The sequence below is a fragment of the Carettochelys insculpta genome, chromosome 18, assembly GCF_033958435.1.
Source record: "Carettochelys insculpta isolate YL-2023 chromosome 18, ASM3395843v1, whole genome shotgun sequence".
In the NCBI taxonomy this organism is placed as follows: domain Eukaryota; kingdom Metazoa; phylum Chordata; order Testudines; family Carettochelyidae; genus Carettochelys; species Carettochelys insculpta.
The window spans coordinates 28213540-28500116 of record NC_134154.1 but is presented as its reverse complement, the minus strand read 5'-3'; the positions used below and the strand labels follow the sequence as shown (position 1 = coordinate 28500116).

The 286577-nt window shown below is 50.2% G+C and overlaps 2 protein-coding genes across 8 annotated transcripts; one reads left to right on the top strand and one right to left on the bottom strand.

The window, feature by feature from the left end:
* The first annotated feature begins 7167 nt into the window (after nt 1–7167).
* On the top strand, nt 7168–54756 carry CMKLR1 (chemerin chemokine-like receptor 1). 4 transcript variants are annotated; one of them, XM_075012978.1, is made up of 3 exons: nt 7168–7280; nt 46076–46159; nt 48538–54756. In XM_075012978.1, the coding sequence occupies exon 3, from the start codon at nt 48541–48543 to the stop codon at nt 49600–49602; it is 1062 nt and encodes a 353-aa protein (XP_074869079.1). In that variant the 5' UTR covers nt 7168–7280; nt 46076–46159; nt 48538–48540; the 3' UTR covers nt 49603–54756. The 4 variants fall into 4 exon arrangements, 3 of the variants coding, with proteins under 3 accessions (XP_074869079.1, XP_074869078.1, XP_074869080.1); XM_075012977.1 differs by lacking the exon at nt 7168–7280 and adding an exon at nt 29090–29286; XM_075012979.1 differs by lacking the exons at nt 7168–7280; nt 46076–46159 and adding an exon at nt 29090–29286.
* A 43142-nt stretch (nt 54757–97898) lies between these two features.
* Nucleotides 97899–242121, bottom strand: WSCD2 (WSC domain containing 2). 4 transcript variants are annotated; one of them, XR_012648027.1, is made up of 10 exons: nt 241624–242121; nt 186085–187155; nt 157988–158102; nt 152992–153176; nt 137359–137480; nt 132986–133160; nt 124752–124916; nt 115022–115222; nt 100623–101431; nt 97899–98149 (listed from the first exon to the last, which is right to left on the bottom strand). XR_012648027.1 is itself a non-coding variant. In XM_075012853.1 (9 exons), exons 2-9 carry the CDS (start codon nt 186452–186454, stop codon nt 101079–101081), a joined length of 1686 nt encoding a protein of 561 aa, XP_074868954.1. In that variant the 5' UTR covers nt 186455–187155; nt 241624–242121; the 3' UTR covers nt 97899–101078. The 4 variants fall into 4 exon arrangements, 3 of the variants coding, with proteins under 3 accessions (XP_074868954.1, XP_074868957.1, XP_074868955.1); XM_075012853.1 differs by having other exon boundaries at nt 97899–101431; XM_075012854.1 differs by lacking the exons at nt 97899–98149; nt 100623–101431 and adding an exon at nt 106991–107171.
* Nucleotides 242122–286577: the final 44456 nt, after the last annotated feature.

Here is a 286577-nt window from a genome sequence, read left to right as displayed (position 1 = left end):
TGTTAGGAGGCCTGTTACAGAGCCTCTCCCTGAGCGAAGCTCCGACGCATCGGGTTTTCCCCCACTGGTGACTGCGGCGTCTCCGGGGCTCCCGTCACGGGTGTCACACGCTTTCAATAAACCAAATATAGCACTCACCTTCTGGGTGCAGCCTCGTCTCTGGGGAACCTGAGCCTGGTTGGCTACAATTGGTGCAGTGAGCAGGGTTCTCCAGGTATGATGCCTTTTTGGTCGAAAGCCGGGGAGGCAGGGAAGCCAGCGCTGTCCCTGCAGCGCATACCAGGATGGCCCTCAATGGAGCGACGGGGGCCGGTAGCGCGGATGGTGGCCTGTTGGGCAGCCCCGGCAGACTGGCCAGAGTTGCAGGAGGCGGCAGGCGTGACGCCGGTACAGGTAGAAGGGGTGTTGCGTCGGCTGCGGCTGAGCCGCCGGCCGGGGACGGAGGAAAGGGCGGTGGGAGAGGTAGCATGGCTTTTCCTAACTGCCCTCCAGGCCCTGGATGAGGAGCTTCTCCGCCTGCAGAAGGCGCTGGTGGGGAAGGAGCAGGAATGTCACGATTTGATGGATGTGCGGGTGATAGCACAGGAGGTGGTTACCTCGCGGTCTGAAAGGACGCAAGAGTTAACCCATCGTTGTGAGGTGTTGGCAGCGAGAGTTGCGAATCGGCGGTGCGTGAAATTAGGGAAAGAACCGGTGTCGACAGCCCAAGTGCGTGCGGTCCTTGCGCTAGCCACTTGGGACCCTGAGACCTGGGATGGAGCTCTTCCTCGTCTGAGGAGGAGGAGGAGGTGAACAGGGAGGCTGTGCAAACCGACCCGAGACAGGCGCGCCCCATTCTGGAGTTGAGGGCAGAAGGAGGTTGCTGCAATGAGGTCTGGCGGATGTTTAAGACAAGTGAGTTGCAGGAGATGGTGAAGAGTTTTAAGCAGGAGCCAGGGGAAGGCCTGTTGGCCTGGCTAGTGCGTGTGTCGGACAACGCGGGCAACACTGTGTTGCTGCTGCTTGCGGAAATCCACCAGATGGGCGTGTTGTCCCAGGATTCACAGGTCAGACAGGCGCTGCAGACTATGCAAGCTCTGAATGATGCACAGGGACATGCCATGGAAGCGCCGTCCCTGTACCGCTGGTTGAATGCGGCGGTGGACGAGGTCTACCCCTCCCCGGGGGAACTGGAAGCACTGGTGAGGCCCTGGCATACGATCCCAGAAGGGGTGAGTGCGCTGCAGCAGCTGGGCGTGGCGTGGCTGTGGCTTTCATTGACCTGGGACCGGACAATATAGGGTCCATAAATCCATCAAGGCCACTCTGTTACGCCTTGCCCCTCTCGAGCTGAAGGCCTCCCTTATGGCCGTGGTCATGGCAGCGGGCGGGAATGTAGGTGACTTGGTTGGAACGTTGATGCAGTTAGAGGCTGTCATAGGTGCGAAAGCGGTCTGCGCCGCAAAAGGAAAAGGTGGTGGGGCGGGAGCCCCTGGACAGGAGAAAGGGCACGTTAGGGTGACCCGGAGAACCATGTGGACGGACTTGCTGAAGGCAGGAGGGCCCCGTGAGGAGGTCAATGGTTTGGCAACACCAAACTTGTACAAGCGTTGGTTACAACTGCCGCCTACCCAGTGGAGTGAGGATGTGGGTGCCTCCAAGAGGGTGGGCGAGACTCAGGCACCACAGAAAGGTACAGGAGGTGGCGGGAGGACCGAGCCCAGCGCCCCGGTCGACTGGACCCTTCCCCCTAGGAAGTGATGGGGAGGCAGGTTCCCTGCGGTACGGGCTGTGGCTGTGCGACAGGTAGCAGGGGACCGGCGCCCATTCATCCTGTTAACCATCAAGTGGCCCCGGGGAGGGGAGCAGCTTGTGTTAGCTCTGTCAGACACTGGAGCTGAAGTGACCATTCTGCATTCTACCCAGACTGCGGGTCACGCGGTGGTCGTGCAGGGCCTCGGAGGAGCGGAGACCACCGCTTATTCGGTGGAGGTCACCCTCACGCTGGGGAAAGCCCCTCCCTTTCAGGTGACTGTGCTGGCTGCACCGTTAGGTGAATACATCATTGGCATGGATGTCTTGCGTGGCCGGTGTGTGGATACGCAATACGGGCTGTTTGCCTTTGGGCACCCCCGATACATTCGGGCAATCAGAACTGTGGAGCCTCTACTGCGGGGACATCCCAAATGGGACCCTGTGCGCCTGCCGGTCCCCCAGACCCCGGTGTCAGTCAAGCAGTACCGCATTCCCGGTGGAGAGCACGAGATCAGTGACACTATTGCTGCATTGCTACAGGCGAAAATTATTCACCCCACTCTGAGCGCCTTCAACAGCCCCATCTGGCCAGTGACGAAGCCGGATGGATCGTGGCACATGACAGTGGACTATCGGCAACTCAATAAGGTAACCCAGGAGCTAACGGCCGTAGTTCCGGACATGGTTACCATCCTGGAGCGCATCACCGTGGCGGCCTTGCCATGGCACGCCGTCATAGACCTGGCCAATGCGTTTTTCTCTATTGACATTCATCCCGAGAGTCAGGAGCAGTTTGCCTTCGCGTGGCTAACAAAGCAGTACACGTTTACCGTGTTACCACAGGGCTTTAAGCACTCCCCGACAATCTGCCATCAGCTAGTGCAGGCCAATCTGCAGCATCTGGACCTCCCCGACCGGACGGCCTGCTACCACTACATCGACGACGTTATGATCTCGGGACCAGATGAACCGACTGTTCAAGCTGCCCTAGGCACTGTCGTAACAGGAGCTTGTGCGCAAAACCACCCAGTGGGACTGGACAGAGAAGCACCAACGAGCCTTTGATCTCTGCAAAGAGGCGGTGGTGGCACACGCCCGCCTCACTGCACCGCTGCAGGGCCGACCGTTTGAACTGGAGGTAACAACCGTCGGCGACATGACGTCCTGGGGTCTGTGGCAGCAGGTAGGAACCCAGCGAAAAGAACCTATCAGCTTCTGGTCACGAGCCCTCCACGGAGCTGAAGGTGGGTACACCCCCCCGGAAAAGCAGATCCTAGCAGTGGTGTGGGCTTTGCAGGACACTGAGTGGGTCACGGGCGTCGCCCCTGTTACCGTACGAACTATACCCTTTTGTGTAACTTTGCTTTCACTGCTCTCATGTGCTGTTGTCAAGTCTGTTCCACAGGTGCACGCTGTGTTGCCAGAAGAGCATCAACCACCTCACTTAATTCCTACTAGCCTCGGAATTCACAAAGGGGTCGCGGGGAGGAGTGCAGGGTGCGAGAAGACTTTGTAACGGTCGCGAGTGCAGTCCGACCCCTCTGTGAATCCTCAGGAGAATCTAAACAGACCAGTCCGTGCAAGGTGAAAAGCTGTAAAATAACTGCCGTGGGAACTGCTGCAGAACAAGCCGCACTTGCCAAGCCTTCAAGGCTACCCTGGCGGTAGGCCACAAGCGATAGTGATAAGGAATGCATAGGCAATTTTAGGCAATCTTATGTTAATGAGTTCAGCTTTTTCAGCTAGTGTTAGGAGGCCTGTTACAGAGCCTCTCCCCGAGTGAAGCTCCGACGCGTCGGGTTTTCCCCCACTGGTGACTGCGGCGTCTCCGGGGCTCCCGTCGCGGGTGTCACAAGCTTTCAATAAACCAAATATAGCACTCGCCTTCTGGGTGCAGCCTCGTCTCTGGGGAACCCGAGCCTGGCTGGCTACACTAGGAGTCACCAAATGAAATTAACAGGCAGCGCAGCTGCAACAAACAAAAGGAGGTATTTCTTTACACAATACACCATGAACCTATGGAACTCTCTGCTGAGGATGTCATGATGGCCAAGGCGATAACAGGTTTCAAAAAAGGAACTGATAAGTTGATGACTATTTGCCATGATGGACGAGGATGGTGTCCGTAGCTTGTGTTTGCCAGAAGCTGGGAATGGCTGACAGGAGATGGATCACTTCATGATTCCCTGTTCCGTTCGTACCCTCTGGAGCACCTGGCATTGGCTGCTGTCAGAGGACGGAATACTTGGTGGAATTTTGGTCTAACCCAGTGTGGCTGTTCTTATGTAGGGATGAAGATAGTTTCCGGTTTTTTCTCCCCACTGGAATTCTTTTCTTTTCTGTTCTTCTTCCCCAATTCCTTGAGTCTAATGTTATGTTAGAAAGTTTGAGATACACATCAGTTCCTCTTGCAGTAAACCTTGGACCCCTTCCACATGTGGTAGGTGAATGTCTCCTCACCCATTTCTGAGAGGAATGGATTCTTGCTGGTGCTTTGACTAAACTGACATAAAGACAGTTTTCTCTTTTCGTTCTTGCCCCTTGAATTTGGATCCATATTTAAAGCTAAGAACAATCAACTTTTGCTGGGGAGCAGTTTAGTTTAAGACCTTTCCACTGTCTGGGGCAATTAGTTCCACTTCTACCTTGTCTCATGTGCTGCCAAACTTGGCCAAATGGAGATGACCGTATCTTGGAAGTAGTTAAAATACAAAGGATATCTTTATTGCTACTTCAGGCATTAGCTGGTGGTCAGATGGGATCAAGAAGTATTTTGTTTCTTCCTGGCATTATGCTCCGTTATGAAGTGCATGGTACCTTTGTTGGATTACACTTTTTATAGACATAACTGACATTGGCCTCTATTCAAAACAGGATTTTTATTTTATTTATTTATTATTTTATTTTATTGTGATAGGCTCCAAGAGTTCCATCTATTTTGCTTCACAAAGAGAAGGTGAAGACATGACTTGATCCCAAATTACCTAGGTGGGGAACAAATTCATGGTAATGAGCTCTTCAGTCGAGTAGAGAGAGAGGCTTATTCCCATGCAGTAGCTGGAAGGGGCAGCTGGAGAAATTCAGGCTGGATGTAAACTGTATGTTTTTAACTGCGGGTGATTAGCTATTGGAACAATTTGCCAAGAGTCGCGGCGGATTCTCCATCACTTGAGGTTGTTCAATCAAGATGGAACTGTTTTCCAAACACATTTGCTCTAGGAATGTTTGGGGGAAAGTCTCTAGCCAGCGCTATCTGGCAGGCCAGGGAGAAGATCACAATGGCCCCGTCTGGCCTTGGAATTTATGAGCCTACGACCTTGCACAGCTGAGGGACAGCTGCAGCACACCAGCTCCTAGCACATGACCAATGGTGCATGACCAATGCAATTCGTCACATGGCTACAGTGCGTAAATTAGCGAGGTAGCCCTCCCACTGCTGCTGCCGGTTCCCTTTTCCCCAGCAGCCACTCTACCACTCTTTTCTGTCTAGCTTGGGTAGCATGATCTGCGGAGTATGTATTAATTACACTGAATCCCCCATTATCCTTTGGAGGGTGGCAGGTTCTTGTCCCAGATCAGGCCTAGTATATTTAACTACAGGTTGAACCTCTCTAATCCGGAACTCTCTTATCTGGCGACACCTGTAATCTGGCATGATTTTAGTTACCCGGATGACCATTTATCATGGGTGGTGGCCAAGTTTTCCAGGGTCCCAATAAAGTTTTTGTTTCCAGCCATCAGTGTGCTGTGCTGTTATTTAGCTGTAATTTACCCCTAAATGTCTTCTAAGAGCCCAGTCAGCAGTGGAAATGTTGGTAATGTGCTAGAAAACATTGACCTCCCATTGTTCAGCAAATTGGACCAGCACCAGTCAGGTCCTGAGGGTGCCAGACGAGAGAGGTTCAACCTGTATTACATAGTTGGGAACCCTGATGTGCAGAGTTGCAACACTCAAACAATAGAAATGTCTCTGTGTTTATAAATAGTTTAATATATTTATCACAAGAACCACTGCCCCAGAAGGTAAAGCGGGGCACCGTCCCTTGCAGAGTAACCTGAAACGTTAGTCATCGTCTTTCTCATCACCATCACCTTCTCCCTCTTCGCCAGTGGCCATCATTCAGGAACTTCCCAAGGACATCTCCTTCTCGTACCACCACTCGGACGGGATGCAACGTTTATGGATATTATGCTGGTGCGGCTCTGTTTCAGGTGTATTCACTAGGGGATTTCCCCCTTCTTCTAGAGCGACATGAAGATTTCCTACCTGTCATCGAGTGACTGCCAAGAGAATGTTGGAGCGTCTTCCTTCTTCAGATGCATCTATTCACGGTCTCCACTTATCATGTCCGTTTGTTACCATGGTTCTCTTGTGGTTAGCTTAGCCACTTGTTTATACACCTCAATGTGGTGCCGTGACACTCCTGTGGTTGCTCGTCTCTGTGGCCAGAAATTCTGCTTAAACATTCTAGTTTCAGCTCCCCAGTGCTGGGGATTTCAGCTCGGCTGTTTCTCTGTCCAGAGTTTGTAGGGCTCATGCCTTATGGTAACGGCTGAAGACAATGCCTTACGGGATACCGGCCTGCAGGTTGCTGTTAAAAGTGGAATATGATGCAAAGCAGTGGATATAATGAAGGGAAATTAACCCACCGAGCTACAATGCCAAGGGCCAACTGCCCCCGGGGCAATATTAGGGGGAGGGGCCCAGCTCTGTGCCACAGGAAGGGGCAGAGCATGGTGCAACAGCAGCTCCCCTCCCCCTTCGGTAGGCCTGGCTGTGTGCTTGTGTAATGCGTTGCAGAATGGAACCTTCCCCGAGCTGCGTCTCCACTGCCCTGGGAGGATGCAGCGGTGCAGGTGTTTTGTCTTGGGCTGGAGTTTGGCCGCTCCGTCCTGGCGGGGGCGGGAGGAGGATCTGGCTTGTGAATGATCTTCTCAGCCTCGCTCTAGCCACATCACTAAGAAAGGCAGGGGAGGGAAGCCACTCGGGAGGCCTTTGGACCCCATAAATCACCATCAAACAGAATTTAGGATGTCAAACTTCTGGAAGCAGTACAGGAGGCCCAGCTAATTCCTGTCTCAGGCTGGGTCATGGACAAGACTGCTGCCAGTTTTGCTGGGTCACTGTGTTACACCCTTTTCCACATGCCGTGCTAACAGGCAGACCCAGCCAAACCCCCGATGCTACGATTTTGATGTGGCTTTTAAGCCTCTTGCTAGCCAAACAGCTCAGAAAGGCACCCTGTGTCTCTGTGTTTGTAGGTGTGTGTGTGTCTCCTTGCCCGCAAGCCTCTCTCTGATAAAGAATTTGTTTCCCTCTGGAGAAATTTAACCAGCTCTTTGCATGGTGCTGAATGGGTCTCTCTCCTTTGGCAGGCCATATCCAGCCAGAGCTCTGCTGCAGCCCATGAAGAGCACTGAATTCAGGTAGCAGCAACTTATGGTTGCAGACGGTGAACTGTGCACAGCTTCATCCTGTCTTTAATATCGCCCCAGGCAGACTGAGGAGAGGGGAGCAGCCCTGAGGAGGACGACGCACTCAGAAGGTACTGGTCCCCAGGGAAAGGTTTTGATGGTGGACCAAAGGGTCCAGGATGGGCTGCACTGGGATGAGCTGTCCTTCCCACTTCCCTGAATGTCTCTGCAACCCCCAAGTCCTCCTTTAGCTCTGCAAGGGTATTTTTCAGGTGAGAAATCCTTGAAGAGCTTTTTCTGTCCCCCTTAAACCATTTCAGAACTAATCAGGGCCGGCAACCCAGAGCTCATGCCGCCTAACCCTGCAATCAGCACCGAGACCTGCTGACGGGGACGCAGCTCTTTAGGTTGGAAGCTCCACAGGGACCTAATCCAACTGTGGGATTGGGCAGCTGCAATTTAACTGAGAGCGCTGCATAATGAGGAGTGAATGATCTAAACTCCCTCCCTCCCTCCCCGCACACTGGAAAGGTCGGAATGAGCCGGTGCCACCCTGGGGGAAGGAGCAAACAGCCCCTTCTGAGAGCCTGTTGCAGCGGCCTGGCCAGCGTGCGGAAGGCAGAGGAGGAAATAGGATGCTTGGCTGCAGGGTATTTTACAGGCATTTTTGATGTAATGGCGAGTCAGCTGGGGGAATTTTGGGCTCACATTCCAGAGCAATAAAGGAGATAGGGAAAATCACTTGAGAGAGGTTTAGCGGGGGTCTTGTGAAAGGCACATGGTTCCATAGGTTGCAAAGATGCGCCCTAAAGAGACTCAGGCAAAAGTAACAGAGAGGTGGCCGTGTTAGTCTGTACTCCAACAAAACAAAGACACAGAAATGTAGCACTTTAAAGACTACCAAAATGATGCATTTGGTGATGAGCTTTCGTGGGACAGACCCACTTGTTTAGATCTGAAGAAGTGGGTCTGTCCCACGAAAGCTCATCACCGAATAAATCGTTGTGTCAGACAGTAAGAAAAACCCAGTCGTGGGCTTGGTCGTAGTCCCCCCCACCCCCGTACAGTGTGAGCAAGAAGCAACAGAGTGGCAACGGAAAGCGCTAATTCGGTTTGTGTGCTAATTCTGTGTCTAGCCCACCTGTGGAACTCACCGCTGCAGCAGGCCGCGGACACCCCGGGCGTCAGTACCCTTTTTGAAAGGAGGGAATAGGGCTGTGGCTGTTAATGGGATTTGCTGCTGCTTGAATATGAGCTGTGGGGGAAACGCAGGGGTAGCTAACGTGTCTGGCACCTAACTGTGGAGCACCTTAGGAGACAGTGGGACTTGAGCAGAGGATATATTAGCTGATATATCAGCTTCCCCGCAAGCCTTAGGGACCCCCAGGAATTAGCAGAGCAACACGCAGAGTAGCAAGTCACTTGCTCCATCAGCTAATGTCAGGGACTCCACAGACGGCCACTTCCTCTTTTCTGACACACGCTTCCTCCAAGAAGACGGACTCTTGTCTTCTTTAGGGCTTTGCATCCTTAGTCCGTGAGTCATCCCAGACCCAGCCGGCAGCTCTGGGCTGCATCTCCATCTGCTCTTCTCTCTCTAACTTGCTGCTGCTGAGTTCAGGGCACTGGGAAGTCTGGACCCCAACAAACCTGTTTCCATGCACTGTGATCTAGCACAGCACACTACCTGCCTGGTGTCTCAGAGGATGACAGTTTCCTCATGGGAATGGGAGTGGCTGGGTGAGGAAAGGGGGCAACCTTCTAACTGAGAAGCAGGTCAGCTTTCAGTGCCAGTGGGGGCCGCAAGTGAAAAGCAGGAATATGTATCTCTGCAAAAGTCTTGAGCACAACGGTAGTGGGAGGCAACCACCCGAAGCCAGTGTAGGTGTGTACCCTCCAGAAGCGGGCGAAGTAGATATTAGGAAAAACTACTTCACCAGCAGGGTGGTGAAGCACTGAAATGCGTTGCCTAGAGAGGTGGTGGATTCTCCACCCTTAGAGGTTTTTAAGTCCCGGCTGGACAAGGTCCTGGCTGGGGTGACTTAGTGGGGGTTGATCCTGCTTGAAGCAGGGGGCCTGGACTTAGATGACCTCCTGAGGTCCCTTCCAGACTGAGGATTCTATGATTCTAAGGTCACATCACACCTGTTGGTGCCCATTGACCGGGGCATGGGCGTGTCTCTGCTGCGTTCCTGTGTGCCCCACCTCTGATCCTAGAGATGGAAAAGTCCAAAGGGATCCACTTCTCTGCCCCCGGCCTCTTCAGGACTCATTCTCTCCTCACCAGCCTGGTGTCCCATGTCATTTGAAAGGCCCCCAGGGGTTCATTGGATTGGCTCTTATGGCCAAGCTATTCCCCCGACACTGAAAATTTAAAGGTCACAAGACAACTATGCAAGTAAATGCTGCGCATGCATTTCGGCTGCCTCTGAGCGCAATCGTGCCGTAATTCTGTTTTCCTTTCTCCAGAACAAACTCCAGCCTTGTCAGCCAGGTCAGCAGCTCCTTCCAGGGTCAGCTTGGGCTGGTGTTGAAAGAGGCTATTGTGCAACAATAAAGAGGACAGATGCTTGTAAATCGTATTCCTCTTTTCAAGCACCCTCTCGCTGTGGTTATTGAGGGTCCAGCTACAATACAGGAAGTCCAGCCTTGCTGTCTTCAGCAAGTGCGGATGCCAGATCAGCAGGAAACTCCCCACCCTGGCTAATTGCTGCTTAACCAGTGTCTCGTGCCAGGGGAGATTCACATTTTGCAGAAGGGGAACAGAAAGCCCTGGGCAGTACTCAGGTGGGACTCAGGTAATGAGGCCCTCTGAACAGGAGAGGAGTTCATGGACAGTTCTTAAAAAATTAGTGCTTTGCCGTGTGAAGCCACTTCCTCCCTCTGGCCGTTTTCCAGTGTCTCTGAGCCTCATCGTGCGGTGGCAGGAGAATTGGTGTCTGTTTTTCCCTCTTGGTTTGTGTTCAGAATTCTCCGCTCCGGCAAGTCCTGCCTGTCCCTCTCCACGCCACGCTCCCCTCCGTGCCCACTGCAGCAGCTCTGAGCACAGTGCAATTTCCTTTGCAAGGTGTAACCCAAAGCAACGCTGGGCGGGGTCTATTGCCACTTCCTGGGGCTTCTCGGAGGCCTTCACCCTGAGTAGCTGGGGAGGCCCCACGTGTTCCCAAGCTGAGAAGTCACAGCTGTGGATCTCCAGCGTAAACCGACCGCGCACAAATGCACTGACCCCAGACTAGGGCAACCGTATCTCCCTGCCCCAAAAACAGGACAGGGAGATGTGGAGGGGAGGGGTGGCTCCTCCAAGCCCCGGAGCCCTGGGGAAGCCGCAGCTGCTCACGCTCCTTTTGCTTCCCTGAGGCTGGGTAGGGGCAGGGCAAATACGGGACAATCGGTCCCTTTTAAAAAAAAAAAGTTGGGACGTCTTTTTGGCATCCCAAATATGGGACCGTCCTGCCCGATCTGGGGCAGATGGTCACCTTACCCCAGCCATCTGAGCCTGTCATGCCCTCTCGCTGCTGTGCCTCCAAACAGTGCTGCATGGACTGGGGTGATGCCCATGTAAGTGCTGCAGCTCCAGAAATGGAAAGTGTCCCTGAACGGAGTACATGTAACTCCCCTCCACTGCATTCCCTTTCCCCCTTCCTCCCCCCATGAGCCACTGAGGCTACGTCTACACGTGCACCCAACTTCGAAATAGCTTATTTCGATGTTGCGACATCGAAATAGGCTATTTCGATGAATAACGTCTACACGTCCTCCAGGGCTGGCAACGTCGATGTTCAACTTCGACGTTGCTCAGCCCAACATCGAAATAGGCACAGCGAGGGAACGTCTACACGCCAAAGTAGCACACATCGAAATAAGGGAGCCAGGCACAGCTGCAGACAGGGTCACGGGGCGGACTCAACAGCAAGCCGCTCCCTTAAAGGGCCCCTCCCAGACACACTTTCATTAAACAGTGCAAGATACACAGAGCCAACAACTAGTTGCAGACCCTGTATATGCAGCACGGACCCCCAGCTGCAGCAGCAGCAGCCAGAAGCCCTGGGCTAAGGGCTGCTGCCCACGGTGACCACAGAGCCCCGCAAGGGCTGGAGAGAGAGTATCTCTCAACCCCCCAGCTGATGGCCGCCATGGAGGACCCCGCTATTTCGATGTTGCGGGACGCGGATCGTCTACACGTCCCTACTTCGATGTTGAACGTCGAAGTAGGGCGCTATTCCCATCCGCTCATGGGGTTAGCGACTTCGACGTCTCGCCGCCTAACGTCGATTTCAACTTCGAAATAGCGCCCAACACGTGTAGACGTGACGGGCGCTATTTCGAAGTTACTGCCGCTACTTCGAAGTAGCGTGCACGTGTAGACGCAGCCTGAGTGTGAGATCATCCAAACAGACACATTAGGTCAGACCAAAGGTCCATCCAGCCCAGTTTCCTGTCTTCCAACGGTGGCCAAGGCCAGGTGCCCCAGAGGGAGTGAACCAAACAGGGAATCATCATGTGATCTCTCCCCCGTCTCCCATTCCCAGCAAACGGAGGCGTGGGACACCATCCTGGCCCGGCCTGGCGAACAGCCATCTTTGGACCTAACCTCCATGGATTTATCTAGCTCTGTTTTGAACCCTCTTTTCGTCTTGGCCTCCACAACATCCTCTGTCAAGGAGTTCCACAGGTTAACAGTGCGCTGTGGGAAGAAAAAACTTCTTTTTAAGCCTTCCAAACAGAGGAATGACATCACACCCACTGCTCTGTAGGGCATCTTTTACCTTCCTAGGGGAACTATTCTTTCCACCTATATGCGCTAAGCCCCTAGACAGATGGCTCTGGGGCACAAACTGTACTATGGAAAGGGAGAGTGGTATCAAGGTTCTGATGCGTGATGGTTGAGGTGTGTTTCTGTTGCCTGCTGGAGCAGTGCTGAGGTTGCATGTGGTTGAGCGCACTCGCTCTTGGTTACTTGCTTCTTACCATGGAATTTACCTCACCCTAGTTCTGTGTTGCATTACACTGCCTGTTTGGAAGAGGGAAAGTTCTCCAGACTCGGATCAGTGGCCAGAAGGAGGCCCAGGCTGCCCGAGGAGTTTCTTTCCTCACTGCTGGGAAATTTCAAATGTCCCAGAGCTGCTGGCAAAACTTCTGTCAGATCTCACCACCGGCTGCTGTCGGAGAACTTTCCGCGCGTGTGATTCCCTTCCAGGGCCGTAGTTTGCTCTGTTTCTCTCAGAAGCAGAGACGTGTCCTGGCACATTTGCCTGGAGAGACACCCCCGCCCCCTGTTCCAAAAGGCCCGAGGGAGGAAAGAGGGGTTTTGTCAGCCAGCAGCCTTCTGAGCCGCTGTACCCCACTCTGTCAATCCGCCGTCTTGGAATGCTTCCCTGAGAACGGCACCTCAAGGAGCTGCTCTGTCGTGCTCGGTGCTGTAGTGTGAAGCCCGTGTAACGTCCAGGAGCTGTTCCATAGCCAGATCCTTGAAATGATTAGAGAACCCCTCACACAGACACGCCCCAAGAACCCTCTGCAGGTATTCCTGGAGCCCTATGGAGCAGGCACAGGACGTTTGGCGGTTTGGGAGGATAACCAAGCAGTGCCGACCGATCTATAACATGTATAGTCTCAGCAGCTAATTACCAGCCCATCTCAATCCCTTAAGGGGCATACAAGAGGGTGCAACTAATGAAAGTAAAGTGGATAAATGCTCAGTCTAGCAGCATATTGACCTGGACTCGGAGAATTATCTTCCTCTCGATAGGACTCTGACCAATATCTTAGTGAAAAATAATGCAAAGAATTGAGCTTTTAGGAATAAATACTGTCCGCTCCCAGGCGCTATGGGGATGAAGGCTGCACAATAACGTGGTTTAGCTGTGTAGTTTTTTCAGGTAACAAATCCAAGAGCTATTAACCCTCAGCCTTCAGGGCAGAAGCTGTTCAACCCCTGGGTCAGGAAGTAAATCACGCATCGGGGAGACGAGTTCAGAAGTTGCTAAGGAGGTGCAGTTGTGGACTAGGAAAAATGGACCCGGACAACCTGAGCTGGGGATGTTTTTATCAACCTCATTTAGAGGAGGTGCAGGTCATGAGAGCTGCCAAGAAAGTAATTATCTTTTCCATTTTCAGCAGGGCTTTGCTTTGCAATCGCAGCCCTCACCTGTGCATTGTGCCAAGGCACCATTAGTCCTGCGGTTGTTTTAATCGTGCTTTAATACTTTCCCCTGGGTCTGCCGGCCCAGTCCGGCGCTGCGACAGAATGAGGGCTGGGTGATTGAAGGGGAACCCTAATGGCCTTTGAGGATGTCACAATGTGTGGCCTACAGCAGAATGTCCGGAGGAAGAGCTGTGTACTGAATGCTATCTTAAATGGACACCACTGTTACTGGAGGGGTGAAGGAGGAGCTCTATATTCTCTGCATTGTCTGAGAGAGGACGAATTCGCTTGGAAAGGGTCAGATGTGTTCTCCCTGATTTGCCCGGGAAGGAGGAAGGACTGGGGAGCATCTCAGCAAATAACTATGCTTGTGAGACATTACTGAATAGCTCTGCGATATGTTTCTCATGCTCCCTTCCGTACAAAACAGCCTTTAAAAACTGGGGAGTCACATTCAAATATCCCAATTCAATTATGGCATTTAAAATGTTGAGCTTCTTTTCCGACCCTAATGATCCAATATCAGAGCAGGGGACTCCTGGGGTGTCTCATGACGCTGCCACTGATTCACTGTGTGGCCTTGGGCAAATCACTTAATTACCCCGTGCCTCAGTTTGCCTGGCCTTAAGAGTTCTAATAATACCGACATGCCATCCTTTTGGTTTAATGCTCGGCAGCACTGCAAGTTCTCCTTCACCTCTTTGCTCCTTTCCACTCTTTCTTTCCTTCTCTGTTTGTCTTTGTTCCTTTCTATCTTTTTACAAAGCCCAGATAGGAGTGGGGGCTGGGGGGCGGCAGTTTCTTGACACAGTGAAAGAAAACGCTCTCCTGTCTGATTTTTATGCATTCCAACTCGTCCTTAGCTTTGTGTCAGGCTGACGGACCCAGGTCATCGGCAGGAAGGAATGAACCTGTCACCTGAGGAGCTAAAGCCATGTGCCTCTACTGCTTCAGCTAAAAGCCCCACTGTCTCTCAGCTAAGGCTCTAGGGCAGAGACTTCCCTGTCCCTTGTCAGCGGTCTCAGTGCCTCTGGGTTACCTTTGTCTGTGCATTTGACCTTGCCTTCCCTGGTGCCAACAGCCTTCCTCTTCCAGACTCCACCACAGTGCTGGCCCGCTGAAGACAATGGCAGTTTCGTCACTGACTTCAATGGGGCATGTCTCCTTGTGGCTTTATGGGAAATGTGTTGGATGTTGTCATTGACCGGACTAATGACCGATGCAGGGCGATTTGTTATAGTCTTCATGCCCATCGGCCACCATGTGCTTACAGAGATAGGACTGTTTGTTCCTCTTCTTCGCTGTCCTTTATTTCTAGTTATGAGAAATACAAGCGGGGGCTGCTGTGCCTGGGTCAGGCAGGCCCTCTAGAAAGTCACACTCATGCTAGTGAGCCCACTGTACAGACTTAAATGCAGCTTTTGCCACCAACCACTTCCTCATCCTGTTCAAAAAAATAAACAACTTCCCAGCATTGTGGACAAGGGGCTGCATTCCCTTATACGGCATAGATCTCATTAGCTGCTGTGTGCAGCTAACATTGCCTACAGATCAGATGAGTGGTTCTTAGAAGCTGAGACCGCAGAGTTTGCATGTATCCGGCATGGCGAAGAGATGGTGGGCAGATGTGCGACAGGCATGATCTCCATGCCCACCAAAGGCTCGGCACTGGTGAAAGGTACCTGGTAAAAGCTCTGGTCGGGCGTCTCTAGGGGAAGGGTGCTCAGATGTCCGATCTGCTCCCCTTGCTGTTAATCACTTGGGCTGTGTGCGTGGGCTCTCTTTGGACAGCAGTGCAGACCTCCGAGAGCCCCCACAAATCACAGATCAAGTGAGCTGCGCAGGCACTGGAGCCAGGTTTATTGTCGTTGACGTCTGGTCTCCAACACCCTCATGAGTCTCCAGTATGACTCAACAGTTTACATTGGTGCATGCACACACCGTGACAGTGGACGTGACTCAGTTGACGGCAAGGGGGCTCCGTCATCCCCTAGGTCGCTCGACACAGCCCCGGTACACACATTTTTATACACAGGTATAAACAAGTTACATATGCAGGTACAACCCCCTCATTGTAATACACTGACACCCCCTAATGTAACTAGATCTACCCATTAACTTGGGGGATAGTGGCGGTACCATCAAAACACTCTCCATCCTGCTGTCATTACGACCTGTTCCTGAACTTGGGTGGGAGTGTACCTGGTGCGAAGCAGTTAGCTATGGGGAGGGGATGGGGAGCATGTAGTACTGAGCAGGATGTGTTTATGTGTAAGTGCCCGGCTCTGGGTGCTTTTAGGCGCCTTTAGGCCCTGTGACTAATCAGCTCTGTCTCTTGCTGCATTCCTGTGGGCAGAATCTACCAAGCATAGTTTTTGCTTTAACCCACCATTGTTCAGGCTTAAGGCCTTTAGCTTTGCTGCATGTTAACAAAGCATTGACTGTTGTCAGCCATTAGCATCACACCAAGCCTCTCATTATTTCAAATGCTCCTGGTGTCTTGCTGGTGTATCTTGGGGTCTTTGTCCACTAGAGCAACCCCCTGCAGATCCCCTCAATGTTCAGAGGCTGGAGCTGATCCCCAGAGCCGAGCCCCCGCCACTGCGCTTTTGGGCTCAGCTGAGAGCAGGCAGGGTGATGCAGAGCTCCTGCGAGCCCACGATTGGACAGTGCCATGCGGGGACCTCATCCCCCTTTCAGGTGTTACCCGCAGAAGGCACCTGGAGGACAGCAAAGGAAAACAGAGTAAGCTCAGCCCAGCCACATACTCTCACTGCAGACTCCACCACCAGGCCAACGTCTCAAAGAGCACTTTGACGTAGTTTGCCGCCCTCCGGCCCAAACTTGGGACCGCCCCTTGGTTTGGATTGAAACCCCAAACTCTGAAGCCCAGGCTTAGCCCTAGGTGGCTCTGAGGCCCCCTTCCTCTTTGGCTCAGCCCCATTGTAACTGCAACATGCCCACGGTAACTGCTTGGTGCAGTGGGGTGCAAGAGCATGGTGGGTAATCAGATGCAAAAGAGCCCACCGCATGAAAACAGGTTGAACAGGCCACATCGGGTGCGCACGTGTAATCACAGGTTAGGGACTTGCAGAGGTGGGAAAAGTGCCCAAGAAGTTACTTGAGTAAAAGTACAGCTGCTGATGGGGGGAAGTAATTAAGTAAAAGTCAATATGTCCTCCTGGAAAAACTACTTGAGTAAAAGTACAAAGGTATCAAGCCTTAATTATGCTCAAGTATACAGAAGTATCTGTGGAGTTCCATGGGGTGTCCACGTTTTACTTCTGAATGCTGGAGCAAAATCAAGCTGTGATACTTCTGCACTTTTACTCAAGTCGTTTTCCAGAAGGACGTTCTTACTTTTACTTAATTATGCCCCCCCCCCAAAGTAGCAGTGATTGTAATCAAGTCACTTTTTGGGTGCTTTTTCCACCTCTGGTAACTTAACTAGTTCAAGAGGTTTATGAGCCTGCTGCTGCCTCTCAGCTCATGAACCTGGCCTTCACCCACTTTAATCCTCCTGCTCCTCCCCCTCATCATTGTAGTAATAATAATAATAATTCGAATCTAGCACTTGTCACCTGTAAGCCCGCAAAGCGCTTTACAAAAGAGGCCAGGGTCATTATCTCCTTTTTACAGATTGGTAAACTGAGGCACAAAAGGGCAGAATGACTTGCCCGTGCTTGACCAGGAGGCCAACAGCTAAGCCAAGAATAGAAGTCAGATCTCCTGAGTCCAAGGCCAGGGCTCTTGTCCCTACACTGTCTTTTACAGCTGGAGAGCCCAAGGGGGTGACTCAACCGGGAGTGTCAGTATGCTGGATGGAGAACAGCTGCATCTTTTGCTTTGGTGGGAGGTTTTTATTCCGTGCAGTCCTTCAGAGCTGCCACGCGGTGGGTGCAGCTGGGCAGGGCTCAATCCGAGTTCCTTTTTTTTTTTGGCCCTAAAATACACTTTGTAGGTCACATCAGAAGGGAGGGGGGATTATTCCCTCATCAATAACCCTCTCCCTGTCCTACCCTCCTGCAACAAAAGCAGTGAAATAAAAAGGAGCTGGAGATAGAAGGCTGAACAGCTGGGGTGGTGAGGTCACCAGACACAGCCAGACAGCAGATGGAGTCACCCACCATGGCTTGTGACGCCTTCTGCATTCCTTGCATCCGAACCCTCTGCTCTGCTTGGGAGGAGTAATTCCCAGCCGATAACCAGCGGTGGGGACCTGACACTGCAGAACACGCCCTCATTTTGCAGGGGCAGCTCAGCTTGCCCCATTTGGAAACTTCAGACCTTGCTCGCAAAGGGATTCTTTGCCTTCACGTTCAAGCCAGGTGTTCGGTTTGGATACACCTCCCCGTATTCCAAGCCCGTGTGCGGGGGCTGGGGGGGGCGCAAAAGGTGCGAACACCCCTCACCTACTTCCAGTTTCTCTCCCTTCCTCCCTGCCGCACTGTGCAAGGTGGCCTGCAGGACATGACGGGGGAACCCAAGCCACCCTGGGAGCTGTAGTTCCTTGACCAGCTCCCTGCCTAGAGAACTGGCCCTGGAGCAGGGAAGGGACTACATTTCCCAGCATGTTCTTAGCTGCTAGCAATGAGAAGGGGAGGGGGGCAAGGGAATATTGTTTTTCACTTATAATACTACAGCGAGATCCCAAACAACTGATATACAGTGAAATATTTATTACTGTATGATTTTGTAGTATATTATAGCAGAATCATTTCCACTGCTTCCACTCAAATTTTTCACAAACTCTCTTTATGCACACTCATTGCACGACTATTTTGAACTCCTTTGTATTTAAGAAAAATTGTGGTCTGCACATACAGCAAAAGCCCCCACCCTCCAACACACTGAAATTCCTGCGGACGGGCCTGTATTTTTCATACTGGGGCTCACAGCTGTATGTCTCCCAGACCCTGGCTGATGCCCTGGCTGCTGCCTGGAGGAACACCAGCACTAGGCAGGCTCTTGCCCAGCCTCTGCAGTTGTACGGAGGATGCAGTTTTCTCCCTGGAAGAAGGAAGTAACCCATTTCTCTCAGCTGCGGTTGGAAGTGGCAGACAGAGAGAGCTCTTGGTCATTCTGGAAGCATGAGTGCATGGGAGGTGAACTTTCCATGCTTGTGTAACGTGCTGCTGGGGAGTCCCAGAGGTGTATGTCACTGCGCTAACCTTCTGCCTCAGCAAGAATGAGCTCCCTGCCCACCCGGCTCTTGTCCCCACCAGCAAACTCCACGAGTCGGCCTCAGCCCTTGCCTTGCCTAGAAGGTCACGATTAGTGACCTCCAGCTCCTGTGCGCCTCAGAGATTATGCCCTGCATGGCAAACCCCAGCTCCTGTGTGTTCCCAGCAGTGGAAGCACTGGCAATGATGCTAGACAATATAGACCTCCCGACAAATTCTCTCCTTCAGCAGCAGGCAGGTCCCCAGGGTGCCCGACTAGAGAGGTTCAACCTGTGTGACAAAAGAGACAGAAAACATTATTTTGCCACTGTATAAAGTCAGGGGGCCCCCAATTCTTGAAGATTGTGTCCAGTTCTGCTGACTGCAGAAAGATTAGCATGGAACTGAAAAAGGAGGTTCAGAGAAAGGCAGCAAAGGTCGAGGGTACGAAATACTTTCCATAAGAGGCGAAACAAAAAAAGATGAGGGTTGTTTGGCTCAGAAACATTGACAAAGGGGCGATATGATCATGGTCTATAAAATCAGGAAGAGGGTGGAGAGCGTGACCAGAGAATGATTATTTACCCTGTCCCAACACAAGACCCCATGGTCACCCAATGAAATTAATAGGCAGCAGGTTTAAAACGAACAAGAGCACAACTGATCTGTGGAACTCACTGCTGCGAGATGTCGCGATGGCCAAAAATACAACTGGGTTGAAAAAAGAACGGGATACGTTCATGGCGGACAGGTCCATCAGTGGCTGTTAGCTATGACGGGTAGGGACACAACCCCACCCGAAGGGCAAGCCTGAGTGTCTGACCAACAGAAGCCAGGATTGGAAGACAGGCAGTTCATTCCATAAGTGCTGGGTACTGGGTGTTCCTCTCACCATTCTGGAACCGGATGCTGTCCGAATCCAGATTCCAGACAAGGTGGACTCTAATCTGACCCAGAAGGGCAGCTGTTATGGGATGTTCCCCTCCAGTCCAGTGCAGACGAGCATCAGAGTCTCACCATGGTGTCTAGGCTAAACCTTGAGTGGCAGTATTTTAAAAACAGAGGGAGAGCTACCACATCCTATTGCTAAACATCACTTCCCTCTGCATAGAGGCGAGTGGTTATCTAGGAGGGACATTGGTACACATCACACTTTTTGTTCTTCATATTGTTTTTCTGAAAGGAGGAGCATTAGCTTAGCTAAAACTCAATCAGCTGCGTGTGCAGAAATTTGCAGAACCACTGGCAATCTCTGCTGCAACCCTTCTTGGTCAGAAGTGCCAGGGGGATGTACGCCTGACTCAATTTGTATGTGGATTTAGAACTTGGAGGCTACTCCACTGACCACACTCCAACCAGGTAAATGTCTCCCCGTTTCTAATCTAGACTCCTTGTGGATTATCCACAGGATTCCTTCTATCAGCAGCACACTTGGCTAGCAGAAGGGACCTGAGCAGGTCCAAAGAACAATGGTTAAACCCTGGGGAAATGCTTCCTTTGCAGAGACTGGGAAGGAGCAGTTTTGTTGCACTGGCTGTAAAATCTGTGAATGTGAATGGCTTGAGGGCATCAAATGTTTTGGAAGGCTACTGTTAAGAGAGCAGAAGGAGAAAAGGCCAGCAGGGTGCACTGGGGTTTGCCCTGCAGAAAGGGAATGTGTTCGGAATAGCATTGCAGTTACAAAGGAGGGGCTGAGAAATTGTCCTTGCTGGGCAAGAGCTGGGAATGAGGCCATTGGTTTGGACGTGGGAGGAAAGCAGAGGAAGGGTGGTTTCCTGTGGTGGTTGTGAGAATGACAGTAGCTTTCCTCCTGAGCAGGAGAAAACTAGTTTGCTCACTCTGAAACTTTCTGTGAACTTTCTAAAGTAGAGCAGAGCAGAGTCATTCTTTAGAAGGAGCCCTTGCCTGAGAAGCTGGGTTGGAATAGTCCTTCTTTGATACCACTAGCACAGTGGTTCCCAAACTTTGCGGCATCACGCCCCCCCCACCTTGTGATTTTTGAGAAACCCTCACACCCCCTCACCTCTTCTTTTCCATCGTCCCGCCCCCCTTTTAACAAAAACTTCAATTCGTAATTTAAAATAAACACAAAACTTGATATAAAAATGTTACTTAAGAACAAAAATAAGCACAAATAGTTTTCCCTGGCCCTTTGCGGGTGCCTGGTGCAGCCCCAGCTGGCCAGCTGCCTGAGCCCTGCATGGCCAGAGCCACCAGCCCGAGCTGCCCAAGACCCATGCAGCTGAGGCCAGCCGCTTGCCTGCCCACCAGTTGCCAGGGCCAGTCATTTGCCCAATCCCTGCGCTGCCAGGGCCAGCTGTCCACCCGCCAGTCTAAGTCCCATGCTGCTGGGGCCAGCCGCCCACGCACCTGCCCGAGCCCCACGTTGCTGGGGCCAGCCGCCAGCTTGAGCCGCCCGAACACCTCGCTGCTGTTGAGAGTCGCCCGTCGTGGCTCTGACCCTAGATCTATTATAATCTCAGCTCCCTGCTCTTGCTTTCAATCTGCCCAGCAATTAACACCGATGGACAAGAGGGCTGGGCCGATCCCATCCTGAGGTCTGTAAACACAGTTCTTTGCGCTCTATTGGAGCTGGGTAAACCCTGGCCTCGGCAGCAGCTCGCTTGACCCAAAAGGGACCCTAAATTTTGCCTATATTACTGAGGATTGCCCAGACTGCTCCAGGTCTCTCTGGCTGGCTCTGCAGGCGAGTGTGGAGGTGGGGCTGATCCGTCCCCCACGCCTCTCCCACTGCCGCGGGGGGAATTGCACGGTAGTCGGGCACGGAAGGAGCAGCCTCTGCATTGTCCCCCATCCTTGTGTCGAGTGAGTGGAGAGGGAAAAGGCTTCCTGTGCTCTCCAGAGCCGGGGACAGGCCGACCCACAGTGACAGGACTTAGCTCTTGGCCTTTTCAAAGCGCTCTGGGGAGGCGTATGGCAAATGCCAGTTCGTCCGAGTCGGAAACCGAAGCAAGGTCTCAGGACCTGCCCCCCAAACGCCTGGCACAAATCTCAGGGTGGAGAGAACACTGCAGCTCCTGGAGCTCAGAGACAGGGGATGGACCGGCAGTGTGCAGCACCCCCAGGAATGTAAGGGGTCCAGCAGAGAACAGCTGAGTTCTAGGCCCCGCGAGCGAGTCGCGGCCCCACCCAGCCCAGGGAAACAAGAGGGAGGCTCTGGGTTACCAGCGGCTGGGGCGTGCGGGGGACAGAGTAAGCAGCAGTGGCCTTGCAGTGGGATGGCAGCGTGAGCTCGCTCAGAGCAGCTGAGGAAGTTGCATGCAGCTGTGAGGTGCTCTTGCCTAAGCAATATGCCTGCGGGCCCTGCATTGTTCCCGGCAGGCCCAGCTCCCGCAGGTCCTGGGAGCTATTCTGGGGGCCTGGTATAAAGAGAGACATCTCCGCGGCCCTGAACCAGCACCAGTTCCAGGAGTCGGCCCCAAGCAGCCAAAACCCACTGAGATTAGAATACAATAGAATAGAACACTAGGACTGGAAGGGACCTCGAGAGGCCATCGAGTCCAGCCCCCTGCCCCAATGGCAGGACCAAGTACTGTCTAGACCATCCCTGATGGACTTCTATCTAACCTCTTCTTAAATATCTCCAGCGATGGAGATTCCACAACCTCCCTTGGCAATTTATTCCACTGTTTGACCACCCTGACAGTTAGGAACTTTTTCCTAATGCCCAACCTAAACCTCCCTTGCTGCAGTTTAAGCCCATTGCCTCTTGTTCTATCCTCAGAGGCCAAAAAGAACAAGTTTTCTCCCTCCTCCTTGTGACACCCTTTTAGATGCTTGAAAAATCGCTGTCATGTTCCCCCTCAATCTTCTCTTTTCCAAACTAAACAAGCCCAATTCTTTCAGCCTTTCTTCATGGGTCACATTCTCTAGACCTTTAATCATTCTTGTTGCTCTTCTCTGGACCCTCTCTAATTTCTCCACATTTTTCTTGAACTGCAGTGCCCAGAACTGGACACAATAGTCCAGCTGAGGCCTAACCCGCGCGGAGCAGAGCGGAAGAATGACTTCTCGTGTCTTGCTCACAACACACCTGTTAATGCATCCCAGAATCATGTTTGATTTTTTTGCAACAGCATCACACTGTTGACTCATATTTAGCTTGAGGTCCACTATAACCCCTAGATCCCTTTCTGCTGTACTCCTTCCTAGAGAGTCTCTCCCCATTCTGTAGGGGATGCATAAAAAAGTCCTTTCCCTTTTTGTACTGTTCCCTCCTGTGGCCAGGCAGTGATGCCGGTGGTGGGCAGGACCAATGTGCCCTCTATTTTTTCCCATCCGTGTGTGGAATGAATTTTCTAATGCGCACTGAGACACCTGTGGATGTGCCCCACCAATAGACACACAGGTGCGTGCTCTGCTAATCAGCAGAATTTCTGCTGGGTGGCTGCCCAAGCGCTCAGCTTACTGAGAGCAGTGGGCAGGACAGAATTCCCTCCAGCCCCTGCTTACCATTTGCCAGCAAGGCTGCACGGCTCTGCAGTTTCCTTGAGGGGCACAATGGGCTCAGGTCGTCAGCTGGGTGATTAGAGGTTAGCAGCAAAATGGAAGCCGCCTGCGTGCTGGTGCCGGTCCTTGCTTGCCTCCCTGGAAGAGCTAGCAGGCTGGCGCAGGGGCGGAGGCCTGGGGGTGAGGAAGGGCAGGTAGACAGGGTGGGAAAGGCATGTGTGAGCCACATGTTTAGCACTGTAATTACGCTGAAGTTCTATATTCAGGGCTTGGTCCATTCCTGCACCTTCCGCCAGAGGCGCTGCCCCTTCTAGGCACGCGGAGGAGCTGCCACTGGCACCTGGACCAGCAATTCTGTCAGCCTTCCTAGTCCCACTGAACAGTTTGCCTGCAGCCGATACTTACTGCGCCCTTCTCTAGTTTGTGTAGGAAGCAGAGAAGGCAGTCGCATTTCCTCTTTCTCACAGCACAGGAACAAGGGGATACCAAATGAAATCCCCATCCAGCAGCTGTGTTTTAAACAAACCAAAGGAGCTAGTTCTTCCTGAAAAGATGGGGAAATTGTCCTTGTCATGCGCGAGGTCGATATCTTTGTTGAGGCCGAGGTAATCTGGTGTTCAAATCTCTTGGTTTTAAAATGCGCACCACGAAGTGCTGAATACTGCATCTGGCTCAACTGAAATGCCCACTTATGTCCACTCAGATTCCTAATGTCTGATTTGAGTCTGTTCATTCTTTGGGGAAGGGATTGTCCACTTGGAAGCACCTGATAAATCAGACTGTTAGCCTTTAAGGTGCTACAGGACTGCTTGTCTGTTTTGTGAAGATACAGACTAGCCCAGCTCCCTCTCTGAGTGGGTCCCTACCCTCTGTTTGTCAGATGCTGGGAACGGGTGACCAAGATGTATCACTTGATGATTCCCTGACCTGTTCACTGCCTGCGAAGCCACCTGGCATGTGCCAGAGTCATAAGAGGGGATATTGGTCTCCATGGAAGTACGGTTGTGCCTATGTTCTTAGGGTACCTATGTTGGGATTATCCATTAGGCAGTGCTGTATGCGTGTAGAGCAGCTGACAATACAATCAGCCCAACGCTAAAACCCTGCTGCAGAGCGACCGGCATCCAACCAGACCAGCAGGTGTAAGACAGCCTCAGACAACCCTCCGAGCAACAGAGAGAACTGAGACCCAAGCTGGCAGATGAGGTCAGCGGTGTTACAGGAGATGGTGAACCCCGTGGATTGCGGGGGGCAGGTTTCTTTGCCCTATAAATGGTTGTCCATTGGCACATGTGGCCTTGTTCACAAGCATCAGGTGGTGGCCTCTGGATGTGAAATGACTCCAGACTCATTGGGCCAATGGGCAGCTCCTAGGTTTTTATGCCACGCCATGTTAGGTGGGGCGCGATCTGCAGCAGCGTATTTGTGTCCGAATGGGACTCCGTTAGCTCTGTCCCCCGTGCAGACAGCTGAGATTTGCCTGAGATGATTCCTAGGACTCTGTATTTTTGAAGCTTTGAAGCTTGCTCTGTCCCCGTCTCACCACATAAGCCCTCACCCGTTGCTGTCCTTGCGTCAACCCTGCAGGATTTGGGACTGATGTTACGAGTGTTACTGAAGGTAACTGAGTGGCCAGAGTAGAACTAGTTCTGCCCGTGTAAACTGCTGCAACCTAATTGTAACAAATACCATTGGTGTTTGAGAACAGAGCGGTGGCACCTATTTCCTGCAGCACCCAGGGCTGAACTCAAAGCAGTGTCTTGGAAGGGCCGCAAGGACAGAGTTTTATTACCCTTTTTACTGGCTGCAGAATGCCAGGAGAGCCTAAAAATAAGAGCCGAGTGTATGAAAAAAGAAAACATGATAAAAAAGAACTTTTATGATCTGAGAAACAGCCCCAGTCTCTCACCTGGTCAGCCCAGGGCAGTGCAGAAGCAGAGGCATAAATTGCTTCTTCCCCCCCCCCCCCGCCCCAAACTCCCAGTAATTAATATGATGGAAATGGAAGCAAGAAGAGAGGATTTTGCCTCAATTAAATAGTTGTTTTTAATTGAGCCAAATGCTCAGCTCTGTAAATAACCCAGAAGTTCTCTACTCAGGATTTGGTCCAACAGATGTTTCCTTTTGAACATGCAAAGTGATCTACAGTTCCGCAATCAATCACATCAGCAAGGCTATACTATGTACAGGATGAACCTCTCTAGTCCGGCACCCTTGTCCTGGACCGGTGCCAACCCAGAGAATTTGCTGGACCACAGGAGGTCAGTATTGTCTAGATGCATCACCAACACTTCCACTGCTCACTGGGCTCTAAGAAGACATTTGGGTTAAATTTGAGCTAAATAACAGCACCGAACACTGAGAGCCGGGACTGGTGGCTGGAACAAACATTTTGGGACCACTGGAAACTTATGATAAGTGGACATCCAGGTACCTAACATGCCGGACCAGGAATGTTGCCCAACCAGAAAGTGCGGCACTGGAGAGGTTCAGCCTGTCGATGAGGGCTGTTCGAAAGGATTTATGATTCATAAGGCAAATGGAGTCCTTGGCCCCCAGGCTTGGAACATGTTGTAAAGTATGGAGTAAATCAGAGAACAAAGAGCAGCTGCTTGGGCTTGCCAGGATGGGGGAAGCGGTAGCCCTCCAAGAAGCGTGGTTCAGAGATTAGTCTGCTGGCCTAGTTGACTGTGTGGCATTTGGCAAATCACTTCAGTGCCGTGCCTCTGTTTCTCCAGGTCAGAGGTTCGCAACCTTTCAAAGCACCTGTTTAGACTGCTCTGCATGAGCAATGTGGTACCCTGCAAGTGTGAGCTTTCCGATCGTAATCCACTTGTGGAGGAACCTGCCCTCTGACTTTTGAAAGGCTTGAAGCTCTTCAGCTCCCTTCAAGAGGGTCCTGAGCTGTCAAGTTAGGATCCAGGCTGGGTCTCTCTGAAGTGCAAGGGACGCTCTAATCCTAAGGCTTGGTTCTGGCCCAGTTCGGTGCAGTATTTATTTTTCGCGTCTCTGTCGGTACAGTGTTGGGCACTGTCTGAAAGGAGAAGTCCGTTTTCCTCTGGTAGCCATGATTAAGCTATTTTCAGCCTAACTTGAACTCCCCCCGTCCTCAGAGAGAGCGCGGGGGGTAACAGTCTGTAGCAGCCTGCCACCACTCTGAGAGCAACATGGCCACCCTCAGCGCGCACAGGCTGAGGGAGAAAATGCCATGCCTGGAAAGCGCTGCCGCCCGACAGGTGCATGTACCAGCTCTGGCACACGATCACAGCACCGCTTGTTCCCAGGCCCCGGCTCTCCGTCGTCTAGGGAGTGTTGTCGGCTGCTCCGGTTGCTGCTACCCTTTCCCAGAGCTCTGCAGCACGAAGGCTTTGTCTGAAACCTCTCCTGGGGGGCATCTCTCTTGCCCTCCTTGTGGCCACCTCCCACCCGTTGGTCCAGCCACCCCAGCAGTTGTTTCAACATGCGCTGCTCTCAGAACCCACCCCTCTATCTAGGGGGTATCTTCCCCAGTGCTGCCTGTATGGCAACCAGAGGAGACCCCTGAGCTGGTATCTAGGCAAAGCATCGCAATGCGGGAGGGGCTGGGAGCAGCGTTCCCTGTACACCGAACGCTTGGGCAGCCGCCCAGGAGAGATTCACGTGCCACCCAGCTGGTTAGCAGAGTGCCCGCAGATGGCAGCCTGTGTTTCTGCCGGTGGTGCACAGAAAATTTTATTCAGTGCATGGATGGCAGAATTAGAGGGAATGTTGGCTGGGAGAGGTGGTCCCGCTCTTGTGTTTTGGCCTTTACGCCTTCCTTCGAGTAAGTCTGTAGGCTTCAGGCTACGTCTACACGTGCACACTACATTGAAGTAGCTTATTTTGATGAATAGCGTCTACATGTCCTCCAGGGCTGGCAACGTTGATGTTCAACTTCGACGTTGGGCAGCACCACATCGAAATAGGCGCTGCGAGGGAACGTCTACACGCCACAGTAGCACACATCGAAATAAGGGTGCCAGGCACAGCTGCAGACAGGGTGACAGGGCGGACTCAACAGCAAGCCGCTCCCTTAAAGGGCAACTCCCAGACACAGTTGCACTAAACAACACAAGATCCACAGAGCCGACAACTGGTTGCAGACCCTGTGCATGCAGCATGGATCCCCAGCTGCTGCAGCAGCAGCCAGAAGCCCTGGGCTAAGGGCTGCTGCCCATGGTGACCATAGAGCCCCGCAGGGGCTGGAGAGAGAGCATCTCTCAACCCCTCAGCTGATGGCCGCCATGGAGGACCCCGCTATTTCGATGTTGCAGGACGCGGATCGTCTACACGTGCCCTACTTCGACGTTCAACTTCGAAGTAGGGCGCTATTCCCATCCCCTCATGGGGTTAGCGGCTTCGATGTCTCGCCGCCTAACGTCGATTTCAACTTCGAAATAGCGCCCAACACGTGTAGCCGTGACGGGCTCTATTTCGAAGTTGGTGTCGCTACTCCGAAGTAGCCGGCATGTGTAGACGCGGCCTCAGTGGCAGGGGCCCGAAGGGTTACAATGCACAGAGATGACACAAGCATGGGATGCTGGGATATTCCAGGGTGAATCAGTTCCAGGCCAAAGATCTCAGAGCCCCTTTGGCAATGACGGCTGCAGCTAGGTGATCGACAGGCCATCGGTGCAATTTGGCCCCAGCAGCCAAACCTCCCATCCAAGTTGTGCGTGTGTGTTGCAGACACCTGGGCCGCTGAGCTGCCAGAGCACATGCTGGTACCTGTATTATTCACCTTCCTGCCTTTGATGGGGTGGACCAACCCCATCCTGGGCCTTGCAAGGGCTAACCCTGGCTGCTTGGCTGAGACGGCCCAGCCCTCAGGACTTTGCTGGGCGTGCTCCAGCTGGAGGCCAGCTATATAAGCCTGTGGAGCACTCAATCAGGGCTGTCTGCTGCTGGGGAAGGAGGTGCCGTCAGAGGTCCAGAGGAAGAGCTGCGGACGGGCTGCACCAGGGGAGCCAGTCTGCAAGAAATGGGCAGAAAAGCTCCCAGTCCAGAGGACAGCAGCAGTGAGTGAGTTACCCTCCCCGAGAGCTTGGCGTATTTGGGGCAGATTCCCTGCTGAGCCAGAGGTGCTCACTGTGCCCTGGGCTGGGACCTGGTGAGAGGGAGGGTCTGGGCCCCCCTACACCATCCTCCGTTCTCGCTGACTCCGGCTCATAGGCCATGCTACCTTGCCTGAAGGGGCGTTGGTATTGACTCTGTGACTGCGGCCAGTAGGTCCCACTGCCCTGAAGGCAGGGAGTGATATTGCTGGCTCTGGCCACTAGGCTCTGCTGCCCTGAGGGGGAAGGAGTGGCGTTACGGATGCTGGCTGCTCGGCTCCTCTGTCTGGGGGGAAAGGACTGGTTTTACTGACTGTGGCTTCTCAGCCAGGCAGCCTCACAGAGGTGAGGTGGGGTTATGGGCCTTGGGCCCCGGAGCCAATATGCACATGGGGTGGAATGTTTCAGAGGCCTCATGCTTCCCCCGAGGAGCGCGGGCATGCGGCCAGGTCGAAGTTACCCGGGAGTTTATACGCTCATTCCCCTCGTTGAGTGCTGGACCCGTCTGCGGCCACGGAGCGGTACCTGTGGCGTATTCAGCAGCGTCACGGTGCAGGGCAGAGCCGAACGCGCCTGTGATCCAGCCTGTCTTTGCGGGTGAACAGCCGGGCCTTTTCCTCGCAGCTGGCAAGCTCCAGCCCGAGGGGACTGGGTGCCCATATACAAAAAACAATGCACCCCACCTCTTTCCAGCCGGCAGCCAGGCACGCTGATAGGCTGGGGATGCACTCAGCGGCTGCTGGATGGAGCTGCACTCAGGGAGGCTGAGGGTGACCGGTTCTCCCTTGGCTCGCAAGCGTTCCAGGGCCAGGAGCACGTGGAGATTTAAAGCATCTCAAAGCAGCGTCAGGCCTTGATAAATAGAGCAAGTCCTGCTCTCATGTCTCTCGTAACTCAGCTCTGCTGGCAGTGGGGACCGGGGCAGGGGCGGGATGAGCTTTCCGAGGCCGCCCCTTCCGTTTATTGCTGAGGTTCTGCGAGCTCAGGACTGAGCACCTTACCACCAGAGCAATCTAGTTGGGGGCTGGAATCAGCGAGGGGGCCAAGAAAGGGTGTGTCTCCAGCTGTTGCGTGGGCTGGCTGAGCCGAGACCTGGAGCTGTCAGTCTGCGGAGCCCAGGACAAGAGGGGGAGCAGCTCCGGCAGAAGGAACACAGCTGGCCAGAGGCCCAGCAGTGCAGGGAGAGCTGTGAAGTGGCCCTGGGAGGACACCCACGGTGATGAGAGAGAGAGAGAGAAAATGCAGGGGGCTTCCTTCTCTGGCCACGCAGTGACAGAGGCACCTGCAGGTACGGCTCCAGCCCCCTTGACTGGCATGCGCCTTTGAGCTGGAGGAGGCTCGCTGGGGTGGAGTGGGCCAGCTTGGTGGGGTCGCTGGGTGGGAGTGGCAGTCGGGGCTCTCTGCTGACTTGCTGGGTGAGTTGGGGCCCATCCCGGGGCCTCCGTTTGCCCATCCGTAAGGAAGGACCTGTGAGACTCCCCCGCTGCTTTGTAAAGCGTTCGGAGCGCAGCGCAGCTGTTATTCATTTGGCTGGCCCCACATGCTCCATCATCCGCTCTCTGCCCCAGGCCTTGCTGCTGGCGGCTGGGGTGCAATGGGTTTGGAGACCAGGCTCCCCAGCTTCAACAGAGTGAACGTAAGAGACGAGGGCACCCTAAAATCTCCACTCACCGCTGTGTGTTGGAGCCAGATTCTTTCCCGCCGCGCTCTGTTATTTCATCAGCCAGCTCTTCCTCCGTCCCGGCCCCTCTTCCGTAGGACCATGCTCTCCGATCTGCTCTTCCGTAGGCTCTTGCTCTCTGCTCCTTGGCCCTGTGATTTCCTGCTGCTCCCTGTAACCGCTTTGCGACACTCAGAGGTAGTGGTGTCCCCTGACACCTCTCAGCCCCGGGGGGTCATAACCCCCTGGTTGAGAGCTCATGGCCTAACTAATAGGCTTAGCCCCTGATCCGGCAGTCGGTTCTCCACGAGCTGATCCAACTGATGGATCAGAGCCTTTGATACGATGATGGTGGAGGTGAAAGGAAGGAGGTTCGGGCAGGTAGTTAAGCTCCACTGGTTCTGCCAGCCTTGGTGAGCCAGAGGTTAAATAACCTGCAACCCTCAGAGTTCAGGTTTGCCACCCCACGTCGATACATCCAACATTGTTCCAGAAACAACTTTCGCCTCCGTCTCCCAGCCGGGCTCCGCAGCGCCAGTGCTCTCGAGTCATTCGGAAGTGACGCGGGGGGAGGTCTGCTCCTGTTACCTGTGCGGCCGTTGGCCACTCCTCAGCACGATGCACAGGGCCTGAGTGAAGGAAGGTGTGAACAGCCGCCTGCTCCGGTGAAAGGTGTGATCTTGGGGGCATTTTCTCTCCCAGCCCTGCCCTCCATCGTCTCTCATCCCCTGACCTTACAGAGCATGGGGAGCTGCTTCTGAGCATCTCTGGTGCTCTTAAAAGACCAAAGGTCACTTCTTAAACGGGAGAACTTCTATTTGGTGCTTTTATTCGTTCCCTGGAGCGAATCCCCTTGTGCAGGGTACGAATCTCCTCTGTAAGGTCATCCAGGTCTCGTTTTCATACTCTGTATCAGCTGTTACTGCCAGGGCGAGGGATCGAAATGTACCTCACTGATGGGCAAAGCAGCTGCCTTTTTAAAAAGCTTTCCCTCACTTCTGTACTTCCTCCAGCCGGGTAATGGGAAGGGCAATACCCAGTGCCTGCCGGCTGCGGCTGCCGGGCCTGGTGAATCGGGATGTGTGGTTTGGGAGGCAGGGGGTGGGTGTAGGCTTGGCCCCGGGGACAGCCCAGCTGCCCTTGTTTGAGAGGCATTGATGGGTTTGGCCATGTTCCTACCAGTCCCTCTGAGCTCCCCTAGTGCAGGATTTCAAGGCAGACCCTTTGCTCAGCCCTATTACGGCTGTCAGGCTGGCATTGGTTCTGTCTCCACCAGCGTTCCCTGTACACTGAGCGCTTGGGCAACCGCCCAGGGCGATTCAGGGGCAGCCCAGCTGATTACCAGAGCGCTCACAGCCGGCAGCCTGTGTTTCTATCGGTGGTGCACTTCTGCACATGTCTTGGGGCACATAACAAAATTTATTCTGCCCAGGGGTGGAAATAAATAGTGGGAATATTGCTTTGAACCCCACTCCTGAACCTCAATAGGAGAAGTGCAGACCTCCAGTACCCAAATATGCAAGAGGTGCGGGGGGGACCCCAGGGGCTGCAGGTGGGACCCCAGTAAGCCACAGGCTGCTGCGTCCCGCTGAGGTGAAGGATGGCCACTCAAGCATCCCACTCACCAGTCGTGGGTGCCCATCATTGCTTCAGGGGACAAACATGGTCTCGGGGCACAACAGCTCTGCTCTTAGGCCAAGGGTAATTTTCGGACCTGGAATTCGTGTGGCGTTCTGGCCCTGGTAACTGAGGTGTTTCCATATCTGGTGGCCCCACCGCACAGATGCTGCTCTGATAGCCGAGTTTTATAGCCTGGCTCCACTGCTAGGATTCCAGACATTCCCTCTGTAGGGCCCTGATGGTGAGGACACAAATCAGCCATGTGAAGACATGGCCTGGCCTTATCTCTGCTCTGGAAAGGAATGATCTTAGGAAGCAAACAGAGCGGTGTGTGCCCTGGGTCAGGGAAGATAAACAGGCCTTCTGTGAGAGCCCAGCGTGAAAGGACTGCAGGAGAATGTGCCACAGGAGAATGATGTGGCCGACTGCTCAGACGCGCTGCTTTGGAGACCCAGCGTTAGGTTCCACCATTAAGCTGGGGGCTCAGGGTGGAGGAACCAGCTCCTGTAGAACAGAGACTGCCCCCCAAACAAACCTGTCTGAAGGTGGTTACAAATCAGGTTAGGCTTCTCCCAGGATGTTTTTTTCCCTCAGAGACGGTCCCAGAATAAACTTCCCCAGCTCTAAACACCCTAGAACTTTGTGGAGCACGGCCTCCAGAACCTGGAGGGCTTTCGGAGGGTTTGTCCCTCACTCCGTTTGCTCTGCAGCCCTGACCCCAAAGTGGTGTTAGAGAGTCCATAGGGGTCCATCTCCTGCACCCCCCCGTCTTAACTCCCCACGCAGCTTCCTGTTTGCCGGCAGCCTTTGCTCACCTCCCCTTGCAGGCTTGGCATTAAGAGAGACGGCAGTGGGAAGGAAAGACAGTTCTCGGGTGGGAAGAGGGTCCGCTGGGAGGTGTGGGGGGATTGACTCTCTCCTTGCAGAGAGTAGCGAGAACACCCTGGGGGAAGGATGCAGGTCATTCGCCAAAGGGCAGAGGATAGGTTACCGGGGCAGCCAGTCTTTGATTGATGGCTTTGCTCTTGGGAGTTCGGCATCAAAGGGGCCCGGCTTGGCAGGATGCAAGGCTCAGCTGTAGTGGTTTTCTCCAGCTAGAACACCAATATCTTTGATCCGGGCCCCGTTGATCACCCTAGAGCTGCTGTATCTGCTGATGGGGCGCAACAGTTGGGGTGGAGGAGTCTCAGAACACACTGGACCTGAACAATGGTCCGTCTAACCTACTGTCTGGTCTTCTCATGTTAATCAGTGCCAGGTGCTTCATAGGGGAGTAGCAGCATCTCAGAAGAGATCAACCTGTCTGGCTGCGCCCCCCTTTGCTGTAGTTGATGATACCCTCCCTGCGGAGGGAGTGTGAGTGCCCCTGTGTTTGTATCGCTACGGCTCAGGAAGAGACGAGAGTGGGGGGCCCAGAGAGGGCCCCGACGGGTGTGATATACGAGGCTGCACTTTACGGCGAGATGAAAGAGGTAGAGAGAGGAAAATAAAGGGGAGGTTCTGGCGCTGTGTGTTGGGACAACATCTAATGCAACTCAGAGAGGCCTGTCTTTCATTCCTTCCACCTGTGGCCTCCTGGCTACCCCCTGATTGCAGGGCAGACAGCTGCCTGGGGAAGCCCGGCTTCCCATTCACTTCAGCCTTCAGGAGCGGAGGGGTGTCTATGGAAAGGTCAAAAATGCAGTTTCAAGGGGTCAGCTCATATCACTGAGATCCACAGCTGGAAAACCCATGGCAAAATATGACCCAATAGAAGCAGTTCTTTGCCTGGCTATGGCTCCTCCCCACCGTGGCTCTTGGGTTCTTTGCCAGTGACCCCACCCAGCTTGCACTCTGCTGAGAAGCAAGTCCACGTTATTAACTCAGCTCGGCAATGAGGAAATTGAAGGCAAGCGGCTGATGCAGTGTCTCACACCGAGATAACCAGAACGCCAAGAACAGATGCTGTTGTGACTCCTTCAGTTCTTCCCTTCTTCCTTCTCTGCAAAGCAGAGCTCGGTGTGAACATCCCCTCCAAGGAGTACCAGCTGGGAGGTCTTGCCTGGACTCCAGTATTGCGCTGCTCTCAACTGCTGTGGGTATCACCGGTGTGTCTTACCCATCACTCCCTACAGCAGATCTGGGAAGGACCTGGAACTGCTGCTTGGCTGCTCTTGATCGAGTGCCATTCCTGAAAGCCCTACTCTCTGGAAAGACATCCCAGCCTGTTGCATTGCTGGCCCTGTGAATTCTGGGGTATTTTGGAGGCCTCCGCGGTAGGATGGAAGTATCCGAGTTTCGGCCTTTCTTTGCCACCAGGAATCCACTCATTCCCTTCAGCACGTGGAGCATGTATGGTGCGGATCAGTAATTCCTGATGCAGTTCATTCTTGTGCTGACCGTGGTGGCAAGTCATTGCAAATGCGGACAGAGCTAGGAAACAAGGCCCAAGGGGGAGGTGGGGAAAGGCTGGAGGACTCAGACTTCAGAATTAAGGCTCGGCTCTGGAAAATTCCTCCAACAGCTGTGGAGCTGCTCTACCCGTCTGCATGCCAGGTCCCACGGTGGCCGCCTGCTTCCATCGCCACGCCAGCGGTAGCATCGTATGGCACCAAGCCATGAGGTGAAGAAGCAGCCATCCCATAATACTAGCAGCTGGCCATCCCCACCAGGGTCCAGGAAACGTGCAGCTCAAAGGCCAACGAACTTTAGGGGAGACCTCTGTGGTCCTTGAGCCTTGAGCTCTGCACAAGGAGGTGAATTGTAAGCAGCCCTGACTGAGGCAAGTTCTCACTGAGGTCAAATGGGAGCTCAGCTGTCCTCAGGTGTGGCCCTGCATAAGACCAACGCACTCAGGATTTGACCCCAGAACAATACAACTGTATCGATTTCCTGGTAGAGTTATACTAGAGCAGAGTAAAATAAGACCATCGTCTCCCCCGCCTCCAACCCAACTTTCATTTCATGTTCTTCCTCCACCCCACCCTCGCCCACGCGCTATTTCCATCCGTCGGTGTCTCTGCACGTCCAAGTGCTACCGGAGCAGGAGCAGAAGTGCTGAGAACTCGGGAAGTGCTTCCTCCTCTGCAGGATTTTCTGGACATACTGGGAAATATTAGAGACATCACAAAGTTCGGCCTGGAGAGCTGCTTGCTCAGGACCTGACCCAGGGAGATACTTAAGCCCATTGTAACAGGGCAGCCCTCCTCCTTTAAGGGCCAGGAGGCCTTGAGTCAGTCTCTCATGTCCAAGTGGCTTCAACTGTGCCATAATGAACTGCCTTATGGTCTGAGGGAGCGGCATTATCGGGTTAGAGATTGGCCTGTTGGAATACGCCCTGGAAACTGATCAGGAGAAGGGGTCTCCAGGCAGAAAGCTCCAGGAAGCCATGCTCAGGACAAGGGAGAACTTCACTAAGCCTGGGATTACAGGTGGAGAGCAGAGAACTTCAGTAGCGGGTAGCCAGTGTTTTCTGGAAGCTGTACACCTGTGTGGCCACTCAGGAGAGAATCAAATGCCATCCAGCGGGTTAGCAGAGCGCCCATGGCTAGCTTTTGCTCCTGCCGGTGGTGCACATTTGCTCACACCTCAGTGTGAATCAAATTTATTCCACGCCCAGATGGAAAAATCTGCACGCGGATGGAAAAGATTAGCAGCCCTTCGGCGGTCACCCATGAGCTGCATAGAACTGATGCCAGAAGGTGGGCTGATGAGCAGCCCATGAGAGACAGAGAGTCATTGTTTGTTTGGCCTTTTATTTAGATGCGTGTTATGCTGGCAAGGGGGCTGGCAGAAGGACCAGACCCCAGGAGTTTCCGGTGATACAGAACCAGCATGGCTGGCAATAAGGGATGCTAGAACAGAAGAACGTTTGCAATGACAAATCCCGGTATAAGGGGGTGCTGCTGGGTGAGTCTCTCCCTTTACTCATTGATTTACTTGACCATGTGCTTGGATCCCATTCAAATTAAGCATGTACCTAAGTGCTTTCCTGAATAGGGATATTTTCCCAAATCAAAGCTATCGATTCTACAGCCTCAAGAAGAGTCATTTGGCTGATGTTCATGTAGCCCTTGCGAAGCTCCGTTCCCGTATCCTGCAAAGGTCCATCACTCAACCATGTCAGTGCATTGTATTGTTCTTTTACAGTAGATTCAGTACTACTGTACTTCCCTTAATGGGGGGGCATCTGATCTTTCAGTGCTTCTATAATCCTGAACGATAATCCCTGCCAGAGGTTCGCCCACTGCTAATAGAAACATAACTCCTGTTTTTAATCACCAGCATTGCCCAGGATCCAAATAAAAAAACATCATTACAACAGATGAAATTACTGCTGGAAACTCTGTGTCTGTTCTTTTAATGTATAAGCGATCTCACTGCAGCCTCAAAGCCAGCACAGCCCGAGCCAGTGGGTGTGAGAGAAGAAGCCACTTCCAGCCACAAGCCTGACAACAGAACTATTTTCAGACCCGTCTGCCCCAGCCATGTCGCCGCTGTCTTTTATTAATGCCAACAGAAGCACAGGAGGTTGGCAGGACTCTGCTAACCAAATGTTCCCCAAACATCTGTCTGCGATTTCCATTACTCACAGAACTCCAAGGGTCCTTCAGCCAATTCCATTTCTGCCAGCAAAACTTGTGAACATGCAAAATCTGGCTGCAGCTTCAGTGCTGTGGCGGCAGATTTTCCAGTCTGGGGGTGGAAGGCTGGATCTGCAGATGTCGGATGTGGAGGATTAGGGAGGGGAGCTGGGAGGTTAGAGCTGTGATGCCGTGAGCCCTGAGAACAGGGAAAAGACAGAAGGAGAAGAAACGCAGAACAGTCCCGCGAGTGAAGCTCAGCTCAGCTGCTGTATGAGCAGCGTCCTGGCCTGGGAGGTAAGCTTGAAGGATTCTGAAGCTGCCCCTGGGTAAAACTTCCAGAACCTAAATGTGGCAGTGGAAGTGATGAGGCCTGGAATTATGGCCAGTTACTGCAGGAAGTGGATAATTCCAAAGCACATCTGGGAAGTCCTATGGCCTGGGCTCCACAGCAGGTCAGACTAGATGGATTGCAATGGTCTTGTGATGGGGGAATGTTACTGGCAGGTAAGGGGATAAAACAACCCTAGGAGGGATGCCTGGGAGGCAGCCAATAAGAAAAAGGCTTGTAATGCTAGCCAATTAGGGAAAGGTTTATTGCAGGAGCCAATGATGGCCAGGGAGGCCCGTATAAGAAGCGGCTGCTGAGCTGAGCAGGGCAGTCCATCCCTGGAGTTGGAGGCAGGAGGCCTGGCTGTCGAGAGGACTGAAAGCACCATGGACAGAGCAGGGCTGACCAGGGGCAGCAGAATATGAGGGAGCTCTAGGCTGTTGGCCTGAGGCCCTGATACCAGGGGGCAGAGAAGGTGCTGGGGGAATTGGAGCAGGGGCAGTAGGTGGCTGCTGGTTGTGTGGTCTCTGGGCTGGAACTCAGAGGAGAATGTGGGCCGGGTCCCCTGCTTTGCCCCACTTGCCGCCAAGGGGCATAGCCAGAACATGGGCTGCAGCCGGGCACTGAGGACAGCCAGCCCATGGGCAGGACCAGAGCGGGGCAGGGCTGGAGGGTTGTGCTCAGCAGAGGACACCACAACCCAGGCAGTGACGCAGGTCCAGCAGTGATGATGGGTGAGACCCCTGGAGGAGGGTGCACTGGTGCAGCCAATTCCTAGGCGGTCCAGCAGGAGGTGCCAGGCTGCTGAGTCACACCCCGTTCCCGTTCCCGTTCCCGTTCCCGTTCCCAGTCCCTTCTGGCTTCATAAGGTCCGAATCTAGTCCTCCTAAAATCCAGCAGGGCTGAGCCCAGGGCTCCTTCTGCCGCATTCCCCCAGTACTCAGGGAGAGGCTCCTGCCGAAACCCACGGGAGCGTCTCTACGTCAGCGACTCCGTCTTGATGCAGACACCAGGCATTCGCCTGGGGCTGGGGCCTGGTCCAGACTTCCGTGGCCCTCAGCGCCTTAACTGCTCGTCATCCGTCCAACAAAGCCCCGGAGTGCCGGCTCTGAGGCTGGGTGCCGGCCCTCAGCCCTGAAGGTGGAGGCGCTCTGTCCCCAGCACGGGTACGCCCGGGCAGCAAGCATTTCTCGCACAGCCGCGGGCTGGCGCTCGGCCAGGAAATGCGATGCCTGGAAGTCACCCGCTGTGGGGATAAAAAGGCTTTTTCCGTTCAAGAAGCAGGAGACCAGACAAGGCAACCAGCATCTCTGTTAGGGCTTTGGAAAAGCTGCCGAGCAGCCTTTGGCTCCAGGGAAGAACTTGTCCCCGCGGCTCAGCCCTGAGTTCCTCTCGCCTTGGCGCAGGCGTGTGGCGGCTTTCCCTGCTCCAGAGACACCGATCGCCCTGAGCTGCGCGGGCAGCTGACGGGTCTGTGCTGGGCACAGTGTTTTCTCTTCTCCCCCAGGGCCAGATTCTGCCCTTACGTTTAGCAGTGCAAATATGGAGGTGCTCCGCTGACATCCGTGTCATTGCTCCAGCAGTGCCTAATGTAACTGCACTCTGATCCCCTCCCCTCCTGGTCTCCTGGGCGTCTCTCCGTGCTGTGGCGGCCTGCACACAGTCACCCAGGGGCCGGGCAGAATGGGTGGCATGAGACGTCTCCCTGGCGAGCTGTCCGCCCCCTACCACATCCCGTCATTGGTTTTCACTCGCGGAGCAGCCCACCCTACCACAGCCAGACTGCTGGGGTTGGCCTGTGCCTGCCCCCCCGCCTTGCTGGGCTTCCTGCTGCTTCTGTGTGGAGCAAAGGAGAACCTCTGGCCACTGGGAATGGCAGGGAGCGCGCGCTGGTGACTGCCCTGCAGCTGCCTTGAAAAGTGGGCTTCGGATGTGCAACAGACTAACTCCTGCTTCCTGCTCCGCACACCCACTGGGACCGCTGATCCCAGCCAGCAGCACCTCCCAAAGGCGGGCCAGTCCCCCGCAGGGTCACCCCACCCTCCCATCAAGGGGAGTGTGCAGATCCCATCAGCTTGGCTGGGACCTCAGCGCGGTGGTGCCCCACAGACAGGGCTGAGCAAAGGGTCTGCCTAGAACCAGGCGTTCATCCCAGGTCAGCACAAGCCTGCTGCGACCCTGTGATGGAGTTCAGGGGTCCCCCTGCACTGCACCCCATCTGCTGGCAGGAGTGACTCTCACTCAGCAGGTACAACAGGAGGTTTATTAGGCAACAGATGCCCAGTTTCTCCCAGAAGCGACAGTACAGCAGTCAGAGACGGTCCTTCCAACCCGTCCTAGGGAGAAGACCCCGAGGGGTGCCCCTCTGGGGTGTGGCTTCCCCCCTCCTCAGGCTGGCTGCCTTCCAGCTCTCTCTTCCCCTAGCCTCTAACTGCCGTTCCCCGATTCAAAACCAGCTCGGCTCCTCCCTCCTCTTTGTTCAGGGCAGAGGTGTTACCTGCCCGTTGTAGCCCCAGGGTCATCCTTAGCCACTGGGAGCTGTTCTGCTTGTCTCTCACATCCAGCCTGAGTCTCGCATTTGCACTCCCCCCACTCCAGCACAGACCCTCCCAGGTGCATGAAGGCAGGGCCGTCCTGAGGGGGAGTGGAGCCTGGGGCAACCCCCTACCAGTGCCCCAGCAACCTCCCTGCACCACTGGCTCCACCCCATCCCTCACCCGCTCCCTGACCATCCAGGGCTGGAATTAACCTGGGTGGCAGATAGCAGCAGCAGCAGCAGCAGCAAGAGGTATGAGTAGCAGGTATGAGCAGTACAATGCCTGGCCGCACCGCGGCCTCCCACTGGCTGAACCCCACTTCTGTGTGTGGCGGGGAGGTGAGGCTGCTTCCTGCTGCTGCAGAGAAGTGGGGCTCAGCAGGCCGGGTGGGCACAGCAGAGTGAAAAGCAGCCTGGTGCTACGTGGTGAGAGTGTGGGGGGCTGGGAGAGGTGACGCCCTGCTGCTGCCGCTGCCTTCTGCTCCAAATAATCCCCCTGCCCCCCTATAGGACGGCTGGGGCAGCTGCTGCAGAGCCCCTAAAAGCACAGGGCCTGGGACAGCTGCCCTGCCTCCTCCTATGGACAGGACAGCTCTGTGTGAGGGTTTGTGATGACCTGACACCGACTCACACAAGTGCATTTTCTCTGCCACCTGCACCCCAGGGCTCTGCGTCCTGCTGCAGTGTAGCCCGGAGGCGCTTGTTTTAGCTCCCAGGCAGGTGCCTGGCTGGCCAGCTTGAACAGCGTCTGGGGATGGTCTGATCTTGATGAACTGGTAGCCTTCGAGCACACGATGGTCTGATTTAGGCAGATAGACCCACGCGCATGCAGTGAAGCAAATGAACACAGCTTCCAAAGCCAACTAGTTTAATTAGAGCGGATGTACTTACATATTTTATGATTCTCATAGAGCACGTGCCCTTATACATTTTATACTCTGCTGAAGGGTACTTCTTATTCCTAGCATAGCTGAAGCCGAAGGGCAGTTGGCCTATTTTTCTAGTTCCGTTCTAGTCTGCTTTTCTTTCCCCAGCTTTTTTCTGTTGAGCAGTAACGCAAAGGGCCTGCAGAGCTCAAATCAGGTGGGGCTTTAGCAGGGTTTTCCGTTTGAGGCAGATGTTACTCTTGGAGATAAATGTTTATGAGTATCTATCCAAACAAGTATATAAATATCCCATAATGTCCTGTATCTGATGTTCCAGCTTTGTTTTTCTAACCATGTGCTGACATAAAAGGACAGTTATCTTGTGGAGCATCAGGTGCCAACGCAACATCATAGCCTAGATGCAAGTCATCCTGTTGACTCAAAAGTATAGACAAAAGCCACCGGGTGGTACTTCTTGGTATTCTACTGCTGGTGCCCATTCTTGGAATTTGCCCAAAAGGTTGCAACATTCCGCCTCAGGCATACTCAGAAGGGTGTCTTAGTTTAATTCCACCAATCAAACATGGGTACCCCTAAGAAGCCTAGGTAGGGGTGCCTAACTTGGTACTGGGGAGGCCAGGCCAAAGCGACGTAAGGAGGCCTATAATACCCCCTGGCAAGCAGTGAGGGTTTTCTAGAGATTCACTAAAATTCCTTTATCTTGTTTGCTAATATTAGGGTTACACCCTTTAATCTTTAAAGTTTCCTTCTTCTCTATTACTGTCTCACCTCCCCTTCACCCCGTCTGCAGAGGGGAGCTGGGTCTCAACTCCTCCGGTTCTTTGGATGGAGCCTGAGTGTGGTGTTTTACTAGACGCAGAGCATAGACGCAACCCATAAATGCCATCACATATACAAGCCGCATTAATGTAATCAAAGTAATCCAACCGGCATGCAAAGATCAGTTCCTGTGTTTAATCCCATCACTATCATAACATTGTGCTTCTAAAATACTGGATGTGTGATCACTGAAAATCCCAAGAACTACTTTGTGTCCAAGAGCTTATTTAGCTCTGGGGCGATTTGTTTCTGGAGCAGAGGTCAAACCTTAAGTTCTTAGATCAGAGGGGCAAGCTCTTACCCAGCTTAAGACTTCTACTTAAATATCCTTAAAACCCTGGTCAGCGCTACCCACAGAGTCTGCTTAGCACCCTAAGCCATCAGAAAACCTCTACTCCTATATTCCAGCCGTCACTTAGAATTTTTAGCATCACCGGTTACTGTAGCAGGGGCTTGCTGAATTCATCAGCCTGAACCTATTTGCTTCTTTGTGTGTGCAGGTCTCTCTAGGGCTATCTGATGGTGAAGTGGTTTTTCAGCTGTTGAAGGCTCTGTGCTCACTGTTCTCCTGCCTATTGTAATTCTTAAATGGCTTTGAATTGCTCTCTGCCACCAAGCTATCATCCTTGGAAAGGGAAGACAGACATACTGTGCTGTGCCAAATGATGGGGAAGGCTGCCATGATTGCCCTGGTAAACACAGCTATTTAGAGAATAAGGAACAAATATTTTCTGGCTAATCTCTCCTGCCTTTGCTCTGCACCAGTTTCTATCCACATCTTTGTGGGAAAAGTCTGCAGCAGGATTTGTCACTAAGCATATGGTTTAAAATGCAGTACACAGACTAGGTATGTGATTATTTTATTGCAATAACATTTGCAGTTGGAATGTACAATGTGAACAGACCCAAGGTGAACATCTGTACAGGGTGAATTTCACCTAGAAGATTAACTCAGAATGCCACAACCCCTCATGCAAGCTGAGGTCCCCTTACAGTCCCCCGGCCCCCATCGGAGTTGCCAGTAATGTCAGATCTACTCTATGAGCAGCAGCTGTCAAAAAAGCAAATAGAACATCAGGAATCATTTAAAAAGGTATAGGGAATGAAACCAATGACATTTTATTGCCTCGATATAAATCCATGATCTGCCCACGTCTTGAATACGGCGTACAAATGTGGTCACCTCATTAAAAAAGGTCTCTTGGCATTGCATAAAGTTCAGAAAAGGGCAACAGAAATGACGTGGGGTTTGTAACGGCTGGCATAAGAAGAGAGATTAAAAAGTCTGGAACTCTTCAGATTAGAAAAATGGAGATTAAAGGGGGATATGACAGAGGTCATCATGACTGGTGTGGAGAAAGCGAATAACAAAAAAGTTATTTATTTGCTCTCATAACACAAGAATGAGGGGTCACCAAATGAAATTAATAGGAAGCAGGTTTAAGACAAACAAAAGGAAGTATTTCTTCATACAATGCGCAGTCAATCTGTGGAACTCCTCGCCAGAGGACGTTGTGAAGTCTAGGACTTTAACGGGGTTCAGTAATGTGCAAGATAAATTCATGGAGGTTAGGCCCGTCTGCGGCTATTAGCCAGGATGGGCAGGAATGGTGTCCTTAGCTTCTGTATGAAGAATCTGGAAGTGGGTGACGGGGAGGGAAGTTTAATCGACAGCAAGGGAGATGTAGGTTAGATACTAGGAAAAACTTTCTCTTTGTCAGGCTCGATAAGCTGTAGAATAGTTTCCAAGTATAGAATCTCCATTGTGGGAGGCTTTTAAGAACACAGTGGACAAACACCCTTCAGGTTTCCTTGGTCTTTCCTCAGATGACTTGAGAACCTTTCCTGATCATTTCCATTCCAACATTTCTCTAATTCAATGTACATTGTTCCAAGGTGCTCCTGGTGAAAGTCAGCCCAGTGCAGAAGACGAGCCATAAGGCCTATGCATGGCTCAGGTGCCACGTGCCTTGTCTTGGCTCCCCTTATGTTACTCAGAGTTCATGGAACCTCTCCCCTTCCCAGGGGGGGTGTTGATTGTCTGACCCAGCAAGAGTTTGGGATTTTTTAGTCATTGGGTTGGTAGGCTCTCCTTTTACTGTAGAAATGTAAAATCCCAATAACAAGAAAGTGAAAAAGAACAAAATCAACAGAGAATCCCAATAAATAACCTGTTAAGTACAGCTTTGAAATGTCAAGCTGAATGTCACCGAGGCAACTAGTTGTTGGGAGCAACAATAAAACACGGAATTTTTGAACGAAAAAGGCCACGTGTGAGCTCCATGGAAACAAAGTTCTGGTAACAGCATGAAACTCTTCACAAACTCTGCCTCACTGGGGACTTATCCCTCATTTATACAGTGTAGTGCACGAGCATTAATCAGTTAGGCTCACCTCAGCCACCATCCATCTCATTGATATTTAACAATCTCCCCAACCAGGGTGCAGCTAAGGGGCTATTGTAGGAACCTCCAGATCTTTAGGGGATCCCTGAACGTCCCATCCTCCGAGAGAGCCCTGGCTGAGTTTGGGTGGATGGGCCAACGACAGAAAGGTTCAGGGATCAGATTCCGCACAGAAATGCCCCAGAAGTCCTGATGTTTATCAGAACCATTCGCGTTCTGAGATTTATGGAGTCAGGCTGCAAATCTCACATGAACAGGATTTCTCGTGGGATTTTCTGTGGCTGCTCAGGCCAGAGTTACGTCAATGGGAGCTGTGGGATTTTGCGAAGTTTGACCGGATCACAGTAGTACAGATGCAAAGCCTGTGTATGTGTGAGAAAGAGATAGGTAGGAGGAGTTGGTCAGGAGAATTCCACTGACTACTGCAGAACCGTTCTCCTCCTGGGGTTTGGGTTAGTTCTAGAAACAGAGCAGAGGCCGTAGGCTTCACACCTTTTTCCCTAGAGTTGTGGACATGGACATAGACAGTTGGATCTAGTGGTCAGAGCAGAGCTGGGAAACAGGAGCTGGAGCTGATCAGAGCCGGAGGCACACTCAGGCCCAGGGTTAGAATTGGAACCGGAACCAGGTGTCAGGCCCATGGATAGAGTCCAGGGCCAGGGTGGGGCGGAGAAGCAGGGATCAGGAAAGGGGCAGGAACTGAGGGGAGAACAGGAAGGCAGGGTCTAGTGTAACAGCAATCCAGCGATTCACCTCATTGCTCAGACAGCTTCTTGTCGCTCTTTCTGGCTTAAATAGCGAGTCCAAGCCAAGCAGAGTCTAGAGGTCTCCTCCAACCAGGAGCTTCATGGGTGGCCCCTGTGGCAAGGTAGGGTCCATCAGTCCACAGTTCCTGCTGGGTGGGGGGGAGGGGTGCCTGTGGACCCAGGGTTGAAGCTCATGATTCCTCATACCCACTCAGTTCATCCACTCTTGTACTGTTTCCTGCACCCTTCTCAAGGAGTCCTCCAGCTCTGTTCAGGACCAGCCGGCGAGGCTGCCGCTTCCCATAGCAATAAGTCAGGGCAGATTGAACCGTCAGGGGTAGGCCTGTGTGAAGACGTTGAAGCGGGGAAGGCAGATCCCTGCTCTTTTACTGAAGTCTCCTCCTGGGAAACTCCGAGGTGCACATCTGTGGTTTTGCCTTTCGAAAGGTAACGGTATGAAAAGACCCGGCCGCAGCAGGAACTGTTAGAACGGCTCATTAAACAGGAACATTAATGGTCAGCTGTACACCAGCCAGTTCTGCTGATACTGTTATTTCCGCTGGATCAGCGACGTTCACTCATCCTCGTAACAATTAAGGTTCACCAGGGCCAGGCCTCCATTCGACTGTACAAGCCACGTCCTAAAATCTCATTTATTACAGTCACTTGGTTGCCTCCTGGCTGAGCGTTGCTGTGTCTGGAGTCAGACTGACCACAGGGCAGTGACTGAGGTGTCGAGCAGCAGTGTCACCCCATGGAGTCCGGTCCAGGACAGCACTTACCGATGTGGCCGACTCCAGATGCCCATGGGACTCGTCTGTGCAATGCGGCGATGTATCGCATGGAGTGGGATTTGGAAAGCATACTCAGGTGCTGCGTGTTATGAAGTCTGGGTGAACCCTGCGTCTGATGAAGTGAGTCGTCTGTGCTCACGAAAGCTCATGCTCAAAACTTGTCTGTTAGTCTGTAAGGTGCTGCAGGACCCTTCGTTGCTGTTAAGGCACTAGGGAATCTTTAGTGTGCCCCCCGGGTTGGGTCTACAAGCACCAATGAATGTGCAGATAGTGGCATGGGCCAAGCCACCGCTTCCCCCACATCTTTGTGGCTGGGAACAGCAAGCCACAGCTGCTGGGAATTGTGGGTGGCTGTGTCTGTGGCCGCTCAAGGCAAACCAATAGTCTCACGGCCCGCTAGAGGCTTACCCTGAGGAGCCGCGTGCAGCCCGTGGCCAGAGGTTCCCCGCCCCTGCTTGAACATCACGGGGATTTTGTCCAGTGCTCAAAGCCATCAGCCACAAAGCAGCTGCGCGCAAAGAGCTGGCTGCAGCACGCACTCCAGTGCCATTTATGGAGGTCAGATATACCGGCGCGGAAGCCTGGGCCGCCGTAAAGGCTCACGTTTATTTGGGCATGAGCTTTCATGGGCTGGAGCTCACTTCGTCAGATGCAGGAGGTTTCCATTTCTGCTGCTTCCGCCACCCTAGCATGTCAAACGGCATCCCACTGTCTTAAATCTCATGGTGCACTTTAGCTCCGGAGGAACAAATACAGCACCAGCACTCGCATTTCCCTCCTGCTGGGGGGAGTCCTGTCCAGCTCTCAGCCTCTGATGAAGTAGGCTCCAGCCCAGGAGTGAGTACCTCTGTGAAACAGGTCCAGTATAGGACTGGCCCAGCTAGATGGCTGCCATCCCTCCCGCACCCACCAGCAAGGTCACAGTGACAAGGCCCCAGGAGAGGAGTCTGAAAAAAGCCAGCAAAGTGATGCACGCTCATCAAGATCTCTGTGATGGGGGGACTAGGCTCTGAGGCCCCCTGCTAGATGCCTGATGGTTCGGCCACACCCTGCCCTGGAAAAAAAGCAGTCCAGAAGTCCTCCAGGCAGGCTAGCATGGCTCCAGGGGAAGCAGCCAATCAGCAGCCAAGAAGTCCTTTTTAAGGGGAGCTGCAGAACAGACCAGGAGTCAGTCGCTGTCTAGCGCTCAAAGAGCCGGCACTGGCTGGAGGGAAGAGGGGTCGTGCTGCGTGGGTGGGGCGTTCGCGGCAAACAAGATGGAGCCCTGAGGTAAAGACAGCACAGGGTCGCAGGGAATCAGAGCAGTGAAACGGACTTAGCAGACAGTTGCCATCTACAGGGTCCCTGGGCAGGACCCAACCCCACTTAACAAGGGGAAGAAGTGGCCCTGGTCTTGGCATCCCAGTGAGAGGAGGAATTCGACTGTAGTGCCCCAGCCAAAGGGCTGGCCCTGAGAGGACCCAGATGCTGTCTCCAGGAAGGAAGCTCAGGGGACACCGCGCTACTCGGGAGCAGGACCAAACTGATAGACATTACACATCAATTTCCTTCCTTCCAACTCACCTCTCTGAAGGGCTCATGACCCTAGTTTGCTGTTTGTTCTAATATCATCTCCATGCACATACATGTGATTCTGACCAGGGAGTGTTTTCCAGGGAAAGAACTGCACTTGTTTGCCTGGCTAATCAACCCAGCGGGTCTCTTTCCTGTGTTGCAGACTTTTCCAGCAAGTCAGTGAGTGGATGAGGCCCCTGCTACAGAGACACTGAGAGCGGAGCTGAAAAAACATTGGAGCAAATAGGTGAGATTTAATGAAATGCCTACAGGGCTACGTTCAAGCCCTAGTTGTATCTGTGCAGCCCTGCAGGAGTCAGGCGAGATGCAGCAGAGTAAATTTGGCCCCGAAGTATGCCATGTAACGAATGCTGGGGTGGAGAAGGAGAAGGGCAGTGATATTTTGATGTATTTTCCCTGGTGAGGCCACATGGGGAGGCCACATGTGTCCAATCCTGGGCCCCTTACTACAGAACGGGTGTGGACACATTGGAGAGGGTCCAGCGGAGGGCAATGAAAATGATTAGGGGGCTGGAGTACGTGACCTCTGAGGAGAGGCTGAGGGATTTTGGCCTTGTTCTGTCTGCAGAAGACAAGAGTGCGGGGGAAATTTGATAGCAGCCTTCAACTACCTGAAGGGAGAAGCCAAAGAGAGCGGGGAGAGGCTGTTCTCAGTTGAGAGATGGCAGAATGAGGAGCAATGGTCTCAGGTTGCGGTCGGGGGAGGTACAGGTTGGACATTAGGAAAAACTATTTCATTGGGAGGGTGGTGGAGCTCTGGAACGGGTTACCTAGGGAGGTGGTGGAATCTCCTTCCCTAGACATTTTTAAGTCCCGGCTTCACGAAGCCCTGATTCGGGTGATTTAGTTGGGGTTGATACTGCTTTGGGCAGCGGATTGGACACGATGACCTCCTGAGGTCTCTTCCAGCCTCATGATTCTTCCCCGATTGGAAGCTCTCAAAGCTCTAACGGAGCACCAATGAATTATGCCACAGACCTTTCCTTGGTGGTTGGTGGTAGAATTATGTCTGTGAGGGCTGATTCCAACCCTCAGGGACATCACAGAGCTTTAGAGCGTGTCCTGTGGCATCGAATGCTCAATTTGCCACTCGGCCCCACGACTGTAAATCCACAGTAAGGGCTCGTCTACACTTACAGTGCTGCAGCCTCTGTAGCTCTCGCCGTAGGTGGTACCCAGGGGTGTAGGTTCTCCACCTCTCTGACAAGCAGTAGCTACATGGGTGGCACGTGAACTGCCAGCCTGGGGAGGTTAGCCTCTGGCCCCACCCTTGCTGTCCAAGGCCCCCACCTCCATCCCTTCCGGAACCTAGAGCTTTCCCACCGTGGCCTCTCACTGCAGCCTTGAGCTGCTGAAGTGCCCTCAGCTCCAGAGTGCCAGGTGAGCAGCTCAGTTCCCTGTGCCCCAGGGTATGGGTGGGAAACAGGAGGGGGCCTGTGGGCAGGGCTATGCCAGGCAGATTAGGTTGGTTTAGCCTCACCTGGCCTGACACACCCCACAGCCATTAGCAGCTACGTCAAGGGCAGAAGTTACTTTTGTGGCCAAGAGGGTCACTCTTAAACTCCATGACCGGTAGCGTTTCCTCCATGTCTGTGAGCTGGACTTTGAGGTATTTGACTGACCAGTCCTGGATGGGTTTGCAGGCAACCCAACGCTGGTTTTCCCCAGAGAAGTCACATCAATAACATCACATTGGCCCCATGCGTGATTTTTTCGCCACAGCCCTGCTTTCCGACATAAGGGGGTATATCCTGCTCTGAGATACAGGTGCAGAGCTTCCAGCTGCTGTCCTCACAGGCGGGTGTGCAGCTCCTAGGGAGAGCTGTAGCCACGCAGATTTAGGAAGCAGCAGAAATCCATTCACATAACAAACCAAAGTCTCCCAAATAACGAGCAGTCCTGTGGCACCTCAGAGACTCACAAATTCATGAGGTCATGAACTTTCGTGGGTAAAACCCACAAAAGCTCATGACCTCCTGAATTTGTGAGTCTCTGAGGTGCCACAGGACTGCTTGTTATTTGTGACGCCACAGATTAACATGGCGACCCCTCTGAGACTAAAGTCTGTGGGACAAATCTTGAATGCTCATCATAGACTCATAGAACACGAGAACTGGAAGGCACCTTGAGAGGTCATCAAGTCCAGCCCCCTGCCCTCATGGCAGGACCAGGAACCATCTAGACCATCCCTGGTAGATGTTTATCTAACTTGCTCTGAAATAGCTTCAGTGATGGAGATTCCACAACCTCCCTTGGCAATTTATTCCAGCGTTTAACCACTCTGACAGTTAGGAATTTTTCCTAATTTCCAACCTAAACTCCCTTGCTGCAGTTTAAGCCCATTGCTCCTTGTTCTATCCTCTGAGACCAAGGAGAACAATTTTTCTCCCTCCTCCTTGTAACCCTCCTTCAGGCACTTGAAAACTGCTATCATGCCCTGTCTATCACTTCTTTTTTCTAAACTAAAGAAGCCCAGTTCTTTCAGTCTTCCCTCATAGCTCATGTTCTCTAGACTTTCTGTTGACTTGATCTCATACACAGAAACAATCAGAAGGATAGTCTGTAAAAGAATTGCCTGGTGAAATTATTGTGATTTGTTTCCAGATAATGGAGAGCTACAATTCCTCTGAGGAATACTCTATTTATGAAGACTACCCTGATTTTAGCACGGAGAGTGCTCAGAAAGAACCCTCACATGATGTGAAAGACATTGTTAGAGTCCTCTCTGTTGTAGTCTACAGCCTCACCTGCCTTCTGGGAATCTTAGGTAATGGCCTAGTCATCGCGGTCATCACTTGCAAGATGAAAAAGTCTGTCAATGCCATTTGGTTTCTCAACCTGGCTGCTGCCGACTTTCTATTCAACGTCTTCCTGCCGCTGAACATCGCATACACGGCCATGAACTACCACTGGGTATTCGGGCTGGCCCTGTGCAAGTTAAACTCCTTCCTGCTCACCCTGAATTTGTACAGCAGTGTGCTGCTGCTGACGGTGATCAGCTTCGACCGCTGTGTGTCCGTGGTCTTCCCAGTCTGGGCCCAAAACCGTCGGACCATCACCCTTGCTTGTTTGATTTGCAGCGTCCTCTGGGCCATTGGTTTTCTACTGAGTTGCCCGTCTCTCATTTTCCGGCACACGGTACTTCGCCACAACAGTGTGAGTTGTTTTAATAATTACTCCTTGTCCATGACAGAGAATGCCCTGGGACAGATGAGACACAGGGCAGTCACCGTCATCAGGCTTTTGGCAGGGTTTGTCATTCCTATCATCATCATCACGTTCTGTTACTCAGTCATCGTCTTCAAGCTGAAACGAAACCGGCTCGCGAAATCCCAAAAGCCCTTCAAAATCATTGTTGCCATTATTGTGACTTTCTTTCTGTGCTGGACCCCCTACCATATCCTGCAGCTCTTGGAAGTGAAGCACGCCAAAGTTCCCCGTGTGGTGTTCGAGATAGGGATTCCCATCACCACGGCTCTGGCGGCAGCCAACAGCTGCATGAATCCCATCCTGTATGTCTTCATGGGCCAGGACTTTAAAAAGTTTAAGGTGAGCGTCCTCTCCAGACTAGTGAACGCGCTCAGTGAGGACACCACCCACTCAAGTGTTGCTCACAGGAGCGTCTCTAAAATGTCCTCAATGACTGAAAAGGAGACCATTCTTCCTTGACCTCTACTTTCGGTACCTCAGGGGCATACCTAGGATAAGCTCCAATCAGCTTTTATTTGGATGCAAAAGAGAATCGTACTAAGATCAATGAGCATTCCCTAATCTTAAATGATAGTGGAAGATCACTTTCCCTGAGTTCCAAGAAGTGCCTCGGTTTTTCTTATTGAATCTGCCCTTCTACCCAGATTAGTCATGCCTGATGACAGATGCCATGAATCTTCATGAGAGGCTCGCTGCCCCAGGTTGTTAAAAAGCAACAAACCATGGCACTTTATGTGCAGTCTTCATATCAACCTTGGTAGCTCTTCATGTCACTTTTGCTCATGGCCTTTACACTTTTCTGCTCATGCCTCCTGAATTGCTTAACCGTGGGACAATATTTCCTTAAAGCATCCCAAATCAAAAGTGGAGACATGGACTATGGTGTCCCAGAGGTTGAAATGCTCTGAGGCCAAAATGCATCTCCCTCCACGGGGCACTTTGACTATTGGACTAGTTCATTCATTCATTCAGTCTTCCGCCCGAATCTGATGCTCAAAGATTATACATGCTTGCACCTAATAACTGTGTGCTCAAATCCGGCACTAGTGGTGATTGCACACACAGTCTGGTATTTGCATGCACAAATCTCCATTTGAACACGCAATCTCTTAATCTATGGGCATAGTAGGACTGTAATTTAGAAAATTTGACCACAAATGACTAGAAGACTAGGTCAGGTAGATGTTTCCAGAGACCAAGGAAATTGAAGAGATTTATGCCAACGAGAGAAAAAAACACAGAGGAGAGAAAAATAGATAGTTTCTGACTTAAAAGCTACGTCTACACGTGTATGCTAATTTCGATGAATAGCGTCTACACGTCCTCCAGGGCTGGTGCCGTCGACGTTCAACGTCGACGTTGGGCAGCACCACATCGAAGTAGGCGCTGCAGGGGAGCGTCTACACGCCAAAGCGGCCCACATCGACATAAGGGTGCCAGGAACAGCTGCAGACAGGGTCACAGGGCGGACTAGCACTTCCCGGGCAACAGCAAGCCACTCCCTTAAAGGGCCCCTCCCACACACACTTGCACTAAACAGCACAAGATCCACAGAGCCGACAACTGGTTGCAGACCCTGTGCATGCAGCATGGATCCCCAGCTGCAGCAGCAGCAGCCAGAAGCCCTGGGCTAAGGGCTGCTGCACACAGTGACCATACAGCCCCGCAGGGGCTGGAGAGAGTGTCTCTCAACCCCTCAGCTGATGGCCGCCATGGCGGACCCCGCTCTTTCGATGTTGCGGGACGCGGATCGGCTACACGTGCCCTACTTCGACGTTCAATGTCGAAGCAGGGCGCTATTCCCATCCCCTGATGGGGATAGCGACTTCGATGTCTCGCCGCCTTACGTTGATGTCAACTTCGAAATAGCGCTCGCTCCGTGTAGACGTGGCGGGCGCTATTTCGAAGTTGGCGCGGCTACTTCGAAGTAGCCGGCACGTGTAGATGCGGCTAAATTGGGAAGAAGATGGAAGAGGCCAACTTGTAACCCCTTGCTTTGAGAACATGCTTCCAGTGCCCACCATTGAGGATAAGATTATGTCATGGAAGTCACAGATCCTGTGACTTTTACAGACTGCTATGACATTTTGTGCATCAGCCTCGATGGGGCAGGGCTGTCCGAGATGGATTCATGCACAAGTTAAGTAAGCTCCAGCAGAGGGACTCAGCTTATGAGGGGCCTCTATCTACAAAACATTGCTAAATTTCAGTGCTATGCAGCCTCTTGAACATGACATAGTTTAGGGCCTCAGCATGTCTTAATCCGGTCCTGCAGGGCTCGAGCTGTCAGCCCGCAGGGGGCCTGCAGCTGTGGGTGGCAAGGGTCCCAGAACTCTCAGCCACTGCAGCTGGCAGGAAACTCTGGAGGGCACCAACCCCGACAAAGTCTTAACCTTACCTGCTCCACACCCAGGGGGATCAAAATGTGGTCCTATTATATCTGGCATATAGATAAAATCTATCACAGAAGAAAATGATTATGAGCATCTTATATACCATGTACACATTCAGCCAGTCAACTAGCATCTTAAAGGCAGATAATGTCGACACCCGTGTAATTTTTTCGCTTGTTTTCGTTCTGAGCATACTTTTTTCAGCAAGTCCACCTGAAGTCAGGGAGGACAAAAACAAATGTTGGACAGAACACTGAAAAAGCCTTCCGTTCACGCCTCGTGGGTAGAGCAAAGAGGTCACGAACGAGGTACCGGGCCAGCTTCTTCCAGCTCTGCATTTCAGCAAAGCACTGAAGTGCATCGTGTGAACTTTTAAGTATGTCAGTCATCTCTCTGCGGCCAACGAGCAGAGAGAAACGCTTTGTTGCATCAGGGAAGCGGTCCAATGCCGTGATGGTCAGCCGCACTTCAGGGCAAGCGGCAGGGTGGGGGCGATAGTGATGTGGCTCAGGCACGGCCGTCCCGGCAGAGAACATTCTCCGCAAAACACTTTGATGGGGTTTTTTTTTGTTTTTGTTTTGTTTTGTTTTTTGCATTTTCTTCCGGGCAACAAAGCCAAGTTCTGATAGTTTCATTTCTCTCGGCCAGAAGCGCCAAACAGATGCAGCATCCGTTGCTGCTGGGTCTGATGGCAAGGGGCTCCCTATTAAATCTGTGGTGCTCTTCGGGGGGTTGCCTATAGGGAATTGAATGCAGGAGCACCCTGCATTGATGCAGCAGAGCGAGACTCACGGCAGCGACTCTCAGAGCTTGGGGCAACTGGCATGAGCTAAAAATATCAGTGTGGCTGTACAGGCTCGGGCTGAAACCTGGCGAGTGGGGAGGGTCTCAAAACCTGGCCCATAGCCTGAGCAGCGTGATCCAGATCAATTTACTCATGCCTGAGACTTGCTGCTGCAGAGGTGTTTTGCCTACAGCGTGACTCTAAATTTGTCTTGTACTGGGTTCTGAGCAGTGTTCCCTTTCACTTGGTTCATCCGTGGGTGGAATACATTTTGTTCTGTGCACCAATGCATGTACAAATGCGCACCACCAATGGAAACCAGTGCTGCTGGGTGTGGGTCCTGGGCCGGGGGGCGGGGTCTGCTAATCACCTGGTCAGCTCTGGGTCTCTCCTAGATGGCTGCCCAAGCACTCAGCTTCCAGGGAACCCTGGTTCTGAGCAGTTCTCTCAGGGATGCGGAGGGCTTCAGGCTAAGAGAAAGGCAAGATTTAAACCCAGCATTTTGCTTCACTTTTGCTCTTTTAAGAAAGCCGGTTGAACTGCTGGCTGGCTCGTTTTATTCCGACCCTGCCTGTCACTGGCTTCTCAGGAGAGAAAGTTCTTTATGAAGCAGAATGAGGCCAGGGTAGTGCATCTTCCAGACACACTGCCCACAAGCTCTTCAAAGACACAATCAATATTCTCACGCACGTGGCGTTCACCAGGCTCCACCAGTGAAATATAGTCTGAAAGCAGAGCCCCGGCCCCCACACCCCATCTCTCAGCTGCTCACAAATCAGCAGAGAGAGCCGTGATCCTTCGAGTCTGGCAAGTTATCTCCATCCCAGCGCGCTGCCTATTGATTCAGACCGAGGCAAAACAAAAGCTCCTTAATGCTTCCTCTCAGTCGTGCGAGACTGACACAAATGTACCGGCTGACCCCCGCAGCGAGCGGCGTATGCGCAGAGGCCTAAGGTTGGATTCCAGGTCCTAGGTGGTGGTTAACAAGCCCTGCTTGGAAGGACCGAGCCCTACATGGAGTAGAGCAGGGAACAGGCGAACGGAGGGGGAAGGAAAAATAATAGTCAAACCAATGACTTCAGAAGTCATAAACGCCATTGGAAAATCAATGGGCCGGTTGATTGAGAGGAGAAGTCGATTGATCGGGCTCGGTTCATGCCAGTCGCCTAGCAGCTAGGCTCTGGGTAACTTTTAATCCATAAATAAAATTAGCTGAAACAGCTGTGGTTTCAGAGCTCCGGCGGTGCAGACGGAGATCTCCGCAATAAAGTACGGTGCCGTCTGCAGGCAATAATCCTCAGCCAGGTTTTGAACGGCAGCCCAGTGGTCAGAGCCCCTCCCGTACTGAGTTTACCCCCTTCCCCCAGCAGAAAAGGGGGATGGGAAAGCAAAGAGGAAGGGGGGATTTGAGGAGCTGTATGCTGTACCCCACCCTCTCCCTGTCCTACATTGTCTCCTCCCTCCCTTGATGTGCCACAGGCTGAATCTAAAGTACTGAGCTGAAGTGAAACTTTTCAAATAATAAATCTCATGTCAGGATTTTTCTCCTTCTAATCCCCCGTCTAGTAGCTTTCCTGCCAGTTGTGTTGCCTTTCAGTTGACTGCATAGTCCATTAATAAATCTTTTAGATAAAACATGGGCTGAGCCACTCTCTCTAGCCAATTTCATGCACAGTTAATTTGGGAGATAAGTCATGCTTTTGACTTCTTGACTACTAGCAATGAGTGGAAGCCAGTGACGTGCTTATTTATATGTTGGTGTCTCTGTATCAGACACAGCTATTAATATGATCAGTAAAACAGGGAAATTGACAAAAGAACCAAGACAGTGATATTTAAACAATGCAAATCAGAGGACAGATTCTCGTAGGGTTAGTGTCCAGAAGGCACAAAGATCATTCATAGACACCTAGGCCTCTTGCCATGGCCCCGCAGCGAGGGGGAGAGGCCTCAGGTGAGAAAATAAGTTGCCAAGAGGCCAACAGAATTTTTTAACTCCGAGAATTGCTTGGTTGTGGTAGAATTAGTTTGCACAGGGGAAGGAGTTATACTCACCAACAAAAGGGTATGGTATGAGCATTGCCTTGGGAACAAGACAGGTCAGGATCAACACTGGAGGGGTGCTTCTCTTTTTGGCTCACGCAGATGTTCCAGGCATGATGCAGAAATCCCTGGGTGAGGTTCCCAGGCTTGGGCTCTGCTGGGCTCTGCTGGTGGGTAGAACAAGTGAACGGGACCAGACTGGTTCCTTCTGCCTCAGACCAATGAAAGCCAACTGCACCGTCTGGTTTTGCCTGTAGCTGGGGTAAATCAGCCGAGCTCCAGCCAAACTCCAGAAAGCAACTCCGATTTACACCCCGCTGAAGAGCTGGCTCAACTCGTTCAAACAGCCCAGCCTTTCAAAAGTCCAGTTTCAGGACTGAGCTAACCACTGACCTTGCCTCCCAGCCAGGGCTGTCCTGGGAGCAGGGGCAGAGCAACTCCCCACCCAGTAAACCAGGCGTGGAGTCAAAGGCAACCTCCCTTGAACCTGAGGCCCCGCCCCACCCCTGCTCCAGCCCCCTTACCTTCTTCCCCCATGCAACAGGCCCGGGGACTACTTGAGTAGGGGTTGCAGGCAGCAGGGGTTGCCTGCCCTCCTCCTCGCACTAACTGCATGGGAGCAAGAGTGGTCACACTGCTGCTCCCAGCCCTCAGCCCCAGGTAACTCCCCCATCCCATTCACAGGGAGGGCCTGGAGTGGCTGCTTCGGTTCGTCCTGCCCCATGCTTTGGAGGAGTATGGATCAGGAGTCAGGTCATACAGCACGTCTCTGTGCCTCAGTTTCCCCAGGATGTTGTGAGGACAAAGCTGTCAATAATTCAGTGTGAGGGGCCTACACGGCTGTGAGGATCTGCGTCTAAGAGGGCATAGGAATGAGACCCCTAGAACAGAGGGGGTTTGGCTAAACCTCCAGCCAAGTGTTTTATCTGCGTCACCTTGGGAGAGCCGAGTTGATAGGGAAATGGGATCCCTTCAGGTTTTCAGTCAGATGCTCATCAGAACCATGGAAAGGTCATGCCCAGTTAATTATCCCAGACCTGGGACAGCACTTTGGAAAGGAATGAGCTAAAATACCTGGAAATCTGCAGGTACTAATGACCTCTGGGAGGGTTTTGTCTGCGAAAGGCTCTCAGGGCCTGCTTTTTCCATCCGCATGAGTTAATTAACTAGATCTCACAACAACCCTTTGCAGAGGTAAATATTATTCTGATAGGGAAACTGAGGCACAGAGCGGTGCTGTGACCTGCTCACAGTGAGTCAACTGAGCAGGGCTGAGACTACGGCCCGGGAGTTGTGGCTCAGCTCCCCAGGCCTTCCCCAGCTCTAACCCTTAGGGAGCATTGCCTTGTTGTTTCGCTGATGAGCTGACCGGCTGGAGGGCCTTCTCTTCACCTCCCAAAAGATGAACGGCAGCCACACGGCGAGGCGTTACCCGTGGGACCCTCATGGTTTAAAGAGATGGCGACTTCGCAGCCCATGAGCACACCTCTTTGCGCCTGTTAACCAACACCAGCCTCAGAGCATCAGGGAGAGGGTCCCTCTGGAAAAATAAATAGTCAAGATTTAGGTTCTCGCAGGAGCAGAACAGCTGTTGTCCAGCCTGGCAGGAATGGCAACCCAAGCCACAGCCATTCCCTCGCTTTACAAATGAATTAGCAGCGCTCAGCCAGCTAGGGCTGGTTTTTCTACGAATTGCCCCGGAAAGGTGCGGGACGGGATGAGTTAAGTGGCAGAAAGGAGCTCTGTGCTCAACAGAGCAAGCCACAGGCAGAGGTCTGGATGCCAGAATTCTTGATGTCACTGCTTAGCAGTGGAGGAAGTGACCTCACAATAAGGTATAATGTTCCTCCCGCTTCTCTCGCTTGCACCTCCCTTGTTGTTAGGAAGGGGAAATAGTCTCCGATGGGGAGCCAGGTTAGTCTGCAACTTCACAAACAGCAAGCAGGCCTGTGGCACCTTAAAGACTAACAAGTTGATTAGGTCAGGAGTGTTCATGGGTCTTAAGAGAGTAGGACGAGTTAGGGAAAAGATTTTATAATTGAAATTTCAAAGGTTTTGCAAAAAGCAGCAGGTGTCTGCAATGGGCAACCAGCCCCCAAAAGTATTTTTGGCAGGGTGGAGTCTGTGGCTGCAGAGAGCCAGCTGAAATCTTCCCCCTCCCATGAAGATCTTAGCTACCCAAGGAAACTCCTCTCCCCCCCAGCAGCAGTAAGCCCCCTGGGTCCTTGTTGGGGTGTGGGGGGCTTTCAGTGGGGGGGGCAGTTGAAGTAGCACCCCCATGTGGCAGAAAAGCCTCGAAAATCTTATCTGCTGGTGGGGAAGCCGCAAGCTCCCAAAATTCTTCCCTACCCCTGGAGCCCTAACCGCACGCAAGCCAGGACACGATGCTGCCCAGCAGCCCCGGTCAGCAGCGAGCATGAGGCACGTCCTTTTATTCCGCGGGGGGCTACCCATGTGATGTGGCTGAGCGCGGGAAAGACCCCGACTGCGTGGCACCGGTGGGGGAGGAAGGGGAGCGCACGCAAATATAAACCGCTGAGAAAAATTTTCTCGGCCTCTTATGCAAGCACGACCCCCACAACAGCCTTGCTGCCACGTGGTGTGGCGGGGCGGTGGCTGGTGCCACGCAGTGCAGAAAAAAACTACAAAGTGGAGAGAGAGAGCCACGAACTCCCAGCAGGGGCTACTTGTAATGGGTAGATGCGCTCACAGAGCGAAGGAGGAGAGACGTTGCTCAGGCACTCATACAACCATGACCCCACAGTCGCGGGCTTCCTGGTCCCCTCTAAGTTTTTCATCTGTCGGTGGATTACATTTTGCTATGTGCACCAAGGCATATGCAGAGGTGCACCACCAATAGAAACATGCTGCCTGTTGTGGGTGGCTGCAGGTGCCGTGCTAATCAGCTGGGCAGCATTTGAATCTCTTCTGGGCAGCTGCCCAAGCGCTCAGCTTACAGGGAGCCCTACTAAGCACTAGTAATAACATCTACCTGCCCCAAGGCTTCCTATGGCACTCGGCTGTGCAGAAGCCAAATTCTTCATCTGCAAAGTTATTTTTAAGATGCCACGAAGCCTTTGTACACAGCAAAGCGGGAATGAAATAAATATGTAAACCTGTACATCGTGATTGACATCAAAATATCCCCTCTCCAGCAGTTTTTGCCAAAATCAAATCTCTGTGATGAAAGTAAATAAAACTGCCTCTTAGGCCTGAAATATAACATGAAAGGTTTGTTAGTAATAGGAAACCTGCCGCTGTAGATAAAGGCTTTTATCTGATGTGAGCACCTGGCGTTGATACACAGGGATACGCTGCAGCCTAGGAATTCCGCAAATGGTAATCAGCTGTGAAGGAGATAGACGGCAATCTCGATAAAATACCACTCCGGGTTGGGTGGAGGCACTTCAAATCAGCTCCTCGTTCATCAGGCATCGATGAGCCAGCTGAGCCCTGTGCCAAGAAGTGAAAACAGGGACCATCGCCTCCGGCAGCAAGCAAGCCTGCTGGGTAATGCCCTCCTCTCTGCAGTGACACCTCTGAGGGTAGAAAATGCCCTTCCAGAATGCAGCAGCTGGGGAGAGCAAGAGGTTAGCACAGCTCAACTGACTTAGGTCCTCACATGCGCAGGTGTGATGGGACCCCCCCCACCCCACTCCAACCTTTATGGAAAAGGGGTTACGGAAATAGATATTTAGACAAAATATCCCTTGGGACCTGTTGTTTTCAATGGTCTAATCTGCTGGATCCCTAAATGCTCTTTTTGGGCCTGTATCACTGTTGTAGTCGAAGTTAAAAGGAGTGTCTACAAATTTGTATTCTAAATGTTGGTCACTGGGAAGACCTCAGCAGGAAGGGTGGCTACCCTGTTGCAAGAGGGCGGCTTGGGAGGGGATAGAAGTAATCGGCCAGTTTAACGGGTGCTAATCTGCATCCGAGGAGCCTGGCTGCGAACATGCAAGCCCGCGGACAGGCAATGGCTGATGACCTCAAAAGGACTTAGAGAGGTGACCTGCTCAGGTGACAGGCTCCATCTTGGAGTATCCTTTTACACAAAGGCCCTTTCTACACAGCTAATAAATGGCCCGAAATATGCTAATGAGGCACAGATGCAAATTCCCCACGCCTCATTAGCATAAGGTCACATGAGTTGGAGTCCAGAAGACGCTCTTCCGGACTCCAAAACAACGTGCGGAAGCACAGACCCCAGGGGGTCTTCCAGAAGGAAGTCCTCCTTCTGGAGGCCCCTTCTTCCCGAAAATTGTTTGGAAGAAGGGGCCTCCGGTAGGAGGACCTCCTTCCGGAAGAACCCTCCCCCAGGGGCCGCGCTTCTACACATTGTTTTGGAGTCCAGAAGAGCGTGTTCCCAACTGCAACTCATGTGACCTTATGCTAATGAGGTGTGGGGAATTTGCATCCGTGCCTCATTAGCATATTTTGGGCCATTTATTAGCATGCCACTTTTGGAGAAAGTGGCATGTGTAGAAACGGCCAACGAGAACAATGGAATTCCTTCCACAAGGGAAAGGTATAAAGGGATCCTCCTCCATTTGGCTTCAGCCTACCTTGGAAATTGCCTGATACACCCTAAGAAAGACAGAGGACTTCACTGGAGACACAGGTCAGAATAAGATCACTTCTGGCCTGAAGTGTTCGCTTGATATAGAAACGCTTATTTAGGGTAAGAACTCACAAGAACAGAATTAGCGATATGTGTTCTCTTTTGTTTAATTTGTAACTCACTTTGATCAGCTTGTTCTTATTTATAATCACTGTTACAACTACTGTTTTGCTTAATAAAGCCTGTTTTGTTTATAATCAAGGCCAGTGTAAATTAGTAGCAGCTGGAAAGGGCTACCACTGTGCATATCTCCCTTTCATTGATAAAGAGGGCTTACCAAATCTTTTGCACAAACAGAGATGGATTTAATCTATTCTGGGGGTGGATTCCTTGGGTCCTGTGCCCTAGCACTGTTTCCTCCCAGGGCTGTGGTTAAACAGCGTCCACTTTGTTCTGCAGGCAGAGGTAACCTCAACTCTGTGCCTTGGTTGGGAGAGATTAGAGCATCTGGCCCAGCAGGACAGGGTGGTGGGGAGCCCCAGAGATCGGGAAGACAAATGTCAGTGGCATGATGCGCAAACCAGGGAACTTCCCAAGGCGTCTTTGATGACCTTATCCCCTCCAATTGATCTGAAGAAGTGGGTCTGCCCCACAAAAGTTCACGACCGAATAAACCATTTTGTTAGTCTTTGAAGTGCTACATTTCTGCTGCTTTGTTTTATCCCATCACAGAGAGTTAAAGAGAGAGAATAATTTGTTTGTGTGTGTGTGTGTGTGTGTGGCGGAAGTGAGACCAGAAGGCTACCCTGAGTTATCCTCTTGCAATGGTTATCAAGATAAACAGCACAAGCGCGTGAACCAGGAAATGGAATTGATGAGCCAGTAACTTATTCCTCAGTGTGCACAGCTGCTCTGGTGTCTGAGCTCAGAGATGCTCTAGCTGCTGCGGGGACAGCTTTAATTAAATACACGACAGGGTGGATGAACCACCTGGAGTGGGGTGGATGGGAGGGGGAGTTCAGCCTCTTGGGTGGCTTGTTGCAAAACTGGTTTGGACACCTAACCCTTAACCTCGGGGCTGGTGTTCAGGGATGATTGAAGTTTTTAAAACAATCTCCCGAGCGGCTGTGAATCTGGGGCCGGTCCAGCCCCCACTGGAAGCTGGGTTGGTACAAGTCAGTGCCATGCTTAGGGGCTATTGAGTCCAACCAAGGGTGCCGTTTCAGGACAACAGCAGCCGTGCGAACTGGGCACCGCTTGCTCTTCTTCCGGTTCCCCTGACTGTCAGGGAGCAAGGAGATAGTACACGGTTCGCGTGAAGTACTCCCCTGCCCGTCCCCTCACCGGCCAGCAGAGGCATGCACACGAACGTGCGCTTTCCCCTCGCTCCCTGATACTCAGGGGAAGGGGAAGAAGGCCAAGAAACACCCTCGCGTGCCTGGCGGCTGCCCCTCTCCCAAACTGGCGCCTTGGCTTGCCGCGAACATTTCCTTTGACGTCTAGTCTCCCTGGCCCCTTGCAGTCTTCTTCTGGGTTGCCTTTTCCCTGGGTCCCGTTCCTTGTGCCATTTTTCACCCTATTTTGCCGCCCCCCCTTAACACAGCACATGACTGTTCACCCCCACCAGGGGTTGCCTCGGGCTGAAATTAACCAGGCTGCTGCAGTGAACCAGCTGGTGCTCCATACTGTTGTTTGTTATCACTGCTCATCTGTTTGCATAAGTCCTACGATAACGCCACGAGCGCCTGGCATCTCCCCAGCGTGCATAGCGCAAGGGGTGGTGCCAAGCCCCTCAACATGGATCCAAGCAACCAGAAAAAGCCCAACTTCCGTAGAGATGGTCACAGAGAGACGGCCGTGCTACTCGATGCACTATGAAGGCACAGAAGCAGTCCAGTGGCACTTTGACGACCAGCAGAATGATTTGTGAGGTGGTGAGCTTTCGTGGTGTTCTGTTATTGGCTTCTTGGGCCTGTCTTGGAGTGGCTGGTCTCTGGGCGTTCGTCTGGCCCTGTTGATTTGTCTTTTTGTTTCTCCTGGTGAGCAGTCCAGGTTGATGAATATTTGGCAGAGATCTTGTAGATCTGACCGAGACCGAAAGTGACACGTTAACACGTGGTTTGAACTGGCATGACAATTTTCTAGCTCATTAGAGGGGCTCTTTTTCATACTTGGCTTTATCTAATTATTGACTCCCCCCTCCCCCGGCTCCTTCTGCCCCTCTGCTCTCTGATTTGCTCACCTCGATAATAATTTTTCTCATTTGTCAACCTCGATTACTATTTGTGGTTCTCCGTGCCTTAAATATTGAGTCTGCTCTGGTCTGGCTATGATCTGAAGAAGTGGGTCTGTCCCACGAAAGCTCATCACCTAATAAATTATCCTGTTAGTCTTTAAAGTGTTACTGGACTGCTTTTTTGTTTTCATAGTATGTAGACGAGCACAGCTATCTCTCTGCTACTGCTTAAATAGGCGTCAGAGCTCACCCAGCTCAGAATGCCCTGCCAGGTTGGAGCTGCCGGCTGCTCTGGCTTGCCTGGACTCAGTGGGGGCGTGAGATCTCTATCTGTGTTACTGGGAGGCCTTTACAAGTAGGGAAGGTCAAGGGGAATTGTATTGAAAAATCAAATGTGGTCGGTGTGACCCAAGGAGGAGGCTGAAGTCCTGCGCCAGACAGGACTCTGAAGTGCATTAATAGGAGACAGGCTACTGCCACCTGTTGGCTACTTCCCCCAATAACATTGATGGGCTGGACGGCTGCATGCTGAGGCGGGGCAGGGAGATTTTTAAAAAGTGGCTTCTTGTGCAGCTTGTTGTTTCCCCGGAGGGTGAAATGCAAAGGGTTGATTTCTGACACCCGTCTCCCGTTTAGTGGGCTGACCTCCAGGCTGAGCCCAGAAACGAGTCTGGGGTCTACGCCCCAGTTTTGGCATCTTCTAGTTAGCATGTTCACGGTGAAATGTGGCTACGAAACCTCAGCCGGGATGAGGCTGGAGGCTGAAGAGCGTGCAGTTCCCCTGCACGGCGGGGATCCCCTTAGTTGGGGGTCTCTCGGGGGTCCCCCCACTTTTCCCAGGGGGTGGGACTTATATGCGCCTATAGCAGCTAAGGCGGCAAACCGTGGGTCATGCCATGAGGCTGCGGCAGCTGCTCCTGTCTCCCTGCAAGCGAGCCCTAAACTGAGCCAGGCTCCTTGCTTTTCTCCTGCCACCAGGCCTGGCCCAGGTTGCAAGTACAGCAGGGCCGAGCTACAGCCGGCCCTTCTTTCTCCACTCCCTCACACATCCCCATGTTTCAAAGCCCTCTTGACCTTTGGAAGGTCCCAGGGGTGCAGGAAACCATTGGCCTCTGAGCAGAGTTGCATGAAACAGTCTGCAGTCATGTGCACAGCCTGACCTTCGTGCTTACTGTATGCCCTGGGCTGTTCAGAAATCTCTCCCTTAAGGAAACTTTGGGTTGTTCCCGTTAATAACTGAATCGGGGAATCTGTTAGTTTTATGGGTAAACTGTCTGTCTTCTGTGTCCCTTAGTTAAATGCCCTAAGGGATAAGGCGCTCAGAGGCTCTGGGAGGCCGTACTTCAAGGTTGGCACCCGTCATCTGTATTTTGTTTTGAATCACATTCCTGTGCTTCCATGGCAAGGGGCAAGGTGTTTTTCTGCCTTTGCAGCATGGCCGGATTAACGCAGGATTTACAGACTCCCCCAACTCCTTGTTCTATTATAATTCTTTGTAAAGGAGCATGAAAAGATCAGGAGTTTCAGGGAAGCCCATGGGACGGCCAAGCTGTCTGGGCACAGGCCCCTCCGCCTCCTGCTTGTGTCCCCTGGGAGACATCCTCACCAAACCTTCACGTCTTTGGGCTTGCTCTTCAGGCATTGAACTCAAGAGCAGCGCTTCCGTTGTCTTCCGTGGAGGGCAGGTTCCGTACCTCTGCCGGTGGTTGGAGGGGCAGGTGGGGTGCAGAAGCTGACCCACCAACTCTACTGGCTTCTGTGAGCTGTACTATCAGCCCCTCTGAGTGGACTGTACAGTGCACATGGGGTCCCTGTAAAAGTGGGTATGGGCCAGTGTTCCCTGTAAGTGGCCACCCAGGAGTGAGTCAAATGCTGCCCAGCTGATTAGCAGAGCGGCCTAAGCCAGCAGCATGTGTTTCTGTGGGTGGTGCACATAGGCCCACACCTTGGTGGATGTAACAAAATTTATTCCACACAATGGTGCCAAAAAGAGGGAACCTAGATATAGGGCCTCTTCCCACAACCCACCTTGGCAGTGACCTTCCACGTGGGTCTGTGTGAAGCCACTTAGAAGTGATGTGTAGCAGCTGGTGGAGAACAGGCAGCTCTGCAAAGTTGCTCCGCTAGGGGGACCACCGGCCGTCCCCTGCACGAACTGCACCTTGTCAGCTCTCTCCATGGAAGCTGATGCAGTTCATCTCTCGGCAGTGGCGCACCAGTGTGGCTGTGAGCCCCTAGCGTTCAGTGCTGGGCATGGTTTCCATTAGGCTTTTGTTTGTTTTATAAAGTGACCCTCCCGGAGGAGAAGTTAACGTGGGGAGAATCCTTGCTAATTTTCACAGCTGGCTTTTCCAGCCCCATCTATCATTACTGCAAACATCTCTCCCATAATTTCTGACTTGGTACATAACCTCGGCTTAAATCATCGTGATAATGACAGCTTTGGAAACCTCATGTTTGATTTTGCCTTTGTAGCTGTTTGCCTATTTAATATAAAAAGCCCGTTTTACATCTAAATACATGTAAAAGCTCCATGCAGAGATAACGAAGTTTGTCAGTTTCCAGAAGGCTGTTGTTTTATAATGCTCTTATTGATGTTTCCGTTTCTAAAACACAAATGGTTCATTAAAAATCAGCTGGTATAAATTGACACAGTCCCTTTGACTTCAACAGCACAAGCCAATTTATACTGGCCGCAAATCCAGTCCTAACTTTGCTAATCCACATCAAGGCAATATCTTATTAAAATAATTTTTAGGAGTATATTTTGCAGTCAAAATTGCTTTAAGAGCATTGCGCTCTGGAGTAGTGCTGGGAGGATGTTGCACAAGGAATATCTGCAAAAGCAACGAGAAGTCCTGTGGCACCTTATTGACTAACAGACTTTTTGGAGCATAAGTTTTCGTGGGCAAAGACCCGCTTCACCAGGTGCATGTAGGGTGGACCCTCTGACACTTACGGAATGTCCAAATACAGTAGACTCCTGACTTATGCATAAGTTGCGTTCCTGGACAACCACACCTAAGTCACATTTAACATAAATAGGGACTGGGTCGGGGAGAGGCCCTGCCACCTGCAGGTCCCCCAGTCCTGGCTGCACCTGGCTCCCTGCTCCCGTGAGCGGCAGGGAGCCCAGAGCCAGGCGCAGCAGTCCTGGTCAGTTTCCTAGCTCCAGCATGTTGCAGGGAGCCAGGAACCAGGTAGTTCCTGGCACCCCTCCATTTGCATGCTGCATGGGTCAGGTTCCCGGCTCCTGGGAGTGGCGGGCACCTGGGAGCCAGGAACAGCAACAGCTGTCAGTTTTCTGGCTCCCAGCCACTTGCAGGAGTCTGGAAACTGACCAGCACAGTAGCACGCGTTAGTTTCCCAGCTCCCACAAATGGAGTAGAGCAGGGAGCCAGGCTGTCGCCTGGTTCCTGGCTCACCGCAACTCACGATTTCGACTTGTGTTATTGCAAGAAATGCAGCAGTTGAAATCGTGCAAGTCGGGGATCTACTGTATTTATCGGAACATTTAAATACATTTGCCTGTGGTGTAGCTTCTTTTGCTGATATCCTAGCAAATGAGTCGGCTTGAACAGAATGATCACCAAGGGCCCAATCCAAAACTTAATAAAATTCACAGGAGTTTCTTTGTTCGCTTCCCTCCCCCACCGCCCCCAAAGAGCACCTTTTAAGGGAATGCTGGAGAACATTACCAATAAGTAAAATGCAGATTGTCAACATTCAGGGCAAGTGCACCCATATTCCCCTCTCCATAGTCCACCCAGGACATGCACACTAGGACCCCTGGCTACATCAAACTCATGTCTCTCCTCCACCTGACAGGGCTATTTCCAGACTGCATAGCTCACTGTTTACCCTCTGATCTTCCCAGCCAACCCATTTTATTTTTCAATCAGGGATGGCGCATGGTGCAATGGCCACTGTTAAGCGGCCTAAGCAAGCACATTTATTCATAGAGTTTCATGAGTTTACAGTCTAAAAAGCAGACCCACTGACAGGGAGGGGCAGTTGCACAGGGGCCTGGCATTTAAAAGGGGCCCAGAGCTCTGATTGCGGCCACTGCTGCTTCGGCAGAGATGGTGGCATCAGTCTCTGGCCCGTCTGAACTTCTGTGGCAGCATGACTCTGCAAGGCTGGGGCAGGTGGTAGTGCCACAGTCTGGGCAGTGCTAAGGTCTTACTTCCCTAGGCCCCGCCCCTTCCATGCTTGGCCCTGCCCCTTCCACTCTTGGCCACACCCCTTCCAGGGGTGTGGACCAGCCCTCCCTCCCACCTTGCCCCAGGGCCCACGGTGGCTGTCGGCCCCACGGCTAAAAATTGAAAGACAAGTTTATAGATGGGCCACCCCCTCATGCCTCAAAGACTGGACTGTAAGGTTACTGCTGTGCACATGGCCTATGATTCAGCACATTGACTCTGTTTAGCAACATGTGTGCTGAGCTTTGAACATGTGCTTTATGTTCCCTTGACATTAACTGGGCTTATGCACTAAATGTTTTGCTGAATGGGGACCTGTCACAGCTATAGCGGTGGGATGTACTGTCAGGCCCCCCAACGCCTTATGAAAATTGGCTGATGAAGATGAATATGTATAACGTGACGATGCTTTATGCAAAACAGGTCAGGTAAGATATTTTTAAAGTTATTGTCTGCTGAATCTGTAGACCCTATTCTTGTGCATTCCTGTATGTGACGTAGGAATCTAGTTTTCATTGTAAATGTGCTAATGAGGGCACCAGTGATTCTTTAGGAGCTCCGCGGCTCAGTGCGTGATCCAGCAGCCCACAGATGGTTTTATTTTTCCTGCAAGCCCAAACTGCGGTTGGTCCTAGAAAGACATGTGACCATGCCATCTTGAATATCAAAGGGGGAGCCACGATAGCCTGCATCTTCAAAAACAAGAAGAAGTCCTGTGGCACCTTATAGACGAACAGATATTTTGGAGCATAAGCTTTCGTGGGCAAAGACCCGCTTCGTCAGATGCATCATATGGTACTTTTCCGTGTGGATGGGAAGTCTGAAGAAAGAGTTGCTGCATTGGAGGAAAGTCGATTTAAGGAATGGGAAACAATCAAGTATTTGTCTTCAGCTGGCCTTGGTACTCATGTCACCTGGAAGGGCATCTCTTCCAGTCCTGTGGTCCTGTGCTATTCAGAAACATACTGCCGCTCTCTCCCCCCGGTTCTCTGGGCCACGGTAAGGAAAGGCCACTTTCAGCTTTGAGCAGTTTGCCCATCACTCAGCGAGAGAAGCGCAGTAAATAGACATTTCATCGGTGGAAATTCAAGGACCAAAACCCAAGTGAGACTCGGCTGAACTTCCGGCGAGGGAGCCCAGCCAATCGAATTACTCACTGCATGTTGCCAAATAATTATGCAATAGTAATCGACCACCCCACCCCCTTTTCTCCAGTGAGATTTGCATCACAAGACTTTCAAAGGCCTTGCTGTTAGGGGACTGGTTTTCTTCTGTTCTCTGGAGATCATAGGTTGGATTCTCCTTTTATTTATACCAGCAGAGCTTGCAGATGTTAATTAGAGTTTAGCCTTTCCAAGAAAGAAAGCAGAGACCGTGGGAAACATTCCCCACTAACAGCTGATCCAGAACTATTAGCCCCTGGAAAGCAGGATCAATATGGTGGTTACAGGTTTAGAAGCAGCAAAGATTTGAGAGAGTGTGAGGAGAGTGCAGTGTTTTGAGCCTTGTTTGGTCTTACAGACACTACACAGACTAAAGCTGCAGGGAGGACCAGGCTCATGTCTTTCTTCAGCCAGTGCTTTTAGCTCTTTGGGTTCCCAAGCTGCTCAGTGACTGTGCAGGCCTGGGAAGATTAAGAGAGCAAGGCAGAACGAGAGCCTGACAACTGCGAAGCCCAAATCCCTCATGAGGAAAAGCTTCAAAGCACAGTATGTCGGCGTGCTATCTCAGTAGCCTCAAGATGGCCCTGGGGATTCTCTGCTCAAGCCTGCAGACGTTAGCAGAGCTGGCAAAAAGAAAAAGAAAATAGAGACTGAGAAAGAGCTCTACCACAATAACAGAGCTGCCGATAACCCAGACGGAGTCAGCGCATGCTGTAGAGAAGAGGGGGATTGTGCCTTTCCGCAGTGTGGCTCTGAGGGAAAAGGTGCAGGAGACACATTCGGATGGGAAGTGGGTCCTTAATAACACAATTCCTTCTTGCACGTCTGCTGAACTGAGCACAACTCTCCCATGGAAGCAGAGGATAAAGGATCCTGGCAGAAAAACTCCGTCTGTTTTGTTCCACGGCCTCAGAAACTCCTGGGGAGCAGAGAAACTGTCTCCAACTCCTGACTGATGGCGGGAAAGTTCCGCTTTGGGCTTTCCCTTTATTTGATTAAATTTTCTGCCCTTCCTGGCTCCACGTTTCCTGCTGCTTCCCCCGCCCCGTCACCCGCACTGCCCAGGTGGAAGAGCATGACGTCAGCGAGCAGATTGTGACTTTGAGGGAGGAACGGGCAACATGAACCTCTGTGGACTATAAGCTCGGAGGCAGGGACTCGCTTTCCTATTGGCTGGACCCTTTCCAGTGCAGTGGGGCCCTGAGCTTTGTTGTAGGTCTGTGGTGATAATATTAACTCAAGGACAGGAGAGCTCAGAAGGGCTGGTTAATGGGCCACAGAGAGCCACCCAGGGTTAGGCACTGAGGCATTGCCTGCTCATGCTAAGCCAGGCAAGTGGTAGCCGAACGTCATCCCAGGCCAGTGGCCTGTGTGAAAGGAATTAGTAATCTCAGCCAGAGTTCCCTCTATTTTTTTTCCCATCCATGCGCAGAATAAATTTCACGTTCACCAGTAGACACAACTGACTCTCTCCTGGGCAGCTGCCCAAGTGCGCAGCTCAGAGGGAACCCTGGTCTCAGCCGGATTCCCACAGGAGAGAGGTCCGCCGCGTAACCGACACCCTCGTTTTCCTCTCCCCAGCCTGTGAGGACCTCGCAGACCGAGCTGCTCTCTCCGTCCTCGTGGTGGTTCTGTCTAGGCGGGTTGAGACACTGTGGCTGGCAGCCCTTTCCTGGAGAACATCCATGTTCTGCAATCACAGTTCCTCCCAAGCGCTGGCCTTGCGTGAGGAGCGCTCGGTGCAGTCGTGGGGTAAGGGCGAATACCAAGATGGCATTGGACACGTTGGGGCTCCCCTAGTTCTGGTGTGGCTCTGCACCAGGCCAGTTCCACAGGGTCACTGGGAGCTCTGGCCACGTGTCCTTTCTTTGGCCGCAGCCGTGGCACAGAGAAGAGCTGTTACGTGGCTCCTTTGTCACAGAGGTTTGCTCTGCTCTGGGTTGAGCTCCCCCTGCTCTGTGGGTGGAAAGCATCCCAGCTGGGGTCATGGGGGGAGAATTGGGGCCTACGCCTCAGATTCTTGCATAGGTGGGGTGCTGAGAGCTGTTGAATCGAAGTGTAAACCTGTATTTGATGGAAACTACTTCAAGCCAGGGGTGCAGCCGCACCCCTGAACCCCTAGCTCAAGCAGCTATGGACCCACGATATCGCAGAGTGCTGGGGAATCCCTGTGAGCTTTGGATTTGGAGAGAGGAATATGTATTTGTGCCGTACCTTCTCCATGAGCATCTTGGACTTGCTGTCTTCCAGGCTGACATTAAATTCAACCGCTGTGTCAATGCAGGCACTTAACAAACCCCAAGCCTTGCAACAGGACTGCCAGCCTGCTGTGTTTCCAGCCGCTCCTTTCCGAACTGGGATTCTCCCAACATTTCCACAAGGAGCCAGGGACTTTTTCAGTACGGATGATTCAGGGCTGAACCGCTCGGTGTGAATTCCATAAGCAAGTCCCGCTTTCAAAGGGCTGCTGAGAACAGCCCCTCTCCGAGCGAGCTGAGTCAATTGCAAGAGAAATCAAAGAGAAAGGTGCAGCAGCTGAGAGCACAGGAGCTGCTGGGAGCCAGTACTCCGCACAGAACTCGTGGTGGAGCTAATCTGTTCTCGGGGGAAGCCTGAGGTCAGAGCTTCCTGTTGGAAGGAGAAGCTGAGCCTTGCACTTGGTCCTGTCATGTGGAAGGTCCCCCCCGGTGCAAGTGCAGTAGCTAGCGTGAAAATGCTGGTTCCAGCTGGGCCTGCACTCCATCTGCCATTTTCCCAGAGGGGCCACTCCATGGATTTTGATACTGGTGGCCCCAGAAGGGACAGGGCCTTGGGCAGAAGGGAGAAGGGGCTGGAGCTACACAGAGGCCAAGAGCGAGTGCGAGTGTGAAAGAGAAACCCCGTGTGTGTGCGGCAGTGTCCTGCAGTGTGTGGCGCAGCCCGGGCGTGTGTGACAGTGACACACAGTGGGCGTGCGTGTGCTGGCTGCTGCTGGGTAGGTTTCTGAGGGAAGCCACCTTCTCTGTCCTGCTCTGTGGTCTCCCAGCTCCCCTGCTCTGCACTCCTGAGTGAGTCACTTACCATCCATGCTTCACCTTGCCTAGGTGACTCGTTAGGGCAATCGTTCTGTAGTTCTCGCACTCCAATGCACTTCCTTTCCTGCGTATTGTCACTAGGACGGATCTTGTCCATTCTTTCGGTGCCTCCCCTTCTTTCCGTGCTATGTTACGTACCCGGTGTATTTCCTGAATCGTACTTTCCCCTCCGTATTTGATCATCCCTCCTGCGATCTCATCATTTCCAGGGCGCTGGTTGTTCCTTACCTGTTTCGCTGCTCTTTCTCCTTCCTCCGTTGAAATATCGGGCTCGCTCCTGATGCTCAGCGGAGATATCTCTTTCAATCAGTCCCCCGGAGACACTCGGGTCTAACTGTGCTTTGTATAGATCAGTGCGATATCTGGTCCATGGCTGCACGACCTTCTCCTTGCTTAGGAGCACCTTGTCCTTCTCCTCTTTGATCGCCATCTGCTTCGGCGAACCCCAAGAGGCTTCCTAGCGGAGTTCTGGTTTACGCAGCGCCCTACAACCTATCGAAAGGCGACGGAGTTTTCAGTCTCTGTGAGCGTCTAACGTTACGGGCTGATTGTTTACTAATTATGGCCATTTCCTCCACCTTTGCTAAACCCTTAAACCCTTCTCATGGGTAGTATTGAAACACGCATAACAACAGGTATTACACCATTTGGAAGGGGCAGTTTGATCCCTCTCCTACCTGCATTGTTTGTTGTCAGAATATAGCAGCTGCCTACCAGGCTTGTGCAAATATATTGTCCCAGCAGCCTCATATCCTTGTGCGACAGTGCCCGTGGCTGCTATTTTACAAGGCCCCACTGATGTCTCTGCCTCGAATGTGCATGCTGGATTTCATTATGCAACAGGACACTGGGGCGGCAGGGGAATTTTCTCCTCCTCCTCCCTCGCTGATTATCTTTTACTCTGCAGTAGGAAGACTGGTCACGTTTTGAACGTGTCGTTCAGCTGGTATCATTGCTGAGGATGTTCTTCATTCATTCAGCAGCCAGTAACGTCTATAACGTTCTACACTGTCTTGACAACCCTTGCCTGGCCCTTCCACAGAAAATATTATCACCAGGGTGAAATGCAGCCCTGCACAAGAGCTCTTCTAGCTGCAAAATGGAGCTTGAGTGGGCGTAGGCCTCACACAGGGGTTCCACAAAGCAGTGAGTTTGCTCTGAAGAGAATCAACACGCAGATCACAGGACAGTCCATTTCCAACTCGCCCTGCCCCGAAATCTCCCTGTTGTTCCACACTCCGTGGCCTGCAAAGGACAGGCATGGGTCCGCCAATGCGTGTCTAACTGTACGGGCCACATGTATGTATTTCCTGCCTTGTCTGAAAGGCAAACATATTTTTCTGCTGTGCAATGGAGGAAGATCATGTCGTGCTATCACAATGGAGCTCAGCACATACAGACCCCCGTGGACGGTGGCTGTTTCTCATTAATCCATACACTGAGCGGCCTACACTAGTTTTCTTTGTACTCATATCACCCTGATGAGTTCTCCGTCCGATATGATCTAGCAAATGTTCTGTTGCGCTTATTTGAAAAAGAATTATCAGCGACAGCACCGAGATTGGTATCTGGTTCGGAACAATTTGTATCTTTCCCAGCTCTCCTAAGATCAGAGTTGGTGACATTTTCCTCCATGCTGGTTTCGCTGCTGCCAGGAGAGTTTTCTGTACTGTCCACCTCCATGTTGGAGAAATGATCTGATGTGTTCCAAAGGATCCTTCTGTTGCTGTCTGGCATTGTTTCCCGTCCTGGAGTCTGAAAGGTGTGCCAGCCGAATTATGATGCCATGTGTTCAAATGCAGGCAAAAATCTGTTTATCTAAGAACATAAGAATGGCCATACTAGGTCAGACCAAAGGTCCATCTCGCCCAGTACCTTGTCTTCTGCCAGGGGTCAATTCCAGGTGCTGCAGAACAGGTAATCACCAAGTCACCCATCCCACATCACCCATTCCCAGCCTCTGACAGACAGGCTAGGGACGCTATCTCTGCCCATCTGTTATGGATGGACCTGTCCTCCTGGAATTTATCTTATTCTCTCATTCCAGTACTGGGTCGAATTGCTGCTAGCCAATGCTAGCTAGTTTAATCTTTTATGTATCTAAGTGTCCATTAGACCAGACTTAACCAGTAATTATAAGGCCAACCCTCCCCTTTGCTTGAGGCACTGAACTGGGAATCAGGATCTCTGCCACAGACTCTGAGAGACCTTGGGCACATCACTGGGAGCCTGCGGGGAGAGGGAGTAAACCCTTGCATTTAATGGACTGTCACGAAGAAGGGACAGCCCTTCCTCACTATTAGTCCATTAAATGGAGGGTTTTCTGTTCCATTGGGAGCCAGGAAACTGAGCAGGGCTGCTGCACCTGGCTCCCGGCTCAGAATGTGGGGCTGAGGGAACTGTGGGAAAGGTTCCCACAATGCACTGCTGCAACAGTTGATGTTGGGTGATTTCCGTGTGGAAGCAATATGTCAACTTTGTTGGGAGTCTGTGGGAAGTGAGGATACTCAAAAGCGAGTTAAAAACGGCATTATAAAATCAATTTCAATACATTCAAATTTATCTCATGGTGTAGATGTAGCCCTAAAAGGTTTACATTCACACAAAAGAAAAAAAAAGAAGACAACAGCAGTAATAAAACTTGGGGAAATAGAATTGATTGGGCATTAGATAGCTTCCTAACCTAACTCCTTTTCTGAGTGGCAATGAAGGGCAGCCAGGTATCCAAAGGCTTTGTAATCAACATTTTTTTTCCAAGCTAATATTTTCTTCCCTTGGCTAAAACATCCTGTAGTTTGATAGACACACTCTTTGCACAAATTCCTGCAGCCAATGACACCTTTCTGGGATGTTGAACATGCATCATTTCAGTCACCTTTCAGATGAGCCATTAAAACCACATCTCTTTCTGCTTCGATCAAAAAGAGGGGGATAAAAATGGTTTATGCTCCTCTGAAAAGTACAGGGAATGTGGAAGTAGCTATGGCTGTGGAGGGCGGCATGAATTCCATGCTAGTTCTTCTGAACAAAATTCATATCCCAACTTCAGTATGATTTCCATGGAAGATCGGATCAGCTGTTGGAGAACTCTACCCAATCACAATACCACTAGCTCGTGCCATTTTGACTGAACTTTTAATGGTAACTGAAGAGCTTTTTCTTTCTCCTTGTTGAAGCATTTGTCAATTTGATCAAGCTCTGGAAGCTTGCCACTGAGAGAGTGCCTAGCAATGCTGAACTTAAATGAGCTACTTTGGAGCAGAAGGTTTAATATATTACAGCATTAATCCTCAAAGTCATCACATTGACCCCAAACCAGCCAACTTCATTTATCTTATAATCACTGATCTTCTAAAAATGTAAGTTACAAGTTGGCCCTTTCTAGGAGTTAATTCTGTCCATTGAATAAATCATGTCAAGCAGGTTAATGAAACGGGAGCAAAACCTGAAAGCAAAAATATCAGTGGTATGCAGCCTGATGTCCTTGTTCTAGTGACACCAATGGGATTTAGTGCTTTGGGGGCCAAATACAGATTTTAACTCCAGCTGACCCTGAAGCAATTGAGTTGACTTTTGGAATTGTCCAAAACGTTGGTCCTTGGTGAAGCTTCCATGGGAGACCAGGGCATTGGGCACCTTTGGGATTGTTTTCCATCCCCTGGCACAAATGAATGCCGTGTCGCTGGGCCCGCCGACAGGGGTGTCAAGGAGGGCAGCTGCACGGGGTGCGGTGGCCAGGAGCTCCAAGCTGTTGGCCCCACTGTGACATGTGGAGAGGGCAAGGACTTAAGAATTCATCCCCTAGGGTTGGTTACCCTCCTGTGCAGGGCGCCATTCCAAGCCCTTGCTTTGCTCAGCACCACTTAAGCTCTCAAAAGGGGACTTTTGGCGCAGGCATCCCCAGCAGGGCCATCTGCTGGTGGTTCTGGAGTCCTCCCTCGGGAAAAGCCCCGCTGAAATCTGCAACGCGAGAGAACAGTGGCAGCCTGCACGTCACCAATAACAGCGGCCGGGAATTCTAGGGATTCTGAGCCCCATCCAGCCCAGGACATGCCCTGTGTTCAGCGGATTGACCGTAGCTTTCAGGACATTGCATGATGAGGGCAAGCTGCCCACCGGCTTGTTAGGAGACTCGGCAGGAAAGATGTCGTCTCTCTGTCAGACCCAATGGGTGCAGAATGGTGGCAGCCATCTTTGAGACGGTCTCACAGTCTGGCATGTCCTGCCTGTTGGCGCTGGGGCCACCAAAGGGCTACTGCACCATGCAGGCCGTGTCTGCCAGGCCCTTTACAACAAGCATGCAAGAAATAATGCTCCTAGTAAAAATATGGATCCTGTTAGACCGCAACCGTTCGGTCTAAGGTTTACTTCAGAGAGGATGGGCTAAACGCTGCGTCCTTCCCTCCCCAGGTTAAGGTGGAAAAGATGTGTGTTAGGCATAACACAACGAACTAGGACTCCCTGCAAATTATAACAACTCAGTTATTAGCACAGGTGGTACCAACGGGGTGAACCCCAGAGTCCAAATGGGAGTCGCAAGAAAGCCAAAAAGGCCATTGTCCTGTGGACAATGCAATGACGGGGGTTAGGACCAGGATATGAAGATACGGGCGCACCCAGAACTGAATTTAGGATAGGCAGGTAGATCTTCAGTCCGAAGTCTTCTGCCTGCCATTCTCACGTCACATTGTCCATCCCGCATGGCGCATGTGGACACAACCCTACCTGAGGGTGTAATGGGCGAGTGAAGCTAAGATAAAGGGACCTTAACAGACATTATTCCCTCAGGCCTCCAACTATCAGCTCGGCTGGTAGAGGGCGGGAAGGTCTCTTTGCCTCACTGGGATGACCTGCTTGCCCAGCACCCAGAGCACTTTCAGCGGGACGCTCCCTTAGGTACATCCTGTTGCTTGGCAGATTTGCTGCTGCAAGACGCGACAGTCCCCGCCTGTTCCTTCGTTTCGGCGCCAAACCGGAAAAAGGCACAGAAAGCCTGAAGGAGAAGGGGCACCAAGATGCAGGACGGGTTGTCCTTTGGCCAATCCAAGATGGCGATCACCATCAAAATGGCAACTCTGTTCATTTAACCTGTTCCCCTCCAACAATCCCATATTAGCCAGGTCACCCTTTATCCCCGGGATCCCAAATAACTTTACAGAGAGGAGCGCCGGTGTACTGTCCCACCACTGGGAAGTAACCAGCTGCGGCGTGTTACACACTGTTTCTCCTGAGCCAGAAATACCGTGCCACTGCGTCAGACCGGAAGCGAGGGAAGCTTCTGTAGCTGGTTCAGTGAGGCTGTAAGAACAAACCAGTCTGGAATGGGGCCAGGACACTCGTGCTAATGCACACGCCCTTGCAAAAAGGGCCATGGACCCTCGTCATGATGGGGTGTAATTCGTCTCACTTGAAAGATGGCCCTTCTGATCACACAGGACCCAGACCCGGTCCTGGGTCAATCCTGGCCCAGAGAGAAGAGTGCTACACGTGCTGAATCACTAACGCTTCCTGCAGAACTAATCTCTCCGAACCCTGATTAACTTCTGAAATACGGTGGGATCACAGCCCGAGGTGGCTCAGCTGCAGATGAGACCTTGATTTTAATCTCATCCCAAGGACCATGGCGGTGACACACGTCCAGCAGCCCAGAGCGACCCCTCTAGCTACCAAAATTCTTGGACAGAATTTCCTCTAATTGGGTGTGGTTGCTTTCTGTTCCTCTCCTGGTAATTACAAGCAATTCTCCACATCTCTGCAACTTCTGGGTGGGTCTCACTTTATGCAAATATTTGGAAAATTAACTCCAGAACACACACCAAAAAACTCGCTTCTGTTTAACATAATGACTGTTCTTTCCAGGGAACTGGCAGGCACTTGACATACAGCTGTGCTTCACATCCCCGGTAAATTACCTCTTTTGTTTGGAACTGGATTTAAGAAAAAGAAGAAATATTTTTAGCCTGTCTCTTTTCCCCATGCCAGTCTGGTTGGAGCCACGTTTAAAAGATCTCTGCCGCATACAGGCAGATAGTCAACTATAAATTTTACGGAAAATGGTAAAAGCAGTAAACAAACATGGATTTTTTTTTTGGAAGGGATGAATATGATCGCCATTTAGATTTACAACTCTCATCTCTCCTGCATTTTATTGATCTTATAACAGCAGTGTTGTACGCCTCTGTATTACATTGGCAAGAATTTTTCCCCTTTCTCATTTAAGTATCAGCATAAACCTGGGTACACCATTTGAAGGAACACTGAGAGATTTCTCTCTCTCCCTCTCTCTCTCACTCTCTCTCTCTGTTGCCTATTAGGTGGGCAGCTCCACTTGCAATAGGAGGGATTTTTTTCTTTTTACACGGCGTGTTTCGGTGTTGGTGGAAATTCTCTCTCGGCGGTCACTCAGTAAGGAGTGGGACGTCTTCATGTCATCCTCCTGTTTGTGATCAGCCCAACTCTGGAGCAACAGGACTTATCCACAGATGTGGCAGGTGTTGGTAGATGTTGGAGGGGCATGGGGCAGTTTTTGCTGGTGAAAAGTGACCAATTGGTGGGTGCGACTTAGCGAGTCTCACCCATTGGCCTCAAAGCACTTTTGCACAGGAAGCTAAGTATTGTTAACCCCATTTCCAAAATGGGGAAACTGAGGTATAGAGATTTTGCAACAGGTCACGTGGCAGAGCCGCCACCCCAGGGGGTAGCCAGGGAGAAGCGTTGCCTGAATCCCCGCTCCCTGCCACTCTGGGGGGCCAGGGAACTGACCAGCCTTGGTGGGGTGGTCAGTTTCCTGGCTCCTGCCAGCAGTGGGGAGATGGGAACCAGACTTCCACTTGGTTCCCAGCTCCCCCCCAACGCCCCTGCTTGCAGGTCCCAGGAAACTGACCAGCACATGGCTGGTGAGTTTCCTGGGTTCCTCAAGCAGCAGGGAGATGGGAACCAAGTGGCAGCCTGGTTCCTGGCTCCTCTGTGCTGGTGGGACCCGGGAAACTGACCAGCCATGTGCTGGTCAGTTTCCTGGTCCCGCAAGCAGCAGGGAAATGGGAACCAGGCAGCTGTCTCCCACGACTTGCACAAAATTTAAGCTACACAGGGGTTGAGAGGAACGCGACCACTGCGTAACTCGGGGGTCTATTGTGCTCATAGGAGGGAAGATTTGGATTCTGGGCATCCGATATATTTAGTCGGCCACAAGTTCTTGGTTCAACACAGGAACAACTGGGTGAGATTCTCTAGTCCAATGCCTTTAGCGATAGCAGGCAAGGATGGATCGGGACCATCCCCCTTATTCTAATGAAGTCGCATCTGATCTCCTGCATCATTTTCTTCCATCTAAAGCAACTAAACTGTTAAGTACAGAAATTGCACAAAATTGGGGGAAATACGGCATGAGTTTTAATATAGGCTCTGTTGCTAGGGCAACTGCTTGGTAACCTATCTAGCCTGCTTTGCCTGTGACTCCTGGAGAGAGACCTTGAGAACATTCTGCCAGCCACAGAATTAGGGGAACCAGTGAAAATAAAACCCTTAACGATGACAATAAGTATGAAAATGTTCCTAAGAGCAGGAGTGAGCAGCTCCTCACTGCTCTGTGAAGAAAACAGGCCTGCCAAGGCCTCAGCACGCTCATAACACTTGTAGTTCTTTTTTACGATAATGGCTATAATCTAATCTCATGCTTCAGGGCGTCAGCCGAGTGGCCTGCAGGAGTCAGGAAAGAATTATTGTTTCGTAATGCATCTTGGCAATCTGGTTTGTATCCAGTGCCTGCCTTTGTAGCACAGAGGTCTGCTACAGCTGGAGGCAGGATCTCGGTTGTGGGAGACAGAAGGGCCACGGTGACCCAGAGACTCCTTTCTTGTAGATGCTGGACTGGTTGTGTCTTACTCCCAGGCTCTGGGTCTAACTGATCTGGGGCTGGAGGGAATTGCTCCTGATCACATTGGCTGGGACTCTGGGGGGCTTTTGTCTCACCTCATCGATTTCTGGCCGCACAGAGTGCACTAGCGTCGGGGGTCTCCTGGTTTCTCCTGTACTCTACCTGGGGCATGTAAGTTTCTCCTTAGGACTGGAGTGCTCTACCTGTTGGGCTCAGTGCAGGGGGATTTGGCTCCTTGTGGGCAGGAGGCTTGGCTAATTGAGCTCCAGGTGACACCTGGCCTATGAGAGTCTCACCAAAGACCCTACAGGGGAAACGGAGCATCACGGATCCAGTTCCCAAAACCACCAGTTCCCTTCTTGGCCTCTTACCTAGTTAAAACCCCATCTCTGTGTGATCCGGGGCTGGCACCAGCTCTGTCTCTCAGGACCCTGCTCTGCCTTCTACCGCTGACCCCTGCGCAAGTGGAGGCCCTGGCTGGGGATGGTGCGTTCTCCTCCGTTACCTTCTGGCTTTATACGGTGACCCAGGGAGATGCCTGGCCAGGTGTTTGATACGAAGGCTCTACGAAGACTCATGGCCAGGTCCTTGTGGGGAAGGGTCACTGGCAGCCCCATTCTGAGCCCCTCTCTCCGTCGTGTCCCAGCCACGAGATCCGGCTGGTTGGACGAGCCCTCCCGCTGCGGGACGGGAGGTAGACAGCGGGGCCGCCAGCCACCGGGGGCCGCAGGGCCAAGTGGGAAGGGAGGCCTGGCCCTGTGCACCTGGAAGGGGCAGGACCAGGAGTGGAAGGGGCGTGGCCTAAAGCAGCCAGCCCTTAGCGCTGCTCAAACCTTGGTGCTGCCCTCCGCCACGCTTCCTGCCGAAGTAGCGGCGGCAGCAGCTGGAGGTCCAAGCCCCTTTGAAACCTCAGGCCCCATCAGCAGGTCCGGACCTAGACTGGCCCTCCCGCTGCATGTGGGATGCCAGCAGCTGGCTCCGGGGCAGCGGGTGGGAATGGGTCAACAGGCCTGTAAGAGTGTGGGAGGGAGGCCAGGCAGGGCAGGGGTTAAACAAGGCCTGTTGGCCCAATCAGCCCCACCCTGGTTCACCTGTGGCCAGTGTCAGGCCTGGAGGTATAAAAGGAAGGAAGCCAGCCCAGTCTGGGGCTGACCAGCCAAGAGGCAGGAGCTGGCTCTGAGGCAGCAGGCCCCAAGCCGGAGCTACCACCTGGAGGGCATTGAGGGGTGTGGGGAGCCCCTCTCCCGCCAAAGGGGGAACTAGAGTCTTGGGGCCATGCCCCAAACTTAACCCACAGGCTCTTGGGTGGGTCTGAAGACCCGCCCAACAGGCCCTGGCCAGGGGGCCTAGTCACTAGGCCACCCGGCCCCAGGTGTGAACTGCTCACAAGGCATAAAAATTTGGTGCATTGACCTCCTTTGGTTTGTAAAGTGAAAAAAAGAAAACGGGGGAGGGATTTATGGCAGTTGCGGAGGTCCCTGGGAACTTCCCCAAAGGTCCTGGCCTCCTTTCCCAGCTTTCAGCGTAATAGGTCCACGCTGCAAACTTACCAAGGGCCATGGAGGATTCTCCATCACTGTTATTTTCAAACCAAGACTGGACGTGTCTTTCTAAAAACTCTGGTCTGGGTCAACCCGGGATTAACCCAGAGCGCTGCAGGTGGTCAGAGTTGTACACACGATGGTCCTTTCTGGCCCTGTCACTTGTGAACTGCAAGTCTTGTCATACTGGGTGTGCTTCTTAAATCTCCAGCTCCTGGATACATGGGGTTAGAGGAACTTCTCTGTTTCATTAAAAAAAGTAGTAAGCGTCTAGTCCTTGTGCCTGATGTCTGCGTGCTCTTGAGTGCTCCAGAAGCCAGAACATGAATAAAGAGAATCTCAAATTAATAGTTTTAAAGTCCGTTACATTCAAGCCAATTTCCTGAAATTTTTGCTTAGGTTTAGCAACGCCCCCCCCTCACTGCCCCCGATTGAGCTCAGAGTCACAGTCGGAAGGTGACATGGGCTCAGGCGCTGACTCCTTTGCTTAGGAGGAAAAGAAGATGCCAAAGTGCAACCCTCAGCAGATGGCACAAGCTTCATGTTCTCCCTGCATCCTGCGATTTTTTCGCTGAGGTGCTGTCCAGCCAGCCCTGTCCTCTGCCAGCGCCTCCTACCCTTGCGAGAGAGCTTCCATTTTCCATTGGCCTTGCAGGCCTCTCTCTTTCTCGTCCCTCGTGCCCAGGGATGTTAAGCCTCGCTAACTTAATGACAGTGGCAGACAATTATGTCATATAAATCTGCTCAACATCCTTTTGGTGATCTTAATGAAATTACTTAGAGCTAAACGTGCTCCTGCCTGTTTTCTGGAGACCGGCACAAATACGTTGAAAGCAGATAGATAATGAGATGTCAATTCCTACAGAGAGCAGACGGATGGTGAATGGGACGCAGCAGCTGTTTGCCCTTGAAAGGTCTTTCCTCACCTCCAGATCCCGTGGGGGAATCTCAAAACCACTGGATTGATGGGCTCCAGCATTCAGCCTGTTTGACTGAGCAATTAGGATAATAGTGGTGGACCAGTGGCAGGGTTGGGACCCCTCTGGAGCCCGCCACCGAGGCTGGTGCAGCTTTCGAAAGGGCCTTGCTGGAAGCATGGAATGGCAAAACGACGGCGAGGGTTTTAAAACGGACGCGAACGCCTGGCTGGTGAGATGAGACAAATCGCTGGCTCTGGAGGCTTGAGATCTGTTTCAGAGGGAGCTGGGGAGGGAGTGTCGAGTGGGATGGAGGGCCACTAAATCAGAGCATACAGGCTACCAAAGAACCGCCAGCCTGGGACAGCCTCTGCCTGGCCAACCCGTTTCCCCTCCATGTCCCTGCTGGAAGGAGACAGCCAGAAATCCCCCCATGGGAGAGTTTAGTGCCAAACTGGCTGAGTCCGAGCCCCGTCAGCCCGGCAGCTGCCAGCGCCCCCTGCCCCAGATTTGCTGCAAGTGGGGCGAGCCAGCTCTCGGACAGCCACTCCAGGAGAGCTTTAAATGCTGCCCAGCCAATGAGCAGAGCATCCACAGCCTGTGTTTCCAGGGATGGTGCACATCCGCACACCTCCACGCACAAAATTTATTCTGCGCGTGGGTGGGAAAAGCAAGAGAGAGCCCAGCTTGCCGGTCAGGTCTGTGGCGGCAGTACAGCCTACCAAGAGGCCGCGGCGGTAGCGCCACCTATCGGTAGGGATATAGGGGAAATCCCGCCTCTTCTACTCCACTGGACTGAGGGGGATCCTCTGGGCAGGGGGACACAGGAGTCCACTACCTGCAGTTTGGCTGGTGCTCTCCCTTAGCTCTCTCCCTTTTGCTCAGCCCCTGCGTGGGGCTTATAGTAGCTGGCAGTTGTCCCTGGCAATCTGGCCCGGGGTCACAGCAGTGAGGGAGCTCTGGCTCTGCGGGAGAGACCCCCGTCCTGGGAAACCCCCGTCCTGGCCTAGTCTCTTTCCAGCCGTGAGCACACATCTGCCTCTCTCCGCACGCCACCCTGCTGGGCAGAAGAGCTGCCCGTTAAAGTCTCTCCTCCAGTCCGGGCATGCCCAGCAGACCTGGGGGGGGTGGGGCTTCGCCATTCTCCAGCCACCAGCTCGCTCACGCCGCCTGGGCTGGCGGCCTCGGGCCGGGTGTAGGCTCACTCTCCCCACCCTGACGGTGACACTGCTCAGCAAGATGTAATCCCACCTCAGGGGACGCAACGCCGTAAAATTCAGGGGTGCCCGGGGCAGGCAGTTCCCACTACAATATAGCTCTCTCCTCCTCCCTCCTTCCTTCTTTGCCATTGTGCGCTCAGCCCTGCACACAAGTCCAGCAGCAGACAGGCCACGCCCCAGAAACCGACAGTTTACGGATTACACAGCGGGTGGGAAGAGAGCAGGGAAGTGATCCACCCAAGGTCACCCAGCAAATCAGTGGCAGAGCTGGGAGAAAATCCCAGGTCTCCTGATTCCCAGCCCAGCACCTGGGAAAGCCAGGACCTCCTCTTATTTTCCCCGAGCCATCCCTGGGAGCGCTCTATGTGGGATGGCAGGCCTGGCCCATCAGGAAGCAAAAGAGAAGTACAGGAATCCTGTGAAAACCAAGACAGATTTGCCAGGACCTCTGATCGTGGGGAGCAGATCAAGGCTTTGATTACCTGTCCCTGTCCTTTCAGAAATGGCTGCAAGGGAAGTCAAGGACAATGACACATCTCTAAACAGAGTGTTGCCAGAATCTAATCGTCTGTGGGAGGAAATGCTGACAGAAGCCCAGCAGCAGCATGGGGGGTTATCCTGTTTCTTGTACCCAGAACACTATGTATGGACAGGTGGCATAGGTGTGCATTAGATGCAAGGAGCTCCTGGCCCTCAAAGACTGCACAGGGATTTGGAGGCCAGGGTGGCTGAATTGGAGGAACTAACGGAGTCAGAGAAGAACATAGATGAGGCTCTCTGGAACATGGTAGAACTGTCCCACCCCTATTCAGACAGCCCCTGTGTTGTTGAGGAGGGTGAAAGACTCAGGGAAGGAGAACACGCAGCTGGAGCAGACGGAAACCATCCCATTGTTGGGACCCTCGTTCCAGATGATGATGTGTTTCCCTCTCATGTTGAAGATACCTCTCCAGGGGAAGGAACTCCAGTCATTAGGAAAAAGCAGGTGTTCGTAATGGGGGATTCTTTCATTGGAAACATAGACAGCTGGGTTGTGATGACCAGAAGAACCATATGGTGACTTGCCCGCCTGATGCAAAGGTTTGCAAATCTCTGGAGACATCAAGATAGATGTATGTGTAGTGCTAGGGAGTTGCAGAGTTGCCGGTGGTTATGGTACATGTAGGTACCAATGACTTAGGGAAGGGTAGGAGAGAGGTCCTGGAGGCCCAATTCAGGCTGCTAGGAAAGAGATTGAAATCCAGAACCTCTATGGTGGCATTCTCTGAACGGCTTCCAGTCCCACGAGCAGGGCTGGAGAGGCCAGCAGAACTTCAGAGTCTCAATGTGTGGCTGTGACAACAGTGTAGGGAGGAGGGGTTTAGATTCATTAGAAACTGGGGAAACTTTTGGGGAAGGAGGAGCCTATGCAGGAAGGTTGGGCTGCACCTAACCGCAGAGGAACCAGGCTACTGGAGTGAACCGCACAACTTACCGTTAAAAAGGTCATAGAGTTGTTTTTAAACTAAAAGCTGGGGGAAAGCCGGTGGCTGCAGAGGAGCACATGGCTTGGACAGAGACATCTCTTCGGGGAGGGCCTATTAATAGACATCCTCTATGTCCTAGTAAGAGAATTGAAGATGATAAAATATAGGTAAGATCCGATGAGCAACAATCAATCGAATAAGGGTTTGGAAATGGCAGACAGATAAATAGTGACGCATTTTTAAAGTGCTTATACACAAACGCTAGAAGTCTGACTCATAAGGGGTGAGCTAGAGTGCCTTGCATTAAAGGAGGGTATTGCTATAAAAGGCACCACAGAAACTTGGAGAAATGAGGACAATCAATGGGACACAGTCATACCAGGGCAGAAAATATATCAGAAGGACAGGGCAGGTCGTGCTGGCAGGGGAGTGGGACTATACATGGAAGAAAATGTAGAATCAATGCAGTAAGAATGTTAAATGAACCAAAACATTCCATAGAATCTCTATGGATAGTAATTCCATGCTCTAATAATAAGAATATAGCAGGAGGGCTATGTTAACGACCACCTGACCGGGACAGTGATAGTAACTATGAAATGCTAAGGGAGAGCGGAGAGGCTATCGAAATAAAGAACTCAATAATAATGGGGGATTTCAACCATCCCCATGTTGGCTGGGTACACATCACTGCAGGATGTGATGCAGAGATACAATTCTTGCTACCTTTAATGACTGCAGACAGAATGTTCGGAGTCATTCAAAAGGGATAGCGAATAAGACAAAGAATATCTTATTGACTTGACATAAATCCAGGGTGCGCCCACATCTTGAATACAGCGTGCAGATGTGGTGGCCTCATCTTAAAAGATATCTTGGAAAAAGTTGAGAAAAGGACAACAACAATGCTGAGGGGTTTGGAAGAGCTGCCAAGTGAAGAGAGATTTAAAAGATGGGGACTTTTCAGCTCAGAAAAGGGGGACATGATAGAGGTCTATAAAATGAGAGACTGGAGATACTTTAGGGCAGGTTACACAAACATCTGTCAGGGCTGATCTAGACAGTGCTTGGTCCTGCCATGAGGACTGGGGATTGGACTGGCCTCTCAAGGTCCCTACCAGTTCTATGAGTCTATGTTTTATTCTCTGTGCAGCACCTAACCCAGTGGGGTCTGGGCCAGGGCTGGGGCTCCCAGACGTGAGGATAATACAAACAAATCAAAAATGAATTGTATTGACATAGCTGCTACCATTTCCGAACGGTAGGTAAAATCAAAGCGGACAGGCTCTTCTTCTGTTTGAGCCTCTCTCCACGTCCAAATTGCTCCAATGCGCTGCTTCCTGTCTGGCAAAGTCAGACAGGGTTGGATTCAGTGCAGCCTCTGCCACACGGCATTAAACCGACAGCTTTCACCCAAGCTCAGGCTGGGCTTCTTTGATTGTGGTGCATTGAGAAGGCTTTTTTTTTTTTTCCCCCGTTGTTGTTGTTGTTGTTGTTGTTGTTGTTGTCAGAATTGGAGAGCAAACGGAGTGGCAAACAGCCATCACATTACTTATTTTCTGCTTTTGTGACCAGAGCACACTTCCAAGTCCCTTTTATTTCTAGCTAGATAGCCACCAGCCCCACCTCCTCCTGCCCTGCTCATGAGTAAATGCTGTTGTGAACCTTCCCGGCATAGTATAGCCAGCTGAGTCAGGCCTCATCCCAGTCCTCAGGCATGTCTAGAATTCTGCCAGAGAGAGCTGGTCTACCTTACACCTCACCCACCAGAAACACAGCTGGGTGGCACATGCAGAACAAGGACGAATCAGTCCCGAAAGGCTGGCCTAGGCGTGCTGCAAGAGGCGTGAGCTCATCAGCATTCAGCACCATGGCCAGTGTATGGCCCGGGAAACAAAGCAACGTAAAGGAGGTAGACACCGGAGAGCTGGGAGGGAGAGGTGCATTTGCTCTCTCAAAGGATGCCGCTTCCTCCTTGGCTAAGGCAGTTCTGAATCAGCCAGGTACAGCTAGGCTTGAGCTGCAGAAGGGATGCTTTTTGGCTACTGGATGCAGATTGGTTTGGGTGGGAGCGGGCAGGGCTCCCCCTATTTTTTTTTCCAGCCATGGGTGGATAAATTTTGTTACATGCATGGAGACATGAGTGGATGTGCACCACCAGCAGGAAATCATGCTGCCAGTGGACGGTGCTGAAGGCCCTCTGCTTATCACCTGGGCAGCACCTGATTTTCTCCTCGGTGGCCACGTAAGGGCTGAGCTAGTAGAGAACAGTGAGGGTGGGTGATATGGTTTATGTGCATACCACTGCAAACAGGGAGACACAGTCCCGGCCCCCAAGGAGCTTATGGGCTACGTACTGATCATCCTGCAGGAGGACTGAAAGAGACAACGGGCATAGACGCCCGAAGCTGCATGCCTCTGCAGGCTGAGCAGCTCCAGGGAGCTTGTTTGTGTCAGGGCTGAAATTGACCCTCCACTGCTGATGGCGCACAGGTTGGGTTCAAGGCAGTTTCCTGTGGAATAGGCGTCTTAATGGCAGGCCCATCAGGTGGGAGCTGGTTGCATCATGGCACGTGCCGGGGTCCCCAGTGGGAGATGCAGCAGCTGTGTTGTTCAGGACAAAACCAGGGAGCGATCACACATTTTCTGAGCAGGAAGATGCACGGCAAGCAACGTAAAGTCTGTGCAACACAATAAAGCGCTGCTTTGCAAAATGCAGCAGCACCAAAGGCACTGGGCTGTCATAATGGCAGTTGCTTCTTTCAGCCCCAGTCAGGATAGTGCCTTAGGGCTGGTCTGAAACACCATAAAGCTATTGAACCCCACAGGGCTCTGCAAATTCACACCAGCCCCAGGTTTTAAGGGAACCGGGCAGCTAGAAGACCTTAGGCGATGGCGTCTTTAATCTGAGCTAGGGGTGGATTTCGGTGCAATGCCATCAGACTAGCAACCCTTAAGCACATAGCGTTCACCCATGGAAATCAGCGTCGTCTTCCCGGAGATGGGCAGCATTGAATTTGACCATTGAACAGACTCATTTTCACTCCTAAGAGCTGGATGCTGCTCAGATGCAGTATTGTTTTAAGTGAGAAATCGCAGGGTCATTTATTTATAGGAGCTGTTCCTCGTGCTTTATGGAATCAGCAGCACCAGCAATGGCTGGAACACCAAAACTTGGGGGACCCAATGACTGGAGGCTTCCTCTGCCAGACCGAGTATCCTGAGGCCCTGCTCAGAGTCCTTGCGCATCTGCATTTCTCTGCTCGTCCTACTGAGCAAATGTGTGAATCCAGGTTCCCGAGGCGCGGGGGCAACTGCAGATCTGTCAGGGAAGAGTCGGAGGCAGCAATCAAGAGCTCAGAGTTCTCCACTTGCACTTATGTGACAAACCCGTCTGGAAACACAATGAGGCTGCTGGCTTTGGCGTCTCTAATGAAGTCAGCGTACTGCTGCATGGGAGCTGGGGAGCGTTTAGTTTCAGCTGCATGCAGATTCCTGTTGGTGTGGAGAGGATAAAAGATGGTGTTGGGGGTCAGTTGGGAGAAATGAACTAATCTGCCTGTGAATAATGATCATTTTTATCTCCCTGCAAAAGGAGGCTCCCAGTGCAGCTTTAATCCTCTGCACTTCCTTTTAGCACCTTTTTATCTCGTGCTTTGTAATATTTCTGCCCTGCTGTTCTTTTGTCAGGGGGCTTTCACACTGCCAAGGTGGAGAGTCAAAATGTCACATGTCCCTGCACTGGCTGTTGGAGGAAGCATCCTACCCTCAAGGGACTATCAGGTGCTCACTGAGGTGCTACTTTGCCTTTGCAGACAAACAACCTACTCCTTATCCTGCAACCCTGGCTTTTCCGCTAGAGGATAACAGCCTTCCATTGCTACTGCTTCTTTAGCTCAAGTGATGAAGGTGATGTCTATGCTAGGCAAAGCAAGTTGACTGCTGATACGCAATTCTAGCTATGGTAATTGCATAACTAGAATCAATTTATCTGCTCTCGGCTTACTTGGATGTCCTTGTTGAGCAGGGTCCATGGGAGAGTTTATCCCATCAACCCCCCTTACTCCTCGCGTCTTGTGGGCAGTGCAGGGCTTGACTGTGACCCTTGAGAGGTCGATTTCATGCGTCCCTACTAGATGCCCTGAGAGGTCCCTAGATGCGCAAAATCGAACCCCAGGAGATCGATTCTGAGCAGGTCGGTCTTCCAGGCCAGCATAGACGTGGCCTAAGGTCTGTGCCACAAATTGAATGTGCCTGGTTCAAACCCTGTGACCCTCCATGCAGCTGGGAGGAGGTCACTACACTGATTGCCTGAATGCCCTGCAAAGCAGGCAGATTTCACTTCCTGTCCAGGGCCTGGTGCCGATCAGTCTCCGGCCAAGCTCAAACATGTGGTTTAGGAGTGATTTCTTTGTCCGGCAGGACAACGTGTTTCATTTTTACCCCTTCCTGTTTTGAACGTTAGGTGGAAACAAAACATGCATAACCACCACCTGGAGGCAGTGTTCCTGCTGGAATCCCAGCCTGGAGGGAAATAAGATCCGGCAGAAATCTGGTGAGAATATTCCCTGCCCTGTTGACAGACCAGGCACGGTCAGATGGTTTGAATTAGTATCTGAACTTCTGGTCCTTTGGAGGACTCCAGTCATTGTATGGCAACAGGCTGGCTGTGAAATGTGCTGATACCTTCGAGAGCGGCTCAGGACATAGAAACTCAGAATTGCAGGGAACTTACTGTGCCAGTAACATCCTGGAGACAAATTCTCTGGAGCGCTGGCAGGACTTGGGAGCAAGCAAAAGAAAGTCCTTTCTGGGTCTTACACCGAGCCCAAGTAGGCAGGGCCAGGGCCTGCAGGGCTTCACCAGTCCTGCGCCCATCCCTAACGCAGTGCAGGTGGGGTTAGTGACGCTCTGACACACCTCACTGCTGCAAATCATAGCCCTGAGCTTCCCTAACTTCAGGGTAAACAGCGAGGTGGCAAAATCTGCAGAGGACACTAAGTATCGGGGGGTGGCCGTGTCAGTCTGTGTCCACAAAAACACGGAGACTAACAGATTTATTGGAGTATAAGCTAGCATGGGCAAACACTGACGAAGCGGGTCTTTGCCCACGAAAGCTTATGCTCCAATAAATCTGTTAGTCGATAAGGTGGCTCGTTTTAGATGATACTAAACTGCTCGAGACAGTACGGTCCAAAGCAGGCTGTGAAGAGCTTCGAAAAGATCTCACCAAAGTAAGCAATTGGGTAACAAAACAGCAAAGAAATGTTAATGCTAGTAATGCAGATTGGAAAAAATATTCCCAACTATACATACAAAATGAGGGGGACTAATTTAGCTATAACCCCTCAAGAGAGAGATCTTGGAGTCATTGTGGATAGTTCTCTGAAAACATCCGCTCAATGTGCAGCAGCAGTTCAAAAAGCCAACAGAATGTTAGGAGTCATTAAAAAAGGAATAGAGAATAAGACAGAAAATATCTTACTGCCTCAGATGAAATCCTGGGTACATCCACATCTGGAATACTGCATACTGATGTGGTCGTCTCATCTCAAAAAAAGATATCTTGGCACTTGAAAAGTTTGAGAAAGGGGCAAGAAAAAGGATGAGGGGTTTGGAACAGGTGCCATATGAAGAAAGATTAAACCAGACAGGGACTTTTCAGCTTAGAGAAGAAGGAGACTAAGGGGGGATTTGACGGAGGGCTATAAAATCATGACTGGTGTGGAAAAAGTGAATAAGGAAAAGTGCTTTATTTTCCCCACAACACAAAAACTAGGGGTCACGAAATGAAATTAACGTGTAGCAGGTTGAAAACGAACAAAAGTGAGCCTGTGGGGCCCTGTGGAACTTCTGGTCAGCGGAGGTTGTGAAGACCAGAACTTTAACAGAGTTCAAACAAGAACTAGATAAATTCTTGGAGGTTAGGTCCATCAATGGCTATTAACCAGGATGGGTAGGAAGGGTGTTCCCTAACCTTTGTTTGTCAGAAGCTGGGAATGGATGACAGGCATGGATCATTTGATGATTACCTGTCCTGTTCACTCCCTCTGGGGACCTGACATTGGTCACTGTCAGAAGACAGGACACTGGCCTAGATGGGTCTCTGACCCAGTGTGACTGTTCTTGAGTTCCTATGTACTCAGGACGCAACATCAGCTGGCTGATAACTTTGAATTCCATTGTTTCTGCTTCTTCTGGTTTTATTTACATAGTTTCTAGAAAGGGGCTAGCCAGTTTCCTGGTCTCAGACCCAAACATCTGACCTCAGCTGGCCAGCATGCAGTCCATCAGACGGGTGGAAATGCTGCACACAGCTACTTACAACTAGCTCAGGTTCAGCAAATTGTCTAGGTAAAAATGGTCCCACCTTCCAGCCAGGGTCTGCTCTGCTCCTCAGGTGTCTCCAAGTCAGAGCCGTCACCTTACTAATAATAGATTTTCACTGTATTCAGTCCCTGCTGAGCTAACCAGCAACACACGGGTAGTTTGGGGCCAGTTAGTAAAAACTGGTCCCTGGCACAGCCTACAGACTTAGTGATTGCTTTGCTGCCTGCCGGTACTTTGCTAACACGGGGGAAGGCTGGAAGAGGGAGAAAGAATCCAAGTCCCAGTTTGCGGCTTTAGCTGGGACTTGCAAATCTGAGCCTGTCTGGCGCAGAATCAGAGTCAGAGAATTTGCAAATGTGCAGCCCTGCAAGGAGCATAAAAGAGCATCTGAGGCTATTCAAACCACTTGTTTTGAACAGCTACACAATCTGCTGCCCTTGGTCTCATTTCAGGAACTTGCTTGGGTGTAGCTTACTCTGAGGGCGGAGCTTGACAGAGGACCGCCTCTCCCTCCCCTGCAGTTTGACCCTAGAGTCTCTTTTTAGAGTTGCATTGTGGGTCACTTCTGTAGCAATGGGCATTACGGTCTCATAACACGCAGAAAGAAGGGTGGTAGTGTTTTGGTAGAAGGTCTTGCAAAAAGGGGAATCAAAGTGTGTTGATACTGCTCTTCCCGAGAGCATCTGTCAGGCACTGACATATAGAAACAGTGTACGTGCAAGCAAATGTTCAACAGGCAATTACCAGGAGGTAATGACTTAAATTGCTCAATTTCATTGCAAAAAGCAATTGTGGTGAAATAACCAAATTAAGCTTCTGTGACCCTTAAAGCCACTGGAAAAAAGGCAGATGATATTGTTAGCATTCGGAGGGTTTCCTCTGCTTTTCTGCAAGCTTTAAGGTTTGTTTTTCTCTGTCACCTGCAAATACATCTGAGCTACTTCTGAAATGCCTCTTTCTTCAGAGGCTAGGCAAGGCGGGGCTGTGTCTGGATAGGCAGCCTTTAAAAATTCATGGCATTGACTTCAAAGCACAGGAGAACAATCATTAGGCACTACCCTGTTCCTGAGGAGGCGGAGATTTCCATCCCCACAGCATATGACCGTTTTGCAGCTACTGGGAGCTGACATTGTCATAAGGTGATTCCCATGGTGCCATGCAACATAAGTAAACATGAAGAATCAGCTTACAAATTACAAACACTTCCAGGTTTCCAAAGTAAAATCATCAAAAACCAAGTTGGTATTTTGAGAGGAAGGATTGCCCAGTGTTTAGGGCACTAGCCTGGGACCCGGAGACCCAGAGGAAAAGTTTGCTCTGGGATGGACTTCTGATGTGACTTTTGATAAATCATTTAGCTGTTCAGTGCCTCAGTTTCCCCATCTGTAAAATGGGGTGACTACCCTATCTCATATGCATCTTATGGGGATATTTCCATTAATGGCTGTGAGGCCCTCAGAAACTATGGTAATGGGTGCCAGATAAGCACTTAAAATGTACGAGAAGAATAGTTCCCAAACTTTTGCATTGCGTGTAGACCACATCTTAACAGGGGCGATTGTTTTAGAGCCAGGCCCCCCTCTTATTTGTGACTGTACACAATTTTTGCAGCAAGTACGGCAACTCTTCTCCTGGAAGAGCCATGTTTTTTGCTCTCTCTGGGGCTCCACTGGTTTTCTTCCTTGTTGCTCACATGGTCTGTTTTTATTCTTCATCTTCTGCACAGAGGAGAACAGAGAATCAGTGCCACTGCAGTGTGTCCTTGGGCAAGCTCGTTACCGCCTCTGCCTCAGTCTCCTCAGGAGTGTGATAACCTTCCTACACCCCTTGCCTCCTGAGGTGTTTGGAGAGCAAATTCTTTTGGGCGCTGCAAGTTGAGATGTTTGGACAGAAGGGGAAGTCAAAAGGCAAGGCCATTTATTTACAACTTCACAGATTTTGAAGGCCAGAAAAGAACCATGATGATTCTCTGGTCTGGCCTCCTGCACAACAGAAGTCATAGATTTCCAGCGTTTCCTTCTTCAAGGCTAAAAGTTCTCCCTGAGCTGCTGCGTCCGTTTTAGAAAGACATCCACTCTCGATTTCGAGACTTCAAGTGACAGAGAAATTGTTATGTGCCGAGGTCAGTGGTACCAGGGGTTTATATTTATTGTCGCTGTTAAAAAATTGCTGCCTGTGTAGGCAGTGACGGAGCCTATGAAAAAACAAGCAGCACTGCACTGTGTGTCTGCCAAGAGACAGGAGTCCCCATCTGATTCCAGGGTGTTTCATCTTGTGGACAGAGGTTTTACTGAAGATGGTTACTGCATGGGGTACTCTAACACAGTGTTTCTCAACCAGGGATATGTATACCCTTGGGGGTACACGCAGGTCGTCCAGGGGGTACATCAACTTCTCTACAGATGTGCCTAATTTTATAACAGGCTACATAAAAGCGCTAATAAAGTCAGTACAGTCTAAAAGTTCATTCAGACAAGGGCTTGTTTCTCCTGCTTCCTACACCTGATGCTGAAATGTCAGTCCAATGTTTCTATTCCAATTCATGCATTTGAGAATGAGATGGTAGCAAGTCAGCAAGTTTTCAGTACCAGGCTTCTGTGGCATTTTTGCATGTTTTTGTGAGTCAGTAGGTTTGAAGTGAGGTGTAACTTGGTGTTTAGGCAAAACAAATCTGACTCCTGCAAAGGGCACAGTAATCTGCTGAGGTTGAATGACACTTGTTTCAAGACCCCAGATTGCCTTAGGACAATGTTTCTCAACCAGTGGAACATGTACCCTTAAGGATACATGAGAGAAGTCTGGTGGTACTTATATTTTTTTAACAGGGAGCACTTTATAAAAAAATAAGACTGAGAAACACTGCTATAGAGTGTCAAAATCCCCCTCCTGCCTTGACTGCCAAGAGGTACAGCGGTCCTGTGTGGAGTTGGGTTGTGGAGTCAGAGAGAACAAGAGCTTTTATTCAAGTCCTTCGGCTCTAATGGCATACCTCGCTTCTCTGCCACGAAGGGTGCAGCCCGCAAAGCTTCACGTGTCTTGTTCCACAAAATATTTTGAAGGTAACATTCAAATTGGGGTTATCCAGTTTCTCGGAGTTCCGCCACCCTGGACGCAGACCACACACGAGCTGATTTCTCTTTCCTGGTGGTTGCCTCCCAAAACAGGGGCTGTGATGTGAAAGGCACATCAGAGCCTGCTGAGTGAAAATACACAGCCTGATCTAACCCTGAGTGAGACTGGGGCAAACCAGAGACTCGGGCGTCAAGCAGACTACGGGTGACCTCACAAGGCTCCAGCTGCCATTTCCTTTTTGCTAGGCACATGGGAGGTTTGGATGTGATCAGATCCTCTAGGGCCTGGCAACCTGACGAAGCAATAGATTGCTGCTTCCCAGAGGGGCCTGGCTGAGATACCACAGGTGCCCAAGTGACAGAAATATGCAGAAGAAAAGGAGATGGCAAGGCTCGCTCAGGGAGAACCGAAGCAAAGGAAGGGGGCTTCTGTCTGTGATGATCACTGCGGTTCATTTACCCAGCGCTGGTCCCTTCTAAAAATCTCGCCCACTGGGTCCAGATTTGACGGTGATGGGAGCATTTTAATGGTGAAAGCAAGAGAGAGCAGTACAAGCCCAGACTCGCGATACGATGCAATTTTTGATGCTAAGCCCCTGGAACAATTTACCTAGCAACACGACAGACCCTCCATCACTTGGAAGTCTTTCAGTGGGGAACCGAGCGTCTTTGGAAACATCCGTTCTAGTCCAACGGGTAGATACGGCCTGGCAGTGAGACTCTCTGGGTGAAATGCGCCAGCCCGTGTTATGTACGATCGTTCTGGCCAGGGAACCTAAGAATTGTACGGGCCTCCTGAACCCACCAGTGGTCCTTGACACTCCAGGGCCCTTTACTAGAAGGTTGCCCCCTTTCCCTGCGGCTGCCAGCAGAACAAGCCATGCCTTTGCCAGATGCAGGCTCTCTGTGGCAAGGTTCTGCACATGGGACTGAAGGTAAAGCCTGCTTGAGAGGTGCAGCAGCCCACACTGTAACCTGACAAGCACACGTCAGTCCAGCGTGCTGCACCCTGCCCCAGCTCCCCAGCAGGTCCAGCTCGGTGCTGAGGTTCTCCTGTTACTCCTGAAAGCCACAGCCCGCTGGGCCCTCCCTGCCTCAGGAATGACTTCCTGCTCCTGGTTCCACAGGGCAGCTGCTGCCAGCAGGTCCTCTACTGCTGCCAGAACCCAGAGCAGGTTTGCAGGTGAATTCTTCACTGTTGGAGGCCTGTCAGCTTTAGCATTTGCTTATGCGGTGAGAAAAAGCACCGGCTGGCCCAGATCAGCTGACGCAGGCTCACGTGGCTCCAGGGCTGAAAATTGCTGTGTAGGCTTTCAGGCCCTGGGATCCTCCGAGGGTCCCAACCAGCGTTCCCTGTGAGCTGAGCACTTGGGCGGCCCCTAGGAGAGAGTCGGGCGCCGGTCAGCTGATGAGCAGAGCGCCCACAGCCGGCAGCCTGTGTTCCTAGTGGTGGTCCGCTTCCGCACGTGCCTTGGTGCACATAACAAAATTTATTCTGCTCACGGATGTCAAAATTAAAGGGTCCGCTGCTCCTAACCTGAATGTCTCCACAGCAAGTTGTTGCCCCTGAGCCTGTCAGCTGACCCAGGCCAGCTACGCCCATGCCAAAGGTCTGCGTAGAGGGACCCACGGAGAGCAGGGCAAGCACTTAGTGTCCATGGTGATGTCAACAGATGGAGGGCTGGAGGCATTCGTAACAGAGACAGAGCAAGACAACCTGGCAGGGGAGAGTAGTATAACCAGGCTCCTGTCGCACAGAACTGAGAGTCTGAACGTGCCCAGCAAGGGCTGAACTTTTCCAAAGGGCTCAGCCCTGGCTGCTCCCCCAGAAAGCGAGGGGAGTTTTTGCATTGGACACACCAGGAGCACAGTCAGCCAAAGCGAACAGCTTTGGAAAACGCTCCCCATTGGGACGTTAGAGAGACAAGGGCTGGAAATGCAGCAGAGAGACGGCAAGAACTGCATCCCATTACCAATCCCTCCTATTTATCATCCAAGGGGATTAGAAGGGTGAGATTGAAAACGCAGCACAGAGTATGTTTTACGCACGGGATATTGATGCTTAATTCATTTATCTCTGAGACGAGCTGCCTTTCTTGCCTTTAATTATTTCCAGTGGGGGTTTTGCTGGAGTGTTATCTGTTGCGGGCGATACTTGTCAGAACAAGCCATGCGCTGCATAGCATTTTATTGCGGTGAACATGGCACTGAAAACTCTGATTTAACGAATCAAAAATGAGAGGGCGATAGACAAAGAGAAAGGGGCTAAACTCCACCAAGGCCAGAACCTAACTGCATGGAAATAGGTATAACAGAGAGTGGAAATAACATTCTTAGTGAAATTTTTGGCTTTAGATTGAAAGGACGCAACAGAAGGATATTCCAGAGATACTAAAAATACCATGATGGAGCTACTTGGCGTTGTCTTCACTGGTGGGTTGTATCTAGGAACAATAATTAAAGAATTTGTGCTGAGAAATTATTTTCCCCAAGACGATCCATAAATTGAAGGGGAAGAGAGTCTGGAACTCCTTGCCAGCTGCTTTACCACCAGGGCAGAGGGGCTAAGAGGCAGCATACAACCCCTGAGGTTTGGTTGGAGGGTGATAGCTCATTGGTGGCCCCAAACTGTAGAAGACGCCAGCGGTGAGAGCGCTCAGGTTCTCTGTGAGATGGAGTTCTGTAGTGACTCGCATCTTCCCCTGGCATCACGGAGGGGGAGATGGGGACGTGTCATTTAAAAGGAAAACGCAGTTTGTGAACCCTAAAATGTTCTGCGGGGGAAACAAACTGTCCTGCAGCACCTTAGAGACTAACCATTTTACGTATTAGCTAATGAGCGTTCATGGGTAAATCCCACTGGTAAAATTTCCTACCTGGAGCCCTCCCCCCACCCGACTTCTCATTCTATCCAGCAAGTGCTGCTACACAAGGTCACACCCTGTCGTCATCTCAAGCTGACAAACCTGCCAATTGAGACCTTTGCTCTTGGGCATAGAGAACCTGTGTCCTTTGGGCCTATGCTGTGGTTCTGTCTGGGTAGGCCCATGAAATACCTGTTACTGTGGCTGCAAGGATGGCTGCGTGTTCCTTGAAATGCTTGCCTTTGGCACAGGTGAGTTGTAAGCAACAGGCACAGCCCAGCTGACAGACCGTAGTTGGCCTCTGAATTCCTCTGCAAGTCACGCCAGGGCCTGTGTGCAGTGTTACCTTGGCTTGACTTTCTTGCCAAGCTGTAATTAAATGATCAACTCTAATTCTTTTGCTTCCACGCAAGGCATCATGGAGTCTGATTCCCATTGTAAAGCTGCCGGCTGATGTGTAGAGCTTTGCTACGGAGCTTTCATGGTGCAGCATGAGGAGCTCTGTGTTTTGGGGACTGAGGTTTTCACTCCATTCCCAAGAATGTCGGAGGAAAGGATTTTATTACAGGGTGGATCAGTACCAGGAATCACAGGCCAATAACCCTGGTGGCCACCAGCGGGGGGGGAACAGGGAGTTTAGAAGCACATGCTGGACTGTATGGACAGACAACTTTGTGACTGACTTCATGTGTTATGTTAACCTGCTCTGCCTGTCTCCAGAGCAGCAGTGCTGATGTCTGTATCACTTAACTCTTCAGCACTCACAGCTATCACAAACAGGACAATATTCAGTGCCAAAAATGCGCAAAAGCAGGCATATTTTGCCAGGAAAAAGGGGTCTGCTTATCTATCTCTAGCCAATGCATTCTATACCTTTGTCATGTGCCTGTCCTGGAATCTGAGCTGCATTTCCTCAACAGACCAAAGCTCTGCAGAACTTTTCTTGGACATCAAGAAAAGCTCACCCACTTTAGGGCTTTGTTGCAAATGTGAGATTTTTGGAAGTGCGAGGGGTCAAACTAATGTGAGGAAAGGCTGTTCTCATGGTTTTTTCAGCCTAATAGAAGGACCAAAAACGTCCCCTGAACGCTAATTCTCCTGAAGCCCCTGGTGCTGTCTGTTGAGTCTCAAAGCTGAGTTATCCGTAGAATTATAGAATCATATGGCTGGAAGGGACTTCAGGAGGTCATCTAGTCCAGCCCCCTGCTTCAAGTCATCTTAACTCCTGAGTGCTTCTCCCAGCCCATGGGGCTCGTGAGGCCTCACATGATGATCTGCTGGGATTCTGATGACATTGATGCGCAGGAATCTCAAAATGTGGCTTTGTGTGTGTGTGAGACATGAGAGAGGTTAGCATCCATCTTCTGTGCTGGACAACCTTTGACACCCCACTCCCCTACTATCATGCTTTAGTTATGACTAATTGCTTGGATGCAAGCTCTCCAGCAGCTCTCCCGTTGGCTCGGCTCTGCTCTGCCCATAGAACTGCACTACATCAGCTGTTTCCTCGGAAGCAGGCTCGTGAGTTGCTAGATTGTGCAGCACTGGAATATTGTTTTGCAGGAAGGCTGAATGCTCCTGACTTTGCAGGTAGCATTGTAAGCATCCCAGGCACTCCCTGCTGCTCCAGAAATCCAGCGACTAGTAGCACATAGCCTTTCACACATGCATGCAATCTACGTCCCTGGGAGCTGTACTGGCTGTCTGCATGGAGCTCCTGTCTCCAGATTTCCTGTCGGTCACCCTGGGGAAGATTCCTCTGGACGCCGGCACAGGGCTATGCTGTGAGCTCTCCTGCTCGTAATTTTCTTTTCTTTTCCAGCTGCTCACGCAGGCTGCCTAGACTGCTAACGCTACCTGCCAGCCTGGCATTTTCGCTCTGGTTTTGCTTTACAGGGCTGTGTTACTTTTCCTTTCATTCTGCCATCTCTTGGCTGCCACGTTAGAATTCATCGCCCTTGCACTTCCTTTTTAGCAGCATCAGCTCATGGCGGCAGAACTAATCTGCTCTAGGCAAGGCTGCTCTTGAACTTGGCCCATGAGGCTTTCCAAGGGGGCCGTGTCCATAACGAACACTGGAACACTCCCCTGGGAGAGAGAGACTCTGGTCTGCATCCCTGCTCAAGGAGTGAGCGTTTGCCCCAAGATGGGGGAGATTCTGAGTGTGGGTCCCATTAAAGTATTACACCCTTGAACTTGTATATGGGTTGTGTCTGCATTGGAAAATTCAAGGGCCTGCCTTGGGGGACTTTTCATCCGTAGTGTGTGTGTGTTTGTGTGTGATTCTTCTCCCAGTCCCATGACTTTGCTCCTCACATGTGTACAGGTTGAACCTTTCTAGTCTGGCACCCTCGGGACCTGACCGGTGCCGGATGAGAGAATTTGCCGGACCACATGAGGTCAATATTGTCTAGCAGCCTTACCAGCTGGGCTCTGATGAGAGATTTGGGGGTAAATTACAGCTAAAGAACAGCCCAACACTGAGAACCAGAACTGGTGGCTGTAAACAGACTTTATGGAACCACAGGAAACTTGGACACACCCAGGATAAGTGGTCACCTGGCTAACTACAACCCAGATGCTGCTGGACGCAAGAGCACCAGATGTTCACGGCCCCCTCCTAAAGCACCCATTATGTGGTGTCTCCCACAAAAGGCATGAGTCTAGCAAGAACACTGAGATGGCCCCAGGCTTGTATAGGCCAGGGAGCGCATGCCTTAAACCCTTTGCTCCAGCCTCCCTTGCTCTCTGCTTTCCACCTGTTGCTGCAGTCTCCCCCCTGTCCCCTGCCGCTGGTTGCATTCATCACCGATGAAACCTCCAGCTCTTTGCTCAGGGAGCCGTGTCACGTCTGTGGATTGGCTCTAAGAAGCACCAAGCACATTTAGGGGGCAATATCATCCAGGCCTGACAGTTGCCTTGGAGCTGTCTCTGGGGGGGTGACATCTCTGTGTCCCTGGCACACATCCGTGTGTTAAGCCACTCCACAAACCACACGCCAGCACACTGCAGAATAGCAACAAAACTCTCGTTTAATAGGCGTTAACCTGAGGAATGCTCTGACGGAGGCTGGCAGGCCGCAGATGGCCACAAACAAAAGAAAACCAAATTGCTTTCTCAGTCGGGACACAGGCATCTGATCTCTTGGAAAACCTCAAGCGATTGGCTAAAGGAAGAGTTAAAAATGATGTCGCTACTCCTTACAAAACACATTCAGAGATGAGACCCAGCCTGTATTCGAAGGCTTCTGCTTGCACCTAGATGACTAAACAGCCAAAGAAAAGAAACATCAGGAAGGGGAGCTAAAACCCCAATGAAAGCAAACCCCACAGCCCTGGTGTCGCTGTAAATTTCCCTGTGGCTATGTCGTTTCCTCAGACATGTTAAAAAAATATATCTATTTAATTTTTTTCCTCTTCTCAATGTAGTTTGCTTTGCTTTCCTGGAATATAGATCTATATAGAACTGTGCACTTATTTCTATCAAGATCAAGAGTTAAAAGCCAACTGTCAAGTAACTCTATAAAAAGGCTGCGTACAATATATGGCTTTTGCATCTACATCCAAAGGGGACTCACGGAGTAGGTTGGTGGGGAGGGGGATTTGGACTGCAGGGGAGCATTGATCCAGAAATGAGTCAGTGGGTTGGAATTTGCTGCGGACCCACATGTAGCCCCTAGGGACGTCAGCTTGGCCAAATGAAACCTCACGAAAACGCTCGTAGACCCTTTGGTTTGACTCCTTTTTTTTTGCAGAATTCGGAGGCTATAGAGTGGCTGTAGCAGCCGCCCCTAGGTGTGGGTATGGGGAAGTGCCCAAGGGGGTTTGGAGGTGGGTTGCAGGGGGCGGTCCTGAATTGTTTCCAGCTGGAGTAATTTCTTCAGAGCAACCTTCTCGTTGCAGAGCAAATCATAAGTTAGAGGTGTGACAGTGGAGACCACACACCTGCTGGGGGTGGGTCCCTGTCCTATGGAGTGGGACTTAGACCACAGGGCCAGCCTGAATCTCCTCTACAGCTGTAGCTGAGCACCAGCTGGCCTTTTGCTCAAACCGTAGCAGCTCCTGCACGGAGGTCCCAGGTTTGAGTCTGGCTGTGGGCAGTTACAACAGCAAACTTGAGGCTGGTGCTCAAACCTTCTCAGCAGAGCAGCAGCAAGGTGAGTAAGACCCCTGGTGATTCTGAAAGCCACCTTGTTGCCTCTCCAGAGATGACCGGTTGTTTAATAGGCTGTGAATGCCATGAGTAGTTGCTGTTCTGCTGCAGGAGTTTCAATGGCAATTCTGGTAACTAAAAGCCACATCCTGCCTGCTTTAGCTGCCCTGTGGAGCCCAGGGCTGACGTATGATAAATGCAGACCTGCCCAGTTCAGACCTTGGGGGCCTGAGGTTCCCTTCCCCTGGAATTTTGAGGGAGCTTGGGTTCACAGCGAGATCCAGACTTCACAGCTTTCCCCATCGCATGGGAAGCTCGAATCTGGGGCGCTCAATCTCTGGCTGCTCGCTAGACTTGGTACTCAGCGCCCAAGCCCTGTGCTCATTTGTAACCTTCCACAGGACCTGCTTTATGCTGTTCCGGCTTTATGGCTTACGAGCTCTGGAGCTAGGAGGCCAAAGGCTAGCACAGATGGACACCCTGCCCTCCATCTCTCCCCCTGGAGCAGCATTGTTGTTCCAGAGGCAACATGTGTCTGAGGAGTATGCAGGGGATGTGACCCTGACAGCTGCTGTGATGTGTGGCTCCTGCTACCCCCACCACCCGGACGTGATTGTCAGCACCAGGCCATGGCTCAGCGGTGAGCAGCTGAGGGAAACCTGGGCCTTCCAGAAGACAGAGCAGGTGTCTGCGAGGAGGACAAATGGAAGTGGCTCGTGGAGGCCTTGAGCTGATGAAGCAGCAAATATTTGTCCAAGGAGAACGGCCGTGTCGGGGATTCTGTGACAAGGATGTTGACAGCGCAGGAGCCTGTCCCAGCCCGGCTACGTTGGCTACCAAAGCTGGGGGTGGGAAGGGCAAGGCCCTTGGGAGGGGGAGGCAGGGAGGACCTTACAGCTGGGATGCCAGCATGGGATGGGGCACATTTGTTCTCGTTTAAAGCAGTGTCACTCCAGCGTTGTGCCTCAGAGTTAGACTGACGGAGCCACGGCCCGACCCAGCAAAGCGCCTCAGCACATGCTTAATGTTAAGCAGGGGAGTAGGAGGATAGTCCTTGTGGGACCATTCCTGTGTGGGTAAGTGTCCCATATGGCGGCATCTAGACCCTTTCCACCAAGAAAGGCTAACTCTCCTGCACAGCGTTAGCTGAGAGCTGGCTGGCTTTTCGCTCGAACCATAGCGGCTCCTGCACTAAGCTCCAGAGGTGCCAGGTTTGAGTCTGCCTGTGGGTGGTTACATTTACACTTAAACCAATGCATGACCTCAGCAGGTCTTATCCGAGCGCATATTCCTCCTCTCCCCGATGTCCACCACGTTCAGGCGTGACTTCCCTCCTGCACAGGGAGCTGAGACATTTGAGGTGGCTGTGAGCCCCGATACTCAGGGTTCACCACACACCCAGGTTAAGAAGCTGTGCTTACAGCTAAACATGGCCTAAAACACCTTGCTGGATGAGGTCCTATGCACTGAATTAGGCCTGGGATATGCACAGTGGGTTTCACTGCTACTCTTCAGCATTAGACCGACCCCCCAAACTCCCAGGAAGGTTATAAACAGAGTTGAGGTATTAGGAATGAATAGGACACCTTAAATAACAGCAGATCACACTTCAAATGCCATGTCTCCAGCCAGCCCCACGTTCAGACTGGAAATCGGAGGTTGCGTCTCCTTCCTGCCACGTTGGAGCACTGTTCACCCCTTTGCGGATCTGACAGAAACAGAAAAAAACGCACCCCACACTACAGGAGAGAGAAAGCGGCAAAGACGGCAGCAGCGAAGGTTTTCAGGTCACAAGGCCCATTCACAACAGCTCCATCCCACGAGAGTTCAGACTCGTCGACGTGTTTGCCAAGGCATCTTCTTCTCAGTGATGACTGGTGGCCGTTTTTTTTTTTTTTCTCATGCAGGGAATTCATTACCAGCTAAGAGCAGCAGATGGATAGTTGAAAGAAAGCCACCCACTGGGTGGAAGTAGGAACTGGCTGGGAAAAACCAAGCCTTTCTGTCCTGGGTAGAGTCAGATCTCCCACGTGTCATCTTCATCATCTCGGATAATAGTCGTCTGGGACTCCTGTGAGGTTTCTGCGTTTTAGAGCCATGTCCACGGTTTTGATGTAAGTGCTGATGGTTTTCCTCATCTCGGGTGTGTAGGGGTCATACTCCAGTTTCCTCAGCCCGGAGCGCTTAAAGTTTCCATCTTTTTGGCCCTCGACGCACAAGAGTCTGTCCTCAAACACCACAGTGCCCAGCAGGCTCACCATCCTCTTCAGCTGGACAAAGAGGTCTCGCTTCAGGTCCTCAAAATGCACCACCAACACATTCTTGCCATACTTCAACCAGTCCAGGGTGTGAGTGGCCCACCAGGGGGCATAATTCTTGACGAACTCTGGCCACTCTGAGAGAATCAAAAGAAATCCATTAATGAAAGTATCAGTCAGAGCACATCCACAGTCACTAGACTGAATGCGCGTTCCTTGATTACCAATCTACCTATTAGTGATGTCATTAATAATATAGCAGCACACTGCTTGTGTAGCAGTTCCTCTATCGGAACAAAAAACTACGTCCCTGACGCAATGAGATCGCAACACAAGGGTCTGATCCTGCTCTGCTGGACGTCAAAAAGATTGCTCAAGCAGGGCTGGATTGATGCATGGGCAAACTCAGCGGGTGCCTACGTCCCAGCTGTGGGGGAGAAGGAGACCCAAACCTGAGTAACCTCTGTAGTTGCCTAGGGCCCCGGGATGGGTCATTCCAGCAAGGAAGGCAGGCAGGGCTTGGTCTAAGTGTACAGATGGAAAGGATACAATTAATGCAGGTGGGAGCCAGGACAGCAGGACTTTATTAGAGGGTGAGGTCTTTAGGAGTGGCTGAAGGGGTGGGGGAAGCACTGGCATCCAGGCTGACTGGGTCTGGGAGCCTGTTCCCATCCCAGGGGCTGTAAGGCAAAAGTCCCGGAGCCACCAGGGGGGGAAAGACTTGGAGGGAACTGAGGCTTATGCAAGGAGAGTCGGGCAGAACTATCTGGCAGGCTGAAAACCCTATGGACGTGTCTATTCTGAGTCATGGGCTGCGCTATGGCCTAGGCACTGAAAGGGAGTGTTCTTGACCCTGACTGGCTGACGAAGGGACACATGGACTTAGAGCTTCAGCACCGGTACGTTTTCCCCAGGCCTGTCTGATACGTATCAGCTTCTCTTCCCCAACAAGCGTAAGGAGGAGGGACCGGTACGAGAGAAGGCTGGGCAGCAAATGTACATCTCAAACACCCTGACAGTAGATCTGGCTGGTTTTCCCCCTTCCTGGCATGAGCTTGTGTGCCTTTCCTTTTCCCAGAAGAACACGCTGAGGCTCTCCTCTACAGCAGGACAGACGCACTTTGTCCTGCTCCGGTCTCCCTTTGGGCCATCGTGTGAGCCCAGGAGTCACGCCATAGTATGGTTTGCTCACTCAGCTAGCTTAGGTCTGTGATCTGCCTTCCCTGTGTCTCATGGCCCATCCCCATAAAAGGGGAGTGAGTGAATTATACTCGTTGTTATACTTACTTCGTTCACTGGAGCATTACAAGGCCTAAGTAGTGAATGCTCTGGTGTGGTTCACAATCTAATCCATGCTGTGGTTGAGGTGTCCACACCCAATTCCCACCCACTTTAATGAGAATCGGGTGTCCAAAGTCTGATACGGTTTGAAAATCGTAGAGTACACGTATGCGAAATTCCTCCATACCCAGCCCCGCTACACAACACAACGAGGTCTTCCAAGAGCAGGCAGAAGAAATGTGCAAATTATGCTGATAGTGAAGGTGATACAATTTGCAGATGACACGAGGTTGGAGGGGATCTTGAAAAACTGGAGAACTGAGCTGCAACCAGGACAATGGAATTCAGTGCTGATCAGGGCTAAGTAGTTTACTTGGGAAGGAAAAATCAACTTCACCATGACAAAAGAGGGAGAAACTGGTTGGGTGGTAGAGCTGCTGCCCAGGACCCGGACGCTAGAGTGGATCACCCGTGGAATACAAGCCCACAGTGTGATGCAGCCATGAAAATGTCATTCTTGTCGTTCTGAGGTATGTTAGAGGTAACTGTCCCGCTCGGTGAAGCCCCTGCTGGATTCCGGTATCCAGTTCTGTGCACAAGCCCACTGGTAGGAGGGGGAAGCAAAGGAGGTACTGCCTGGAGCCCAGTGATTCGAAAGAGCCCACGGCTTGCAGCTCACGCCACGGCTGCTGAGGTAAGTGTGGTGCGCTCTGGGCGGGTCTGAGGCTGGGCAGCACACTTTTGAGAGGGGCAACAAAAATGATCACAGGTTTAGGCACGTCTGTACTTGTGAGAAGAGAAACACTCTGGAGGTCAATCTAGGAGGGCCGTGCTAGGAGGGCCACGCTAAATCGAACGTTCGGGGTATCTCTGTTGACCCCAGTACTGCAAGGACTAAGGGAAGTCAACGGAAGAGTTTCTCACTTCGACTCCCTGCTGTGGAGACAGCGGAGAAAGTTGACCTAAGGTACGTCGACTCCAGCTACGCTATTCTTGTAGAAGGAGTTGCATAGAATCCCTGGGTTGGAAGAGACCTCAGGAGGTCATCAAGTCCAACCCCCCTGCTGAAAGCAGGACCAATCCCAGCTGAATCATCCCAGCCAGGGCTTTGTCAAGCTGGGACTTAAAGACCGCTAGGGAAGGAGATTCTACCACCTCCTTAGGTAACTCATTCCAGAGCTTCACCACCCTCCTGGTGAAAGAGTATCTGAGATCATATTTCTTTTCTGGTGTAGACCCGACCTTGGAAACCCAGGCCTGTGAGGAAAGATTAAACAAACTGAGCCTGTTGAGTCTTGAGAAACAATGACTGGTTGCGGGGGGAACCCCAGAGCAGTTTTCAAAGAGAATCATAGAATCCTGGGGCTGGAAGGGACCTCAGGAATTCATCTAGTCCAGCCTCCTGCCTAAAGCAGGTTCAACCCCAGCTACACCATCCCAGCCAGGACTTTGCCAAACCAGGACTTGAAACACTCTAGGGATGGAAATTCCACCACCCCTCTAGGTAATGAATTCCAGTGCTTCACCAACCTGCTGATGAAATAGTTTTTCCTAATATCCACCCGACACCTCTCCCCTCTGCAACTTCAGACCATTGCTCCTTGTTCTGTCCTCCATCACTACTGAGAAGAGCCTCTCCCCATCCTCTTTAGAGCCCCCTTTCAGCAAGCTGAAGGCTGGTATCAAATTGCCCCTCACTCTTCTCCTCTGCAAACTAAATAAGCCCAGATTCATGTGCTCTTGCCCCCTAATCATTTTCGTTGGTCGTTAGGTTCAGGGCTGTGACAAAGAGGGCAGTGATGAATCATTCTACCATGTCCACTGAAGGCTGCCCAAGAAATGATGGGCCTTAAGCTACAGAAAGGAAGGCTGAGGTTAGATAGTAGGAAAACTTTCTAATTCTAAGAGGAGTCAAGCTCCCTCCAGGAGAGGCTGTGGAATCCCCATCATGGGAGGTGTCGCAGAACAGGCTGAACAAACACCCATCAGGGACAAATGAGGTGTGTTCGGTCCTGCCGGCACAGGCAGCTGGATTTGAGGACTTCTCCAGGTCCCACCCAGCCCAATAGTTCTGTAATTCAGTGTGATTTTTACTGCTATAAGTGCTGCAGTGTTTTTAATGGCCGGGGAGAGGTGCTTTCTCATTCATGCCTCTGAATTGCCATGTCTCTAAACTTAATTGCCATCCTTACAGACCTGATCCAACCCCACATCCCTTCCTGCCCCCCGCCAATAATTTTTTTTCCGGCTGGTAATGACCTTGTGTTTTGCCAGTAATGGTTGAGTCACTCTCTGAACCCATCTGCTGAGGGGGAGTCTTTCCCTCCATCACGCAAGCTTCATGTCACATACCACACGCCATCGGCGTCCTGTAACTTGGCAGACCTGGCCGGATGGCGTTTTACCAAAATCTCCTAAAATGGGCATGAAGTCGGAAGCTTCTCTTCTGTCTCCCGGTATCTTCCCCGCAGTGGCTAGCCCGCCCGCCAAGCTGCAGAGGTGCTGCTCGCTTCTAACACCAAGGGGGCAGACTCACGTTCCGTACCTGGAACTGGCGTGATTTCCTTGACAACGGTGTCCTGGGAGCTGGGAATCGCAGCTCCTGAGGTGAGGCAATGCCCGCCTTCTTTTCACTTTCACCCCAGATAGACTCTGCATTGCCTCCTGCTGCTTGCGTTGGCTGGGTTAATCACGGTGGCTATTACCACCTGTCCCTGTGAACAGGCTGTCTAATCAGAGCACTGAGTTTTGAGCTTCATTGCTTCTGCGTCTGCAGGCATGTGTGTGAGCGAGAGGAAGATCCCAGGTACTGTGGTTTCTGATCCTCAGCACCAGGAGTAGTTCGGCAAAATGGCTCTGAAAGACGTGACCACCAGCTTTGTCAATAAAGCGCCACAAAGGACTTCGCCTGGTGATTCATGATATCCTCAGTGAACGGAACTAGCCATCTGGGCCCCAGGCTGACTACACGTGTTCCCTACTAAAAATCTTTCAATTATTCCCAAGGTTTCTTGCTAATTGATCCTCACATTAAAATCAGGTGATGAAAAGGATAATGAAACACCAATAATAAGCCATGAGTCTTCTGAAAATGCAATACACATGTACCTTATGACGCATAAAAGCTCTTGGCACGTGCTCCTTCCTCTTGTCCTGCTTGAGGCACCAAGGCCTGATTAATAGCTTAACTGTATTTAATTCCCCAAAGAATCATTAAAGACAGTATCTGTTTCATTAAACAGATACAGGACAATTCACCTTGTGTAATCATATCGCATAAAACTTTGCTTTGGAACCACTCCAGGGATATCATAAAATTAATGTCATGGAACAAAATACTGATTTTAAAGAGCTTTCGGCCCAGGCTGGTGGAATGCACAGCTGCAACCAGGAGGGGGAAAAAAAAGAATGATCAGTGGCTGCATTCAACAACTGCAGCAGCCAGGAGAGCAAAAGGGAGGTTTTGTCCCACACGTGCAGTAGCTTTGATCATTCCTACTGTGCCTTAAATGCATCTTCTCAGCCAGGGATCTGCTGAGCTTCCGGTTTTTGGAAGCTGTGACCAGCACCAGCTCCCGTTAGCCTGGTGGATTTAGATGCCACAGCTGGGAGCAGTCACTCGCCCCCCCATTCCGCCACAGTATGGTGTGACTGAGGTCACAGACGTCTCTGACTGAGCGCCAGGGTCACAAGCCTGCCGAGAGATTGGTGGAGGAGCGGGACAGAGTTGTGTTGTCCAGTTGTGCCAGGGCCTGGTTTTTCAAAGGGGCCTGGACCGCCGGCTGCTGCTGCCACTTCAGCGGCGGCGGCTGCTGATGTGGGCCTCTTTGAACGGCCACAACTGTGCTGCCTGACTGCACTGGGACCCGTCCCTACCACCCTAGGCCACAGCCCTTCTGGGAATGGAGCTGGGCCCACCTTGCCCGGGGACCTGCGGCAGCTGTTGGCTGCACTGGAGGTCCATAGCTTGTAAAGCCAGAAAGGAGCGCTGGGTAATCTCTGTATAACAGAGGCCACAGGACTACCCAGAATTAACTCCCATCTGCGCTAGAGTAGATCTCTTCAAAAAACACCTGCTCTTGGTAAGAACCCACCTCAGCCCCTCGGCAAATTGTTCCCAGGGTTAATGACCACCACCCTTAACTAGCGCGCCTCTTTTTTCCCGGCCAAATATGTCTAGATTTGTCTTCCAGCCACTGGAGCTCATTATGCCTGTCTGCTCGAATGACAAGCCCGTTATCAGATGTTTGCTCCTCAGATCGGAACCTGTGCCGTGTGCCGGAACCAGCTTCTTTAACCATCTCAGTGTTCCGAGAGCCACTGAAAATCACCATTCATGGTCCAGCAAGCTCTTCCAGACCATCTCAGGTTTTTGAAGCCCACTCAGACATATCTCCATGGGTGAGGCCCAAGCACCTTCTCTCAGCGCAGAGCCGGCGCTCGGTCCAATTCCACAGCTGGCTGAGGGGAATGTGCCTGTCACAGCTCCAGACAGGGGAGGGGCATTCTCAGAGAAGACGGACACTCAAAATGTCACCTCGCTGCGAGTCAGCTGCTCGTGTAGTTCTGTGACGCACACATTAAGCTTATTCCGAGCTGGTTGGGGGAAAAAAAAACCCATTGTTGGCACAGTGGCGCTGATCTGAAGAAACACTTACACCCACTTCATGCATGTCCTGAAAAGCCCTTTCTGACCACGGATGGCTTCCTGATCCGGGGCCTGCAGTGCTGTACCTGTTGGTACACACACAAAAACAATCTCCAGGGTCCGTCTGTGCTGACTAGCACTAAATTCACTTTCAAATGCCGCAGACAGCCTCGCAAGAAAAGTGGAAACCAAGCAGAGCCTGCTTCTATTAGTCAGTTTCATTTCCAGCCAGAGAGGCTTGTCCTTTGTCTGCTTTTTGTAATAGAGAACAAGGTCCCAGCCCCATTTCCCAGTCTGCCACTATCCGCAGGCACGCATGGTTTGGATGCATAAATGCAGCACCCGGGCGAAGGGTTAAAGGCAGGGTTTCACGGAGCCGGCTCAAGAGGCAAGCCACGGAGGAGGTCGGGCCCTGGGCACTCGGCTGGAGATGAAAGTCAGGTCTGATGCAAAATGGGGTGGGGGCCTTAACTCGGTAGCAAGAGAGAGGCCAGCAGCTGGGTCAGGGAAGAAAAACAACCCCTGCCCTATGTATGGCCCACCTGACAGTCATTGCTGCAGAAAAGCCAGGGATTAAGCTAGCAAAGAAAATGTGATAATCTCTTTCTTGCCATGAAGAGGCGCTCCCTCTGCCTTGGGCCAGGAGGTCACATCCGTGGGAAGAATGAGAAAGGCTGCAGCTGTGTTTGCTCCACTGCAGGCTGCGTGGAGAAGGGGCTCCCTTGAGTCTTCCGGGCAGAGGGGAAATAACTCAGCAGCAGCTTGCCCTTTTGTTTTAATAGACAGCTGCATGGCAGCTCCAACAAAAGGCCTCTTAGGATTGAGCATTAAATGTTTGGACAGAGTGAGCAGTGTCTTCCCCCTGCTTTCATCGTCGGTATGTATTTACCCCCTTGCCGCAGTGTCTGAGTTCCTCAATCGTCAGTGTGCGTTTTGCAAAAGCCTTCTTTCTGCAAGGCAGGGCTGTGCTGTTGTCGCTGTTATCCCCCGTGTACAGAGAGGGACTTGAGCCACAGGCACTTCCCCTCTCTGAGCCTCAGTTTTCCCATCATTAGAATGGGGATAAAGGGCTTCATCCTCCTTTGTCGTGTAATTTGAGAGCTATGGCTGATAAGAGCAAGATATTATTGTTATCAATCTACCACAGCACACAGGCTTGCAGCCAGGTTCAAAGGTGGTTATCCTCCAGGAGCTGGCCCACTTTCTGGTTAACAGCCCTACCACTGCTACCAGCATATGAAGTTATTCCTTTCCTGTGGGAGAGGCTTGTGTTTTGGGGCTCGCACAGGTGACTGGCCCTTTAAAGGGAGATGGGCTTCAGCCCCACCTGTGACGAGAGCCATTCACCTCCCCAGGTGGGGAAAATGGAGGTGATCTGACCTGTGGGTCATGTGATGCAATCAGGCCTGGGGTGTATAAAAGAGAGGCCTGTGGGGCTGGCTACACCCTTAGCGAAGAGCTCCAGGGAGTTAGTGCTGGGAGAGCAGACAGGTAGATGAGGAGGGGCCGTGCCCTGGGTTGGACAGGGGGCAGATATCACTGCAGGGCTGGCAGGAAGCTGAGCCCTTAGTGAGGAGGGGCTGGGCCTCTCTGTTGTCGCTGGGAGTTCTGTTCTTGGGCACTTCCCTGAACTACACACAGACCTGTCCCACCTTATCGACAGGCTTAACTCAACTGGGCTGCAGCAGTGAAGCATTTCAGTGACTGTGGTGTGTGCAAGGAGCACTGAGGAAAGGCAGCCTCAGGCAGAAACCTGCAGCATGATCCTGAGACCATGGGGGTGTGCAGAGCAGTCGCTTACAGTGCTGAAAGTCTTGGGTGCAAACCTGGATGGTGAGCGGGGTAATTCCACGGACAGGAAGAAGGGGCAACGCTATAATTCATGGGGACCTACGGGCATTGAGCAGACTGGGGAGGGTAAAAGGTTTCCCCCATGCTCATGCCATTGTTGAAGAAGGAGACTAGGCTGGAATGGGAGGACTAGACCACAAAACCACCATCCCCAAACATGCCTCAGCTGACGGCAGCTGATTCTGTAGTTTGGAGAAGTAGCTGGTTTGTTTCTTGCTGGCGTTTCCTCCCTCTGCCCTTAGGGGGAGAAAAATCCCACATAGTAAAGAAGAAAAATTCTGTGCTAAAGCCCTAGCTCCAATTTCCTCTCTCCTTCCCACTGCAGCGATCGCAAGCAGAGATTAATAGAACACACATGAATGCGGAATGCAGTGAAAGAGCCTTTCTTCACGGTACTGCTTCATAGGTATTGATAGAACCATAACTCTGCAATATTAGGTCCTGTGTTTCTAAACATGCTCGGGCACAAAGATGTATTTTCCTAGGTTTACTGGACTGACCTGCAGCCAGCACAGCGAGGACTTTGCTAGTCCCTCTCTGAAGGGGGAATGCTCTGGGACAGGTACCCAGGAGCTGAATGAATGATTTCGAGCTGATTATTCCGAGGACAAATTTTGCCCGCTGTTCACTTTGTACCATTGTTAATTTCGTTCTCTATTCAGATTTATTGGGGAATTTCACCAGAGAATATTTTTTGTTCTGCTGATTATTTAAGAGTTGTTTATTGCAAATATTCACAATGGGCAAAATTCACCCTGGGTAGACGGCGCTTATTTCCTATCTCAGCCCTCAAACAGTTAATTGTCCTTGCTGTCAAAATGTGTCTTCTTTAGAGCACAAGGTGCTATGTTTTGAGTTAAATCCAAAGCGCAGTTAGTTTTTGTGTTGGAGAAAGTATTTGTGGATACATTTTCCCCACCTTCTACTCAGCTTTTTTGTGTTGGTTGCTCTAGCACCTCAGCACCACAGGTTTCCTCTCTCCATGTTCTCTGTGCAGTGTAATCATAGCTACTGCAAGCAGTGAATCGTGCTGAGCGATCTGCCCAGGTGGCCCAGACTTACACAGAGAAATATCTGGAGCTGTTGGCTCTCCCAAATGCAGTGAGCTGAAAGAAAGGGTCTCAAGCCTGGATACAGAGAGGGAAGCTATAAAATTAGTCACCTGCTCACTGGACCTGAAAACCCTCTTACATTTGTGTGTAGTGACTCTGGTACAGGCTGGAAACAGTCTAACTACACATTGACACGTGCAGCTCCCTGCGATAGGCACAAGCAGGACTCAGCAGAAATTTTGTCCCTTAAACGTCAGCAATAGATGCTGAAATGGACAACTGTCTTTGTCCTGCATCTGAAAGCCAAATCTAGCCCAAAGGAGAGCAGCAGTCAGGGAGAGCCCCAAGGGGTAGCCAAAAAACCTCCGGCACATTGTTCCAGTTAGCACTGTGGCCAGCACCAAGACCCCAGCATAGAGACTGAGCCTCCAAGATGGGCTTGCCTGTTCAGCATTACAGCAGATAATCGGGGCAGAGTAAAGGGTATTTCTCCTGCTGCTGTGTGGGCTGTACCTCTGTAGATAGAGAACATCTGTTTCCGAGGCAGTTCATCTAGCAGCTGTAACCATCAAGAACCTCACTAAGTAGTAAAGCTCCTTCCCAAACCTAAGCACACTTTCCATAAAGGACTCTGCACTTTGTCAGGCCTGTACTACCTCGGTCTTCATATCCTGTGGCACCTTTATAGACTAACAGCTATTTTGGAGCGTACGTTTTTGTGGGCAAAGACCTGAAGCAGGTCTTCCCCCACAAAAGCTCACGCTCCAAAATAGCCGTTAGTCTATAAGGTGCCACAGGACTTCTCATTGTTTTTGCAGATGCAGACTAACACGGCCACCTCGCTGATGCTAGTCTTCGCATTGGTTCTAGAGAGGGACCAAAACTGCTAGAGGTGAGCACAAGATAGGCTATTGTTTTCGAAGATCTGCTCTGGATCAAACAGGAATTAATGCTGGGAAGCACTCGAGCCTGACATACAGGCCAAGCTGGGTCATCAAAATGGTCCCATCTGAACCTGTGAGCTCCTCAGGCTGACGGCTAGATAGTGGCTTGGTTAATGGTGCTTGGGAGGGGCACAGCACAGTCCTTCTTAGACATCCTTCACAGACCTGGCTTCCAAGATGCACAAGCCCTGGCTACTCCTCACTGGCACAAATGAGTGACGAGAAAAGGCTCTGACCTCCTCTCCCCCCGCATCTCGCAGCACAGATAAACTTGTGTGAAATGGTGTCATGATTTGTTACAGGCCTAAATCAACAGCAAATCACTACTTCCCCAGAGCCAACGGGGAAGCAGATTCACTGGGGACAATGCACCATCCTGTGCTCTGAGCTGTATCGAAAAAGGCAGAATCCACCCTCAAGTGCGGTGGGGTTTTGCTCTGGGCCCATCTCTGGTGATGGCGCCCATGCAACGGGGTGCGAGCGAGAGCATCTTGGTACACGTGGCAATAATGAAATCCAGGCACATCCCAGCCACACAAAAAGAGATCCCCTTAAATAAACTCTGCATTAAGGGTAGCAGATGTTCAATCAAGCTAAATATTTTAACTCTTTCCAATGAAGTCAATTTCACAACAGCAATTTGTAAATTGCTCTAATTAACAAGCATCTACAATATGTGCCTGTGCATGGATGGGGAAGGTGCTTTCCCCAGAGCAGCTGGGTGTGTAGAATGACAAGGCTGTGACGTGTTAGCCCGGAGGGGAAGGATTCTCTCTTACTGGGTTCCTACGTGGAACGTCCAGCGAGAGGGAAAAACATCAGGTCAGAAGAGGATTCATAACCACCTGTCCTTGGCCAGAAATTTCATAGCCTTTCCCTGAAGCAGAACTGTGATAACGGATTTCTGGCCCCTTTCTGAGAGCACAGAGTAAAACCCTGCAAGATTTCACCTCCTCTCCACAAGCACACAGCCAGCGCCCCATCTGGGAAAGTGAGACCAGTATTGGGTTGGCAGAGTGCAGAAGTCAGGCTGGGCAGGTGCAGAAGCCGTAGACGGTACCTGGCTGCCCAGTGCTTTTGGCTGAGTGAGCGAGTTGTTTTCGTTTAACCCGACAGGGGGAGGCAGCCCTTGCAGGCTGCAGGTAGCACAGCACCCAGGAAGGCAGAATGGAGTAGCCCAGTGGGAGTGCTGGAGCTAAGACCTCCGTTTAAAGGATAATTTTGCACATGGAGGAGAAAATGGCTTTCATGGGTGGTTGGGAACCAGTTGCAAAAGCTGTGTGTTCAGGCTGCAGCCCCCTGAGTGGGACTTTTATTGCACAACAAGGTAAAGAAGATAGGGACAATGAAGCCCAGCTAGGCCTGCCGACGGGAGTGCGGCAAGGGGGTGGCTGGAAGGGGGCAGTTGCCCTCGGACCCGATGAAACAGAGGGGTTCCAGTCTCCCAGACACTGCTGCTGCTACGGTGACGGCGGAGGTGGCTGAAGCCCTGTGTGCTTTTGAATTAGCTCCAGAGTTCTGCACCACATGGCTCTACGCCTGGGGAGAGGGGTGGGCACACCATGGCCTGGGTGGGGCTACAGGCTGGCTGCCCCCAGCTCTGCCCCAGGTCCTGCCGAGCTGGCCTCTACGTGCACCTGGCATTGGGGCCCATGGTGGCTGTTGGCTCTGCGGATCCCAGCATCCTCTCACTCTTCCTGGGCCAGCCCAACCTCCCAAGCGCTGCGTACACCCACTAGAGCTGGGCAAAACACCTTTCTCTTCCAAGGCTGCTTGGGTTAATGGTCGAATTCCCATTTCCATGACAATTCCCCTTTGGCGTTTGCTCTCTTGTTGAAGTTCCCCTCTCGCAGAAGGCCCTAGCCCAAGGTCTCTGATCTAGCAGAGGAATGGATACAAGAACCCCCGGAGAGACCTGTCAGAACAGTGCATTTTCAGTTTGGTGGTGATTCCAACAAAATCGCAAAAAATATCAACTGTAAAATAAACGGTGTTGACATTTTGGTGGATCAAAAATAGGGAGAGAGAGAATTCATTCTGGGTCCAACGAAATCATAAGATGAAATGTTTCATTCCCACTTCAGACATGATTTCCAAATGTGTCTGACTTGTTTCACGTAAATGGGGATGGGACTTTCGCAACCAGAAGTTATTTGAATCCAAATAATCAAAAGATTTCATTTTGAAACTGCTGAAACAAACTCTTAGGGCTCTTTGAGTGTGGGCCGGGCTTTGTCAGCCAGGGAAAGGGGTACAAACTCATGAGGCATTTTGGTGTCCTCAAATCTGCCTTGCATAGCCCAGAAAAGCCTTGTCTGAAAATGTCATTGAACTCCGCTTCTGGGTTCTTGCCCTAGATCCAGGCCTGCTGACAGGGCGTGTGGGGTTGGGGAGCAAAGGGGAACAGTTGCCCCCAGGCCTGGCATTTCAAAGCACCAGGAGCTCTGGCCACCGGTGCTGCTACCTTGTGCTTTGAAGTGCCGGAGCAGCGCTGCTCCGGCTGTGTGTGGCTGTGAGGGAAGGGGAGGGGGGCCCAGCGCAATGGGCTTGTCAGTGCTGTGGGCTGAATGCCTTAAACCCACTCCCCCTTCTGCCCTTGGCGCTTCTGAGGGCATGGAGTTGGACCTCTGCCCAGGGGCCGGCCACGGCTGTCGGCACTGCTGCCTGGATTGGCCACCTGCCACGGGCTGGTCACTGCAGCGGTCTGTGCAGTAGTATAGAAATCCATAAAAGGGGGGGTGATTTTATACCCCTGTTTCCCTGCCTACTGGACAGATGTATGGCGCTAAGAGCAAATGCTATTGCTATACATTAAGCTGCTGGCAGTAGAGGGATGCATTCGTCAGAGCTCTTGCGACTCTGTAATGCCCTCTGCCCTCATGTCAGCTACACTGCAGCACAGATCTGAGTAACACAGGCCAAAGGAGCATTGTGTATGTTAGCCATAGTCTTTCCTGCATGCCCCTGGCTCCCAGAGTGTGGTGACGCGCATCATTCAGCCTGCCTCTGTGTAACGTCATACACATTACTCTGCACCTTTAAAGGACGTTTTGGAACAAAAAGTCATTTGAATCCAAACCACCAAAACATTTTGTTTGGACAATGGTGACAGAATCCAACCGCTTAGGGAGGAACAATCAGTTTCACACATACAGAATGGGAAGCGACTGTCTAGGAAGGAGTACTGCGGAAAGGGATCTAGGGAGCACAGTGGACCACAAGCTAAACAGGAGTCAACAGTGTGACTCTGCCACAAACAAAAGCAAACCTGATTCGGGGATGCATCAACAGGAGGGTGGTGAGCAAGACACGAGAAGTCATTCTTCTGCTCTACTCTGCACTGATTAGGCCTCGGTTGGAGTATTGTGTCCAGTTCCGGGCACCACACTTAAAGATGTGGAGAAATTGGAGAAGGTGCAGAGAAGAGCAACAAGAATGATTAAAGGTCTAGAGCACGTGAGCTATGAGGGAAGACTGAAAGAACTGGGCTTGTTTAGTTTAGAAAAGAGAAGATTTAGAGGGGACATGAGAGCAGTTTAAAGTACATCAAAGGGGGTTACAAGGAGGAGGGAGAAAAATTGTTCTCCTTGGCCTCTGAGGATAGGAGAAGGAACAATGGATTTAAACTGCAGCAAGGGAAGTTTGGGCTGGACGTTAGAAAAAACTTCCTAACTGTCAGGGTGGTTAAACACTGGAATAACTTGCCTAGGGAGGTTGTGGAATCTCCATCACTGGAAATATTAAAGAGCAGGTGAGAGAGACACCTATCAGGGATGGTCTGGAGACTCTTAAACGGTGCTTGATCCTGCTGTGAGGTCAGGGGGCCGGACCTGATGACCTCTTGAGGTCCCTTCCAGTTTTAGTGCTCTATAACGCAGGTGGGTGTTTTCCCCCTGCAACCCAAGCCAACGAGTGACACTGCCGTAGAAAACGCTGAGGTAACTTGCCTACCTTTGCCTTTCCAATGGGCGTGAGAAGCAAATCCAATGTGGCCACCATACTTCCGGTTGAACTCGGCCATCAGGGCTTTGTATGGGTTCCGGATGAGTAGGATAGCGGAATCAAAGGCCTCGATTTCTTTCTGGCCGCTTTCATGGGTTTTGATGCAGATTGTCCTTCCGCTGCGCCAGTGATCCCTTTCCCCTTTGAACCCTTTCAGAAAAACAAACAGACACAAGGGAATAAATAAATGCAAGAGGAAGAAGGAGAAGAAAAGACCAAAGAAGAGAAAGCAGCAAGACTAGAGAAATCAGATTGCCGAATATATTTGGATGGAAGCAGCTGGCAATTTAAAATAGATTTGCATTCTCTTTCCAGATGGAAATCATTTATTTGCTTGGATTTTGAGCCGAAAATCATTGAAAATGCATCTTTTACTTCGCACAGTGCCTGGTTACCCACTGCAGCGGCGTGGTGGCTCTCAGCATGTAGGGATGCACACACACTGCTGCAGACTTTTCCAGGATCTGCCGCAAACACCTCAGCTTCAGTCCATGTGACGGGTGCCAGAGAGTGGGGGCTGATGGTTACAGAAGGGGGCAGGTCGTTAGGACTCCTGGGCTCTGGTCCCAGCTCTTTTGGAGAAATCACTTTGGGGCTGATTCTGCTCTTGCAGCAATGTCAGTCAAAGGTAACCCCCCTGGTATCTCTGGGGCTGTGCAAATTGGGCAACCGCTGTGAGGTTTAGTTGATCAATGTTTGCAAAGCCCTTGGAGATCCCCATGAGGCAGGTGCTGCAGCATCTGTAACGACAGCAGCTCTGTAGGTGGCGCCTTGCGTTGGAAGGCAGAAGCTGTCTCCGGCTGCACCGCTCTGGAGCGCCAGGGTTCACAGCTCGCTGACGGGACAGCTGAGGGAGGCAGTGGGCATGTTCTCAGGGCACTCCTGAGGGCTCCAAGGGCAGGTGCTGCTCGTGTCTGGATTAGCTGAGGCCAGATGTCGGAGACATGCTCAGCAAAGCACCAGCTGAGGTGGGGAACTGTCCCCCTAACTCACCTCGCTTGAGGCCAAACCGCATGCACCGTGCCTGCAAAGACTCAGCAAGGTTTGCAGCCTCCTCATTGGCCACAGCTAAGTCTAAGGAAGGGGAGTGAAATTGCCCAGGGTTCCCAGGGAAAGAGCTCTCTGGGAGCTTTCTCAAACCAGTCAGACAGGGCAGGGTGTGTCTGGGAAGGGCGCTGAGATGTGGGCGCAGCCAGGCTGGGGCTGCTCTTCCAGCTTGCCGAAGATGGGCTCTTACTGCGTGGCACAAATGGGTTTCACAGCCCAGATTCACAGGCTCTTTTCTTGTCTCATTCACTGGCTCCCATGACTCCCCGGACAATTACTGCCTCTCGGTTCCCTCACCTGTGAAAGGAGATCAGTGATACTTAATCAGGTCTTTGCGTCCTGTGCACCGGTACACAATAGGAGGTTCAGTGCCAGGGATCCTCCGGTGCCTTTGGCTTTGGGCTGGTGCAATAAATTTCACCCTCGTCCACAAAGAGACGGATTTCCCAAATCTCAGCTCTCCTTGAGGCCTCAGTGGCAAACTCGCCATCATTCATCAGCCTTCCCAGGCTATTTGCAGCACGAACCGACGTTCCTGAGCTCTTGCTTGCATCTGAGGGCCACGAGAAGTTTTTCTAAATATACCTTTCCTGCCCCTGGTGTTTACCTTCACCCAGTAACTCCATGGTGGGTCAGACACTGAGAAATGACCCGTGACAGCCAGTTAACGGGTGCGCTCAGTGTGCCCAGTAACATCACCGGCCTCCGCTGTTGTCTGTAAACTTTGGATATAAATAAAAGTACAGCTATAAAAAAGTCAGCTCAATCGTGTCTCCTGTGGGCAGCGGATGAGGCGTTGCCGGTGGTCGGACAGGAGCAGTGTGGGATTGATGATAATCCCGCCCGTAGCTCTGACTGAAGAGCGCAGCCCTGCACGCTGAGGAGAGCACAGGCTTGCTCACAGGCCGACTGGCGGAATTCATGTTGGGCCAAGGTGAGAGGGGGCTGTCCTTACGCTACCGCTGGGGAGTCCAGGGCTGACATACACCCCCGAGCAGCACTTACAGCCCACTTCAGCCCTGTTTAGGAGGTGCTGAGTCGTACACAAGGGTGGTGGTGGTTCTTTGCATAGGCCTGTTTTACCCATGCCCTGGTCATTGTTTGTCTGGGGCGTTCTCCCAACTCCTGCCATCTGCCACTGCTGTGAGGCAACTCGGCAGAGCTCCTGTAAGGAATAATTTGTCTTAAATTAGCTTGTAAGGGGGAGGAAGTTTCCGGGCATTGGGACTAGGCTGCCGAGGTGGTGAGCTTGACCCTGATGACGTTAGGTCTATACCAGACATTAAAGTCAATTGTTGATACACAATTCCAGCTACGGCAATTGGGGAGCTGGAACTGACTTATCTACCATCGACTTACGCAGCCATCCTCACAGAGGGAGGTAGAGGAGAAACTCTCCCGTTGACCTCCCTCAGTCCTCATAACAGTGAGGAGTACGGGGTCGACCGGTTTGATTTTGCGCATCCCCACTAAGCACGCAAAATCGATCCCCAGAAGATCAGTCCGGACCGGGTCGCTCTTCCGCGTAGTGAAGATATACCCTGAGTGACAACAGGCCCTTATACTGCCAATGGGAGGGGAGTTTGTGGAGTCACTCCATTTCCTGCTGGCCAGGTGTTCTCCACAGAGCTGGTGCTGACTGGCTCCTGGCTGGGATAGGCGGGGTGCCAAGACAGACCTTGTTGCTTGGCGGTTGCTGCAGAGTAGAAGTGATGGCCCGAAGTGTGGGTGCTGAGATTACTTTGCTGTGCGTCTCACGCCGTCCCTCAAGGCCACGATTACATTAGCAAAAACTGCCCGCAAATTTATTTGGGGAAGACACAGTTTTCTGTCGCCCTACGACACCGAACTATACTTATTTTGCTGCTGAGCGCACAGGGCTGTGGCCTTCTTCTCAGCGTGCCAGCTGCAAATCTAACAGAACGGCCAACCACCTTGTACTCACCATGCTGAATACCCACATCTAACCAACCCGCTGGCCTAGCCGTACGAAAACCACACACGCCGTGTCTAAATCAACAGAAAAAACCCCACATGTCAGCAGATGACTCGAGCCAGGGGGAGACAGAGGATGTAAGTAGATGTATTACATCAATTAGAGAAGTGTAATTTGCTTTCCTCCCTTATGCTGTACAACACAGCTACATGGTAGCTAATCTACTAGTTGCTTGGTTACCTTCAACTCCAGTCAGATGACTTGAAGGCCCAGAATGAGCGTGAAATGCCATTTGATATTTAGCCAGAAGAACAAAATATTTTGGATCATTAGCTAGTAGATTTTGTTGTGTGTGCTTTTTTTTTTTTTTTTTAACTGAGCGGGATACAGACATTCAAATAAATTACTCTAATGAATGAACATAATCAAGAACCAGTGTGCAAAGGAGAATTAGGGGGTGGGTGTTGGTTGATATAAGTGAACGTGATGAGTTCCTGTCTGGAAACTCTGTTATCCTGTATCAGCTATAACCACTGCAATGACGTGTCAAATTGGTTCCACGGATTTCATCTGAGCTCAGCTTTTGGATACTGAAATGAGGGAAAACCCTGGAATGTATTTGAAATAGAGTGGGCTGGCACAAGGCTTGGTAAGGTAAAGCCTACCATGAAAACAGGGCTGATTCTAATGGTAGGTGTAAGCAGCTCTAAGAATGAGAGTCAATTTCCTAGAGTCACAAGTTCAAATCCCCCTTGGCTCATCTTAGTTGGTCATCTGTCAAAGGTGTGTAAACTGAGTACCAGGCAGTTTTCCAGGCGTGTCTTTCTGCTATCACCAGCTTCTATGGCTGTGAAAGAATCCTGGAGGTTTGGCCTTTTCTTCCAGTGGTGAGCTCTTTGCAGCCAGAGTAATTGACTACAGGTACTTGACTTACAAAAAAGTTCTTAAATATATTTCTAAAAATTTTCATCCAGCTCTAGTGGCAAACAGTGTGATCTAATTTCAGATATGCATTCAAATGAATATAATATGACAGCCATTTTTACTGCTAGGCCAACTCTGATCTGGACAGTGTTAGTAGAAGAGATTTTGTCTGAGAATTTGTGAAAAAGAAAGAGGAAAACTTTTGGATCTATAAATAACGGTGTTATAATAAATATAGGTTGTGTCTACACTTAGGAAAGTCTTCAAAATGGCCATGCTAATGGCCAAATTGGAGAATACTAATGAGGCGCTGAAATGAATATTCAGCGCCTCATTAGCATGCTGCCATCGAAAGTGCTGCATTTTGCTTGCGTGCAGCGCGTCTACACGGCGTCCTTTTCGAAAGGACCCTGCAAACATCGAAATCAGCTGATAGGAATAAGGGAATTTCGATATTTACAGGGTCCTTTCTCAAAGGAACCCTGGGTAGACGAGCCACACGTGAGTGGAATGTGGCACTTTTGATGTGCCGCGGCCGGCGGCATGCTAATGAGGTACTGAATATTCATTTCAGTGCCTCATTAGCATTCTTCAATTTGGCCATTTGCATAGCCCTTTCCAAGTTTTTTCTAAGTGTAGACACAGCCATAAACTTGATCATCATTATTCATCTGACTACCAGACTGAATACCATTGAAAGACCATTTCTTGAGCACTAACCTTGATCTCGCCGTCTCTCTATTCTGTGTTTGTCCTCTGAGTAGTTCTATGGCTCAAGCCCTAAACTATTGGTCGAGTCATTTCAGACTTTCCTGTCCTGAGCTGAGTGGTTGCTCTTTATGGTTCCAGCTGGGGAAGCCGGGAAGAAGCCGCGCCTGGCTCCCAAAGTGGTAGGAAGCCAGGAACCAGGTGTCAGCCTGGCTCACAGCTCCCCTCCACTGGTGGGAGCCAGGAAACTGACCAGCACTGGTGCTCTCATCAGTTTTCTGGCTCCCCCAAGTTCTGCGGGAAATTTGACTTACGCGCGGGGGTTGCGAGAATGCAACCCCTCACTAAGTCAGGGGTCTACTGTATACTTCATGAAATACCTGCACGGAACACCAGGGTCCATGGACCCCCAGGTTGGGAACGACTGGTCTATTTTGTAACTGAGAGGTGGACCATTCCACATAGGATGGATGGATTTACTGCGTTTCAAAAGAAGATGCATGCTTAGGCGGAGGAGAGAGCAGCACCGTTGTGGAAGGGCCTGTTTTGTGTGAGGAATGGGGAAGCTGGACCTGACCCAGAGCAAAGAGAGCTGAAGCTATGCTGACATCTCAGTCTGAACCAGACATTTATTTTTGTGACTGAGGAGAGGAATGGGTCACTTCTTTTCAAACTGCTTGGCCTTTCCAGGCTTTCCCAAGTTACGAGCAGGACGCAAAACAGAAGTAGAATGAACAGGGCTGGTTAACTTATCCACTGTGAACACTAAGAACTGAACTCTTCTCTTGCTTTGCAAATCATCCATGGGCCCAACAGCAGCTTTCACACGCAAACTTTATTATTTATGATGTGTGCATGTGTGTAGGACCCCCAGCCAGCGACACTGTTCGTTATTTACAGTGTTTGCCTGTTGGTGTAGTTGGGAGGCCCAGATCGAGGTCTCCTTTTTTCTAGGTGCTATCGAAAGACACAGCCAGAGTCTTGAAGAGCCTGTAGATCGAACCCATGAGATCAGCTAAGTGATCAGAAAGAAGGAAATATGATCATCCTTGTTTTCAGAGGGGAACGGAGATCCAGAGAATTTAAGGTCAAACTTCAGCACGGGATTTTAGCACATGTTTAACTGGATGCGTGTGCTAATGTTCTTCTTTGTTCTCCAGACTGCAAAGCACATGAAGGGTCATGGGAGATTCTCCATCGCCAGATAGGTAAAAGGGGCTGGATAGGGAAGGCAGTCCCTGCCCCAGGTCTGGGGCTCCCTCACCTCGAGCTCCCCTCAGGGCACCATTTAGGGAGGATCGGAAGGTGGCTGACCCGCCCCGTGTGACATTCATACAGGGACACTGCTTGTCTTCCCCTTCCCTTCCCCTCATTGTCAGGGAGCAAGGGGAAAGTGCACCATTCGCTGGGGGCAGATGACTGGGGTGGGGGTGGTGGGGGAGAAGGCTGTGATACAAAAGCCTCTGTAAGGAAAGTAAGTTACTTTTGTCCCTGAAGATGGGCTGTCTTCCTAAAAGATCTGCTGTGGGAATAACTGTGGGGCAGTTCTCTGGCTGGAATGATCCGAGAGGTCAGACCAGGTGATCACAGAGGTCACTTCTGGAATTGATGCTGCTGTGAATAAAGCATTTGGTTAGCGTCAAGCCGATGTTTACATGCTATTAAAAATGACACGGGTGCAGCACTCTCTCAGAATCAGGTCCCGTTATGCTGCAAACTGCTCATCCCGTTAGCAATTCCTGCCGACGGTGGCTCCCGGCAGGACAGACATTGGGTTGTGTGCTGCAGGGCTGGGCTCCCGGTCTCTTCTGAGAGGCATCAGTGTTCAAGGAGAGATGAACCGGCTTGATGCTGTTTAATTTTGGCGGGCTGCTGTCCTGCTAGCCACAGGAATGTTTTAGCGGGTGACTCCCTGGTTGCCCAGCCTGGCCCTTCACACTAGGCCTCTGTGATGTTTTGGGTTAGCAATCTGTGCACCCCACCTCCTCCGCCCGGCTGTTAACGCAGGGAGCCTGTGTTTTACAGTCATGGCCAGCCAGCGTGCAGCCTTGCTTTGCTGTATCATTAAGTTAACGCGTGGCAGTTTTCCTCTCTGCCAGGGGGATTATCTAAGATTGATTGATCGGGACGCGGCTTTCTTTGTGACGGTTGCGTTTGGTTCCTGAATCCCTCTTGTGCGCTCCCAGGGGACGGCGATTGTTAAGGGCATTGTCTCAGTCTCCCACAGAGGTTCTTTTTAAAACAATACCCCCCCCAATGAAACAAGGTTTGGAGGCAGATTGGGTGATTTCAGGGTGGTCCATACAGATATCCCATTCAGGACTGACCTGTTACCAAATGGGTGTGGGAGGACCACCAACTGTGGGGGTGGGAGTAAAGGGGGCTATTACCCTGGAGCTCCAGCCACCGCCACCACTACTTTGGCTGTACAGTGGATGGAGCAGCAGCACTTCTCCAAATGGCGGGCAGGGGGCACGACCACTGACTGCCCTAGGCCCCGCCCCTTCTGCCCTTGGCCCCGCCCTCACCAGGGCACAGAGCCAGCCCCCTGTCCCACCTTGCTCCGAGATCCCTGGTGGTCGTTGGCCCCGCTCAGGTATGGTAAACAGTGGGACAAGGGAGGACAGGAATAACTGGGTGAAACACTCAGCTGGGGGGAGTCAATGATAAGATCCCAGATACTCTTGATCAAGTAAAACAACGCAAGAGTTGACTCTCTGGCATTGATTCCAGCCACTCTGCGGTAGGCTCAGCCTGGAGCTGGTGAAAAACGAGGGGCCCGTTTTTGTTTTTTGGGGGGGTTTTGGTACAAAAATGTGGAATTTGTTAATTTTTGACTAATTCTGAGCGGTGGGTGCTGCGCACTGAGCAGTTTCAATGCCTGCATTTTTAAGTCTCTCGTGAACAGACTGTTGTCTTTCCAGGTGTTTCTCAGCGGGGGCGACGGGTGGACTGTGCAAACAGGACTACGGAGCAGGAACAGAGAGGAGTGGCGCATATTCTCTCCCGAGCTTCGGAGACAACGACACACGCTTGGCGCAACGCTTGCTCTTCCTGGCCAATGGGAGCCAAGGGAAACAGTGTCCCGGTTTGTGCTGCTTCCTGCGGCTCCCATTGGCCGGGAACAGTGATTCACAGCCAGTAAGAGCTGCAAGCAGTCAGACTTGCGGATGCACATGTAAATCAAGTGCTGGCAGCCTGCCAGGGGCTAACCCTGGTGAGCCCCCTTTGGCTTCTTTCCCGCGCCTGCACTAAGCGAACGCCTAGTAACAAATCTCCCACGCCGTTGCGATGGCTTGAAATGCTCAAACCTGCATTTCAGAGCCGTGCGGACGAGAGGGGGAGCAGAAGGAAGATCAGCCATATATGCTGGTATTTGAGCAGGCAGCTCTATTTCTCAAAGGCTTTCCATTAACTGCAGGTTTCAGGTCCCTGTTACTTTGTCTTACTGCTATCGCTTTTCTGCTGACAAGACACATCTGCAGCTGTGATGGCTGGCAGGAGCCCAGCTGTGCCTGCTTTGAAAGGAGGAGCTGTGAGACCAATGGCTCTCAATGTTCCAGGCTCCTGTCCCCCTCTCAGGAGGCCCGTTTGTCCTGCGTACCCCCCAAGCTTCCCCCTCACTTGAAAACGGCTTGCTCACGAGATCAGACATAAAAAGGCAAAAGAGGCCCAGCGTGCTGGTGCTGACAACTGGCTTCCCGAGCCCCCTGCCAACACGCTGCAAAAACTCCATAGCCTACCTGCGCCCCAGCAGCTGTTCTCATGCATGTAAAAGTCAGGGCCAGCATTAGGGGGGTAGCAAAACAGGCAATTGCCCAGGGCCCCTTGGGGCCCCATGAAGCTAAGTTGCTCACACTTCAGCTGCAGCCCCCAGCCGTGAGGCTCGATGCCCCAGATTTCAGCCCCCATGCAGTGGGGCTTTGGCTTTCTGCCTTGGGCCCCAGCATGTCTCATGCCATCCCAGCTTGGCGGACCCCCTGAAACCTGCTTGCAACCACTGCTCTAGCCCATCCCCAGCCCGCATCAGTTGTGGGGCAAGGGGGTAAATCAGGAAGAATCGCTTTGACTTGAACGGAACTCTAGCCACCCATTTACCAATGAATTTCCATTGCGGGTGGGAGAGAATTTGGCCTTTATGGTTTTTGCCTCATTACTGAAGCACATTTCGTTTCCTAGTCACAGCAGTGTATTTTTTAATTTAAATCTCCTCTCCTACCTTTTTCTGAAACCCTGCAAGTTACCTGCTTTTTGCAGTTCTTGCTGAAAGGCCAACTTACTTTCTAGCAGGAGCAAAGTGTGCAGGAGTGTGACCTTGCCTTTTAATTGTTTTCAATTAGCGTTAAATTGTTAAAGCTCAGAAGGCAATAAACGAAATTTTGCTTTCAGGTCTGAGCCTCTAAATCGGTTGCGGACATTTTAATTTAGCAGAGGACCTTGGACAATACTTTGAATGATAGAACCAAATTGTATTAAGAGGAAAATGATTACTAAGCGAATAGGTATGCAGTTACTACATATACAGGTTGAACCGCCATCATCCGGTACTCTCGGGACCTGGCCAGTGCTGAACGAGAGAATTTGCTGGACCACGGGAGGTCAATATTGTCTCGCACATTACCAACACTTCCACTGCTTACTGGGCTCTTAGAAGGTAGGGGTAAATTGCAGATAAATAACAGCACAGAACATTGAGAGCCAGGATGGGTGGCTGGAAACAAAATTTATGGACCTCCAGGAAATTTGGCCACATCCACGATAAGTGGAAAACTAGAATCATGCCGGATTGCGGATGTTGTCGGACGAGAGAGTGCCGGATTGGAGATGTTCAACCTGCATCTCAGCTGCCTGGCTAACACCAAGGTACAGCCGCAGCATCTCCTCGGCTCGCCTCCTTACAAACTTCAGCTTCCCCATTTAGCAGTCTCCAACTCACTTCTAAGGTTTGCTCACCCCAACCACCCCAGTGTCCCACGCGCCCCTGTACTCTACTTAGGCCAAAGCCTAACATCGGCTTCTTTTTTTTTAACCTAACGCTTTTGACAGGCCGCAGGCCCCTCTCACCTTTGTTGTAAAGAGAGCCATCGAAGTAATAGCTCCCAGTGTAGAAACCCGTAGCTAGTTCGATGAGATGCCGCGCCCAAGTGTTGCCGGCCCCGGGAAAGCTCGCCAGAGCTACGAATTGTTTCGATCGAGCTGGTAAGAACCTTCTATCCATACAACGATTGTCTAGAAAGAAAATAAACGGAAGAGAGGTCACAGTGCCAAGCAGAAGAGCCCTGCGCTGAGGTAAGGGGGAGGTTGGAGGATCTCAGGGGAAGTGTGAGAAAGGCTTCTTCAGCGAACCTGTTTCACAATGGCCACCATGGGGCATAGGTGCTGCAACTAGGGGAGCTTGGCTGTCTCTGGTTCCACTTTGGCAGCAGGTCATGGGCCCCGCACTCTCTGGCAGCGCGAACAAGAAAGGACAGCAGTCGGAGAATCCGCTCTATATGCTGGTATTTGAAGAGGTGACGCCATTACCCAGTAACGATGGTTTTCAAGTCCCGGTAACTTTACGTTTTGCAGCTACTGTTTTGTCATTGGCAAGAAAGGCCACAGCTGTGATGGCTGGCAGGGTTCCAGCTGTGGAGTGAGAAGCTTTAGACCAGCCCTGACGTGCACAGGGGAGGGGAGGGAGAAAGGGGGACCGGAAGGCTTGTTCTCTGGCCACCGGGTGATGGGAAGCCCTGCAGAGATTGGAGAACCATCTCCAGGCTGATCCTCAGGGACCACCCTGTGGATGGGTTTCACTGCACGAATGTGAAAGGAAATGATCATTTCCCAAAGGATCCCCCACTGAGTTCAAAGCCAGGACAGCCAAGAGGAAGATCCACCCACAAAAGGCAGACAGGCAGGACATAACTGCTGGCTGGTGTAAGAATCTCCACAGCCAAGGCAGGCACCCCCCGACTCTCCCGTTTGTTTGGCAAAGATTCTTCTCCTGGTACCCTGCTGCATTGTAATAGAGCAACCTCTTCTGAAGGCAGATGGCCTGCCGCAAAGGACACCATGTGTGCTCAGAAGTGTCTGTTTGTCCTAGAATCGTAGAGCTGGACGGACCCTCGAGAAGTCAAGTCCAGTCTCCTGCACTCACAGCACGACCAATCACCATCTAGGTCGTCCCCGACGGATGCCTGTCTAACCTACTCTTTAATATCTCCAATGTTGGAGATTCCACAACCTCCCTAAGCAATTTATTCCTGTGCTTAACCATCCTGACAGGAAGTTTTTCCTAATTTCCAACCTAAACCTCCCTTGCTGCAGTTTAAGCCCATTGCTTCTCCCTTTTCCCTTTTAATGTTTCTCCCTTCTCCTTTTAAAAACCTTTCCGGTACTTGAAAGATGTTATCACGTCCTCTCTCAATCTTCTCTTTTCCAGATTAAACAAGCCCAGTTCTTTCAGTCTTCCGTCACAGGCCATGTTTTCTAGACCTTTAATCACTGTTGTTGCTCTTCTCTTGACCTTCTCCAATTTGTCCACATCTTTCCTGAAATGTGATGGCCAGAACTGGAAACCCTACCCTATCTGTGGCCTAGTTACTGCAGACTAGAGCAGAAGAACAATTTCTCGTGTCATGGCCTAGCAGCAGACCTGGGCCACAGTTCAAATTTGGTTCCAAAGACCTAATATGGGTTGTTCAAGATCAGGGACTTGGGTTTGGCCTACTCTAGAGGTGGAGGATCTGAGGTGAATTTTTGGGCACAGAGCTGGACGTCCATTTTAAAAGTGGTTTTGCTTCAAGCCTATCATTAAGACGTGTGTGTTGTAATCTGAGTACAGTGACACGGATGTGATACTGTGGGTGTGTAACACAATGTATGTATGCATGCTTGTGCATTTACCTTTATGGTTTTATGTGTGCGGCTGCTCAGCACTCGCTGACGTCTGGAACTATCGTTCCCCTTATGGCCGTTCTCCTACCACCTGGTGACTTGGCCCTTTCACTGAAAATCACATCAGCTTCCCAGGCTGTTTCCTTCTGGGATAGCATTCTGCCACTCGGAAGCAGGCTGGCTGGGTTCCAGGAGCAAACATCATTAGATCAGGAATAAACCCGCCCCACTTTTCATCCTTAGCCTCAGAATGGGCCCCATTTTACTGAGCCATTCCCCAGATATTTATCCTCAGTACCTCCTTGCTCACTGGGAGGCTGGGGTTCTTTAGGGCTGTCCCTGGGGAAAGGGTTAACAGCATATTCCCAGGGACTGAGTGTTGCCCCTGGGATTTCCAGACTGTTTGGAGGCACATGGACTCCTCCAGTTTTGTTCCATTTGGGTCCTTCCTCATCTTAGTTGAGCAAAATGCAAAACAATGGCTCGGTGGGTATACGACAGAGAATCCATGTCCGCGCTGTATGGCCTCTGGAGAAGGCAGAAGCCGTACACAATTAGATGGCTGCATTAGGGAAAAGCTTTGCTTAGTACAGAAACACAGAGAAGTGTCATCTGGGGAAAGACAACGGCTATTTCTTTCCTCCAGCTAAGACATTCTAACCAGATACAATGGCTCTAGCTCAAAGTTCTGCTGCTTCTGAGAAGCAGACGGCCAACTCAGACAAGAGACAGGACCGCAACGTGCTCAGGAACTGAACATTGTAGCTGGATGCAGGTGGCTGTGCCATCTTGGAATGGACCAGACATAAAACTGCTTTGCCTTGAGATCCCAGTGCAAGGCACAATGGGTTTGTTAGACCCTTGGTGTTACATGTTTTCAGAGGGTGACAATCTTGACCTCACAGAGAATTTGTAGTTCAGCCTTGGGGCATATTGGAGGTACAGGTTGGACCTCTCTAGTCTGGCATGCTCTCTTCTGGCAACATCTGTGACCCAGCATGATTTTAGTTAGCAGAACGGCCACTTAGCATGGGTGTGGCCACGTTTCCCACACTCCCATAAAGAATAGTGACAGAGAGATAGCCGTGTTGGACACATGGTTTGAACAGGGACATCAATTACCTGACCCATTATAAGGACTCTTTTACATACTTTGATGTATTCTCTCACTCGTAACTTCCCCCCTGCCCCTGCCATCCCTCTGCTCTTCTGATTTGTCAATCTTGATAGCATTTTTTCTGATTTGTCAATGTCGATAACAATTTTGCTGCATTGAGTCTGTTCTGGTAAGGCTACGATCTAAAGAACGGGGGCTGTCCCATGAAAGCTCATCACCTAATAAATTATTTTGGTAGGCTTTAAAGCGCTACGTTACTGCTTTTTTGTTTTGACAGGCCCATAAAATTTGTCTACAGCCACCAGTCCTGGCTGTCAGTGTTCTGTGATGTTGCTAGATTAATAGCTGTAATTTACTCCTAAAATGTCTTCTAAGAGCTCAGTAAGCAGTGGAAGTGCTGGTCGTGCTGCTAGGTAATATTGACCTCCTGCAGTCCAGCAAATTGTCTCATTCAGCTCCGGTTCGGTCCCAAGGACGCCAGACTGGAGAGGTTCAACCTGTAACATGTTCAAAGAGTCCCTTTCCAGGTTGCTTCTCTAAGAGGTGGTGGATGGCTCTTGTTCCTTTCCCAAGTCCTCCTCCACTAGCCAGAGTCTCCAAATAAAATAAAAGGAACGATATCCTGGCCAAACGTCTCCTCCAAGGACTAGACCACGGAAGGATGGCCCATAGAGCTGCAATATTTGTCTATAGAATGCTGCAGAAGGATAGAAGCCTGGCAGCTTTTAAGTGGAAATAACAGATTCTGTGACAAAGCTCCTCCTTGGCCTTGGTAGGTCCCACACTTTCAGGCGGACTGCTCACCTCAGAGGCTTATGGAAGCCCTTGGTTCAAACACTTCCTCTAGGGCTCCGGCTTGCGGTTTGTTGAGTCAATCTCATCGTTGGCCAGCATGGGGAAAAGAGAGGAGAGAACGGGGAGCAAATGACTTGCCTGCCTCCCAGGGAGCTCCGAAGTTTAATAGACAATTAATGTTTGCAGAGTGCACTAAGCTCCCTGAATAGCTCCACGCTGAATGTTATTAACTGGAGACTTGCTACCCTTTTCATTTCCTAGCAAAACCTAAAACTGCTTAAGAAGATCCCGATAGGAGCTTTTGTACAGAACAAAAGTAACCATGGTACTGCAAAAATATGCTGCATTACAGATGTCCTTGAAGCCTTTGCTTACTTGGAGCCCCAACGAAAATGATTAAAGAAGGATCTCCTTGAATGCATACCAGGAATTTCATTTTTATTTACTTAACTTTTTTTTGGAACAACCTTGATGCAGCTGACCTTGAATAGGGGCTGGGAGAAGTCATCTGGAATGAAAAGCCCTTGAGTTTAAGATTCCTTCCTCTCATTTCCTGGACTGGCTTTTCCTCTTCAACTTGATCTGTACAGATCTATCATCAGCCTTGCTGCTGTGAAATGCTGAGAGAGCTCGGAGTTCAAAGGCAAAATCTTTCACTCACTCACCCAAAGACAAGCTTTTTCATGTGGTCTTCTGCTGAGCAGTTTCATGGCTGTATTTACTTTGCATTGCAGCTGATTCGAATGGGCTTAGCTGGTAAAGTCACAATGGTCTACGGAGGATGTTTCTTTCTATTACAGCAGCCCCTCAAACACCTTTCTGTAACATTTTTCAAGCACTGATGTCTTCAGACGTGATACTTCAGGGCTGTCCTCCTTCATTAAGGCCACCTTTTCACAGGATAATAATGTTTTGTGTTCATGCAGGCATTTCAAAGTGCCTGACGAGCACAGAACAATTCATGAAACCTCATCACCCCCCCACCCCCCGTCGCAAGGAATGTTAGAGGCATTTGATGGATGGGGAAACAGAGGCACAAAGCCATTAAGTGGCATGCCCAGCCAGTCAACAGCAGGGCCAGGAGCTGCACCAGAACTGCTAAAAAACTCAGCAGCTGCTATTATCACCAGATGCGAAGTAGGAACAAGCAAAAAGCAGATAGTCCCCCAGCTCTGAACAAAGCTGAACCCTAAATTCTTTTCAGTTAGCGAGTGAGAGAATGGTAAAGCGTTGTCAAATGCTGGGCCTCCAGGCAGTCGGAGGGACTGATATGCCATAATCCCATTTGATGTAAACCATAACTGCTGAAACAAGACAATGCTGCAGAGGAAGGAAATGAGCAGCTTAGTGGGAACCCCGGGTGCTTCTTCAGCAAGAAGACTGGATTTGTTATGTTTTGCTACCAAGCCATCTCCCCAGCCCCCGCATGCTTCCCCCCGCAGGGCAGCATTGGACAGCAGGTGCATTGGGATGTCTGGAGGGCTTTGTGACGGAAGATCAGAGTCCCAGTATTAACCAGCGATTGGGTATTCTGGCCTGTAACTTATCGATGGTGACAAGGGAAAAAAAAGAAGCGTGCTGAAGGCAGATGGCAAACTGTTATTTCCTGTGTCTGATCTAAGCAGTAATTAAAGTTGCACGTTCAAAGGCAGATTTATTTCCTGGGAAGTTGAAATAAATGGTAACTTTTAATGAAAGCCGAATGGAGATTTGCAAACGTGTGTTGTTTTATCCAGGGGGACAGAATGCTCAGCACTCCACGTACTCTAAGGCAAGTTGGGACATGGGTGGGAAAGATGAAGTCTGCAGCAGAGACGCGAGCATCTGATTAATTAGTGTGTCCTTACTCCCGGCCCTTATGCCAATACCCAGATAAGAAGGGAAGATAAAACGAACCAGGAAATACAGCTGGGGCAGAGGAACCGGCTCTCAGTGTAATGTCTGGAGCAACTTCACTCTGTGCCCCAGATCAGGACTATTGCCAAATGGAAATAGAGTTTGCTTCCACAGAATTCCCCCAAGAGCCCATTAGAGGTGAGTGGTGGGCGAGTTGGGAGGAGGGCATTAGTCTAGTTCTATAGAGCCCGCTTACTGGACTTATTTGACTTAAACTTTTGTACGCCAGGTGGAGCACAGGTCATCTACGAGTCTCCTCCACTTCGCTCTGTCTTGGTACACAACTTCTAGCTGACCCCAGGAGTACCCCAGTTGCTGTCCCTCAGTCTCAGTTTATCTTCTCCTTGTTGTCCGAGGTCGTCTTTTTTTGCATTTTCCTTGCCGGTTCCATGCGAGACCTTAAAGGCCTCTGCTGGATGATGGTTATCTGAGAGTGTGGCCTCATCATTCCCACTTTCTTCTCTTGAGTTGAACGTCAAGTGGCTCTTGTCCCGCTTTGTTCCAAAGTTCCCCATTTGACCAAGTCTTGCCATTTGAGGCAAAGGATGTACCTCAGGCATCTGTTTATGAATGTCTGTAGCTTGTGATTTGGGGGCTTCAGCTTACTGGGCTGAATGTAAATGCACAAAGTCCTGGGATATCAGTAAGACCAACATCAGGCAACCTTCCCATCCTGAAGGAATCAGCAGCCTGAGATGCTGGGGAACCATTGTCCCAGAGCAGTGCTTCCCAAGAGTTTGGGGCACCTGTGTCTGCTATCAGCTCCAGTTTAATGATGCTTGTTGTCCTTTGCAGGAGAGTCAGATGCCACAAGCCCCCACTCATGCTTTATAAAAAAATGGCTTATGAATATACATAACTTGCAGATGCTTTAGGCAAAGGCATCATGTAACAGCATTTTAAAAATTAAAATCTACTGAATGTGTAGATTCTATTTTGGTGCATGTGTCAGTGTATGCAAAGTTAGAAATAGAAAGTGTAAATCTCTTTATCACTCTAAATGCACTAATGAGGGCCGTACATGCTACTCAGGAAACATAATAGCTCAGTACTCAAACCAACAATCTGTGACTGGCTTTGTTTTTCCTGTAAGCTCAAACAGTGGTTGGTCCTAGAAGGACATATGACCATGTCACCTGATGCTGGAATCCATTTTGAACCTGTTTCTTTTTTTTTTTTCCCCCTCCCATTGGGTTTGAGGAAGATAAAACAAAGGACTCCTGCCTTGAGGAAATTCTGTTTAAGGGATGTGTAGCAATCAACAGTTGTCTTCAGCTGGCCCTTGAAACTGCCTTCCCACCCAGAGAGGATATGGAAGTGGCTGTTAGATCCAAGCCAGAGAAAGACCAACTCTAGCCTGTGACGAACTGCATCTGAGATAAGGAGTAGGGCGAGAATTGTGATCTGTAATGATCTCTCTTAGGCTACGGTTACACTAGCAAGTTTTGTAGACGAAACTGAGGTTTTCGACAAAACTGGCAGAGCATCTACACACAAAATGCATTTTGTCAACAGAAACCATCAGCAAAGAAGCTGTGTAGATACTCTGGGGGCCCTTTGGTCGACAAGACGGCTCAAGAGATCAATCAGCTTTTACGTGTCGACGCAATATGCGGACAGACGTTTTGTCGGAACTTCTCTTCCGAAAGTGACTTCTGCTGGCAGATCGCTGTAGTGTAATCATAGCCTTAGTGTATAAGGATGAGCTCGCATTTTTATTTTGGCTTGGAAACTTACTTTGACCTCTGACTTGCACCCTTTAAATCCTACATTTTATACTTAATAAAAGCGCTTTTGTTTGTTATTAAATCCAGCGTAAATAACTGTTACCTGCGGGAGAGCCACCCCTGTGCATCTCTCCCTTTCATTCAGGAAGGAGGCAAACGTATGAGCGTTCACTGTGTAAAACGCTTATATAGAGTAAGGTGGATTTATTTGCGTTACCCCAACTCTGTGCTTGACTGGGGCAGCCCAGAGCTTCCGGCCCAGCACATCAGCACATAACTGGTCACACCAAAGTCCTATAATCAAAGCATCATTCCTCTTGCTGCCTTGGAAAGGAAACAAACATGCTTGCTGTGTGCCAGACATGGGCCCTTCATAACAAAGGCTGCTGTGAACTTGCATTGTGCTGCATTTCCAACCAGCCTGCCTCAGTCCAGGGAGCACTGATGGACAGGGGGTGGGCAGTGGAGGCCTCTGAGAATCAGCATTTGACAGGGTGTGGGGGGAGCCTGGAATCCTGCTCAAAAACTACTGAGCCAACATCTTTGTGAATCAGACCAGGCATGGCTCTGTTTCCATTGGAGGTGGCGTGTGGCAGGGTACGGGTAGCGTGTCCCTGGTCAGCTGCTAGGCAGCTTGAACGGGCAAATACCAAGCGAGCAGCTGACCCCAGCGTGCACCAGAGCGCCAGGCCCCCTGCAGAGAGGAAGACATGAGGTGGCAATAACTCTCCCGCATTAACCGAACTCCAGCTGAGCAGCTGAGTTCCCCAAGTCGTTGCTCTTGCAGAAGGAGAGGAGGTAGGGCCCTCCCACGCTCCTGCCCCCGCCCTGCCGGCAGCCACACCGCCGGAGCCCACGAGGCACACGGCCCGCATGGCCGTCCATACCTTGCACTTGCGTCTGGTACACGAGGAAGTACTCGGCGGTCCCGCAGCTCTCGAACTCCTCGCCGCCGCATTTCTGGGCACACAGCTGCTCGTCCTCGCGCTCGTGCAGAGGAAAGAGCCGGGTGGGGAAGCCGCAGTGGCAGGAGGCCCCGGCCAGGGCTGCCAGCGGGAATTCCTGGAGGGAACGAGGGACAGAGCCGCACAGCCTAAGCACCTGCTGCAGGCCAGGAGACGGGGCTGTGGACCCCCTTGCTGCCTGCCTGCCACTCACACCCACCTGCTTCCTACTGGGACCTGCTCAGCCCCAGCCACAGGGCCCATTCCTGTTTCCATCAGAGGTCATGAGAATGGCCAGACTGGGTCAGACGAGAGGTCCATCCAGCCCAGTTTCCTGTCTACCCACAGTGGCCGAGGCCGGGTGCCCCAGAGGGAGTGAAGCGAACAGGGAATCATCAAGCGATCCCTCCCCTGTCTCGCATGCCCAGCTTCCAACAGAGACTGGAGACCCCATCACTGCCCAGGCTGACTAATAACCACTGATGGACCCATCCCCCTTCTACTTATCTACAGGTTGAACTTCTCTCATCTGACACACTCAGGCCCTGACCGGTGCTGAATGAGACAGTATGTCAACATGACGTAGTGACATTACCAACACTTCCACTGCTTACTGGACTCTTAGAAACATTTAGGTGTAAATTGCAATTAAATACAGTAAACTCTTTCCTATCCGGCAGCCCCGGGACCGGGAGGTTGCCAGATATTCAAATATTGTGGGTAATAGAGAGGGATACCTAGCAATGCATAACACGAAAGAAAAACACGATTAGATATGATTTCCATAACTAAAATGTGCTTATGGCTAAAATGCGGATTGTTTGAGAGCTCCGGATGGTAGCAGGCTGGGCATGAAAGACAAGGTGTCAGGGAGGTAGGCGAGTTAGCGTGTATCTTCAAAACAAGAAGTCCTGTGGCACTCTATAGACGAACAGATATTTTGGAGCATAAGCTTTCGTGGGCCAAGACCTGCTGTAGCAGGTCTTGGCCCACGAAAGCTTATGCTCCAAAATATCTGTCCGTCTATAAGGTGCCACAGGACTTCTTGTTGGATATGAAAGAGTTTACTGGAGCAGCACAGAACGCGCAGAACCAGGACTGAGTGGCTGTAAAGAAACTTCACTGGACCGCAGGAAAGTTAATTCGGTCCAGGGCCCACAGCGCGTTGTAACTGAAACGTCCTCCGTAGGCCCGATTCCTTTGTCAGCTGTACCACTGCAGTACCTCCCGCTGGAGTCCAGCTGTGAAAGGGGCGAGGCGTATTGCATAGCAATGGCCACTCGCCTTCGACAAAACCCAGCTCCTGCTCCCCTAACCCCGGCTTTCTAGTGTCTCCACAGCCTCCTTGCCCAGCTGTGGCCCTGCCTTTCCCAACCCCGGGCTGGAGATTTCCGCACCGTGTGCTCTCTCTGGAGCTGTGCTGCTCCTCTTAGAATCACGGCTGGCGGCTTCTCCCGTAATTTGTGAGTTTGTCACTCAGCGTAAGGTTCCCAAAAGCCCCCAGACTGCATCTTCTGCGACCTCATTTGGGTTTTAAAGCACAGAGTTATGAGGGAACATTCAGAGACTGACAGGCAATTTAACACCCTGGGCTGTGGCGACGCTGGGTTAATCAAGGGGCTCGGTGCTCAGAGTTTTATTTACACCTCCGAGAGCCAAGCTCCCAGGGGAGCAAGAACAAAGCGAGGCTGAGGTGTGGAGCCGCTCCTCAGATTTAACTGACGGGCAGGGAACCTGATGGCTTTTTGTGGGGCTAGCAGGGTTGTCGAGTGGCTGAGGGAGCTTGTTCAGTGGGACATAGCTGGAGACACAACCGGGCAAAGCTGCTGAGCCTAGATATATGGAGCTATACTGTTTTCAGATCCCTTTCTGAGCCTTCTGTTTGCCAGGCATCTGTACCACATCCACCTACGGTCTTGAAACGTGACAGCCGGAGACTTCCAATGATGGCAGATGTAGGATGGGAGGCTCACGGCCATTTAAGATTAAACCTGGGAATCTTTACAGCTCACACTGAGTCCAATGACAGACTGTCATTGCCAGACAACGGAGGGTCATGAGTTCATAACATTTTAGAAGTTATTCCCCCTTCACAGCTCACTCTTTTGGAGGGGGGGCGGCCGTGTGGCTTTATGTGATGCTTGTAAGCTGTAGGGATTCTTTCATCCTAAGAATGACAAATCTTCATGCTTCAGGACATAAATTGTGGCCAGAGCTGCAGACAAGAAGGAAACTACCTTCCCCCACCCCTACAATACAGAATCTACAGTTTCCTCTTATGCGTTATACGTATTCCAGTGTTGGGGGGGGTGGGTCACATGCCTGGACACCAATTTCCTGTGAGAGGTGAAACATTAATCTGCTATTTCTGGTCCTACAGCCACCAGCAAGTTTGTTTGCTTGTTTAATTTCTTGCATTTTTTTCAATTAGCATTCAAACTGAATAGATTAAACACTGGTAAAACTCTCAGGACACATGTTAACATGAGCGCGCTCTAGGAGAATAAAGGAAAAGTCCCGGTGGAGTCATCTATCTGGATTAAAGCATTGAGATAGGTAGTTAACCTTGTAACTGGCTGGCACAACACTGCTACTTTCCCACTCAGATGTTCATGGCTCAGCAGTCTGGATCCTAGAGACCCCATCCCAGGGGCCAAATCTCAGCTGGTGTAAATGGGTGCAGCCCCATTGACACCTAGGGAGGGCCACTGAAATAGAAGTTGGTGCTCACCCACAGAAGTAGAGATGGGACTTATCCCACACGTGCAAGTCCAACCACTCTGCCCATGCAGGAGGCAGGAACCGCAATTCCAACGTCAGAACTGTGTCGGCACAGCTTGGGAAAAGGCCTGGATGTGTGGCAGGGAGCGGCTGCAGCCCTTGAACGTGTTTTCAGGACACTGGGAGAAAGCTTTTCTCCAGCCCCTCCCCTTTTTCCCTTCTTCCTCAACTGCTGCATGTCCTGAGAGACGGGGTAGTGGCGGGGGACAGCCAGGAGGTTTCCTTTGTGCAGAGCTGAGGTGCAGCACCAGGCTGAAAGTCAACAGCAGAGGTGTACTCCGTACTCAGCTCACCTTGTGCAGCATCTGGGTGAGCTCCCTCCCTCCCTCTGCCACTTGACAGAATCAACTGGTTGGAACAAAATCAGACTCAGCAAGGGTGAAATGGGGCCCCAGTCTCAATTTGACCAAAGCCATGTGCCTAATGCCTCATGGGTCACGGCTGGCTCATGGGCACCTCGCAGCCCTTGGGTAATGCATGTCCAAAAGGTTCCTTGCCAAGAGAATGGAGGATCCAGGATCACCAACCCCAGCCTCACACCCACCCCATGGAGAGCTGTGTCCCACATGACTCTTCAGTGAGTTCGTGAAGCTCTGGGACTATTCATAACCAATCCCCCCTCCAAGATGAGGTTGAGTTGCTTCTTGTTCTCTGGAAGATACTATGTCCCATCCTCCGCTCTTGGGGCCTGTCTCCCCAGGCCCCGCTTTTTTCTTCTTTGTCCCTTCTTTTCTTCCTTCTAGATCTTCCTTCCCTTGGCCATGCATCTCCCCCTCCATCTTCCCACAAGCTCTTCCCCACTTCTCAGGCCCATCGCTATCCCACCCCAGCCTCCCCCAGGATCATTACTGTCTCTGCTCTCTTCCCCTTGGGGGCCTCAGTCGAGGCGTTGCCACTTTTCCAAGGGACTGGGCTGGGAAGATACACTTTTCTTCTACTGTGAGGAGAAACTTGTCCAGAAACCTCCAGAACCTGGGTTGGAGCTGACCCTGACTCAGACCCGGCACTGGTACATGTTAGCCATACTGTATTCACTTGAGTGGATGGGAAGCAGTCAGAAGCAGTGGAGTCAAATCCAGGCCAACAACATATATATCTTCCTTAAAGTCTATATATAGGATTTGTAGAGGTAAAGCTTCTGCCCAGGGATAAACTCTGCCAGGATATGGATTAAAGTGAAAGGAGGAAGCTAGTGATTCTCCAGCACTGCTTCCTACTGCTGTTAAGAACCTGCTTTTCATACAGCCAAGCTACAAACTGTAAATTTCACCTCTTGTAGTTTGCACACCAGCAATTATTACATTTCATTGGATTAGAAAATATTGAGTCTGGTTTTTAACGGGACCCTTCGGAAGCAAATGCAGAGCATGGGAAGGCCTCTTAGCTTGATTCTCCCCACCGCCTTGCACCTTGTTACTCTAGTCATCCCCTTGGTTCCAGAAGGGATTTACACTACTGCAAACTGGAGATGTGTGTCAGATCCTTGGCTCTGAGCCGCCTTCGTTTGGTGGGACGCCCATCCTCCTCCTACTTACCTTTTCAGTGCAGAAGTCCACACACTTGTCTACAGACATGTTCAGCATCACCTCACTCACAGGCAAAGCCACAGAGATGTTGTCTGGCCGGTGGAAGCATCCCCGGAATATTGCACTGCCGTCTGGAGTGGAGAGAGAACTGGTCAGGAAAGGTCCACGTGACGCGAGAAGTTTGGTACAGGGGCAATAATGACAGTAGCGCTAATGAGACAGGTCAAAAGCAGGGCTCCCTCTAATTTTTTCTATCCCTGGGTGTTATGAATTCTGTTGTGTGCACCCAGGCATGTGAGGCTGTGCACCGTCCCTAGAAACACACGCTGCCGGCTGTGGGCACTCTGCTAATCAGCGGGGTGGGACCTGACTCTGCTGGGCAGCCACCCAAGGGCTCAGCTGATTGGGAATAAGGCTCAAGACTCTCTGAGAGCCCTTCACGGTCTCCTCCACCTGCTGCCACTGGAGTGCGTGGCCTAGAGAGGTGGTGGAATCTCCATCCCTGGAGGTTTTGAAGCCCCAGCTTGACAAGGTCCTGGCTGGGATGACTTAGCTGGGGTTGATCCTGCCTGAAGCAGGAGGCTGGACTCGATGACCTCCTGAGGTCCCTTCCAGCCCCAGGATTCTATGATCTCGCCTGGAAACAGGGGCAAGCCACACAAACCCCATCCTTCCCTCTGCCTGCGAACATTATCCTCAGTGGCAAGTAATCTGACCCGCCTCCCAACTGAGCAAGCCCTTCTGACTGATGCAAAGAGCCTCAGCTTCAAATCTTTCTCCGCGCAAAGGCACGAGATGAGTCCTACACCCTTGCCTTGCATGTCCATCGCGTGCAGTGCTCTAACCCCTGGGCTTAGTTCCATGGAGAGTGGACCAGTAGGGTCATGTCTGTAATGACCTCTGTATCGCTGATAGACTGATGAATAGTCACAGGCTGCAACTGGCTGGTTCCTCAGGATCTGAACCAATGCTGGAAGGGTCCAATCCCTCAGGCAATCTCGGCCTTCTGTGACAGAGGATTTAGCAAAGGCCTTTCCCCTTCTTCTTAGGAGACTCAGGGGTGACTTTCTCAACCATTTTCAGTTAAACAAGCTGCTGGCACAGTGACAAGCCAACCCTGAATGAATGCCATTCACTGTACTCTGAGGCCGTGCCTAGAAACTTACCAGGAGAAATATTTGCTGCTACCCAGAATAGAAGTGCACCAGTTGAAACGCATACAGCCCGTGGTTGTTCTGAGAGGTTAGCCAGAAAACAAACAGCAGCACCGGCCCAACGAGGATCTGCTCCCGAAGACTTTCTTTGCTGTTTAATTCCTTATCCTCGGTATGTCGGTGCAGCTTGTTCATTTTCTCTTGCTGTACAAGGGAAGCATTGGGAAGCCTGATAAAGGAGCTTCCAGGCACGAGTTTCGCTCTGTGCTTTTTTTCCAGACAGCCTAGGAAGGGCGCTGCTTTGGCTGCCGGTTGCAATACCATTCTGGAGGAGGAGGAGGCTGTATCTCCCAAGGCTCCAAGCTGTTGTGAGCCTGGATTATGGGTTGAGCCCACAGAGTGGCATACAGACTCACACTGGCCTGACACTTTGTGTCGGGCTTCTGTGATTTCACCGAGGCAGGGTCAATCTTGGACGGCCTGTGGCCTGTTCTGCTTGAGGCCAGAGGCAGCTCATGTCACTCAATAGTGGGCGTGAGGGGGCTGAGTGAGGGCAGCAGGCTTCAGCAGTGGGACTGAGCACGCTCAAGCAACAAATCATGGGTAGAGGTAGGGAGGCTTGCCTTTCCCCCATACACCCACGTCGCCTCCACTCTGGGACTTGCTCCCGCCACAGGTCTGCAGTGTATTTGGTTGGCATTCCTTCTGACGAGCTGCGCTTCTTGTTCTCCATCATTTGCAGGCCACTTTTAACCCGCTCTGGTTCTTTGGGGGCTTTTTAAGATCCCTATCAGGAAAATGATGGTGTGGTGTTGCTGGGTTTTGAAAGTGACATCACAGGTGCTTGTCCAGAGGCAAGAAAGCTTTTACCCCAGAAATTGGCTTCAGAGTGATGAGGAGGAATAATCACAGGCTGTAAGTGGCTGGTTCCTTAGGATCTGAACCTGTGCTAGAAGGGTCCGATCCCTCAGGCAATCTCAGCTTTCTAGGACACAGCTGGAGGGATAGCTCAGTAGTTTGAGCCTTGGCGTGTTAAACCCAGGGTCATGAATTTGATCCTAAAGGGGTCCATTTTGGGACTGAGGCAAATAGATGTCAGAGATGGTGCTCAGTCCTGCTAAGAGGGCAGGGGACTGAACCAGCTCCCATTGCAATTCTAGGAGATGTATGCCTACAATTATCTATAATATTAAAAGAAGGAGGGCAAGGGGGAGCTGCTTGCCACAGCAATATTCATGCTTACACAGACCTCTGAAAAGAAACAGAGAGGAAGCCGTGCTAGTCTCTACACTATCAAAACAAAAAGCAGTCAAGTAGCACTTTAAAGACTAGCAAAATGGTTTATTAGGTGGGCTTTCGTGGGACAGACCCACTTCTTCAGACAGTCCATTCTGGTCTGGCTATGGTCTGAAGAAGTGGGTCTGTCCCACGAAAGCTCACCTAATAAATTATTTTGCTAGTTTTTAAAGTGCTACTTGACTGCTTTTTGTTTGGACACCTCTGAAAGTACTGCTGCATTGGATTGTGGGCATAGGGCTGGATTCAATATGGAATAGAGCCCAGCATCTTCTGGGAAAATCTGCATTGGGCAGCTAATGGTTGCTATGGACCCCCATCTCCCACTTTTAACTTTCTGGGTAGATCTGCTGCATCATGACAGTCTAACCCAACAAGAGAATCCACTTTACTCATCTATGAAAAACAGCAGAGCCTTTTAACCCAGGTTTAAGAAGCAAAGCACATTTTGTAGTGCCCTGTATGAAAGGTCAGGCAGTTCTGCTACTAAGGAAGGGACCATCTGCCTGTGTGTTCTGTTTATTTTGATGTGCTTTTAGAAGAAACATCTGCAGTGGTCACCCCTGAAAAGTCAACATTAGCCCACAGTGTGGACTTATACTCTGGTGTCTCATATATTGTGTGTGACAAATTTCCACATATAAAAACCAACCACCTAGCTTCAAAGTAGAGCTGGGCAAAATTTTTTTGAGCAAACCTTTCTTGAATGAGAAACGCAGACTTGGTGCCATTAAACATTTTGTGAGTTCACGTCAATTTCGCTGAATTGTTTCAGTCAGACAAAACCCTTCCAAAATAAATTCTGGAAAAACCATAACATTTTATTTCAACATTTTCCAAGTAGAACATTCTGATTTTTCAATCTGAAGGGGCATTTTGTTTATTTTAATGAACTCTAAAACATCTTCTAATGTTGAGGCGAAGCATTTCGTTCAACTCTAAATGACCTTTCCCCAGCTTTTTCATTTTCCAAAAGAAAAAAAATGCAATTTTGGTTTGACCTGAAGTGATTTTTTTTCTACTTTTGGAGTTGCCAGTGAACCAAAAAATCAGAAGTGGTGGGCCTTAGCCGTGCCAGGGTTGTGGCAGAATGCCTGGGCTTGGAGTGGTTTCCATCATATACAGCATTTAGAGTTTGGTTCAATAGCTGTCAGCACTCCACTGTACAAATTCTTTCAGCGCCCTGGGAAAAAATCCATTACTCAGGCAATTTTACTTCCAGTTAAAATGGTACCTAGTTTAGATGGAAAAGCTCAGTGAGTGAACAAAAGCAAGCAAGAGAAACGGAGCGAGCATACTGTGTGTCTCTCACAGTAACAAGCTGCAGCAACTCTGGAACAAAATGGCTGACTTTTTGGAACGTAAAGAAGCAGTACATGGAAAATGAAATCAACCCGGGTGCATGGCTGCATACACCACATGGCAGGAAGGCAACTGTTGATTACAATTGACTTTTTAAAGGACTGAGGCTGCTTCCACAATGGCTTTGCAGCAAAGGCCGTGTGTCTACACGTGCACGCTACTTTGAAGTAGCGGCGCCAACTTCAAAATAGCGCCCATCACGGCTACACGTGTTGGGCGCTATTTCGAAGTTGAAATCGACGTTAGGTGGCGAGACGTCGAAGTCGCTAACCCCATGAGGGGATGGGAATAGCGCCCTACTTCGAAGTTGAACGTCGAAGTAGGGCACGTGTAGATGATCTGCATCCTGCACCATCGAAATAGCGGGGTCCGCCATGGCAGCCATCAGCTGAGGGGTTGAGAGACGCTCTCTCTCCAGCCCCTGCGGGGCTCTATGGTCATCGTGTGCAGCAGCCCTTAGTCCAGGGCTTCTGGATGCTGCTGCCGCAGCTGGGGATCCATGCTGCACGCACAGGGTCTGCAACCAGTTGTCGGCTCTGTGGATCTTATGTTGTTTAGTGCAACTGTGTCTGGGAGGGGCCCTCTAAGGGAGTGGCTTGCTGTTGAGTCTGCCCTGTGACCCTGTCTACAGCTGTTCCTGGCACCCTTATTTCGATGTGTGCTACTTTGGCGTGTAGACGTTTCCTCGCAGCGCCTATTTCGATGTGGTGCTGCCCAACGTCGAAGTTGAACGTCGACGTTGCCAGCCCTGGAGGACGTGTAGACGTTATTCATCGAAATAGATGTCGCTACATCGAAATAAGCTATTTCAATGTAGCGTGCACATGTAGACGTAGCCAAAGAGTGTTAGCTTCCCAGAGTATGCGGGCAGCAGCAGAGAGCCACTTGGAGAACACCTCTCCTTTCTGGTCTTCTCAGAGAAATGCCAGTGCCGGGATCAATTTGCGTGTGTTCGTTTGTATTTTTCTCATTTGATTTCTGCTGGCTTTCCTGGGGGACCACCTGGTAAAACCCCGAGCCATTCCTGCAGGAGATTTCCCACACATCCAAGAATCCTTATAAACGATCCTTCACCTGACTGGATAGATTCTCTCTCTCTCTTTGACATTTCAGTACCTGCTAATGAGCCCCACAACTCTAGGGACCTTATGGATGAAGGCAGGCTGAATACAATGAATACCAAATTGCAGGCAAGATTCACAAAAGCCTTAAAAGTCAGAAAGAGATCAAAAACCTATTTCCGACTCATTAAAGGAACATTCTGCATGGAGAGGTGTCTCTGCCTCTCCCTGGCTCTCTTCTTTTCCTCTTTGGCTGTGTTACAGTTAATCTGCCTGTTTAAACAACTTAATAAGGTTACACTCCCTCCATTCACAACCCCGGCTCCATTTACGCAAAGTGGGTTGTTATTATCTCAGAGGGAGGTTATGGGTTTTCCAGGCAGCAGAAGGGATCTGCCGACGTCCCCTTGCACTGAGAACATGCACTGGCAAATTGACGGGGAGATCTCCCACAAGGAACTGTCAGTATCTTGGACAAAGTCTGGTGGTCCGAGCAGAACTTGGACTCCCACTTCCAGCCTCTGCCACTGATTTGCAGGGCAACTTGGGTCAGATAACTGGGTTATTTAGGACCCTATTCAGGTATAAAATTGGTCCCCATTCTACTGGGGCAGCGGCCATGGCCAGCACCCTTTACATTGCGGCCATAGTGCCACATGGCACACTTTGGGCAGCTCTGAGACTGGGGAGGCGCAATGCACTCTGGGAAGCGTGGAAAACTGGTTGATACTGGCTCCGCCCCGTCTGCCTGGGGCCCCGCCCCTTGTGAGGCCAGATTGCTGGGCTGCCCCACACCTTGCTTACTGCCCCACGCAGGTTCTCAGCTCCCTTGGCTACATCCAGACAGGAAGACAGAAGATGATGGCAGTCCTGTAAAGGCTTATTAGCACATCCCTCCAGAAGCTCACGGGCCAAACTCATTAGTCAAGCGACTGAAGCATGGCCACTTGATAAACACTTCCCTTCTGAGCACGGGCGGCCTTATCCGGGGGAGCCTGTTGAACATTCTCTCAGAGACAGCTTCGTGTCCACTGTCCAGGCAGGGCCGGGAAATGAAGAGCCTCGTCCTTCCTGTTCTTCTACAGGGCCCGTTGAGATCCCAGTGTGCTCGGCTCTAGACAAACCCATTGTGAGACAGAGAGGGTCTTTCTCCCAGAGGACTTACAGGGCAAACAGACAGGACAGATTAAGGAAGATCCATTGTCCCCTCATTACAAGAGAAGCACTAGAACATACAAGGATGAAGCGATGTGGCTAAGGTCACACAGAGATTCTGTGGCAGAGCCATGGACACAACCTAAATCTTCAAAAACAACAAGAAGTCCTGTGGCACCTTGTAGACTTAACAGATATTTTGGAGCATGAGCTTTTGTGGGCAAAGACCCGCCTTGTCAGATGCATATGTGGGGGTTCCAGAGGAGGGTCTAAATATTTCGGCTCATGAAAAAGTGGGAATCCCAGGCTCCGTTTCATCAGCCTATATATTTAGACCCTCCTCTGGAACCTCCATTTACGCATCTGGCAAAGCGGGTCTTTGCCCACGAAAGCTTATTCTCCAAAATATCTGTTAGTCTGTAAGGTACCACAGGACTTCTTGTTGTTTTTGAAGATACAGACTGACTCGGCTACCACTCTGAAACCTAAATCTTCTGAGTCCAGGGTTGTCTCTTAAGCACAAAACCATCCTTTCTCTCTCCAGCATCCTCAAAGCACTTTTTAGCCCTGTGAACGAGGCAAACGAATGCCATTCTATCTGTTATCTGGATGTTTACAAACCGGAATTGTCAGCTAACCGGAAAATTTCGTGAATGGCAGTGTACCTTTTTTTTCTTTATGAAATGGAAAGAAGATACAACAATTAAACAGAACACATTTCCAGTTGCAGTGTTTAGTGTATGAAGGTTAGCGTATGGCATGATATACAGAGCCTTTATCTAGCACCAAGACTGTTGTGTATAGTTCATATAAAGGTCAGAGTAGGGAGATCAAAGGAATCTTTGCACATCTGGGATTGGTCATTGATGCTGTGCCTGAAAGCAGAATAAAATTATGTGCATTTAGTGTTAAGCATCCCATGTGTTCAGTTTCCCATGTTGCAAAAGCATCTCAGAGCCATTGTTGTTACATTTGCAACAACCATTTAATTTGTGTGATTTGGGTTGTGATTTACCTTGTCCGTCCTGCAGTTATGGCATCCACTAGTACACAAACACATAAAGGACTAAAGTGGAAGTGAACTGGGTGACACATCAGAGCACAGGGTGACTTCAGAAGCTGAGGAGCAGCAGGAGCAGAGCGCAGCAGAAGTTTACGTGTACGTGTTCATCGTGGATATGAGTCTATCTAATGCCTTAAATGAAGTGTTGAATTCTCGTGTAATGCGTGTATAGTGATTGTTGTCTTTACGCGGTGAGTGAAAATTTAATGTTCTTTGGTTTGTTCAAATTGCCAGCTCCATGTAATGTGTGAAAATTTCTGCCCCATGCCTCTCTGTTAGCCAGAAAATTTGATTCACTGGAATCCCACATTCCCCGACTTTTCCGAGTAACATATAGGCTACGTCTACACATGAAGCCTACTTCGAAGTAGCCTATTTCGATGTGGAGACATTGAAATAGGCTATTTCGATGAATAACGTCTACACGTCCTCCAGGGCTGGCAACGTCGATGTTCAACATCGACGTTGCGCAGCACCACATCGAAATAGGCGCAGCGAGGGAACGTCTACAAGCCAAAGTAGCACACATCGAAATAGGGGTGCCAGGCACAGCTGCAGACAGGGTCACAGGGCGGACTCAACAGCAAGCCGCTCCCTTAAAGGGCCCCTCCCAGACACACTTGCACTAAACAGCACAAGATCCACAGAGCCGACAACGAGTTGCAGACCCTGTGCATGCAGCATGAATCCCCCGCTGCAGCAGCAGCAGCCAGAAGCCCTGGGCTAAGGGCTGCTGCGCATGGTGACCATAGAGCCCCGCACGGGCTGGAGAGAGAGCGTCTCTCAACCCCCCAGCTGATGGCCGCCATGGAGGACCCCACAATTTCGATGTTGCGGGACGCGCAACGACTACACGGTCCCTACTTCGACGTTGAACGTCGAAGTAGGGCGCTATTCCCATCCCCTCATGGGGTCAGCGGCTTCGACGTCTCGCCACCTAACATCGATGTTAACATCGAAATAGTGCCCAACACGTGTAGCCGTGACGGGTGCTATTTCGAAGTTAGTGCTGCTACTTCGAAGTAGCGTGCACGTGTAGACACAGCTATAGTGTGCTGTTCAATTAGCCCCCATGTAAGGTGGGGACCTCAAGGCAGAGGAAAGTATCAGGGTCCCATTTTCACAGAAGGATTTGTTGTATCATGGTGTTTCCTTCACCGTTCCCCAGCAGCACACAGACTGGGATCAATTCTACGCAACCTCTTCCAGCGGCTTCTCTTCCCTTCCCTTCCCTTCCCTTCCCCCACCAACACCTCCCACCCTGTGCACCCAGAAAGCATTTGCTGCGTCCCATTACGATAACGATCTGCTGTCGCCTAACGGCTGCGAAGCCGGATTTGCTAATGGCATTTGAATGAGTCATTTTGAGCAGTGAGGAAACAACCGCAGAAGCAATTTGCCAGGAATGAGCTTCGCTCCTTCCACGTGAGGCCTTGCCGGGGCACCTCACGTTGCTGCATTTTGCTGGTTGCTGCTGTGACAAGGGAGGGGCGAAAGCCCAGGAGCAAAGTCTCTCTCTATTTTTAGCCTTTCCTGGGATATCCACCATGCTGTGCCCAGGACAGTGAGGCAAGAAGGGCTTCAGATTCTGTCTTTTCCTGTGGACATACCCCGACCTTTGATTATGGAGGCAGGCGGTCCTCGTCCATCCGAATTTCAGCACTCGCTTGCGGGGAATTGGTTGCACAATGAGCAAAGAGATTTCCGGGGCTCCCCACAAACTGACAGTCCCCATCTCATGTGATTCTCCCCAGTGGTGTTTATAGGGCTCAGGAGCTGATCGGGGGCTACTAGCCACCACTTTCCAGGGCAGTAGAGGAGAAGGTACTTTGATCTCCAAGGCACATGAGCAAAGGGATATCAGGAGGGAGCTGATGACTCAGAACGGTCTCTGGCTGGTGGAGATGGCAAAGGTTTCACCAAGAAACACCCCCCAAAAGAGTTTGGAGCAGCAGGTGACACGCTCACGAGAGCAGCCTGCGGAGGTGAAGCCTTAGAGCTGGAGACCAGATGGAGTCACTGTCTGAGCATCCCCCACAGCCTTGGTCAGCTCAGCTCTGTGTGTTACAGACTCGCAGTCTTTAGCCAGATTTACGCTAGAGCAGAAAGCTGATCCTAGATACGCAATTCCAGCTACGGCAATTGTATAGCTGGAATCGACCTATCTATGATCAGCTAACCTGGCCGTCCTCACTGAGGGTGTTCAACAGCAGAAACTTGCCCATCAAACTCCCTTCCTCCTCACGAGATTGAGAAGTACAGAGTCAACTGTCGACCCCTGACCGCTCCGTCTCGCGTGTTTCCACTAGCCCGCAAAATCGAACCCCAGAAGATCTCTCAGGTGGTGTAGAAGTACCCTTAGACCTGTCGGTACAGACTTTCCCAAAGCTTCTGGGAGATTCAAGTTTGCTGGACAGAGGATGGGCAAGAAGTTATACAGGTTGAACCTGTCTAGTTTGGCACCCTCTGGGCCAGACTGGTGCCGAATCAGAAAATTTGCCAGACCGAGAACACTGAGTCAGGCCTGGTGGCTGGAAACAAACTTTATGGGACCCCAGGAAACTCATTCACACCCATGATAAGCGGACATCCTGCTAACTAAAATCATACCAGATCCTGGATGTTGCCAGCCGAAAGAGGGTCAACCTGTAGTACAGAAAAGGGCAAAAGTGTACAACAAACATTTCTATTGCATAATTGGGAAAACAGCAGAAGATTCAGTCACGTCATATGGTGATGAAATACTTTGCCTTCTGCTAGTAACTAAAGACAACATTCAGCAGCAGCTACTGACATTAAATATCCGACTGGCATCCAATAGTTTTAGAAGAGATGGCCAAGGAGCTGTTTGAATCGTCAGTGTTGTTTTGATATGTCTTAAAATGCTGGGGAGGTTCCAGATGCCTGGAGGCAAGCTAGCGTTGTGCCAATATCTTAAAAAGATAAACAGGCTGACCTGGGTAATTATAGGCCTATCAGTTTGCCGTAGATCCCAGACAAACTAATGGAATGGCTGATCTGAGATTGTTTAGAAAGAATGAAAGGAGAGTACAGTAATTAATGCCAATCAACGTGTGTTTATGGAAAATATCTTTCATTGAGGCAACTTAGTATCTTTTCTGATGAGCTTACATGTTTGGCTATAAAGGTGTTGATGGAATATACTTAGACTTCTGAAAGATGTTGGGCTTGGTACCGTGTGATGTTTTAATTAAGAAACTAAAACTGTGCAAGCAAATTAGGGCACACATCAAATGGAGTAAAAACTGGCTAAATGATAGTGTAGTTCTATTGAGCAAGTGTGTTGCCAGGGGTCCTGTGATCTTGACCTCTGGCTATTTAACGTTGTTCTCAAAGACATGAAAAAAAACAAAGGCATCGCTGATGAAGTTGGTAGAGGACACAGTGATAGGGAGAAGCCATACACAAGGAGGGCGATGGGTCACTGGCATGGTCCGTCTAATTTTTTCAGTCTGCGAATGGAATGAATTTTGTTATGTGCACCGAGGAATTGGTGGATGTGCACCACCGATAGAAACACATGCTGCCTCATGTGGGTGAATGCGGGTGCTCTGCTAATCTGTTGGGCAGCACCTGAATCTCTCCCCACAGCAACCACAATTCTGTATGTTCAGATGCCCAGCCCCTGTGGCAACTGCAATTCTGTATGTTCATATGCTCACTGAATGGCCACCGGCATCACAGGTGCCAGTTAACTGAGCGTGCTCATCAGTGGAACTCTGAATATCCCGCCTTCCATTGTATTACCCCTGTATTGGGCAGAATTGCTGCTGGAATACTGTACCATTTGTGGCGCACACAATTCCAGAAGGACATTGGTAAACGGAGATGACTCAGAGAAGAGCTGCGAGAATGATTAAAGGATTGCAAAATCTGACAGATAACGAGAAACTTGAGCAGCTCAACTGATTTAGTCTCAGACAGGGCAGGTCTAGGAATGACCCAATCACGTCTAGACTGTCACCCTAACTTGAACTAATTTATGCAATTCGCGCAATGTGAATTGCATAAATTATTCCGAGTTAATTTATTTTGACCTTGGTGCTGTCAGGGTCGATCTTCTGGGGTTCAGTTTCGTGCACCTAGTGGGAATGCACAAAATTGAATCATCAGGGGTCAACAGTTGACCCCTGTACTCCTCAGTCTTAGTGAGGCCAGTCAGGTAAGTCGATTCCAGCTTTGCAATTGCTGTAGCTGGAACTGCATATCTACAATTGACTTTAAGGTCTAGCATTGCAGAGCTGGCCTTATGCCCGATGGAAGCTGGGGTGGTGGGTAATTTTTTAGAGATGTGATTTTATAATCCTCATCAACACATTAATGAAATGTTTTTAAAACAACTTTTAAACTGAGGTCCTGCCAATGAACACAGTCAGTTCAGAAACTGGCAAGGTATACTTGGAGTTACCAAATGCCGGTTAAATGACTGACAATTCCCACTGGAACGGCTCTTTCATCTAATTGGTTTGGCAGGCTTTGTCACTTTCGGGTTAACTAAAACTGCTCCCGAGGAAGCAGAGCCATGGAACTGCAACAGGAAGAGGTGGATGGGTGAATGTTTAAGACTCAGCAGTGCCCCAAATGTTTGGCTGTCTTGTGCAGCTCTATATGGGTAAGGACAGCTCTGAAGTCTCGCAGCATTTGGCTGTCTTGCCTAAGGTGCATTCACACTTGTAAATCCTCTCATGCTGAAACCATGGCTTTTTCCTCCTCTCCGAGAATCCTAGAGCTCAGAACCAAAAGGGATCACCCGCCGATCTCACCCAATCTTGCCTATATCACAAGCCACCAACTCGCGCCCCCCAACACTCAAGTGTTAACACCACCACCTGACATGAAACCCAAATATCACCACCTTCAGATTCCAGCTTCTGCAACTGCCCCAACGTACTGGCTATTAACACAGCATCTTGTTCACCCGTAATTCAACCCCCAGTGCCTAACTCTGCATCTGAGCTGTGTACTGTCTTGTATCTTTGTAAAGGTTTCATTTCAAGAGAAAAAAAAAAAAGTTGGCATGTAGTTCATCACAGGAAGTGCCCGGCACTGAGTTTTCTTCTTTCCGTTATTTGTTGCTAAATTATGCCAGCGGAGTCAATCAATCCTTATTAAAATGATTATGGCATGACCCCAGTCGGAGTAATTTGACAGCTGCTGGGCTCTTTACCATCCCAACGACCCCTTTCTTGGCAGTTTCCACCAAAGAGTGTCAGAAAAACGGCTTAGAATGGGACGGGGGGAGGTAATGAACGTGTCGCTGAACTGGGAGCCAACGGAGTCCCTCTAAGAGAGACGGCGTGCGCATTTGTCAGGTGGAGAGTGGAATGGACGCTCACGCTCTCCTGCATGGAGGCTGTGCGTGTTCTTACCCCCTAGAAGAATACCAAGTGCCCACCCCCAGCTCTGCAGGACAAATGGAACATGACGTCCTATCTCAAAGGGCTTTCCCTTCCTTGTGGGATGAGGAGAAATTGAAGGGTCTCTATCCAGATTTTGACTTCCGGCCATGTTAAATCCAGTTCCACTTCCCTCAGGTCACTCCAGTGTAAACAGAGCTCAGCATCTGGCACCAGCAAAGAGCCCCTCCTTATCTTTCCTCGCAAACAGCGACAACTCAACCATCAAATTACTCCAACTGGAGACTTGCCATGATCATTTTAATAAGGATTGATTGGCTCCCCTGGCAGAATTTGCATTCCCAGGAGTGTGGTGAGAAAGATACCAAGAATCATTCTTCTGCTTTACTCCGTGCTGATTAGGCCTCAGTTGGACTATTGTGTCCAGTTCTGGGCACCACAATGCAAGAAAGAGGTGGAGAAATTGGAGAAGGTCCAGGGAAGTGCGACAAGAATGATTAAAGGTCTAGGGAACATGAGCTATGGGGGAAGGCTGAAAGAACTGGGCTTGTTTAGTTTAGAAAAGAGAAGAGTGAGAGGGGGCACGCCAACAGTTTTCAAGAACCTAAAAGCGCGTCACAAGAAGGAGGGAGAAAAATTGTTCTCTTCTGGCCTCTGAGGATAGGACAAGGAGCAATGGGTTTAAACTGCAGCAAGGGAGGTTTAGGTTGGACATTAGGAAAAACTTCCTAGCTGTCAGAGCGGTCGAGCACTGGAATAAATTGCCTAGGGAGGCTGTGGAATCTCCGTCACTAGAGACATTTAAGAACATGTTGGAAAAATATCTAACAGGGATGATCTAGATGGTGCTTGGTGAGGACAGGGGACTGGACTTGAGGATCTCTCCAGGTCCCTTCCAGGTCTAGTGTTCTGTGGTTCTATGATTTTACCTCAAGTGGCAAAGCGCTCAATCCATCGCCCTTTCCAGACTCCTGAATGAGGCAGGATAATGGCGACGCTTCCGTCCTTCATAGTGCTCTTCTGCTCTAGATCTCCAAGCACTTTACAAAGGCATCTTTAGCCCCAGCTTACTGACGGGGACCAGAGACATTAAGAGATTTGCCAAAGGTTGCCCCACAGAACAGACACCGCCTGCTCCCCACTTATTCCCAGCCTGGTGCACTGTGCTTGGACCAGAAGATTCAGGAGGGGCTGGAGAAAAGGCCATGGGAAGTGGAGACTCTCTTCGGAAAACGTGAGAACAATTCCCTCGTCTCCTCTTCGGCTGTCAGACAGCCACTCACCTCAGTGCGGCGAAGAGACAAGAGTTTTCTGATAGCTGAATTCACCTTTCAAGGCAGGAAGAAGATTTGAGTGTGATGGATTCAGGACTGAATTTTTCCCTCTCCTGTCTTGCTATAGGAACTGTGTTTCAGCCTCTGTCTGAATAATTCCCCTCATAAATTACTGCAGCCCCCAGCATCATGATGGGCTCTGGCCTTGCCATCTGCTTTTACCAAGGGAGGCCTGTGGTTACACAATGCCTGGGTCCAGAGCTCATCCCGTTCATTACGGAAAATAACCACACCCTTCTCCTCTGTTCCCTTGTTTAGACTCAAAGCTCTGCAGCACTCATTCAAGGAACGCGAGGGGAGAAGAAGCTTGCAAAAGGAAAAGACCCCAGGCAAAGCTGACGAGAAGAAGGCAAATATGGTGGGATTGATAACAGAAGTCCTTTTGGGGTGTCTCCCAGTGGACTAGCCACACCTCTGAGCCCAGCAACCTGCTTGCTGGGGTGCTCCACTACTCTGTCCTGCTGGGCCAGAAGCTTTGGTCTCCCACAGGTGGGGATAACAGCCCCCCAGGAGAGCAACACAGACCCTGACCCAGCTCCGCTATTAACAGCACCCAGGTACACAGCTCTAAAGTAGACCAAAACCCCGAATAAATCCACCTTACTCTGCGTAGAAGTTTTACACAGGGAAGGCTTGCAAGTTCATCCTTTTTATCAATGAAAGAGAGAGAGGCATAGCTGTTGTTCCCCTCCAGGTAACAATTAATTACACTGGATTTGATCATAAATGACAGCGTTTTAATAAATATAAACATAGAATTTAAATGGTTGCAAGTGAAAGCAGACAGATGAAATGGAGTTGCTAAGCCAAAATAAATAAAACTCACCAGCTAATCCTAATACACTAAGAAACCTGTTACATGCAAAATATATTCCTTGCCCCGGTCCATGGTTTGGGTAAAATGCTTCTAGTTAGAGTTAATTTTCCCCTTTGGCCTGTGTCTATAGCTCCCTGTGTCTTCAGAGTTCTTTGTTTTCTGGTTTCTTCAGGTGTATCCTCTTAAAGTGGGAGGCAATTTCAAAAGCCAGCAGAAGACAAAACCCTGATGGCTTTCCATTACTTAAACAGATTTTCCCCTAAAGTGGGAACGCTTTGTTTAACCTATGGAAAAATATCAGGTTCAAGATCGATTCCCGTACCAGGTGGCATGGTCATATGTCTTTCTAGGACCAGCCACAGTACACGCTTATACGAAAAACTAAGCCATTCACAGATTGTTGGTTTGAGTACCAAGCCATTTTGTTTCCAGGGTACCAGTAAGGGCCCTCATTAGCATATTTAGCCTTATAGTCAGATCTACATTTCATCTTTTTAACTTCACACACAAGAATAGAAATAGGCTATATACATTGAGCAAATCATAACTTTAAAACTGATGTCACATGATTCATTTTGCCTAAATCATCTTCAAGATATGCATAATCATAAACCAATTTTCATAAAGCACAGGGAGTCCAGGACAGTAAATTTCCCCTTTTTGATCACAGTGTTTCAGCTGGTATGATCACCAGCAATGCCTATAGTTGGAAGGGACCTGCCTAGGTCACAGAGTCCAGTCCTCAGCATGACCTATCATCCTTGACAGATTGTTTTTTTAATCTATTTGCCACAGCTCCCTAAATGGTCTCCTCAAAGCTTGAGCTCTCAACCCTGGGTTTAACAGGCCAATGCTCAAACCACTGAGCTATGCACCCCTCTGCCAAGGGCTGCCCCCCAGCTCTGCATCACCCTGGGAAATGCCAATGCCTCCAGCTTGGCCTTCCCCCCTTTCCACTCTGCACCTGCCAGTCCGTTTTCATTACTACCTCAGTGGCCGACTGCAGCGCGGTTGTTACTTACATCTCCTCGCCGACTCCTGGGCCAGCTCCAGCCGGTAAATGGAGAGACGGTTCACACCTCCGCAGATGTTGGTCTTCTCTCCCTTGCACTCCATGTTACATTCAGACTCGCTCACGTTTAAGGCCTGGATTTTGTGTCCGCAGTAACATTCTGCACCGAACTCCAACCCGGCGTACAAATAGCCCCTGGAGATAGAAACTGCAGTCAGGGCAGCCTCCCTTACATGGCAAAACAACAGACGCAGGAGGGAAAAGGGGCCTGACCAAGGTAACCCTGCCCCACTCTGTGAAACTAGCGCTAGGGCAGCTTGCACTAGCTGGAGACAGTGTTCCCTGTAAGCTGAGTGCTTGGGCAGCTGCCCAGGAGAGATTCAGCTGCCGCCCCGTTGGTTACCAGTGTCCACAGCTGGCAGTGCGTGGTTCCATTGGTGGTGCACATCCACACATGCCTCGGTGCACATAACAAAATTTATTCGACCTACGGATGGAAAAAAATTAGAGGGAACCCTGGCTGGAGAGGTCTAGCACTGCAGGAGGGGACAAATGCACCCCCTAACGAGGGGAGTGCTTGGTGAGCGGTAGAAGGAGGGCCAGAGTTCCCCAGCACAGGACATGTTTAATCGAGTAAGAGCTGAGCTTCCTCTAAACCCGCTGCAGAAGACACACATGATGGAAAACATCCCTACTGTATACACTACGGAAAACAAATTCTCCTCCCGGCTCCACTCCTCTCAGAGTGGTTGCAAATCCGATCTCCTGCTCTTGCTGTCGGCCAAAGGCTGAGCTCTCCCACTCGCATGAGCAACAATCTCAAGATTTGGCCCTGCGTGTGCAAATTTCCCGCTACTATCCGCAGCGGCCCTGGTTGTGTGCGGCCAGCACAGAGTCCGACGGGGCTGGCGTGCAGTTCCGCAAGGGGAATTTTGCTCAAGAGCTGGTGGATTTTCCTCTCGAGTGCTCTGGAGCGCTAACCCCGGCAGGCTATGCTACCTGCACAGACCAGAGGGGGAAGAGAAATGCACCGTTCAAAGGCACATCCCATTCTCGGAGGCACAGAGAAGCACACAGCCGTGGCAGGACGATGCTTTTCAAACCACGAGGAGCTGCACTCAGAAGAAGTGAGGCCAGAACCTCAAGTAAGGCCAGTTTGACTTCTCTGAGTGCAGACCCTTACCTCTCCCATTTTAATGAGGCTTGGATCAGACCCTCCCTTCATCAGGGGCTGAGACAAACAGATTGGATAACGTCTGCCAGGGAGCCCCAGATCAAATCTGTTAACTTAGGCAGTCAGATTGGTGCCCTATTCATACAACGCTTTGTGACGACAGGCATGCGTCTGGTCTCATTTCCACCAGAGCGAATCAGGAGTCGTTCCTTTAGGAAACAGGCCACACCAGTATAAACTGGGTGTGAGATTGGCATCGAACCCCCGGGCTCAGAATCGGGCCAGACTGGAACTCATGGCTTGGCTGCTGTGTTTGTTAAGCCAGTGCACAGGTTAAGAAACTAAGAACCCAAAAAAGGCCACGCTGGGCCATACCAATGTTCCAGCGAGCCTGTCTTCCAATGTGGCCCCCGCAGGCGCTTCTGAGAGAATGAACACAGCAAGCCAATTTGCGAATGATTCATCCCCTCTGCTTGTGGCACTACCTGGATTCTGCTCTATTTCCATAAGAGTTCAGCAACTCACCAGTCAATCGACATTGCTCCCATGGGGGTTGCGTCTGCCCAGCAAAGCAATTTTGGAATAACGGCTGCTATTCCGAAATAACTTTGTGCATCTACACAGCAAAACCGCTCTTTGGAAATAATTTCTAGAAAGCGGATGGCTCTTTTGAATTCTGTCAACCTCATTCTTTGAGGAATGGGGCTTCACAGACAGGGAATACGGGTTATTTAGAAATAAGCTATTCCGGAATAGTTTATTCTGAAATAATACTGCTGTGTAGACGCAGCCATTATTATTTCAGATTAGTGTACTTCCAGGGGCTCTAATCCAACATAGACTTTACTGTGTGTGGACCTGCTATTTCAGAATAAATTTTGTATTTTGGGGCTTCACTGTAGTGGGGACGCGTTATTCCAGAATAGCTTATTGTGGACCTGTAACTCTGGAATAAATTATTCCAGAATGACTCTGAGACCAGCTTGCTGCCAGCTGTTTGAGAGTTGTGGTTGCCACAACAATTCAGTTACAGCTAAAGTTCTCCGAACAAGAAGGTGTTTGAATTTTCCTTTTCTGTATGTGTGTGTCCATTGCTGATGATTTACTAGACATGAGCTGGAAGTAGCATTACTTTAAAAGAAAAAGTGCTTAGTGCATTGTATAGATCATAAAGCAAGAGACAGCCACATTACTTACAGGCAGAAAGGACAGTATGCCTGTTGCAGGAGAAATAAAAAGCGATGCAGATTTTACAGGGTTCAGCTCTGAAAAGCTCTGCGAGTTCACACAGATTGGATGTGAAAAGAGAAGATAGCCCCCTTGCCTGAACCAGGAGTGGGCTGGGAAAGTGGAAACAAATCCCCTGCAGTGAGAGCCAAGGGCCAGCCCTTGCAACAAAAATATTGACTAGCCTGAGCGGTGACATGGTTCTCCGGGAAGGTGCAATTCTTCTCAGGAAGAGAAAGCCACAGGCCAGCTCTCCGACTATTTCGCCATTAGTCGTTGGCTAGCAGCGGCGCACTCGACACAGTGTACGACCCAGAGAAGATTTCTGCACCTGAGAGTTTATAGTCAACACAACCTCGGGCTGTTTTGTCCGGCAAGAAGCCCAGTTCTCAGCACTCAGCCAGTAGTAGATGGGTGCATCATTCATGTGCCAAACGGCATGCGTGCAAACTTGCAGTTGCATTTGTCATCTGCAAACACCCGTGCACGTACCAATGTATCATTCTTCATTGTCTCATGGCTCCCAGGGTTTCAGTCTCAGAATCTGCATCCACCCCTCCATGTCCGGTACAGTTTGGACCAATGATGATCACTACCTCCCACCCCCCACCTGTGGCTGTTGCAAGGGAAAATTGCATCTAGGAAGCAAGGGCCAGTGAGGGGGATTCTGCTGCTGTGTCAATGGCTCTGCTAACGGAAAAGCTCAAGAATGTCACAAGCATACGTAGGCCCCGCTTTGACCTCTTGACTTGCCAGAAGCCGTGGCTGCGATAGTTTCTGCCACAGAGCTGAGAGGGGGATTATCTGGCAATACACAGACGCGGTTCGGTGCATTTCAAACGCCTGGCAGTGGAGAAGCGGCAATGTGGAACACTCAGGCATGTTTGGAACTGCTATATTGTTTCCAGCTTCCTTTTCTCTCCCTGTGTTAATTCATCCCCTCAGCTTCAGACAGGAACCTAGACAGCACTTAGCTTAAAGTTCTGATCAATGGCCCCACGCATGCAGCCACCATGTCTACTAACAGGTGCATGTGAGTGAGGGGGGTTTGGTCCCTGCCCCATTACAGACTCCCTAGCTGACATTGGTGGGGCACGTGGGACCACATTTTTAACTCAATTCAGACATTTAAAGCTGCAGACAGGGGTGCTGTGGGATGTTAATAACTGATTCCAGTGAGAGTTAGGAGACTCCTCTCTTCATCTTTAAATTCCTAAAATTCCTTAAGATCTCCAGGCCTCAAGTGCCATCTGTAAAATGGGCTAGTGGTACTTTCTTACCTCACCTGGGAGGATAAATCTCTCTCTGAGATGTGCAGACACTATGGTAATTGAGGCAACAGAATTACAGTATATGTCTGGCAGTTTTCCCTCTAATTTTTTTCCACCCATGGGCAGAATAAAGTTTGTTATATGCCAGTGTGAATCGAAACACCAGTTGCCAGCTGTGGGTGCTCTGCTAATTAGCTGGGCGGCCCCTGAAGCTTTCTGGGTGGCCATCCAAGCACTCAGCTTACAGGGAACACTCATGTCTGGGTTGATGCACGGGGCAGAAGATTTTTTTTTTTTTCCAGAAAAGTTTTCAGCCTCTCTTTCATCCGGAGATCACCGTATTTTCTCTATAATTTCCCTGATACAAAAGAGGATTGGAGATGAGCGCCAATTACCACTATTACAAAGCTGGGGAGTTGCCAGCTGTCTGATGTGTAACCATGTAACTAGCCGACATCCCTTTTTGTGTCACAGTTGTGACTTGGTGCTTTGTCCACGGTGCAGTCGTTGCCCGAAACGGGTATCCTCCAGGCCCAGAGATTGGTGTCCTTGTCCTGCAGTTCTGTGTAAGGGGACCCCCAGTGCACAGGGCTGACAAGTAGCCCGTGTAGCACAGTGTCCTGGCTGAGGGCGGATGCAGTATTTGCTGAAAGCTGAGCTCTTGGGCAGCCACCCAGGAGAAATTCAAATGCTGCCCAGCTGATTCACAGAGCAGCCACCGCCAGCAGTGTGTGTTTCTACTGGGGGGGGAACAGCCGCGCATGCTTCAGGGCACATGATAAAATTATTCCGCACATGGATGGGGAAAAATAAGGGGCTTACTGGGCATATTTGGAGTTGAATTGCCTTCAGGACAGTGTCAATTCCCTACAAAGCAAACGGGCATGAAACCAGGGCTGTTCGGGTGGCGGGGGCTGGGAAATCTTGGCAAGGAGTTTTGGTTGTGCAAACCCATCTGCAATAAGCACCCATGTTCCAATTTATTCCAGGTTGCACCATGGGCCAAATTCCCTGCGGGGTGGCCTCAAGGGCACTGTTCCAGTTTACCCCAGCAATGAATTTGATCCACTGTTTGGGTGGCATTCAGCAAAGGGTCTGAGCCCCCTCTCGTCAGGACAGCATTTTCATCCCAAATGAGACCCTCAGCTGCCCCAGCCTTTCCCTGGGGAGAAAAACCAGAGCTTTCAAAGCATCCATGGAGGGCAGGGAGATGGACTGGAGGGGAGGAACTGCAGAAAAATGGCCAACACACTGGCAAGCCTGAGCTCACAAAGGAGGCAACACAGCTGAGGTGTGGAAATTAACGAAGACTCCGTGTTCATTTACCACCCTACCGTTCGGCACAGTTGTCCTGGCAACGGAACACCGTCATCTTTTTGTAGTCGAAGAAGGACACGCCACGCAGCGCCCGCCGGTGAGTGTTGTCCACGTAGCAGCCGATGTATTTTGCTGGGGAAAGGAGAAACAAGAAGAATTCAGCTTCTTAAGAGACCCCCGATGTCTGGGTCACCCGCCTCTCCCTCTCGTGCCAAACCCAAGCTTCTGGGTGACTATTATTTTTCGCCCTTCTACACCGGTTTGTTCAGCTGGCCTGAGAAATGCATGTCATGGGGTGGGGGAAGGTATCCATCAGTGAAGCACCCACGGTGATGCAAGGAATGAATACGCTGGCAAAGAAAGCACGCTCCAGACAGGAAGGGAAGCAAAATGAGTTTCTCAGAGCCCTGCGGGGCAGAATGCTTAGCTCATGCCCTTGTTTATCTCCAGTCACTGCACATCTAGAAGGGACCATCCCCCAAGAAATAGCCCAGATTTCAGTGTGAGATTTCAGCACCGCACAGGAAGGGAGGAGGGAATTTGTGACTCGGTCAGTAGTTAGGGAGCTAAGAGGCTGCAAAGGCAGGATAGAAACGGAGTCCCAGCCAGGGCTGATTCGCTGCAGCGTAACTCCCGTGCCATGCTGCTGTAAGTCCAGGGCAAGCCATGCAATCCCAGCTGTGCAATCCCAACCTGTCTGCTAGGAATGCCCACAAAGTGCACAAGCCAGCTTCTGGTGCGGGCAAAGTCCTGCTACTCGCTGGGCGTCCCAGGATGGGCACTGGGGGCTAAACCTCATAAGCCCAGTGTGGCTGACAGCTTTCACGTCCTCTCCTGGCCATCCCACCCCCATCTTCCCCCAACCATGGCCACAGGCCAGGCCCTCTCTGCCAAAGCCTGGGAATTCAGTGGAAAGGTTTCCTTCACATTAGTGGGGTTTGGATCGGGTCTGGTGCCACATTCCCAGGACATAGCGTGACTGGGCACCCAGTTGTGATCGCCCCAGGAGGCAGAATAATTCCGCAAACAACCCGGTGTGCGTCGGGAGCGCAGCCCTGCGTCCTCCTTGAGCACCCACAACACTCCCCGCAGCCATGGCCAAGCTGGGCTCCCCAGGCCTTCTCCCTGCCTCCGGGAGCGCAGGAAATGAGACCGTGGCTGCTCCTTAGGGCAACTCCTTCTCTGTCTGCCTACACCAATGGCGGGCAACCTGCAGCCCACTGGGGTTCAACCTGCAGCCCATGGGGCTGCTGGCTCCCCCCCGCAGTTCCTATGCACCTCTCGTTCAGGTGAGCACTGGGGCTCTGTACTACTTTGCTGCTCTTCTTCCGGCCAGCGCCTCCGGAGCCTGCGGATCATCTCATTCGCGGTCTGTCCTCACTCCTTCCCCTCCCTCCCAGAGCCGGAGCAGCTGTGAATCAGCCGACCTGCAGCGTTCCAGCTCTGGATGGCAGCCAGAGGAGCTGGGGTGGAATGCAAAAAACCAGGGTTGCTCCAAAAGTGCTGGGAGCGCAGGGGAGGAGCTGGGAAGCGCAGGGCTCCAGGGCTCCAGTGAGTGAGAGGCAGTGGCAGGGGCACACGCCAGCAGGTGGAATCCCGACGGACCTCGAGCTGCTGCAGTCTGCTGAGGGGATGGAGAGCCGCTCATGCAACCCACTTGCCCATTGCTGCCCGACACACCCGTGCATCCTCCCCCTAGGGAACAGGTGCCGTGCGCGCCTCTCTGGGGCCCAGCCGCTTGTTTCAATACAGATGACTGCAGCGCTAACAGGACGCCAGACGCCCGCCCCAGCCGCACAGCACACACAATGACCGGGTGCTGCCATTTCACCCCCATTGGCTTCTCTTTCCCAACGGGTGTTGTGTCTCTTTGAGGCTTTGCTGTGGGCAAAACAGCAACCGGGGGGTGCCCTGAAGCGAACAGCTCAGTGCCGTTGAGGAATGGGACGTTGTCGCAGGACGGCCAACGTGAGCCACATTGTGTCCCAAGCTTTTCCCTTGCTTGGAAGTTCTCCTCGGTGTGCTCTCCACTTCCCCTCGCCTTGCAGGCGAGGAATTACCCGGCTCACTGCGTTTAATGGCAGAAGAGCGCCCAGCTCCAAAACATATGGCGGGTTTGTCTTGCTCTGACTGTGTAGCTAAGTGCTTTGCTGGCCAGCCAAAGTTGCCTCCGGCAGACGAAGCCAAAGGTGTCTTAGCAGTCTAAGACACACCTTGGAAATAGCCAAGGGTGTGATAACATCAGGCCTCATGCACCTCCCCCCCCACAGTCTACTGGCATAAATTAGGAGTAGCTCTATTACAGACCATGAACATAGTGGTGCACATAACAAAAGACTCAGGTTAAGGCCAGTGTCCCGGGATGAACCACAGAAATAGTCGCAGTGGCAGGTGGACTCAAAGCCTGGGATTTGTAGCTCATGGTGTAGTACACAAATCGGCATGAACACAGAAGGGCCATTTCCAGCTGAACTGTGCTCAGTGCAAGAACAGAGAGGCAGCAAAGGTGGCTTTGTGAATTGTTGCATCTCCCTAGGTTCATGGCTTGGCACCCAGCATGAGTTACAGCAGCCGTGAGGCTGCTCTAAATTACACTCAACTTCAGCAACTCCTATCCGGTTACATTCTGCCACTAGTTTGCAAGGACTGGTATTTATCTGTTGACACTGGTAAACACTGGTTTCCCAATGGATAGGCAAACCAACAAGAAGAATGTCCATTGATAATAAAGAGACAAGGTGAGCAAGCCATTTACTTTGAACAGTTTTGACACGCGATGTTGACAAGCCGTGTTTTAACAGTGTTCCAGCTTTAACTTTTTGGCTCTCCAGATCTGCTCTCATGAAGCAATCATTGTCGGACCTCCCCTTGCGTAATCTCCCATGAAAATTAAAATAGATCAAAAATTTTAAAGTGCTCAGAATCCATAGTTTTGCACGACTGTGGGTATTTTAATGGATAAAAATTGGGAAAAAATTGCTTACAAATAAGCATGGGTATTATACGTTGAAATTATTTTTTCAAAATTGAATTCTGCCAAGCTTATCTCAATAGGCCCTTGGGCTGCATTCACTTCTCAAAGCTTGGGCATTTGCGTTCTTTCTCTTCCCTCTCCCCAGTGACACCCATCTCTCCGGGCGCGGAAAGGATTCGATTCCAGCTCTCATGCTGAGAGTTTCGCACGTCCCTTGCTCAGTATCTGCCGGCACAAGCCAACAGCGGGTGCTTCGTCTCTGGTGCTGTCTGCTCTCGAGTTTCTCGAGCAGTTTGATACCGCTAGCGAGCAGGGGATGAATTCTTTTTTCACCCATCACTTGGAGGAAAAAAATATCCCCAGGTCATTCCTTGCAAAGGTTCCTGTATTTGCAGCACGGGAGGTTGTTTCAGGGTTTAATTCATAAAACCCATAGGCTATATACTATATAATTAGAACAGCCCTTTCAAGGACTTGTCTTACATTTGAAAAAAACAAACAAATAAAAAAAAAACTGCAGCCAAAGTCAGGAAGACGGCTTCATCCATCATGTTTAGCACCACTGAGTTGACTTGTCACGCCGCAGATTGAGGCAGGATGACTCGCACGTAGAGAGAGAGAAATGAGACAAGGAAGCAGTGAGGTGTAGGAAGTTAGTGCCAGCAGGCATGGCAAATAGGTGGCATCAGCTGGCAGAGCTAGAGCTGGTACACCACCCACTGGGCACAAGTTCCATCAGCACCACTGAGCTCCAGCCGGTAAATCACAGCGTTCAGGTGTACCCCACAGGTGAGAGGATTGCTGAGTCCCCCTGCTGGGATGCACTGCAGAAAAAATGTGCTGTTCTGTCCCTAGGGCTGTACCAGTGCAGCTTTTATTATCTCAAGCCATTAGTTCTGGCATTCACCGGGTCAATTTGCAGCCTGCCTGCTAAGATGGCAGCCACCCCGTGGGGTGGGCCAAGAAATCTTTGCACAAAGCCATCCAGGCTAATGAAAAGACGAGCAAGTTTGTGGCATCTTATGGTAGGTCTACACAGCAAAGTTATTTCGAAACCACTTTGCGAGCCTCTGCACGATGCAACTGCTATTTCAAAATAGTTTCGAAATAGCGGCTGGCTTAGTTCAGAAGTGGTAAACCTCATTCTGGCTGTGTCTCCACGATCCCTCCTTTTCTGAAGGGGTGTGTAAATGCCGTGGCTCAGAAATGCTAATGAGGCACTGTGATGAATATTCAGCACCTCATTTGCACAACGGAGGCCACCTGGAGCGTGGGAAGTGCTGCTTTTGAATTGAAAACTAGCCATGTAAACGGCATTCCTTCTTAAGGAAACCCCGATTTCAACAGCACCCTGTTACCCAATTTTTTTGGGAAGAAGAGTGCTTTTAAAATCAGAGGCAGCCTTGCGAAGGAACCCCAGCTACATGGCTATTTTTAGTTCGAAATCAGCACTTTCAGTAGGCTGGGTGGCTGCTAATATTCAGCAAATGAGGTGCTGAATATTCGTTTGCATTTTCAAATGGCTGTAATTTACCTGCCCCTTCCAAAAGGGAGAGAGAGTGTAACAACAGCCTGAGAGACGGATGTGATTATTAGGTCTTGAGCTTTCCTGGATAAAACCCACTTCTTCGGATGAAAACAGAGTGGAAAAGCAGAGCCCAGGGTTTATATGTCACAATGTGAAGCAGGGGAAGCGAAAGGAAGTTACCAGTCGTTAGCAGGACCAGTTAGTGGAGCAAAGCTGACTTGGGTTTAAAGCCAGATTTTACCCCTTCAAAGTGAAGGGAAGTCTTTGCCTCGGGAAGGACTGAGTGAAAACACACTAGGATCTTCAGCATTTGGCCCTGCAGGCTGGTTTTGAACGGCTGTGCTCTGCCACTGATGTTTAGCACCTACCAAAAGCTCTGCCCATTTGTCTCCCAGGGTTTGTTTTTCTGCGTTTGCCTGTCAAAATTAAATGCCTTCCCAGAGGGAAAAGCAGCAATTCTTAAAATTACAGGCAAGTAACTTTTTTCCATAAGTTTAGGCGAGAACCGCAGCTTACGGTAGAACGGAAGTTTCACGAGTAGGAAACATCCTCACTGTAAGGGGAAGCAAGGACAAATATGGGGAAAAGACCATAACAGTGAATGTAATGAATTTTAAAATACTGAAAACGGGCAGACTCTGAACAAGGGTGAAAATCAGCATAGGCCTGCGGGTCCTGTATCGACTGAGGATCCTGGCTGGATGGTGCAAAGCAGCTTTCCGCATTAAGGACTGAGATGGTGATTCCAAATAGATTCCAAGGCTCCTCCGCGTCTTTGCTTTTTATTTTTATCACCGCCTTTTGATTGTCAACAGCCTCCCCGGGAGGACACTGTGTACTGGGCAAAGGACAAAATTAACCTGATTGATGGGTGACATTTATTGTATGGGGGGATTTTTTTACTAGTCTCTTTTATCTTGACTTAACGGATTGCAGCATCAGGCAGGGCAGTTTACATGTTAGAGGCAGGCGTGGAGAGCCGTGTTCCGTGGAAGCCGCACGCTTGGGAGGCTGCTCCAGAGAAATTCAAATGTCTCCCAGCCAATTAGCCGAGCACCTGCAGCTATTTCTATGGGTAGTGCACTTTCATATATGCTTCAGTGCAAGTAAAAAAAAAAAAATATTCAGCGCATGGCTGGAAAAATGCTGCATGTGGATGGAAAAGATTAGTGGGAACGTTGGTGGACACCCTCCAAACATGTGGTCCAGGAGACAATCATTTGTGTGTTGCGTGAGGCGAGGGTGGGGAACAGGAAGTCAGGGAAAGGCAAGACACCTCTCGGTCCGTCTTGCAGGCTGCAGAGAAGCCCAGAGACGCACAAGGGTGGGTCTCTGAGGAAGCCCATTCTTTCTTTCATGCTGCGGCATGGAGCTCTTCAGAAAGTGGGGATAGGGCCCAGGAGTTTCCAAAGCATGGGGAAGTCAGGCCTGGAATTCTGTCTGTTGTCATGCTTCCTATGGCAATCTATAATCTACAAGCCATATCCTGAAATGTGGGGTCCAATTTCCCCTACCTTAGCATGCACAAGGACAAATGCTATCAATGGACAGAACGTCGCCTAGCCCTTCTTAAAACACAGCAACGCCATCGGCTTCTGACTCCTGTTGCAGGAGATGTATTTGCTTGTATTTGTTTTGAAAGAAAAACAGAGCTTGGGCAGGTGGGGAATCTGGAGGCAGCCGGCCCAGACAGATAGCACAGATCAGAATTATTGGTCAATACAAAAAGAAGAGGGAGACACACTGAGCTAGGGAGAAACAGAAATGAGAAGAGGACAAAATCTGCAGTAGGCAGAGTGATCTCTGTGCTAGAAACATCAGATGCACATCATGTTCTTGCTGTATCATGCAGGGACAATCCAGGGCTTATGCTGCTCTTAAAGGAATGCCAGGTTGGTCATGTACAACGAAGGGAGTTTGCTCTGTGCTACAAACCATTGTTCATGAGCAAATATTTTCCCTTCCAAGACTTTATTTACATATTTACATTGGTTTAGTTTTGGCAAGCAGAAAATCACTAGATATTTTATGTATCTAGTGCATCATCTTGGCTCAGCTCCTGCAAGCAAGAATTCAAGTGCAGAATTTTACCCCCGAATGAAGTCAATAGATGACTCATCTGAGTAGAGTTGCACAGGCTTGAGACTGGAATGATGATGTACAAAGACAACATGTTCCAGGTTTGTAGGACATTTGTCCTAGTGTGAAGCGGGGGACAGATTTGCAAAGGGATGTTATTCCAACCTTTAATTCTACAACCAGGGGGTTTTGTTGTTGTTCACAATTATTTTTACAGGCAATTCTTCCCGTGCTATCCTGCAAATGGAGTCGTAGAGGTCACTGCGTGCGTGAGCAAAGGAACGCAGTTACTGTCCCAGACACCTTTTTGAAAAGCGACGTTGTGAACAAGACACGAGAAGTCATTCTTCCGCTCTACTCTGCGCTGGTTAGGCCTCAGCTGGAGTATTGTGTCCAGTTCTGGGCACCGAAGTTCAAAAAAGATGTGGAGAAACTAGAGAGGGTCCAGAAAAGAGTGACAAGAATGATTAAAGGTCTAGAGAATGTGACCTATGGAAAAAGGTTGAAAGAATTGGGCTTGTTTAGTTTGGAAAAGAGAAGATTGAGGGGAGACATGATAGCAGTTTTCAGGTATCTAAAAGGGTGTCATAAGAAGGAAGGAGAAAACTTGTCCTTCTTGGCCTCTGAGGATAGAACAAGAGGCAATGGGCTTAAACTGCAGCAAGGGTGGTTTAGGTTGGACATTAGGAAAAAGTGCCTAACTGTCAGGGTGGTCAAACAGTGGAATAAATTGCCAAGGGAGGTTGTAGAATCTCCATCGCTGGAGATATTTAAGAACAGGTTAGATCGATGTCTATCAGGGATGGTTTAGATAGTACTTGGTCCTGCCATTGGGGCAGGGGGCTGGACTCGATGGCCTCTCGAGGTCCCTTCCAGTCCTAGTCCATATAGATTCTATGATTCTATAGTGCATTTGTGAAGGTAGCTATGGACTGCAACATCTGCCCTTACCAAGACAGGCATGCTTCAGTGGAAGTGCAAGGGCTTTTGATCAAGCCCCCAGGCTAGGAAAGTTTAATCAGGAAGTCCTAGTTACTCTTCCATCTGTGTAAAGGTCGGTACTTCCAGCGCAGGATTTATATGGGTCACGAATAATGCATTGTGAGCACCATTACACTTGCCTGCACGCCTCACAGATTCCCAATAATGAGGCTGCAGAAGGTAGAGGTGTCTCTCTTGTGACATGCGCTGGCTGTCAGCCCTGCCGCAGAGCAGCGGTGGCCAGGGATCTGCGCCCTTTAAACAATTGACACCGCTAACTGACTCCATGAATGGCCCATGCAGATGAGGTTTATTTTACAGTGAGGTCAACACAATTATCCCATTGTAAAAAGCTTAGGGGTGGCTTTCTCCTTCATCTGGTGCATGTTCCCCTGGAGAAAGGGCCCAAAGGGAGAAAGCCCTCTGTTTACTCACAGAAAAAGTACATTGGCAAAGCAAGCTGTCCTCCTCACCGTTCCTGGCCATGGGGAAAGGGTGGGTTTCAGTCTGAATGGCTTATTCAGTCTTTGAGTGCTCTGATGAGACCCATTTTGTACCAGACAAGGGGGTAATTGTTGTGGTCATCTGCCTAAGAGGAACTCAGTGAATATAAAAACAGCCTGGGTAATAGCTTCTGATTGTGACAGACTGAGGCCACGTTCAAGCCAGCAGTCTGGAGGCTGGACTTTGTAGGCCAATGCAGATCTGCCGAGGCATTGAAGTCACCCAAAATATGCTATCTTTGAAACATGGTAAGGCAGCTAGTGCAGGCACAGTATGGTCGCCTTTATCTCGCCAGCCATGTTTCTTTCTTTTTCTCATGCATCTGTTAAGCAGCTGAAGACCTGAACAGGAGCTAATTTCAGTTCCATCCATAGGAAATGACAGTTCCCTGGGGAAAAGTCTGCAAAGCAGGGACAAAAATGACAACGAGCTAATTTACCAGGACATAAAAAGAGGTTGCACCAAGGGGGCAATTACCATTTGGTTTGGAGTTCGGCAGAGACCTCAGTACCTTTACCTCTTCCGTCTAGTATCCGTGGCAGCTCTGCAGTGTTTCACTGAGCCCCTCAGTGTGAGCTGCTTGCTTATGGCTCAGTGTCTTGGGGACAGCCACTCAAAACAGCTGATAGGATGACATGCAGTTCCTTTGTACAGTCATTGCAGCTTTGGGGAGCTCATGCAACTTTGCTGGAGCTACCAGGTCACAGATTTGTGTATCCTCAACAAGAGATTTCTCAGGCCTGCCAGAAGTGTGTTTTCTATTGTTACATCAACTCTGCTGTCGAAAGGCAGAATGGGATAGACCTGGTGCTATCACAATGTGACAGCTCCCTCTGAGATGAACGGCAGTGCTCTGGACACATAGACAGGACACTGGGTGAACATCAGATTGCATCTGGATAATGGGTGAAGTCAGGTAGCGTGTCCTGTTTCCAGGACTGCTGGAACTCTTTAAAAACTTCATGGGGAAAACATCACATGGAGTTGCTGCAGAAGAGATCATGGCCAGCGTTTCTTAAACTACGTTCTGTGGAAAGCTGGTGTTCCATGAGCAACTTGCAGGAGTGCTATGGCACATTAGCAACTCGTAATGACATGCAGCTCATATATATGTTTTCTGTTATTAAAATCAGATACTATGTTACTTTGTCATTGCTAGGATACCTGGTTAAATTACTTCGTTTTGCTTTTGCTGTATATGTTGTTGGTTTGTTTTGTTTTTTGATGTATTTTAGTTTGCTTGGTTTTGGTCTAATTTTTTGAAGAAAATTTTCAGAGGTGTTCCGCATACAAATATTATTGTTTGGTATGCCATGGTCTCAGAAGTCTTAGCACATGGATATGTGCCTTTCAGCTCATGCGTTAAGCTCCAGAGATGCCAAGTTTGATCCTGCTAGCTGACATTTGGTATCGTGGTGATGTTACCCAGCCTCTCCGACCACATACTTCTGAGGAAGGCTATTTTTATTCTACGGCTATATTTCACAAACCCTTTACTTTCCAAAGCCTGGCAAATTAATCTATTTTATGGAAATGCACAAATTGCTGCAGATCTTTGTCTAATAATAACTGATGGATTTACATAGCTTAAATTAAGTAGCAAGAGAAATTTTTATTTGAAAGAGGAAAAAAAAAAGTTTTAATGGCCAGATGTAAATTTGTTTGTCACTTTAATAGCGGTAGATGTTCTGAGATGGAATAGATAGAAACCACATTTCATGTCCAAAGCATGATCTAGGGCAGAAAATAGGCTGCAGTACAGCATAAATTTTTAATACTGAGAGTAATTAACCATTGAAACAATTTACCAAGGGTCGGGGTGGAGTCTCCATCACTGACTATTTTTAAATCTAGATTGAATGTTCTTCTGAAAGTTCTGCTCTAGGAATAATTTTCAGGCAGGTCTCTGGCCCGTGTTATGCAGGAGATGCAACTAGTAGATGATCACAGTGGTCAGTGCTGCCCTTGGAATCTACAAATAGCACTCAAGTGTGTCAGTTTCCAGTACTCCATCAGCTAGGTGAGAGGGATCTGACCCTGAAGCGCAGTAAGAAAAGCAACCAACTTGGCTTACCAGGTAAATCCTTGGTGAGCTTAAACTCAAAAAGGATGTGTACAAGAAGTGGAAACTCGGATAGATGTCTAAGGAGGAGTATAAATATATGGCTGGAGAATGCTGGGGAATAATCAGGAAAGCGAAAGCACAGCTGGAACTGCAGCTGGCAAGGAACGTGAAGGGCAACAAGAAGAGTTTTTACAGACATGTTAACAATAAGAGGGTGATCGGAGGGGTGGGGCTGTTACTGGGTGAGGGAGGTAACCTGGTGACAGATGAGGTGGGAAAGACTGAAGGACTCAAACCTTTTTTCGCCTCAGTCTTCACGGACAAGGTCAGCTCCCAGACTACGACGCTCGGCAATGCAGTATGGGAAGGAGGTGGGCAGCCCTCGGTGGGGAAAGAACAGGTGAAGAGCTATTTAGAAAAGCTATATGAACACAAATCCATGGGTCTGGATTTCATGCCTCCAAGGGTACTGAGGGAATTGGCGGATGTCATTGCAGAGCCTTTGGCTATTATCTTCGAAAACTCATGGAGATCGGGAGAAGTCCTGGATAATTGGAAAAAGGCAAATGTAGTGCCTCTTTAAAAATGGAAAGAAGGACAATCCAGGGAACTATAGACTGGTCAGCTTTACCTCAGTCCCCAGAAATACCATGGAAGGGATCCTCAAGGAATCCATTTTGAAGCACTTGGTAGAGGGGAAAGCGATCAAGAGTAGTCAACATGGATTCACCAAGGCCAAGTCATGCCTGACCAGTCTGATTAGTGTCTATGATGAGGTAACTGGCTCTGTGTACATCGGGAAGTCAATGGATGTGATACACCTTGACTTCAGCAAAGCTTTTGATACAGTGTCCCACAACATTCTTGCCCATAAGTTAAGGAAGTATGGGTTGGGATACATGGACTGTAAGATGGATAGAAAGCTGGCTTGACAAAGAGGCCCAGCAGGTAGTGATCAGTGGCTCCATGTCTGGTTGATAGTCAGTGTCAAGTGGGGTGCCTCAAGGACTGGTTCTAGGGCCAGTATTGTTCATCTTCTTTATCGATGACCTGGATGACGGGATGGATTGCACCCTCAGCAAACTTATGGATGACATTGTGCTCGGGGGTCAGGGTAGGGACAGGGTCCATAGTGACATTGCTACATTGAAGGATTGGGCCAAAAGAAATCTGATGAGTTTCAACAAGGACAAGTGCAGAGTTCTGCACTTGGGACAGAAGAATCTCAAGCATTGTTACAGCCTGGGCGCCAACAGGTTAATTAGCAGTGCAGCGGAAAAGGACCTGGGGATTGTGGTGGATGAGAGGCTGAATATGAGTCAACAGTGTGCCCTTGTAGCCAAGAAGGCTAATGGCATATTGGGACACATTAGGAGAAGCATTTCCAGCAGATCTAGAGAAGTTATCATTCCACTTTATTCTGCACTGGTGAGGCCACATCTGGAGTATTGTGTCCTGTTCTGGGTCCACCAGTATAGAAAGGATGTGGATGCATTGGAGCAGGTCCAGTGAAGGGTAACAAAAATGTTTAGGAAGCTGGAGCACATGACCTATGAGGAGATGCTGAGAGACTTGGGCTTATTTAGTTTGCACAAGAGAAGAGTGAGGGGTGATTTGATGGCAGCCTGCAGCTTCCTTAAAGGGGGCTCTAAAGAGGATGGAGAGAGACTGTTCTCACTGGTGGCGGACAGCCGAACAAGGAGCAACGGTCTGAAGTTACAGAGGAGAGAGGGGTCTAGGTTGGGTATTAGGAAAACCTGTTTCACCAGGAGGGTGGTGAAGCACTGGAATGCATTACCAAGAGAGGTGGTGGAATCTCCATCCCTAGAGGATTTTTAAGTCCCAGCTTGACAAAGTCCTGGCTGGGATGATTTAGTTGGGACTGATCCTGCTTTGGGCAGGGAGCTGGATTTGATGGCCTCCTGAGGTCCCTTCCAGCCCTAGGATTCTATGATTCTATGTCTAGATGCTTCTTAGTTGTGACTGGTCAGAAAGGCCACATGTATTTTTCCTGTTCCCTGGTTAGACGAGACGCATGCTAACCTGCACAGCTGAGAAATTAGGTTTCTACGAACAGCCTCGCATGCAAACTCGGCACCTGTTTCCCACTCACATTCATGCCAGCACACCTCAGTCTCCGTGCAACAGGGAAAGAGTATATTGAAGAAGGAGAACGTGGCTAGAGTGGATTCATTTAAACATTCAACGGACTAGTCAAGGGACATATATTTCACCATTCAGCCAGATCTAATTCTGAATAAGAATATTGTTAAAGATTGGGAAAACTCCCTAGCACTAAAACTTGGATAACACACTGTGCACCGTTTACCCTGGGCAATCAAAATGAAAGCAGGCAGGAATCCACACTAGGTGCTGTCTCTGGGGTATCCCCACTAACCAGTGTAGCCAGCATAATTGTCATTGCCTTCGCCTTTTCTTTTCTAATCAGATACGAAGCACATGCTCTGCTGAAAAGATATGTCGCAGAGGAAAGTTGTGTCACATGTTCGTTCGGTGAACTGAACCTACGGTCATTTCTTGTGATGATTTAAAAAAAAAAGAAAAGGAAGGAAGGAAGTGAAAAAAAGCAATTTTCCAAGTGCTGGGTGGGTAGTCGGCTATTTGGTAATCTGTTAATGTAACAAAAACATCAGCACTTTCGAGACTAACCAAATGATTTATTAGGTGATGAGCTTTCGTGGGACAGACCCGGTCATCACTTAATAAATCATTTGGTTAGTCTTGAAAGTGCTACAGGACTGCTTTTTTGTTTTGTGAAGATACAGACTAACACGGCTACCTCTCTGTTAATATAACGGTTATTAATCTACGTTGACAGGAGATGTCCAGCTCACTGATTAGGACAGAAATTGCCCGAGGTGCACAATGCTGAGAGTTTCTGCTATTTGCTCATGAATGTGCAGAAGTCAAGTGGTTTCTTTAAAATCTGTTCTTGAATCCGACAGGGGTCAAGTCCCTTTTGCGAATGAGAGTCTCTGGGCCTGTTTGTTTACTTTCATAGCACAATGGCAGTGCCCTGGCTTGGTCCTACAGCAGCAATAGGCAAGCCAGGGTAATGGGTGGGTCACACGGGTGACCTTCCTTCATCTCAATGGGCCACAAGAATGTCATAACCAAGACCAGAGGTCGGCAACCAAATGAGCAAGAAGACCCATTTTTTTCCCCCAGTTTGGTAGAAAACTCAATAATTCAAGAGCTGCAATGCATGTGAATAAGAGCCGGTCCTGAATAAATACGGGCAAACCGTACATTTTGTAACCCCTATTTTAAGAACAATGCACACACATATCCCACAATCCACTGCACGCATTAAAGGGGGCGTTATCCAGGGTTTCCAGATCACATATTGTTTGCTATTTATATGAGTTTTTTGCATTATTGGGCTTTTAGATGTTCAACGAAATATCCAAAATAATCAGGAGGGCTTTTTTTTTTTACTCTGCAATTATAGCATCAGGAGCCCCAAAGAAATCCTTAAAGAGCCCCACATGGCTCCAGAGCTGCAGATTGCAGACCCCTGACCGAGACGGTCTCCCAGGATCTGGCCCACAGAAGGCTGGGGACAAGAGGGCTAAATCACAGAAAGGGAAACAGTTCTTGTGATACCTTTTTCTCCAATGGGAGAAGTGGAGGCATCCTTCCACCCTGACGTAGTCTGAAGATGGTGGTTGGCACATTCCTGAACAGAATTATTTGACCTCTTTGCCAGGACTTGATGATTCCTGAGGTCGCTTGCAGTCCTATATTCCCGGCTGCTTCCGTGGTGATTTGACCCACCATTTCCAAGAGCACTGCACGTATTCTTATTGACTTCAGCAGGCAGTGGATCCATCCCTTAGAACAGTTGTGTTGTGGGCTCACTCTGGCTTGGAGAACAATTTGCACTTGCAATGCACCTATTTGGCCTTTCATTCTCTCTCTCCTCCTTCATCTGTCTAGATCTGTAGGCTAAGAGGGCATAACCAGCCTAGTACAGCCCAGCTGGAGTAGCAGTAGAGAAGAGTTAATAACATTGCTACCACCCTATAACCCTGATAAATAACACATTTGGACAAATTCAGTCCTGGGCTAACTCTACCGACATCTAGATCAGCCTGTTCCCCCCAAATGTCGCCACATCTGCAGTGAAATATAGCAGCTGGGGATGTAGTGTAGAATGAGGGTGAACGGTTCTTTTTGCATGTGGCCAGACCTGGCTTTGCCAGGGCTTGGAGTCCCATCTCCAGCCGCCAAGAGCGTCTGTACATACGTAACCACCAACAGGTGGAGTCAAACCTGGGACCTCTGGAGTTTGGTGCAGGAGCCTCTACACTTTGAGCTTTCTTGCTGTGCGAGTGACCTAAGTGCTGCTCTGCGGGACCGTGAGCCACACCCCTGTGGAGCGTGAGTTACATATACACATCTGTTCGGCACAAGGTGTCAGAAGCGAAACTCATCTGCATCCATCACCTTGGTATCTGATGTAGCAGCAAGGGAACTTATGTTCACGAGAGACTAATACCAAGCTGTCCCACGCTCCTCAGACGGAACATTTTTGGAGTCTGCAACCATCACAGTTCCCTAAGCCAAAATTCATATTCTCCACACCCACTGCATGGATGCCATCCAGGCCACAGCGCATCCCACAGACAATGCTGACTGCGTTTGTTGGTTTTTTAAATAGAACCAGGTTCAGCTTGTACAGGTACAGGTTGAGGGATCCTCTTCAGACCTTGCAGAAGATCCTCTTAGGAGCTCTTAAAAGATGTGTAGAGGGTGAAGAGAAGATGGGAGCAAGATTGAGGGAAATGTGTCCTGATAACTTTAACCACGGAACAGTCATAGCTCATTGCTTCCAATTATTTTCAGCATAACTTGGCATTTCCACAATGCTGAACGGTTTTCAGAAGGTCAGCTAATTTTGTTCATGATGAAGCTGACTGGTGGGGGATTACTTCAGTAATTTTTACGAGGCCAGTGACTGATGTGTGTTAAGTTTAGAATGCCACTCTTGACATATGTCAACTGCAACGTACTAGGAAAGCTACTGAATAATTAGGGAAATGCAGGGATAATGAGTTAACAAGGGGCTAAGAGGGCATAATGAGCGTAGCACAGCCCAGCTGGAGTAGCAGAAGATAAGCGCTAATAACACAGCTACCCTGGTATGACCCTGACATATAACGCACTCGGATGAATTCAGACCTGGTGTAATTCTGCCCATATCATAGAATCATAGAATCCTAGGGCTGGAAGAGGCCTCCAAAGGACATCAAGTCCAGCCCCCTTCTCAAAGCAGGATCAACCCCAACTAAATCATCCCAGCCAGGACTTTGTCAAACCAGGACTTAAAAACCTCTAGGGATGGAGATTCCACCACCTCTCTAATATCCAACCTACACCTCTCCCACTGTAACTTCAGACCATTGCTCCTTGTTCGGCCATCCTGTGAACGGTCTCTCTCCCTCCTCTTTAGAGCCCCTCTTTAGGAAGTTGAAGGCCGCTATCAAATTGCCACTTACTCTTCTCTTCTGCAAACTAAATAAATCCAAAGCTCTAAACCTCTCCTCATAGGTTGTGTGCTCCAGCCACCTAATCATTTTGGTTGCCCTCTGCTGGATCCACTCCAATATCTATGGAACAGAAGTGAATTTGGACCAGGCTGACTTGCTGGAAAATTGTGGGTGAACGGCCATACAGCAAACATGCAGTGAATCACATTTCTTCTCCTTTATTCTCCTTTGATGGCTTCCTTAGTAGGGAAGTGACATTAGTACTGTAATTACAGCGGCCATATTAATAGCAAATGCCTTTTTGTGTAGATTGCACCTTTTGTTCCAAAGAAACACAAAGCTCTTTACAGGGCCCTGCCACAACCGTGCTTTGTTCCCACTGAAATGCAGCCATGTCTACCCTGAAATATAGCAACTCAGCATGTCGTAGAGAATCAGGGTGAATGTCCCTTTTGCAGGAGGCCAGACACAAGAGCTGGCCTTGCCGGTGCTTGGAGTCCCTCCTTCAGTGGACAACACTGGCTGTGAATACACCTTTCTTCAGCCAAGGATGTCGTTAAAGCGTCTCAGCTAATTGGTCAGAACTTTGAGTGATCCTTACCTGGAACAACGGTCTTGGCCAATCTGAAAGCTTTCACAAAACCCTGGCTGCTACTTCCACGCCTCTCCAGCACCCGTGGAAAATGGCACAGGGCCTTGCACTGCAAGCCACAGACTTAGAGATGTGCATTCCTCGGCTACGAGCGGGCGCGCGGCAGCTAGCTTGCAAAAGGAGCAGAGGCCTTCCGGTCTCCCGGGGTGCATTCCTTGCTAGGAAGACTGAAGGAGAGGAGGTCACAAGAATGGTCCGTAAGCCGATCCAACTTCCACGGGTGCGTCCATTGACCGAGCGCGTCAAATGTGAGGATCAAATTCCCTGCTAGCGCCGTTCCCCAGAAAACACCTGCCTTAGGCCAACTGAGACTTGAGGCTCTTGTGGCTTCCGTGGGAACTGTGGGAGCCTAGCACGTATGGAAGCCTGATCGTGTAGAGCCTCGCTGTGGTTTTGGGGACGGGGGCGGATTGGAAGGCAAACCTCTCGTTCACTTCCAGCCCCTCCGAAAACGTGACTATGATGAACACAGCGGTACCCAGGCAGTGCTTTCCACCTGCCTGGAATAACACCCCTGAGGCCACCCCATGTCTTAGGCCCTATAACACACGGACCTGGAGAGGCGGAGGTGGAAACGGTCTGCTCTCGACAAGCTGTTCCTCTCCCTGCCCCAGAGAGCCATGGATCAGCCGAAGAGGACAGTTCTGGCAGGGGCTAGGAACCCATCTTGAGAGCCTCTCTGCATGGGCTGGTGAGGTGATTTAGTGCAGCCTGTGATTTACCACACTCAGCCTTCCCCTCACACCATAGCCAGCCTAGTCGTTTTGTGCTGTGGCTCAGGGTCTCACTCAGGCTTGGATACGTTACCGTGACCTCCTCAAAGCAGAAGGCGGACTTGACTCTGAGCAGTGGTTACCACTTCAACCCCGAAGCCTTTCCTAGCTTGGAGCATCCCCCAGAGACTTTCTTGCTGCTCCCAAGAAGGGCTTGTGGCAGGCAGAGCATCTCAGCTCTGATTCTCAGAGGGGAAGGAGGCACCTAAATAGCTGGGAGGACCTGGGCCTCTAGGCCTAGCTACTTGGCAGAACAACACGCAACACCATCTTTGCTATAACAAACTCGCAATGTCCTTGCAGGCACACACACAGACTGACTGCAACTGAGTCAGACAGCTCACGTGGCCTAGGAAGCCTGGCCCTGGGAAGGGAGCAGAGTCCTAGTGGTTAGAGCAGGGGACCTGCAGTCAGGTCTCTCGGGTTCTGTAACCACGCCCAGGAAGGAGAGTAATGGTGAGGCTGCGAGAAGAGCTCTCCTCTCAGCTCCCCTGCTGACTTGCAGCGTGACCCTGGATCGGTCCATTAACCACTCAGTGCCTCATTTTCCCTATCTGTATAAGGGGGTCAACGGCATTCTGCTGCCTCTGGGGAGGGGCTAGTTCACTCACGTTTCTGAAGTGCTTTGAGGTCCCCAGCCAGCTAATGCTGGGGACGGACAAGGTGTGGATGCCACCAGGCCCTGCAAGGCACAGCAAGAGCCTACTGCCAGTAGTTCTTTTGGATCTGACAGAAACCACCCAGCTGCACTAGCTTCTCCATCTGGCTCCTCCACGTTCTCTGCTGACTTACAGAGCATTAGCTGTCGGTGCCTTAGTTAAAAGCAGGATGAAAGAATTTCTCAGGGCTTAGCTTTAGGGTGGTAGTGAAAGAATTAGCTACCCTTATCCTGGAGGCTGCTGATCAAAGGCCTTGCGTATTTGGTACGCACAGTCTCTTCAGTCGGTATGAAGTTCTCTTCTAAAGGGTTTGCAGGCTAATTGCTGTAAGTCAGACCATTAGCGTTGCTCCTGGCGGCTCTCGGGTAACAGAAAGCCTCCGGCCAGCAGCACTTGCAGGAGTTCAGCTGGAGTGCTGTGTTTTCCACCACAGAGCGCCAAGTGACCACAGGATGGACTGGACTGGTATTTGTGATTGCAGCAGGAGTTTCCCCGAGTTACAGCCTCCTGCTCCCCGCCCGCCCTCAGCGGGCGTACACCAGGGGAGGCGTTTTGCCAGCTCGTTAGGGGCACTTTTACTTGAGATCATCGTTAGTGCCATTATCAATTCCCTGTGGGGGAAATTCACTATGTGGGAAGGTCTGCAGAAGGCCCAGGCGCCCCACAGAATTGATCTGAGGTGAGGCCTAGACCTGGGGCTGTCGCATCTGCCCAGGGGTGAATTTTGCCAATAGTGTGGTATAAAGTCGTAGAGTCTAAGGCCAGGAGAGATCACCAGGTCACCCCTAATATCACAGACCACTCACGCCCACCCAGCCACCTCCCCACCCTGGCAAACAGACACTTAACAAAGAGACAACCTGGAGTAAGAAGGGTGACTGTATTTCCCTGTGCTGAATATGGGACACTTGGCAAAATTACTCGTTTTCAAGCAAGTTCAGTGGCAATCGATGGTACAAACATTCAAATTAACACCGAGTTGCTTGGGCCCATTCAAAAGACATACCGTGCAGTTATCAGAGAGGTCGCCGTGTTAGTCTGTAGCTTCAAGAACAACAAGAAGTCTTGTGGCACCTTATAGACGAACAGATATTTTGGAGCATAAGCTTTCGTGGGCAAAGACCCGCTTCATCAGATGCATGAGTGGTGGGGGTGGTTTCAGAGGGGTATTTAAGTATTTGACTCCATTAACCACGGATTAAACAGAGACTGGGAGCGGCTGTCAGCTTACAAAGGCAGTTTCTCTGCTCTGGGTGCTAATATCTCCCCATTAGACTCTGACAAAGGCTCACATCCCCCTGTCTGATCTGACTTGTTTTTTCCCCTTTTGATAAGTACTGTTGATACTGGGCCATTTCCACCTCACTGAATAGACCTGGTCAGCTCTGGCCCTCCCTCTTACTGGGACCCCACTCTTTAAATACCCCTCTGAAACCACCCCCCCACTCATGCATCTGATGAAGCGGGTCTTTGCCCATGCAAGCTTATGCTCCAAAATATCTGTTAGTCTATAACGTGCCACAAGACGTCTTGTTGTTCTCAAAGCCACAGACTAACACGGCGACCTCTCTGATAACTGTGTCGCTGGATGACTTTTCCTTACTTATCTTTGAGTTCGCAGAGAGAGGGGTGCCTGGGATCCAATCTCACCATAAAGGTTTCAAGTGAAGGAGACTGCCCAAAGCTGCTTGGTAAATTGATGCGACAGCTAATTCCTGTTCCCGTAAAAGCCTACTACTGCTGCCAGCGTGTGGATTGACTCCACTAGCGCAAATGATGGAGCCGCCGCTGTCACGCAGGAGAGGCCCAGTTTCAAACCCTCTACTTGCCCATGTTACACCATCAGGTCAGGCTCCAGAGGGGGTGACCACACTGCCCCAGGAGGTGTACCATCCCACTCAGATACACAGAGCCCTGCAAATCCGTGGATACCTGCTCTACAGCCAGGCTCATTTTTGCAGCTAGAGATACCAATTTTGTATCCACGCAGGGCCCAACGCACAGACACGCACCGGCCAGCTTCGACCAAGCTAGCCCGCTAAAACCAGCAGCACGGGCCGGCGGGGCGAGGGTCATCCCAGGCAAGACCTCGGGTGAGCATTTGGGTGACACTGCTATTTTTAGCACATTGCCCCATTTAAATCTAGCACAGGCACAGCTACCCCAGCTGGAAATTACACATCCCCGGGAAGGAGGAGCACCTGCAGCTGAGGCAGGAGGGCTTCCATTAAGAAGGGAGCAATGGCCGGCACTGGGCCAGCTCTGTCTCCCCTCCAGTTTCATACTGTGGGTAGCGTGTGGTTACTGCCAGCCCGCACTGGTGAACCTGCTCCATTGTCTCTATTTGCGCCGCACGGATTTCGTGCTGGCTTCCTTTGTTCACAAGCATTGCAAGCGGGCCTGGCTGGCTTTCACTGACCCTTACTAATTACAGCCGTCACTGTTTGTACGGCCCAAGGACTGAGCCCCGCACGGTCTGATTGATTGTCCAGACTCCTGAGTTACCCACTCGCCTAGTGCTGTTATAACACGATTGAAACTGCTAATAAATAAAACAGCGTGAACAATATCCGCCCTTCCACTGCAGGGAAACTTTTGCCGAAATGCAGGGAATGCAGCCCCAAATGCTCCCTCTGCCTCACTTGCAGCCACTTCTCTGGTAGGGCTGCTCCTGCTCCTGCTCCTGCTCCTGCTCCTGCTCCTGCTCCTGCTCCTGGTGGTTTTGCAGAAGCCGGCAGAGGTTTCTTACGGGTGGACAGGGGCTTTACAGAACCAAGGGTTCCTCTGATCCCCAGTTCTGTCATTAGGAATCAGAAGCGGCATTATTAGTGGTTAATTGCAGCGGATACATTACATATGGCCAGGAAGGGGAATGCTGTATGGTTTTTATGGTGACAGACAGTCTATTCTTGCTAACCATCTGGTGGCGATTTGCTGCGTGTCGATCCAAATTAGTCTAATGAGCACGACCAAATAACCCACTGATTGCTCTCTGGTAAGTGGAAGAACCCCACAAGGCTGGAGGGAAGATGATTTATTGGGGTATGAGATTTCCTGGCTCCGGATGTATGAGAGGAAAACCTCCGGGTGGGGGAGGTTCCTTCTTTTCAGTTTTGGAAAAGCCTCTTCAGTTGGGAATTGGAGCATCCATCACACCAGGTCTCTAGCGACTTGTAATGACCATCTTATCAATAAACTAGGGAAATACAACGTAGATGGGGCTACTCTAAGGTGGGTCCAAAACTGGTTGGATAACTGTACTCACAGAGTAGTTATTAATGGTTCACAGTCATGCTGGAAGGGCATCACGAGTGGAGTTCCACAGAGGTCAGTTTTGGGACCAGTTTTTTTCAATATCTTTGTCGGTGATTTAAATAATGTCCTAGAGAGTACACTTATAAAGTTTGTGGAAGATACCAAGTTGGAACGGGTTGCAAGTGCATTGGAGAATAGAGTCATAATTCAGGATGGTCTGGACAAACTGGAGGATAGCAGAACAAGGAGCAATGGTCTGAAGTTACAGAGGGAGAGGAGTAGGTTGGATATTAGGAAAAACTGCTTCACTGGGAGCATGGTGAAGCACTGGAATGCGTTGCCTAGAGAGGTGGTGGATTCTCCATCCCTAGAGGTTTTTAAGTCCCGGCTTGACAAGATCCTGGCTGGGATGACTTTGTTGGGGCTGATCCTGCTTGAAGCAGGGGGCTGGGCTTGGTGACCTCCTGAGGTCCCTTCCAGCCCTAGGATTCTATGATTCTATGATAAACAGGATGAAGTTCAATAAGGACAAATGCAAAGTACTTCACTTAGGGAGGAACAATCAGTTTCACACAGACAAAACAGAAAGGAATCTAGGGGCCATAGTGAACAACAAGCGAAATATGAGTCAACAGTTTGACACTGTTGTAGAAAAAAGCAAACACAATCATGGGATGCATTAGTGGGAGTGCTGCAAGCAAGCCACGAGAAATCATTCTGACTAGGCCTAAACTCAAGTATTGCGTGGAGAAATCGGAGAAGGTCCAAAGAAGAGCAACAGAAGTGATAAAAGTCTAGAAGAATGAGCTACGAGGGCTGATTGACCAAACTGGGTTTGTTTAGTTTGGCAAAGAGACGACTGAGAGGGGACAGGACAGCAGCTTTCAAGTACCAAAAGGTGTTACAAGGAAGAGGGAGAAAAATTATTCTCCTTTTCCTCTGATGACAGGGCGAGAAGCAATGGGCTTAAATTGCAGCAAGGGAGCTTTAGGTTGGAAATCAGGAAACACTTCCGAACTGTCAGGCTGGTTGAGCACTGGTATAAATTGCTTAGGGAGGTTGCGGAATCTCCATTGTAGGAGATATTTAAGAATAGGTTAGATAAACATCAGCCAGGGATGATCTAGACAGTCCTTGGTCCTGCCATGAGTGCAGGGAGCTGGACTGGATGTCCTCTCGAGGTCCCTTCCAGTTCTAATACTCTATGATTGTATGACTCAGCTGCGACTACAGAGCATTGCAATGAACTGTGTAAAACACATTTGCTTCACTGTTATCTACCAGATGAAATAAGAACCATTCAGCTGCGATTCATAAGCCTTTTACTGCTAATAGCCAATGGTGATCCTACTAGAGGCGCAGACCATAGTGACAGCTGTGAAATTTTTAGCTTGCCACAGATTTATTACAGCCATCCTCTCCCCCACCCCCAGAGAAATACATATTCAGCTTCTCGGTAGAACAGTTCCATGGAAGGTTACTTCTGTGCATAATTAAATGTTTCACTGGTTACTCATCTGGCATATTAATGTGAAAGCCTGACTAACTGGGGTGTGTTGTCATTCCTACAGTCTCTGTGCCCTGCGAGTTATCCATGCAAATTCCTATGCGCATTGGAGAGACGTGCACACCTGGTAAGAGGAAAGGTAGCAGAGGTTGTCTGCTCAGTGGATGGCAGCGGGACAGTCACCAGCTGGAGGGAGTTATATGTGTTTGTCATCTCTTTGCTGGGGCTTGTGTGTGCTGACATTTTACACAAGCTTCTTGTGGCGAGAGTGACAGCTGCTATTCAAATGGAGGGGAATTCCAAACGGAACCCCAAAATCAGCCACTTACCACCCCTTTATGCACCCCCAGTGCTGAAGCGAGTCCCTGGCTGCAATGCTGCAGCCGTTCAAACACACAGCTTGCAGCACCTCAGAATATTATTTTGTGCCTAATTCGCTTTGCTGTGGGACATTTGTTGAGGGGGTGCTGTGCACCAAAACCCCCATGCATGCCACTGGGAGCTCAGAGTGGAACTGGCGGGTAAATCCTTGAACGCTCCCGCCCCTCCGAGCTCGGATTCCTCACCCAGGGGCTGACGCAGCAGAAAGCCCTGGGATGCAGCTATAAAGCAAATACACAGGGATCATGCACTGAGCAATGATTACGAAAAGCCATCGCTTCTCGTGTGCCAAGTGCATCCCACTGCCTTTCTGTCTGTCCAATACTCCTTCGCGGCCCCAGAGTCCAGGACCACAAACATCGATCCCAACAACCAGACCGGTCGAAACGTTCATGGCGGACGAATTAAATCCTTTCGTCCCTTTGCCGGTTGTAGCTGAGCCTTTTCTGCTTATGTCCAAGGGGGGAAAAGCAGTTACCGTCTCGTAACCAACCTACTGAGGAAGCTGAGCTACTTTCCCAACGGGTAAGGAAAGCTTTGCTAATGGCAGGGTACTTGCCCGGTAGTGCTCTGTGGAGCCGGGTTCTCACAGAACCATCTGAGGAACAGAGAGAACCGTGGGGGGCAACCTGCGGCCCATGGCCCCCTGGCTGACTCCTCCCCTACGTGCCTCTCGTTACCTCCCAGCACTTTCAAAAGAGCCACAAATCATCTGATTCCTGTTCTGTCCCCATTCTTATCTCTTCCTCTTGGAGCAGAGGCTGTCAAAAAGTCAGGTAGGATGTTAGGTATTATTAAAAAAGGGATAGAAAGTAAGACAAGGAGTATCTTACTGCCCCTGTATAAATCTACGGTACGCCCATATCTTGAATGCTCTGTACAGATGTGGTCTCCTCACCTAAAAAAAGATATCCTGGCACTGGAAAAGGTTCCGAAAAGGGCAACTAAAATGATTAGTGGCTTGGAACAGGTCCCGTATGAGGAGAGGCTAAAAAGATTGGGACTTTTCAGTTTAGAAAAGAGGAGGCTGAGGGGGGACATCATAGAGGTATATAAAATTATGACAGTTGAAGTTATTTACTTGTGCCCATAATAAAAGAACTAGAGGACACCAAATGAACTTAATGGGTAGCAGGTTTAAAACTAATAAAAGAAAGTTCTTCTTCACTCAGTGCATAGTTAACTTGTGGAACTCCTTGCCAGAGGAGACCGTGAAGGCTAGGACTGTAACAGAATTTAAGAAAGAGTGAGATAAATTCATGGAGGTTAGGTCCATAAAAGGCTATTAGCCAAGGGTAGGAACGGTGTCCGTGGCCTCTGATTGTCAGAGGCTGGAGATGGATGTCAGGAGACAAACCACTTGATCATTGTCTTCGGTCCACCCTCTCTGGGGCACCTGGCACTGGCCACTGTCAGCAAACAGGCTACTGGGCTGGATGGACCTTTGGTCTGACCCAGTATGGCCGTTCTTATGTTCTTTCGGTGCTGGGAATCAGCTGTTCGCAGTGTTCCAGCTCTGGGCAGTAGGGAAGGAGTAGGTAAGTGCAGGGCTCTGGTGCCAGGGTGCATACAGGAGAAGGAGCAGGGGCCATGGGGCTGCAGGCGCTTGTGGCTCACAAATGCGAAGGAGGGCCACTCATGCAACCTACTCACAAGTGGTTGCCCATCGCTGAGACCGAGGGACACTGAATTAGTTCACGAGAAGGGGACGTGCGAATGCTACTGCTTTCTAGTGGTTTCCTGCAGGCTCATCTGGTTTGGCGGGACGGCTCACCTTTCCTGCGGTTGGGCCACATTTTTAGCTGCGCGTTTCACAACAGAAACAAGTGCGGCAATGAACAACTAATGGTGCCGGCACTATGGCCTTTCCTATTGTTTAAGGTTCACTTAAGCCTTCCCTGGGACAAGCTATGGAAAGAAATCGCAGACAAAAATGATAGCAGGGCTTGAATCTACTGCAAGGGAAATCATCAGTAGTTCCTGCTGCTCCTTCTTATTTCCCTTTGGCTTCCCATAATGGATAATGCTGCAGCTATTTCCCTAAATACCAAGGCAATACATTATGCTGCTGTCACAGGTGCACTGTACTGTAGCAATAGGCTGTATTGCTTCTTCTCACCAGCCCACTTTATTAATGACAACAAATTGTAACAGCATTCACACTCAACCAAAAATGCAAGTAAGTGCTTCACGGGGGGCGGGGGCGGACTAGTAGGTTGAGAACTCAAGGCACAGTGTATTCGCAGAGTCTAACTGCTTTGTAAATGTAGCGGTCCTGTTTCTCTTTGAATCAGGGAGCGCTGATTGCAGGTAATTTCATGTCATCACTGGCACCTCGTTCTGCGGCGGGCGTCTGATACTTCACTCTATTGGCAAAGGCAGGATAATTCTCTCCAGGGGCAGGACTCTCCTGGGGAGGAAGCACGAAGCCTTTCCTACTGGGTCTGGACTTTCCAAAGTGGTCTGGTATTAGCCATTTGAGGCCTGATTTTCCAAGGTACAGAGCATCCTCCACTCACCTGGGCTCGGCCCCAAAAGGGAGAGAGCCAGCCGCAGAGAGCACTTTGGAAATTGTAACCACACACATGCAAGCTTAGATCACCTTGGTCAATGTGCATGTCTGTCTGCATATACTTATCCAAAGGGTAAATAAGTGACCTTTTATAAACCAATGAGAGCACCTCCGTTAGCCTACTCTGGCTCAGTCACAGCATTTGAGCCAATCTCCAGCACATGTTTTTTCTCTCCACAGGGGGAACAGTTGGTATCTGAGAACATGTAGACCTACCAGCTGAGAGCTTCCTGCCCGTAGTTTAACTTCCTGTTACTTTAGAGGAAATTTGCCCCCAACCATTCACCCAAAGATGAGGCGTACCAGAAGTATTAGCAACCTACTGCATATTTCAGAGAGTTTGTCTATCTGTCTGTCCTCCCAAACGATAAGAGCTAGGTCCACCAAATTTGGTACACAGCTTCCTCTGGTCGTAGCTTAAGGCAACGTCGTGGTTTGGTTGCACTCGGAAAATGGAACGTGCCTGGAATGGAACTGCTTCCCATAAACCCCCTGAGAAAAGAGACAGACCCACCAGGCAGGTGAAAGGGGCTGGCTGGGGGGTACCCCAGCCCATCTGATACTGCCTGAGCCCCAAGCTTGCCACCCTGCCCCAGGCTCCCTTTCGGGAGGGGGAGGCTGAAGCTCCCCCAGCAGTTCATACAGGAACATGGTTGGCTGTTCCCCTTTTTTCAGAGAGCGAGGGGAAAGCGCGCAGTTTGCTGAGTTCCCAACTCTGGATGAGAACTGCAGGGGAGCAGATGAACCTGGACCGGCCCCAGTCCTACCCATCCTGGCTGACAGCCACTGAAGGGCCTAACCTCCACGAACTTATCAAGCTCCTTTATGAACCCTGTTCAAGTTCTGGTGTTCACAGCCTCCTCTGGCCAGAAGTTCCACCAGCCCACCAGGCGCTGTGTGAAGAAAAACTTCCTTTTGTTACTTTTAAACCTGCTCCCCATTAATTTCATTGGGAGACCCTCGTTCTTATATTATGGGAATGAGTAAATAACTTTTCCTTATTCGCTTTTTCCCCACCAGTCATGATTTTATAGAGCTTTGTCATACCTTAGCCTCCTCTTTCCCAAGCTGAAAAGTCCCCGTCTTTTTAATCTCGCTTCCTATAGCGCCCTTCCCAACCGCTCATCGTTTTTGTGGCCCTTTTCTGTACCTTTTCCAATGCCAATATAACTTCCAGTCTGGCTGCAGCGGGCACATGCTGGTGCAGTGAGAGAGGCCTGGGGGGGCAGAAACTCCTTCTGGAACAGCATGAATGCTAAGAACGTGGGGGGTGGGGGGGGCTCCTGAAATCAGTTTTGCATTTCTTTGGCCTTCACTGTCGGCTGCGTGCTGCCAGCACCCACGCAGGACCGTGTGAAGCGCAGAGAGGCCGGATGCCTTTTCGTGCTAACGGAACAGATGACGTGCAGCCTCTCTGGGAATAATGACTGGGACTAGACAAAGCTGGCTAAGCCATCCGGCTTGGTAAAGAAACAGGACCCATGATTGCTCTGCGTGCCTCGTAAAATAACTGCCCTGTCAGGGACTGTAAATTAGGTTCTCAGGGATGATAAGCACGTCGGAAGCAGGGCAATAAGTCACCACACAAAAGATACCGCCAGCTGAGGGAAAATCAGTAGCAGGTTTCGTTTCAAACGGAGATGAGCTATGTTTAAAAGGGGCTGAGGAGGAACTGACGGTCGTTTGTCTGTCTCCCGTGCCTGCCCGTCCCCCTTCAGGCTGCCAAAGCTGAGCGGCTCAGGGCTGTACGGTTCATAGAGGCACCAAGCAATCAAGGACGCTGATTTTGGCTGGCTTAGAAACACTACTGATCCTCTGCAGTGCGGCCTGATCAGCTCCAATGCGCAGGAAGCTTCGGAAGCAGAAACTCACTCGACTGTTTGGATTTCAGTCCTTCTCTGCCTTCCCATGAGGCGTCCAGCGGGAGCATTAAAAATGAGCGGCGTTCAATGCACCCCCCATGGGAAAAGCTGAGATTGCTTTCAGGTTACTGTCGCTCCAGGGGGGCACTGGTAAACACACAAGGCACAACGGAGATCCAGGCTATTCTCAGTTACAACTTTGCAAATTCAGAGTCACCCCCCAGAGACGTGATATAGTGTAACTGAGATCAGAATTTGGTTCAAGAGGCACCTAGCAAATGTGACTCACTCAATGCAGGAAACACAAGCGTGTATTTAAATCCATAGGGTCAATGGGGCATAAATTGGCCCTAAGATTTAACTTGTGTTTGCTTCGCCTGGCAGTTATCAGCTTTCAGATTCCCTAAGAGACAGCTGGATGCTTTCAGGCACCACTTCCCAATACCCTAGAGAGAGGCAGATTGGTTTGGTCTGAGGGCCCTGGACCAAGACTTATTCCGAGATGAAAATGAGCAAAGGATAATTCAGGCTGAATAGCTGAGAAACACAGTCCTACTGGCTGGCGGTATCGTCTCCCAAAGGCCGTGGCGAGGAGCTGGGTTGAGTGAACATTGAAAACCAGAATCAATAAAGCCCTGGCAAACATCCTTCTCGGGGACGGATCAACTAATATCAGTGACAAAACTCCCCTTGACTCCTGAGGGGCCTGGATTTGGCCCGAGAGGTTTGCTGTCTGTTTGTGCCTTTTCCCTGGCATGAATATATGCAGCTATTCAAAATCTCTCCCCACAGCCCCATGAGAATCTTACCTCTGTCCTCCTCTTTCTCACGGACCTTCCGCCCTTTGAGAGCTCTGCTCCAGGTCCCCATTTTGTTCCTCTCCGGAATATCCTTGGAAACACCTTTGAACCAAGGCCCATACCTCCGGACTGAGTTCCAAGCTTCTGGTGTCTCCTTGAATCCCTTGCCGAGCTGAACCGCTCCGAGGTACTGAAACTCTGTCCCTTCACTGGCGCCATCCAAAGGGTTGAGTTCATTCTCCGAGATGGTGGGCTCCCCAGCAAACCCAGAGTGGAGGAAGACCAGGCTCCCGGCCGTCAGGTACAGCGCAATCAGAGTGAAGAAGCGCACAGGTTTCCGCCTAAAATAACGCTGGAACTTTACCAGTAATTTGGCCATAGCGCCTTCATTACTCCCCCGGTGTTGGGTGAGAAGTTGCAGCACAGAGTCAGCTGCGGAGGTCTTGCAACTCGACCTTCAACCACACATGATTGGGTCAAAACCGGCTGCTATAAGCTAAGTGGGAAGGGAAGAACAATAGCTGTTTATCAGCAGTCCCACTCCACTGGCTCAAATGCTAACGTATTCCCCCGGGTGTTCATTTGGGATGAATAAATCATCATGAAAGCAGACTGGGACTGCATGCTGAACGGACACAAAAATATTTTATAGTCCCCGAGGGCCGGGGTAGGGACTGGTGAGTATATTTTTCAGTTCCCGTTTCGGGCTAAGAAAACGAGGTATTTCTCAAAATGAAAAGCTGTCACTCCCCTTTGGCTCTATTTCATTCTGCTCCTGCTCATGTGCCGAAGGGGTGCCCTGGAGACTCCCTGGATGGTGGATCATGTTAAGAAAGGGGAGTGTTTGAAGGCGATTTGAAAGCTGATCAGCTGACGCGGCTCCCCTCACTGGCTTTGTCTGCTTTCAGCTCCTTGGCACTGGTTCTCGCAGGCATTTTGCTAATGGAAGTGGCACTGCCTCCCTCTCAGCAACAGGACGAAAGGTCCTGGCTGCGTCTCCAGGTGCGGAACACGGGATTAGTGGAAGCCTTTGTGTAATGACTCTCCATTCAGTGTGCTCTCAGAATGAGACATCTCCACCTGCAAGTCAAAGGGAATGACAGTCATTAGAACAGTGGAGGGTTACAGCTGTGTGCCCTCACCCTCCCCCTTCCCTGACACTCAGATCCCAGTCAAGATAAAACACAAATACTCTTCTTTTTGCCTGGTGAGGCTTAGCTGTCTGGGACATTTGCAAATTAAGCTGTTCTACAAACCCCAAGGCTGGCCAGGCGCTTCACAGTTGTCGCTCCGTCATCCATTATGGAGTCTGCCAGGATAGAACTCAGAAGTGCTTGCTCCAACAGCGCAGGAGCCTACCAGCTACGGGAGAATCCCTATTAGCTATCAGCAGTATAGGGGCTATGTCATACAGATGAGTTATGATGTCATCAAGGGGAGCATAGTGATAGACACAGTCTTTTTCTCTCTCTCGCTTTCTCACCCCAGCTACCCAGTCCATCACACTATTACATGGATAACACTAAGACACTAAGTTGTCTGCAGATTCACAGGTGAATTGCCCGAAATAATTTGCATCCTTCGACTCATCTCAGCCTATTTGACGCTTTCCTGTGGAAGTATTGGGAAAGGGATTTCTCATGTTTCCAGCCTGTTGATCAGCCTTTTTCGCATTGCGTTATGTTTTAATTACCTTTCTCTCCGCTCCAAAGCCTCTACAGATGCTCAGTCTTTCACTCAGCCGGCAGAGGATTGCAGCACGTCGTACAGAGTGCACTGTTGTGCTTCGCTTTCCTACCCCAGTGTGCGCACCTCCCCACACAACTGCCGGCGTGCCTGCCCGGCTCAGTCTGAGCAAAGCAGACTTCTCTGAGAACACCCAGCCAACCGGTCGGTGAGACCGGGATCAACCCACACGTGTCTGACTGTTCCCACGAACGCCTTGGTCCTCTGGCATACGGTTCCACATGGAGGAATGATTCACCAACACCGCCTTGTCAAAGGGACAGCTAAACCCCCTTACACTGTGCTCGTTCTGAGGAGAAGGGGCGGTCGCGGCTCAACAGTGTGGGGCTCTGGATAGCGTAGTGCATTTCCAGGCACCCCTGGCAGTTTCTGCACCAGAGAGTCAAAGGAGAATGGCAGATGAGTGTTCTGGGTGCGGGGTGGGGGGGGGCGCTGGCAAAACTGAGGGGTGTTGGCAGAGCCAGGGAGCAGGACCTAATGGCTGGCTCTGCTGAGAACTCTCGCTGGAGCAGCTGGGCCACTGTAGGTGAAGACAGGAGAAACAACAGGTGAAATTCCTGGCAGAGCAGAGCACCTGCCCTAGGCTCTTTGCACACACGTAAGAACATTAAAAAAACAGCCACACTGGGTCAGAGGAAAGGTACATCTAGCCCAGTGTCCTGTCTTCCAACAGTGGTCAACGCCGGGCGGCCCAGAGGGAATGAGCAGAACAGGGAATCATCCAGTGATCCCACCCCTGTCACCCATTCCCAGCTTCTTTGGGGGAGATGCAAATCCCGCCCAGTTAATCAGCGGAGCGGCCACAGTTAGGGCTTTTTGTTTCTCTTGGTGGTGCACATTCTCACCTGCCTGGGTGCAGAGGAAGAAATATTCCACACCTGGCTGGAAAAGATCGGAGGGAACATTGGTGCCATGAAGCTCATATGAGGAGACAGCAAATGAAGCACAACGTGCGTAAGCCCAGAAGAGTGAGGGTTGGACCACAAGCAAAGCGTGAAACCTGATCAACCCGTTTTCCTCTCCTTGTGCATATGCCATACTCACTTCTGGGCTCTACCCAGGACGCTCTGACACCATGGGCAAGTGCCCCCAGGCCAGACCTGGGGTAAATCTGGGGTAAAGCTGGGGTAAAGCTGGGGTAAATCTGCAAAGCTCCCTATGCTTCCTGCGTCTTCACTGGTGAATGAGGGAAGCCAGAGCTGTAGGTACGGCATCACATTGAGGAACATTGGCTCCAGCAGAGCTACAGCAATGTACACCAACCAGAACTCTGGCCCTATGTAGGGATGAAGTGACCCAACCTGTTGCCTAAAGCTTTCCCTGAATCCAAAGCTGTGGGGAGATTTGATGCAGTTCTGATAACTTTCCTCCCACAATTTCTCTATTGCATGGGTCTCTTTGTCCCTAGCTTCAGGGGAGGATGGAAAGTATTTGGGACCAAACTGTAGCTGGTTCAGCCCTTCTTCTGGTGTTTCTAACCCAGTGCAACCCAGAAATATCTACTGTCCAGACCAAAAACCACACCAGGCTGGAGGGACCCGGGAAGCTCTCTTTAAATGCAGTCATTCTCTTGCATGTTCCAGGCCGTTCTGCGCGACCGATGAGACGCGAGCAGTCACCCCTCCACCGCGAAGCGCCCCAGCATCTTCCTCTTCGCAGCCTGCCTAATGGAACACATATCTGAGTGCGATGGGAGGTTTGGTCATGGTCGCTGTCTCCAGTTAATGCTCTCTGGCAGACAGCTGGTCCTTGCTTAGGGGCACTTAGAAAAAAGGATGGTTATTGCAGTCCTGGTTCCCTCCGTAATCAAAGTAAAGTGAAGCAGTAGACAATTTGCACTTCCGTGCTCCCTGCTAGCTGAGGATCGCAATGGGCTTTACATGTGCAAGCCTCGTGAGCCCCTGACAGAGAGGTTGGTGTTACTAGATGGGGAAACTGAGGCACCAAGCATGCCAGATTCTGGTTCTCCTGATTGCTGCTCCTGTGTTGCAGCCACAAAACCAGCCTTCCTTTCCCTTTCACTGGTTCTTCATCTGCCTCTCCGACTGCTCTATCCATGTGTCTACTGCTCTGCTGTGCAAAGATAGCAGTGTGAGCTCCTTCTATGCCCCCGCACCTTTCCCAGCTCCTTTCTCTCAGGGGAGGGCATATTTTCAAATGAGCTCAGCTCCCAAACAAGAAAAGGCCAGACTTACAAAGTGGCTCAGCTCCCAGCAGGTCCCAGGGTGACCCATGTTCCTGCTAATTTTTTCCATCAGTGTGAGGAATAAATTTTATTCTGTGCACTGAGGCATGTGCTGATGTGCACCACCTAGAGAAACTCCTCCTGCCGGCTGCAGAAGGCCGTGAGAGCACTTCTGTGCAGGCAATGAGGCTGATCCCCAGGGCAGCCCTTTGCCCCATCCTGTGAATCCCAGCCCTTGTGACTGTTGTGCTGCAGTCCAGACTCCCACAAACTAATGAAAGGCACATTTATCGCTAAGTCATCAAAGCTGCTTCGGTAATTCCCCAGCAGCCACCACAGGCAGAATCTTCTGATTGGCTGTTAATTCAGAGTCATATGTAACGAGCCGGCAGCTGTTCAGTCACAAAGATGCTGCAGGGAAATGTCAGTAGTAATCGTGGCCGTGTTAAAACAAATGGGAGTCCATGAAAAAAATAAAAGAGGAATAAACATGCTCATAGAAAATAAGTTTTACATAAATTGCAAAGTCACAATCAATTATTTTTAAATTAAATAACTTCCACTAAGGTTATCACTGGCTGGCTGAAATTCTATGGTGTGGTTTCCTTTTTCATTTAATGAGGTGACTTAGCAGCTGGAATCAGCTTTGATGGGTGTCTGCGAAAGGCCCGGGAGGTGATTGTGGGGTCTGCAGTAGTGAAAAGAAACCTCTGGTCAAGTGGTTTATGCAAGTAGAGCACTCGCTCTGATTGGCAAGATAACAGGGGAAATGTCATATAAGGTAGTTTTGGTTCTTGTGACAGCTTCAGGGAGGATGGAAAGTATTTGGGACCAAAATGAAGCTGGTTCAGCCCTTCTCCTGTTGTTTCTAACCCGGTGCAACCCAGAAATATCTTCTGTCCAGACCAAAAACCACCCCAGGCTGCAGGGACCCAGGAAGCTCTCTTTAAATGCAGTCATTCTCTTGCACGTTCCAGGCTGTTCTGCATGACCGATGAGAAGCAAGCAGTCACCCCTCCACCGCGAAGCACCCCAGCATCTTCCTCCTCGCAGCCTGCCTAATGGACAGGCAGAAGAGAGACCTGCTTGGTGCGTGCCGTTAGGCTACCTTGAATGGTGTGTGAATTCTCCTTCATGCATTGCCAGAGACAACATCGGGAGCAGGTGAATCCATATTCGCCACCGGAGTGGCAGGCAGCCGTTCTCGTGCAAGGGGGATCCTCGGGGCCCAACTTCCGGGAGGCCAGAAATCGAATATTTAGAATTCAGCCACTGTCCTGCAGCAAAAACACCATCCATAAAATTTAAAGGGGGAGAAACCAAAGGGCCCACCGAATTCGAGGGTTTTGCAGAGGGTGGCCGAGGCGCAGGGTGGAACAAGCGGCATGTCCGTGAGGGGTGCATGGCAGGGCAGGGAACTTGGTCGTCTCAGTGCAGTGCTCTGCTGCTAAGCCATATTCCTGCCTCCTGGGCAAAACACCCAGGCCTGTGGCTCTGGCAGCACTGCAGAGACCTAGTTTCAGTTGCCTTTGTGTGCATATGGCACATTTTTACGCTGTGGGAGGCTGGCAATTTCTCAGATGCCTCCAGACAGGCAAAGAGACTAACGCCGGAGGGTGGAGAGAGAGATCAGATCCAGCCCCAGGGTGACTCCCACCTGACAGCTGTTCAGCGCTCGCTGGCGGGCGGTGTTTATACCATGCGCCTCACGAGGTGGCATCAAGCCGGTCACTTCTTGAAGGCAAAGCGTCTGCATCGTTACGGCTGTTGCTAGGCCCCCGTGTTCGCAGGCACGTCAGAGACTGGAGAGGCCCACACAGCCACAGTCCGTCACCACTGGGGCTGGTTCCTCCAAGTGCAGACCGAAGCCTGAGGGAACTTCACAGGATGACGCAGCTCAGGGCTTTGGGGAGCAGAGCAAAGCTAAATTCTGCAGGCAATCTGTGCTCCTCAAGCAGGGAGAGCTACCGACGGGTCTCATCTTAAAGGGTGGGCTTGTGCCCTAAGGTCACCAGGTCAAGCTCTGCTACCGACCACTCGCACAGCAAAGACAATTCCGAATGAAATGACCACATGCCGAGATGCTTGGTAGCTTTCCCTGTATGCCGTTGATAAGCAGCAGATATATTTCATTGACAACGCCCAGGGTCGCTGGTCCAGCGAGCGCCAATTCCAACAGCAAGTATCAGATGCACCTCATGGGCACATTACAGGAATGCAAGAGCCACCATCTGTGAAAAGCCAGTTGGTAACAAACTGGTTGTCACGTGCTGATAGCAGAGAGGCCTAGGGAAAATTAATATTATTGTGGGTCTTCTCACAGTAGCCCCTAGAGGGCCCAGTTAAAATCAGACCCCTGCATGCAAGGTGCTGCGCAGATATATAAGAAGGTCTTCTGCCCTCAAGAACTTGCAGGGTAAATAGACCAGGGCAACAGAGATGGGAGACGAAGTAATGTGCCCAAGGTCACAGAATGGGTCAGTGGCAGAGCTGGGAACAGCACCTCTATTAGACTAAATGGCCTCTCAATGCCACTGTGACACTGGGTTTTTAAGATGAATGTGCAAAACATTGTTGTGACCACTGTCCTAGGTTTGCACCAAATTTTGCACCAAGTGGGCCATGTGAGGTGTCGATTGAAAACCGGTGACGGGCTGAGTCTGGTTATGCTGCTGGTATGTTTGTATCACTTTTACGTGTGGAGTTACAAGTATCCACTCTTGCCAGTATTTGCTATTTCAGTTTCTGGGGGACCGCAATAGGAGGCGTGGCAACCTATTGTGAAAGGGTCTCCAGCCAAGTGAAGCCGTACTTGACAGGGAAAGGCCCTTGTCAGATTCCAATCAGCCTCTGAGGAATCTGGCTGTAAGATGCAACCCGGCAGAGAGGCAATGGCCAGTTGCCCCAGAAGGACATGGAGAGGTGACCTGCCCATGGGACAGGCTCCATCTTGGATGTGCTTCCACATAGGGAGAACAATGGAATTCCCTTCTCATGGGCAAGGGCCCTGAGGTTCTCCCATCTTTGTCTTCACTCCAGCTCATCACTTCAGGAGCATCTCTGCTATGAACTGAGCCCAGACAGACTGATAACCCATCCTGACAGAGGATGTGTTCCGGAAACTCTGAAGTTAGCAGCCTAGTCCATCTGCTGCAAGCCTGCATCAAGAACTTTGTGACTGGTGTATGTAGTTTGATTGCTTTAACAATTTGACACTCACCCTAGTCTGTCTTTCTTTTTATTAATAAACCTTTCGATTTTAGATTTTAGAGGACTGAGCCAGCATGTGATTTTGGATAAGACCTGCAGTGTACATTGACCTGGGGAAAAACAAACAAGAAGAAGTGGGTCTGCCCACGAAAGCTCATCACCTAATAAATTATTTTATTAGTCTTTAAAGTGCAACATGACTGCTGGTTTGTTTTCTTAGAATACAGACTAACACGGCTCCCTCTCTGTTACTACTGACCTAGGAATGTGGCTGGTCCTTTGGGACTAGAAGTACTTGCTCAGATTTCGCCAGATTGGTTTCATAAACTCTCACCTGTGTGAGGGGACTGGTTGTGTCACATGGGAAGCTGGAGCATCTGACGGAATTGCTTGTGTTTATTTCTTGCTAGCCAATGTGAAGACCTCCAGTCTTGGGCTGTAAATCACCGTATTTTAAGTAATTTGCCTTGATTTAGCCCTCTCAGCTGTGCTCGGACAAACCTCCAACATTGCAGCTACTATTTCGAAACACTCAGTATTAATAGCGACATTCCTCTCTTAGTACTACCTTTGTTTACAAAAGCTGCTGCCCGTCTTTCACCGACTGAGCACAGCTGACCCTCTGGCAAACACCCCCTCCTTCATTAGATGGGTGTAACTGGTGCTCCCCCAGGAAGGAGATTTCACAGGACATGTTCTTGTTGTGTCGTTCACATTTATGAATGCTGTGTAAGTGGAGCACTTTGCTTTCCCTTATTACAAGCATCTTTTCCCCATAGAAACTGCTGCGTAGCTGCACAAGGTACTTAGAAGAGGTGCTAGAAATCAATTTTATCAAGCCAGCTGCTTGGATTCCCTCTTATTTTGATATGGGAAGTGGAGGGGGGAAATCCCATCTCTAGCTTAAATTGTTAGTGTAATAGCAATGCCATATCCAATGCAGCAGGGCATCTTTTATGGTTAACTCAGAGTGGAAAGTTAGAAACAGCAGGGGAACGTGCGGCTGTGGGGAAATGGACGGGGTGGCGGGAGATACCAACAAAGAAAAGAAATCTACTTGTGGCCTAAAGAAGCAAAATTCCAAGTAAAACGTCAACGGTCCCTCCACAAAATATCCCCAGGGCTCCAGGACACAAACCACAGCAAAGGAAAACAACATAAACACTGAAATCTCCCACTGGCGGGAAAGAGCCGAGGAGAGCAAATGCTGCCTGGGATGGGCGTGAGAAGAGGCAGCAATGACCACCCAGCTGGGGAAGAGAGAAGCTGCCGGTGGAAGAGATGCAGAAGGACCTCGGTGGGCAGAGGGGAGGACTACGGGCCATCAGAAGGAAAGTGGTGGGTGCACGTGGGAGATGGTGGACGGGGAGGTGGGACGTAAAAAGCAGCTGGGGACTCCCAGATTCCGTCAGAACCTAAAGCAAATTGGAAGGCTTGAACCACGAGACTCAGTTAATTTCTGTGCTGCTGTCAACAGGCTGCTGGGAGGCTCAGAAGTGGACAAACAAATATTTCAATGAGCAGATGTGGGGGAGAGATAAGGGTGGCTCCAGGCCCCCACCGAGAGAGGCAGGGTGGCTCTGGCTTTATTTCATCTACCCTTGTCTCCATCAGGGGCTGCAGGAACAAAAGCCTAGGAACAAAAAGTCTCCTCAGAGGCTGGGGGAGGCCTGGATCTCTACTAGCCTTTGAGGCCCTTCACCATAATAAAAATTAAAAAGGATGACGCATGAAAACAAAATCAGGTGCAAAAGGAAGAACTGAGACATAACTTGAATTGTTTTTTTATTTAACAAATGCTTTTCTAGCTTTTACTGGGCAAATGCACTCAGGATTGAGGGATGTGCGTTAAAAACTAGTTGTACAACCTAACGAATCCTAACAAATTAACAAAGGTCTAAATCTGAGGCCCCCCTCTGAGCTTGTGGCCAATGCCAAATGGCTCTCTTGGCCCCTCTCTGATTGGCCCTGGAGGTAGGGGGGTACTCTGTGATACCCCAGGAGGCAGAGAGAAAGCAAACCATCCCTATGCATGTGCGAGGGAGAGACAGACACGGTGGGGTTAGTGGGAGAAAACTGAAGATTTAGCGATACCGCTACCGCCTGCTAACCTATCCTTCCTCAACGTCTAGACCACAATCATGTCTGGACCCATCAGGTTTCACAATATTCCTGGCAGGAACTACTATATCAAAGCCCACACCAAAGTTGGGAGCCTTAGGCACAGACAGGTGACTCAGTAGCCAAGACCATGGAGAAGGAGAGCTGAGATTAGAACTCAGGACCACCCTTCTCCACCTGTTCTACTTAAGGCAGGCAAGGGACTATGTCTTCTGCTGGCAAGAGCACTCTGCAGAGCTCTTCCTCGCTGGTGTCTGCAGATACCAGCGAAGCGTTCGTGGCTGCCTGCTTTGCTGAACTTTGTCCAAATCTACGTACCTACTGCTGGATGCGCCCCTTGAGCATAGAGGCAGATGTGTAATCACCTTCCATGTCTTAGCCTCGTTAGTTAGATTAGGGCTTTTAATGCCCTTTCTAAATTAACTGTGCAGCTAAAATGGGCAGGAGCTACTTTGATTGACCCCCCAGTTGGTAGACCAGAGGCAGCAGAGCTCCTTATTGCGGAGGCATTTGTGAGGAAGCGGGAGAGCAGAGCCCTCTCCTGAAGGAGCTTCCTTCTCAACAAACGGCTGCGACGCAGCGCCGGGTGTGGTGAACCCAGCTCCAGCTCTCAAAGGCAAGAGATACAGCCTTGGTGGCCCACCTCCCCGGCCTACCTGGGGGACACGGGCCACAGACATGCCCCACTGCGGTTCCTTGAGCAGAGCTTTCCAAAAAACATCCAGCTGTTTCCTCTGCCTGGCAGCCAATTGCCAGAGATGGAAAATTCACCTCAGTAAATTGCTTCCTTGGCTAATTCTAGATGACTCTGCCCCAAGGACTCAAACCTTGGTCCCTAGTCCCCATCTGCCCTCTCACCCCAAACCCAGAGAGCAAGAATCTGCCTCGGGCTCCCACTCAGCCCTCATGAGACCCAGAAGCTGATGAGTCTCTGCAGACACTTTGGCTTCCAGAAGAAAATGTATTTTGCTGACTGCATTCTGACTGGCTCTGGTTCAGAGGTCCCTCTCTGGTAAGACCCTTCTCCTTGTTGTGTGACTGAGCCCTGCTCCTCCCAGCCTGGAAAAGGATGTCTCCCACTGATGCCAGTTGGCCGTCCCCTGCTGCCTCATCATCATCATCATGGGCTCAGCACCCGTTGGTGTCTGATGCCTCCCTCACTATTTCCTTCCATCTTTCCCTGTCTGGTGCAGAGTGGCTTAGTTTCTGCAGACTAGCTCCGCACCAATCTACTCCATCATCTACCCACTCTCTGTGGGGTCTGCCTCTCCTGTTCGAACCGTCCATTACGCCAAATACCAGGGTCTTGGTTTTTCATTTATCGTTCATTCTGCAGACATTCCCGAATAGCTGTAACTTGCGTTGTACAACCTTCTGCGGTAGGTTCTCTGTTGGCTGTATCTTCCGATATAATTCCTCACTGGTGACCTTCTACACCCACCCTATTCTCAGAATATTTCCATAACAACTCCTGTCGAATGCCAATATCCTTCTCTTCAACTCTTTCAGTATCAGCCAGGTCTCACATCCATACAACATGCTGCTTTTCAACCTTTTTTACTTTTACAACACACGTTTTCGAGATGCTCAGCTTCGTTCCTAAGTTGAGCCACTGCCTGACACAGACCAAAATACCGGCCGTTTGGTCCCGTCTCCACCCCAGCCCTCATGCGAGGCTCGGACTGGAAAGCACAGCATTGCTTGTATGCCCCCGCTGCACAGTCAGCGTACCTGCTGGGCTCTCCTGTTAGCACCTGACCAGAAAGATACATCACTGATGACCCATCCCTGCTACTGGACCTTCTTTGCTTGAGAGCATCTCTTGGTCCACCTAGGCTTCGAGTTCTTCTGATATTTCTGCAACCGTGGGATGACTATCGAGCACAGCTCTCTGGGGACACAGGGCAGAATGTCACCACACCCTCTTTCCCCAGAACCCAATGGGCAGTTCTCTGCTGGGTTTGCCCTTGGTGTGACTCTGATTTTGGAGCCGGGTACCAGCTGCCCACCATGGCGCCATGGCAAGCCGATCTCCCTGTCGGGGTCCTCCTAACACCTCATAAGAGAGGCAGCTCTGGGGCATCACGTGATGTCGACAGAATGTCAGGACGGCCCAGAGTGCATTACCACGGCGCGTTTGCTGCTGAAACATTCCAAATGATTTAATCTGCAGAGCCCTCTATGTCAGCACACCCTCCATCCCGGCTGGCTGACAAGCACACAGCCCCTTTCTGCATACAGACTGGCTCATTTTCCATCGCTGGGTAATTTTTAGTCAATCTGAGCTTTCAGAAAACACATCACACACTGTCGGCAGCTCTCGCCTGGCTTTTCCCTCTTCCTTCCTAAATTCAAGCAGACAAGCTGAGTTATTACTTCTGAAAAAACACACTGTAAATATTTTCCAGATTCTCTATCACTCAAATGTCTCTCCAGCCCACGGGACATTCCCTAGCCTCCGCTTTGAAAGGCAGCACAAATAACCGTGGCTCCTGAAAGCTCAGAAATGTGTTAGCCTTCCCCCACAAAAGACCCAAGTGATAAATCAGTTGGCACCTCTCTTTCATGGCTTGAGGACCTCTAAGTATCACATGTCTGAAGGCCTGTAACTTCCCAGGATTGGCTCAGCCTTGGTGATCAGCTTTATATAGCTGCAGCACCAGTGTATGAAGCCAGCCTTCCAGTAGAGGCTGGCTGGCTACGGGGGATTGATACTGGCCTAGGAGAACTCTGCTGCTAAGCTGCTGCTTTGAAACCAGCCCAACCCAACCAAGATCCAGTGGCACCTTACAGCTGTTTGATGGCCTCTGCGCTGGAGCTGCTGGTCTCAGCCCAGTGGCTGATGGAAAGGGGATTGTTCCAATAGGCCCCCAGACTCTGCTGAGGGCTGACTGATTTTTGTCTGGAGACCAGCAAGTTTTGTCTCACAGCAAGTGGCCTTTACACCTCACAGGTGTGAGACAATGTTCCCACTGCCAGGTATGAATGTATTACAAAACCATCTCGTTTTAGCCCCACTGATGCTGTCCCATTCAAGGCTCCCTTCCCGGCCACCAGTATGGCTGCGAGCTCTTGCACACAGGCAGCATTGGCCTGCCACTGGTTTTGGTACCAGGTGCTCAGCATGGTGAACGTCATGTTGAGTCCTGTGCTGCAAGAGGGGGCTGTTGGTGACACCAACCAAAGAACTGAGAAGGGCTGGTAAAGCCCAATCCTGACAGACGCAGAGCACCCATCCAAGGAGGCAATCAACCATCAGCGATGGTCTAGTTAGTACATAGTCCTGCCTTGAATGCAAGGGTCTGACCAAGATGACCTGTTGAGGTGCCTTCCAGACCGATGATTCTGTGATTCTGAGCACTCGAGGAATGGGGAGTTAGAGGGGGATGGGGGGATTCCACAACCCCCCTAGGTAATTTATTCCAGTGTTTGGCCTCCCTGACTGTTAGGACGTTTTTCCTCATGTCCAGCCTAAACCTCCCTTGATGACGTTTAAGACTGTTTCTCCTCATCAGCATCAGAGATCAAGGAAAACGATTCTTCTCCCTCCTCCTTGTAACAGCCTCTTATGTACATGAAAACTGTTACCACACACCTTCCTGGTCTTCTCCAGAATAAACAAGCCCAAATTTTCAGTCCTTTTCATAGGTCATGTTTTCCTGACTGGGGAGTAGGGCAAAAGGGCAGTTGCTAGAGACCCAGGGCTCCAGCCACCACCACTACTACTTCAGTACCCGCTTGCGCTCCTGGCGGCTTTGAACTGCAGTGGCAGCATCACTCCATGGGGCTGAGGGGAGCTGCGTCTGCACTAAGGGCTAACTGCCTTAGGCCCCACCCCTTCCACCCTTGGTCCCGCCCCCAGTGGCACCGACAGCTGCTGCAGGTCCCCGGACAAGGCGGGTGAGTGGCCGGGCTCTTTGCCTCAGAAGGGGCGGGGCCTGGGGGAAGGGGCGGGGCCTAGGGCATTCAGCCCTCAGCGCCACCCAGACTGTGTGCAGGCCCCCCATTACCCTCCTTCCCTCAAAGTTGCAGCAATTGAAAGGGGCCGGACCTCCAGGCCCCTTTGCAACACTGGGCCTGCGGGCAACTCTTGCCTTTGCTCCCCCCATCAGCAGGCCTGCCCACCCCTTCCAGAGCACAGAGCTGGCCCCACCTCTGACCTTGCGCCCAGACCTGTGGTGGCTGTTGGCCCTGCTGCTTCAGGAGTATGTAGCTGAGTCCCTGCCCTGGCTGGCCATGCGGCGTTTCCTGGGCCCACAGACTGACATCCCTGGGAAGGTGCGGGAATGTTCCTCCACCTCAGGAAGTTCCTCTGTCTTCTCGCCACTGGACGAAGGAGCAGTTGCTTGGTGACAGCCCCTTTCAGGGATAAAGAGCCTGAGCTTCGGATCACGGGCCGTGGGACTGCCCCGTTATCCTGGTGCTGTATCTGATTGCACCAACCCGCCACGGAGCAGCTGGGGAATCTGCCTAACAGCATAATCGTTTCTCTGGCTCTGATCTCATCCCATTTCTGCACCAGAGGGACTCCCTGGACTTCCGTGGAGCAACTCCAGCCCAGCCACCAAGGAAGTGAGAGCAGAATCTGTCCCAAAGGTGCAGAGCTCAGAGTCTGTCTATCAAAGAGTCTGTCTGTCTGGGTGGCTCAGCCAGAGAGAAGACGTCCTTCAAACTTGGAAGGGCTGATTCTCCCTTGCTCCCCAGCCTGGCAGGTGGGGTCAGTCCTTCCCGCTCCGACCTGGCAGCATGTAACTGAGTCCTTTGTAAGCTGTGTGGGTAGTGGGTGAGCAGGGGGAGTGTAATGTGCCTGATTTGCCTCTGAAATCCAACCAGAAGTAACCTCACTGAAACCAGGAGAGCTAACACAGCTCTGCCTCAGCAGTTCCAGCCTCAGGGGGTTGTCAGCACAGGCCATGAAATGCGGGCAGCCACAGACACTGGGGCTCTGTTACTCTGCTGATGTACAAGGGAATTACACCCCAAGCTTCCTGCTCCCAACACACCCCAGACCAGATGCTGCGGTCTGGGAGCGGCAGCGACCGTTTTAATTTCTGCTTGAAGAACAGCGATAGAGGACTGCAAATCTTAACACCCCCGACAGCTGTTTGTCCAACTGTGAATCATTTTCCTCCTGAATGTGTACAAACAGAGCAGGGGCCGGGGGGAGGGGTTATCAGAACACAACAGGAGCAATAAAGAAGCTGGTCTGATGGCTGCTTCTCTTCCCATTTTCTTTTTATGACGCCACTTTTCTCCCCCTCCCTCCACCTTTTCCAGTCAATTTTGGTGTCACTGAACTAGGCCAGATTGACAGCCCTGGAGAGCGAAGCCGGCTTTGCAGGCACAGAGCAGACAGCAACAATGCCAGGCTGAGGAGTTTGCCCTTCTGGATCCCGGGAGCAAGAAAGAAGCCTAGACAGTGGGGAAGTGGCAGGTGCTGTCTTCATTGTCTCTTGGCGGCGCCAAATTCTGAAACGCCAGCCCTTAAATAAGCTGGGTCAATGTTTGTGCAGCAGCTGCTACCTACCATCGGCTTAGTGGGTTGTGTCTCTGGGTAGGGGAGTTGGAAGGTGGGAGTGAGGTGCCAATCAGTCACCGAGGTGCCTTATTTCAGTCTCGGGGGCAACATTCAAAAAAGCCCAAGTGATTTAGAAGCCCATGACTCTGAGCGGGGCAGCACAACAGCACTCACTGCTTACAAACCGGCCAGTTGACCTTCCCCAGAACATGACTCCCGACTCCACCAGGTCCTCAGAGGAGGAATGTTGAGTTCAGTGGGCGTTAGGCACGTGGAGAAAGTAAGTATATTAGGAAAAGTTATTTACTTGGGCCCTTAATACAAGAGCTAAAGGTCACCAAAAGAAATTAATGAGCAGCAGGTTTAGAACAAATAAAAGGAAATAGTTCTTCATGAAACGCACAGTCAACCTGTGGAACTCCTCGCTGGAGGAGGTTGGGAAGACCAGGACTGTAACTAGGCTCAAAAAAAGAGCTAGATAAGTTCATGGAGGACAGGTCCACCGATGGCTACCAGACAGGATGGGTAGGGATGGCGTCCCTCGCCTCCATTTGTCAGAGGCTGGAAAAGGATGACAGGAGAGGGCTCACGTGATGATTCCATGTTCTGGTCACTCCCTCTGGAGCATCTGGCTTTGGCCACTGTTGGAAGACAGGATACTGGGATAGATAGACCTTTGGTCTCACTCAGTATGGCCGTTCCTTTGGTCTTAGGCACCCAAATACATTAAATGGTCTAGGCCTTTGGTGTTTTGAAGCTGGTACCCTTCAAGCTGACCTCCGGCACTCAAGTTTGAAACCATTAGCCTAATGAGTGCCTTTTTTTCCCCGGTACCTGCCGGAACTGAGTACCAACACCTCGGCAGTCCCAGCCATGGGATTGGCTGGGATGTGGGGGCAGAGAGCCAGCTGAGTAGCGACCAGCTCCTCCTTTTTTTTTCTTTTTTATCATAAAGGCACTAGGCCTGACTAAAGCCTTCCAGCATTTTCCAAAGAGACACTTTTCATCAGAAAATGCAGAGAAACCAACATGTTTGTGTTGATTTTTTTTTCTGGCTGCTCAATTTTGAGAAATCAACCTTCCCTTCCAGTTTGGAATAGGACAAAAGTTTGAAAAAAATCTTGAAAACTCTTGTGGGAAGAGAAAATCAATTCCTTCCCAGAATTATCCTAACGAGAGGTCCAGAAGTCCACCAGAGCTTGGGGCTAAATGGAATCTTTATGGTGCAGCCTGCACTTGGAAACCCTGTTTTTGTCTCCCGGTCCGGTGTCCCCAAATGGCCAAAATTAGAGAAATCATTCAATATCATTCAAATGCTGGACAATAATTCAGGTCCTTTGCTAAAAAGCTACATGATATCCATGATGCAGTCCCATTCGTTTCCCCACACCTGCAAGAGTTCTGCAGCGTTACTGGAGAATGAGAGAGTACGCAGTATTAAAGTTATTTTTGTCTAAGTCGCACGGGAATATTACATCACACCTGCACCACCATGGCACGTGTGGCTTAATACGGTTTCCAATAAGTTTCCACAGCAAAGCCCCTCCAAGGTGCCACAGTCCTGTCCTGTCCTGATTTCCTCTCAGCCCAGTAGAGAGTTCCAGTTGCTACCCCATCTTTTTGTTGATGCTGAAGTCTCATTTGTGGTCGCTAGGGACTCAACTTGGGGCACCAGTGTTTCCTGGAGGATAATAAATGGCTGGTAATGTGAACTTCATCTGACAGGGACTGGTGATTGGTGTCTTCAGAGAACATTACTGATCCCAGAGTCATTCACTGACTTTTGCTAATGACTGACTAAGGCCCTCCTTCTGATTCAGTCACACTGGTTTAAATCAGCAGTAAGTCTTCTGAAATCAGTGGGGTCACACCCAAGTGAAACTGGTGTCAGCAAGGCAGGAATCCAGCTCAATTAACTTCAGACAAAACATATCACTCCTTTCCCCAGTCCACTCACTTGGCCTTTCAGATCAGAGGCTGGGGCTGCCACTCAATTTCATCTATCCATCTAAGTTATTTTTTTCCAAAGGAGAAGAAAATAAATGGAAAAACTATGTGCCATTAGTTTAACGGCCTTAATGGTCCACCATCTGTCTTTAGCTGATTAAATACAAAATACTGGCAGAACATATGGCACACATTATAAATAAATATTTTAATTCTGCTTCCTGGAGTCATTATTCAAACACCTTTTGCTCTAGAAGTGTGGACTTTATTGCAATTAGTACCAGGCAGCAAATGAGGGAGGAGCGTAAGTTGAAGAATTGGCCTGACGCTGGTTCAGAGACTTCATCATGGACCTGATCCCAAGCTCCTTATTTGGCGTGTACACTGTCCTTTATTCAGCTGAGTGAAGACTGAATAGGTTCCTTAAAATTGTTCACACTGGATTTAATGAGTGGCAGGTGACAAGCAACTGTCGGCGAGACATATCCTGAAGTCATTAAATGAGCAAATTCTCCAGGGCTCAGAAGGAAGGACTGAGTAAACCCTGAGAAAAGACTTCAAGAGATGGTCCAGAACTTAGCTCATCAGCCTCACCCTGCCCCCCTACCTATCACAGGACCCCATATCAGCCTGAAGGGTGAGGGCTAGTTAGGTGCCTTGAGTATTTGCCTGTTAGGCCCTGGGTTGGGAGCTCAATCCTGGTGGTGGCTCTCTGGGGACCTGGGGCAAATAGGTTTTATTTTTAAAAAAACCTGCCAGGGATGGTGATAGGTCCTGCTGTGAGGGCAGGAAACTGGACTCAATGACCTCCCGAGGTCCCTTCCAGCTCTATGAGATGGGTGTATCTCCATATATTTTCTTAAAAAATCACCCTGTTAGTTTTACCTCTCTAACTGGGCATCCTTGGGACTTGACCAGTGCCAAACACAGCAACTTGCCGAACAATGGGAGGTCAGTACTGTCTATCAGCATTACCAACCCTTCCCCTGCTTACTGGGCTCTTAGAAGACATTTTGAGGTGAATTACAGCTAAATAACACCACAGAAGACAGACAGCCAGGCCCGGTGGCTGGAAACAAACTTTATGGGATCAGGGGAAACTCGGCCACACCCGTAATAAGTGGTCGTCCAGGTAACTAAAACCATGCCAGCTGTTGCCGGATGAGCGTGCCAGACAAGAGAGGTTCAACCTGTATGTGATGCATTGTTAGTCATTGTAGTGGGACGACAGCACCACTCCTGCAGAGAAGGGGTTAAATCGCAGCCCTGGGAGAAAGCTGGGGAGCCAGCAGCACCCAGCAGCCAATTAGGGCCCAGCTGAGGGCTGTATAAATAGAGGCTCCTGGAGGGGAGACTCTTGCTCCAGCTGTGGAGCAGGAGGAGTCTGGCTGCTAAAGAAGCTACAGGGGCTTGGCAGGGCAGGGCAGGGCAGGGCAGGGGGAAAATGCTGGCAGAGCTCTGGCCAGGCAAGCCCCAGACTGTGGGGCCTGAGACAAGGCTGGAGGCTGTAGACAGGCAGGAGGTCCAACCTCTTTCCAATGATAAAGGGCCATTTCAGACTATGGTTTCCTCCAGAGGCAACAGGCCACATGGCAACTGACAGTGGGTCACTGAGGCCAGGTAATTTGGGGTTCCCTGGAAGAAGAGTACCCCAGGGAGTGGGGGCACTGTGGCGGGGCAGTGCCCTGAGGGATGGCTGCCGTGGGCTGAGAGGGATGCAGGTCCTGGTAAAAGGTGGTGGGGAGCAAATGGGCAGGTAACAATGAGCACGAGCCCAGCTGGAAGAGGGTGATCTGGAGGTGGGATTGAGCTAATACCCAAGGAACCAGCAGGCAGCAGTGAGTCGTGTCCTGTTGCAGACAGAAGGGGTCCGTATTGCTGCATCCATAGCTGCATGAAAAAAGAATAGTGCAGGGTGTATTATAAGAGGCTATAAAGGAGGTGTTGCTTTTGTGTGTCTCTCTACTAATGCAGCATTTCAGAACTTAGCTGAAACAGCTTCAGGGAAGGGAAAAGCAGGCAACAGGTTTGTGGGCCGCAGCTGTAAAACTTGTGGCCTGTGCAAGCAGCAGGGGGAGATGAGGCGAAGCAGCAGCGACCAGGGGTTTGAAAAGAGTTGCCTTGTCCCCAGGGCAGGTAATTGTCTTGTTTCCATTTCTTGATGTCTCTGGTTTTTGCATAAGTGTAATTCATTGATGGTGTCTTACAACGGTCACTAAAGAGGGTCCAGGAAAACCAGCTTAAGCCCCTGTTGGGGTGGCTGTTCTCTTTCAACCCAATCAAGAAGGGTCAATGCTGTTGACTCTGGATGGCCTCTACCCTACGCTGGGTAAGCTAGGGCAGGACCCAGCACATGTGTGCTCCCTCCTGGGGCAGCGTGTGCTGTCTCCTGTCATGCCTGCACCCTGCCTGACTGGCACGCTCCTCTCTCGAGGAGGCAGCTTTCCTGTCGGCTACAGGCCAGAGCAATTCCTCTTCCCAGGGTGCAAAGCATGGACAGGGGGAAACACACATCTAGCTCTGGGACCCACGGTGGCTGTTTGCCCCACCGGGCACATCAGCCAGGTAATGCCTGGGGACGTGCCCATGCGCTTCCCCGCAACCAGCGTAGGGCAAAGGTGATGGCTGCCCTGAGGCCTGACAGTTTGAAAGGGGCCAGAGCCCCAGGCCTTCTCAGTTGCTGGTGGAGCTGTGTGTAGTGCGGTGTGGGCAGCTCTGAGACCTAGCTGCCCCCAGCCCCAAAACGTCCATCCAAGGCAGGGTTCCCTCTGGTTTTTCCAATCCAGGGGCAGAATAAGTTTTGTTAAATGCATGAAGGCATGTGCACATGTGCACCACCTGTAGAAACGCACACTGACCTCAGCTGGGTGGCCCCTGCTTCTCTTCTGGGTGGCCACCTAAGTGCTCAGGAAACACTGGCAAGGCCCCATCCCTTCTGGAGGGGTCTGGAGCTGAGACCAAGCCCTCCCCCTTGCCCGTGGCCCTCTGAAGTCTGCCACAAGCTCTGTCCTCCGCCCCCAACTGTCTTGACTTTGGAGGTGGGCTTTGCAAGACAAATGTTCACAAGATTAAAGGACTCGACAGGAAATACAAGTGCAGAGGCAGCCACCAACAGGAGGCTTTTCCAAAGACCTTATTCCAAATCCTCCTCCCCCCCACATGCACACACATTTGACTCTGGCACTGAACCAATCTCCCAGGGTGAGAGCAAAAGGTAAATGGGCAGTGTAAATAAAATAGATGGTATCTTCTCAAGCAACACCATGACTTGTACACCTTGTGGCAGGGTCTGTGTAACTCCTGGGCCCCAGTCCTCCGTTCAGGCCACAGTCCCACAGCGTGGGGCCCGGTTTCCCCTGCCAGAGGGCCAGGCTTTGGTTCCAGGTCCCAAAGTGCAGCAGGTAAGAGCAGCCTGGTGTGAGCAGGCTCGGTCCTCAGTCTCCTCGGCCTTTGGCTGAGCCCTCAGGTTACCTCCCTGTCTCCGCTGCCTCTAAGGTGAATATCTGATGTCTGAATCACTTGCTAATGCCCTCCTTTGCTTGTTCGAATCTCCAGCCTCCTCCTGCACTCTGTCCCCCAGCCCGACCGTGTGGGAAGTTTTTAAAGGCAGACTTAAGAGGGGCCAGCCTCTTCCCCAGCTGTTCCTACTGAGCCTGATTGCCAGAGCTGTGTTTCTCTTGCAAGTTGCTCCCTTGGTCTCACTCTCACAGTCTACACAAGCACACCACAGCCCTCTGCTGGATGGAATTAGAATTAACTGTGGGTCATAGCCCCTATACTGCTGTGGAGTTAGAATTAACTGTGCATCAAACACCATATACTACCAAAAACAACAGAAGGTCGCTCATCTTCCATTCAGGTGACAGGGCTTCAGCTGCTTGGAGCAGGAGGATCTAGGGTCTATTCCTTCTGTAGCCCCAAAACAACCAGCAGCCGTGTGTCACGATGGTCTCCAGCTGCACTCCTCACAGGGTTTTCTTCTTTTTGGGCTCTGACAGTCTAAAATGGGGTCTTAAATCAGTCTCATTAAGCCATCTGGAGCTCATCCTTCTCCACTGTGAACTGCTGAGTCTCAGGTCAATTACTGCACATTTGCATAGATTCCATTAATACTTCTGCTAATTGTCATGGCCGCCTTGTATTGTTCCCTAGCCAGAGAGAGGTTTACAAACAGTCTGAGAGGGAGGCAGTGCTGTACTGCCTGGGTCCTTTGCAGTGTTGGGGGGGACAGAGAAGAGTTAACCCCCTGGCTGGTCTCCCCTTGCCCACAGCCTGCATGCACAAAATAGCCCTGGTGACTGCAGTGACATGTTCACAAGGCAGGAGCGCTGCTCTGTGCGGTTGCCAGGGGTAACCAGGGCACCTTTCAACTTTGATTCCTGCCACCGAGCACCCAGTAAAGTGTGAAAAATTGACAGAAATGTAAAACAAGTGCTGAATCAGGCCTGTGTGCAGTAGGTCACTCCTTGCAGAGCTGTAATTATCTGCAGGGAGGATGCGGGAAAGTGTAGCCTAGAAGCGAGCGTAGGCAGAGTTCTTTCTTTTGGAACGAAACCGTGGTGAACCCCGATCCCACTACTCCACAAATGGCTTGAGGTGAGGTCCTCCTTGCATCTTGGGGTGCGACTCCTGGGCATATCTTCGTTCCAACAAGGCCTGAGTCAGCTGCAGAAAAAGTTCCGGCTGTCCCTGGAGAAGTCCACTGGCCCACACGAGGGGCAAAGCTCTCAAGAATCAGGAATAGAGCCAGAGCCGGGCTCTTGCGAAAGAATTCTTGATTCTCTTCCTCCACCGCTGCTAAGCTGCCATAAGGCTAAGCCGGGAACTGACTCTGAGGCCCAGCTCGAGCAAAGTGTTTCAGCACAAGTTTAATCTTAAGCGCCTGAGAAGGCCCTGTTGAAATCAGCCTCCAGTCATTAGCGGGTAAGAATTGAACAGCATCTGAATAGTTAGCCAGCCAACTCGACTGCCCATCCCGCAGCCAAGCGGTTCTCAGCCCCCGGCCCAATCAGCACACGGCGGTGGCCCAAGTGACTTCCTTAGGGCCAGACAGGCATCTATATGTTGTACAGATGCATCCCGCATAACACAGGGAGAGCAGCATATGCGGCTCACAGTAGCAAACAGGTTCAGGGTCACTGCCCTAGTCTCACGTTGAAGGAAGCCAGACAGAGGGCTGGTTTAACAAGGGGTCATGCAAAATGTCACCAAACCACAGTATTGTCGTAAACACCACAACAGCATCACTGAATTCCTGCCGAGCCCTCAGCCTGTCCAGTGGCGAAGCCTAACGCGCCACAGCCCTCCAACCGGCTCTCTGTCTGCAGCAGTAATACCGGGAGTCACAACAAGATCAGTCCAATGGTAACTCCGCCCTTTCCCTGCTCCAGCTCAGGCTGAACAGGACGAGAGCAGAGATGGGGGGAGAGGACACTCTGGTAGCACCAAAATCTCACAAAGACTCACAGGGCTGGAAGGGACCTCAGGAGGTCAACTAGTGCAACCCCCTGCTCAAAGCAGGACCAGTCCAACCAAATCATCCCAGCCAGGGCTTTGTCATGCCAGGACTTAAAAGCCTCTAGGGATGGAGGTTCCACCACCTCTCTAGGTAACACATTCCAGTGCTTCACCACCCTCCCGGTGAAATGGTTTTTCCTAACACCCGCCCTACACCTCTCCCACCGCAACATCAGACCGTTGCTCCTTGTTCTGCCACCTGTCACCACTGAGAACAGCCTCGCTCCAACCCCTTTGCAATCCCGCTTCAGGTAGTCGAAGGCTGCTATCAAATCACCCCTCACTCGTTTCTGCCGTAGACTAAACAAGCCTAAATCCCTCAGCCTCAACTCACAAGTCATGTGCTCCAGCCCCCAAATCATTTTTGTTGCCCTCCACTGGACTCTCTCCAGTGTATCCACCTCTTTTTTGTAATGGTGGGCCCGGAACTGGACATGATCTTCCAGATGTGGCCTCAGCAGTGTCACATAAAGGGGACTAATCACTTCCCTGGGTGTGCTGGCAACTGTCCTGCCAATGCAATGCTTCACTCCAGCTGAAGGAGGCAGTCCCCAGCGGGAAGGGCTGACAGCACCTATAACCCTCATTAAAAGCACTCTGCAATGCTGATTTTCAGTCAGAATGAAAAGAAAAAGATATCAGAAGCACAAAATGCAAGTTAACGCTGGGGAGGGTAAATAATCTCTGCAGGAGAGCGTCGGCTCTCCGTCCTTAGCCAGAAACGCCAAGTACCGTCAGGGAGAAAGAAACTCATATTTGGACTCTTCCGCTCTGCTTGGCTTTCAATATGCTGCCCTGGGGTTCTTCCTTCTAATGCTGCTGTTACAGGTCACAGTCTCATCAAGGCTGGAACTAATAACCCAGCCAAAGTCCTCTTCCAGATCTTTGTCCTGCGACCTGTAACCCCAGCGGCACTGCGACCACGTACTAGGGAGAGTGAAGTGTCTGCTCTACAGCCTTAGCTGAGAGCCAGCTGGCCTTTAGCTCAGGTGGTAGAGCCCAGCATTTGAGCCCCTGTGGTTTCAGGTTCACACTCTCCTGCTGACAACCTGGGCCTGTCAGTGTTACACACGTGCAGTGGTGGCAGATGACGCAATGCATCCTGTCATGCCCAACAAGTTGTCCCACGTAACCTGCTGTGGAATGTCCAAGGCCGTAGGAGAGAGATTGACTTAGGCTGGTAGGTTTATCAGCAAGATTGTAGGCAGTTTTGACTTTGGCTTTCCAAGAAATTCCCTGTTCAACCCAAAGTGATCTCAATGTTGAGCTTTGTCTTGTGTGCTCCACAAAGTGTTGGAGAGCTTTGAGTGTGTTGAACATCTGGAGGCACCATCTTCCAGTCGAGAAGTGGGTCTTTGCCCACGAAAGCTTATGCTCCAAAATATCTGTCACTCTATAAGGTGCCACAAGACTTCTTGTTGTTCTCGAAGCCACAGACTAACACGGGGACCTCTCTGACACCTCTAAATCAGTGTTTCTTAAACTTTTTGAGACCACAGAACACCAAACAATAATATTTTTAATGTGGAACACCGATGAAAATTTTCTTCAAAACAATTGTTGTCAGACCAAAAAACACCACAAAGAAAAGAACCCCCAAACAAACAGTAACATGCAGCAAAAACAAAATGAAGTCATGTAATCGGGTATCAAAACAATGAAGAAGTAACAGTGTATCTACTTTTAATAACAGAAAACATACACCATCCGTGCGTTTTTCCAAATGCTGGTGGCACACCTGCGGGTTGTTCATGAAACACCAGGGTTCGGCAGAACATAGTTTAAGAAACATTTCTCTAGACTCGTCTTCTAGTCTCAAGAAGTCCTGAGGCCCCTTTATAGAATATGAGATATTTTGGAGCATAAGCTTTCGTGGGCAAAGACCTTTCGAAAGTCTTTGCCCATGAAAGCTTATGCTTCAAAATATGTTAGTCTACCAGGGGCCACAAGATTTCTTGTTGTTTTTGAAGCTACAGACTAACTCAGCGACCTCTCTGATACTTATCGTCTCAGTCCATCTTCCAGTAGAGAAGCACCAGCCTCCTGAACCATGTCTGCATCTGGCCTTGGTGAGCAAACTCAGCCATGAGGCCTCAAAGCTTCACTTATCCGCTTGCCCCAAAACAGGAAGGCCAGGAAGGCCCCATTGGGCTTGTCAGTGGATGAATGATGCCCTAGAGTCACCAAACTGATGCAGTTTTTCATTGTGTAGGAAGCATGAGCACTTTTAGATGTCAGGATCCTTGGCTCGCCTAGATCCCTACTACTGATGTCAAAGACGACGCACACGGTCACTGTTACTCTGCACCCAGGTATCCACTGGCTCCCCTCTGGCATCTCCACTTCTCTCAGCCTGCGATAAGAGAAGGAGTGTTGGTGCGCACATGTGCTTGCCGTTATGCATTATGTCATCAGAAAGATGAGCTTACAGGTCTTGACCAGACAACCACCAGTTGTCGCAGAGCGTGGGGCCCTGCACACACCTGCAGCGGGGAGTGACTCTCATTCAGCAGATAGAACAGAAGGTTTATGAAGAGCCAGGGAAACAGAGTGAAACAGACTTGTCAGCACAGAAACCAGAAGCCATCAGTACAATCCATCTTGTGGAAACAGGTTCTCAGAGGGGGTCCCCGAAATGGGGCCCTGGCCTTCCTTCCTCCCTCTCCAGCCAGACCAGACGGCCTCACTCAACTGCCCGGTTCAAATGCAAACCAGCCAGCCCCCTCCTCCGGCCTTTGTCCTGTTTCCCAGAGAGACAAGGTGTCACCTGGTTGCCTCGGACACAAAGGCTATGGAGGGCCATTGCCTGCATGTGAGAAGTCATCATTGCAAAACTCCCATCTCCATCTATGCATTGATGCTGTGCCTAGGGAAACTGAGGCACTCACATGGCATTACTACAGCATGGCGGGAAACACATGCAACCTAACAAGGGGAGTATAATCCCCACAACTGCCACTTTGCCACACCCCTGAGGTGGAAGGCAGGCCTCTGTGTTGGAGATAAATGCTCCTCTGAAGAACTATGTGAGAAATCCCAGGGGAGGCAGGGAATTGACATGCTGAGGATAGCTTTATCTTCAAGGCACAGGGAAAGCAGCTTCTGAACACACGGCTGCCCAAGCCTGCCTTATTTGGAAGCCGAGTTAATAAGTACCAGCCAGATCAGCATTTCAACTGGAGGACGGCGTGTGACATGTTTTCCCAGTCAAAGTAATGAAGCTAAACGCAAGAGCAATTAATCAGACGTTTCGGTACAGTGGGGCAGGGCTGGAAAGTCACATTTTAGAGCAGTGGCTTTCGTCTTTTGTTCTGGGCTGTGCTCCACAAAGGCCCTTATTCAAAGCTCAGAATTCCCCGAGTAGGATGCTTGGAGGCCACCTGTAGCAGTAGCTGGTCTCGCCCATCTCCCTGCATTGCAGAGGAATCATAACTGATTTGCTTTGTGTCCAAGCCATCCCTTGTTTATTGTCTAACCTGGAGTCTCTGCAGTGCCTTCGTTTGACGTGTGGTTCCCTCTTAGGGTTAGGGCCTGCAGGTTCCCACCTCTACAGACTTTAATGGGTTGATACAGGCGGCAATCTGCCAAATTTGGCCCATATATGATTTATCTCCCTCCTAATGCTCAACATAACCTCTCCCTCCTGCAGCTTAATTAAGCCTAATGCTTGTTAATTCTCCCCTGGCTAATGAGAATAATTGATCTTCAAGGCAGACTGTGCAGAGACATGGTGTTGGCAGTGGTGAAAGCAGCTGCCTTCCCCCATGGTGAGGTGGTTCTATCCAAGAAGCAAAGGCAGGTCTTGGCAGAGGCACTGTACAGCGTGACAGGATAAGTGCCCAAGTTCTCTTTTTCTCACTGGCCTGCCTATTACCCCTGTGCAAATAGGTGTGAAAGGCTGGCAAATCAGAATGGAGAGGGGCCAGTTGCCCGTTGCCTGGTTTCTTTTCTGGTCATTCACACGTGTGCAAAGCATGGGGGAAATGTTCTCCTGAAGGTGTGGGTCGGAATTCTGGTTTGGTAGCATTTTCCACGGCACCTCACCCTGTGCAGAGCAGATGCGCCTGGACTCTTTTCCTTCTAGGGTCTTTTGCTCATTTCCACTGATGAAGAAAACTTCAGCAGAAAGTTTGGAGTGATTTAGTGCAGGGGACTGAACTGGACGACCTCTGGAGGTCCCTTCCAATCCTACAACTCTGATTTCTACCCTTTCCAAAGGCAGGTAGCCAGCCACATCTCCTGGCCATGCGTCCTGGCTGCAATTTTTTTGTCCTTTATTTGTGCTACAGAAATTGTCTCAGTAACTGCCTGCGACAAGGATGAATGAAGCGTCCATAAATTATACATTTGAGTCATGTCTCCAAATTGCTTTCCAATTATTGAGCAACAAGGTTCAGCTGCCTTCAAGCACCACCTTGCACGTGACCGCTGCTAAACCCGCTGAAGTGCTCACATGGCTTCCCTGAGAGGTGCAGAACAATCAGACCATTAAAAACAGCAACGGGGTGAACACAAGAGTTCCATTAGGAGAAGAATGTCAATTCAACTATCCCATTGAATCATATCACGAGCATATCTTATCCAAGGCCAAGGCCTGGGCAAGAGAATGGGCCTTTAAAAAGAGAAACAGACAGACAGTAGTCCAGTGTTTCAAATGGGGAAAGAGGCTCTCGGCTCAGGAACAAACTCTGGCTCTGCTTGGTACAAACATTAGCTCTCAGTTACCTTAAATGCCAAATAGGAACCTGATCTTGCTCTGTCCTATATCTGTGTCCTTCTGACTGTCCCCTCCTGGAAGGAGTTGGACTATCCAAAAATGCTAGAGAGCTGCACGTATACGAAATCGGTAGCCACATCTGCAGTCGCGTCTGCAAAAATGATCCGCGGAGATAAAGCAGATATCTGCAGATTTTCAGGGTTGGAGAGACTAAACTTGTCTCCATATGCACAAAAATGAGCCAGCGTATCCTTATCTGTAGCTGTGGATGTAGTTACCAGTGTTCCCTCTAGGTTTTTTCCCATCCACAGATGGAACACATTTTGTTATGCGCACCAAGGCATGTGTGGATGTGCACCACCAATAGAGAAACAGGCTGCCGGCTGTGGACAGATGTTGTCACTCTGCCGATCAGCTGGCTGAATCTCTTCTGGGTGGCCACCCTAGCACTCAGCTTACAGAGAACACCAATGGATACCCTTGAATGTAAAGTGGGTATCTGGGGATTTAGAGGGGTCTACTAAGGAGACATCCCCCAGAGCTGCGCGGCAGAAGAAGGAGCATTTAGGCCCTCTCCCTCCCCTGCTACCAAGTAGTTGAGATGTGAAACATTGTGATAATTGTGAAGTCATAGATAATGACAGAGATATCCCTTTCCTACTTCCCATGAGTGTTGCAAGGCCAGAAAAACACAGTGAGATCATCACACGGAAGATGCTATAGCACCAATGAAGAAACAAACTCTGCTCTCACTTAGTTCCTGGCACTATCTGTGTGAATGAAGAATTCGTCTGGTGCTTATAAGAGGAAGAACATGGTTGCAGAGCTTACCTCCGCAACAGTCAGGTCTGGTTCGTCCATGCTCAGTTTAACCAGACGCCTAAATTGCTGAAAGCTCTGGCGTGTAATCGATCTGACAGCATGCGTTTTTGAGCTGGTCTCCTCTCTCAAAAAAAAAAAAACCAACCCCCAGATTTTAAATCAGATGCTGCTTAACCATCATGATTGCTGCCTAGTAATACAGCAGTCCAAAAATTCTTGATGTTGAATGATCCGCAAACACACGCTGTCTTACGAATGTCTTCTACAGCTTTCCTAGCTTCTCACCTACACAAGAGATGTGGAGCGCCACTGGCAGATGCTTCCATTGAGTTGTTCCTGTGAATAAGCGTTGCAATTCTTGGGTAACCCAGGAGCCGGGTTCCTTCTAATTCTTTCCACCCATTGGCAGAATAAATTTTGTTCTGTGCACTCAGACACATGTGGGCATGCACCACCAATAGAAACATGTGCTGTGGGCGCGCTGCTAATCAGCTGGTTGGCACCTGTATTTGTCCTGGGTGGTTGTCCAAACTCTCAACGCTACCCAGAATCCCTGACTCCCAGCTTCTGCTCCAAGCATTGGAGTCAGAGAGGCCCGGGTGTGCAATAGAGATCATAGTAGATAAAGGGAGAAAGCGAGAGAGGCGCATAGGTTGTGTTTGTTAACTTGCAAATCATCTGGCCTAGCTCTAGTCCGTGCCAGGAGCCCTTCGCTCCCATGAACACTTTCTGCAAATAAGAGGCCAGGTCTATGCTAGACATTAAAGTCGATTGTGGATAGGCAATTCCAGCTATGGCAATTGCATGGCTAGAACTGACTTATCTACAAACGACTAACCTTGCCATTCTCACAATTCTCCCATCGACCTTCCTTACGCCTCCTGGTATTGAGGCGTACAGGAGTCGACTGATGATCCCAGAGAGCTCGATTTCGCATGTGAGATGCAACCCCGGAAGATCCTGACCAGGTCTATCTTTCGTGTAATGTAGACATACCTGGTTATCAAACGAGACGTGAGTTTTAGGCCTGTCTCTGTGGAGACATGAAATGCGGACTTCTTTCCGCTAACATCAGGACAGATTTTGGGGTAAATCATTCATCCGCAGCATTTTCACTAAAAATCATAGAATGCAAGAACTGGAAAGGACCGTGAGAGGTCATCAAGTCCAGCTCCCTGCGCTTATGGCAGGACCAAGCACCGTCCAGATCATCCCTGACAGATGTTTGTCTAATCTGCTTTTATATATCTCCAAGGATGGAGATTTCACAACCTCCCTAGGCAATTTATTCCGGTACTTAACCACCCTGAGCGTTAGGAAGTTTTTCCTAATATCCACCCTAAACCTCCCTTGCTGCAATGTCAATGCATTGCTTCTTGTCTTACCCTCAGAGGTTAAGGAGAATAATTTTTCTCCCTCCTCTGTGTAACACTCTTTTTAGGTACTTGAAAACTGTTCTGCTGTTTCCGCCCAGTCTTCTCTTTTCCAAACTAAACAAACCCAATACTTTCAATCATCCCTCTGAAGTCATGTAAATCCTCTGAATTTCTCTGTCTCCCTCTGCTCCCCCAACCCTCTCCTCTTCCCCTCAAGCATACAAAACCAAAACAGAACCGGGAGATGAGGTGCACCCAAGTAGATTTAAGTAACATTACGTCTGGGAGAGAAACTGTGCAAAGCTTTGCATGGTGACAAGTATCAGAGAGGTAGCCATGGTAGTCTGTATCTTGGAGAACAACAAGAAGTCCTGTGGCACCTTATAGACTAACAGATATTTTGGGGCATAAGCTTTCATGAGCAAAGACCCACTCATGCATCTTTAGGTTGGACATCAGGAAAAAGTTCCTAACTGTCAGGGTGGTCAAACAGTGGAATAAATTGCCAAGGGAAGTTGTGGAATCTCCGTCACTGGAGATATTTAAGAAGAGGTTAGATAGATGTCTATCAGGGATGGTTTAGACAGTACTTGGTCCTGCCATTGGGGCAGGGGGCTGGACTTAATGGCCTCTCGAGGTCCCTTCCTGTCCTAGTATTCTATGATTCTATGATCTGTTAGTCTATAAGGTGCCACAAGATTTCTTGTTGTTTTTGAAGCTACAAACTCAGCTACCTTTCTGATGTGTCTCAGTCCATCTTCCAGTAGACAAGCACCAGCCTTCTGAACCACGTCCACATCTGGCCTTGGTGAGCAAACTCAGCCATGAGGCCTCGAAGCCTCACCTATCCTCTTGCCCCATTTGATCCTTCAGCCAAGCTCAGCAGTGCAAGCTAAGGACTGATTCTCGCTCCCTTGAAGTACTCACACACGGGGTAGTGAATGCCACGGGAGGTGAGAAGAACATGCCACAGGCGTTTCCACTTTTAACTCATGAGCTAAAATTCTATCCATTCAGCCGGGCTTTGTTGCTGAGCTTGTTTAAGACCTTCTTTTGTTGGAAAGCAAGTTGAGGCAGGGGCGGGAGTTTGAAGGGAAACCACAATGAAGGCCATATACACATGAAGTGATGGATTTTGTGTATCCATGGGTGGAACATGTTTTTTTTTCCCCACCCAAGGAAAACTGCACACGCTGGCTCCCATAGGACTTGGTCTTGCTGCCTTGCGAGTCAATGTGAAGGAGGATCAAGCCCTTATCCTAGAGTGAGTTCAGAAAAACGCCATCGCCTGCAGAATAAATGACAGCAGGAATGAGCGCCGTGCCTTCTCTTGAAGAAATGCCTGTTAGTTGCATTGTTGTTTAGAGGAAGGATTTGGGAGAGATGGCATCTTTTTTCCTCTGGCAGCAGGCAGAGATGTGCCTTGACACTGATTGTTCAGGGTTTTCACAAGAACACCGCTAATTTCACAGGGACGTTTTGAAAAGACGTCTTGCCTGGCTGTGCTGATTAATGTTCGGATTAATAGTAAGAGTAGAGGAACTACAATAGTGTAAAGATTTGTGCCAGCCCAAACAATAGGGAATTTCCTTGGTTAGTTTCAGATTCTGGAGCTTACATCCTTCATGCTGTCTCCACTGGCTCACTAGTGATTGCAGGCCACTATTCCTGATTTACACCAGGAAAACCAGGCACTGTTTTGCCAGGGTGTTTTCTTTTCTTCCCTGCACAAGATCTGCCCTCTTATCTAAGATTTCCTCTCTGCAGGCAGCCCTGCCTCATTCTGGGTTTACATAAAAACACATTTTAAAAAGTGTTTTGTTTTCACATGTTGTCCCCTGTAAATTCTATTAGTGTTTGGTGGCAATTGTTACTGGAGTAACAATTTCCGGGAGATGAATGAAATCTCCTTTGAAAGGGCTGGGCCTTTAACAGAATGATTTGATTAACAAGAACGTTATTTATTTAACTGGTCTGTTTCTAAGGCACCTTTCACCATCTGCGTGTGTTAACCATGCAGTTTCAAAGCTAAAACGAACCAGAGGAGTGCGAGAAATCCTCCAGTCTGCAGACACTTGGAGAAACTTATCCAACGGGGCTTGATGTTAACTGAAATTGTTTTGTTTGATGGAGACACAGAAAAGAAGTCGTTTATGATGGGGAAAGTCTGCCCTTTCAGATGCCAGCAGGAGGTCTGTGCATGGGTGAAGCAAAAACAGTACATCCTGGTTTTACAGGGATAGACCCAGGTTTCCATCTGATTCCCTGCATGCTCTCAGGGTGCTTGAGACGTTCAGGTTTCCCACTGCGCCCGTCTAAACACTTGAGTTTTGTATAGACCCAGAGCATTTTTTCCAGACCTACTACTGCTGCTCTGATAGCACCATCTTTGTCCACAGCACTGGGACACTTGTATCATGGTGCAAACAGGCTTGACGATGGCTGCCGGGCTGGCTCGCAGCTTGGCAGAACGGCCAAGGCAACGACATTGCAAGAGAACTCAGTGGCCCACACTACTACCGGGGTGTCCAGTAGCAACTCAATTCACTTGTGGTTGCTGTCCTTCCATATTCGCCACAGTGCCCCCCCCCACCCCATTAAATGCCCTGCCCCTCCTCCCAGAGCCAGGCTCTCCCATGTCCCCGATTCTAATTTAATGCTGGCCTCTCACCAGAGCCGCCCCTGCATCCATTGCTGGATTTGCTGCTGATGAGTCTAGGGGGTTGGATGGACCATGAGTTCTGTCGTAGTTCTAAGTCTCTGCTGTTGTTTTTAATTGGGATGGAGGAGGGATTTGAGCTGAAAAACCATATGATTAGACTCATGCCCTGCAATTAGTTAGCATCGCAAAGTCGGTTCATTGGCTGCAATTCACAGATTCCAAGACTGGCTCGGTAGTTTTGCAGAAAAGGACCTGGGAGTTGCAGTGGACGAGAAGCTGGATGTGAGTCAATAGTGTGCCGCTGAAGCCAAGAAGGCTAATGGCATATTAGGTTGCATCAAGAGGCACGTTGCCAGTAGATCCAGAGAAGTGATTGCTCCTCTTTAGTTGGCTTTGGTGAGGCCGCAGCTGGAGTGCTGTGTCCAGTTCTGGGCCCCCATTTATAGGAAGGATGTGGACATGCTGGAGAGGGTCCAGTGGAGGGCGACCAAAATAATTAAGGGGCTGGAACATATGACCTAGGAAGAAAGGTTGAGGGAATTGGGACTGTTTAGTCTGCAGAAGAGAAGACTGAGGGGAGACTTGATAACAGCCTTCAACTTACTGAAGGGAGGCTGCAAAGAAGCTGGAGAGAGGCTGTTCACAGTGGTCACGGATGGCAGAACACGGAACAATGGTCTCAAGTTGCGTTTGGGAAGGTCCAGGTTGAACATTAGGAAAAACTTTTTCACTAGGAGGGTGGTGAAGCATTGGAATGGTCTACCCAGGGAAGCAGTGGAGTCTCCATCCCTAGAGGCGTTTAAGTCTCACCTCAACAAAGCCCTGGCAGGGCTGATCTGATGGGTTTGGTCCTGCTTAGAGCAGGGGGCTGGACTCGGTGGCTTTTTTAGGTCTCTTCCAGCTCTATTGTTCTATGATTCTGTGATTGTATGACCTAGAAGGGCCATCAGCCACCATGAGCCCTGGGGCAAGGTGGGAGGTGGAGCCAAGGGTGTAAGGGGCAGGTCCTAGGGCAGCCTGCCCTTAGCACCACTCACATCGTGGTGCTGAGCCTCGCCCCTCCCTTCCCTCAGAGCTGCAAGGAGTGGCGGGGGAGTGCTGATGTGTGCGTGTGGATCTATTTCATAGGTTTGCAAAAGGGGCACTTCCAAGTGTGGTCATTTCTCAGAGAGGAAGTGCGGATCACGTGCTGACGAACCAAAGTACTTGGGTTATCAGTTCATTTTGGTCTCCATCTGTACAGCGCCTTTCACACTGGGGGCATGGGCCATGACTAGGGCTCCAGTGGTCATGCTGATAATACCTAATAGTAGTTGGGCACCCGAAATCATTAGTCACATTCGAAAATTTACGCTACCTAGGCAAGTCCTCAACTGACCTAATGATGGGGCATCATTGACTTCAGTGGAGCAATGGCCATTTACCCCCACTGTGGATTTGGCCCTAGCTCCATATAGTCATAGTGGCAAGAGAGTAGTTTCTATCGCTGTAGATGTTGCACGAGGAATGACTGTAGATATAGACAGAAACAATATAGCGATTATATGTGGGCAGATTTGTAGCTGTCAAGCCCGGCATTTTTTTGCCATCCTTTCTCGGGCTGGACAAGTAGCCCATTTTGCACGTAGGGCCTGAGGCTCAGAGGGGAGACGTTGTAACGAGAAAGCACATTGGTCTCATCCACACCACAAAGAGACGTCAGCCCAAACCAGAACACACACTCCACATATCCATTCCGGGGATGCTGCCAGGCTAAATGCACCCCCTGAAATTTTAGAGGCAGTTAAAACAAATCTCACTTCATTTTTTTAACTCTTGTATTTGGCTTGGCTTAGTTTCAGAATCTGTTGGCAACACCCTTGGCCCAAAATAGCGTTATTTTCTGCTAGGCGGTGGCAGTTTCTGTTTTCCATTTGTCTGAGGTTTTTTGGTATAACTTGGTTCATCTCCTAGTTCCTACTTCAGGTCTCTCTCCGGTTTCCATTTCTGGTGTGCACTCTAAAAGGGGTTGACCTTTGGTATAAGTCCGTCCATTCCCTACAGGCGGTGCCATCTGTCTTTCATTACCCCCGACGAGCCTGAGCCGTAAGCTGAGTTCTAGACCCACACCAAAACTTCCTCAGTGTTTAGATCTGGTGGGTTGGTTCATTCCATTACTAACTGGGATCAGATCCAAAGTGTAGTTCTAGGCTGAAACTTCTCAACTGTGTAAAAAAAAAAAAAAAAGTTTCAAAAATTAAAGTTTTAGCTCTCACAGCAAACCCTATTCCTTGCAGTTCCCGTAGAGCATGTTCTACCCAGGTATATCCTGTCCTCTGAGAGGAAGCATGGCATCCCTTCAGCACCTCTCCTATTCTTCATCAGCTGTTGGTGTCTAGCTACCCAAGCTTCCTAAAAATCCATAGGCAACGGCTTGCACAAATGGAGGTGCGAATAAGTCCTGTCAGCACATCTGAATGGTAACCCCTTCCTGATTAAACCACGGAGATTTTCCGTTCAGCTCACGACAGGAATAAGGGGGGTTTTCCCAGACAGAGAATGGGACCAATGAGATCAACCCCAGGAGATGTCAGGCATGTGCCTTCAAGAGCATCATGGGACTGTTGGGACTTATAAATGGGGCCTCTGACTTTGCCTTCTTGTGGGCCATAATCAAAAGGTTCATCAGGAAGGTTTTAGGGTTTTCTGCTTCAAACCAGAGTGAGAGAGATCCCCCCTCCCCAAGAAATGCCAAAAGCCCAGCAGCTACAGTACCCTCTTGGGATGTGCAAAACCCCAGGTTCAAGCCCTGATGTGAAGCAGGCAGTGAAATCTTGGTCTCCCACTAGCCGGTGAGCACCCCCTCACTGGCTACTGGCTGTTACAGAAGAGGGAAGTCTCTCTCACTGCAATGTTCTTCACACCAAAAATTCAAAAGGCCATTTTTGTTGTCTAGTGGAATACAAAACAAATGTAAAAGCCCCTGAATTCTTGGGGTTGCATCAAGCCCTCAGAGTGAGCACAATTTCCCCGCTTTATATATTAGGAGAAGGCCACAGCTTGTATCCTCTGCTGTATCTTTGAACCGCTTTATCTGGGAAGTAATTGCACACCGCTTAGTATTCCTATCTCTTTCTCTCTACCACTGCACAGCTGCTCCTCCTGAAGAGGTGCCAGAGCAGCTGAACACCAGGGCGAAAGAGAGGTGGCCTTCAACAGCTGTCTTGGACCAGGTTCTCAGGAGCAGTGTGATTGCTGAGCCCTCTTCTGCTGATCTTCCAAGATGGAAGAGTTCTCCACAGACTCGGATCTTGTAGGATGATAGCAGGGTTTAAAAAAGAGCTAGATAAATTCATGGCAGTTAGGTCCATGAATGGCCATTATCCAGGATGTCAGAGGCTGGAGATGGATGGCAGGAGAGAGAGCGCTTGATCATCATCTGTTCAGTTCACTCCCTCTGGAGCACTTGGCATTGGCCACTGTTGGCAAACAGGAGACTGGGCTGGATGGACCTTTGGCCTGACCCAGTGTGGCCGTTCTTGTGTTCTTATGTTCTGCTTCCAACGAGACAGGGGCTGTCACCCTCTGGATTGCCACCCACACTCGGTCTCCTTCAGAAGCTCCCGTTCTCCCAAGCAGAGTGCCCAGATCAGTGACTCAGGAATGCCTGATGGGGCTTCTTAGCTGATCCCTGTATCAACACAAGTGGGAGCCAAGCAGAAAGCCCAGGCTGCCTCCCCCTCATAGCACAAGACCAATTAGTTTCAGAATGAGACAGGGAAGCCCCTGGGCCTCTAATTCTAAGGCACTGAGGTGGAGAGTAACAGAGAGAGCTCATTGAAGATGGAAAAGTTGCATGTTGACTTGAGATGGGGCCTGAATCAAAGCCCACTGAAGACAATGGGAGCCTTTTACTGGCTTAAAAGAGACTGAAGTCAAATGCTTAGTCTCCAAGTCCTGCTGCTAGATGCATACATGAGGCTCCCATCAACCTCAGAGGATGTTGGGCATGTGCATTGAGAGCATCATGGGATGGCTGGGAAGACATTAAGGCACAGAGAGGTTGAAACAACCTGCATTCCAGGTAGACAGCTATCAATATCTCACCTGACCGTCTGCGGGAAGAATCACACCATGGAAGTGCACGAAGGGCAGGGTTAGTGTGAGACAAGTACAGCTACAAAGGGGTTGTTAGCTGGGAAGCAGGTCAGCCGAAACGCTGGCCGGATCTGCCGCTGGTGCGGAACAGAGAACACCACGGATTGCGGTGTCAGAACTAAGCCACGGACGCCAGCTGAGGAGCTGGGTCCCCGAGTACAGCCAGCGGGTGGTGGAGTTTTACTGGTGAGAGAACAGTCAGAATATTAAGATCTGTACATAGAAAGAAGGGCAAGCAGGTTATCTTCAGTTCAGTGTGTCTGGTTACACTGCAGCACGAGGGTTCCCCAAGTTCCCACGCTTTTCCAAACTCCAAAGAAAAGTCAGAAAGAAAATTTGCTCATCCAGCTGTTTTCACAGAAACTGTAAATCTAGTGGCTTGGGCTCTGAAGTCCCTGGTTAATAGTTAAGTCCCTTCTCTGGCCCAAGAGCAAAAAGATTTGCAATGGCGAACCTTCTTATTTGGGATTTATTGGCTTGATTTGTAAATCCCGAGGAGAATTTGTCCATCTGGTCATAGATTGTTGCAGGATTTCCAAATTATTTTAAGGGTTATAAATCTATTTCCTTGCCATAAATCGATGGCAGGCTTCGGATTTAAATGAGACAGCAGCCACCAACGTTTACAGGGATGGGGGTGGGAAGGATTCTTAAATATTCTTTATAAGATTTACTGACGATCTGGATAGCTTATGAATACAATATAGGAGCCTGGCTTCTCCGCTCTGGGTATAGCTCTAGTGCCAGCCACTGGGTGATGAAGGAACCGAAAAGAGGTGTGCCTCACAATAGTTCGGTGGTTCAGCTGAACCTTCCTGGATAACGCGGGTGAGGCTGGTACAAGGCTACCTCAACTCACTTCCATCGAGTGCTTTGAGATCCGCGGATAAAAGGCACTGTGTTAAATGCAGAGTACAGTATACCCTTCGTTATCTGGATCTTTACTTAACTGGAATTCCCAGGTAACCAGAACATTTCATGAATGGCAGTATACTTTTTTTTTTTGTTACAAACCGGAAAAAATATGAAAATTATCCAGAGCACAATTCCAGTTGTAGCGTTTAGTGTGTAAAGGTTAACTTACGGGATGGTATAGGGCACCTTTAACTAGCAGCAAGAGAGAATGTCATGTACAGTTCATACAGAGGTCAGAGTAAGGAGCTCAAAGGAATCTTTGTACAGCTGGGATGGGTCATTGATGCTGTGTGTGTGAAAGCAGAATAAAGTTACAGGTACATGTAGTTAGTGTTAAGGATCCCACGTGTTCAGGTTCACACGTTACAAAAGCTTCTCAGAGCCACTGCTGTTATGTTTGCGATGCCCATTTAATTTGTGTGATTTGGGTTGTGATTTATCTTGTCCGTCCTGCAATTATGGCATCTGCTGGTACACAAAAATATAATGGACTAAAGCAAAAGCAAACTGTGTTGATGATTGCTCAGCAATTAGATAAATAGTTTGTTGTGGATATAAGTATATATAATGCCTTAAAAAAAGTATTAAATTCTAGTGTAATACATGTGTAATGAACGTTGTCTTTGTATAGTACATGAACATTTAGTGCTCTGTGGTTTGTTCAAACTGCCAACCACATATGATGTGTGAAAATTTCTGACCGATACCTCTCTGCTAACCAGAAAACTTGATTCACCAGAATCCTACTTCTCCCAGCGTTTCTGGATAACAAACAGCACGCTGTACTGTTGTCGCTAATTATTGGGATTTTATTCCCATGCATACCGCTTCCTCTGTTTCTCTCACTTCCACGGTGCCTGGAGGCTGTGCGTACACAGGCCTGGCTTTACAAGTCAGTTATAAATAAACTGCAAAAGGCCAAACCAGGTCCTCAGCTGATATCACTCAGTGCAGCTCCAGGGGCATTATGCCAGGTTCCACCAGCTGTGCAACTAACCAGAGATTACTGCACAGAGCAACCTAGAGATGATTTTCCGCTGCCCGTCTACACTGATTAGTTCCACAGATGGATACCTGCTGGAAACAGGCGTACTCTACTGTACACACCAGCCTGTGTCAGCATAAGTCCTCTGACAGCTGGCCAGGCAATATTTTAGTGCACGGCTGAAATCACAGTGACATGATCTGTAGCGAATCGAGGGGAGTTATTCTATTTAACTGAGCTGATGTCTTAAGTTGTAAATGTAACTGACGTTCAGAGTTCAGTGGTAACAGATTAAAAATTCAAGCGGCTGTCGAGAAACTCCAGTGCCAGGCTGGGTCATCGCGTTCGCCATGTGAAAAAAAAAAAAGAAGATACTCATGGCTTTGGAATGTCAGACATGGAAATAGGAGCACAAACTCTGCTGCCAAAATAACGACGATGATAATGGCTCAGTATGAAGTGGATGCAACCAAATTGTAGCAGCAGGTATGAATTTCTGCCATCGCCTGTGGAAAGCAAATGCACCAAAGAGGATTTCTATGGGGTTCCCTGTTGGAATGGTGGAAGTCAATGCAGGTTACTCGGCACCGCAAAGGAAGAGCTTGTAAGTGTCACGGCATAGAATGTAGTCCCAAGATATTCTTACGTGCATTAGATACCAAGAGGATTTTGGACCTGAAAGAAGGCGAAAACGATGTCACAACCTGAATTTTTCACGACAGGTTTGCAGTGCATTCAAGGCTTGGAAACCTCTAGGGAGCTGGGTGCTGGACAGACACACAACAGAAGAAACACACAACTGACCCCAGCTGCCAGCTCCATTCCTGGGGCTCCACCACTGGAGGGAGGGGTGCCTGGACATGGATACGGGGGCCTGACATAACACATTCCGGGACCATTGGTTTAGCGCACCTTAGCCAATGGGCTGCTACATGCCAAAAGATCTATTCCCACAGCATTTCCCAGCAGATACGTACAGTCCCAGCATCCTGAAGCCACTCCTGTCCTGCAGGGGTAGAGTACATTGAATTAAACAGTATCTGTACCAAATCAACTCTCCCCTTCTCGCAGGAGAGAAGGGAATGAGTCATATCTTCTGCATTTTCCAGCGTCTCCCAGGGACAGGTTTTGTGCAGTAGAATATTCCTGGCAGACAGTACGCACGGGGAAAACACATGCGCCTACACATACTTCCGTCAAAAATGGCATTCAGGAAAGAAATGGCCCATCTTTCCTATCCATAAATGAATACACAGGTGGGTAACGCCAGGTGACTCGCTTCATACAACTTGTACCATAAAGGCTCTTTGTGCTTTTTCACTTGTCGTGTTCTGCCTCTAGAATATCAGCTTGCAATGCAAAGAATGCAACGGTGTTTGCTAGTAGGATGCTATTACATTCCTACACCCACGATGGCAACTTGAAACCTAACGGGGCTGCTTAATTTAGCAGGCAAGCAAAGTCCACAGTCAGGCACAACCAATGCATAATGAACCAAATCCTGCACAGCAGCAGTCAGGAAGTAACCTTAGGGGAGAGAGAACCGTTTTTTTTTTTTGTTTTTTTTTTATGTCACTGAACTAGCCCCTCTATTTCATTCCGCTACTTGCAGCATTCGCTGTTTGGCTGTAGTGCTCACTCATGTGCTGCTGAGCAACATCCCCCAAAAACAACAAGCAAAGACAGACACCACTGCTAACCCAGCCAAGCAGGGCTCAGAATCACTGACATGAAAAGAAACACCCTTGAGGTCTGGCTGTAAACAAACGTTATAGGACCATGAGAAACTTGTCCACACCCGTGATAAGTGGGCATCTGGCCAACTAAATTCATGCTGGATTACGGATGTTGTCAGGCAGGAGAGTGCCGGATTAGAGAGGTTCAACTTGCACTCGCTTCAAAGGAAGCTCTGCCCTTAAATAGCCCCAGAGCGAATCCAAGCCTGGAGCTACAGGAGAGCTTTGTTCACAAGGTGCCAACCCTCCAAAGGTTCCAGGTTCACCCCAACCCTTAGGTACTTTTCTGAGCCTGTGCTTTCCACAGTGGTGGCATTTCAGTTCTGAGCTCAGCGTAGCAGGGACACGTGGCCTGGCCATCGAAATATGTCATGACATGCAAGGCATGGTTAGTAAACAGCTGGTGAAATTCAACACAGCTGAAGGAACCCTTCTATTTTAATCAGTCCCATGCTAGTGAATTGCTCCAGTAATCCAATGCCCCTCTCGCACACAGCACTAGACACTGGCTGAGGGTTTGTCTTCATGGCACAGTTAACCTGGGCTCCTGCCTCAGTTGTAGCCCAACTCCCCTACCATCCATCAGACAAACCTCTGCACTGGGTTGAGAGGTGCTGGATGGCTGAACTGGCTGGGAGTATGGGTCAAAGCTCAGCTCCCCTTTGGCTTGGGCTGGACCGGGCTCTCTTTGCATTGAGGTGACCGATAAATCACCCAAATGCTGATGGTCTTCCATTGCCTTGCTGTGGTGCCCTCCAAGGACAGACAAGATTTCCCACAACTGCCTGGGAAAGTAGCCTAGGGCGTCTCCAAAGCAAGAACTCTGGGATATGTCCCCAACTCCAGACCTACAAGGGGAAGCACAGAAACCTTGTGGACACAGTAAGCATAAGAAGGACCTTGCTGTGGCAGGGCACAGGGAGGCTCCTACCTGGGATGGACAAACTCAGGTGCCTTGCACCCTGACTCGCTGTGCAGTGCAGACCAAGCAACGTGCCCCAGCACAGGCCCAGGACAGCAGAATTTGCGCTCTTACTCATTCGCTCGGGCCGCAGCAGGAGAGGTTGGCTTGCCCCGGCTGATAGGGGCGGGAATGACACAAAAGCAGCATCTGCTTCAAAAGCTTCCAGGTAACTGTGTTGTGCAGTTGTTACAGAACGTTTTGTGCCAACCTCACCCCCGGCTCTCTAGCTTGGGCTGGGAACGGAGGAGAGGTGCTGACCAGATTTGTTCTCAGGACAACCAGCACTGTCAGCTCCAGGGGCTCCACGAAGGATTGAAGTTCATCTATGACAGATTCACGAAAACGCCTCAGATGTGCGGCCCTAGTTAGAAAAATCTCCCTACTGACCTACGTATCCGGTCGGAGGAAGGAAATTGAAATCTCAAGGGCTGGTTTCTCCATGCTGCTGCAGCTGATCAGTGCCACTGGACCAATGACAGGGAGTCCTGCAGCTGGATTTCCCCGGGGGTGGAAGGCTGATGTAGCGACTAGGCCAACCCTTCTCAATGCCCTGCTTTTCTTTGTGTCCTAATTTGCTCTGCAACGGGCTGTGTTTCCTCAAACGAGCAACACACCCAAAGGTCTGAGTTTCTGCTGCATTCTCTTCTGTTGCATGCCCACTGCATCCTGCCCTACCATGAATGCACCCCGCGAGGGCAAAGGCAACTCGCGAGGGAACCAGAAAATAGCCGCTTGTTTCCAGAATTTTACACATGCAGCTCGGCTGGTTCCAGACAGCCAGGGTAACAGAGACACTGAAATCACCGAAATAGCACAAAAAACTAATGCATTCATTTGCAATTCGAGCCAGGGCGACGGGTAACAGTAGATGTTCCAATATATTACTGCATTACTCTTTTAACTACCCAGTCACCACCACAAGCTGGTGTTATCTGACTCTTTCCATTAGTGTTATCTTAGCTTACTGTGCTTGGGTTTCCTTTCACAGGGCCTGCAAATGTTTTTGGAAAGAGCAAAGCTGCGCTATCTTTTTCTGAGCAGGGCTAACTGCGTTAAACTAGCAACCTTCCATTGTGCCACAGCCAACAACGTGCTACATCAGTGTTTGTTTTCTCTAATGTAAATGAAGAACCGTAATGCTAATATAATATTAGCATACGGGAATATGAATTTGCAAATAGGGCAGTCTCTCCATGATAGTAATTGAAAAGCAGCCTTCCTGCTATCTCCGGCAAACAGCAGAAGAGATCTTCACAGCAGCAGAACATGTGCCCATTCTTCCCTATTGGAGAGGACGGTGTGTGCATGTCATCGATATATTTCAGAGTTTGCATGTCAATGCTATGTTTGTTCAAGAACTCCTCTTCAACCATAAGAGCTAGGACCACAGTTGCTGGTACGCAGCTTCCTCTTGCCCTCACTTAAATCACAGTCAGGGTTCGGTTGTGCCTGGAAAGTTGGAAATGCCTGAAATCCCAGGGTTTCCCAGAATGTGGAAAGGGAGGGAGCAAAAGGAGAAGGAAGGGGCTGCTGGAGGGGAGGACAGCTGGAGAGAGGGGCAGCCCCCTGGATAGCCTGAAGGCTGTGGGGGAGGAGGAGCCTGATGGAGGTAGTTCTCATAGCCTGCTGGTCAAATATGGGGGCCACTGGAGGCAGCCCCCAGAGCCTGGCCCCACCAGACAACATGGAAGTTGCAGGGGGTACTAGAGGTGGAGGGCAGTCCCTGAAGCCTGGCCAACCCCTGGAGCACCCCACCCACCAGGCTGCAGGATGGAGGAGGCCACTAGAAGCTGGGAGTATCCCCAAAGCACCACCCTCCACAGCAGTGCAGGATTGGGGGGTAACTGGAGGCCAAGGTCAGCCCCCAGAGTGATCCCCGCAGGCCGGGAACAGCTGGAGGCGGGGGCCAGCCTGCAGTGCCCCAGTCCCCACCCGACAAGTACACAGCTCCAGAGCCCCCACTCTCAAGAGTAGTCACTGGACGGTGAGCACAGCCCCAGCCCCTCAGCAGGAGCCACTGCCCTAGCAGCGTCACCCTCACCACCAGAGGTGGCCCTAGTAACTCCCCTCCCAGCCCCTTGTCCTGAGACCCCCGGTCTAATTTCTGCACCTCCACCCACTGCACCTGCACCCTTGCCTTGAGCCGCCCTCGCCTAGAACTTGCACCAACCTTCTGCCCTAAGCCACCTACACCTGCCCCTCCTCACCCCCAAACCCTCTCGCCAGACTTCATTTGTCTTCTTTTTAGAAAAATAGTATTACTGGGGGGAAAACAGCATGTACACTTTTCATTTATTTTCAAAAATTACTTCAGTCAAAGAGCCAAGCAATACCAGGTACACCTGCTAGTAAGAACATGAGAATGGCCATACTGGGGGCAGACCAAAGGTCCATCTAGACCAGTGTTCTTTCTTCTGACAAGGGCCAAAGCCAGAAGCCACAGAGGGAATGAACAGAACTGGGAATTGTCAAGCGATCCCTCACCTTTTGCCCATTCCCAGCCTTGACAGAGGCTAGGGACATCAGCCCTCCACATCCTAGCTACCGGCCATTGATGGACCTAACCTGCATGGATGTACCTAGTTCTTTTTTGAGCCCTGTTAAAGTCCTGGTCTTCACAACATCTTCTGGCAAGGAGTTCCACAGGTTGACTGCGCGTTGTTGAAGAAATACTTCCTTTGCTTTGTTTAAAGCCTGCTGCCGATTAATTCCACTTGGCATAAGTAACTTTTCCTTATTTACTTTCTCCACACCAGCCTTGCATTATAACCCTCTCTCCTCTCCCACTTAGTTGTCTCTTTTCCACTTTGAAAAGTCCCAATTCTATTAATTTCTCCTGAGACAGCAGCCGTTCCAGGCCCCTAATCATTCTGTTGCCCCTTTCTGAACTTTTTCCAATGCCATGATATCTTTATGAAGTGAAGTGACCACGTCTACATGCAGTCCTCAAGCAGTGGGCCTGCCATAGATTTATACAGAGGCAGTCAGCCATTTTGGTCTTTTTCTCTATCTCCAGAAATCTGCTTTTTCAACCGCCACAGCCCAATGAGCAGGTGTTTTCAGGGAAGTAGCAGCATTGACGCCTTGATCTCTTTCTTGGGTGGTGGGTCATTGCTAATTTAGACCCCCTCATTTTATGTGTGTCATGAGCTGCATCAGCTGTCCGACAGAGAGCCCGCCTCAGGTGTGAGACAGCATCTGCTTCCCAGCAAGGGGGCTCTTGGATCGGGGTAAACAAACGCTTTACGTGGGGCAGCACTTTTTTGTGCCTTCAACGAGCAGGGTCCCTCCAACCCGCCTAATCTAATCCAAACTGACAGAAATTTTGTCTCTGTTCACGTGAAAAAAAACACCAAACCCTTTCGGTACCTCGCAGCAAATAAGTGCGGAGAAAGTAGGAGCTTTGTTAAAGGGTATGTAAATGGGAGCCCAGATACACAAAAACAGTCGCGTATTTCAACATTTGAATGAGCTGGGTGAGCCTGAGACCCAGCAGCCAATTGTGCTGCCCACCCCAAGGGAATTTCACGCCCGCCATGAGGGCCTGCTCCCCAGGCTGCGCGCCCGGGCTTAGATCCCAAATGGGAGCTCGCCCCCACGAGGCGGCTGTTGCGTCGGACGGGCGCTCTGTCTGCGTCTGTACGGGAGCTGTGGTTGCTGTGGTGTCTGCTCTGCAGAGCCGGTACCATTAGCCTGCCTGGGTCTCAGTTGGTGGAGCCTGTTGCTGGAGACGAAAGCCGCATTTGTGGAGTTGCCCCTCGTGTGTCGTTAGCTTCCTCTTGTCAGAAACGGCTTCCTTGACACCCGTGAAATCCTGGGCCCAGCCAAGGCCATGGGAACTCAGTGGGGCGGGATCTGAGCCATAGATCTGCATACCCTGTAACTGTTGGCTGTGAAAACAGCCTCTAGGACCTTTCTCTGCAATGTGGAATCGGACCTATAAAAGGGACTCGCCCTGTAAGGGTGGGGGCTGGGGCTAGCCAGCTTTGGGTGCGCAACAAGCACCGGCTGGGAGCAATCAGGAGGCTCCAGCTGGGGACTTCCTGTCAGGGTGCCTGCCCCAGACCCTGCGCTTTGAGCTCCCTACAGGAACTGCCTCAGCACTCCAATGGATGGGACCCAGGATGACCTGGGGGGTTACTTGGGGGGCTTCGTTGAAGGCAGCAGCAGGGGGCGGCACCCCCACCTCTGCACTCACTGCAGCACTGGCTGGTCATGTCTCTGCTATCCAGCCTCTCGCACTGTGGTTTGGCTTAGCGTGTGGGAGAAGTGAGCCCTGGCTTCCCTGCAGTCTGGGATTAGCACGACAGTGCTTTCTGGAGGGCTTTACACGTCAGTCCTTTGTGCCATGCCTGGGACGGAGATTGGCACACACAGGATCCCCTTGTGGGATCCGCACGAGGATGGGGTACACGCCTTTGGCAAAGAGTCACCTTACTGTGTCTCCTCAGCCTGAAAGGGAAGGCAGCCATAGACATACAGACCAGGCCCTCGAAGGTATTTAAGCTCCCATTGCCCATTGAAAACAGCTGGAGGGCCTGGGCCTCAGGGCCTTCACTCTGATAGCTCCTTTCGAGCACCTAAAAGGGTGTTGCAAGGAGGAAGGAGAAAAATTATTCTCCTTGGCCTCTAAAAATAGGACAAGAAGCTTAAATTGCAGCAAGAGAGGTTTAGGTTGGACATTAGGAAAAACTTCTTGGCTGTCAGGGTGGTCCAACAGTGGAATAAATTGCCTTGGGAGGTTGTGGAATCTCCATCACTGAAGCTATTTCAGAGCAGGTTAGACAGACACCTATCAGGGATGGTCTAGACGGTGCTCGGTCCTGCCGTGAGGGCAGGGGGTTGGAATCCATGACCTCTCGAAGTCCCTTCTAGTTCTGTGATACTATGCTTCAACGAATGCCACTGGCAGGCCATCCAGATCTGAACGGCTGCAGGACCCACCAAAGGGTTACTCGTCCGTTCCAGACACTTTGAGGTTTTCAAGGCTTATCTCTACAGCTTGAGAGGGACGAGTTGATCGCTAGGCTGGCGCTGCCAGGAGACATGCTGCAAATGCAGCTGACATCAGGCTGCTCGCCGAGTTGTAGCACAGGCATGGCCTTTGGCTCGATGAGTTACAGCAGCGGAAAGACAGAAATGGAACGATACTAACCAAGCTGCAGAAGCAGCTGGGTGAGTCAGGCAGCTAGCTAGTTAGAAGGGAACTGTCACTGCCATTACTGCAATCTCCCCAGGACCCGTTTTCCCAGGAAGGGATGGCAGCGCTTCTAGAGAACGCTCGGCCATGCTCAGTTCCAATGTCAGATGGCTGAGCTGTCACAAAAAGGTATTTCTGAAACATGGGGCACCACCTATCTCATGGATCTAGATGGGGCCTTGAGAGGTCGTAGAATCACAGAATCGTAGAATACTAGGACTGGAAGGGGCCTCGAGGGGCCATCGAGTCCAGCCCCCTGCCCTCATGGCAGGACCAAGTACTGTCTAAACCATCCCTGACAGACATCTATCTAACCTGTTCTTAAATATCTCCAGAGATGGAGATTCCACAACCTCCCTTGGAAATTTATTCAAGTGTTTGACCACCCTGACAGTTGGGAACTTTTTCCTAATGCCCAACCTAAACCTCCCTTGCTGCAGTTTAAGTCCATTGCCTCTTGTTCTATTCTCAGAGGCCAAGGAGAACAAGTTTTCTCCCTCCTCCTTATGACACCCTTTTAGATACCTGAAAATCGCTATCATGTCGCCCCTCAATCTTCTCTTTTCCAAACTAAACAAGCCCAATTCTTTCAGCCTTTCCTCATAGGTCACATCCTCTCGACCTTTAATCATTCTTGTTGTTCTTTTCTGGACCCTCTCTAATTTCTCCACATCCTTCTTGAACTGCGGTGCCCAGAAATGGACACAATAGTCCAGCTGAGGCCTAACAAGCACAGAGTAGAGAGGAAGAATGACTTCTCGTGTCTTGTTCACGACACACCTGTTAATGCAAGTCCAGTGCCCTGCGCTCATGGAAGGACCTATCGCCATCCCTCACAAAATTTTATTTTAAATCAAACCTGCCCCAGAACCTTGAAAGGCCCTTCAAAGATTAAACTTCAAAGATAATCACAACCCTGGGTTTACAAGGCCAATGCGCTAACCGCCCGCTAGCCTGTCAAACCACACTAATCTGTGACAAAGCTGACCAGGGAGGGAAAACCACTTTTGTATTGGGAACTGTGTCTCTGCAATGAGTCGTGTGACCTGTCCATCGGTGTTGCCAACTTTTGCTGTTCTATTGCAAGTCTCACGCCAGGGGAGATTTTTTGGAAACTCCCAGTGCCTACAGTCATGTGACTAGGCAAGCCTGTCAGCTGCCATTTTAAATAAAGGCCATTTCTAGCCCAGAGAAGTTAAACATGTGACTCAGGCACATCCTGACGGCTGAGAAATAAGAAAATGAATAAAGCAACTCCAATTTTTTTTAAATAATCATTTTTAGGCCAATTTCATGATTTTTGGAGGCCTGACTCATGATGTTTAAGACCTGGAGTTGGCAACACTGGAGTGATGGGGTCCTCTCAGAATAGTCTGGAGCTGGACTATCAGATTATTGAATACTCCAAATAATAATACCGAGCTCTTGCCTAGACCTAGATCTCAAAGCACTTTCTCACGGAGGTCAGTATCATGGTATAGATGGGGCGACTGAGGCATGACTTGTCCAAGGCCATGCAGCAGGCTAGCAGTAGAACCCAGAAGTTTTCTGCCCTCACCTCTAGATTTAAACTTGGCCGAAACTGCAACAACGGAGGGAAGGTAGGAAAAATCTCCTGACTGTCAGAGTGGTTTAAGCCTTGGAATAAATTGCCTAGGGAGGTTGTGGATTCTCCATCACAGGAGATGTTTAAGAGCAGGTTAGACAGACATCTATCAGGGATGATTTAGGTGGTGCTTGGTCCTGCCCTGAGGACTGGACTTGATGACCTCTTGAGGTCCCTTCCAGTTCTACTGTTCTATGGTTCTATGCCACGCAGCTTCACAGCAAACAGCCGACCCAATCTGTTACCCAGCCGGTGTTTCCAAATCACAAATAAATTCAAGCTCTGGACTCATCTTCTCTTGACAATTTGGAAAAAAAAAAAAACTTAAAAAATTCACCTTGAACTCGCCCCTTCAGCTGTGCTAAATCTCTAGCGTGCTGTGTAATAACCAGGCTGCAATGATTACCGTCGGTGTGAAGTTTGCCCAAGGCAGGTCGGACCAACTCTCCCATTAGGTTCGTTATTTCAAGACTGACCCGGCTAGGTGGGAGTGACACGAGCTGGCTGTTCTTAACCTAGGCTGAAGAGCTATTACTTGCCTTGCCCTGGGTCGGTCTGACCAGCTGGGGTGAGGGAGAGCCCCCGGGACTTTTCTGAACAAGGTTCCGTCCATTCTCGTGGAGTGATTGAGCTGCCAAAGCAGCTGGGTGTAGTTCTCAGACAAGTGGACCAGGTCTGCATCTCACGACTGCTCTGTACACCAACTGGCCATGGCCCAGAAGAGGCTGTTTGCCATCTGGGAACTGTGGAGCCCAGTGAACCTAACCCTGCAGCCCCGACGCCGCTCTCGTGCCAGGCGCTGGAAGGAAAGATTTAAAAGGCTGGGACTTTTCCACAACGAAAAGAGGGGAGACGAAGGGGACAGAGGTCTATAAAGTCATGACAGGCATGGAAAATAGTGAATAAGGAAAAGTTATTTGCTTGTTCCCTTTAACATAAGAACTAGGGGGTCACCAAATGAAATTAATGGGTCGCCGGTTTAAAACAAACCAAAGGAAGTGTTTCCTCATGCAATGCACAGTCAGCTTGGGGAACTCCTCGCCAGAGGAGGTTGTGAAGACCAGGACTTTAACAGGGTTCAGGAAGGAGCTTGATAAATTCACGGAAGACAGGTCCATCACTGGCTATTAACCAGGACAGGCAGGGATGGTGTTCCCCACCGCTGTTTGTCAGAGACTGGAAATGGGTGACAGGAGAGGGATCGCTTTGGTAATTACCTGTTCTGTTTACTCCCTCTGGGGCATTGGCTCTGTTGGAAGACAGGATACTGGGCTAAATGGACCATTGGTCCGACCTAGCATGGCCGCTCTTATGACAGGACACCAAAGGAATCTCCATCAAGGAAAATCTGTCAGTTTGCTGATCCCCTTGCTGGCATCATCAGACTGGCTCGAAGGGCCCCAAGCGGAGGAGAGAATCTGGCTCTCAAAGTGGAAATGACAGCTGGTTATAACAAGCAAGTTGAGTACAAAGATGTACCACTAGCATCACCACAGGTGGAGGAAACAGCTTTGCCTTTCGACTGGGAACCAGGCCCTTTTGCGCCCAAGGCTTTCCACACTTCCCCTCCAGGCCAGCAGCCTCCTTGTGGTTAGGATGTTGCAGAAGAGAGTGAGTTTGGCTGAGCCCTTTAACGGAGGTTAGCGAATGCAGAAATACAGGCAAATTGAGCTGAAAAATGGAGGCTGTTGGGGCCTGGCTTCCTGGGCCTTTTTCTGGGTTAATGGCTTCTGAGCCGCTGCACCGTTCCCTGCAAACCTCTTGCCTTCCGACTGGACATATCCAGACAGAGTTCTGGCACCTTAAAAAGCTCTCCCCGCTTGCTGGAAGGAAGCGAATGGGAAGTTTTTGAGCAGGGCCTCAGTGTTATTTGATGCAATTTACCCCACAGGGCACATGAACCCCCTTAACGCTCCTGGCCGGTAAACACAAAACATGGGCAGTTGCCTTAGTGATGAAAAATATGGCAAAGGCAAGCACAGATTCTTATAAAATACACCTGGATTCCCACAGCGCATGAGAGCCGCCGCAGGCCTGGGGACAAGGGCCCAGCTCCCTGCCCCCAGAAGGCGAGGGACCAAGGATGGACGGGGCAGGGCTTAGGGCAGCTATTCCCTCAGAGCGGTGCATGGAGTGGCAGCACAGTGCTCGGAGGTATTTCAGACTGGCCACTGCTGCTACTTGAAATGGCCGGCCCGTGAGCAAAGGGGTCAGCTTCCCTGTCCCCATCCCCGCCAGCGGGCCTGAAAACTGGGTTCTATATTATGGAGGTGATCTGGAGAACACTCATGCTTCTGGATCCTCAGCTGGTGTCAGCGGTCACCATGTTTTCCACCCACGGCTCAGACACATGCTTCAGAGAGACCGGGTATCAAGGAGCAGCCCCCCGATAAGAAGCCGGCGACAAAATACTGTTCTCATTTGTGGTGCTTCCTTTAAGACTCAGTGCTGGTCTTAGTCAGCGTTTTAAATCAAGCCACTAATGTGTAGTGTTGTTTTCTTGGGCAGACCTTGGGCAAGCTGGAGAACCGGATTTTATTCCTAAGGGAGGGGAGTACGCTGTTCAATGGACGCTTCAGTAGAAGACTGATTGATTCAGCTTCCTAACAGGTAGAGGATAAATCCCGTTCAGTAATCATTGAAATGTTCCTCCTTGAGGTTGCGTGGGAAGGTCAACTGAGCTCTACTCCCCAAGCATCGCCAAATGTAAAAGGAGCCCAAACGAATCTGATCTATAAAACCACACTTCTCTAGTTCTCAGAAGTGCAGAGTCTTCCCCCAGAATTCGGTAATCTAGGATGACACAGAGAACTGAGCAAGCAAATATACCATTTCAAGCATGCGGTGTTATCTGTACCAGTGCATTTAAAACTAAATTAATCAGAAGAAGAGTGTCTTGCAGAATAAGTTTTTTCTTTTAAAAGAAAAGTATTTTGGCTACAACACAGACCATATCAGACATAACACAGGGTCAAGCTTCCATCAGTCGAAGGGCACTTGGGAGAATCTAGTTTATGCCCAATATTATTGTTATTATCAGAGATTCATGATAGTGGTGAAGTAGAAGATTTGATGGTTCATGAACTTGAAAGAAGCAGCCATCGCTCACAATGACATATTGATGAGTGGTCTAATTGAGTTCTTTTGTTAACGAAAGTCTAATTTAAAATGTATTTGACTGAGATGCAACATGAAGACAAAGAGGGACCAATTGCGGCACCAAAAAAATAGAAATTCTTTCAAAAATATATTGTAGCAAATCTGGGGCAAACACAGAGGCTTTTATTAGTCCCTGTGATTCACACCAGGACTAGAACTCCTGCCAAAGTACCCAGCCTTGCCATCTGAGATAAGATGGACCTCGGCGAGCAGTGCTTCACAAAGTCCCTGAAATCCACTGGAAATAAAATCTCCTCTCGCGCCATTCCAAAAGATCTGCCCCCACTTTTAATTTGGCTCCTTTTCTTGCGCCAAAAGGGCGCAGACTGTTGCACTATACAGGATCGGGCCCTTTTGCTAACGCACAGCAACCAAGGGCGAGAAAGAGCTCTGGGTTTGGAGGAAATTTGTATCTTGTATGGCTACCTATGACATCTGCTAAGTTTGGATTTTCATCTCCTCTTAAATACAACACCTCTGAAAGCAGAGTGGCTGCCAATCCATGTCTAGTGCTAACTCAGCCATATCTTTGATAATGAATGGCTTCTCCTAGAGGTCTCTCACCTAGCCAAGCATTAACCTGGGCCACCCTTACTTAGCCAAGAAGATGTGACGAGAATCAAGATTCCAGTGCTGAGGCAGCAGAATTTGCGTGCCACCTTTCCCTGCAGAGTCAGGTGGGGTATTTCCGACTCACAGTGGCGAGACAGCATCGTAGCTCCGCAGGCTGCCCCTAATGTACATGCAATCATTGTGCTATTGGATCTAAGACAAGGCCAGATTCACCGTCCGGGTTCCATCGTGGCTGAAGACTTCCAGGAGGGGGACTGTATTTGGAAGGAAGCCAGAGTAAACCCTGTTTTGTGGGAGTTCTGAGCTGATTTATATGTCACCCCCCAAAAGATGATGAGACCACCAACAAGGGAGAGTTGTATAACAGGGACGGGTCAGTTCCATGGCTTTAAGTGAGGGCCAGCTGGCCTTTCGCTCATGCTGTAGAGCACTTGTCTTTATCCAAAGGCTGCAGGTTCGTTTCCTCCTGTTGAGAATCTGGCTCTCGGTGCCTCTGGGGTTACATACGCAACACACAAAATAGCCAAGCGTGCAGCTATACCACTGCATCTCCTCAGCAGCCTCCATCAGATGAGTCCCCCTGGAGCTGAGAGCTGCTCTGCCCCAGCAGAAGGAAGAGCCGCTCGTCCCCTTTGTCGGTTGCTGGAGGCGGCCTGCTTGCCGGTCTGAACCACCTGAGAGTTGCGGTGAACCCTTTGCAGAGTCGTGTGCTGTACTGGCAGGATGAGACCTAGCGGGGCGCTTAGCAACTGACAGTTTCTTCTCCTGATTTGTTTATTTAGGCAAAACAAATTCATTCTAATTAGACATCTTTATGCTAAGGTGTTGCACTGCATCTCGGGCTGCCTGTTTTCCTCCAATGCACTTAATCAAATTATACCTGAGCTTTTAGCAGCTTTGAGTTTATTCAGCAAGTCCCATTAATTTGGGGCTTCTTGCAAAGAGGCGCCGGGAGAACGGACTGGGAGAGAGCACGCTGCATTAGAGGACCACTGTGAGTAGCGACTGTGGAGCACTGTCCAAAATTAACTAGCTGAAAAAAACCCAACACTTTCGGGCGTTTGTCAGTTACAGAGGGGAGCAGGTAAAGCCCAGGCTGCATGGATTATTCACTCTGGAAAATGAGTATGTCTGGGAATGCTAATTCACAAGGTTTGACCAGTTATCAGTTGACTGCTTGGCATGACACACACGTCTGCCAGGCAGTAGATTGTATGTATCACACGGGTGTAGTCCCGTATCAATCTATGCAGGAGTTTCACTGAGCTTATCAAAAAATATAACAGGGACCCGTCTAAAGCACCACCTGAGCTCTGATACCTCCTGGTGAAGTTTGCCTCCAGGCTGTGAGAAATGTGATGCAACATGAGCAGGAGTGAGCTTCCTGCCTCTGCCTCAACAGTGGGGCAAACCAGAACCAACCCCAGCCGAAAATCTTGTGGGGGACAGCTCTGGATTCAAACAGAGTCACTCAAGCTCACTTCCAGGTTTCAGCACTATCCAAACTGTGCCAGAAGTTTTCTCTCCTTGTTGGGAAGTGCCTACAACTTTAATAAGCCAGCGTGAACAGCTGGATGGGTGGCCAGGCCCTAAGCTGCTCTGGAAGCAACCTCAAAGCCTGTGATACAAGGCTGTATCTAGCAAAACAAAAGGTATGCACGCACCAGCCAATCTAGCCCCTCACCAGGTGACATGTTAATACACCCTCCCTGGTCATTAACACAGCAGCTGCTGGTTGTTAAAGGCGAGTTCAGAGGTAGGGTTACCATATTTGAACTTTCAGAAAAGAGGACACTATGTATACTATGGCATACAACGGGAGTTGGTAGATACTGAGACGGCTTCCCTCCCTCTCAGGGTGTCCTCTTCTTTGAAATTTCATACATGGTAAGCCTAGTCCAGGAGTGATTCTGATTTCTCACTTGCACCAGCTTTCCACTCATTTCAGAGGCGTTACTCCAGACTCATGAACATTCTGAGACCAGAATCGGGCCTTTGGCATATTCAGACGAGGCCTGATAAAGACCAGACATTAAAAAGGCTTGTTCGCTTCCATGCAAAGGGAAAGGGCACATCCTTGCCCTCGTGCCCTACCCCTGCCCATGTCACAGACTGGCACCAGTGCTTCTGGAGGTGTTATTCTAGCTCCCCATCTCCTGTCTGCTGAGTGATGAGAGCTAGGGTAACACCCCTGGCTGTAGCCATGGGGTAAATAGCGGGGCTTGTGCTGAAGTGGTGATGGCAAATGACAGAGAACGTGGAAACCCCTGGATTCCTATTTGGCAGTAATTGATTAAGGCTTAAAAAGCCCAGGTGGACTATACATGTGGGACCTGAAACCCATTCGCTCTGGGGAGAGCAACTGTAACATCACAGAATTGGCCTCAGAACATGCAGCACAGACTGTCACACCTTGGACCAGCTATGGCTACAGGGCCAACTCCTGCCATCCTTACGTAGGCAAATCTCCTCCTGACGTCAGTGGGAAATTTGCCTGGATAAGGCTGGAGTGAAAACAGCAGCACTTTGCCTTTACAGAAGCATAGAACACCAGAACTGGAAGGGACCTCGAGAGGCCATCAAGTCCAGTCCTCTGCCCTCATGGTACAAGCAGGCACCATCTAGACCATCCCTGGTAGATGGTTATTTAACCTGCTCTTGAATATCGACAGTGATGGAGATTCCACAACCTCCCTCAGCAATTTATTCCAGAGTTTAGGGAGACGGTGACCCACATCTCATGTCGTTGCTGGGAGCAACGAAGACAAGGGTTCACGTGGGATTTCCTGGGGACATTTAATGCAGAGGGCAAGAGCCGAGACAAGTGGTGGAGACCTTTAAAACTGTGCTGGAGACACATAGAGACAACCCAGCAATTTGCAAGGGGTGACCTAGATGCTCTTCTTCCTCACTTCTCTATGAGACTCTGTGGTTGGGCTCCCTAGGCTCACCCAGCCGCAGCGCACTAACCTGAGGCATTGGCCCAGCCTCATGTGGCTTCACCTAGAACTTGGGGTAAGAACGTTCCATCCCAACACAGCTCCTGTGCACTGAACTGCATCTGCCGTAAATAATCATACCCATCGATGAAAAGCCAGAGGGGAAGAGGGAAATGCTGAGGGATGGCAGGAGAATGGAGGTCAGCCGGTCATTCATTCATTCGCCAGTCACACTAATCCCACAAGCAGGGCGGCCTATGTTAAAAACAGCTGGGCAAAACTCCAATGGACCTCCGAGGGAAAGGCTCGTCCGTGTGCGAAAAGGGGTCACCCTTGGGTGACGCTTCTGGACAGGTGGGTCCTTTAGATCCCCGTTCGTGATTGGTTAAAATAATCTGCTCTGAGTAAACTAGCAAGTGGCGAGTCCCTGGTTTACAGCTGATAGTGATGCAATAAGGAGCACTCTGTACTGGGAGAGTCAGTGGAGTGTATGAGACATCGCAGGCATCCAGGGGTTTCCACCAGCCTTTTAAACACCTCCGCTCTCTGCCCTAATCAGCCTCTCCCCTCCCCTCCATCTTGTCCCTTCTCCAAAGTTTTCCCATTCCAATGATTCGGTTCAAAGCCCTAATGTGCTTACTGCATTTGCAGGGAAACTTTATTAAATCATGCCTCGCCGTGACTTCCTTTTATTTATTTTTCAATCTTCGGCTCAAGGTAGCCTTCATGTTGTTATCTGCTCATTCTCACTCTTTTTCTCCCTGTAGATATTAAAAAATACGCTAAGAAGTAGTCAGCCTGCATGCAGAATGAATCCGAAAGTTCATTTGGAAGGATGACCAGCTCTTTCCAATTTCCTAGACTGCGAACGTTCCTGCACAAAGTCTAGGAGAGATGTTATTTTTCCTTCTCCAAGTCTAGGGCCCCTTTTTAAACCAGCAGACTATGGTGAGAAATCACTTGCAAGGGATCTTTAATCTCTGCTGAGCCGGGAAGCTCTCCCATATTGTTTTGAAAGTTCATTACACAGACAGCATGAAACACTCGTTATCAATTATCGAAAGATTTGTCTGCTTGCCTTTCCCCACGCCCTGCTTTGAGACACAGAAACAGACTCTTGAGGCACATCCAGGGTGGCGTTCAGCTCTGGCTTTCTAAATGGGGACGATGGTGAATGGAAATGCAATTCTCTGTCCATCATTTGTCACACTCGGCATTTTTAGGAAGGTCCTGAAAGCATCTCCCGTACAGCGAAATACAAATAGGCGAAGATAACAGAGCAGATTCCCATTCCAAGGAGCAGTTTATTGGCAAAGTGAAACTTTGTCAATAACCCTCTGGTAATGACTGTCTCCCATGCTCTCCTGCTTCCCCCCAGAGTCATATAGACACAATTATTTTTGTCAAGAATCTGCTGTTACTGCTTCCAACCTCAGACAAATGAAACAAGCCACCTCTCCAGCAGCCCCAGCCTCTCCAGCCCCCAGCACTGCTCACTTGGCTCTCTCCTTACCTGAGCAATGTGCAGCCACTTCAAAACTCGACAGAGGTCAGGGTCAGGGCGCCAGCTTCTTCCCCTCCAGGTGAAGCCCGCGGCTGGTTTGTGTGCTCCCGCGGTCCTGCCAACAGCAGAGTCCAGTATCTGCCTTTCCTAACCGGCCAGGTGCCAGCAAAGTAAGCGTGGGTAGCGGGGGAGAACAGACCCCCAAATGCAGCAGCTCCAGCCTCAGCGTGTGTGTCTCCAAGTCCTCTCCAGGGAGGATGGCAGAGCTGAAGTCACTGCAATTCCCCCTAGTACAACCTAGACCGAGGCTACCCACAATCTCGGTCCAGCCTGCGACTCCTGCTTTCCGCCCAGGCTGCTTTGCATGCCAGCCGCTGTCTGTAATGTCACTGGCTGCGGGGAGGAAGAGGGGCAGCCTAGCCCTGGAGCTAGGATTCCAGCTACTGATGCGGTTGAGGCTTTGTGAGCCCCGTTACTTAACATCTCTATCTTGCTCTCCTTGCTGCAGCTCCACTCAGCCGCACGCTGCTATTCACAGGCCTACAGCACTGCCTACTGCTTAACTCCTTAATTGCCATCATTCCACCTTTTTTCCTGGGGTGGCTGGTGCTTCTAGATTCCCGCCCTCCCCAGCCCTGTTTATTCACGCTCCTCCGCCCCCCCAAGGAAAAAGCACTGCCAGGCAGCCAGCGTTAAAAAGGTCACTCGGAATGCTCAGTCACAGGGGGAAAATGCTCCCTAGAGCCGAGCAAGGGAAACAGCCAGCCAGCGTGGAGCGGGTACGGCTCAAGGGAACCAAAAATGGGTTGGAGTTAGCAGCAGCAACCTGCAATGATGATGGTTTGTATTATTATAAGGCTGGCGGGCTCCGATGACAGGAACTCATGGTGCTCGGAGCTGTACAAATGCAGCACAAAGAATGGTGCCTGCCCCCTCAAAGCGTAAGGCACTACCATCAAATTTTCGCACCATCATGCCCAATATTATGTGCAATTTTGTCAGATTCCACAACGGTACAAGCGGTGTTATCCAGCACACCTGGGAAACGGGAGTTGCTGGTTCATCAGTTGGGCTGGTTACTCGTGCTTTTTCACCAAATGAAAAAATGTTTAAGAAATGAAATAACCTCACCTAACACTCCACCTTTTAACATGGTGCCTGTGTACAGTGCTGGAATTTTCTGCACCTCTGTTGGCTCCGGACCATCAAACAAACATGCCTTCGGAAATGGTTGAAAAACTATGCTGGCTAGCTACCAGCTTTTTTCCAGTTAACCGAAGGGAGAATTGTATTGCCTACGGCAGAGGCTAATTAACCGAGTTTTTCCAGATATTGACGTGCCAGATAACAAAGCTTTCACGGTAAATGCACATTTTCCGTACACGTAATACCGCTGCCTATATTATTCCTCAAAGGGTGTTTGTATTCATTCCCAACTGTGACTTTATTTTTGTTTATTTATTTATTACTTTATAGAAACATTTCAGACATCGTAAAAGCATATTTCTCAGCGAGGTAGCCGAGTTAGTCTGTATCTTCAAAAAAAACAACAAGTCCTGTGGCAGCTTATAGACTAACAGATATTTTGGAGCATGAACTTTCGTGGGCTTTGCCCACAAAAGCTCATGCTCCAAAATATCTGTTTGTTTATAAGGTGCCACGGGACTTCTCGTTGTTGTAGAAGACTCAGATATATTTATTTTGTTAAGTGAAATTTGATTTACATCCACCAGCCCCACCTGAGTGACACTAGTGGGGAAAAAAATAAACTCGCCATCAGCTTTAAAACATCGATTCCTTTGCGAGTTTAAAAAACAATGAATTTTTCTTTTATTTGCAAGCTATTAACCGAGCCAGGCTGGATTTTAATTATGTTACTGGCTGCTTCAGCCCAGAATCCCTACTGCTAGACGCTTTCGTCATCGACAGAGTGCTGCTGTTTGACCACATCAGGCCAAAATCATCCCTAATATAACAGGTCAGATGCCATTTGGCCCAGAGACTTATCCAAGTTGGATAAGCAAGCTTTGCAGTGGCAAGATGAGCTGTCTGGATTTCTGACCTTAAAACACCAAAAAAAAACCCTCAAACCGGTATGGCCACGTAGCATTCGGGATTGCACATCTGAACATGTAGGTACGCTGACAGCTGAATGCCAAGCAGCAGATGAGCACCTGTGTAGGTGGACAGAACCCCCGGGAGATAAAAGCAAATAAGGTTCCAATGGCAATATTTCCTCGCTCCCCACTTCATGTGGGAAAGACAGGCTGTGCAAGGAAAGCACACATTGGTCAGTGTCCTTATTTCTAGACACCACTACAGGAGCTCGTTTCATGGCAACATAACAGGCCAGACTTTCAAAGCTGAGCACGTACTTGTGCTTATGGACACGCATGCTGAGGATTTGTGTGTGTATGTGGGGCATGAATAAATGGAGATGGGCAGTACCTTCATTACATGTATGTACAGCTCCTAGCACAATAACTCAGGGATCTTCGCCGGAGCCTGGAAGCACCAGTCTCACACATATAAAAGACAATACCAAGTGCCTGTTGTAGGTACAACTACAGGCTTGATGCTTATTTGACTTTGTCTAAAAACAATTGGGGTGCAGCACCTGTCCTGCAAGTCTTTGGGGATCCTCAGCAGGAGAACTGGTTCAGAACAGTTCCTCAGCCAGACTCCTCAGGTTTGCAGTCCCCATTTGCCAGAGTGGCTTATTGTACCAAAGGTAAGCTGGAAACAAAGTCTTTTGCGGAGGCAGTGAAGAAAAAGAAAGCAAACCTTTGCTCAGTGGATTTTGTGTCTCCAGATAGACCGCTGTGGCATATGCAGTTAAGGCTTTGGGTTATTTCTATGATGGATTGGTATTTAATATTTATCTTGACTTACAGCTACCAGACCAGCCAGTTGAGGATCCACCCTACAATGCAGCTGCATATCCAGATAATAAATGAAGTCCCTGCCCTAAAGAGCTTTGCGATCAGAAAGAGAAGCCCAAACAGATGCATTCACAAAGTTTCACTGCAATCCAACCTACTTTTCTTGCTTCCCTGCACCGGTTCCATACTTACCTCCTTTGCAATTTTTTAAAACCCGGCAAAGAGCCAACTGGGAATTCGGTGGGACCAATGGGTGTTCAGGGAGACCAGCATTCAGCCATAGATCTGTATTTACTTCATTGAGCCACTTAAGAGCCAAATGTCCAAAGGAACTTTCTAAATGGCGCTCTCGGAATTTGCAGCCACATGTGTTTGGATGCCAAAAAAAAAACCCACATGTATATGCAAGCAAGAGAAGTACCTGGAAGAGTGCCCCGGGGTCTGTACAATGCCAGGGCCTTGCATGTACAAAAGCTGCATGGGTACAGAAAGGCTGGGGATGAATTTGGGAGGGGCTGTGAAAAATGCATCCCTGCATGGCCTGATAGTGACGTCTGCATGGGAGCGGGGGGAGGGGGAGGGGGAGGGGACGGCACCTGCTTGTCTGTGCACGGTGCACAATGACAGCACCGGGCCTGGGGAAGTCATGGAGCAGAGAGCTGTTTTGGAAGATACTGTCTTTGCCTTGGAGAGTGGAAGCCCTACTTGTAACTCAGTTAGACCTGGGCTGCTCCCTGGGCAGCGGGGCAGCAGATTTTGGATAAGCCACTAGGCAGTATCATGACAACCTGGCTCCACTCTGGGATGCAGTCCATGGACTATGGGGCCAAGGCCCCCCACCCTCCCTATTCCTGCTGCCTATGCAAGGAGACAGCAATGCACAGGCTCTTGCCACCATGGGCCCCTGCCTAGCTGCCGAAGGGCAGGAGACAAGCTCCCAGCTGCCCCGCCATGGCTGTTCAGCGCCGGCCCTTACCCATGGCCTTCGTCAGGCTAAGACGCAGCCTACTTCCAACATCCGACCCCTTGGAGCTAACACAGCAAGACTGGCTCTGCGTCCAAAGGGGGCCCATGCATGTCCCCCGCCTGCCAGGAACATCACGGTGCATTAAATGGGGCATTGGTTGGGATGATGCTCAGGGCACTTGGGAGGAAATGAAGCTGTGAGACAGGCTGGGGAGGGGAACTTTTTCCCAGTCATGCACTTTTCTTCTTCCAGTGACTTTCCAACAAGATGCTCCGCTATTCACAGCAGGCTTGGATTATTATTGCAATAGTTAATGGCCACAGGGATGTACCTTGTTCCCTTTCCTGATGTCTCTGGAGCAGAGCTCAGCCAGCCATTTCCACTGTCCTCCTTTACGTGGGGAATTTAGCTCATTGTCTGGCTACCCAGACTCTGTTATGGCCTCCATTACCTCTGCCTCAGAGCATCGCTCAGTCTTTACTGTATTTATCCTCTCAATGCACCTGCGAGGCAGGGCAGGGCTGTGATCTCCATGTGCATAAGGGGAAACGAGACACAGAGAAACTAAGGCCCAGGTTTTTAAAGGATTTAGGCTGTTTGTAACTGGCTATGGGCTACGTCACAGTGCAGCCAAAAAGGTGGCAACTTGCCAAGTCTACCAAAGTGTTGCGATCTAATTGCCCCATGCGCACACCAAGAGGTATCGAACCCCTATTGACTTAACTATAGGAAACCCAGCACAGAGCAGCGTACTCCCTGCCTCTAGTGCCCAGACACAGGAGTATCCTTCTGCTAAAGCATTTCTCTGTGTCCGTTTGTTAGGAATGTATGTTCAGGCATTTTCTGACGACTATCTTGTGCAAACAAATTGCACATCATAAAACTGCATGGATCTGCTAGTGCACTGATAGCTTCAAGGTTTCGTTATGTTCAGGGTACGCTCTGTTAACTCGCTATGTTAAATCCTCTTTATGCAAACATCCCCACAAGCAAACTCAGTGACCGGCGAGATGAGAGCATTCCTAGAAGGGGGCCTGAGCCAAGGGAAGGGAAATCAGCTTCAGAACTCACACTCATGCTGTAGGCTTTTGTAGTGTTCACTCAGCTATAGTAACAAGCATTTGGCCCAGTGTCTGGTCCACCTCGGATGGATCAGCAGGCTTTAGTCAATTGCGTTCACATGCAGAAATACTGAAAGCACTTGAAGCTCTAAGAAGTTGTCTTAACTTTCAAGGCTAACATAATGTTACTAGCTGTGATCTCATCACAGTTATACAACATCCTGAGACAAACCGAACAGCACTTGCACATCTTCATACCTGAAACGACTGCTTCTTGGAGCAGCTAGTTCTGGAACCCACAAGGGGAGAGGTATTTCTTGATTGGGTCCGAAGTGGAGCACAGGATCTGGTGCAATATGTAAATCTAATTAGCCCACTTGGAAATAGTGACCATAATAATGTAATAATATTTAACCTCCCTTTGGTGGGATAAACATCTCGGCAGCCCAACACTGTGGCGCTGAATTTCAGAAAGGGGGATTACACAAAAATGAGGAGGTTAGAAAACAGAAATTAAAAGTATCAGCGGGGTAGCTGTGTTAGTCTGTAGCCGCAAAAACAAGTCTGTGGCAACGTACAGACTAACAGATTTTTTGGAGCATAAGCTTTCGTGGGCAAAGACCCACTTCATCAGGTGCATGTAGTGACAAAGGGAGTCTGTGCCCACGAACGCTTGTGCTCCAAAAATCTGTTAGTCTATGATGTGCCATAGACTTCTAGAAATTAAAAGGTGAAATTCTTGGAAGATGCATGGAAACTTTTCGAAGACACCATCTTAGGCTACGTCTACACGTGCACCCAACTTCGAAATAGCTTATTTCGATGTTGCGACATCGAAATAGGCTATTTCGATGAATAACGTCTACACGTCCTCCAGGGCTGGCAACATCGATGTTCAACTTCGACGTTGCTCAGCCCAACATCGAAATAGGCACAGCGAGGGAACGTCTACACGGCAAAGTAGCACACATCGAAATAAGGGAGCCAGGCACAGCTGCAGACAGGGTCACGGGGCGGACTCAACAGCAAGTCGCTCCCTTAAAGGGCCCCTCCCAGACACACTTTCATTAAACAGTGCAAGATACACAGAGCCAACAACTAGTTGCAGACCCTGTATATGCAGCACGGACCCCCAGCTGCAGCAGCAGCAGCCAGAAGCCCTGGGCTAAGGGCTGCTGCCCACGGTGACCACAGAGCCCCGCAAGGGCTGGAGAGAGAGTATCTCTCAACCCCCCAGCTGATGGCCGCCATGGAGGACCCCGCTATTTCGATGTTGCGGGACGCGGATCGTCTACACGTCCCTACTTCGATGTTGAACGTCGAAGTAGGGCGCTATTCCCATCCGCTCATGGGGTTAGCGACTTCGACGTCTCGCCGCCTAACGTCGATTTCAACTTCGAAATAGCGCCCAACACGTGTAGACGTGACGGGCGCTATTTCGAAGTTGGTGCCGCTACTTCGAAGTAGCGTGCACGTGTAGACGCAGCCTTAGAGGCCCAACTTAAATGTATACCCCCAATTAAAAACCACAGTGGGAGTACCAAAAACCTGTCACCATGGCTTAACAACCAGGTAAAAGAAGCAGTGAGTGATAACAAGGCATCGTTTAAAAAGTGGAAGTTAAATCCCCGTGAGGAAAAGAGAAAGGAGCATTAACTCAAGTGTAAAAACGTAATAAGAAAAGCCAAAAAGGATCTTGAAGAACAGTCAGCCAAAGACTCAGAATGTAATGGTAAAAATGTTTTTAAGTACCTCAGAAGCAGGAAGCTTGCTAAACAACCAGTGGGGCCACTGGACAATGAACGTGCTCAAGGAGCACTCAGAAAGGTCAGTAAATGCTTTGCTTCAGTCTTCATGGCTGAGAACGTTAGGGAGATTCCCAAACCTGAGCCATTCTTCTTCGGTGACAAATCTGAGGAATTGTCCCAGGCTGAGGTGTCAGTAGAGAAAGTTTTGGAACAAATTGATAAACTTAACAGTAACAAGTTACGAGAACCAGATGGCATTCACCCAAAAGTTCTGAAAGAACTCAAATGTGAAATTGTAGACCAATGAACTGTCGTTTGTACCCTATCCTTGAAATCAGCTTCTGTAACTAAGGACCAGAAGATAGCTAATGTGATGCCAATATTTTAAAAGGGCTCTGTAGGTGATCCTGGCAGTTACAGATCAGTAAGTCTAATGACAGTACTGGATGAATTAGTTGAAACTATAATAAAAAAATAAAATGATCAGACATATAGGTGAACATAATTTGTTGGGAGAAGTCAACATGATTTCTGTAAAAGGGAAATCATGTGTTACTAATCTGTAGAGTTCTTGGAGAAGGTCAATAAGCATGTGGACAAGGAGAATCCAGTGGCTATGCTGTACTTAGATTTCCAGAAAGTCTTTGACAAAGTCCTTCACCAAAGCCTCTTCAGTAAAGTAAGCTGTCATGGGATAAGAGGGAAGGTCCTCTCATGGATTGATACCTGGTTAAAAGACAGGAAACAAAGGGTAGGAATAATTAGTAAGTTTTCAGAACAGAGACTGGCATCTAATAGTGTCCCCCTAAAGTCCGTACTGGGACCAATCCTTTTCACCTATTTATAAATGATCTGGGAAAGGGGTAAACAGTGGAGTGGCAAAATTTGCAGATGATACTAAATTGCTCAAGATAGCTAAGAACAAAACAGACTGGGAAGAGATTCAAAAAGATCTCACAAAACTATGTGATTCAGCAACAAAATGGCAAATAAATTTTAATGTTGATAAATGCAAAGCAATGCACATAGGAAAAAAACCCTCCCAACTCTACATCCAAAACACTGGGGACTAATTTAGCTATAACCATTCAAGGGAGAGATCTGGGAGCCGTTGTCGATAGTTCTCTGAAAACATCCGCTCAATGTGCAGTAGCACTCCAATGAGCCACAGAATGTTAGGAATCATCAAAAAATGGATAGAGGATAAGACAGAGGATATCTTAGTGCCTCTGTGTAAATCCACGGTACTCCCACATCTTGAATACTGCGTGCAGATGTGGTCACCTCATCTAAAAAAAAAAAGATACATTGTCATTGGAAAAGGGTCTGAGAAATGCAATAGAAAAGATGAGGGGTTTGGAAAGTGCAATATGAGGAGAGATTAAAAAGACGGGGACTTTCCATCTTAGAGGAGAGGAGACTAAGGGGCGATATGGGAGAGCTCTATAAAATCATGATGGATGGGGAAAATGGGAATAAGGAAAAGATTTTTAATTGCTCTCATAACAGAAGAGGTAGGGGTCACCCAATGAAATTCACAGGGTAAAGGTTTAAAACAAGCAAAAGGAAGTTCTTCTTCTCTAAGCTCACAGCGGGCCTATGGAACTCCTTGCCAGAGGATGTTGAGAAACCAGGACTTTAATAGGATTTTAAAAAGAACTAGATAACCAGGATGGGCAGGGATGGTGTCTCTCACCTCTGTTTGTCAGAGGCTGGAAATGGATGACAGGAGAGGGATCACTTGATGCTTCCCTGTTCTGTTCACTTCTTCTGGGACATCAGGCTTTGGCCACTGTGGGAAGACAACACACTGAGCTAGATGGACCTTTGGTCTGACCCACTACAGCCGTTCCTATGTTCCCATGTGAGCCTTTCCCTCATTCAAAACAAAATTCAAGGTCTCAGTCAGGAGAAAATAACTTCTTCAATCCCCTACTAAGTTGTGCAGAAAGGCCCAGTTCAGCAAAGCACTGCATTGTTAGCTTAGCTGTAGCTATTGACGTTTCCGGGTCTTAACTTAAGCTCCTGCCTGAGTGCTGTGCAGAGTAGGGGTGGACTTCAAGCACATGCATTAAGTTAAGCATGTATTTGAGACCACTGTGGACTCAGGGTCCCGATACACAATCGCCTACTGGGGGGGCCGTGCCGAGACACTTCTTGCTGGGTGGAGATGTAATTTTTGACACAGCACCCTCACAAGCCAGAACATGGCTCTGCCTCCACCCTATCCATCCTCAGTTTCCTTGTGGGAAAGTTGCTCAAAGACAGAGGACCAGTATCACGGCATAACCTGCCCACTTTTGAGTTGTACAGAGCATGTGGAATCCCCTCCCTCTACTGCACAAAACAATTAGCAAACTCTCCCTGTCAGGTGAATGTGTAACGCTCATTCATATTGCACCATTCATGAGGTTTGTTTACTGGTTGCACTTCATTTATTCGGGCAAAGCCAGGAAGTTACCCTGGCTGCTTAGAATTAGTTTCACTTGCTGCTTCTCAGCACAGAGAATGCTCCTGTTTAGAAACAAATTAAAAAAAAAAACACCTGTTTTCATCAAACTTTTTACAAGGTCATGAACATCCATCCAAGTTATATCTGATTTTTCTAAAATTCTAAATCTCTGGTCAAAAACTACTTACCGGGGGCTGTTGAAACAAACCTATCGAGCAAACAAAACCCACGTGATTAATTGGCATCCTTGCAGAGGTGACTTTCGTTGCATGAATGGTCTTCGTGAATCAACCCTGAAATGCATGGACTTCTGGCTCAGGAAAAGACTCCCTCTTCTCACACATTCCCAGACCCAAAGTCTTTGAGCATGTTCCTTTCAGAGGGGCATGATACTGCAGAAGAGAGGCTAACAGAACCCACGCTGTCCGTCCACAATATAGTCTAGTTGTAGCATTCATTTATGGGAATTTGCCAAAACTTCTAATTGCCAAGGTTGTCTCTGCAGTACACGAGAACAGGAAGGGGTGAAACTGAAGAGACTGCCTTCTAATAATAAAAAGGGTTTATAAAATCTCATTCTGAGGATTATGAAGTGCCAGTATAAAAAAGCCGTAAACAGGATGTCTGAAAAGATCTGAGGCGGAAAGGTCATAATCTACAATTTAAATGGGTCGCGTTTTGCTTTCTTGTTATGTGCCACTAATGAGCTCGGGTGTAGGAAAATAAATTTGTTTCCGAAGCAACATTGGGACTTTTTGTGAGTCGAAATGTCAGCATTTTATAAGCAGATTTTTTTACCCTGAGTGTGTGGCGAGGGGGTGTGGGCAGCTTACAGTGCTTCTACCCTGCTGGCTTCTCAATCATCTGATTGTCTCGCAGCCAGGGCAGCTGGGGCTCAGGAGAGCAGCCTGTGAAGCCAGGAGGGGGTGAGCCTGTGCGAAAACATTCCAAACCCAACCTGAACCCTGTGGCTTTGACATTCGCTCCTCGCTGAATGGGGCCACGCACTTGGCTGTCATTTTGTTTCCATCAGCTTGGCGCAACACACCGGAGCAGAAAAAACTCCCTATGGCTGACGGATTAATAGCGTGGGAGGACATTACGGGCAGGACGGTAACCAGCACTGGGGGGCAGCAGCATCTGAAAGGAGCATTGCAAAGGGAGGATGACTGGGAGGAGCTTGGCAAGGGGGTGGAAGCCTGGAGCAGAGAAGGAAAGGAGGAGGGTGACCATGTTTCCCGAAGTGAAATACGGGACACCCGATGGGGGTGGGGGATGACGCCTTCCTGGCGCCCAAAACAGGGGACTCTCCCAGCCAAACAGGATGGATGCCCTACTCAGGCAGCGGGTGCTCCCGGGCTGCAGGGGAGCAGCTGCAGCTTCTGGCTGCCCCATGCCTTGGGGCACTGGGGATGGAGCTGCAGCCCTGGTGGGGGACCTCCCTGCACCGGTGCCCCCCCCCCGCAAGTGGCAGAGAGTCGGGAGCCAGGCACAGCTGTGTCAGTCCGGCTCCCAGCTCCCCTAAGTGGTGGGGAGCCAGAAGCCAGGCAGCAGCCACGCTGGTCCAGCACTTGGCTCCTCCGAGCTGTGGGAAGCTGGGCAGCAGCCACACCAGTCTGGCTCCCAACTCCTGTGAGCGCTCGGGAGCCAGGTGACAGCTGCACCGGTCCTGCTGCCAGATTTCCCACGCAGCAGGGAGCCACAGACTGGGCGGCAGCCACTCCACCGTGCAAATACGGGGCAATTAGCCCTTGTTAAAATAAATCAGGACGTCTTCCTGGTGCCTGAAGTACGGAGCTGTCCCGGCCATGAGAGGGTGGATGGTCACCCTCGAAAGGAGAGGAAAAACAATTGACGCTTTGGGGGAGGGGGTACGAGGGACAGGAAGGGGTGAGCGCCCTGGGGTAGAGACATGGGCTGTAGAGGAACAGAGATGCATAAGTCTGGCCACCAGGCATGGGCAAGAGAGAGCAAATCCTGGGGCAGATGGTGAGCTCCTGCCCCATGGTTACACACCTGGACCCACTGGAGCCAAAGCGAGTGTAACTGAGGATGTGCCTACATTACGTAGAGTCCACCTCCCAGGGTTCGAGTTCATGCTCCTGGCAGGTCAGCAGTTGACTCCCGTACTCAATGTCACAAGACGTAAGGGAGATCAACAGGAGAGGACAGCCCGGCAAGTCGATTGTAGATAAGCCGATTCTAGCTAAACAATTACCATGGCTAGAACTGTGTATCTAAAGGCAACTTTAATTTCCAGTGTAGACCGAAGGGGAAAGGGTGAAGAGCAGGCCAGAGGGAGCGTGCACAAACCCAGCCAATCAGGGCACAGCAAGAGATAGCCAATCAGGGCCAGGCTGGGCCCTATAAAGCAGCTGCAGGGCAGAGAAGAACTCACTTTCCCCGGCTAGCAAGAGCAAAGGACTAGCTCCCTGTGGAGAGGAAGCACCTGGGACAGATCGGTGCCGGGCAGACTCAGGACAGCCAAAGAGCAGCACCTGCTGGACACCTCCCAAGCTGAGGGCCCTGATGCAAAGGCCGAGAAGGTGCAAAGGTCACCAGTAAGTAACCCAGGGAATGGGAGCAGTCAAGGGGAGTGAAGGACGGCAAGACAAGTCTGTTTCAGAGTCCTGGATAAGGACCCAGGATAGAGGAAAATCCTGCCCCCCGCCCCACCTTCCTCCAGGCCCCTTACATTGCACCTAGCTACACTGGAGAAGGGCCCATGCAGATTGTGGCTTGCCCTGAGGCCGAGAGCTGGACTTTGGGACCCCTGGAATGGGGTGAGAACAGAGCAGCAGGCCCTGTCGGGGGACAACGCCCTCAAGAGGATGCTGCAGTCCAGGGAGCAACACAGGTCTGCAGAGCCACGACTGGTGAGAGACTGGCCAGAAGGTGGCACGCTCCGACAGACAGAACTCATTCCTGGTGTGACCAGCAGGAGGCACCGCAGCAGCGAGTTGACCCTGTTTACCTTCCAGCCGTGTTTCCCAAACTTGACACATTTGCATACCCCTTTCGGGCCTTATCGGCGTACCGCCTCTCCCCGTGCCGTCCCAGTGCTTATCTCCTGATTTCTAGTCATTTATTTTCTGCTGCGTACCCCTTGCAATGCTCTCGCGTACCACCGGTGGTACACGTACCACAGTCTGGGCAATACTGTACGCCAGCATTCTCACCTGATGTCTCTTGACTCTGATAATCCCCATACCCTTGTTTGCTCCGTCAACATCTCTCGGTGCTGCGGTGTGTGGCAGGCCGCTGTTCGTGAGTTGGGTTTTGTTCTTTGCGGGACAGCTGGCCAGCTAATTCTGGGAGCGTTCTGTGGATAAGGGTCTGAACACAATATGTATGCAGGGTTTGGTGTGTGTCTATTGCTAGCTGTACATGGAGATCCAGGCCTGTAGAGGCCTGGGAGGTGGTGCTTGTGTTACCAGAGGCTGGTGGATTCAAGGACTAACTTCACAACAAGCGCTGAAATGACTTCCTCATGCGAAGGGCAGGTGGTGGTGAAGTGCCTCGCAGCCCTGAGTATCCCGGGGGAGCTCCAAATGCCTTCCAACACCAGGAAGACTCTCACAATAAGATCTCTTGCCGGCAAAGAGGAAGCCAGAGGTGATGAGCTGGAGTAGAGAGACAATCCCAGAGGGACAGAATGAACCTCCATTCCTGGGAAGGTATCCAGAGATGTCAGTAGAGCACCCTCTTGGGTTTATCCAAGGTGGGCCATCCTTGGAAGGCTCAGATGTTCCGTGTGTTCTGAATGGATGTTTCTCTGGACCTTACCTGCACCTTTTCGGTCCTTCCCGCTTGGGCTGGGCAACTCCTGAACTGGGGCACTACATGATTCAAGAGACTTGTGGAAGCAAAGAGTGTGAGGCAGGAGACCTCAGCTGCCCGCTTCATGGTCCTTCGGCTGCAGCCCAGCACAGATGGTGGGTCTGGCTTCCCCGACTAGCCTCTGAGGAGTGGGGTGAAATGGCCTTGGATCACGGTTGTAAGGACCAAAGAACCCAGGGACAAAAGTCACTGGACTATAGGATGTATTCTGATACCATGAGAAGGGTGGTCTGAAGTGTGGCGGGGCCACAAGGCCAAGTTGTGGGTTGAGAGACCATTTGTGGGGTGGGTCATAGCTGCTACCCCATGCCTGGCCACAAGGAGGTGCTCCTGCAGTGAGTAAGCCTTTGCCTCGTCCCTATTCACTGCACCTGGCTTCCAAATCTTTTCTTATTTCAGACGTTCCAGAAACGCATGTGTCTCATACACAGACAAAAATACTTTCTCAGGCTCTTCAGCGCTCAAGGACTTTGAAGCACCGAGTAGCAACCCTTAGCCACAGATTTCCCAGCTCTCCCATCCTGATAAATATCCTCCTTGAAAACAGACATGTGCCTTGTAAAAGGAGTATTCATAGATTTGGGGTCTTTGGAGGAGCAGCAGACGCAAAGTCAATTTTCAACCAATCTTGCTGCCGTAGGCACTTGACTTTACTTTGGTCAAGAGGATTTGCGTGGGTGGGAAGAATTGATCCAACCAGATATAACAAACCTGGCAAGCTAATGAGCCTTTGTCAGCAATGCAGACGACATTTCAAATTTCCATTTTCCATTGTTTCGGCATTGGCAGGGATGAGTAGACCTCGCTGGAAAGTGAGCAGTGCAAGCTGGTACCGGCAGTTTGTAATCACTCGTCAGGGACGACGTTCTTTGCATTCCCTGGGGTTTAGCAGAGAGGGATGGGTTTTAAGTGGCGGTTCCTCACCTGCATTGAATGTCCCTCATTACATGGGATAGCCCACTGCATTTCAGAGACTTTGTCCTCATTGCAAAGTGAACCACAGTGTCATCCTTCATTAGAATCCCAGCCATGTACACACACCTTCCCTGGAACCTGGTGATGCTTTAAATTCAAGATGGCTGCCCCTTCAGGGACGTAGGCTCTAGCACAACTCATCAGCTGCTAACACTAGCTCTCGTCAAGGGCTGCCAGTCTTGCAACACCTTCCCACCATACCTCACATGTGCCCCGTAAGGACAGACAAATTCTCCCACAAGGCACGGGGAAAGAGTTCCCTGGTCAAAAGACCAGGGTGGCAGGGATACATGCAGGTGAGCAGCGTGCTGGGGGGGGGTATGCAGCAGCTCAAGGGTTATCGTACACCTGAGTGCAGCCAATGAGAGCGCACATCGCGCAGGTTAGCTCAGCGGTGAAGCCAGACCCAGTGTGCCCTTGTAGCCAAGAAGACTAATGGCGTATTGGGGTGCATTAGGAGGAGCATTGTGAGCAGATCTAGAGAAGTGGTTGTTCCCCTCTATTCGGCACTGGTGAGGCCACATCTAGAATATTGTGGCCCATTTTGGGCCCCCCAGTATAAAAAGGATGTGGATGTGCTGGAGTAGGTTCAGCAGAGGGCAACAAAAATGATTAAGGGGCTGAGCACGTGACCTATGAGGATAGGCTGAGGGATTTGGTCTTGTTTAGTTTACAGAAGAGAAGACTTAGGGGTGATTTAATAGCAGCCGTCAACTTCCTGAAGGGGAGCTCTAAACAGGATGGAGAGAAACTGTTCTCAGTGGTGACAGATGGCAGAACAAGAAGCAACGGTCTGAAGTTACAGAAGGAGAGGAGTAGGTTGGGTGTTAGCAAAAACTACTTCACCAGGAAGGTGGTGAACCCCTGGAATGCGTTACCTAGAGAGGTGGTGGATTCTCCATCCCTTGAGGTTTTTAAGTCCCAGCTGGACAAGGTCCTGGCTGGGATGACTTAGTGGGGGTTGATCCTGCTTGAAGCAGGGGGCTGGACTAGATGACCTCCTGGGGTCCCTTCCAGCCCTAGGATTCCATGACTCTCTGATTCTGTGGAATGACCCTGGAGGCCAGGGGTTTCCAGACTGCATTGCACTGCGACCCCTTCTGACAATCCACATTACTGCATGGCCCAGGAGGGAGACAGGAGCCTGAACCAGGGCCCCAGGCGGGAGGTGGGGGGAGGCCCAAGCTGAAGCCTGGTGAGGGCCTGTAACCTGACACACAGGGGAAACCCTCAGGCTTCAGCCTGGGGCTCAGCTGTTGGCTTCAGTCCTGGGCCTCATTAAGTCTAAGCCAGCCCCGGTGACTCCATTAAAATGGGCCTCTCCTGCTTCTATTGCTTACAAATTTACTGCCCTAAGGGCTGGTAGATGGCCAGGGAGAGTCGAGGGCGAACCGGGAGGATGCCAGCCTTGGAGGGAGTCTTTCTGAGCCAGCAGCTCTTTAAATATTCGCCTTTGCTCAGGCCCACTGACGCGGGTAACTGCCCCAGGCCTGGTGACTCAAAAGGGCCCAGGGCTCCCGACGGCTGGGCGCTCCGGGCCCTTCAGCTTTCTGCTGGAGCCCTGCCCAGCACTTTCCGCATGGTGCTTAGGCGCCTGCGGGAGGCGAGCGCCTGGCCCTACCCCCTGCCTATTTCACTGAGGTACAATTAGCTTTCTTCCAATGTGTTAAATCGAAAAGGTAGCAGAGGAGGGGCCGTCAGGGACACAAGCCCACGAAGGGAGCTGCTCCTTTAAAAAGCCCTGCACCTGACATCACTACAGACTTCGCTGTCCTGAACTCAGCCCGCCAGTGAAGCACGAGGACGTTCCCAGGCCTCCTAGATGTGCCCACGCTGATATTTCCCAGTGCAGCAGCTCGAAAGGCATGGGGTGACTGGAGTTTTCCGAACACACCGCTCCAGCTGTTTTGGGGTCCAGGGCCAGCGAAGCAGACGAATGCCCTATCAGATGCTGAGCAAGATTCACGCATTCAGCGCTTCAGCCGGCTCAAGCTTTTAGTCTCTCCCCTTTTGCGCTGAAGTGGAAGTAGCGCTTGCTGAGCGATGCCCACGGTGGATTCCACGTGGGTGCATGCCCCTTCGGCTGGAACAAACCGGCTTACCTTTCCAAGCCGTTCTATCCCTTCATGGGCCTTCGTGAGGGACTTCAGACTGTGACTTTAGGTCAATTGATTTTCGGCTTTGGATCCCGGGTCTTATATTTTCTTTTCAACCCGGATCCAACTGAGTTGAAGGAAGGTGACCAAGACTGTATCAGCCCTCACGCTGTGGAGTTTCACGTGCCTTTGTTCACCCAGGTTCGCAGATGAGGTAGCCTAAGGTTACTTACGCACTGTCAAACTGTAGTAGCAGCCAGGCAGACAGCAGTATTCTACCTATGTCTGCTTAGAAGGCCATGCCCTGTCCCCTTGGATAGGGAGCTTGCAATTTGCATCCATGCCTATGTCTCCTTGGTGTAGAAAGGATGGCAGTGATGCATGTCAACCTAAAATGAACCTGGGGACTGACACAGCTGCAGCATGAAACAACTTGTTTATTAAGCAGCGAATCATGGCACCATGACATAAAGCTGATGCTCTGGGATGTGAAGGTTCTGCCCATCGGTTCCTGGGTAGAATGTTGCTTTTGATTTACGCAGACTTAAATTCATTGAGTCTTGGATTCCCAGGCCAGAAAGGATCATTGTGACCATCGAGTCACCGTGCAAGCTGGAGGCCTTCCCCAAAGTAACTCCCAGAGCTGCACTTGAAGAACAACATCCAATTTTGATTTTAAAATTGCCAGGGATGGAAACTCCACCGCCACCCTTGAGGCATTGTTCCAATCAATCACTTGCCAGTAAAAACCGACCACTGATTTCCACTCGGATAGTCCGTCTCTCACCAGGTGATTCGGCTACGACGGGGTCTACAGAAGAGGTTAGAGTAAAATCCCTTCCTTGAGGAAGAGAGGGATCAGCTGGTTTGGCCTTTCCCAGTAAGTGCCCTTGTGGTCCAGAACAACACATAACCATAGACACATAAGCAACTACCCTGGGGCTCGGCCATTTCAAAGGGACCATGTCTCTCCCCTCTCCCGGCATACACCATAACTGTAGCAGCAGCAGCCACAGCCTCAGGCCCTTTAAATCACCACCAGAGCCCCATGCTCCAAGCCCAGCTCCGACCCTTCTCTCAGATGCCCTGCCCTTTCCAGGGCATGAAGCCCCCCCTCTCTTTGCCCAGGGGCCCAGCTCTGACTGGCTGCCTAAGTGGTTTTACTGCAGCAGTGTCTGGGTTCTGTTCCCCTGCAGGGCAGCTATTCCTGGGTGAGTCATTATTCTAGGGGCCCTGCAGATGAGTAAGTGTCCTTTTCATAAATACAAACAGGTGACTAAATGAAACATCCCTTTGTCTGCTCTGGAGGATCATCGCCTGTAAATGGATCCCAGATAAGTTTGGTTTAAAGTCTCCCCCCATAGAGGGCAATTTTATCTGAACACAGACAACTGTTTTCCCCTTAGCAGTTCTCCAAGTCCCAACGCTGTCCCGGCTCATTAGCTCAAGCGACTGGGAGGCAGCTTTGCCCAGCGCTCGGTCCCTAACTCAGAAGTGCTCTTCCTTGGTAAGTGATATCTGCGGGTGGCGCTTGCAGTGTAACTACAGAGGTGAGAGGGCCGAGATGTGGCTGCTATTCCTGGCTCTGCCTCTGATTTCCTGCTCGAACTTGGGCATTTCATTTAACCTCCCTGTGCTGCAGTTTTCCCAGCTGTAAAATGGAGATAATTCAAGGCTTGATTTGAAGCTTAATTAATTAACATGGGTTGAGCTCTTGGAGGAGCTCTGGCAAAATGAGCAGGGAAAGGCCAGAGGGTTAATGAATTATTCAGTTGAATAATCAGTGACTCCGGAAGGACGCGTCTCCCTATAGCTGATTAAAGCAGGATCCTGTTTATAGCCTGAGCTATAGGTAGCCACTCAATTAAATGGAGTCCAATGACTCAGAAATCCAGGTCGTGGCAGTTCACCTCAAGATGACAGGGGGTGGTTACGTCTCGTGTCGGCGCAACAAGCCAGCATGTGCCAAAATCCCTTAAGTCTGCCTTCTCCAGTTCACCGAGGCAGCCACAAGTGCAAAGAAGGCTCATCTCGGGGCTGGTTTCCAGGGATATTTTTAAAATCGCCTTTGGCTAAGCACGGGCGAGTTCCTCTTCCTTCCCCGGCCTGATGAATTCCTTACGCAGGCCAAAGGTGGAGCTAAGAGGGCAGCGCGGCTGGCTCCGTTATCCACCGCTGAGCTTTCCCCCCAGCCTCACTGAAATGCGGATCGCTTTCCAGCCGCCTCTTGCTGGTGCCAGTTCCGTAGAGTCCACCGTTACAGTGGCAGAAGGTCGGGGTGATGAGGGAGGTGCAGCTGTCTGAGCCCTGGAGGGCTGCAGTCTTCTGGGACAGACCTTAGAAGTTCTGACCTTTCAGATTTGTTTCCCGTCCTTACAGGCTTTGCCTCCCACTGAATCCACTTGCCAACGCACCTGCCAATTCTTTGTTCCATCTCCCTGCTCTCCAGCAAGGTGTTGCTGCTCTCTCTGCGCATGTAACCACCTCTAGGTGAACTCGCGCCGGGGTCCTCTGGAGCGCAGTGCAGGATCCTCTCCAGGACTGATCTACAAGCCAGTTGCCTCCCAGCTAAGGCTCTAGAGGAGGCTTGGTCAGTAAGGTGCCACCCCGTGAGACAGTGACTCATGCCCGGGAGGTGTGTGGGTTACATGTACACTCGTTATGGGACACATCCTGCTCACTGCTAATGCAAGGCTGCAGCTTCACTCGCTGTCCTGCCAACGACCTGGACAGCTGTCCCCTGGGGAGCAGCGTGACAGCCTCACTCCAGCTCTGTCCCAGCCGGGCCGAGCCAGGAGGACCAAGGTGAGCAGGCCTGGGTGGTTTCAGCCAGGCTCTGCAGCTGACGTGAGGCATGTGTGGAGAAGACAGGTGGGGCAGGGAGGAGCTGGGAGGACCCCTCAGGCTGCTAGTAGCAGGAGGGGAAGTTAAGGAAAAAGTGCATAGCTAAGAGCTCAGCAGCTAGGCCCATGTCCCCTCAGATACATCACGACCCTGCAGGAGCAGAGCCTCAGGGACTTCATCTGCCCCTAACAGACCTTGAGTCGTTCCCTCTTCCATCCAGCCGGGCCCACCACAGACGTGCTGACAGCAGTAGGCTATTAAGTCAGCACCAGATGCCAAGACAAAGGAGGAGCCCAGCCACTCACAGGCAGTTCGAAGCAGGGAATCTTGCATCTCGTTTGCATATTTTGATTGGCTCCCCTGTTCATCATCTGATGCCGCAGGAAGTAAATGTGTTGCCCCTGGCCACACGAGGCAAACCAGCGTCTCTCCTGCAGACCACATCGTAGATGAACTTTCCCGCAGGGCTCATACCACACTCGCCCTAATTTTTCTTAATTAACTAATTAAAGCATCTGAAATGGCCCTGGATCTCTCCAGGGCAAGGTCTTTGTGGTGAACCTTTCCTGGAGAACTGTGTGTTTCACTGGCAGCTGCCCCTTCCCTTGTTCTTGTTTTCCTGCGGCAAAGCTGGCTTAACATTACACTTCTTAGCGTTCCTCTGGATCACGAAATATTTCCCTCCTTTTCCCAGCCGCACCCCTTTTGATGCCGCAGCTCTCTGGCTCTGGCTGATTCTTTAACGGTTAAGGTGGCCCATACGGTCGAGGGCCTGCAGCAAAGAGGGGTTCAGTGCAAACAGGTATGAAGGGGTCCCCCGTTCCTGCTCTGTCAAGGCGGGATCTAGATTAGTTGTTCATCACGAATGATTTTTTAATCCAAAGAAATTTACCTACTTTTTGACCCTGCCAAATGCTCCCTAATGGATGCAACTTTGCAGAATTTTTAAAAGGTTCAATAAGACTTTGTCCGAAACATTTTTTAACAAATGGAGCTGTTTACAGAATAAGCCAGAAGTCACTTAGTTCCACGACTCACAGACAAATCCCATCTCATAATGCAGATTTCTACAAATCCCCAAGGGGATAGATTGAAATGCCTGTAGATTTATTTGAATTGTGTCCTTGAATCTCTCCCTAATTGCAAGAAGGGAGAAAGCCTGTGTAGTAAGCCTCTCTATAGCAATCTGAATAAAACTTAGAGGAACGTGGAACCTGTAAGGAGGAGCACAGGTTGCAGGTAGGAAGAGTTTGAGCAAAGCACCAGAAAATCTGTCTGTGGGTACATAGCTATGCTGAACCTGGTGTTTCAGTACTTCTTTAAAGAGTTCAAATAAATAGACAGTTGAGTTTCACATGCCTGGAGTCCTTACCCAGCACACCAGACATAAATCCCCTCTCCCTATGCCCACTTGACTGTATCTAAAGTGCTGCTTCTTTCCAGCAGAGTTGATTAGGAGTCCATAGGGAGCGTCTCAAAAATGACTACCCTCCCAAGGAGAAATGTCATAACAAAAGCATCTAAATAGCAGGTTATCCACAAGACAAGCCCCCTTGCAAATGGACACATGTAACATGCAGACAGGAGGGAGCTGGGATTCTTACTCGGGAGGTTAAATCAGCAGCAGGCACCATGATTTCCTTTTTTGGAGGAGCTCAGCTTCCATCTCGGCACTGAAATGTGTGGCCAGACTTTCAGGAGCTCCAAAGCTAGTGGGATGGGTATTGAGCTGTTTTAAACATCTGGCCAGATGCAGCTCCCCAGACTGACCTGAATGGGCAGGCCAGCCCTTCTATTCTTGCTGAATAATGGGGGCTTTCAAGTCCCACCAGATATTCTCTCCCATTGACTTAAATTGGAGCAGGAACTAGGGCCTTGCGTGCATTAGTGAGGCTTTGGTTTAAAGGGCTGCTGTGGCCGTGCTTTGATGCAGCAGTGTGGTCATGACACCAGCATTATAGGTAACACACCTCCCCAAGCCCAGCCCAGAGCTGAATCCTCCCCCCACAGCCAAACTCTCTCCCAGAGCCCTTACCTCCTTCTCACCCCAATCCCTTGCTACAGCCCTCAGCACCATCACCCAGCACCCAAACTCCTTCCCAGAGCCTTAGCCCTGGGCGGGACTGGACACACGGAGCCATTCCAGGCACCACCAACAATTCTACAAACCTGCCATCACTTACAGAGCTTGGGCTGGCACCTCCCCACCCCAAACCTCTGATGCGTGTTGCTAAGGTGCAGGAATGTCCCTGGCGACATTCTCCTTCCATCGTCTTTATGCAGGGGCCAACCTCACCCACGCAGCTGGGGCGCAGGTTCATTCACGCTCAGCTAAGCTCTCAGAAAATCTCCCAGTCGAGGCTGTCCCCAGGGCATCTTAAGTCTGGCAAGAAGAAGGAAGCACAGCACCTCTTGCTTGGACTTCAGCTCCCATTAAGCATCCACACATCAGCACAGATGGGCAGAGAGCCAGTTAAGAGGAACAGCAGGGGGTTCTGAATTTCGCACCTGAGTCCAGTCTGTGGTCAGCACAACAAAAGCTGGGATGGGTTTATGTGTAGCTTTAACTCAGCAATAGCCACTGCCTCTGCAAAACCTCTGCTTTTGCACCTGGCTTTGCAACCCTGTTGTACAAACACACACGCTCTGCTGCAGAGTTTAATTAAGCAAGTAGTCTGCCTGCTCTTGGCGGCTGGCCGTTAAAAATGTCAGAGAAGGGAGGAAAATGGAATACGCTGGCCAGCTGGGATTTCCATGGCCAGTGGCCAATTTGTGCTATTTGGTTATTTGCCCTGGAATAGGAAACAAGCATTGGAGGAGGAACCTCTGTGATTTGCTCTAAGAGTAAATAAATTGATCCTTTGTTAAGTATAGTTCACACACTGTCAAATGCACATCTCTCCAGGTTCAGAGGGGCAAGTTGGGAGCCAGTTGTCAATAGGTCTTTTGCATCTGAATGGACAATTGACTTCCAGTTTGTTAGGCGTAGTGACCATTGAATAAATCATCCAACACTTGCTCATGTGCCATTGTTCTGCTTCTCGCTAACGCACCACTTCCCGTATCAGTTTGGGCTCCCCTCTTCGGCAGTGATGGACTTGTTCTTTTCTTGCAACTAAATAACTTTTCCTTATTTATTTTCTTTGCACCAGTCATGATTATATAGACCCTTATCACCTCCCTTTTCTAAACTATCCCTTATCATACCTCCTCTTTTCTAAGCCAAAATATCCCAGTCTTTTTAATCTCCCCTCATACCCCTTTCCAGGTAATATATTACACAAGGAAGTTTAGTTCAGTGCTTCCTGCCATCTGGTCCATAGGCGTGCCACTGTGTCCCTCAGCACCCGTTAGAGGCAACGTGGCCCTGCACAGAAACAAAGATCTGTCTGTCTGCACTTGGGGCAGAATCCGTATCTAGGGCGTAATGCCACAAAGGGACCTTTTCCTAGTCCAGGAAGAAATGCATCCTGCAAACAAAAAAGTGAGCAACTATTGTAATTCTGAGACGTTGCCTACAATAAATGTTTACTTGATAAATTGCACATAGACAAGGAGAGATTGAAAAAGAACATTGGTTTGCTTTAGGTATTAGAAGGTGTGTGTTGCGGGAACCAGCTGCCCGACTTGGACTAAGGCAGCTCTTAGAATGATTGTTGCTTTCTTCTGCATATTGATATTGTTTTTGTGATTATTTGGAGTGGGCTGTGCCGATTAAAGTGGGAAACAAGAGGATTAAAAGATTAAAGGGAGGATGCAGAGAATGCAGACCTGATGGATATCTCCCTCTTTTATTTTTTTTAAAGATGTTGATAAGCTCTTTGAAAAATGCAGGAGGTTTCTGTTTCTCTGCTTATTTATTTGTTCCCCAGGATAAACACCTGAAATACAGCCTTTTGTTTCTCAACCCAGCCTAAGGGAGCCAGCTCAAGTCATATAGTCTGGACCAATGCATTATAAAACTTCACCATATTCCATCCAAAAAAGCCAGCCCCTCCACAGCTTTAGGCCTCATTAAACAGAGAGGGAAAAAGTCTCCCGACTTCTTGGCTTCCACCAGGGTAGAAAACTTGTGGAACTTTTTTAAAGTTGAAGGGTGAGAAGAAAACATTGAGATAACATTTTAACAGGAGACAGGAGAGGTGGCTGCCAGGGCGCAGTGATTTAAAAGGGCCCGCAGCTCATTGTCTCTGCCACTGCTGCTGCCACTGTGACAGTAGTGAGGAGCAGAGCCATTGGCCCTTTAAATCTCCACCGGCGCCCCAAGTGGCATGATCCTTGCAGCACTGAACTCTTGGCTGAGAGGGGCTACGCTCTGCCCTGCCCCTTCTGCCTGAGACTCCGCCCCATCTGCCTGAGACCCCGCCCCTTCTAGGGGCATGGATCTGGCCCCTGCATCCTGCCCACGGGCCCAGCGGGCCCTATTGGCCTCTCTGGTGTTTCACCAGCGTAAACAGAATCAGCTGCAATGAGTTCAAAGGCATTTTGATGGTTGACACCAGGAGATGCCCTGACCCGTTCGCTTTTCTGAGCCAGAACATTTTTCTCACTTTTCTGAGCAAGGGTCCCTGCCTCAGCCTAGTGTAGGCAATTCAAACCCGGAGTTTGTTTCTGAATAGAAAAATAAAACCAAACCACGGAAATGCCATTTGTTTGGCCTGCACCACAGCTCCACTCCGAAAGACGATTTGCCTCAAATTGCCTTGTTTTTATTCTGCCTCGCCGACTCCGGTCAGAAGTGCTCCAGCAGTGATTACAGCTCTTTTAACTAGAGCTTGGTTAAATTTATGAACCTGGTCACCATAATAACCCAGCCCTTTCCCACCTCCCGCATAGGTACCCACAGAACTTGGAATGGACTTATGTTACGAGTCAAGACTGTGCTCCCCTTGTGTTGCTCGGTGCTGTGCGTGTGGACGACAATTTCAGAACTCTGCCAGTGCCACGTAATTGCTCTGCAAGGTAAATCCCCTTCCCACCCATATCTGCTGCACAACACCACGAGTGCAGCCACAAAACATCAGCCAGTTGCCAGAGGTACCACAAAGAACAGCAAAATGGTCTCGGGCGCCTTGCCTGGACTAAACGCCCATGGCACGTGTTGGGGGATGTCACAGGCGTACGTGGAGGACTAGAAGCATGGTTCCTCCTAATTTCTTTCCCTCCATGGGCAGAGTAAATTTTATTCTGTGCACCAGCTGTGGGTGCTCTGCTAATCAGCTGGGCATCACCTGAACTAATCCTCAGCCCAAGCATTCAGCTTCCACAGAATACTGACTAGAAGCCAAGACTACTGGGGCCTTAAATAGTGTGGTGGGAGGAAGCACAGAAGTAACTTGGTACACAGACTGATTATTCTGCCACTAACTCAGCATGTGGCCTTGGGCAAGCCCCTTAACCTTTCTTTGCTACATCTATAGAGAAATACTTACATCACCTGGGCATTCAGAGGCTTACTTAATGGTGGTAAAATGTTCTGAGTTCCTTGGATGAAAGGTTTAGTGGTTTCAGGCCAGAAGGGATCACTGTGATCATTTAGTCTGACCTGCATAAACAGGCCATAGAATTTCCCTGAAATAATTCCTGTTTGAATTAGAACCTAAAAAAAATAATCCAGTCTTGGATGAGTGTTTGGCAAACTGATCCCATGATTAATTACCCACACAGCAAAAAATTTAAAAAAAAAATCACGTCTTCTGCTCCGTCTATGAAGATGCTCTAGCTGCACATAGTTTGAGTATATTTTATACTATCGTATCATCTCAAAGATAGATATCACGATCCTATTTTACACATTGATTTTTCATCGTGTGACACTTCCTCTCTCTTTGAATTATTTTCTTTGCATAAAAATTAGTTGCTGTTCTGGGCTTCTCTAACTATTCATCAGTTCTCTGCTGATCAATATATACTCTGAAGTGTAATAGTTTCCTTTACAATATATTAATAGGGCATTACCTGCTAATGTCTACAAATACAAAACGCCTTTACGGCAGCTGCTTGCATATGGCTGGTACAAATACGCCTCCATCTAGGCCAGGGGGGCGGCAATCAAAATAGCAAAAAGAGACATTTTTTTAAAAAAATTCAGTAAAAAACTCAACAATTCAAGAGCAGTAATGCGTGGGAATATGACATGGTCCCTAATAAATAATGTTAAACTGTGCTTTTTTGTAACTCCTGTTTTAAGAATAGCGCAGGCAGAATGATTTGTAATGCGATACATGTTTACTGCAAGATGTTCACAAGCTTTTTACATATTCTATCTCCTTGCACTTTACATGTGTGTTTGTATCTTCCTGACTTTCACTCCTGAGCCTATTTTAATGATGCCAATTTTACTTACATTTAACATCAGTTTTCTTTCTTAAAATGTGTGTTGCCCTTCACAGCAGGAAGGCCTCAAGTTTCCTGTTCCTTCTCAAAATCAAGACTTTATCAGCAACACAACCAAAATACAGATACAGTAACATAGCCCACAATGCACTGCACAAAATGGAGTTATTCAATATTTTGAGATCACATATCGTTTGCTATTTAGATATGAGTTGTTCATTATTGGGCTTTTCGATGTTCACCGTTTATCAAATAATCAGGAGGGTTTTTTGGGTTTTTTTTTTTTTCACTTAGCAATTATAGCATTGGGAGCCACAAAGAAGTCCTTAAAGAGCTGCATGCAGCTCCGGAGCTGCAGATAGCAGACCCCTGACTCAGGCATAGCTCTTATGGGGAGCATTAATGGCTCTATTACTCATCAACAGCTGGAAATAATAAGCCCCATGTTCTTTCCTTTGGGAGAAACTGTGACTCCCTGGTTCTGTGCTTTGCCACAGTGTTATTTGAACCTAATTACTGTATTTTCTGATAAAAGGGTAATTTCAGGTTGCTGGTTTTGGAGTAGCACTTGGCTTTAAGGTGCTCTTTCCTTTCTGATTAGAGGTGGGCTTTAGTCCCCTGCCTGTGCTGTTTGCTTCATATAATGGGCCAGATTCCTCCTTGGAATAATCCAACCGTGTACTCATATAAACTTTCATGGCACTTATCCAGTGTAACTTCTCCCTGCTGTGTAATCCCTTTCCTTACAAGAAACTAGCACCTTTCTCTCCCACTGTCCAAGGGTAGGTCTACGCAGCAAAGTGATTTCAAAATAACAGCCATCATTTTGAAATAACCAACCTAGCATCCACCCAAGGCAACCACTATTTCGAAATAAATTTGAAATAGCCGTTGGCTTATTATGAAATTGGTACATCTCATCGCGCTTGGAATAGCACCTATTTCAAAATAGCTATTTCATCCAGTGACTCTATTTTGAAATCGTCTCAGTGGGTTTAGATGCTGTATTTGGAAGTACCTAAGCGCTATTTCAAAATGCATTTTTATGTGTAGCACCGTTATTTTGAAATCAGCTCTTCTGAAGCAGCTTATTTCGAAATAAGGCTGCTGTGTAGATATACCCCTCGTCTGACATTCGTCAAGCCATCCGTGGTGGCTTTGTCCTGTTAGCTAATCTAGGTCTCAGAGGTTGATTGCTGCATAACCGTGTTTGAACAAGGGATCTCGTGGTATCTCTCTGGTTGGCTTCCAGCATGAGTGTTCCATGTCTGGGTCTACATCAGAGAATTTTGTCAACAGAAGGGGCCTTCTGTCAACATAACTCAGGGAGCATCTACACACTTAAAGCATTCTATCCACAGATCCTCAACAGAACTCTTCATTTGCCTTGACAGTATTATCCCTCAAGGCTATGTAGACACTAGAAGCATCTAAAAGCAGTTATTGTCGACAGGGTAATCTGGAGAGAACCTCTGTCAATAGATTGCATCTACACACAACTTGCTCTGTCGACAGACATTGCTTTTGTCGACAGTACTATATCCAGCAATTGCTATGCCTCAGACGTTTGTGGGATAATACTGTTGAACCAGTTATGTAGAATCAGTCCTCATGTATGGATGCAAATCATGGACGATCAGTAAACAAGTTAAGAAGCACATCGAAGCCACAGAAATGTGGTTTTTAAGAAGGCTGTTGTGCATCTCATGGACGACCAAAAGGAGGAATGAGTCTGTCTTAAATGAAGCCATCAGCAAAAAGAACACTGTTAAATAGGATAAGAACAAGGCAGGCAAAATTTATAGGCCATATAATTAGAAAGTCTGCACTTGAAAATTTAGTGACAACAGGAAAGTACAACGGAAAGCGAGGACGAGGTAGACACCATGAGAAAATATTGGATGGTATCACTTCATGGTTGCATTGCCACAGTACTGTGGAGATGCTCCAGCATACTCGTAATAGATGGGGCGGAGGGCCATGATCGCCTACGCTAAGCAGCATGTCATGAATGAATGAATGAATGAATCCTGTCAAGGAAAATGCAGAGTTCTGTCGAGACTTTGTTGACAGAATGCTTCAAGCGTACACGCTCCCAGAGTACTGTCGGCAGAAGTACAGTGTCGCCACATCTGTCGACAGAGAGGGCTTCCGGGTGCCGGGCAGCCCTCTTTGCAGAGCTGCCATTCCGTTTTCTGGCACCAGAGGACGGTGCAGTCCGGCAGTTTTCTGTCAACAGAGCACATTGTGTGTAGATGCATCTGTGACAGAGGTTCTGTCGAGATTTCCCTGTCGACGGTAACTTCTGTCGACAGATGCTTCTCATGTAGACATAGTCTCAGTGACTTGCCTAGTCTCTCAAAGTGTCCCTGTCGCCGTGTTCCTCGTGCCTACAGGGGCTCAGGAGCTGCTCAGCATCTCTCAGGATCCAGGCCTTCAACTGCATTGTCCTGTAGGGTTGGTAAATGTGAGGGGCCGTGGGAAGACAAGTCAAGGTTTCAGGTTGTCGGACACAGCTGGAGCAACTTCCTTATTAGAACTGTGCCAGCAAGAGAAGGGGAATCCAGGCAGTGTCTTGTGACTGTGGCAAAGGGCTGCTACTTCCAGTAGCCTGGGGGGTGGCTCCTTCCTAAAAGGCAGGGATAGGGGTGTCAAATTAGCTACCTCCCCTAAATCCCTGAAACCCTCCCTGCACAGCTCCCTCCTGTGGGCAGGTTGCCCCTTTCTCCAGGCTACCGGGTATCATGGCAGCTGTCAGGGCTGATCCCCACTCTGAGTGAAGAAAGTGGAGGGCCTGTAAGAGACCTTAAAAATACCTGGCCTTTATAGATTCTGCTTAAAAAGCTTCCCAAGGTCACAGATTCCCTGACCCTGGAGGCAGCTGCCGCCACTCAAGTAAGAAAAAAACCCTTTAAACCCCAGGGGGACACCCTTGAGATGTCTCCCTGTCGGGTAACCCCAAGCTCGTGACCCTCCCATAGCAGACAGCTTGAAATCAAAAACTAAAAGGAAGAAGCAATCTGATAGCTGACCTTTCAAGCTTAGGCATACATAGGCACAAACTCTTCTCTCAGACACAGGAATCAACTCATTGCCTTAAAAATGTGATCTATTACCAAAACAAGAGATGACGTTTACCAAGAAAGTGACAGAGCACAGAGAATCTCTTCCCTGGGATTCCTTTTAGAAATTGCAGTTTACAATGGGCTGCATCAGCTAGCCACAGAAGTCCCGCACCAAACCCAAAATCAAAAATACACTGAACATTTCCTTTCTACTCACCAGGTTGTGTTGTGGTCTGAGTATGTCCTGGGTTCATTAAACCTGCTCAGGAAAAAACATCTTGGTCCTTCTGCTCCAGCCAGACAAAAGAAAAGACCAACAGCTTGACAAGGTCCTGGCTGGGATGATTTAGTTGGGGCTGATCCTGCTTGAAGCAGGGGGCTGGACTAGATGACCTCCTGAGGTCCCTTCCAGCCCTATAATTCTATGATTCTATGATCCCCTCAGCAGGCAACTTCTTTGGTTCAAAAAATCCCCCTCTCTCCCTGTTGGCTCACCTGGCTGCTCTGGGTTTGACCCTTTACAGGCATTCATTCGTGACAGCGGTGAAGCCCCAGAGCCCAAAGAACTGAGCGAGAGCTTCTCATCCCACGTGGAGGCCCAATCCCAACCGCTGGGCACAGGCCACTCATGGCCATAAGGTTAAGAGGCTGCAAAGTTGGAGAGGAGGAGTGTGTTTTCAGAGAGGCCAGAACTGCCCCTGGATACCAGCACATGAGCCCCATCCACAGGGCGTTCAAGGGAACAGAACAGCAGAATCTGTCCCCCAGAAGCTGGATATTGAAATAACCCCCGTCCGTTACCTTCCTGCGAGTGCGTTGTGAATTGTCTGAGAGGTGCTATTCGAACTTTTAATATTACAACAAATTGTTGATGGTGCAAACAGAGAGGATGTGTTTTATTATCATCAGTAGGTTAATAACGAGGCAGGAGAGAGGCTAGTTCATTTTTTTCCCGGCTCCCACATTGTCAGTGTCACGAAGGAGCTGGTCTTTCCACAAGATGGCGGGAGGCCAAGAATTGCCATCTTGATTTAAAGGCTTTGTCCCCAGATCCACTGAACAATTTCTTCACGGGGGGAATTTCTTCCCGGCCTGGGAACTTCAGGCATCAGAGCAGTGCTGTTCAAGGGAGCAAGCAAACATCCTCGTCCGCCCGCTGTCACAAGGGTGAGAGAAAGAGGGGTCCGTAGAGGAATAGACAGAGGCTCATTCAGAGAGCTGCAAAATTACATCTGGAAGCTGCCTCTGCCTCTAATCTCTCAAGCAAAGGGTCTGACAATCACAACACCGGCAGGAGCAGCAGCTACGCAGGGGAATAAATCACCAGCATTGAGCCGAGACTCGGCGAGTCCTCAGGCACTGCATATTTTATCCACCGCCAGGTCACGCATGATTAAATATTTGTTAGGCAATGATCTATATTGAGGAAGGGCTCCTGAAAGGAATGCAAAGTGGAGTCGGTCCCCGGTGACAGGCCTCAGCCCAGACTTTAAGCACAGGGTAGTTTCACAGATGGTAAATCACAGATGGCTGGAGCATATGACAGTGTTATAAACATGCCGGAATCATTTGCCTGCTACGGGCGACGGATGTGTTGCCCGCTCGGAAGTAGGCAAGCCCAGCCAGTTGGGGTCTCTCGGGCGAGGCGATACAGGTGGAGCAGTGGCATATTTACAACAAGCTGCTGCTTTTTGTTAATTCTCCTCCCTGCTGGCTGGCTGGCTGGTGCTGAGCAGCGGAGCTGTACACAGACTGCCTAACAAACCCCAGATGCAGGACACGACTTTGTCGTCCCTAAGGAGCGGGCACGAATGGCGCCTGGCAGGGTGTGGAGCCCTGGAAGAGCAGCCTCTGCCCCTACGGGCTTCCAGGCTGAGGGTGAGAGCACAGGTAGATCCCACCACCGGCACAGGGGCAGATGTTATGAGAGCGCCTTGGCTTGCATTGATTTGTTAATTGTGGGGGTTATTTGAGAGGGTGCCAGCTCAATGGGAGAAAGGCAGGGGAAGGAGATGCTGAGGGGGGACAGGGCAGGAGAGAAAAGGGCAAGAGAGGCTGGCGTGAAGTGGAGGGAAGGGGCTAAGAGGAGGACTGGAGGGAAGAGCCAGTCGGTGAAGCAGTGGACGCCACAGGCGGTGGGCTTGATTCAAGCCGGAGGATGTGCTTTTTCACACGGCACACACCTCACCTGGGGAACTCATTGCCAGAGGATGTGGTGAGGGGCAGAAAATAACTGTGTTCATGGCGATAGGTCCATCAAAGCCTATTAGGAAGGTCAGGGACACAACCCCACGCCTGGGACAGCTTTAAACCAGAGGGCTGCCAGAGTCTGCACACTCCTGGTGTAGGCCAATGCCAGAGGGGATCTTGGCTTAGACGGATTGTTGGTCTGTCCCAGCTTGCAGCTGTTGTGTTCTTACAGACCGACATCAGCAGGACACGGCCTGCGGTCCTCCCTCGAGCACAGTTCCCTCCGACTCCAATGAGAGCCTAACCACCTGGCAGCACTTGCCTGAAACATCCGTCTCCGCAGACCTGCGAGCAGGAGCTGAAGCTACTCTGCAAGGCTCTGCTAATGCTTTGAGGTCATTGGCTTGTTACCCCACCCAGATCCAGGGGGTCTGGGATGGTTCTTGTCTGGCATAGGGCATTTAGCTGAAGCCAGAACCGCAGACCTTGTAATCATGTTTATAGTGTTGTGTAAATTAAGAAGCAAATTTAAAGGTTAAATAATTTAACTCTATTTCATTTCCTGATTCCAACATCTCCATTTAGCATTTTCTGATTAATTAAGTAGACACTCACTGATCACCCACTAATCAATGTAAATTGTTCGTTTATCCAAAGGAACGTGGTGCAAAGTGACACCCGCGGCATTACTCCCAGGAATGCAATGCACAGCATAGGTACGCTTTCCAAAGACCTTTCCCGTGCGGGGCTGCGTTCAGCTCTGTTTCCACATCCAACGCAGGCACTTGTGTACAGCAGGCTGAGATTTATGCGCTGGCTGGCCCATCGCTCATTATAAGCAACAGGCTTACCCAGCCACGAATTTAAGAGACGCCTATTGCTCCGCAGCGCTGCCCAGATCAAGCTCATCCGCTGAATTGTGTATTTTCAGAGTTGATGGGATCAGCTTCCATTAAGGCTTAATCCCATTCATAGATCAAGCCGAGAGACTCGCATGAAAAACTTCAGAAATCCCCACACCCTGACACTTGAGCGCGGTTCCAGAATTTCCCTCTGGCCTTTCCGGTGACGTCCCCAGTGCAGGCAGCTTAAGAGCTAAGGAGATAAAAGCTGTTTTCTTCTGCTTTCAGCCCACACAACAAAAAGCCAGCGAGAAAGCATAGCCCACTGGCAGGCACGCGTTGCAGCATCCCCCTCTGTGCGGCTTCACAAGGGTTAGGGCTTGGTACAGACCCAAGTGACGGAGCCTTGTCTCTTTAACTCAAGCAAGAACAGCTTGTGCTTGTCGTTCTAGGGCCCTTCGCGCATCAGCCAGTGGGGGAGCTGGGCATTACAAAAGAGCACTGAGCTTTCTGTCCCCCCCGTACCGTGCAATAAAGTTAGCAGCTTAAGTGCTTTTCATTTTCCGAATAATCACACGTCGCTTTGCAGCTTTCAGTGCATCACCTTGAACGGGTTGGTTTCTTTCCTTTGTGCATACTGTGACCACTCACTGCCAGGCCGAGCTGCGTCAGCATGCTCTAAAGCCGTGTTTGTTTCTTCCTAGTATTCAGACACTCTCTGTATCAGCAACAGAGGTGCCTTACAGCACTGTGAATTACGCAGAGTTTCTAGGCTTATTTTTTTTCACTAGAGATCTTTGGTGCAAATATAAAAATGCTGGCACCGGTATAACATGCAGCAAGAATCTTGGCCGGCTCCCAGCGCCACGTAGCTCTGGGTTAGGTGGGATATACTCTGGTTCTTTTCCCACAGGCCTGATCTATGAACCTTTATTCACGTGAGAAGCTGCTTCACCCACACCAGAAATCCCATTCACTCAATGGATTGGCCTGATTCTAGCTTCATGTCTAACTTTATATCAGGGTAACTTACTCCTGATTCATACCAGAGTGAAATTAGGTGGAGATGATAGGACCATATGCCGAAGTTGCATCCCTAATGGAAACACCAACTGTAGACACGTGTGGCCTTCTTTCTGGTTGATGCCTATCTCTTTGCTAGGTTAACCGGAAACACGCAGTGGCAGGCAAACTCCCCCATTTACCACCGTTCGTTCCGGTTTACATGGCTTTAACCGTCTGTTTGTGCGTGCTTTTTAGAACCAGAAAAGAGGAAAATGTCAGGGTTTAGCTGTGAGATTCCTCAACACCTTGTTCTGTCGTTTGCATTAACGGACTGTGCGTCGCACACGGTACGTCTGTTTGAGGAGACGCGAAGGTAGCAGACAATGCGATGCCTCAGAATCCCTTAATGTGCTTTTAGTAGGTACTTGTCAAGCAATTGGGTGTTTCATATCGCGGAAGGTCCAGGGGGACAGTATTTCACATCATGGATTGCATAAACTTGCTCCCCGTTCACAGAGCACAGCTGCTCCTGTATTTTCCTTCAGTGATCTCCAAAGCTGAATATACTCTACATCTCCATCAACAAATCGGCTTGTCACCACCAAAGAGCGACCTATTCTGGGGCTGAATCCATCATTCTCCAGGTACCCACTTGCTCGCCGAGGGTGTTCTTAGCCAGGCTGAAATGATAACAAATGCTAAGCACTCAGGCACCTTGGCTGTTGCTGTGGAAGGAGAAGACCTCATGCGTATTAATACCTGGTCTATATTTGGGCAAGTCGAGTCCACTTTAACAATAATAAAACAAGGACATCCAGATTTAAGGCTTCCATTTGTCCCTCACCTGCCTCTTTCTCCACTGTTACTTTCTGCTCTGTCAAGACCTACTTAAGGAGCTTCCGGCCATGGATAATGAACACAATAAATAATAATTATGGCTCTTTGAGTCAATGGGCGCTCTGTGTGAGCCGGTGTGCTTAAAGGAAAACACACAGTACAATCTGCATGGCTGCAGGGCCCAGGTATTTTAATTATACAAACTCAGATCCTCAGGAGGAAAATAGGTACCATTCTTCTACCCTAGTCAGTATAAAACCCAAACAACCCGAAGGTTCTTAGTTGACACTAAAACAGCAGAATACAGTATTGATGAATCTAGCAGCTAAACCCTGACATTTTCCTCTTTTCAGGTTCTGAAAAACACGCACAAATGGACGGTTAAAGCAACGTAAACCAGAATGAATGGCAGTAATACATCTTGGCTGGAATGGAGAATTTGCATGCAAAGGTTCAGCCCAGACAACGGAGCTGCAAGCACCTGAAAAGGAGGACTGGAAACAGAAAACTGCTAGCGACACCCTAGTTATGGTAGTCCGATAAGCTTGTTGCACTAAAAGAAAGTCAAGAGAGAAGCTCATCTTGTGGAGAACAATGGTTTCCATTAGATGAGCTAAGAGAGTTACATTTAATGATCCTCCAGATACAAAGAGACAGTGATTTCTAGCCAGGTTCTTGCCCACTTTCTGTAAGTGTAAGGAATCTGTAATTTACATCTGATAACCATGGCCAGGGTTCCCTCTAATTTTTTCCATCCATGGGCAGAATAAATGTTGTTATATGCACCAAGGCATGAGCAGCTGTGCAGCACCATTAGAAACACATGCTGCCAGCTGTGGGCAGATGTGGGTGCTCTGATAATCAGCTGGGCAGCACCTGCATCTCTCCTGGGCAGCTGCCCAAGCACTCAGCTTACAGGGAACACTGACCATGGCCACAGGCCTGAGGAAGGCTGATGTAGGAGCCCAAAAAAGCTACTCCCGGGAGAATTAGAAAAACAAGAGCACTGAGCTGTGTGTAGGTATGACGTAACTTTACATTAGAGGGTCTCAGACTTATAAATGAACAGACCCTCAACATCCACCAAGTCCTGTGTTATTACCCCCGTTTTACAAACAGGGGTATCTGCTGAAAGGGTTTTCTGAAGTCACACAGTGCTGGGAGCAGGCGTAACAGTCAAGACGAGGCTTATGCACCTCTTCTGTGCTCTGCTCACCAAACTACACTCCTCCTTGTCAGCTGAACTTAAACATGATTCTGGAAAGTCACAGAGGGAGCTTAAAGAGAGGACCCAGAATGTAACTTTTAAAGGGTCCCTTTTCCCACTCGAGCGACACATTGGGTGCAGTTCAGCCCGAGAGTAAACAGGGCTCTTTACGTTTCTCCAAACAGTGGGTGGTGTGTGTGTTTATTATCATCAGTCACTTGGAAATGAGCCATGGATTTCCACCACAATGGTATGCCTGGGAGAGTTACACAGGTAACACCCATTAAAGCCTGTCCAGTCTAGGGCCGTTTATTCCCATCTTTTAAAAAATGAATATGTCAGCCATTTGCCCACCTGAGAAAAGCCTATGGCCCATCACAAATTAACAGGCAGGAAAATTAACAGGACAAGTTAACAGGACACCCTTTGCAGGCCTTTCGCCTTGTTCCTGAACAATGATCTTTCACTCTCACAGACCTTGGGAGGCAGGCCTCTCCTCGCCTACAGACAGCCCACCAACCTTAAACAAATCCTCACCAGCCACTACAAATCACAAACCAGCGATTCTAGGCCTGAAACCAGCCCCTGCAACTGTCCTCGCTGACAACTCTGCTCACATATCTACACCAATGTCATCATCACAGGACCTAACACCAATTATACCATCGGGGCTCTTTTACCTGCACAGCTACCAATATAATATATGCCATCATGTGCCAGCAATGCCTCACTGCAATTTACATTGGCCAAACTGGACAGTGTCTCCGTAAAAGAATAAATGGACATAAATCAGACATCAGGAACGGTGATGTACAGAAGCCTGTGGGTTGAACACTTCAATCTCCCTGGACACCCAGTGGCAGATTTAAAGGTGACAGTCCTGAAACAAAAAAATTTCAAAAATCAAACGGAGAGAGAAATCTCTGAGCTGCAATTTATTTGCAAATTTGACTCCATTAACCACGGATTAAAGAGAGACTGGGAGTGACTCACATCTTACAAAGGCAGCTTCTCTGCCCTGGGTGTTAATATCTCCCCATTAGACTCTGACAATGGCTCGTGTCCACCTGTCTGATCTGACTTGTTTTTTCCCTCTTTTCATATGTACTATTGATAATGGGCCATTTCCACCTTGCTGAATAGACCTTGTCAGCTCTGGTCCTCCCTTTTACTGGGACCCCACTCTTTAAATACCCCTCTGAAACCACCCCCGCACTCATGCATCTGATGAAACGGGTCTTTGCCCACGAAAGCTTATGCTCCAAAATATGTTAGTCTACAAGGTGCCACAAGACTTCTTGTTCTCAAAGCTACAGACTAACACGGCCACCTCTGTGATACAAACAGGAAAAGTTTACTGGGTTAATCAATGAAGCCGCCATTTCCAATAGGCATTGCAAAACGGCGCCAGAACTGCTGCATGTCAACACCTACGTCATTTGCACAACGAAGAGAGCTTGCTGGGAAGGCAGGGCTAAGACAGTAAATGCCAAGAGTCCCATGGTGCCAGCCAGGTCTTCAGTCCTTCTCTCCAACCAGGCTGCTCATTGTCCAGCTAATAAGATTTATTCCCTTTTTTGCATCCACAAATTTCTCTTTGATCAAATGTAATCCTGGGAAACATTTCCCCTTACACCTTCATGATACCCTGCTGACAGATGCTCGTCAACTGCTGGGGGAATTGAACCTGGGACCGCCAGGGGAGCCCAGAGCCAGCACCCAATCAGCCCAGCCTGTAAAGGCAGACTTATTATTCTCTCTGTAAGAGGTCTCAGTGCCACTAGCAGGAACTGCACCCAGCCAGACTGACAGCCACTGCAGCAAGGAGGCAAGGTGGGAGGGGAAGAGCCAAGGGGAGAAAGGGTGGACTTAGGGCAGTCAGCCCTGCCCCCCTCACCTCCAGTCTCTCATAGCCGCGTGCAGAGCGGCGACGTAGCCCTGCTGCGGAGTTTCAAAGGGGCGCAGAAAGCATGTGGGTTACACTGACAGCATTATGCCGCAGGGCAGCATGTCCTGTTTATTGCAAGGTGGGAGTTCATTGCCTAAGTTACAAATGAGGCAGAGCGGTGCAGTGGGCAGGGTCCTAGACAAGGAGCAAGGAAGTCTGGATCTCATTCCTGGGGCTGCCAGACGTCTTTGGCAAGTCATGGCCCCACTCTGCACCTCATAGACTAACAGATATAAGGTGCCACAAGACTTCTTGTTGTTCCCGAAGCTGCAGACTAACACGGCGACCTCTCTGATACTTGTCTGCACCTCAGTTTCCCCACCCAGCGCTTTGAAAGCCACGCTAGATGAGAGTTCAGCTTTATCCCACTTATTTCAATCGCAGCGATCTACCTCAAACGTCGCCCTGCTTTGAAAGCAGCCAACCGGCCGGGAGGCTCGCGAGCCAAACCTCTTGCCTTAACTCGGCGACACCCTTCGCAGGTCTTTCGCCTTGTTCTGAAGCTGAAAGGAGCCCTCAGAGACCTGCTCCGCCACAGAAAACCCTGAGGCTGCTGCCACCTATGAAGAAGGCAGTAGTGTGCGTCAGCCAGGTCCCTCCCGATGCGCCACACTTGAATTGCAGCTATGACTGACCTCTTTGCTCCCTGCAAACCTGCCTGCTGCAGCCCGAGACGTCCAGAGCTGTCTGTGCTCAAGGACATTTCTCTCCTTTGCTGCATTTTAGGTGTGGAGCACACCCAGGGTCACACGACTGGAGCTGTCCATGCCAAAAATCAATACCCTACCATTAACTCAAGTTCGGCGTGATCGGTTGGCCAGTCCGCGTGCCACATTGTCCCAGCCTGTGCCCCTCGGCAAGGGTAGCGATGGCAATATTTCCTCTGACGGCAAAGTAAAACTAATCCGGTGAAGGTCTGCGGAGTGCTGGGATTGACGTGGCTGGGAGCTGTCGCTGGTGGAAGCAATGCAGTTCTGAGAGGGAAGAGCAGGGGAAAACTCCCAGCCTCTTTCCCTCCCTAAAATCCAAACCTGCCTCGGCTTAAATGGGGACATGCGAGTTAATGAACATGTGAGCTGTGAACGGCTGTTCATTTCCACCCCAGAAGCAGCCCCATGGAAGTGATGGGGGAAATGTTTCCTTCATGTGCACTGGCCCAAAGCCTGAGATCCTCACTGTCAAAACAAAAAAGCAGTAAAGTAGCACTTTAAAGATAACAAAATAATTTATTAGATGATGAGCTTTCGTGGGACAGACCCACTTCTTCAGACCATAGCCAGACCAGAACAGAGAACTGGTTGGTTGGTTGGGTTTTTTTCCAGTTTTTATTTAGGCAAAATTCCCACTAAACTCAGTTCAGTGTCTGCCGGTGTAAGGCCTTCAGGGTGGTAAGAACAGAAGAGCTTTATGTTCACTCTGAAGGAAGGATCCCTCTGAGGTCAAAGGGAGTTGAATTCAGCGGAGCCAGAATTTAATCCCTTAAGAAGAGCATTATTGCCACCAGCTCCTACAGCTTCAGCGCTGAATCACATCAGGAAATATCCTTCTGGCAGTACACCATGCTAACGTAATTAAAATGAGCGAAGTCTCTGGGAATATTACTGTATGTATCTTCACTGCAAGCTACTGCCAATATCCCGCATCAAATATCTTTTCCTCTCTTGTTCCATATCCCCATCTATGCCAAATCCCTGGACCTCTGAGTATTTTCTGGACAACAACGAGGAGTCCTGTGACACCTTAAAGACTAACAAATTAATGTGGGGACAAGCTTTCGTGGGCTGGAACCCACTTTATAAGATGCATGAAGTGGAAACTTCAGTTTGTCGGATGTATACGTACACAAAGAGAGGCTCATTGCATTACAATGTGGAGGATCCATGCTAACAAGGCCAGTTTAATCAGGAGGGGTGGATGGGCCCACTCCCAACAGATGATGAGAAGGTGCAAGAGGGGAAATTACGTTGCTCCTGAGCTAACCATTCCCAGGTCTCTATTCAGACCCAGTGTGGTCAAGTCACCTTTGCCTATGAATTGCAGCCCTGCAGTTCCATGCTGCCAGCTGGTTTTGAAGCTCTTTTGCTGAAGAATGGTGACGTTCAAGTCTGTTCCTGCATGTCCAGGGAGACTGAAGAGCCATCCTACCGGTTTTCAAACGTTACCATTCTTGACGTCTGATTTGCGTCCGCTTGTCCTTTGGCGGACAGATTGCTGGCACGTGAAGGCATATATCACATTAGCAGATGGGCAGGTCAACAAGCCCCGGGAGGTGTGGCTGATGTGGTTAGGGCCTATGCTGGCGTCCGTGTGTAGCCAGAGATGACTACTGGGTTCATTGCAAGGACTGGGTTCGTGTTTCTGTTGTGCAGCGCGTAGTTGTCGGTATTTGCCTCAGGCTGGGGGCCTGTCTGTAAGCGAGGATGGGCCTGCCTGCAAGGTCTGTGAGAGCGAGGGATCATCTTCCAGGATAGGTTATAGATCCGTGACCATGCGCTGCAGGGGCTTCAGGGGGTGTTCTGTTTATTTTCCTTATTGGGCCAGAAGGCTTTGGGGGTCACTCATCCCAGTTCGATTAGCCCCACCCAGCACCCCTGAACAGGGATTTAAAAAGAGGCAGGTCTGGCAGTTGCTGGGCTGCCTGGGGAGGTGAACAAAGGGCCTGCTCCTGCTTGGGGGAAGAAGCCTGGATGAGGGGCAGGAGCTGTCTGGGGATGTAGCTGGCCGGAGAGCTTGCTCAGGGGTGGGGTGAGCCTCTGCTGTTGGGATGACCATAGTCCAGGTGCTCGCTGAGGTTTGGCTACACAGGCTGTTGGTGTCAGGACCTCCCTGTACGTGCTGAGCCCAGCTGGGCCAAAGATGCCCTACTTTCATGCTTCGGTTGGCCTTTGGCCAGAAGAGTCTATTACCCCAGAAAGGGCCACTGATTCCCTCTAACTGCTGGATGACACCTGTGAAAAGGAAGAGGCGTAAGGTGAGAAGAGACAGGCTTGTTCCTAATTCCCATCAGCCCATTTCTCTCACCCTTTGCAGAGGTGGAAAATAAGAAGAGGAATTTTGACTCCAAGATGTTTTCACAGTATGCTTTCACAGATCTAGTCTGTGCCCCTTGCTTGCTCAGTATCCCTGCAAAACAGGCCCAGACTGGCAGAATAACGCCAGCACATTCTGTACCTGCGCCCAAGGATGGGAGACGAATTCACCAGCTCGTTAAATTTCTGTTGGCCTTGGAATCAGCCACCTTGGGAATCAGTGCAGGCCTTGCAGACAGTAGCGGGATAAAACTTAGATGTGCAACTACATGAAGACACAAGGAATTACATCTCCACAGGAGGTACATTTTTATTAATCCTAAGAGCCTACAATTGCGTATCTCAGCTCCTGGTGCATGATCAATAATGCATTACCGATCACTGTGCTAGCTCCGGAGAAGAGCAGATGAATGAAATCAATGTGTTTCGGTTTGTCTAGTGTGGAAATGTCCCCGCAGGATCAATAGTGTGGAGAGGGAGAGCATGCTAGGCAAAAGCAGCCCTGAAAGACCTCTTCCATGACCGTGTGATCCTTGATGATAAGCACAGGGAAGGAACTGAACCGGGCACAAGAACAGGGGGCTGAGGGCCTTGCTGGTATAAAGCCACCTAGCTCCACTGAAATCCATGGATTTGGATGCCAAGTCCCCCCAGTGGAAGGGTTTGTCCATCTTTTTGGGTTTGTTCAAGAATTCCTCCTAAACAGGAAGAGCTAGGACCACCAGATTTGGTATGTGGCTTCTTACCGTAGCTTAAAGCCCGGTAAGAGTTTGGGTGTGCCAGGACAAGGGGATGGACCTGGAATGGGATTGTTCTTCACAACACAGAAAGGGAGGAGGCTGCTGGCAGGAAAAGTTATGACGACAGGAGAGCAGCAGTGCGCTAGAGATGGGGACAGGAAAGGGGACGGGGACAGATATGGGGCAGCAAGGTCACTGCCACAGCCAGCCCCCTCATTGTGGACAACCCTGGGAGCCACCGCCTGACCTGCACAGCCCTCACTGCAGCCAGCGCTGAGTGTCCGCCACCGGAGCATCACGGTCACCACCACGACCAACCTTGGGGAGCCACCACCTGCCCAGTGAAGGCCTCACCATGGCCACTCCCGGAGAGCTGCCAGCTGGGCAGAACCCAAGCAGCCCAGGTGAATCTAGTAGTATTTAAACATGGGGTTATTTTAGCTCAATTGAAATCAGAACATGCTTTTCCTGTACTGAACTTTCCGCCGGGGACCTCCCCCATGACCCCAAAAAGTGGTCAGTGTTATGATGACTGGCACAACACAAGTGCCTAGCCATCCTCCAGAGGCAGACATCTCTTTGTGGCTTCTGAGGCATTACACCCATGCGCCATTGCAAGTTGCTGGGTTTTTTTTTTCCCTTGCCTGCTGTGTGTGTCACTGACATTTGCCAGAACGGTGCCAGGTGCCTCACTGCAAAAGGCCAAGGAATGAAGAATTCCCATGCTGCTTACAAAATCCAGGGATTGATTGGTAACTGAAACACCTGGTGACGTTCCCCCACCATAAGGTATCCGCTCTTCGCCCTAAGTAACCTCTAATTCCTCAGCCTGGGGGATGGATTTTTCTCCTCCTCTCTACGTTTACTGGGTTCAGAAACAGCCACTTCTTCTTCTTTATGTGGCTTCTTTGTTCCCTATATCCAGCCGCCCCGGAGTTTCACAGACAATCACAGGGAAACTCAGTGCCGAATGGGGGCAACTCTTCCCAGGGCAGAGATAAAACACTGCAGCTGTGGGCGAGGAACGCTGGTCCATGATCTTATCTCCCAGCCGCCTGCAGAACAGTCACATTGAGTGTAACAAGTTTATGGCTGCCTAGGACTTCCCGATCGCTGGTGCTGTGTGCGGGAGCTATTTAGAATGTCCTGAACCCCACCTGGCTGGATTGCAGCTAATATGTCTCTAAAAGCACAGGTTGCTGTTCCTTGAGCTGAAGGAGAATCATCCCTCAGTGTTAGCAGAATAAGGTGTATGACACGCAGTTCAGCAGTTCTGTTTATATCCAGTAGGTGGCAACGGTGTGCATTCAGAGCCATCTGACTCTGTGCTGCCCTACAAGGAGCTTGTTCTCAAGCATCTGCATTTCCAGTCCCACAGCTGGGCAGTAAACATCTGGGCATTGCGATGGGCTTTATCGGTGCTAGCTGAGATTCTGGGCTTGGCCAGCACAACAGTTGGATGCCTGTGTGCAATGAGTTGGTCAGAGCTCAGACTGGTTCCATTGACAGGCTCGCTGGGCAACAGGGGGGCTGAATGGCACGTAGAGAAGAGCCGTCCCTATGCACACACAGCAGGTCCTGCCACAGTGGGCTGCCAGGAGGCGAGGAAAGTGGGACAGGGAGGAGCTTGCCTTACTGCTCTGTGTCTGATAACCTCCAGGGCTGTCAAAGCATTACTTTTCTCTGGCACCAAATTACAAAAAGCCACCCCGGGGCTGGGTACACAGTGGGTTCATTCATGGTAAAAGGGCGTCCAGGCTGATTCCCTCTCTGACACGCTGAGTGTAGAAGGTGGGGGTCCATAAGAAACCTTAAAATACCTAGCCTCTGTAGGCTTCAGCTAAAAAGCTTCCCAAGGTCACAGATTCCCTGACTCTGGGAGGCAGCTGCCACTGCCCAAGTGAGAGAGCCCAGGCAGATGCACTTGGGATGTCTGCCTGCGGGTTAACCCCAAGCTCTCAACCCTTCCTTAGGAGAGAGTTTGAAAACGAAAAGGAAGAAATAGGCTGCAGTCTGATCGCTGACCTTTCAGACTTAGGCACATATGTGCCCAGACCCTTCTCTCGGACGCAGGAATCCAATCATTGCCTTAAAAAGGCGGTTTATTAACAAAAACCAAAGATTTAAGTGATAAAGCGCACTTGGTTGCTAGGTGTTACAGAGCAACTGGAGAAAGGTAGATTAAAGCACAGAGAATTACTTGTCCCTGGGATTCAGTTTAGAAGTCACAGGCAGGGGGGCGGGGGGGGGGTGTACCTCAGCCCGCACGCGACGTCCCACACCAAACCCAACAAGAAAAATAACCTGATCGCGTCTACCTAAACATTTCCTTTCTTCTTACATATCAGTGTAGCCAGGTCCTATTGGGGCCTGAATGTTTATGAAATTTGTTGAGCCCTGCTCAGAACTAAAACACCTTTGTCCTTCTCCCCTGGCCAGACAAAAGAAAAACCCCCTCAGCAGATAACTGCCTCAATTCAAAGGACTGTCTGACCTTGTCTCCACCCCTTCTGCCCAGGGCTCCTCCCATTCTGCCCATGGCCCCACCCCTTCTGCCCTTGGCCACGCCCCTTCCAGGACCATGGAACCAGGTCCCTCTCCCACATTGCCCTGGGGCATACGGTGGCTGCCGATTCCACTGCAGACACACCACGCAGACCTCAGCACGGCTTCCAGCTCCCGCCTGTTGGTGGACTATCGGGCTGCTCATCAGGCAGGTGAGGCACTTTCGCAGGTGTGGCCTGGCAGAACTAGAGAAAAAAGCCTGCTGCCCCATGCCTGGCTTTCCCTGGAGAAGCAGCGACCGCTGAATGCCCAGCCGAAACCTGCCCCCTCCCCAGCCCCGCGCTGTCCCTTTGCAAACCCATTGATTAGTGGGTGATTTATCGCTTCTCCACTGGCTGGCCCAGGAGACTCAATTAATTTGTTTCTGTCAGCAGAGTGGTGTTTCTGGTGACCCGGTGCTTTACTTCCCTCAACAACAATGCATTGCTCAGGCGGGCCGGGGCGATCAATATGGAGCCCGTCGATAAAGCCTCCAAATAACCTACGGCTACACTTAGATACAGTTTAATAAGGCAATTGCTCAAAGCAGCTCATCTAACCATTTTTACTGGGCAGGGACGCTCATATTTCAGTGTCCATTTCTGCCTCGGCGTCCAACGCCTTCATAATCTGGGGGCATTATTTCTTTCGGCTGTTTACATTCCCTCATTTGTGTATTACAGATGAGCTGCGAGCACAGCATCAGCTGTACCGGCTTGTCCCCTCTGGTAACAGGAAATTAGCCACTGGTGTCAACCAAAATAAAAACAAAACAAAATCAACTGGGGATGGCGGGGGAAATCTTCAATTTAAGAGCACCACTTTTCCAGGCTTTTCCCAACACATGAAAACAATGGTTAATTTCAAAAGCATGCCCCGTCCTGCTTCCAGTGACTGATGCGCTGGAAGCAGGGCATTCTGGGTAAAACGCCCATGCCCCCAGTGCTCCTTCTAATTTTAAACATCCCGGGGCAGAATAAATTTTGTTATGCGCACTGAAGCACGTGCAGGGGTGCACCACTCATAGAAACACACACTGCCTGCTGTGAGTGGCTGTGGATGCTCTGCCAGTCAGCTGGTGGCACCTGAATTTCTCCTGGGCAGCCATCCAGGAGCTCAGCTGACACAGAACACAGCACGTGGCCCCCTAGAGCTGCTTCTTGTGGTTAATCAGATCCTGGTGGATTTGACCGTCAGGGCACAGGCTTCTCTCTGCGCAGGATCTTTTATTCTTTTTGGAATGCTGCTGTTTGTAATGGAGCTAAAGGATCCTGGCCAATGCAGAGGGTGCAGTACAGAGCTTCATTCAAGAAACTCTGTTTTAAATCTGCAATGGGCAAACACAGCCCCCCCCGCCCCCGTGCCCCCTATTTCTGGGGAATCTGCGGTCACTGCTGTGGCGGAAACAGCATGATTCCACTGCGCCAATGAAAGGGTGTGATTCAAAGGGGCCGGGTGTGGCGTTCTAAACACCCCCAGAGCATTGTGGGAAGGCTGAAAACAACAGCGGGAAGAGCAGTATGAACCTGGTCAGTTCACCCCCAACATCAGTGTGCCCTGTCAGCTCAGCACTTGTGCGGGGAGGCAGGAGAGGCAAGTGCTGCCCAGCTGATTGGCAGAGCACCCACAGCTAGGTTTTGTGTTCCTGCTGGTGGTGCCCATTCACACAAGACTTGGAGCACATCAAAAAAAATGCATTCCACATGTGGATAGAAAAATCCGCACATGGCTGGGAACGATTCGAGCGAACATTGCCCAACATGCTGTTAATTCTGAAGCCTAATGATTACATTTACATGTCACCCCCATCAGGGTTCCCATGAATTTTTTTCCATCCGTGGGTGAAATAAATTTTGTTAAGTGCACCAACGCATACACGGGTGTGCACCACCCTAGAAACACACGCTGCCGGCTGCGGGCAGCTGTCGGCACTCTGCTAACCAGCGAGGCAGCACCTGAATCTCTCCTGGATGGCTGCCCAAGCGCTCAGCTTTTGGGGAACACTGATCAGCTTCACACTCACAAATCTACCTTGGCCTCCTGTACAGCTCAGTCAGGACCTCGGGTTTATGATTCGCCTGAAACAGCAAGTGAAGTCGGGAAGATTGCCGGGAAGTTGCAATCACAGACTGGAGAGATATTTGGAGGAACAACGAGGGGATGAGAAGAAGCGTTTTGTACACAACTGCCTGGCTGTGTGTGGCAGTCAAGGCTCCAATTTTCCCCTGGCCTGGTGTTGTGATTACAGTGGAAGTAGCTCTCAGGCAGGAGTCTCGGGTGTGAGCGAGAGGATAGATGGCACCTGCCGTGAGAGAGAGCTGGCAAGTGGATGAAGATGGATACTAGTTTACTGGC

Excerpts from the sequence above, each read along its gene's own strand:
- CMKLR1 (XM_075012978.1), top strand. The coding sequence starts at position 48,541 with ATGGAGAGCTACAATTCCTCTGAGGAATACTCTATTTATGAAGACTAC.
- WSCD2 (XM_075012853.1), bottom strand. The coding sequence starts at position 186,454 with ATGGCCAAATTACTGGTAAAGTTCCAGCGTTATTTTAGGCGGAAACCT. Across the intron at positions 158,103-186,084 it reads TGAGAAAGAGGAGGACAGAG|CAAAATACATCGGCTGCTAC; the intron begins GTAAGATTCTCA and ends TCCTTTCCCCAG. Across the intron at positions 153,177-157,987 it reads CAGGACAACTGTGCCGAACG|GGGCTATTTGTACGCCGGGT; the intron begins GTAGGGTGGTAA and ends TTCTATCTCCAG.